This window comes from Salmo trutta, chromosome 14, assembly GCF_901001165.1.
Source record: "Salmo trutta chromosome 14, fSalTru1.1, whole genome shotgun sequence".
Lineage (NCBI taxonomy): Eukaryota > Metazoa > Chordata > Actinopteri > Salmoniformes > Salmonidae > Salmo > Salmo trutta.
The window spans coordinates 52,696,186-52,984,543 of record NC_042970.1 but is presented as its reverse complement, the minus strand read 5'-3'; the positions used below and the strand labels follow the sequence as shown (position 1 = coordinate 52,984,543).

Sequence of the window (288,358 nt, the reverse complement as noted above, 5' to 3'; positions counted from 1 at the left end):
CCTTTGCTCTGTCTGGGGTGTCCGACAACTTATGCCTCTCTCTTTCAGTCCAAGAACGTCAAGGTAACCTGTCTAAATGACAATCGCCCCGTAGCCCTCACATCTGTAGCCATGAAATGCTTTGAAAGGCTGGTTATGGTTCACATCAACACCATCATCCCAGACACCTTGGACCCACTCCAATTTGCATACCACCCAACAAATCCACAGATGACACAATCTCTATCACACTACATACTGCCCTTTTCCACCTGGACAAAAGGAGCACATACGTGAGAATGCTGTTCATTGACTACAGCTCAGCATTCAAAACCGTAGTGCCCTCCAAGCTCATCATTAAGCTGAGGACTGAACACCTCCCTCTGCAACTGAATACTGGACTTCCTGGTGGCCACCCCCAGGTGGTGAGGGTAGGCAACAACACATCCGTTACACTGACCCTCAACACGGGGCCTCTCAGGTGTGTGTGCCTAGCGCACAACTCCAACACCATCATTAAGTTTGCTGACGACACAAAGGTGGTAGGCCTGATCACCGACGATGATGAGACTATAGGTAGGAATTCAGAGACCTGGCAGTGTAGTGCCAGGACAACAACCTCTCCCTCAATGTCAGCAAGACAAAGGAGCTGATCGTGGACTACAGGAAACGAAGGGCCAAGCACGCCTCCATTCACATCGATGGGGCTGTAGTGGAGCAGGTCAAAAGCTTCAACATTTAATCAAATGTCTACCCCATCTATTTGCATTGACCGCCTTTTTATTTGCACTTACTCTCTTGCACTGGCTCTATGCACACTCACTGGACCCCACACATACTACACTGACACACCAAAACACACACACACACGCATGCACACACACAAAACATACACACGCATATTGATGCCACAGACACACACTTTCCTACTCTTCACATTCGCTGCTGCTACTCTGTTTATTATCTATCCTGATTGCCTACTCACTTTTACCCTTACCAACATGTACATATTACGCCAACTACCTCGTACCCCTGCACATTGACTCGATACCTGTACTAATTGTATGGAGTCTTATTATTGTTATTTTATTGTGTTAATATTTCCTTTCTTACTGTTTAACTCTGCATTGGTGGAAAAGGGCTCGTAAGTAAGCATTTCATGATAAAGTGTACAGCTGTTGTATTCGTTGCATGTGACAAATACAATTGTTTTTGTTACTGATTTGATACTGCATCTGGGGAATAGTGTGTGAGGAAAGGTGCCTTCGGAAAGTATTTAGACCCCTTTACTTTTTCCACATTTTGTTATGTTACAGCCTTATTCTAAAATGTATTAAAGGTTCCCTCATCATCAATCTACACACAGTACCCCATAATGGCAAAGCAAAAACAGGTTTTTAGAAATGTTTGCTAATTTATAAAAAAGATTAATAATAATATTACATTTACACAACTATTCAGAACTTTTACTCAGTACTTTGTTGAAGCAGCTTTGGCAGCGATTACATCAATTCTTCTTGGGTATGACACTATAAGCTTGGCACACCTGTATTTGGTGAGTTTCTCCCATTCTTCTCTGCAGATCCTCTCAAGCGCTGTCAGGTTGGATGAGGAGCGTTGCTGCACAGCAATTTTCAGGTCTCTCCAGAGATGTTTGATTGGGCTCAAGTTCGGGCTCTGGCTGGGCCACTCATTGACATTCAGAGACTTGTCCCGAAGCCGCTCCTGCCGTTGTCTTTGCTGTGTGCTTAGGGTCATTGTCCTGTTGGAAGGTGAACCTTCGCTCCAGTCTGAGGACCTGAGCGCTCTGGAGCAGGTTTTCATCAAGGATCTCTGTACTTTGCTCAGTTCATCTTTGCCTCGATCCTGACGAGTCTCCCAGTCCCTGCCACTGAAAAACATCCCCACAGCATGATGCTACTACCATGCGTCACTGTAAGGATGGTGCCAGGTTTCCTCTAGACGAGACACTTAGCATTCAGGCCAAAGAGTTCAATCTTGGTTTCATCAGACCAGAGAATCTTGTTTCTCATGGTCTGAGGTGGCTTTTGGCTAACTCCAAGCAGGCTGTCATGTGCCATTTACTGAAGAGTGGCTAACATGGTGGTTCTAAACTTCTTCCATTTAAGAATGATGGAGGCCACTGTGTTCTTGGGGACCTTCAATGCAGCAGAAATGTTTTGGTACCCTTCTCCAGATCTGTCCCTCGCACAATGCTCTCTCGGAGCTCTACGGACAATTCCTTCGACCTCAACTGTGAGACCTTATATAGGCAGGTGTGCGCCTTCCTAAATCATGTCCAATCAATTGAATTTACCACAGGTGGACTCCAATCCATTTGTAGAAACATCTCAAGGATGATCAATGGTAACATGATGCACCTGAGCTCAATTTCAAACCTCATAGCAAAGGGTCTGAATGCTTACGTAAATAAGGCATTTTTTACTTTTTTTTATACATTTGCAAACTAAAAATCTGTTTTCGCTTTGTGATTATGGGCTATTGTGTGTAGATTTCAAAGATTTTTTTTATTTAATACATTTTTGAATAAGGATGTAATGTTACAAAATGTGGAAAAAGTCAAGGGGTCTGAATACTTTCCGAAGGCACTGTATTAGCAATGGTTATATGCACCAAAATCCTCGAGAAAATTGTAACATGTTAGTTAGTCCATTCTTTGGGTCTACTCACCTTCAAACTCTTCCATGTTCCACTCTCCAGTTGTGTACCTTAATTTCAGATGACTGACCAAACCATGGGCAGTACATGGATGTTGTGCAGAATGTTTTTCCTTAGACAGGACAAAGAAAATGTCACATGGTGTGGCTCAAGGAAGCAGGAGAGGTAGAGTCAAGCGCAGGAGACAGATGATTCCGTGAATACTTCTTTAATATATACACACGGAAAAAATACAAGCACGGTCGGGCAGGGCGCATAAATAAAACGCACCACCCTCTCCAAACATAACGCAGGGACGCAGCCCAATATAAACTCCGCGTAAAACACTGGCAGAGGAAAAACACAGACCCTCACTTCCAAACATGAGCCCTGACAAAAACAATCCCGCACAAAACACAAACCTACCTAGCTTGCCTAAATACCCCCACCCCCCCACTAACAACTAATACAAAACAGGTGCGTGCCTATCCTAGACCTAACTAACAGAACGTGAAACAGAGGATCGGTGGCAGCTAGTAGGCCGGCGACGACGACCGCCGAGCGCCGCCCAGGCGAGGAGGGGCGCCACCTTCCATAGGTGTCGTGACAGAAAAACATGAAATTAATCTTATGCATGATATTCGCACCACTTTCATGTAACATATTTGAGAATGCTAATATAACCATCATACAACAATTTACCATAATTACTTGGTTGGACTTCAAAAAATTAAAAATAAATTCATTCTAATATATACACACACACACACACACACAAACACACATACACACATATACAGTTGAAGTCGGAAGTTAGCCAAATACATTTAAAAACATTTTCACACAATGCCTGACATTTAATGCAAGTAAAACGTCCCTGTCTTAGGTCAGTTAGGATCACCATTTATTTTAAGAATGTGAAATGTCAGAATAATAGTAGAGAGAATTATTTATTTCAGCTTTATTTTTCTTTCATCACATTCCCAGTGGGTCAGAAGTTTACATACACTCAATTAGTATTTGGTAGCATTGCCTTTAAATTGTTTAACTTGGGTCAAACGTTTTGGGTAGCCTTCCACAAGCCTCCCACAATAAGTTGGGTGAATTTTGGCCCATTTCTCTTGACAGAGCTGGTGTAACTGTAACTGTCAGGTTTGTAGGCCTCCTTGCTCGCACACACTTTTTCAGTTCTGCCCACACATTTTCTATAGGATTGAGGTCAGGGCTTTGTGATGGCCACTCCAATACCTTGACTTTGTTGTCCTTCAGCCATTTTGCCACAACTTTGGAAGTATGCTTGGGGTCATTGTTCATTTGGAAGACCCATTTGCGACCAAGCTTTAACCACCTGACTGATGTCTGAGAAGTTTCTTCAATATATCCACATAATTTTCCTACCTCATGATGCCATCTATTTTGTGAAGTGCACCAGTCCCTCCTGCAGCAAAGCACCCCCACAACATGATGCTGCCACCCCTGTGCTTCACGGTTGGGATGGTGCTCTTCGGCTTGCAAGCCTCCCCCTTTTTCCTCCAAACATAACTATGGTCATTATGGCCAAACAGTTTTATTTTTGTTTCATCAGACCAGAGGACATTTCTCTAAAAAGTACTATCTTTGTCTCCATGTGCAGTTGCAAACTGTAGTCTGTTTTTTTTATGGCGGTTTTGGAGCAGTGGCTTCTTCCTTGCTGAGCGGCCTTTCAGGTTATGTCAATATAGGACTTGTTTACGATGGATATTGATACTTTTGCACCTGTTTCCTTCAGCATCTTCACAAGGTCCTTTGCTGTTGTTCTGGGATTATTTTGCAGTTTTCGCACCAAAGTACGTTCATCTCTAGGAGACAGAATGCGTCTCCTTCCTGTGTGGTATGACGGCTGTGTGGTCCCATGGTGTTTATACTTGCGTACTATTGTTTGTATAGATGAACGTGGTACCTTCAGGCGTTTGGAAATTGCTCCCAAGGATGAACCAGACTTGTGGAGGTCTACAATTATTTTGGCTGATTTATTTTGATTTTCCCATGATGTCAAGCAAAGAGGCACTGAGCTTGAAGGTAGGCCTTGAAATACATCCACAGGTACACCTCCAACTGACTCAAATGATGTCAATTAGCCTAGCAGAAGCTTCTAAAGCCATGACATAATTTTCTGGAATCTGCAAAACAACAGTCTCAATGTCAACAGTGAGAGGCGACTCCGGGATGCTGGCCTTCTAGGCAGAGTTGCAAAGAAAAAGCCATATCTCAGACTGGCCAATAAAAATGAAATATTTAGATGGGCAAATGAACACAGACACTGGACAGAGGACCTCTGCCTAGAAGGCCAGCATCCCGGAGTTGCCTCTTCACTGTTGACAATGAGACTGGTGTTTTGCGGATACTGTTTAATGAAGCTGCCAGTTGAGGACTTGTGAGGCGTCTGTTTCTCAAACTAGACATTCTAATGTACTTGTCCTCTTGCTCAGTTGTGCACCAGGGCCTCCCACTCCTCTTTCTATTCTGGTTAGAGCCAGTTTTCTCTGTTCTGTGAAGGGAGTAGTACCCAGCATTGTACGAGATTCAGTTTCTTGGCAATTTCTCGCATTGAATAGCCTTCATTTCTCAGAACAAGAATAGATTGATGAGTTTCAGAAGAAAGATCTTTGTTTCTGGCCATTTTGAGCCTGTAACCGAACCCACAAATTCTGGTACTCCAGATACTCAACTAGTCTAAAGAAGGCCAGTTTTATTGATTCTTTAATGTTTCTTGGCAATTTCTCTGACAAAACTGCACATTTTAGAGTGGCCTTTTTTTGTCCCCAGCACAAGGTCCACCTGTGTAATGATCATGCTGTATAATCAGCTTCTTGATATGCCACACCAGTCTGTTGAATGGATTATCTTGGTAAAGGAGAAATGCTAAAAAAAAAATGTTTGCGAGAAATAAGCTTTTTGTACATATGGAACATTTCTGGGATATTTTATTTCAGCACAGAAACATCGACCCAACACTTTACATGTTGCATTTATATTTTTGTTCAGCGTAGATTTAGTGTTAGTGTAGATTTCGCGTCGCAATAATTTCAAAGCGCAAGGCAGATGATGTCTAACTCAGGACTTGCCCCATGAAAGACTGGGACAAGTGCCACAGACCTTTGCAAAAGATGGCATACTATGAACGTACAGCTAAGTTATATGACAAATTCATTCAATGGACAGTTGAAAACAGCAAGACAGCCGCCTTTCACGAAGAATTGCCATTGCAGCAAGAAGAGACCCAGGAGTTATTTTGGCAGGATAAACATGTTACGTGTGTATTCATTATTATTTGTGTTGCCTCTGTAAAAGCATTTATAATCTTGTCCCCCAGTTGCCTATTCTCCTACTAAAAACCTAGTGTACATCGATATATGTCGATAATATATTATAATAGTTACTTTATTGCCGGGCCTTTCAGGCCCTTGTCTTTTTTCAATGTTATTCTATTAGAAACTTTTATTCGTAAAGTTTTTTGTGAGTGTGAGTGTTTCTAACTTTCATGTAGCCTACTTGGGATTTCACCACCAGCTTTTTATCTGTTCAACAATATAAATCCAGGTCAAGCTCACACAGGTCGTTACGAATTCCTACAGACATTTCCATGGAAATGTGGCGACAAAGCAGATTACTCCGTCATGCACTGGACGGACAACCATGTACTGCAACGTCGGAATGAGGTTCACAAAATGCAAGGGAGTATGTGGAGACAGGCGAAGACCAAGGAAGAGAGGAAAACAAAAGAGACTGAAACTGGGGCCAGATTCTCTGAGCTATTTAAATGTTCATAATTTCATACCCATAGGCATGTCTGTATTGGACCCTATGCATTATCTTTTTGGGGACAGTAAAACACATTTTTACTATCATGAAGAATTTTAGTGTGCTGGATGATGGAATACTAAGAAATATTCAGCTTAAAGTTGATGCACTGAAAGCACCTGCAGACATAGGCCAAGTACCCGCTAAAATCTCATCAGGGTTTTCTCATTTCAATGCACAAGAATGGAAATGCGTTTACTCCTTATTTGCTCTTAAAGGACTTGTTGAGGATGCCCATTTGGATTTCTGAACCCATTTTGTGAAATCCTGTACCATCTAATGTACAAGATGTATCACAATGGAACGAGTTAGAGAGGCTCATCGCCACTTGCAGCAGTTCTGTGAGAGCTTTGCAAGGTCGTATGGAAAACAGCATTGCAGACTAATTATACACCTCCATAGTCACTTTAAGAAATGGGTTTTGGACTACGGTCCAGTATATGGTTTCTGGTAGATTCCATTTGAGCGAGCACAATGTTGACATTTAATGGTTTCATAGGTACACAGAATACCAACAATCACAGCATCTCAGTTCAGTTAATGAGAAGTTTTAACTGTCCAAAGGGTTAAAAGCAGGTTCTGGCCAACTGACTGATAAAAGGAGAAACTTGTCATGAGAGAGATGAAATGCAGTACATGTAGGTTCTGATGGTACCAAGTACTTACATCATTGAGAATAAGGATCTGTGAGAATAAGGATTTGCCTGCCCCCGTAAACAGCTGTTTGTGGTAGCAAGTGAAGATAAGAATGATGTGTATAGTGTCTTCACATTCATGTATCTAAACAAGGATTTCACCATTGTACAGCTGACAGAACAAAATGATAAGGTAGGGATGCTGTGAGAGGTTATATGCACTGATCAAAGTAAATGTTTTCGCTCATCATGTGTACCTGCAAAGGGGTTCGCCACTGACAGACAGATGGGCCTACCACGCATTCAACCAGATGCAGAGCTAACACCAGGCATAGTAACAGATTTGTTTTCTTGTGATGTGCTTGTTGGTCCAGCACATGAAAACACAGGCATTTCTCATGTCATATAGCTCATGTAAATTGGTTCCAGAAACATCCGAATCAATATAATTTCAAGCCCCCTGTTAAGGTTTGGGGCAAGGCATTGAAGGCACAGTTTATTCGAGTTTAGTGAATTATAAAGCGCTGTGCATATTGCCTGTATAATGTGGGGTTTACCTGTTTCAAGCTGGGCTGCTTTTTAGGCATTAGGCTACTTGGAGGTGAAACTTTGAGAAATCAAGGAACCTAACTTCGGGAATTTGAGAGAAAAGCTAATGTTTTTTTCTTGTAGCGATAAAAAAAGTTTGATTATTTATCATTGTTTGTGTTTATTTCATAAAGTGTATCATACTTTTTATACATTTTATTATACATTTTTTTTATATGGAACTTTGCATTGTATTGTGAAACTGATTGAGGTGTTAAAATCCCATTTGTCAATCAGCATTTTTAGCTTGGCCTTTAATCAATGGCGTCTTTTGTGTTTTATGTTCTTTGATAACATTTGATCTCTTTTATTGCTGTGCTTGTTTTTTAAAGTGAGTTTCTATTTTAAGTGCACTTCAAATAAAATTTGAATTGAAGTTTGATTTGATATTGGATCTTTAATTGATGATTGTATGAATATAGACTCCATTAACTTTATAGTCTATCATTCTTAAGACATTTTTAAAATGTTTGAACTAGGTTATAGCAGTGGAGGCTGCTGAGGAGAGGATGGCTCATAATAATGCCTGGAACGAAGTAAATGGAATGACATCAAACACATGAAAACCATGTGTTTGATGTACTGTATTTGATACCATTCCGCTCCAGCCATTACCATGAGCCTGTCCTCCCCAATTAAGGTGCCACCAACCTCCTGTGGGTTGTAGGGCTACTAAATACATGTTTGGAGTAGATTGCCTGCTGAGCTGAACTGGGGTGTGATATGAGGACAATAGACAAGGTGTTAGGGGCTAATAGCATATGTAAAGATCCATGACCTTCCAGAGCCAACTAATCAAGACTGGTCCAGCTATGCTTTTATTCTGACTTCTCAGTACTGAGTTTCTACTTCTTATTATCAAATATATTCTGACTTACATGTACACACCATTTTATGCAGTGATCAGAACTGTAATGTCTGTTTTACATTAGAATACTTTGAGGTTACATACCTATCAATATCTTTCAAAGTAGGAACAAAACACATATAATTTCTTGGTAATAATTCAGTACCTTAGTGTGAATGTTTTCAATGAAAATGGTCAAAAATCATAAAAAATAGCTTCTTAGCAAAGAGCAATTTCTCAAACAAGAAGTTTGCTAGGACTGGAGTGGTCTGAGTAGGGAAGAAAAAGCTGAAAACTAGCTGTTATTGGCAGAGGTTTGGAACTCTTTCTTATTGGTCTAATTAACTAATTTAATGCTGTCACCAGGCAGGCCAAAACTCGATCCCACCAAAACAGGCAAAACTTTCAGGCGGCTTTTTCAAACTGCTCTTACACTAAAAGGAATTTATTATAATTTTCAAAATTTCTCAGTAATATTCCAAACCCATAGTGTGGAAATATACACTATATAAACCACTGGAAATCACATTTTTGACTACACTGGGCCTTTAAGTCTCTCTCCTCTCCCTCTCTCGCTTGCTCTCTCTCTTGTCTTCACAGACATTACAGTGTAGGTGACAACACCTGCTCCTTCCTGTTTATCATACAAATATGTCCCAGCCAGTGGAGCAGATGGGCCTTGTGTTGTTTGCACTTGAATGGGCAAACAATTCTGGTAACTAATAAAATATGATGGGCCATCTTGACTGTGTTGTATGGTGTGTAGACTGTACAGAGTATGAAAAAATAAAATATGGTGGGGTTCAGCGATGCAATGACCATCCTTTTTGTAAATAGTTGAAACATACATTGAGCTTAGCATCGACACCAGATAGACAACAGAATAACTTCACAGAAGAAGACAAGGAAGACAAGATGCAGAAGCAGAGGAAAAATAAGAAGAATCTGCCACAGCTATGCTGTATAGCCCCACTTCAATCTCCTCAGTGCCAGCTAGGGGAGGGTGGTCATTAGCATCTTTCCCTGCCTGGGAGTCTAGTGAGAGGAAAATCGGGAAGGAGGGAAGAGAAAGGAGGGGATAGGGGATTCAGGTTGACTGGGGCTGAGGAAGCCCTAGGATCGGGGGGATTGTGGTTAGGCCGAGTGCGTTTATCCAGCTCTGCAGCAAGCTTCTGAACCAGCACCTCAGGAAGACACATTAAAGCGGTTGGCTGCTGTTCCACACTGATCTGTCTAATACCCCCATGTACATAGGGCTTCGCTGGGGACACAGGAGGGGTTGGATCATATCGTTTCAGCGCAGACAATCCTAACCACCAGCCATGTAGTTACTTCTGTGGTTTACAGAGTAGATGGGCCATCATCTGCCTTTGTCGGATGTTGTCACCTAAAGATAGCGCTAAATGGAAAATGCATCCTTGTTAAGTATAGTTGAGCAGTTAAACAGGATGATTGTTGATAAGTTGTAGGAAGCTATCAACTGTGTTGATGGCGCCGACAGAGATGGTCGCCTCACTTTGAGTTCTTAGGAAACTATGCAGTATTTAGTTTTTTTAATGTATTATTTCTTACATTGTTACCCCAGGAAATCTTAAGTCTTATTACATACAGCTGAGAATAACTATTGGATATAAGAGCAACGTCAACTTACCAACTTTACGACCTGGAATCGACTTTCCCGAAAGCGGATCCTTTGTTCGGACCACCACCCAGGACAATGGATCTAATTCTAGTAGTCGACCAAAAACAACGGCGCCGCAGAAGGGGCAGACGAAGCGGCCACCTGGTCAGACTCCGTAGACGTGTACATCACCCACTGCTCTTGAGTATACTACTAGCCAATGTCCAGTCTCTTGACAACAAGGTAAACGAAATTCGAGCAAGGATTGTCTTCCAGAGAGATCAGAGACTGTAACATTCTCTGTTTCATAGAAACATGGCTCTCTCGGGATATGTTGTCGGAATCGGTTCAGCCACCGGGCTTCTCCATGCATCGCGCCGACAGAGATAAACATCTCTCTGGGAAGAGGAAGGGCGGGGGTGTATGCTTCATGATTAACGACTCATGGTGTAATCATAACAACATACAGGAACTCAAGTCCTTCTGCTCACCCGACCTAGAATTCCTTACAATCAAATTTTACCAACCAAGAGAATTATCGTCAGTTATAGTCACAGCTGTGTACATTCTCCCTCAAGCAGACACCAAGACGGCTGTCAATGAACTTCACTGGACTATATGCAAACTGGAAACCATATATCCTGAGGCTGCATTTATTGTAGCTGGGGATGTTAACAAAGCAAATTTGAGAACAAGGCTAACCTAAATTCTACCAGCATATTGATTGCCCTACGCGCATGGGCAATACTCTCGACCGCTGCTACTCTAACTTCTGCGATGCATACAAAGCCCTCCCCCGCCCTCCCTTCGTAAAATCCAACCACAACGCCATGTTGCTCCTACCGTCTTATAGGCAGAAACTAAAACAGGATGTACCAGTGATGAGAACCATTCAACGCTGGTCCGACAATCAGAAGCCACCCTTCAAGATTGTTTTGATCACGCGGACTGGAATATGTTCCGGTCAGCCTCAGAGAACAACATCGACCTATACGCTGACTCGGTGAGTGCGTTTATAAAGAAGTGCATTGGAGATGTTGTACCCACTGTGACTATTAAAACCTAACCAGAAACTGTGGATGGATGACGGCATTCGCGCAAAACTGAAAGTGCAATCCACCACATTTAACCATAGAAAGAATATTAACAGTGTAGTTATTCCCTCCGCAAGGCAATCAAACAAACAAAATGCCAGTACAGACACAAGGTGGAGTCGCAATTCAACGGCTCAGACACAAGGCGTATGTGGCAGGGTCATGGACTTCAATCATGGACTTCAAAAAGAAAACCAGCCACGTCACGGACACCAGACGTCAGGCTACCAGACAAACTAAACACCTTCATTGCCCGCTTTGAGGATAATACAGTGCCACCGTCGCGGCCCGCTAACAAGTACCGCACCCCCCCCCCCCCCTTCTCTGTGGCTGACGTGAGTAAAACATTTAAACGTGTTAACCCTCGCAAGGCTGCTCGCCCAGATGGCATCCCTAGCCGCGTCCTCAGAGCATGCGCAGACCAGCTGGCTGGTGTGTTTACAGACATATTCAATCGCTCCCTATCCCAATCTGTTGTCCCCATTTGCTTCAAGATGGCTACCATTGTTCCTGTACCCAAGAAAGCAAAGATAACTGAACTAAATTACAACCACCCCGCAGCACTCACTTCTGTCATCATGAAGTGCTTTGAGAGACTAGTCAAGGATCATATCACCTCCACCTTACCGGCCACCCTAGATCCACTTCAGTTTGCATACCGCCCCAAAAGGTCCACAGACGACGCAATTGCCATCACACTGCACACTGCCTTATCCCATCTGGATAAAAGGAATACCTATGTAAGAATTCTGTTCATTGACTACAGCTCAGCATTCAACACCATAGTACCCTCCAAGCTCATCATCAAGCTAGAGTCCCTGGGTCTCAACCCAGCCCTGTTCAATTGGGTCCTGGACTTTGACGGGCCGCCCCCAGGTGGTGAAGGTAGGAAACAACATCTCCACTTCGCTGACCCTCAACACTGGGGCCCCACAAGGGTGCGTTCTCAGCCCTCTCCTGTACTCCCTGTTCACCCATGACTGCGTGGCCATGCACGCCTCCAACTCAATCATCAAGTTTGTAGAGGACACAACAGTAGTGGGCTTGATTACCAACAACGACTTGACAGCCTACAGGGAGGAGGTGAGGGCCCTCGGAGTGTGGTGTCAGGAAAACAACCTCTCACTCAACATCAACAAAACAAAGGAGATGACCGTGGACTTCAGGAAACAGCAGAGGGAGCACCCCCCTATCCACATCGAAGGGACAGCAGTGGAGAAGGTGGCAAGTTTTAAGTTCCTCGGCGTACACATCACAGACCCACTGAAATGGTCCACCCACACAGACAGTGTGGTGAAGAAGGCGCAACAGCACCTCTTCAACCTCAGGAGGCTGAAGAAATGTTGCTTGTCACCCAAAGCCCTGACAAACTTTTACAGATGCACAATTGAGTGCATACTGTAGGGCTGTATCACAGCCTGGTACGGCAACTGCATCGCCCTCAACCGCAAGGCTCTCCAGAGTGTGGTGCAGTCTGCACAAAACATCACCGGGGGCAAACTACCTGCCCTCTGTGACACCTACAGCACCCGATGTCACAGGAAGGCCAAAAAGATCATCAAGGACATCAACAACCCGAGCCACTGCTTGTTCACACCGCTTCCATCCAGAAGGCAAGGTCAGTACAGGTACATCAAAGCTGGGACCGAGAGACTGAAAAACAGCTTCTATCTCAAGGCCATCAGACTGTTAAACAGCAATCACTAACTCAGAGAGGCTCCTGCCTACATTGAGACCCAATCACTGGCCACTTTAATAAACGGATCACTAACCACTTTATACAATGCCACATTTTAAATAATGCCACTTTAATAATGTTTACATATCTTACATTACTCATATCACGTGTGTATACTGTATTTTATACTATCTATTGCACCTTGCCTATGCCGCTCGGCCATCGCTCATCCATATACTTACATGTACATATTCTCATTCACCCCTTTAGATTTGTGTGTATTAGGTAGTTGTTGGGGAATTGTTAGATTACTTGTTAGATATTATTGCACTGTCATAACCTGAAGCACAAGCATTTCGCTACACTCGCATTAACATCTGCTAGCCATGTGTATGTGACAAATACAGTTTTATTTTATTTTATTTTAACTGTTATTTTCGGGTTTGGCGTGGAATGGGTCCACTGAGAGATGGAGAAAATTCAGATTTCTGTTTGTTAATTGTGAACTGTCATATTCAGTGCTTCCCCTATATTCATGCTAAATCATTGTCACCACTCCAAAAAATATAATACAATAAATATATGTTGTTATAATGTTTGAGCCACGCCAACAGCGTTTTCATTTATCTTTCCGGCACACATTTAATTGTTTTGACCTATGTGCTCGATCAAGTTCTTATGGTACAATTGTTCCACAATTAACTTATTCTCTAAAAATATATCCAATTGTCTTTATACTGTATACAGCAAAGTCAACTACAGGTGAAAAACAATTTTCCAAGCTGTCAAAACGAAGTGAAACAGAACACCTCAGTCTGCGTGTTTTTTAACACAACACGACTGTGCTACTTATTTGTTTGTACTTTGAATTTGTGTGAAACCTCATTAACACTTTACTTGACACCCAGTGTCATAACACGTTAAGACACAGTCATAACCATGTCATAATATGTCATAACAGCTGACATAACTTGTCATAACCTGTCATAACTTGTCATAACCTGTCATAATATGGTCATAACACTGTTATGACCCATATATTTACACCTGTCATGACATAGATTAAGTTATTTTAAGGCTGGTTATGATACCTGCAAAAGAGTGTCAAAACCCACATTTATTCAAATAATTTTTTCCCTGTGAAGAAGTAAGTTTATTATTTTATTTTTTTCTTAAATCCTTTGTTGTTGTTGTAATGAATTCTTTACATTCATGTTTTTTTCATCATATTTTAAATAACTTATGCCACTGTCATGAAGTATTATGACCATCCTGTGTCACTTTACTTGGACTAAGAAAATACTCTTTATGACACTGTAAAGAAGTATTATTACCATCATAATCATATAAGCTAGATAGGCCTATCACATACATGCCCTTATATCAGTCATCAGTCAAAAAGAGGGTGTCTTGTCCTGCTCCTGAAATATGCTCCTGCATTCATCCCAGTCCTCAGCAACAGAGCACTGGTATGCGCACACTGGTATGTGCATTTACAATTATAATTTAATTTGGTATAAAAATAAAAATAAATAGAACATAAACACGTAGGCCATGCTGTAATTGAATGTTTTGCCTTGTGTGGTAGGCGTTGTTGGTTTTGACACTCTTATATAGGAGTCATAATCAGCCATGAAATAACTACTGTGGGAGATTTTGTGGGTTTTGACACTGATGTAGGTGTCATAACCAGCCATAAAATAACTCAATAAATATCACAACAGGTCTAAATATGTGTCATGCCAGTGTTATGAACATATTATGACAGGTTATGACAAGTTATGTCAGCTGTTATGACATATTATGACATGGTTATGACGTGTCATAAAGTGTTATGACGCTAGGTGTCAAGTAAAGTGTTACTGAAACCTCGGAGGCCACAGTGTGTTGTCTTTCACTGAACAAACATTATGCCCTCACAAACAGACAGAGATAAATGAAACCTGAGAAATGAAAACGGTGTGAACGGGTTGTCATTCCTACCCCAGGAATGGGTTGGGGTGGTGTATTTAGACCCCCCCCATTTGTATTTATTTATTTCACCTTTATTTAACCAGGTAGGCAAGTTGAGAGCAAGTTCTCATTTACAATTGCGACCTGGCCAAGATAAAGCAAAGCAGTTCGACAACATACAACAACACAGAGTTACAAATGGAGTAAAACAAACATACAGTCAATAATACAGTAGAAAAATAAGTCTATATACAATGTGAGCAAATGAAGTGAGATAAGGGAGGTAAAGGCAAAAAAGGCCATGGTGGCAAAGTAAATACAGTATAGCAAGTAAAACACTGGAATGGTAGATTTGTAGTAGAAGAAAGTGCAAAGTAGAAATAAATAATGGGGTGCAAAGGAGCAAAATAAATAAAATAAATAAATACAGTAGGGGAAGAGGTAGTTGTTTGGGCTAAATTATAGATGGGCTATGTACAGGTGCAGTGATCTGTGAGCTGCTCTGACAGCTGGTTCTTAAAGCTAGTGAGGGAGATAAGTGTTTCCAGTTTCAGAGATTTTTGTAGTTCGTTCCAGTCATTGGCAGCAGAGAACTGGAGGGAGAGACGGCCAAAGGAGGAATTGGCTTTGGGGGTGACCAAAGAGATATACCTGCTGGAGCGCGTGCTACAGGTGGGTGCTGCTATGGTGACCAGTGAGCGGAGATAAGGGGGGACTTTACCTAGCAGGGTCTTGTAGATGACCTGGAGACAGTGGGTTTGGCGACGATTATGAAGCGAAGGCCAGCCAACGAGAGCGTACAGGTCGCAGTGGTGGGTAGTATATGGGGCTTTGGTGACAAAACGGATGGCACTGTGATAGACTGCATCCAGTTTGTTGAGTAGGGTATTGGAGGCTATTTTGTAAATGACATTGCGAAGTCGAGGATTGGTAGGATGGTCAGTTTTACGAGGGTATGTTTGGCAGCATGAGAGAAGCATGCTTTGTTGCGAAATAAGAAGCCAATTCTAGATTTAACTTTGGATTGGAGATGTTTGATGTGAATCTGGAAGGAGAGTTTACAGTCTAACCAGACACCTAGGTATTTGTAGTTGTCCACATATTCTAAGTCATTACGTGGTGGATCTGTTTCAGCACAACAGGAGCTAAGCAGGGAACTGTCAGAGGCCTGAGGAGACAAGCTCTCCGTATACTGAAGTGTTTGATCAGATGAGCTGCACTCAATCTCCTCAAGGTCTTGTGTTAGTGCTCAACAACACTTCTCTTGTGGATTTTCCTTTGTTTTCGTCAAGTACACAAGGTCTCACTGTTTGACTTTCCATTATGTCGAAGTAGAAGTGTCACTAACTCGGTAGTGTTGTTTTTTAATTCAGTGCTTATGTATACAAACACTTTGTGCTGTATGCCATACTAGTAGTATTTGTTTTCGTGTGAGCGTCAAGTATTGTTTTACGGTAGCTGTACTCAACTGCATATTGCTTTCTGAAAAGGTAAAGAATGAGAGGCAACATATTGTGGCTTTGCAATACAGTTGATTGCCTTTTGAAATGATCTCTTGTATATTATCGCATTCACCTATACTCACAGATCAATTCTGGTTCAAATGTGCGTTGCCAGGTAAATTGAGAGAAATCACGCTAATTTCAATGTGGTTCTTCTTTGACCAAGCCACTTATCCACTTCAAGCTCACCAGGGCTCTCAAGCATCACAGCAGGCAGGATATTAGCGCGGGGCTAACCTCACACCCAACTCATAATGACAGAGTTAATCACACTTGTCCCAGGAAACTGGGGGGCAGATGCAGGATGTATCTCTTTGTAAGTATGTTGTCAGGAACAAAGTTTGTGTGATTAGACGGGAGTTAAAGTGTAATTAAAAGAGTTTAAGTAGACATAGCACCATCTCAAGGGATCATGTAGCCTGTACCCTACCTTCGGGGGAAGCGAGGAGGAGGTTAATTAAATAAATGTCTGTGGGTTATTGAATGTGCTCTCGCCCGAGCAAAGTGGTGCCTTCTCCCAACCTGAGAGTTGAGGAAGACAGTTAATGACTCTGTTTTATAAAACCACTTTAGCGCTTACCTACGTCCCAGACAGTGTGAGGCTATTCTCTCTTTTCGTCCGCAAGGGAGATGGTCCCACCATTTTTCTCCCGTCCATTAGCAAATTACCTGCCCCTCCCCTCCCCTCTCTCTGCCATTAGATTAATTAATCTTCACTTGGAAAACAATGAAGTACTCCTATTCCCCCTTTGTTGCAGGGCTGCGGGGAGATGGAGAGTGAAATTAGGGGTGACATGAAGAGGACCGGAAGACCTGAAGAGTATAATTCTCTGTAAAGAAACCAGCAAGGTCAGGTGATAATCTTATGAACACCTAATTTACATAATTAATTAGTGTTTATAACCACTTTTAAACCATTATCAAATACTTTATTAACCATTAGTAAAATGTTAGAAATATTCCTGCATGTACGTTTACATGTACAGTGCCTTCAGAAAGTATTCATACCCCTTGACTTATTACACATTTTGTTGTGTTACAGCCTAGATTTTTGTCTCTCATCAATCTACACACAAAACATCATAATGACAAAGTGAAAACATGTTTTTAGAAATTTTTGAAAATGTATTGATAATACAGAAAGATCTAATTTACATACAGTACCAGTCAAAAGTTTGGACACACCTACTCATTCAAGGGTTTTTCTTTATTTTTACTATTTCTACATTGTAGAATAATAGTGAAGACATCAAAACTATGAAATAACACCAAAAATATATTTTTCCCTATTTTCTAAATGTAGTAACCAAAAAAGTGTTAAACAAATCAAAGTGTATTTTGAGCAGTGGTGAACAAGCAATCTTCAAGTCTTCCCACATATTTTCAATGGGATTCAAGTTTGGGCTTTGGCTGGGCCACTCAAGGACTTTCACATTCTTGTTATGATGCTATTCCAGCATTGCTTGGGGTCAATGTCCTGTTTCAATGTCCTGTTGGAACGTATATCTTCACCCCATTCGAAGGTCGTTTGAACTTTGAAGCAGGTTCTCATCAATGATTTGCCTGAATTTTGCTCCATTCATTGTTCCCTCTATCCTTACTAGTCTCCCAGTCCCTGCATTGTAGTTGTAGTGACATCTCACAGATTATCAAAGGACATTGGATGCGTCTGAGCTCTTGGAGTGTCATAGCAAAGGGGCGTGAAAACTTATGCAAATTAGATATTTATATTTCAGAGTGAACTTGCTTCAGAGTGCAAACAATCTTAGACTGGGGTGAAGATTTACGTTCCAACAGGACAATGGCACCAAGCATATAACCAAAGCAACACTGGAATGGCTTCAGAACAAAAATGTGAAAGTCCTTGAGTGGCTCAGCCAAATTCCAGACTTGAATCCCATTGAAAATATGTGGAAAGACTTGAATATTGCTGTTCACCACCACTCCCCTTCTAACTTAACACAGCTTGAGAAAATCTGCAAGGAAGAATGGGAGAAAATCCCCAAATCAACATGTGCAAAGCTGATACAGACATACCCAAGATGAAAGTTGTAATCACCGCCAAAGGTGCGCCTATGAAGAATTGAGTCATGAGTGTGAATACTTATGTAAATGAGTTGTTTCTGTATTTCATTTTCAATATTTTTGTAAGAATTTCTAAACACGTTTTAACTTAGTTATTTTGGGGTATTGCGTGTAGATGGTTGAAAAAAAATATTTAAGCAATTTTGAATTCAGGCTGTAACAACAAAATGTGGAAAATTCAAGGGGTATACATTCTTTCTGAATGCGCTGTACGTAGTACATGTTTTGGGGTTGACAAAATCTTAAAAGTCTCAGTTCACATGAGTGCCACAACCAAAATACATGACCTATTCACTATCAAGTTATTCCAACACATTGATCTTAGATACCTGGTGTAGTTTTGTTGGTTTACTTTGCTTCAAGCAAACCACTGGCCATGATGCTTATGATTCAAACCTTCTCAACCAACTGTGTGCTGGAATACAAAATGTTTATTGTACATTTTGCCAATAGATCCCCAATTTACTACTATACAAGTACGAAGCAGTGTACATAGAAATGCTAATTATTATTTCCATTTCCCCTAAGGTGCATCAGAAAACAGAGTAAGCACACAGTCTTTGAGTGATCGGAATGTTCAACCAGTGCGTTTGGGATAAATAAATACATTGATGAGACAACTGAGGGGGGATAGATTAGGAATATAAATTCCTACTCTTCTCAGTTAAGCAATTCTATCCTTGTGTGTTCCCAATGCTCCAGATTAACACGCAACCAAAATCTGCTGACTCACAGGATTATAGACCTTATGGACCTCCCCAATTTAATATGTTTCTGTCTGTGTCAGTGTCTTTGATATCAGGGGTAATGCCCAACTAAAGAATCCAATCTCTCCAGATTAGTGTGTGAATTTGTTTACACCATCTGCCTTTTCTGTAATTTCATGTATACCATAATCGGATGGACATGGCTATTGTGTGTCGTACAGAATTCTCACCCAAAATCTCTTCCACATCGATGTATGAGTTAGGTCTTGTTATGTGTTTACCATCTCCATGTGTTTGCATTGAGACAACGGTGGATGTTATGTATATGGCATGCCAGTGACAGGTTGATGTTTAATGTCATGAGTCTTGTCCTGGAGTCAGAACTGAGTGATTTCCCCTTAGATAGGCCAGCTGCAAAGTCAAAATATATGTGGGACGTTAGCGTGCCACCCGTGGCGCACCCTATCAACAGCAGGTGCATTTCAAGAGCGGCAAATTTGAAACCAAATAAATGTCAAAATTCAAATTTCTCAAACATACAACTAACTTACAGCCTTTGAAAGATAAACATCTCCTTAACCTAACCACGTTGTCCGATTTCAAAAAGGTTTTACGGGGAAAGCATAAAGTTAGGTTATGTTAGGAGAGTACATTGATAATAGCTGTGTAATGCATTGTCGATTCAAAGACAGGCGTCACCAAAACCATAAAATCAGCAAAAATTATGCACTAACCTTTTACAATCTCCATCAGATGACACTCCTAGGACATTATGTTAGACAATGCATGCATTTTTAGTTCTATCAAGTTCATATTTATATCTAAAAACAGCGTTTTACTATGGCGTTGATGTTCAGGAAATCGTTTCCCTCCAATACCGGCAGTCAAGTCATGACAACAAAATAATTAATTAATATTAGAAAACATTGGTAAAATATTATATTGTCATTCAAAGAATTATAGATTTACATCTCTTGAACGCAATGGACTTGCCAGATTTAAAATTAACCTTACTGGGAAATCACACTTTGCAATAATCTGAGCACTGCGCCCAGAAAAATACGCATTGCGATACAGACTAACCGCCATGTTGGAGAGATCTAAAATCGAAAATACTATGTAAATAATCCATTACCTTTGATTCTCTTCATCAGATGTCACTTCCAAAGAATCCCAGGTCCATAACGAATGTAGTTTTGTTCAAAAAAGCTCATCATTTATGTCCAAAAACCTTCACTTCACTTCACGAACAGAAAAAATATATTTACGTTCGTTCAAACATGTCAAACGTTGTATCGTATAAATCATTAGGGCCTTTTTTAACCAGAACATGAATAAAATTCAAGGCGGACCATTGGGTTCTCTTCTAAAACGTTTCGGAATGAGAGTACCCACCATCAACTCGCGCGCAAGGTGTCTAATGGGCCATCACAGTTCCAAGGCTCTTATTCGGTCAGATCTCACTGTAGAAGACTCAAAACACTTTGTAAAGGCTGGGGACATCTTGTGGAAGCAATAGGAAGTGCCAAAACATTCCTCACCCCGTTTTTTTTTCAATGGTATAGGCTTAAAGTCAATTCAACACATCAGGTATCCACTTCCTGTCAGAATCTGTCTCAGGGTTTTGCCTGCCAAATGAGTTCTGTTATACTCACAGACACCATTCAAACAGTTTTTGAAACTTTAGGGTGTTTTCTATCCATATATAATAAGTATATGCATATTGTAGTTACTGGGTAGGATTAGTAACCAGATTAAATCGGGTACATTTTTTTAATACTGCCCCCTATACCCTAACAGGTTAATGTAAGGTTAGTGTTAGGCATTAGGGTTAGCAGTGCGGTTAAGGTTAGGGTTAGGTATAAACATATAAACATTCTACAGTGGTCCCTGAAGCGTATGATCACACCAGTGTGATTAGAATGCTTATTTAGAACGGCCAGTTTCGAATGACGCAACAATCAGCATTTGAGCTGGCCACACTTTCTTTTCAGAAACTATTAACACAAACACAGCCCTTACAAAATGATGTCCAGAATGTGAGCAGTTTATTTTTGGATACAATGTTCAGATATTCACAGAAGTATCTACAGCATAACACAATCATCCAAACCGGAAAAATGTAGGCTACATTTGTCCTAGCGCTAACTGAGGAAAGATTGACGCAACACAAGCGGTCATATTTGTATAACTCTCGGCTGACAAACTACAATATGAATTAGCTAATAGCAATTACTATTTATAATTAATCACATCATGGGTGAGCTCACCATTGATTTAAATAATTGAGTAAAACACTTTCTAGAAATCGAAAGTAATCCGACGATTAGTTTCAGCGCGCCACCATGCTTTTTTTCCCTCACAGAAACCAAAGATAATAAGAGAAGACAATATGAGTTTGGTCTGCTTATAGTATGCATTTTGAAGGGGTGTGTCATCTACCATCGTTCATATCCCACCATTCACTTCCTGAAGTTCTCAAAAAATGAGTGAACCCTTACTCACCTCATTTTGTTATAGCATCTTTGGTCCGACAGACGATTACGTGAAACCCAGAATGCATTGTATGTCAACAAACATGGCTCCACACACATAGCTGGAATTAGCTTAGCTCATCAATCAGTACAACCTTCAAAAAAGTATTTTACACACATATGTGCCCATTACAATCTATGCAAGAACCAGAATGCATGATTCATCACTGTTACTTGAAAACATGTGAATAAAACAGTAAATATATCAATAATTACCACACAATACATTTTCTGATAGTGATTTATTGATACAAATGGTGCGTGCCGGCAGTCAATCACGTAACCTCTCACTCCCACTCTGAGCCATTCAGTGTTGTTTATGTATGTAGCTAGTGAGCTAAGCTGTAGCATTAGCAATGTCTTTCAAAAAGGAGACAACTAACAAACGCGGTAATTCTGGATATTTTTTACAATTCTGACAATGAGTCTGAGTATGAAAGTCAAGAATCATATTCTGACAGTGACAGTGAGGAGCTGCCCCCCAGCCATTGAGAACCCTGAATCTGAGGACCCCTTGTCCACTGACAAAGTCCCAGTTCCCTTTGAAGATGCTGGTGGTGATGGAGGCAGGCCGACAGTGGATGAAGTACAGGAGTTCTGTGGTAGCTGGAAGGCTGACAGCCATTTTACCCCTTCTGGCCCTGCTGTTTGCTTTGATGAGTCCCAGTCTGGAGTGCAACGCCCCTTACCATTTCCATCTGAGGCAGAGTGCTTCAAGTAGTTTCTGACAGAGGAGCTGGTGGGAGACATAGTAGAGACCAATCGCTATGCCTTGGAGCTACAGGAGAAGAGAGAGCCAGGAGTGGGGGGGACAACCAGAATCATTGAAATGTATACCTTCCTGGTGACAGTCCTCATGGGGATAGTAAAGAAGAACACTGGAGCACAGATCCTATGTTTGCAACTTCCTTCTTTGCCACCCTCTTTTCCCAAGACCGCTTCCTAGTTCTGCTGCGATGACTGCATTTCATCAACAATGCTACTGCCATCCTAAATGACCCGTTATACAAAATAAGAAATGTCAACAGCTGGCAGTAAAGTGGCAAACGAGATATCCATGTCCTCTCCACTGTCCATACAGCAACCATATCGACCACAGGGAAGGTGGACCACCTGACGGGAGAGAGAAAAATCAAACCAGACTGCGTGCTTGACTATAACCTCAAAATGGGGGCAGTGGATAAGGCGGACATGATAAACAGCTTCGTGGAATGCACTCAGAAAACGACCAAGTGGTACAAGAAGATATTTTTCCAGTGTAGCTTCAAATTACAACAAGCCAATAATTCTGACGCAATTAGCATTGTTTTACAGAGCTAATAGAAGAATGTAGCTAGCTACATATGTACGATTGAATATAACACCATAAACGTTATGAAATGAGTAACGTTACCTCGCGTGTCTGCGGTTATAAGGAATATACACAAATATATTATGCTCCATACACAGTGAGCTACAGTAGACACGGTATAACAAGACATACAGAAACTATTATAACGTAATAAGGCACTTGCTTTGATAGAAACACAGTCTGGATTTGAGCCTGGGTGTCTGTAGTGAAGCCTCTAGCACTGAGATGCTGTGCCTTAGTCAGCTGCGCCACTTGGGAGTCAGTCATAAGGCCAGGGTAGCTTCAAAATACAACACATGCTAATACTTCTCTGATGCAATTAGCATTGTTTTCCAGAGCTAATAGAAGAATGTAGCTAGCTACCTAAGCATTGAGTATAACACCATAAAGGTTATGAAATGAGTAACGTTACCTCGCGTGTCCGCGGTTATAAGGAATATACACAAAAATATTATGCTACAGTAGAAACGACATAACACGACATGCAGAAACTATTATAACATAATAAGGCACTTACTTTGATAGAAACGCACACATTTCCAAAGTTATTATTGGTAACGAAAACAACTATGACTGCGATGCAGGCAAGAGACGGAAAATGTGAACACGTGTGTGCAGGACGGGAGATGAGCAAATGTCTGCAGACTTGAACTGCACAAACAATTGGGAAGTGTTTGGGGAATTTTGTCCGAGTCAGAAATGTCAAAAAAATGTATTGGTCCGCAAAAGTAAAAATGACTACTTTTATGTGAATGAATGAGGCGGAACACACCTCAAATCAAACTGTACTTAGAAAATAAAAAAACTTATAATAATTTGAAATGGACAAGTTGAAACAGCCTATACATAAAAACAGGCTAAGTGCCTTGGTTGGAGGGCAGTGCGGATTAAATATACTGTTGCGTAACAATCACATTCTGGAATGGAGAGAACGTTCTAACATCACATGCATAAAAAACTCACGCTGGGCGACCTTTAGAGCTATTTGGAACTCACGCATGAAAGGGTTAATATGTTAGGAGATGACAAAAAAAATACAAATTCTCTCATTTTCTTTACTACCCCAGGACTAAGATTTTATAACAACTACTAGTGTTTATACCTTATCTGGTGTAATACTTTCTACGATGAGAACATATTTTATAGTGTATCATGTCTTATTTTTGTCTCGTACTATCACTGGTGATCATTGATATCACAGTGAGGGAACGCCATTGTAATAACTAGAGGTCGACCGATTAATCAGAATGGCCGATTAATTAGGGCCGATTTCATAACAATCGGTAATCGGTATTTTTGGACACCGATTTATTTTTTTTTTTTTCACCTTTATATAACTAGGCAAGTCAGTGAAGAACACATTCTTATTTTCAATGACGGCCTAGGAATGGTGGGTTAACTGCCTTGTTCAGGGGCAGAACAACAGATTTTTACTTTGTCAGCTCGGGGATTCAATCTTGCAACCTTACGGTTAACTAGTCCAACGCTCTAACCACCTGCTTTACATTGCAATCCACGAGGAGCCTGCCTGTTACGCGAATGCAGAAAAAGAAGCCAAGGTAAGTTGCTAGCTAGCATTAAACTTATCTTATAAAAAACAATCAATCAATCAATCATAATCACTAGTTAACTACACATGGTTGATGATATTACTAGTTTATCTAGCCTGTCCTGCATTGCATATAATCGATGCGGTGCGCATTCGCGAAAAAGGACTGTCATTGCTCCAACGTGTACCTAACCATAAACATGTCTTTCTTAAAATCAATACACAAGTATATATTTTAAACCTGCATATTTAGTTAATATTGCCTGCTAACATGAATTTCTTTTAACTAGGGAAAATGTGTCACCTCTTGCAACAGAGTCAGGGTATATGCAGCAGTTTGGACCGCCTGGCTCGTTGCGAACCGTGTGAAGACTATTTTTTAACAAAGACAGCCAACTTCGCCAAACGGGGGATGATTTAACAAAAGTGCATTTGCGAAAAAAGCACAATCGTTGCACGACTGTACCTAACCATAAACATCAATGCCTTTCTTAAAATCAATACACAGAAGTATATATTTTTAAACCTGCATATTTAGCTAAAAGAAATCCAGGTTAGCAGGCAATATTAACCAGGTGAAATTGTGTCACTTCTCTTGCGTTCATTGCATGCAGAGTCAGGGTATATGCAACAGTTTGGGCCGCCTGACTCATTGCGAACTAATTTGCCCGAATTTTACGTAATTATGACATAACATTGAAGGTTGTGCAATGTAACAGGAATATTTAGACTGCCACCCGTTAGATAAAATACGAAATGTAAATGTAAAATGTATTTCACTGAAAGAAAAAACGTTTTGTTTTCGAGATGATAGTTTCCGGATTCGACCATAATAATGACCTAAGGCTCGTATTTCTGTGTGTTTATTATATTATAATTAAGTCTATGATTTGATAGAGCAGTCTGACTGAGCAGTGGTAGGCACCAGCAGGCTCGTAAGCATTCATTCAAACAGCACTTTCGTGCGTTTTGCCAGCAGCTCTTCGCAATGCTTCAAGCATTGCGCTGTTTATGACTTCAAGCCTATCAACTCCCAAGATTAGGCTGGCGTAACCGATGTGAAACGGCTAGCTAGTTAGCGGGGTGCCGCTAATAGCGTTTCAAACGTCACTCGCTCTGAGACTTGGAGTAGTTGTTCCCCTTGCTCTGCATGGGTAACGCTGCTTCGAGGGTGGCTGTTGTCGATGTGTTCCTGGTTCGAGCCCAGGTAGGAGTGAGGAGAGGGACGGAAGCTATACTGTTACATTGGCAATACTAAAGTGCCTATAAGAACATCCAATAGTCAAAGGTATATGAAATACAAATCGTATAGAGAGAAATAGTCCTATAATTCCTATAATAACTACAACCTAAAACTTCTTACCTGGGAATATTGAAGACTCATGTTAAAAGGAACCACCAGCTTTCATATGTTCTCATGTTCTGAGCAAGGAACTTAAACGTTAGCTTTCTTACATGGAACATATTGCACTTTTACTTTCTTCTCCAACACTTTGTTTTTGCATGATTTAAACCAAATTGAACATGTTTCATTATTTATTTGAGGCTAAATTGATTTTATTGATGTATTATACTAAGTTAAAATAAGTGTTCATTCAGTATTGTTGTAAATGTCATTATTACAAAAAAATTTAAAATAAAACCGTCCGATTAATCGGTATCGGCTTTGTTTGGTCCCTCAATAATCGGTATCGGCGCTGAAAAATCATAATCGGTTGACCTCTAGTCATAACGGCATACAGTACTACTGCAGTTTGTTTTTCAGAAAGGGGGATGTTACATCATGTATATAGTTTTTTTCCCATTGTGTGGAACTGTGGTTAATAGGGCATTGAGTTACAGTACAGTAGACTTGTGAATAGTCTGTCACTGGTTTCAATACAGGATAAGGCATTACCCCTAAATCCTTAAGCATTGAACTGTACCAGTTGAGGGTAAGCGGTGTTCTAGCAGTGGCTGTTTTTTCCAATGAGATGGTTATATGCTGTACTTTAGCTTAAGCTCCCATACATTTTTGAAAATCCGAAGGTGCAGTAGCTGTATATCTCATGTCTGACGCAGAGACATGTTTAAAATACTCTCAAATCGCAAATTCTCAAAAGTTAAATGTAATACTTTCATATTGTGCAGTTGTTATTTATTAGGGTCCATTGAAATGGTTATTTACCATCATTTATCTTAAATTCATTTAATATACATTTAAAATCAGTGCAGTAAGTGTAAATCTTATATCTGACTTACTTTAGAGACATTTTTCAAATGCTCTGAAATCTCAAATTCTCAAAGTAAAATGTAATACTTAAATTTTGTATGTGTGGGTTGGGATGATAATCCACAAGACTGGCACAGTATACCCGGGAATGCGGGGGAAGCCTAAGAGTGCTTACAATGCCTTGCAAAAGTATTCACCCCCTTGGTGTTTTTCCTATTTTGCAGCATTACAACATGTAATTTAAATGGATTTTTATTTGGATTTCATATAGTGGACATACACAAAATAGTCCAAATTGGTGAAGTGAAATGAAAAAAATTACTTATATTTAAAAAAAACAGGAAAGTGGTGTGTGCATATGTATTCACCCCTTTGCTATGAAGCCCCTAAATAAGATCTGGTGCAACCAATTACCTTCAGAAGTCACATAATTAGTTAAATAAAGTTCACCTGTGTGCAATCTAAGTGTCACATGATCTGTCACATGATCACAGTATATATACACCTGTTCTGAAAGGCCCCAGAGTGTGCAACACCACTAAGCAAGGGTCACCACAAAGCAAGCGGCACCATGAAGACCAAGGAGCAATCCAAACAGGTCAGGGACAAAGTTGTGGAGAAGTACAGATCAGGGTTTGGTTATAAAAAAATATCAGAAACTTTGAACATCCCATGGAGCACCATTAAATCCATTATAAAAAAATGGAAAGAATATGGCACCACAACAAACCTGCCAAGAGAGGGCCGCCCACCAAAACTCACAGAGCAGGCAAGGAGGGCATTAATCAGAGAGGCAACAAAGAGACCAAAGATAACCCTGAAGGAGCTGCAAAGCTCCACAGCGGAGATTGGAGTATGTGTCCATAGGATCACTTTAAGCCGTAAACTCCACAGAGCTGGGCTTTACGGAAGAGTGGCCAGAAGAAAATAAGCAAATATGTTTGGTGTTCGCGAAAAGGCATGTGGGAGACTCCCCAAACATGGAAGAAGGTACTCTGGTCAGGTGAGACTAAAATTGAGCTTTTTGGCCATCAAGGAAAATGCGATGTCTGGCGCAAACCCAACACCTCTCATCGCCCCGAAAATACCATCCCCACAGTGAAGCATTGTGGTGGCAGCATCATGCTGTGGGGAGGTTTTTCATAGGCAGGGACTGGGAAACTGGTCAGAATTGAAGGAATGCTGGATGGTGCTAAATGAAGGGAAATTCTTGAGGGAAACCTGTTTCAGTCTTCCAGAGACTTGAGACTGGGATGGAGGTTCACCTTCCATCAGGACAATGACCCTAAGCATACTGCTAAAGCAACACTCGAGTGGTTTAAGGGGAAACATTTAAATGTCTTGGGATGGCCTAGTCAAAGCCCAGACCTCAATCCAATTGAGAATCTGTGGTATGACTTAAAGATTGCTATACATCAGCGGAACCCATCCAACTTGAAGGAGCTGGAGCAGTTTTGCCTTGAAGAATGGGAACAAATCCCAGTAGCCAGATGTGCCAAGCTTATAGAGACATACCCCAAAAGACTTGCAGCTGTAATTGCTGCAAAAGGTGGCTCTACAAAGTATTGACTTTGGGGGGGGGGGGTGAATAGTTATGCATGCTCAAGTTTTCTGTTTTCTTGTTTGTTTCACAATAAAAAATATTTTGCAACTTCAACGTGGTAGGCATGTTGTGTAAATCAAATGATACAAAAATCTATTTTAATTCCAGATTGTAAGGCAACAAAATAGGAAAAATGCCAATGTGGGAGAATACATTCCAAGCCACTGTATGCTACATTAATCTGTCTAGGAGAAAACTGATTTAAGTTTTATGGCTGAGTTTTAGCATTGAATGCACTGTGTAAAAATTACCTCAGATTACAAAGCAGTTTAGATATGCGTCTCAATTGGCACCCTATTCCATCCCAAGTGGTGCCCAATTTCCTATAAAGTGCACTACTTTAGACCATGACCCATAGGTCTCTGGTCTAAAGTAGTGTTCTATATAGGGAATAGGCTTCCATTTTGTACACACTTTCCAGGCTTTGCAGCCTTCCATTTCCAGGAATGCTGATTTGAGATTGGTTACTGTACATATGCAATATACTATTATACAGTACTAGGCAATGCAAAGTGTCACGTCCTGACCAGTATAAGGGGTTATTTGTTATTGTAGTTTGGTCAGGACGTGGCAGGGGGTGTTTAGAGTGTTTTGGGGGTTTGTTGGGCTTGTTGGGCTATGTTCATATTTAAGAGGGGTGTTTGTTTAGAGTGTTTCGGGGTTTGTTGGGCTATGTTCTATGTTAGTATATTTCTATGTTTATCTAGTATGTCTAGTTCTATGTTTAGTTAATGGGTTTGACCTTCAATTGGAAGCAGCTGCTCCTAGTTGCTTCTAATTGAAGGTCCTATTTAAGAGGGGTGTTTTTCTATGGGATTTTGTGGGTAGTTGTTCCTTGTTTAGTGTTTGTGCACATGACAGGACTCTTTCGTTTTGTTCTTTTTTTGTATACGTATTTATTTGTTTCTCCTTCAAAATAAAAAGAAGATGAGTATACATATTCCCGCTGCGTTTTGGTCTGATCCTTAAGACAACCGTGACACAAAGCTTATTTTTAGACTGTGCCCAGAATATGAGAAAAGTACTGAAAGCAGTAAAAATGTGATTTTATACTAGTTTATGAGATGAGAGTGAATGCAAAACTGCAGACTGCTTAGAGAATCATCAAATAGCACATATGGGAATCCAATTGACAAACTGCCTGGGGTGGAATATGTTTTAAATTGGTTTTAAAAAATTGGGCCCTTTTTCGCAAATAAAAAAAGATTAAGTTTGCGTTTCAAATTGATTATTCTCCGTTAATGGTCCACAGTTTAAGTGGAATGTTTTCCATTGTGCAACTTTGATCACAGACAATAATGGATTGAATAGTAGATATGAGAATGGATAGAACACCACAATATAGCAGCTGGTTGCCAAATCATCTCTACAAGGAGTTATATAGAGATTCATTTAATATTTGCATTCAGACTGTCCAAGTGGCAATGCCTGCAAACCTGAGGGGAAAGGGAAATGCGGATGCATCAATAAGAGCTGTTATGGAGAAATTGTGATAACGAGAATATAAATAATTGTTTATTGTATGTTGTGGTGCAATTGTATGTGGTATACTGTACATTATCAGCACATGGTAAATAAGATAATAGGGATTGTGGCCACTCGGTATGTCTATGAGGCACAAAAGGAAGCGTGTTATAAAAAATGTATTAAATTCATATTCTTTTTAAATTTTGCAATCTGCAGATAGTCAAATGCACTCTATGGAAGTGGAAAGACAAATACTTTTGTGCAACAGAAATCAATTGAAAAAACAGTGTACTCAGCATATAGGGATCACATCCGTGCAGGACAATTGGTTGATTACTATAACTACATTCAATTTAAGTAGTGTACAACACTGTATATCAACAATTGTTTATTCCAATGGAAAATAAATAATAAATATAGCTGCGAGCAGCAATGAATGGGGTTCACAGGATGACAGAAAGGACACAAGATCAGTTGCATAACAAAGCAAGCACTCTATCATGTAGGAACTATCTTCCTTTACAATGTGTGCAATCAGTGAAAGCATTACCATGCTTATCTCTCAATCAGATTTTTTGAAAATAACATTGATGCATTCAAAGATGGCCACGCTATACCAGTAGATGCATATTAGCACATGCAAAAATATGCTAACAATACTTCAGAAATCTTCTTCTCATGAACCATAGGAACAAATGTGGAATGTGGTACATTTCTTAACTTAGTTGAGAAAAGCTAAGGTAGTGTCCGGGCTAACTAGGTTAATATTAATAAACTGCAATTACCTTTGAAAGTTTAAACCACGTAAACCTTCTCACAAGAGAGTATAAAGTCCGGATTGATCATGGTTGTGTGGTGCAATACGTCTAATCGGCGCATGTTATCTGTTGCTTTTACTGATTTTCTATCTGTAAAGACGATACAGAGAAGTATTTTGTTTTTGCATCTTTAGACACTGATGGTGTGTAGCACTAGCAGTGCAGTTTCTTGGAGAAAGATGAAGATGTGTTATGTAGAGTGTGGACCCTTCCAATATTCCACCTTATTTCGTCATGTTAAGCAAGCAAGGTCAACCAAACCCACTCTACTTCTCTTGTGGCGGTGCATTCAATCTAAAAAGTTCCCTCAAGCCCCTTCCTCTTTCAACTGAGCTCCAGCAAGCTTTCATTTTCCCTCTTTCTTTATCTCTTTGACTTCTTCTCGTATCTTTCCTCAGAGGAAAAAAACACTCAAAAACATGAAACCCAAATGCAAATTCTGCCAGGTGCAACCGCTCCATACCATGATAGAACTTTGTAAGGGGATCTTTGAGGAAACAAAGGGACTTTTAATTAACAAGCCCTTTATTGATCTGTGGACAAAACAGACGTTAATTATGTGAGAGCAGGCATTTAATTGAGGGAGTGAACCGGGGTTCCTGCTCGCTAGGCTAATACTTGCTCAAGAATGAGGAGAATTTGATTGAGTTCAGTGCCGCCGGGTTGAAGCCGGTTTACAAATTATCCTTCAACCAATGGGCTGGAGGTTCTCTCTCTCTCTCTCGCTCTCTCTCGCTCTCTCTCTCTCGCTCTCTCTCTCTCTCTCTCTCGCTCTCTCGCTCTCTCGCTCTCTCTCTCTCACTGTTTCGTTTTCATTCTCTCTTTCTCTTACACACTCACTCTCGTTCTCTCTCACCCGAAAAGGAAATTACATTGCTCTCCTTCTGTTTTCCAACTGCCAATGTACAGCCTATGTGTCTTTTTTGCCTTTTCTGGTATTGCTTTACTGGCATATTTTATGACATCACATGTACATGTAGGCTACAACTGACAGACACTGACTAACTAACTAGGAGTGAGTCTGTCAGAACATACAGTTGAAGTCGGAAGTTTACATATACCTTAGCCAAATACATTTAAACTCAGTTTTCACAATTCCTGATTTCATCCTAGTAAAAAATCCCTGTTTTGGGTCAGTTAGGATCACCACTAAATTTTAAGAATGTGAAATGTCAGAATAATAGTAGAGAGTGATTCGGGTTTGTAGGCCTCCTTGCTCGCACATGTTTTTTCAGTTCTGCCCACAAATTTTATATGGGATTGAGGTCAGGGCTTTGTGATGGCCACTCCAATACCTTGACTTTGTTGTCCTTAAGCCATTTTTCCACAACTTTGGAAGTATGCTTGGGGTCATTGTCCATTTGGAAGACCCATTTGCGACCAAGCTTTAACTTCCTGACTGATGTCTTGATGTTGCTTCAATATATCCACACTATTTTCCCTCCTCATGATGCCATCTATTTTGTGAAGTGCACCAGGCCCTCCTGCAGCAAAGCACCCCCACAACATGATGATGCCACCCCCGTGCTTCACGGTTGGGATGGTGTTCTTCGGCTTGCAAGCCTCCCCCTTTTTCCTCCAAACATAACGATGGTAATTATGGCCAAACAGTTCTATTTTTGTTTCATCTGACCAGAGGACATTTCTACAAAAAATACGATCTTTGTCCCCATGTGCAGTTGCAAACCATAGTCTGGCTTTTTTATGGTGGTTTTGGAGCAGTGGCTTCTTCCTTGCTGAGCGGTCTTACAGGTTATGTCGATATAGGACTCGTTTTAATGTGGATATAGATACTTTTGTGCCTGTTTCCTCCAGCATCTTCACAAGGTCCTTTGCTGTTGTTCTGGGATTGATTTGCACTTTTCACACCAAAGTATGTTCATCTGTAGGAGACAGAATGCGTCTCCTTCCTGAGCGGTATGACGGCTGCATTGTCCCATGGTGTTTATACCTGCGTACTATTGTTTGTACAGATGAACGTGGTACATTCAGGTGTTTGGAAATTGCTCCCAAGGCTGAACCAGACTTGTGGAGGTCTCCAATTTATTTTCTGAGGTCTTGGCTGATTTTTTTTGATTTTCCCATGATGTCAAGCAAAGAGACACTGAGTTTGAAGGTAGGCCTTGAATACATCCACAGGTTACCTCCAATTGACTCAAATTATGTCAATTAGACTATCAGAAGCTTCTAAAGCCATGACATAATTTTCTGGAATTTTCCAAGCTCTTTAAAGGCACAGTCAACTTAGTGTATTCAAACTTCTGACCCACTGGAATTGTGATTCAGTAAATTATAAGTGAAATAATCTGTCTGTAAACAATTGTTGGAAAAATGACTTGTGTCATGAACAAAGTAGATGTCCTAACCGACTTGCCAAAACTATAGTTTGTTGACAAGAAATTTGTGGAGTGCTTGAAAAACGAGTTTTAATGACTCCAACTTAAGTGTATGTAAACTTCTGAATTTAACTGTATAATTGTGTTTCTCTTATGTGTTGTGGTCAGTCATCTGTCTGTGACACAGTGCTCTTCTCTGTGTGGCTCACACAAGCTGCACGAACCTCTCATGGTTTCTCTATTTACAGTACATTATTTGCCTACCATAGAGGTCTCCTAACATGGATGCCCTATTAATTAGCAAATGCAGTTATGGAAATGACTATAGGAGGGTGTGGAGACTGAAATGAATGTAGGAAGAAGTGGGGACTGAAATGACTTTTGATTTATAGCTGACAAACAGTGCATTCATAAAGTTTTCAGACCCCTTGACTTTTTCCACATTTTGTAACGCAACAGCCTTATTTTATAATTGATAAAATCATTTTTTCCCTCATCAATCAACACACAATGCCCCATAATGACAAAGGGAAAACAGGTTTTTAGAAATGTTTGCAAATGTATTAAAAATAAAAACAAATACCTTATATACATAAGTATTCAGACCCTTTGATATGAAATTCGAAATTGAGCTCAGGTGCATGCTGTTTCCATTGATCATCCTTGAGATGTTTCTACTACTTAATTGGAGTCCACCTGTGGTAAATTCAATGAATTGTGCAGGATTTGGAAAGGCACACATCTGTCTATATAGCATCCCACAGGTGACAGTGCATGTCAGAGCAAAACCCAGGCCATCAAGTTGAAGGAATTGTCCGTAGAGCTTGGAGACAGGATTATGTCGAAGCACTGCTCAGGAGAAGGGTACCAAATGTCTGCAGCATTGAATGTCCCCAAGGACACACTGGACTCCATCATTCTTAAATGGAAGACGTTTGGAACCACCAATACTCTTCTTAGAGCTGGCTGCCTGGCCAATCTGAGCAATTGGGGAGAATGGCCTTTGTCAGGGAGGTGACCAAGAATGTGATGGTCACTCTGAAAGAGCTCCAGAGTTCCTCTGTGGAGATTGGAGAACCTTCCAGAAGGACAACCATCTCTGCAGCACTCCACCAATTAGGCCTTTATGGTAGAGTGACCAGAGTGAAGCACTCCTCAGTAAAAGGCACATGACATCCCGCTTGGAGTTGGCCAAAAAGTACCTAAAGACTCTCAGACCATGAGAAGCAACATTCTCTGGTCTGATGAAACCAGATTGAAATCTTTGGCCTGAATGCCAAGCGTCAAATCTGGAGGAAAACTGGCACCATCCCTATGATGAAGCATGGTGGTGGCAGCATCATGCTGTGTGGATGTTTTTTAGCGTCAGGGACTGGTAGACTAGTCAGGATAGAGGGAAAGAGATCCCTAATGAAAACCTGGTCCAGAGCGCCTAGGATGTCAGACTGGGGCAAATGTTCACCTTCCTACATGACACAACCAAAACAACACAGGAGTGGCTTCAGGACGAGTCTCTGATTGTCCTTGAGTGGCCCAGTCTGAGCCCGGACTTGAACCCAATCGAACATCTCTGGAGAGACCTGAAAATAGCTGTGCAGCACCACTCCACATCCAACCTGACAGAGCTTGAGAGGATCTGCAGAGAAGAATGGGAGAAACTCCCCAAATACAGGTGTGCCAAGCTTGCAGCATCATACCCAAGAAGACTAGAGGCTTTAGTCGCTGCCAAAGGTTCTTCAACAATGTACTGAGTAAAGGGTTTGAATACTTATGTAAATGTTATATTTCCGTTTTTATTTTTAATACATTTGCAGACACTTACCTATTTTTGGGGTATTGTATGTAGATTATGCAAGATGGCGCCGACAGATGGTCACCTCGCTTGACGTCCTTAGGAAATTAAGCTGTAATTTGTTTTTTTTATGTATTATTTCTTACATTGTTAGCCCAGAATATCCTAAGTGTTATTACATTCAGCTGGGAAGAACTGTTGGATATAAGTGCGACGTCAATTTACCAACTTTACGACCAGGAATACGACTTTCCCGAAGCGGATCCTTTGTTCGGACCTCCACCCTGGACATTGATTCTAATCCCAGGGGCCGACCCAAAAACAACGTTGTCGCCGCAGGAGAAGGTCAGACTTAGAAGGTGAGCACACCGTCCTCCGCTTCCGAGCATATTACAAGGTGACGAAGTTAGGGCATGAGTTGCCTTCCAGAGAGACATCAGAGATTGTAACATTTTCTGTTTCACGGGAACATGGCTCTCTCGGGATATGTTGTCAGAGTCGGTACACCCACCGTGTTTCTTGTGTCGCACTGACAGAAAAAAACATCTCTCTGGTAAGAAGAAGGGTGGGGGTGTATGCCTTATGATTAACGACTCATGGTGTAATCGTAACAACATACAGGAACTCAAAAGTCCTTTTGTTCACCTGACCTTGAATTCCTTACAATCAAATGCAGACCGCATTATCTTCCAAGATAATTCTCTTCGATTATAGTCACAGCCTTGTATAACCCCCCCAAGCAGATACCTCGATGGGCCTGAAAGAACTTCACTGGACTCTATGTAAACTGGAAACCATATATCCTGAGGCTGCATTTGTTGTAGCTGTGGATTTTAACAAAGCTAATTTAATAACAAGTTTACCTAAATTCAACCAGCACATTGATTGTTGTACCCGCTTGAGCAAAACATTAGACCACTGCTACTCTAACTTCCGTGATGCATACAAGGCCCTCCCCCGCCCATCTTGTTGCTCCCTTCCTATAGGCAGAACCTAAAACAGGTTGCGCCCATGCTTAGATCTATTCAACGCTGGTCTGACCAATCGGATGACACGCTTCAAGATTGCTTCGATCACGTGGACTGGGATATGTTCCGGGTAGCCTCAGACAATAACATCGACATATGCGCTGACTCGGTGAGTGAGTTTATTAGGAAGTGCATTGGAGATGTTGTACCCACTGTGACTATTAAAACCTACCCTTACCAGAAACCGTGGATTGATGGCCACATTCGTAAATTAAACAGGAGTTGTTCAATTTGATAAACTCTTTGGTTAGTGTTAGTTGATCTCAAAAAGTGTTTGTATAGTTAGACAACCTTACAAAACTGAAAGCACAAACCACCGCATTTAAACATGGCAAGGCGACTGGAAACATGACTGTAGCTATTCCCACCGCAAGGCAATCGAACAAGCAAAGCGTCAGTTTAGAGAGAAAGTAGAGTCGCAATCCCCTCCCAGTGTGCTGTCCCCACATGCTAAAAGATGGCCACCATTGTTCCTGTTCCCAAGAAAGCTAAGGTAACTGAACTAAATGACTATTGCCCCGTAGCACTCACTTCTGTCATCATGAAGTGCTTAGAGAGACTAGTCAAGGATCATATCACCTCCACCTTACCTGATACCCTAGACCCACTCCAAATTTCTTACCGACCCAATAAGCCCACAGACGATGCAATCACCATCACACTGCACACTGCCCTATCCCATCTGGACAAGAGGAATACCTACAGTATGTAAGAATGCTGTTCATTGACTATAGCTCAGCATTCAACACCATATTACCCTCCAAACTCATCATTAAGCTTGAGACCCTGGGTCTCGACCCCGCCATGTGCAACTGGTTCCTGGACATTCTGACGGGCCGCCCCCAGGTGGTGAAGGTAGGAAACAACATCTCTGATCCTCAACACTGGGGCCCCACAAGGGTGCATTCTCAGCCCTCTCCTGTACTCCCTGTTCACCCATGACTGCATGGCCATGCACACCTCCAACTCAATCATCAAGTTTGCAGACAACACTACAGTGGATGGCTTGATTACCAACCACAATGAGACGAAATTTGGCTTGTCACCTAAAACATTGAGAGCATCCTGTCGGGCTGTTTCACCGCCTGGTACGACAACTGCACCACCCTCAACTGCAAGGCTCTCCAGAGGGTAGTGCAGTCTGCACAACCCTCTGGCAAACTACCTGCTCTCCAGAACACCTACAGCACCCGATGTCACAGGAAGGCCAAAAAGATCATCAAGGACAACAACCACCCGAGCCACTACCTGTTCACCTCGCTATCATCGAGAAGGTGAGGTCAGTACAGATGCATCAAAGCTGGGACCGAGAGACTGAAAAACAGCTTCTATCTTAAGGCCATCAGACTGTTAAACACTCTTCACCAACATAGAGAGGCTGCTGCCAAAATACAGACTCAAATCACTGGCCACTTTAATAAATGGATTTAATAATATCACTAATCACTTTAAAAAATGTCACTTGAGTAATGTAGGATATGTAAACATTATTAATTTCATACAGTTGAAGTCGGAAGTTTACATACACTTACTTAGGTTGGAGTCATTAAACTCGTTTTACAACCACTCCACAAATGTCTTGTTAACAAACTATAATTTTGGCAAGTCGGTTAGGACATCTACTTTCTGCATGACACAAGTAATTTTTCCAACTATTGTTTACAGACAGATTATTTAATTTATAATTCACTGTATCACAATTCCAGTGGGTCACAAATTTACATACACTAAGTTGAATGTGCCTTTAAACAGCTTGGAAAATTCCAGAAAATTATGTCATGGCTTTATAAGCTTCTGATAGGCTAATTGACGTCATTTGAGTCAATTGGAGGTGTACCTGTGGATGTATTTCAAGGCCTACCTTCAAACTCAGTGTCTCTTTGCTTGACATCATGGGAAAATCAAAAGAAATCAGCCAAGACCTCAGAAAAAAAGTCTGGTTCATCCTTGGGAGCAATTTCCAAACGTCTGAAGGTACCACGTTCATCTGAACAAGCAATAGTACACAAGTATAAACACCATGGGACCACGCAGCCGTCATACCGCTCAGGAAGGAGATGCGTTCTGTCTCCTAGAGATGAACATACTTTGGTGCGAAAAGTGAAAATCAATCGCAGAACAACAGCAAAGAACCTTGTGAAGATGCTGGAGGAAACAGGTACAAAAGTATCTATATCCACAGTAAAACGAGTCATATATTGACATAACCTGTAAGGTCGCTCAGCAAGAAAGAAGCCAAATGGACAGTGACCCTAAGCATACTTCCAAAGTTGTGGCAAAATGGCTTAAGAACATCAAAGTCAAGGTATTAGAGTTGCCATCACAAAGCCCTGACCTCAATCCTATAGAACATTTGTGGGCAGAACTGAAAAAGTGTGTGAGCAAGGAGGCCTACAAACCTGACTCAGTTACACCAGCTCTGTCAGGACAAATGGGCCAATTCACCCAACTTATTGTGCGAAGCTTGTGGAAGGCTACACAAAATGTTTGACCCAAGTTAAACAATTTAAAGGCAACGCTACCAAATACTAATTGAGTGTATGTAAACTTCTGACCCACTGGGAATGTGATGAAAGTAATAAAAGCTGAAATAAATCATTCTCTCTATTATTCTGACATTTCACAATGTTAAAATAAATTGTTGATCCCAAATGACCTAAGACAGGGAATTTTTACTAGGATTAAATGTCCGGAATTGTGAAAAACTGAGTTTAAATGTATTTGGCTAAGGTGTATGTAAAGTTCCGACTTCAACTGTATGTGACCAATAACATTTGATTTCATTAACTTCTTACGGATATCCTACCATAGGGGGCGCCACAGTGCATTTTGGAAAAAATTCGTTCCCATTTTCAACGGCCTACTAATCAAACTCAGAAGCTAGGACATGCATATACTTATTTTATATGGATAGAAAACACCCTAAAGTTTCTAAAACTGTTTGAATGGTGTCTGTGAGTATAACAGAACTCATATGGCAGTCAAAACCCCGAGACCGATTGAAACAGGAAGTGGGATTCTGAATTGTGGACTCGACTTCACAGCCTTCCCTGTAATTCACAACGTGAAAAAACGTTCATTGAGCACTTTCTAGTGCTTCCACTAGATGTCCCCAGTCTTTACAAAGTGTTTTGAGCCTTCTACTGTCGAAACTCAGTGAAGGAGACGCTGTTGCAATTGGTCACAGTAGGAGGGCCATCAGCATTGTGACGTCGGCGGCCGTGTCTACCCCCACCTTTGGAAACGTTTTGAAACACAATGAAATCGTCCCATTCGAATCTTATTGGCTCTCTTGTTGAAACAGGCCCTGAAGATGAATGTTATACAACGTTTGACATGTTTGAACGAACCTAAAGGAGGGAAAAAAGTTATTTTTTGTAACCTAAGTCCCGCGCCCGGATCAACATTTGGATACAGCCTTCAGACGCGCTAACAACAGCAAGCTAATGGAACATAAAGGATGGACTTTTTCGACCGAAAATACATTTGTCGTGGACCTGGGATTCCTGGAAGTGCTTTCTGATGAAGACAACTAAAGGTAAGGGATTATTGACAATATTATACAAGATCAGATGTGATTTGCGATTGTTCCAAGATGGCGCCGAGCTAGGTTTTCTAGCTCATTTTCTGAGTATCGCATCCCCTTTTATCTCAAAGTGTGATTACCCTGTAAAGTTCATTTAAAATCTGTTATGACGGGTGTTTTCAAGAGATATTCATCTATAAATCTTAGATTGACAATATAAAATAAAAACATCGTTTTCGAATAGTAATTTATGAAATTGTAGCACTGTTTCCCGGGACGCATTTTATGGGAAAATAGTTAGCCAACGTCAGACGCCGATGTAAAATGCTGTTTTTATATAGAAATATGACCTTTATTGAACAAAAGAATGCATGCTGTGTGTAACATGATGTCCTAGGTGTGTCATCTGATGAAGTTTGTAAAAGGTTAGTGCTGCATTTAGCTGTTTTTTGGTTATTTGTGATGCATGTGTTTGGTCGGAAAATTCAAATGATGCTACTTTTACCATGTACTCCTCTAACATAATCTAATGTTGTGCTTTTCCTGTAAAACCTTTTTGAAATCGGACGACGAGGGTCGATTCAAGAGAGGTGTATCTATAAAACGATATGAGACAGTCCTATATTTGAAAAAAAAAATATATTGAATTTCGTTATGCTAATGTCGCTAGGAGTTTTCGCTGGAAAATGATCCCGCTAACGGGATGAGAGTCGCAAGAGGTTTTAAGGGGGGAAAAAACAATTTAATCCATTTTAGAATAAGGCTGTAACGTAACAAAGTGTGGAAAATGTCAATGGGTCTGAATACTTTCCGAATGCACTGTGTGGGTAAACCTACATGCCAATTTGGCCGCTACACTTTACACATAATCATAGAGGTCACATCAATGCATAGCAATCCTCCCATTTTAAATCTTTAATACAAATATTTTCTGTAGTTTAACATAGGCAGCGGTACCGCGGAGATAGTCTAGAAAGTTATTCTTCTATTATTAAGTTAAGGACATGCTATTCATGGCTTGAACATTACGTTTTGAACCTTCTTTTGAAGACTAATGCCCGGCCTAAAGTTTTAACGTTAAACACAATGACATTTGAAAAGGAGGCATATATAGGAAAACCTTTTTCATCATTGTGATGTTGCCTGATTGACTTTAGATGAGGTATAACTTTATCTAGCTAGCTAAGATGGAGGGGACTACACTGAATTTTAGCCAGCTAACATTAGCATTGCTAACTTGGCTAGCTGATGAACATTGTCATCTCTAAATTCATTTTACGACATCATAATGATGGCATAGTTGTTTCCTACTTTTTATTTGCCTGCTTTAGCAATGTCATTGTATTTCGAGGTTATTGTGTAATTTACACAAAACAGTCATTGGCTAGCTAGCTATGTTTTAGCAGCAGCAGCCTCATCAACTTATCATTATTGAATGGGGGACTTCTCAACCCTCTTGGACAGCCAAATGTTGTTGTCCCATTTTTACCAATCTTTCTAATTTACTAAATAACTATTTGTATTTCACCACATTCTGTTAGTCAAAATGTGTTGTGTAAGAGGGCAGTGAATATGTAAAAGGTGTCTAGCAAATGATGGTATGGATATAAAAGTGCTTTAGATGTATTGCATCTCATATTTTGTTTGTCTGTCCATTTCTTTCTGCAGACAAGGCACCAAATCCACACTCAAGGTTACTGTGTTTGGCCTCTGGGATGCAGAGGTGTATAGTTTGCCCTGCAGATAATCATTGCATTTTGCAATGAATAGACGGATGAGTAGGCCAGGATGGTCCACCATGCAAACAAACTGTTCTGGAACCAGTCTGCAACATTACAACAATAGCAAATTAAGATGAATGAATTATTGATGAATAAAAATGTTTTATTAAAAAGACTGCATGGGTGCTTTAAGACCTAGAGACAGTAATCGTTCAGAGATTACTTGTGTGTATCGGTGTTTAAATACATGTAAACTTAATGTCACTCGGGTTCTCATTAAAAGAGGCTTATATTTACCTTTGTACATTCCAAAGAAACCAAGTTGGTTGTCTTGAAGTGCCGCGCCAGTAGCAATTACCATACCTAATAATTGGTTTTGTAATTCTTACTTTGGGGAGGCTGTTAAATGTATTCTGGTTGCTTTTCATAAGGTGTCCAAAGCGGAACAAATATGTTTTTAAATATCCTTCAATTATACTTCATTAATATAGTTAAGTATATAGAAGTATATCCGTGATAAATATACTTTAGAATATTTAAAATAATCTAAATTGAAACAATTTTAAATACATTTAATGCATTTAATGTAAACATTTTTGGTGTTTTATTAGCATTTAGGTATATTAAATACATTTAACATGATCTAAATTGGGAAACTTGTTTTACTTAAGTATGTTCTTAGTATTTTAAATAAAGAGCAAAACAAATATACTTTGAATAGATTTTATCATAACTTATTTATCAGTGTATTATTAGTATATTTGCATTTTTGATTAAATGGAATTTCAATTCCTGTATTTTCTTTTACAAATATAGTGTTTATAATGTGTTTCGAGTATACTGGTACAAATACACTTCCACTCATTAACCACATTGGCTATTTTAATTAGCCGTGAAAAAGTTACCTTGATTGATCAAGGCATCTTCTTAGACAAACTGTGTTCAACAGGCTACAAAGCAGTTGTGGCTGGAGCCAGTTGGAAAATTAACATCAAAACATTTGAATAAGCTAAATATGAGGAACATCACCATATTATCGGTAATATGCAATTTTTGGGGGGCACACACTTTCAAAGTACTTAAATATATTTTGTGGACATTGAAGTTAAAAATACTTTTTTGAAAATATATTTACTCTAAGTATGTTTTCTTGAGACCTGAAAAAGTGTACTCTCAGGAAGCATGTTCCTGAGCTGTGCATGTTTTCTTATGTGGAATAAACATTCATTATCAGTAACCATGTTTCCCTCCACAGTTTTTATGCACGTAGTCATACCGTTGTTTTGTATGGTGTTTATTCTATACAAGAGCAAGGTTCATTAGAAAGTCTTTACTTCAGCATCACTGTGTAGAATGCATACAGCTCCATTCAGTGCATAGTAACTCATGCTTTACTTGGCTATCTCATACTGTATAGTATCACACTCAGATACACAACAGCGGCACCATCTATTGGCTTGGCGACATCTCGTAACATCTTCCTTTACCCAACAAATGAAGATAACTCCTCCTCGACTCATAAACAGGAGAACTGGGGTTAGACCCTTGCCAGTGAAAACATTACACTGGTAACAAAACATATAACTGTTTATATTCAAGCACCTTCAATAAGCATAAACTTTAAAGTGAATAAACAGACTACCCTCTTCCCACTTACAAAAACCCCCACAAATATATAACCTTTTAAATTAAACTACATAGTCTCTGGAGTATCTTACAGGCGGTCTGATATTTGCCCTGGTTCTAGTGTGCCTCAGTTATATTTTCAGGCAGTGGGGCTGCTTCCATATCAGCAGCCTGTTGTTCACCACCTGCTTGGATGGCAGCTTTGTTCCATGATCCCCAGTCATCCTCATCCATGTTTGTTTAGTGGTCGATTGGGGGGATCCTGAGTTGTTTAGTCACTGGTCAAATGGCTTTTCTGTTTCTGCTGTATTTTTTACCATTCACTAGTGCTTCATACGGATGGTCACTGAGTTGATCAGTGCATGTGACCAGAGTCCAAGTGCTGGCTGAGTTGGGCATGTCACAGTCATGTGTGTCATAGTGGTGTTTAGATGACAGCCCTTTGGCTTGTTTTCTTGGAATTACATTTTGTACCACTTGGTATGAAAAAATGTTTCTTGGTGGGTAGGATCGTTCGTGTGCGTCTGGACATGAGTCGCTGTACCGTAGAACTGTTAAGTCCCTCTGTTGGAGCATTCCGCCATGCCAACACTTCACCATCCATCGCAGCCTTTTTTAGGAGCATTTTGGCCATTTTCACTGCTGATTCTGCTTTGCCATTGCTTTGGCTGTAATACGGTGATGATGTCACATATTTAAAGTCCCACTCATCAGCAAATTTTTCCATGTCTGCTGAACTGCTTTTTGCAGCATTCAATGATGGTGTCTGATGTGGTGTCAGTCAGCTCGTCGAGCTCCCAGTAGTCCGAGTAATAATCAACCATGATAAGGTAGTTGCTTTTGTTGACTGTGAGTAAGTCCATCCCGATCTTGGACCATGGAAGGGGAGGGATTTGGTGGGGGATGAGTGTCTCCTTTTGTTGTCTCTTCTGGATGGAGTTGCAGGTTGCACATTTGCTGTAAAGATCTTTACGTCCTCCGTAATCCTTGGCCAGAAAACAGCATCACATGCCTTTCTGAGACTGGCCTCAATGCTTGAGTGGCCAGAGTGTATTTTGTGTAGAAATTCAGCACATAACATGTCAGGGATGAAGACCCTGTTTCCTTTAAATATCAGTCCAATTTCAGTGATGAGCTCCTTTGTTCGTGCAGATATCTTTAAGTGTGTGACTCACAGCCTGTTTGGTTCCAGGTCAGCCGTTGTTGATTTGTGCTTACAGGGCCTGAAACAGTGGGTCCTAGGAACAGTGTGATTTGGTTGACTCCATTGTCTTAGTTGAGATGTTGACATCACTGGTGTGATCCACCTGTTCCAGGTCAATTGTGTCCAGGCCCATAGCGTAGAACGTGGCTGGTGTTTGCATTTGTCTGTGCTCTGTAGTTGATTGAGCTGTTCTGGACAGGAAGTCAGCTACATGTGGTTCTTTGCCTTGTTTGTATTGCACATGGAGTTGGTATCTTTGTAGCCTTAGTAACATTCTCTGCAGTCACTTGGGTGCTGTGAGTAGGGATTTCTTGAAGATCGTCTCAAGAGGTTTGTGGTCGCTGTGTATTGTGATGAACTCTCTGCCATGCAGATACTGGTCAAACTTGTCACATGCAAAAACAATGGAAAGACATTCTTTCTCAGTCTGTGCATATCTTTGTTCTGTCTGAGTCAATGTTCTGGAGGCAACTGCAACAGGTTGTCCATTCTGTAGAATGGCTGCGCCCAAATCTGTCTCAAACTTGTCTCAGTGACTTCATAATTCAGTTCGTAGTGTTTGAGCACTGGGTGTTGTATGACTAACTGCTTGATAGTCTCAACTGCTGCGTCATGCTGTGGTAGCCATGTCCATTCAATGTCCTTGTCAGTCAGTTGTCTGAGCGGCTCACACACATCAGATAGTGATGTGTGTGTGATGAATTTTGCAAGTTAGTTCACAAACCCCAACAGCCACGGTTGTGACTTGACGTCGGTCGGTCTACCCATGTTCTGAATAGCTGTTATTTTCTCTGGGTCAGGGCGAAGGCCGTCTGTGGTGAGAAGATGACCCATGTATGTCACACTAGGTAGGTTTAACCGGAGTTTATTTTTGTTTCGCTTCAGGTTGACATCTCTTGCTCTCTGCGGGAAAGCTGTAAGGTTTCTGTCATGATCTGCCATCGCCTCTTCATGTGTGTCACCACATCCATAGAGTAGAATGTCATCTGCAATCACATTCACTCCTTTTAGTCCCTGTAGTGCTTCACACTGTCTGCGCTGGTATTCTTCTGCTGCTGGCTTGATTCCAAATGTTATTCTCAGCCATCTATACCTGCCTACAGGTGTCCAGAAAGTTGTTCGATAGCTGCTCACTTCATCAAGTTTTACTTGCCAATATCCATCTTTGGCATGGAATACTTAGAATACCTTTGCGTTGCATATCTCTGGTATAATAATCTCTTCTATTGTGGCCATCTGGAAGTGTGATCTCAGTAAGGCTTTGTTGAATGAACTGGGGTCCATGCATATTCGTAGTTTATCATGTTTTTCAACGAGGAAGGCAGCCAAGCCCATCCAACATGTCCTTGTACTTGTAGATGATCTCCTCAGTTGTCATGATGCCCTCCGTGGATGTGGTGCTTGGGGTGTCAACGTGATGTAACACATGGCTGTGGTTCACATGCAGTAGGCTGAGTCTTTCACATGTGTCAGCTGACAGCAGAGGAAGCTGGGATGTCTCCATGACCTGAAATCTGATATGAAACATTTTTCCATCATGATCTGCTTTGAGATTGCATTCTCCTGTTGGCTTTATCAGTGTGCTTGAGTGTAGCTTTGCTGTGTAGTAGAACTGGATTGCCGACTTGCAAGACTTGCTGTAGGTCCCCATAGCTTATGGCATTCACCGTTGATCCTGTGCCTAGTTGACATTTAATTGTATGGCTGGGGTCATATGTCAATGGCTCATCACTGAGTCTAGCTAGCTTAAGGTTAAAAAAAAATGCCTTGTCTTCCACAGAATTAACCTGTGAGGTGTACCACATTGTATCTGTTGTTTAGTCATCTGACTTATTATCTTCCTCTAATAGATTGAGTTGAGGTTTGTGTTGTGCTTGTTTACACCTCTGGCAAAATGGTTTTGTTTGCCACATTCTTTACAGGTGAAACCATATGCTGGGCATTTGGCTTTGGCATGTACTGAACCACAGTGATGACAGGGTAAGTCGTTTGGCATTCTATGTTTGTTCTTATCCCCTGTAAACTCTCTGTTTAAGACCATGTGTTTGGCGTTTTGATTCTGAACATAGCTCACGGGAGGTATAATGTAAAGTCTTTGGTTCACCTCCAACAATTTTCCTGATTTGCATTTGTGCTTGTTCACTTGAACGACACGTCAATGGCTTTGTTCAGTGTGACATTCGGTTCTCTGAGCATGCGTGCTCGCGCAGCTATATCTTTAGTTCCTGTAATAAGCCTGTCTAGTTCCTCTCGTAATGCGCCAAATTCACGTGTCTGCTAGCTTCCTCAGATTTACAATGTACTGCTCTGATGTTTCACATTGACTTTGTTGACAAACATTAAACTTGTACCTTTCGTATATCACATTATTGATGTTGGTGTTGATTTAGAAATTCTTTACTGTGTTGCATGCAAACAGCTCCATCATTGCCTAACTTGGCTCACTCGTACTATATAGTATCACACTCAGATACACATAACAGCAGCGCCATCTATTGGCTTGGAGACATCTCGTAACAACCGTAATAAAAAACAGCTGTGTTGGAAACAGGAAGTTTTGGTACAATTTTATAAATACCGACAGATCATTTGCTCATTCGACATGGTGGGATTTTTTTGAGTATGTAAAATAATGATGAAAGAAATGGCTGTGGAAACACCTTTATGTGCAAATATTTATATAATAACCATAATTTTGAAGTAAACTTGGAGTCGCGTGATGATATGGTGTGTGGTCCTCCCACTATGATTTGGGAAACCATTCAGTTTATTAGGCTACAGAAGAAATACGCTATGATGAACTTCACAGGGTGGTGAAAGTGCATGGTGATCTTGAGCTCGTTTTCAATAAATATCGTGGGTCTAATTATGGTGACATGATGATTGATGCTTGATTGCCATTTGACAAATAAAAATATTCTCGCTCTTATCCATAATAATCTCATCATGTAAACTAGCCAACCGACAGAGTTTATCTGCAATGCATCTGTGAGCTGTTGGCTAGAGGGCACATGCCAAAACCAGAATAGGCACATTTGCTATTTAATGCAACAGTTTTTGTGACAAAACTATCGGCAGAGTTGAACATGTGATGAAACACATTGGACTTTAGATGTTTATTCTGTACATGAAATTTAAGCAAAAAAGTACATTTTGTGTGCACTACATCACCACGCACTGATTTGTTATCCGCAACAAGTCAGTTTGATGGAAACACACCACTGGTGGGAAAACGCACATATTTGTTTTATGCAGACTTTAGAATATTGAAATGAAAAATATGTCGTCAACTTAATGGAAACATACCTAGTGACAACTTTCTCTTTCTCTGCACTCTTCTGAATGGGAATTCAGAAAGTACTTAAACTCATTATTGGCACTGAAAATTGATCACTCACAAGCAGAGTTTCATAACAAAAATCAATGCTTCAACTTAAAAATAACTGTGTATTTTCAATGGAAATAATGAATTACAATTAAAGTGTAGGAAATTGAATTTCAATTTGAATAAGTGTGTTTAAGTGTAATAATAGTGAACATATAGTATACTTAAAATATACTAGACAAGTACATCTTGTATAAGAAGTATATTATATGAATTTGTACTATATTTAAGTATACTTCAGTATTAAAATTTAAATATAGACTTATTTAAAACCAACTTTTTTTCTCTTGGAGTGACTGAAGATACATGCGCTTTACTTACGACTGTAAGGCATGGAATATGGGTCTGAAAGAGACGCCTCATGAAGACTTGAAAATGTGGTTCTATTTGTGCACAAACATGGAAGCGTTTTGATAATAGTAGTTGTAGTTTTTAACTCTTCTCATTCTGTGTATTGTCTTTCATGAAACTAGCAGATATAAAATCACTTACTGTAATATTTGCTACCGTTTTGGGAATTCTAGTGTGTGACATTAAATCCCAAATGTGTTTGAAACCCCTAGAAATATGGAATGTCCAGCTACTCTATCCATTATGGTACTATCCATGGTCCTTACCCAGTTGGAAAATTAAGTGTTTTGCAAACTGTGCAACACACTTCATTAGTGACCTCTGCTATGAGCTTTAGAACCCCTAGTGTTCTAAAGCATCTCAGAGTAGGAGTACTGATCTAGGATCGAGTCCCCCATGTCTATGTAATCTTATTCGTTATGATCTAAAACACAAAACTGATTCTAGATCAGCACTCATAGATGTTTTATAAATACAGGTCCTGGTTTAAAGGCACAGTTCATTTCTAGCTCTTGACACTTTTAGTGAGGTATTGATGGGACTATTTCTTATAATAATTTTCTCTCTGGGCTCTGCTATGTAATTTATTATGTTATTGAATACTTTGTGATTTAACCTTAAAATTTGTCTGAACATTACTTGATTTGTGGTATTTTCAAACTCCTACACACACAATCAGATTGGTAATCTGAAAATAGCCAACTAGCTATGTCAGGGATGGACAATTTTGATGGGGGTGGGGGAACCCACATCCATACCCACACATGCCGTCAGAGCCGGCTGTAGCCTTTTGTTGGGTAGTCCCCCCCCCCCCTGGCAGCAGATACATTTTATTTTTAGTGTTAATTTCCTGCAATTCTACTAATTTTACCATGGGGGGAGAGAATATTTTGCAATTCGTTATCTAATTTCTTACAATTCCTACAAAAAATGTAGTATCTATTATACATTATTATAATATTCTGTGCCAGTTTGTCTTGCCTGTTTCAAGTCAACCAGCTTGTTTTTCCCGTGTGCCTGCTTTTGCTATTCTCTCTTTTGCTAGTCCTCCCCGTTTTGACCCTTGCCCGTTTTCTGGACTCTGTACCCGCCTGCCTGACCAGTCTGCCTGCCTTGACCTCGAGCCTCCCTGCCACTCTGTACCTCCTGGACTCTGATCTGGTTTTGACCTTTTGCCTGTCCACGACTATTCTCTTGCCTACCCCTTTTGGAACTAATAAATATCAAACACTCAAACCATCTGCTTCCCGTGTCTGCATCTGAGTCTGGCCCTGAGCCCTTACAGCACATTGCACTGTTATCCATCGCCATTGGAATTATGCAGTTAACGTCCTCACCTATGGGCATCGTGTTAAAATGAAATCCTTGACTGATATAATATGTGACTGCCCATAATGTATTTCCTCTGTAAAACAACAGCATTCCGTTGCTTGCCTTAGTAGCTCAACAGGGTGTCATTATGAGCCTAGCAGCGTGCCTGTTTGTTTTACAGTATTAGCCCATGGTCCAAAGCCCCCATTGCTTTATAATGAATGTACAGGGTGTAGCGGTGCCTGTGTCGGCTTGTACTAATATGAGCGTTTCGTCTACCTGTGGGCACTGTGTTTTCAGACACATCATTACAGATATGGATGTATTGATTTTCTTTATTTTGCTGTCTAAAATTTGGCATCTTGTTGTGTTGGTTTTACAAATAGCTGCACACTCACGTGCATCATCAATATATACCAGGGTTTCCATTGGTTGCATTACCCATTAGGGTGTCCACCCAATGGTGCTCAGAATGACAGAAATCCCATTATGATTATGGTAATGCATCTTAACAGAACATTCAACTCGTAATGAAGCAGACAATGAAACTTCATTTCCAAATATTTGCCAAAATGCAATTCGCTGGAAAACAGCATTCTACACAGCGCACCTGATAACGCTTCCATATGTGATAGAGATTAAAATCTCTTTTAGAAATTTAGAAAGAGGGGCAATCTAAAGATGCAAGAACTAGTTGCTAATATGACTAGGATTGTGTCTTTGTCTTCTGAACAATGAAAGAAAGTTGATATGAAGAACAAGAGAGAAATGGCATAGTGGTGGGTCAAATAGGGAAGTAAATCGAAATACAATTGCCAAAATGACAAAATTACTTCAAAATACTTCACCAGAAAGCATGTCTTAATCACAGAGGAAACGATTATCATTAGCTTCTATTAAAAATAGCTGTAGATTGTTTCAAACCACAAGCTTGTAGGCCTATGCCTATTTGGGAAGCCTGCAATTTGGGCAGTGTGCATTAGGGTTGAATGGTGGGAAACCGGTTACCGGAATTTGCCGGGATTTACCACCTAAAACCACTCCCTTTTCCTGGGATAAATAACTGCGAGAAACTGGTAAAATATAAGAATTATTTATATGAACAGCATGGCTTGTAATGGAACTGTTATATTATATGGTGATGTCTAAATCTGGATTCTCTACGGCCTCTGCATGATGAATCATCAACGCTCTGGGTAGGGACAAACAGCCCATCTCCTTATGAAGCACAGTTCACAATGCATGTAGACCTATCATCTAATCATGGTAAAAAAAAAATTGTGACAGGTAGTCCTGCATTTGCTGCAGCATAGACCTATGCTACAATAATATAAAGACTGAATGCGAGTCTAATTTACCCATCTCCATCTGGCTTTCCGGGGTCACCTTGTTTTTTTATTTGAAATATATATTTTTAAATTGCAGTTGCAGAGTTTTAAAACAGCCTATCACTCGAATATCATTGCTTTAAATCAGTGCATATGTGAGCACTCTCACAGTCTCTCTGTTTCTCCATCCAAAATAGATAATCCTGTTCTAAATTGATATGTGTTTTGTCATATATTTATTCCCAGTCCCTGTCCCTGCAGGTGGCCTTTTGCCTTTTGGTAGGTCGTCATTGTAAATAAGACTTTGTTCTTAACTGACTTGCCTAGTTAAATAAAGGTTAAATAAAAAATAAATATATATCCCTATATATAGATGTCCTAGCCTACCTCTTTCAGGTAATACATTCAATGCGGAATGATCCTTATATTTAGCTATTTAATGATGGGTTATGTATAATAAGATTCTAACTTATAGCCTCTGTCTTGTGCAATACGCATGCACCTGATCTCCGCTGGCCTCTCTCCTTAAAAAACACTCCTTAGCTCTTGGCGTCCTATGCAGGAAAAGCTACACTAGAATAGCTTGCTGTACATTATTGTTTTAGACTATTCGAAGAGGGACACAAGCTCTTGTTTGCTGAATGTTAAATACAGCAGCTAATAGAACTCAGGGGTATTTTGAAAGATGAGTGAACGCGCAATGGTGGTAGGCTATAGCAGTTATTTATTCAGACTTCATGAAGAGAAGTGAAAGCCTTCTGTATCTAATTCTAGTCCTATATTATTCAAGGAAGTCATTGGAATGATGAAGATAAGAACAACTAAACTTATTTCATTTAGCTGTTGAAAGCGAGGAAGGAATGAAGCAACAATAGAGAGAGGAGGTGCGCTAATAACATTAGGGGAAATATTATGGGGAAATATTATGAAGGTATATATGCGTCAGCCAACTAATTATACAAATAGACCCTATTATTTTTCAAAGTTAAAATCAAATTCGCAAGCCTAAACTTTGTAGGCCGGATGTGCTGCACCAGAATCGTATGTTCTCTCAACTGCTTTATCATGGTTTGAACGATGTGCGTAATTCCAATCCAAATAATACAATACAGTACAGTAATACAGTTCACACTCAAAAGATTAGCCTATTGGAGCTAGTTTCATGTATTTACCCAAGAGAGCATATAGCTAGCTACATATATATGGGCTTTTTTGTTTTTCTGTCATGCGCAATGTGCAGTAGCCTATATCATATACTGTATGTATTGGTAACAGCACAATCATTTGGGCTTTTTTTGGTCTTGGGTTCATTAAATGTTTCTAATGTAGGGCTCATCAGGCTCAGGTAGCATCAGGCTTGAATTTTTGATCACATCTCGAATCAAATCCAAACATAGGCTTATTTATATGGTCTATAATGCTTTTGAATGACACTTACGGTTTTGGTAGGAAATACCGGGTTACCCGTGAGAAAAGTGATTTATTTCTCAGGATGGAACATTTGTAAAATACCTGGCGTGGCAATAGGCATAGCTGATTGAGTTAAGGCTGTCAGTGAAAAGCATCTACAATATGTGTGGAGATAATGTGTCTTGAATATAGTTTATATATTGTGACAAAAAGAAGAGGGGTGTGTGGTAAAGATATCATGCAGTCTCTCTCCAGAATGGCTCACCTGTCTCCCGCCAATTCTTGCACAATCATAGTTTCATTGTCTGACATGTTTGCACTTTGATTTATGTATCGTTAATCCCCCTTCATTTAGTTACATACGTTTCTGTTAATGCATGTTTTAATTAGTCATTTACCGTTCTCATTCTCGGAGTGGAAACGTTGTTTGCAGAGTTCACAACCTGCTACACTTGTGAGAAACAAGTTTTTGTTTATTTCATAACCATCATTTATTATATTTGTAAAGTTTTTCAGTGTCTTTTGTTTGGAGTGCTCCATGTGAGCAATGAGCATGTCTGTTTTCTCTGTCCTGAACACGTTGAGGGAAAGCACGAGGCTGAGCATGCATAGAAGTACTCCGCCTGCTGCGTGGAAATGTAGGAAAGTGTTGTTGTTTTTTTACATCCATTGCAAATGATAATATATTAAAACTATAGTTCCTCACATTGAGCTATTTGAAAAATCTTTCCAACAATTTCTCCCTCGATAATCACCAATGCTTGGTGTTAAAGAGCAATGGAAGATATAGACCTACTGCTGCATTTATTTACTTTATTTCACCTTTATTTAACCAGGTAGGCTAGTTGAGAAGAAGTTCTCATTTACAACTGTGACCTGGCCAAGATAAAGCAAAGCAGTGCGACACAAACAACAACACAGGGTTACACATGGAATAAACAAACATGCAGTCAATAATACAATAGAAAAAGTCTCTATACAGTGTGTGCAAATGAGGTAGGATAAGGGAGGTAAGGCAATAAATAGGCCATAGTGGCGAAATAATTACAATATAGCAATTAAACACTGGAGTGATAGATGTGCAGAAGATGAATGTGCAAGTAGAGATACTGGGGTGCAAAGGAGCAAAATAAATAAAATTAATAACAGTATGGGGGATGAGGTAGTTGGATGGGCTATTTACAGATAGGCTATGCACAGGTGCAGTGATCTGTGAGCTGCTCTTTCAGCTGGTGCTTAAAGTTAGTGAGGGAGATATGAGTCTCCAGCTTCAGTGATTTTTGCAGTTTGTTCCAGTCATTGGCAGCGGAGAACTGGAAGGAAAGGCGGCCAAAGTAGGAATTGGCTTTGGGGGTGACCAGTGAGATATACCTGATGGAGTGCGTGCTACGGGTGGGTGCTGCTATGGTGACCAGTGAGCGGAGATAAGGCGGGGCTTTACCTAGCAAAGACTTATAGATTACCTGGAGCCAGTGGGTTTGGCGACGAATATGAAGCGAGGGCCAGCCAACGAGAGCATACAGGTCGCCGTGGTGGGTGGTATATGGGGCTTTGGTGACAAAACGGATGGCACTGTGATAGACTGCATCCAATTTGCTGAGTAGAGTGTTGGAGGCTATTTTGTAAATGACATCGCCGAAGTCAAGGATCGGTAGGATAGTCAGTTTTACGAGGGTATGTTTGGCAGCATGTGTGAAGGATGCTTTGTTGCGAAATAGGAAGCCGATTCTAGATTTAATTTTGGATTGGAGATGCTTAATGTGAGTCTGGAAGGAGAGTTTTCAGTCTAACCAGACACCTAGGTATTTGTAGTTGTCCACATATTCTCAGTCAGAACCGTCCAGAGTAGTGATGCTGGACGGGCAGGCAGCGATCGGTTGAAGAGCATGCATTTAGTTTTACTTGCATTTAAGAGCAGTTGGAGGCCACGGAAGGAGAGTTGTATGGCATTGAAGCTCGTCTGGAGGTTAGTTAACAGTGTGGGGGGTTTTGTGCTGGTCAAGGGCAGTCAGGTCTGGAGTGAACCAAGGGCTATATCTGTTCCTGGTTCTACATTTATTGAATGGGGCATGCTTATTTAAGATGGTGAAGAAAGCACTTTTAAAGAATAACCAGGCATCCTCTACTGTCGGAATGAGATCATTATCCTTCCAGGATACCCGGGCCAGATCGGTTAGAAAGGCCTGCTCGCTGAAATGTTGTAGGGAGCATTTGACAGTGATAAGGTGTGGTCGTTACACATTACGGACGCAGGCAATGAGGGAGTGATCGCTGAGATCCTGGTTGAAGACAGCAGAGGTGTATTTGGAGGGCATCTTGGTTAGGATGATATCTATGAGGGTGCCCGTGTTTACGGATTTGGGGTTGTACCTGGTAGGTTCATTGATAATTTCTGTGAGCCAATGGATCATGGTGTATCAATGTGTCCATAATGGCAGAGGCTGGTGATCTCGCATTAGTTGACTTTTAAGGTGGTAACGATTTTTATCATTTCAATACATATTTTATGATTATCCACATGACAATGATTTTGAGAAACTAAAACATTATTATTAAAATAAAACTGTACCACAGAAATGAGCATATGAAAATCATAACTGGCACACACAACAATAGAAATGGTAGGATAAATTGTAAGCTTGTCCTAACTTGAAACTCAGGCACCGCCTATGAAGTCTTTATGAAAGAATTGCCTCCAGGTTTCCACTGTCAGATTTTGCCTATAGGCTACTTTGAAGCAATGTAAAACATGCCACTTCATTTTAAATAAGACATTCGGGTTTCAAACAATTAATTAATTAATTTTTTACAATTAATTTTCAAAATGCATACTGCCACCAGCTCACATTGAAAAGTAGTGGGTGATGCGCTGATAGCATGTTGCCTGCACTTGAATGGTGAATGGGAGGAGAGCTTCAATTACCAGTTGAGAAATAAAAATAGTAGCTCTTTTTAATCGTGCACCAAAACTGTTTTTAGCAGGTTGTTGCATTTAGAATTGTTGTGCAATGAATGGGCTTACAAAAGCACGTTTTACTCCACGAACAACTAACTGAGGAGCTGCAAGAGAAATCCCTCTCAAAATAGGCTTTGTATGTTATGCTCCTGTGATAGATAAATAAGATACATGATGACTAATGAAAATGAACACAGGCCAATTTCCACTCAATTATGCAAATGTATCTATAGACCGATAAGTATGACGGGCAAATGTATTTTATTCGATTGGTATTTCTGTCAATGAATAAAAAAACATTTTTTTGCAATGGGATTTTTTTTCTCTGGGACATTTTGCCCGGCAACAGTTTTATTTAATCGTCTTTGCATTTTTTTTTTATCATCCAAAAGCCGACAACTGCCGGCTAATGGAAACACTAACATATACAGTACATGTGTCTATGTACGGTGTCCATATGAGGACACCCTCAGCAGGACTTCTTTCAATCTCAGCAGGAATTGTTTGAGACTGAGAATAAGGCTGTCCTAATATGGACACCATACATTTGTATAACTGTATGTCTGTTCTTGTTTGCTGAGGAACAGTGAAGCACATGCAGAAACTCATGAGAAACAACAGTAAGAAATGTATTTCTTTCAGATTTTGTGCACAAATTTGTTTACATCCATGTTAGTGAGCATTTCTCCTTTGCCAAGATAATCCATCCACCTAACAGGTGTGGCATATCAAGAAGCTGATTAAACAGCATGATCATTACACAGGTGTACCTTGTGCTGGGGACAATAAAAGGCCACTCTAAAATGTGCAGTTTTGTCACAAAACGCAATGCCACAGATGTCTCTGAGGAAGCGTGCAATTGGCATGCTGACTGCAGGAATGTCCACCAGAGCTGTTGCCAGATAATTTCATGTTAATTTCTCTACCATAAGCCACCTCCAGAGTTGTTTAAGAGAACTTGGCACTAGGTCTGACCGGCCTCACAACCACAGACCACGTGTATGGCGTCGTGTGAGCGAGCAGTTTGCTGATGTCGAGCGTTGTGAACAGAGTGGCCCATGGTGGCTGTAGGTTTATGGTATGGGCCGGCATAAGCTACAGACAACGAACACAATTGCATTTTGTTGATGGCAATTTTATTGCACAGAGATACCGTGACGAGATCCTGAGGCCCATTGTCGTGCCATTCATCTGCCGCCATCACCTCATGTTTCAGCATGATAATGCATGGCCTGATGTCACAAGGATATGTACACAATTCCTAGAAGCTGAAAATGTCCAAGTTCTTCTATGACCTGCATACTCACCAGACATGTCACCCATTGAGCGTGTTTGGGATGTTCTGGATCGACATGTACGACAGCGTGTTCCAATTGCCGCCAATATCTAGCAACTTCGCACAGCCATTGAAGAGGAATGGGACAACATTCCACCAGCCACAATCAACAGCCTGATCAACTCTATGCAAAGGAGATGTGTCGTGCTGCATGAGGCAAATGGTGGTCACACCAGACACTGACAGTTTTTTTGATTTGACTGAATTCCTTATATGAACTGTAACTCAGTTGTCATGATTGACAATGAATGTCATGATTGACATTGAAAGTAACAGAAAGCACAACAGTGGCAGTAACTCTAAAGTGTGTCATACCTAGTGCTGTTGGTCATACATCCCATTGTCTGTCTACAACTCACAGTTGTGAAGCATTCAGGAATTATGTTCAATTTGATTGCATAGGAACCTGTTACAAAATGTTGCTTGATTTGTCTCACAATTTTAACAATTGTTTAATTGTTACATACACTGGATGGGTGCAGTTAAATGTATTATTTTACAGGGTCAGTCATATTAGTACGGTGCCCCTGGAGCAAATTAGGATTAAATGCACATCGAAATATTTTTCTACTTGTCGGCTCGGGTATTCAAACCAGTGATCTTTTGGTTACTGGCTCAACACTCTAACAACTAATCTACCTGCCTCCCAACTAGTTTAATCATCTAACGTTAGCCCACTAACATTGCAGCAGTTAATAATGTCTCAACAGTTGAAGTTAGGGGGAAATCAAGATGGATTTCCCAAAGAATACTTTAACAAAACACAGTAATTAACGCCTTTTCATCCAGGTTTCGATTTTACCATGTTGTATTTCAATCTATATTTTCCTTCAACTGGCTAGCACACAGCCCTCAACAAAAGTAGTTAACAAAACCAGCATCTCGTCTGTGTGTGTGTGTGTGTGTGTGTGTGTGTGTGTGTGTGTGTGTGTGTGTGTGTGCGCGTGTGTGCGCGTGTTTTAATGTGTGTGTGTCAGAGTACGGGTGTGGGCTTGTTTGTGGACATATTTGTTCATATGTATGTGTACATGTCAGACCTGGGTTCAAATAGTATGTGTTCTCTGAAATACTTCACCTGTGTTTGATTAAGCTTGCATGGTGCAAAGGAACCAATGGAATAGTCCCAAAAGTGCAACCCCGCCTATCTTGCACTCCAGGCAGGCTCAAACAAACTCTCAAAGTATCTGAAAGAAAACAAATACTATTTGAAACCAGGTGTTGTATGTGTGTGTGGTGAAGCTCTCCTCAGCATTGTCAGCCGTTCATTGATTGTGATAACTCTCTTCTGACCCCTTTGTTTGGGTTGTGGGAAAGGCTTGTCTCGATCCAGAGAGTTACCAGCCGCCATCAATAAAAAGTCAACAAACACTCCGCCACACTACCAATTGAATTCCCCCCAGGATTTGAGTTACTTGCACTGAAGACGCCTGCCTGAAAAACAATGAATGGTCTATTTTCAGATAGCGACTGTTCCTGAAGAAAACAGTCAATTCTAGATTGACAAAATCACCTAGTACAGTACCATCCAGACGAGATGTTACTTTCCATGAAGAATGGGGCACTAACCTTTTACCTAACTGTTAGGCCTGGTTATAACAGTACCCTGTTCGAAATTGTATTCTTGTAATCCAGATAAGGTTCCACTCTGAACTATGAGGGGTCTTTTAGATCTCCTCTAAAATGAATCAGACAGAAATGCTGGTGATCTGGGCTCGACTGTAGTATGTTTCTAGTCGACACAGGTATTGGCTTGTAATACAGTTTGTGTCAAGACTCGAAATGATTACATTTGTTTAAATATATTTTTGTACAAGATCACATAAAGAACATGTACCATACATACACAACTTATCTTTGCTGTCTTTACAAAGAAGCGTATTTATATTAACATGTTAAGGGTACATTTTGGCTGTACAGAGCAAATATTTCAAGAGTCTGAATAAGAATACAAAAACAACAGAAACAAACAAAAAGCCCATAAATGACAGAATAAGACCTGTACGATATGTCAGGTGCTGTCTATGTTGCAAGATTGATGTAATTCTCTCCATGTCAGCAAGTTCCCCACATAGACCTAACCAAATATCTTTTGAGGGTGTATGTTCATTTTTCCAGCATTTTGTTACACATTTCCTTGCTGCTGCTAAAAGATAATCTATCAATTTAAGTGGAGAGGATTGGAGGGTATCCACATTTTCAACCTCTCCTTGACTTAGTCTGTAATACCTACATGTTTCAAGCAGACCACCATAGTCCCTGTGCCCAAGGAAGCGAAGGTAACCTGCCTAAATGATTACCGCCCCGTAACACTCACGTCGGTAGCCATGAAGTGCTTTCAAAGGCTGGTCATGGCACACATCAACAGCATCCTCCCGGATACCCTAGACCCACTCCAATTCACATACCACCCCAACAGATCCACAGATGACGCAATCTCAATCACACTCCACACTGCCCTTTCCCACCTGGACAAAAGGAACACCTATGTGAGAATGCTGTTCATTGACCACAGCTCAGGGTTCAACACCGTAGTGCCCACGAAGTTCATCACTAAGCTAAGGACCCTGGGACGAAACAGCTCCCTCTTCAACTGGATCCTGGACTTCCTGACGGGCCACCCCAAAGTGGTAAGGGTAGGCAATAACACGTCTGCCACTCTGATCCTCAACACTGGGGCCCCTCAGGTGTATGTACTTAGTCACCTTCTGTACTCTGTTCACCCACGACTCCAACACCATCATTAAGTTTGCTGACGATACAACAGTGGTAGGCCAGATCACCGACAACGATGAGACAGCCTATAGGGAGGAGGTCAGAGAACTGGCAGTGTGGTGCCCGGACAACAAGCTCTCCCTCAATGTGAGCAAGACAAAGGAGCTGATGGTGGACTACAGGAAAATACGGGCCAAAGATGCCCCCATTAACATCAACGTGGCTGTAGTGGAGCAGGTCGAGAGTTTCAAGTTCCTTGGTGTCCACATTACCAACGATCTATCATGGTTCAAACACACCAAGACAGTCGTGAAGAGGGCACGACAAAGCCTTTCCCCCTCAGGAGACTGAAAAGATTTGACATGGGTCCCCAGATCCTCAAAAGTCCTACAGCTGCACCATCGAGAGCATCCTGACCGGTTGCATCACCGCATGGCAACTGCTCGACATCTGACCGTAAAGTGCTACAGAGGGTAGTGCGAATGGCCCAGTACATCACTGGGCCAATTTTCCTGCAATCCAGGACCTACAGTTGAAGTCGGAAGTTCACATACACTTAGGTTGGAGTCATTAAAACTCATTTTTCAACAACTCCACAAATTTCTTGTTCACACACTATAGTTTTGGCAAGTCGGTTAGGATATCTACTTTGTGCATGACGCAAGTCATTTTTACAACAATTGCTTACAGACAGGTTATTTCACTTACAATTCACTGTATCACAATTCCAGTGGGTCAGAAGTTTACATGCACTAAGTTGACGTTGCCTTGGAAAATGGAAAATTCCAGAAAATTATGTCATGGCTTTAGAAGCTTCTGATAGGCTAATTGACATAATTTGAGTCAATTGGAGGTGTACTTGTGGATGTATTTCAAGGCCTACCTTCATACTCAGTGCCTTTTTGCTTGACATCATGGGAAAATCAAAAGAAATCAGCCAAGACCTCAGAAAAACTGTTGTAGACCTCCACAAGTCTGGTTCTTTCTTGGGATAAATTTCCAAATGCCTGAAGGTACCACGTGCATCTGTACAAACAATAGTACGCAAGTATAAACACCATGGGACCACACAGCTGCTCAGGAAGGAGACACATTCTGTCTCCTACAGATGAATGTACTTTGGTGCGAAAAGTGCAAATCAATCCCAGAACAAAGCAAAGGACCTTGTGATGATGCTGGAGGAAACAGGCACTAAGTATCTATATCCACAGTAAAACGAGTCCTATATCGACAAAACCTGAAAGACTGCTCAGCAAGGAAGAAACCACTGCTCAAAAACCGCCATAAAAAAAGCCAGACTACGGTTTCCAATTGCACATGGGGACAAAGATCGTACATTTGGGAGAAATGTCCTCTGGTCTCATGAATCAAAAATATAACTGTTTGGCCATAATGACCATAGTTATGTTTGGAGGAAAAAGGGGGAGGCTTGCAAGCCGAAGAACACCATCCCAACCGTGAAGCATAGGGGTGGCAGCATCATGTTGTGGGGGTGCTTTGCTGCAGGAGGGACTGGTGCACTTCACAAAATAGATGGCCTCATGAGGATGGAAAATTACGTGGATATAATGAAGCAACATCTCATCTTCCAAATGGACAATGACCCCAAGCATTCTTCCAAAGTTGTGGCAAAATGGCTTAAGGACAATAAAGTCGTAGCCATCACAAATCCCTGACCTCAATCCTATAGAACATTTGTGGGCAGAACTGAAAAAGTGTGTGCGAGGAAGGAGGCATACAAACCTGATTCAGTTACACCAGCTTTGTCAGGAGGAATGGGCCAAAATTCACCCAACTTATTGTGGAAAGCTTGTGGAAGGCTACCCGAAACGTTTGACCCAAGTTCAACAATTTAAAGGCAATGCTACCAAATACTAATTGAGTGTATGTACATTTCTGACCCACTGGGAATGTGAAGAAAGAAATTAAAGTTGAAACAATTAATTCTCTCTACTATTATTCCGACGTTTCACATTCTTAAAATAAAATGGTGATCATAACTGACCTAAGACAGGGAATTTTTACTAGGATTAAATGTCAGGAATTGTGAAAAACTGTGTTTAAATGTATTTGGCTAAGGTGTATGTAAACTTCCGACTTCAACTGTATATATTAGGCGGTGTCAGAGGAAAGCTCATAAAGTTGTCAGACTCCAGTCATCCAAGTCATAGACTGTTTTCTCTGCTTCTGCACGACAAGCAGTATTGGAGCGCCATGTCTCGAACCTAACGGCTCCTTAACAGCTTCTACCCCCAAGCCATAAGACTGCTGAACAATTAATCAAATGGCCACCGGACTATTACATTGACCACGCCCTCCATTTTTTTTGTACACTGCTGCTACTCACTGTTTATTATCTATGCATAGTCACTTCACCCCTACAATTTACCTCTAACCTGTACCCCCGCACACTGACTCGGTACCGGTACCCCCTGTATATAGCCTCGTTATTGTTATTGTGTTACTTTTTATAGTTTTTTTACTTTAATTTATTTGGTAAATATTTTCTTCACTCTTCTTGAACTGCACTGTTGGTTAAGGGCTTGTAGTAAGCATTTCATGATAAGGTCTATACTTGTTGTATTGGGCGCAAGTGACAAATACAATTTGATTTTGAACAATATCTAGGAGGAGATGACATGGGTCTGGTTGAATAATAATACCTGTGATGTCCTGTTTAACATGGAGAATTTCAGAATTTTTGGACATTGCCAAAATATATGTGATAAAGTACCTATTTGTCCACACTGGCGCCAACACATAGCTGATATTCCTTTGTTAATTTTATTAAGTTTATCAGGGCTCATAAAAAAACTTTGTAGTACTTTGAATTGAAACTCCCTTGTTTGATTACATGTAGTGGCTTTATATAGTGTTTTCCATATATTCACCCAGCTCTCTTCTGATATCTGCACCTGTAATTCAACCTGCCGTGAGTTCCTAAGATTATCTAAATATAATATTTGCATGTTAAGGATATTGTGATTAAAATTTGAAATGGTTCCAATGCTTTCCCCTTGATAAAGTAATTCAATCATCTCGTCAATAAGCATAATCTGCTCAGTCATTTTTTGTAGCAATCCTTTTTTAACAATGAATTGCCTTACTTGAAGGAACCTATTTCTTCTAATTGGGAGATTTCTCTCTCCATCTTCTCTTGTTTTTGTATCTGTTTTTTTGTTGCAGAGATGAATAGGCTATGATTTGACCTCTAAGATAAGCCTTAGCACTCTCCCATAAAAGGGTTGGGCTGATACCTTCTGTTCAGTTAAATTCCAAAAAACGTAAGTTCAGCTTGAATAACCTTTTGAAAACAAGTTTCTCCAAGAAGAGAAGCATTTAGCCTCCACCTCCATGCATCCTGTTGTCAATCTTTTAACTTTAGTTTTAGGGATACCGGACTATGATCTGAGATGGTGATGTCATTAATAATACAGTTTTCTACCTGATGAGCTAAGGTCTGAGTGATAAGTAAAAAGTCTATCCTAGAGTAAGTGCCATGAGGATTTGAAAAGAAAGTATAGTATATTGTTGTTGGGTTTAACTTTCTCCAAATATCAATAAGCCCTTGTTCTTCACAGTGAAATTTAACTGCTCTATACATTTTTAATATGGGACCACCTCGTCGTGACATGTCCAAATGTGGAGACAATGTGCAATTAAAGTCACCTCTAACTACACAATTACACAACTACACAATTGCTTAGCAATCTCTAAGAAACATCTATTAATACATTATGGGGAAACATAATTTGTTGCATACAAATTAGCAAAAGTAAAATCTATGCCAAATAATAGACACTGAACAATAACAAACCTACCCCCTGAATCAGTTACCAGATTTTTCAATGTAAAAGACTTATTAACCAGTATACAAACACCATTTCTTTTTGCGGAAGAGTGAGAGGAGAAAAAAGTCTGACCTACCCATTCCCGTTTAAGCTTGTTGTGCTCCTCGTCTGATAAGTGGGTCTCTGGGAGGAGGGAAATGTCACAATCCATTTGTTTTAGCTGTGTCAATATTTTCTTACGTTTAATCACATGGTTTAAGCCCTTCACGTTATAAATCAAAATGTCAAGTGACTTAATTGTCAGTATAAAGTGTCTATATAAAACACTACATACCTTGATTTGAATTGACCTTTTCCTTGTACCCATAATTGCAGACAGAAATTCTCCCTTGTTTTTCACTTCAATACAAAACGCACAGAAACAACAAGAACAACACAAAAACAAGTGTCCACTAGAACGAAGGGAGCCCAAGCAGTGAGATTAAAAGTCGAACACATAAGACTGCCACATTCCTGGGTATTTATCACTAGACAATTTCACTTCAGCGACCTATAATTTAAAGAGTAGCCTGGATTCAAAAATAAATTAATAAATAAGAAACAAAAAAGGGGAGAAGCCCATAAACGGACCCATTATAAACTATGAAATATAGCCCCATACCCTATTAAATGTTTTCCCAACTCAAATAAAATTAGGCTATAAGAAAACAGAACACAAAAAAGAATAAAGAAATGATACAAACATATGCGGGCAGGCTAACTGTCTTTCCTTCCAAAGCAGGCTGTCCTAAACGGTAAGGGTTACATGCTGGAAATTTAAATGTAATCCAAAAGCATTGTATAAATAAATATAGGATCAGCTCATTTTAGTCTAGCCTACTAAAAGAGAAAGTGGGAATGAGGAAAGCAGGCTATTCTGTTTTTTCCAGATTGAATAATTACCTTATCATCCCAACAAACTGTAGGTCAAAGCCTAGTGGGCGGCAGGTAGCCTAGTGGTTAGAGCGTTGGACTACTAACCGAAAGGTTTCAAGATGGAAGCCCCAAGCTGACAAGGTAAACATCTGGCATTCTGCCCCTGAACGAGGCAAGTAACCCACTGTTCCTAGGCCGTCATTGAAAATAAGAATTTGTTCTTAACTGACTTGCCTAGTTAAATAAAGCTAAAATAAAAAAAATATAAAAAAAGATTGATGAATTAGTCCAGCAATAATATCCCAACTATGAGTATACATCCAGGTAGTTTCAAGTCCATATGAAGAAGGGGTCGCTTCAGTAGTCAATGTGGACTGGACAATGCTCCACGATAGATTTAGGCTACTTCCTAAAGCCTTGGGTCCTTCAGTCTCTCACTCCTTCTGGGCCAACAATTTGCCACATAGTTGGCATATTTGATCGCACCCTGTCCTCGGGTCTGGAAGGTGGTGTAATCACAATGGAGCGCAGGAAGGACTCGGCATTAGTTACAGAATCAAAGATATGGGTCTTGCTCTCATGGGTGACCCACAGCTTCGCAGGGAACATAAGAAAGTATGTGATGTTTTTGGCTGTGAATTCTCTCTTGATCCCGTCGTAATCTTTTCTCTTCCACAACAGCTCTGCAGACTAGTCATTGAAGATAGATATGCCTTTGTCTTTGTAGAATAGTTTTCCCTTGGTTCTCAACAGCTGCATTATATCCTGTTTCGTTTTGAAGTTGAGAAGGTGCACAATGATAGCGCTGAGCCTCTGTGTGCCCTTCACTCCGGGCCTGCTCTGGGCTGCAGGTGCGGTTCTGTGGGCCCTCTCTATGACCAAAGGTGTAGCAGTGTCGATTTTCCAAGACCTCCTTCAGCATCTTGTCCTCAAATGTAGACATTTTCTGCCCCCTTTCTGCATTGGTTTCGACCCCAAAAATTATTATGACGCGAACAGTTTTCCATCAAGTCTCCCTTGTTTTGCAATTCCTCTACCTGGCCCATCAGGTAGCTAATAGCCTGGTCTTGTTGTATTAACTTTTTGTCAAGTTCCTCATTTTTCTTTTCAATGTGGGTCATCCGTTTATCATTTTTCTCTAGAGTAGCCTTCATGCCATCGATAGAGAGTTGCATTTTGCCGAGTGAGGTGGCTGTTTCTCGTCAGAATAACTTCAGTTCTGCCATGAGAGATGAACCTCCGCCATGTCTGTTTCGGCTGTGTACTTTTAACTTGTGAAGTTTAATTTAGGCCAAAATTGTCACAGAGCTTGATCAGCACACAACCTTTCCCCAGAATTCCATGCAGGATTCCGACTGTTGATTTTAAAATGTATTGTAAAGCAAACAACGTTATTGTTAGGACCACCACATGTAAAACTGCTGTAAAACGAATGGAAAATAATAGTGATATTCTGTAACATGTTGACAGGATAAATTATTTTTGTCAGGTAACATTTATCTACACAACTCCGACATGTAATTTAGATAAATATTGAATCCAGTGAATAGGGTTTGTCTGAAAATATTGGAAAGAAAATAATTTCACAAAATATATGGAAGGGATTCAACCAAATACAGATAGTGGATTTCCAGATGGTACTTTAAGAAGGGCATTTGATTTCCACTGTTTTGCACAGCCTCATGACTTAACATTTGATATAAAAATTGCCTGTGGTTGTGTACTCTGAATGACTTCTCAGCCAGGTTTGTGGTCAGAACTGAACAGGTCATGCCATGGGATTTCCACTTTCTAAATCAGGTGTCAACTCCCTCCATCCAGGATAAGCTGCTGTGCAAATCAAAAACACTTCTGAAAGTGTTATCTGGAAGGCCACTATCTGCAATTGTTTGAATATGGACTATGTCAAAATGTTTGTTATGAGAAGTAAACATTGAGGAAACATGTAGTATACTGTACACTGTAATATTGGGGAAAAGCTTTCATGAATTTCAGACCGACGCTAAAGCATCTTCTAATGTAGGTACCTACAATCCACCATTTTGGTACCACCAATACAGGACTAATTTATTAATGATCCAAAGCTAGTCTGCTCTCACAAATCAATGTGTTTTATTGCCTTCCTGAAACTTCTGCAATGTGAAAAGAGACTTTTCCATTTCCAGTCCGTGCTTCACTAACAACCTGTCCTCGCTAGGGAAATAAAATCATTACGATTCATGAGAACAACAAGCCATAAAGTAAGCCGGGCCGATAAGAGTAATGGCAAATGCATAGTCTTGTCCTCTTGCATTAAGTCAGCATCATACAACGTTTATGTAATTTTCCAGAAGCGTTCTTATTTGATGTTGACGCACTAGTGGTGGATCACCACCTGCTAATGCCTTATTTTGGCATCCCTGCACGACAAACTTAGCGGAAAATTTCAACCCATGGTGATTGCTGCATTCAGATGTGTAGGATGAGATGGGGGATTGAGGCAAGGTGCAAAGGTGGCCACCATTAATTCTGACGGCACGCAATTTCACTGACGGACCCGACTGCTATGCGTCGCACTTCGGAATTAAATTTGTTTCCGGCAAAATCTTTAGACATGCTTATTACCAGGCTGGCATTGTTGTAAAGTGACTGACCTTAACCTAGGAAGGATTAATATAACCAGACAGGCCTGCACTGCATGATACAGCAGTGCACAGAGACTGATGTGTATGTATTAATCAGAGGGGGATTGGTAGAGGTAGATAACAAACAAAGCTAAGGCTAGTTGCATCCCAAATGCTTGGGCCACTAGCTCAGTTCAGGAATGTGTACAGTACCAGTCAAAAGTTTGGACACACCAACTCATTCCAGGGTTTTCCTTTATTTTTACTATTTTCTACATTGTAGAATAATAGTGAAGACATCAAACTATGAAATAACACATATGGAATCATGTAGTAACCAAAAAAGTGTTAAACAAATCAAAATATATTTTATATTTGAGATTATTCAAAGTAGCCACCGTTTGCCTTGATGACAACTTTGCACACTCTTGGCATTATCTCAACCAGCTTCATGAGGTAGTCTTCTGGAATGCAATGGACATTAGACCTGTGGAAATCTGTCCTTTGAGTCCAAATTTTAGAATTTTGGTTCCAACTGCCGTGTCTTTGTGAGACGCAGAGTAGGTGAACGGATTATCTCCGCATGTGTGGTTTCCACACTGAAGCGAGGAGGAGGTGTGATGGTGTGGAGGTGCTTTGCTGGTGACACTGTCTGTGATTTATTTAGAATTCAAGGGCTATTGGAATCATGTAGTAACTCTCCAGAAGGAGAGTGATTAAGTGCTGCATCAGATGACCTGGCCTCCACAATCACCCGACCTCAACCCAATTGAGATGGTTTGAGATGAGTTGGACTGCAGACTGAAGGAAAAGCAGTCAAGAAGTGCTCAGCATATGTGGGAACTTCCTCAAGACTGTTGGAAAAGCATTCCAGGTGAAGCTGGTTGAGAGAATACCAAGAGTGTCCAAAGCTGTCATCAAGGCAAAGGGTGGCTATTTTGAAGAAACTAAAATCTAAAATATATTTTGATTTGTTAACACTTTTTAGCTTACTACATTTAGAAAATAGTCAAAATAAAGAAAAACCCTTGAATGTCAAATATTTTGACTGGTACTGTATGTACATGTGTCACGACTCAGGATATGACCCAGATGCAGACACGGGAGGCGGATAGTACAGTTCTCAGATTATTTATTAGAAACACAGGGGCATGCAAAGGGCAGGTCGAGGGCAGGCAGAGGTTCGTGATCAGATCAGAGTCAGGCAGGTACAGGACGGCAGGCAGGCTCGGGGTCAGGGCAGGCAGAAAGGTCAGAACTGGGAAAAACTAGGAAACAGAACTAGAGAAACAGGAAGGTGGGAAAGAACGCTGGTAAGACCTGACAAGGCAAGACGAACTGGCAACAGCCAAACAGAGAACACAGGTATAAATACACAACGGGTAATGGTGAAGATGGGCGACACCTGGAGGGGGGTGAAGACAAGCACAAAGACAGGTGAAATTGATCAGGGTGTGACACATGTAGGCCTAAATCTGGGTGTTTCATTTTACATTTTACTAATTTAGCAGACACTCTTATCCAGAGCGACTTACAATTAGTGCATTCATCTTTAGATGCCTAGGTGAAACAACACATGACAGTCGCATCAAGTACATTTTCCCTCAAAGTTATCAGCAAAGTCAGTGCTAGTAGGAAAAGACAAGTGTCTTTTTGGGGGGTGCTGTGAGAGTTTTGAAAATACTCTTAAAAGGGTTTTGACGTTTTCGGCCGATGCGCAGGGACTCTGCTGTCCTGACTTTAGAGAAAAGCTTGTTCCACCATTGGGGTGCCAGTATAGAGAAAAGCTTTGACTGGGCTGAGCGGGAGCTGCCCTCCCATAGGTGTGGGAGGGCCAAGAGACCAGATGTGGCGGAACGGAGTGCTCGGGTTGGGATGTAGGGTTTGAGCATAGCCTGATGGTAAGGAGGGTCAGTTCCCCTTGCTGCTCCGTAGGCAAGCACCAGGGACTTGAAGATGATGCAAGCACCAGGGACTTGAAGATGATGCAAGCTTCTACTGGAAGCCGGTGGAGTGTGAGGAGGAGCGGGGTGACATGGGAGAACTTAGGAAGGTTGAACACCAGGTGGATTGTGGCATTCTGAATAAGTTGCAGGGGTTTGATGGCACAAATGGGGGAGCCCAGGATGTTGAAGAGTATAAACATGCAGGAGTGAGCCACTGCTTTAATGTTTGCAGAGAATGAAAGGGTGTTGTCCTAGGTCATGCCAAGGTTCTTTGCACTCTGGGAGGGGGACACCATGGTGTTCCTCCTCCCGAGCAGGCCTTCCCCGGGAGGAAGAGCAGCTCTGTTTAGTTGAGATTGAGGTGGTGGGCTAACATCCAGCTGAGATGTCTGCCATCACGCAGAGATGTGTATTTCTACTTGTGTGTCAGAATGGAGAAGGAGAAGTGTCATCCGCATAGCAATGATAGGAGAGTCCCTGTGAGGATATGACAGAGCCGAGTGATTTTGTGCAAGGTGAAAAGAGTGTAGGGCCTAGAACCGAGCCCTGGGGGACAACAACAATAACAGCATGTATGTCACGTCCTGACCATAGTAAGCTGTTATTTTCTATGGTAGAGTAGGTCAGGACGTGACAGGGGGGTTTTCTAGTTTAGTTTTTCTATGTTATGTTCTAGTTTTGTATTTCTATGTTGGGTTGTTCTAGTATTGTATTTCTATGTTGGGCTGTGTTTGGGATGCGCTCCAATTAGAGGCAGCTGGTCATCGTTGTCTCTAATTGGAGGTCATATTTAAGTTGGTGTTTGTCCCACCTGGGTTTGTGGGAGATTAATTTTGAGTAGTGCATGTTTCACCTCTGCGTCACGGTTTGTTGTTTTTTGTCATTCAGTTTATTTATGTATTGCATAGTTTCACAGTATAAATAAATGTGGAACGACACACACGCTGCACTTTGGTTCGCTCCTCCTTATGACAACCGTGACAACGTAGTGCAGACACAGATCTTCTCCAGATTATGGTTGTTCTCAGGTTATGGTTGCCATGTTCTCAGAATATAATATATTAATGTTCTAGACATGGGAACATGGCAAACATTAATGTGAATCAGTTTTCTGTGGGTTAGGAGAAAATTCCATCAATGTCCCACTAAACATACACAGAACATTAATAATGTCACGTCCTGGCCAGTATAAGGTTAATTGTTTTGTAGTTTGGTCAGGGCGTGGCAGGGGGTATTTGTTTTATGTGGTTCAGGGTGGTGTGTTTGGTTAAAGGGTATTTGATTTAGTATTTCCGGGGTTTTGGTTTATAGTCTATGTTTATGTATTTCTATGTCTAGTCTGGTGAGTGTGTTTCTATGTTGTGTTGATTGGGGTTGGGACTCTCAGTTGAAGGCAGGTGTTGTCTATCTGCCTTTGATTGAGAGTCCCATATATTAGGGTGTGTTTGTGTTTGTTATTCGTGGGTGAGTGTTCTGTGTTCAGCCCTAGGCTTTGCCAGACTGTTAGTGGTTGATAGTTCGTTCATTTCTTTGTTATTTTTGTATGTTCATTTTTGAAGCTAATTAAAAATCTCAAGATGAGCATACACGTACCTGCTGCGTATTGGTCCTCCTTCACCGACGACAACCGTGACAAATAAGCACAAAAATAATACCATTTAGTTTGTATAGCGCTTTTCATCGCAGCAAGAATCTCAAAAACACTCTTAAAACAACAAAACAAAACATTTCAGTAAGGCTATTGATAGTTTTGGCTGGTAAATCTTCCACAGCCATCCACAGAGGCAGGTGCAAGTCCAAAAGATCACATCCTGTGTCCGATCCACACTCCATGCGCACCTTCCTCTCCCGCGCCATCCACGTCTCTTCCGACCGTGGCCCAGATGAAAGGTTGAGCAGGGGGGAAACAATGATCAGATCCAGGATGGAAACAAGTCAGAACTCAGGTCATCTTTTGTCATCCCTAGCCGTAGACTCCTTGGTAAACTCCTCCGAAAATCGCCCCGTCGTTCTCAACTCGGTCATCATGAAGTGCTTTGAGAGGCTGGTCATGGTCCACATCAAGGCCAGCATGCAATGCACTCTGGACCCACTCCAATATGTCTACCGCTCCAACAGATCCACGGAAGATGACATTTCTATCAGTATTCACACGTCTGTAACACATCTGGACAAGAGGAAAACCTATGTGAGAATGCTGTTCATTGGCTACAGTTCAGCATTCAACACTATTATTCCCTCCAAGTTCAACCGCAAGCTCAGAGCCCTGGGTCTGGACACCACCCTCTGCAAATGGATCCTGGATTTCCTGACGGGCAGACCACAGGCCGTGTGGAGTGGAAACAACACCTCCTCCACAGTGACTCTTAACACAGGGGCTCCCTAGGGGTGTGTCCTCAGCTGTACTCCCTGTTCATCCACGACTGCGTGGCTTTGCACGACACAAATTCAAACATCAAGATTGTTGACGGCACCATGGTTGTAGGCCTGATATCCAACAACATCGAGTCAGCCTATAGGGAGGAGGTAAGTGAAATGCCATTTTGGTGTAATGACAATAACCTCTCCCTCAATGTCAGCAAACAAAGAGGTTGATTGTTGACTTCTGGAAGCAGAAGAGGGAACATGCCCCGATCCACATTAATGGGACTGTACCAGAGTTACGAGTTTGATGTTACTTTGCGTCCACATCACCGTGAACTTGTCATGGACCAACTACACCACCACTCTTGTCAAGGGGGCTCTACTTCCTAAGGCGGCTGAAGAATACTACCGATGCACCATCGAGAGCATCCTGACCGGTTGCATTACGGCATGTGACCGTGCTTCCACCCATCCAGGACATCTACTTGAAACAGTGCCTGAGAAAGGCACGCCGCATCATCAAGGCCCCCACACACCCCAGCCACGAGCTGTTCTCACCCTTACTGTCGGGCAGACAGCATTGTAGCATGAGGTCTGATACCAACAGGCTCAGAGAGAGTTTATATCTACAAGTCATCAGACTGCTGAACACTTGAACTGGACTGACCACCTGCTCTGATTCAAATTCAAATGTATTTATAAAGCCCTTTTTATATCAGCAGATGTCACAAAGTGCTTATACAGAAACCCAGTCTAAAATCCCAAACAGCAAGCAGTGCAGATATAGAAGTATGGTGGCTATGAAAAACTCCCTAGTCCATAATTTGTCCATAATTTGCTTTCTAATGATCATAATACTTTTGTTAAAGAAGTTCATGAATTCATCACCGCTGAACTGAAAGCTGTCCTCTCTTGGGGAAAGCTGCTTTTTAGTTAGCTTTGCAACAGTATCAAAAATAAATGTTGTATTGTTCTTATTCGCCTCAATTAGGTTGGAAAAATTGGCTGATTGAGCAGCAGTGAGGGCTTTCCGATATTGCACTGTACTGTTTTTCCAAGCTAGTCAGAAGACTTCCAGTTTGGTGGAGCACCATTTCCTTTCCAATTTTCTGGAAGCTTGCTTCAGGGCTCGGGTTATTTTCTGTATACCAGGGAGGTAATTTCTTTTGACAATTATTTTGTTGTTGTTAGGGGTGCGACTGCATCTAGGGTATTACGCAAGGTTAAATTTAGATCCTCAGTTAGGTGGTTAACCTATTTTTGTACTCTGACGTCCTTGGGTAGGTGGAGGGATTCTGGAAGGGCATCTAGGAATCTTTGGGTTGTCCGAGAATTTATAGCGCAGCTTTTGATAATCCTTGGTTGGGGTCTGAGCAGATTATTTGTTACGATTGCAAACATAATAAGATGGTGGTCCGCTAGAGAAGGATTATGTGGATCCACAATATTTATTCCACGGGACAAAACTAGATCCAGGGAATGACTGTGGCAATGCGTAGGTCCGGAGACATGTTGGACAAAACCCGATGATTGCTCCAAAAGCCTGTTGGAATGGGTGTGTAGACTTTTCCATATGAATATTGAAGTCATCAAAAATGTGAATATTATCTGCCATGACTACGGTCCGATTGGAATTCATGATCTCAGTGAGGAATGCTTTGTACGACCCAGGTGGCCTGTAAACAGCAGCTATTAAAGTGATTGAGTAGGCTACATAGATGTCATGACAAGAAGCTCAAAAGACGAAAACAGTCTTTTTTTTCTGTCGTAAATGTTAGCAACACCTCCGCCTTTGCGGGATGCACAGGGGATGTGGTCACTAGTGTAACCAGGAGGAGAGGCCTCATTTAACACAGTAAGTTGATCAGGCTTGAGTCATGTATCAGTCAAAATAAAATAGCCCTATTTTGTGATGTGAGATATCACAATCTCTTTCAATAATGACAGGAATGGAGAAGCTCTTTATTCCAGTGAGATTTCTAAGGCGAACATCGCCATGTTTAGTTCTGCCCAACCTAGATCGAGGCACAGACACGGTCTCAATGGGGATAGCTGAGCTGACAACACGGACTGCGCTAGTAGCAGACTCCACTAAACTGGCAGGCTGGCTACCTGCACCCTATCTCATTGTGGAGCTAGAGGAGTTAGAGCCCTGCCTGTGTTGATAGATAAGATGAGAGCACCCCTCCAGCTAGCATGGAGTTCATCACTCCTCAGCAGGCCAGAATTCAAATCAAATCAAACTGTATTTGTCACATCCGCCGAATACAGTGCCTTGCGAAAGTATTCACCCGCCTTGGCATTTTTCCTATTTTGTTGCATTACAACCTGTAATTTAAATGGATTATAATTTAGATTTCATGTAATGGACATACACAAAATAGTCCAAATTGGTGAAGTGAAATGAAAAAAATTACTTGTTTTAAAAAATTCTAAAAAATAAAAACCGGAAAAGTGGTGCATGTATATGTATTCACCCCTAAATAAGATCTGGTGCAACCAATTACCTTCAGAAGTCACATAATTAGTTAGATTGATTTTAGTATCACATGATCTGAGTATATATAAACCTCTTCTGAAAGGCCCCAGAGTCTGCAACACCACTAAACAAGGGGTACCACCAAGCAAGCATCACCATGAAGACCAAGAAGCTCTCCAAACAGGTCAGGGACAAAATTGTGGAGAAGTACAGATTAGGGTTGGGTTATAAATAAATATCTCAAACTTTGAACATCCCATTGAGCACCATTAAATCCATTATTAAAAAATTGAAAGAATATGGCACCACAACAAACGTGCCAAGAGAGGGCCTCCCACCAAAACTCACGGACCAGGCAAGGAGGGGATTAATCAGAGGGGCTACTAAGAGACCAAAGATAACTCTGAAGGAGCTGCAAAGCTCCACAGCGGAGATTGGAGTATCTGTCCATAGGACCACTTTAAGCCGTACACTCCACGGAGTTGGGCATTACGGAAGAGTGAACAGAAAAAAGTCATTGCTTAAATAAAAAAGTAAGCAAACACGTTTGGTGTTCGCCAAAAGGCATGTGGGAGACTCCCCAAACATATGGAAGAAGGTACTCTGGTCAGATGAGACTAAAATGTTGCTTTTTGGCCATCAAGGAAAACACTATGTCTAGCGCAAACCCAGCACATCGCATCACCCCGAGAACACCATCCCCATGGGGATGTTTTTCATCAGCAGGGACTGGGAAACTGGTCAGAATTGAAGGAATGATGCGTGGCACTAAATAAAGGGAAATTCAAATGATACAAACCGCCCTAAAATCCATTTTAATTCCAGGTTGTAGGTAACAAAATTGGAAAAATGCCAAGTGGGATGAATACTTTCGCAAGCCAGTGTACAACAGGTGTAGACCTTACAGTGAAATTCTTATTTACAAGCCATTATCCAACAATGCAGTTTTAAGAAAACACCCCCTAAAAAGTAAGAGATAAGAATAACAAATAATTAAAGAGCAGCAGTAATTACAATAGAGGAGCTATATACAGGGGGTACAGCTACAAAGTCAATGTGTGTGGGGGTGGGGGGGGACCGGTGCAGAGGTAATTGAGGTAATATGTACATGTAGGTAGAGTTATTAAAGTGAGAGTAGCAGCAGTGTAGAAGGGAGGGTGGGGGGAGATACATGCAAATAGTCTGGGTAGCCATTAGATTAGATTTTCAGGAGTCTTATGGCTTGGGGGTAGAAGCTGTTTAGAGGCCTCTTGGACCTAGACTTGGCGCTCGGGTACCGCTTGCTGTGCGGAAGCAAAGAGAACAGTCTGACTAGGGTGGCTGGAGACTTTGACAATGTGTAGGGCCTTTCTCTGACACCGCCTGGTATAGAGGTTCAGGATGACAGGAAGCTTGACCCTGGTGATGTCCTGGGCTGTGCGCACTACCCTCTGTAGTGCCTTGCGGCCGGAGGCTGAGCACTTGCCATACCAGGCAGTGATGCAACCCGTCAGAATGCTCTCGATGGTGCAGCTGTAAAACCTTTTGAGGATCTGAGGACCCATGCCAAATATCTCCTGAGGGGGAATAGGGTTTGTCGTGCCCTCTTCACGACTGTCTTGATGTGCTTGAACCATGTTAGTTTGTTGGTGATGTGGACTCCAAGGAACTTGAAGCTCTCAACCTGCTCAACTATGGCCCCGTCGATGAGAAGGGGGGCTTGCTCAAGCCTCCTTTTCCTGTAGTTCACAATCATCTCCTTTGTCTTGATCACGTTGCGGGATATGTTGTTGTCCTTGCACCACACAGCCACGTCTCTGACCTCCTCCCTATAGGCTCTCATTGTTGTCAGTGATCAGGCCTACCACTGTTGTGTCATCAGCAAACTTAATGATGGTGTTGGAGTCGTGCCTGGCCATAGTCATGAGTGAACAGGGAGTACAGGATGGGATTGAGCATGCAACCCTGAGGGGCCCCCGTGTTGCGGATCAGCGTGGCGGATGTGTTATCTACCCTTACCACCTTAGAAGTCCAGGCTCCAGTTGCAGAGGGAGGTGTTTAGTCCCAGGGTCCTTAGCTTATTGGTGAGCTTTGAGGGCACAATGGTGTTGAATGCTGAGCTGTAGTCAATGAATAGCATTCTCACATAGGTGTTCCTTTTGTCCAGGTGTGAAAGGGCAGTGTGGAGTGCAATATAGATTGCATCATCTGTGGATCTGTTGGGGCGGTATGCAAATTGTAATGGGTCTAGGGTTTCTGGGATAATGGTGTTGATGTGAGCCATGACCAGCCTTTCAAAGCATTTCATGGCTACGGACGTGAGTGCTACGGGTCGGTAGTCATTTAGGCAGGTTACTTTAGTGTTCTTTGGTACAGGGACTATGGTGGTCTGCTTAAAACATGTTGGTATTACAGACTCAGACAGGGAGAGGTTGAAAATGTCAGTGAAAACACTTGCCAGTTGGTTAGTGCATGCTCAGAGTACATGTCCTGGTAATATGTCTGGCCCTGTGGCCTTGTGAATATCGGCTGGGGAGAGCATGATCACACAGTTGTCCGGGACAGCTGATGCTCTCATGCATGTTTCAGTGTTACTTGCCTCGAAGCGAGCATAGAAGTTATTTAGCTCATCTGGTATGCTCGTGTCACTGGGCAGCACTTGGCTGTGCTTCCCTTTGTAATCTGTAATAATTTGCAAGCCCTGCCACATCCGACGACGAGGAGTCGGTTTAGTACGATTCGATCTTTGTCCTGTATTGACACGTTGCCTGTTTGATGGTTCGTCGGAGGGCATAGCGGGATTTCTTATAAGCTTCCGGGTCAGTGTCCCGCTCCTTAAAGGTGGCAGCTCAACCCTTTAGCTCAGTACGAATGGCATGTGCTTGGGGTATGTACGTACAGTCACTGTGGAGAGTGTACAGTCACTTGGGAGAGCTTTGTACATGTCTCTGTGTGTGGAGTAAAGGTGGTCTAGAGTTTCTTTTTCCCTCTGGTTGCACATTTAACATGCTGATAGAAATTAGGTAAAACTGATTTAAGTTTCTCTGCATTAAAGTCCCTGGCCACTACGAGCGCCACCTCTGGATGAGCGTTTTCCTGTTTGCTTATGGCGGTATACGGCTCATTGAGTGTGGTTTTAGTGCCAGCATCGGTCTGTGGTGGTACGTAGACAGCTACGAAAAATACAGATGAAAACTCTCTAGGTAGATAGAGTATCTCATAAGCTGTAGACCACACTAACTCAGGCGAGCAAAACCTTGAGACTTCCTTAGATATTATGTACCAGCTGTTGTTTACAAATATGCATAGTCCCCCGCCCTATGTCTTACCAGAGGCTGCTGTTCTATCCTGCCTATCCTGTATAACCCGCAAGCTGTATGTTATTAATGTCGTCGTTCAGCCACGACTCGGTGAAACATAAGATATTACAGTTTTTAATGTCCTGTTGGTAGGATATACATGATTTCAGTTCGTCCCATTTATTTTCCAGTGGTTGAACACCAAACCATGCTTGTTTTGTTTTGGTACAGATCCCAATGACAGTCTTTTCCGTGGCGTTGAATCTCATTCCTTTGGTATGTGTTTTTAATAACCAGCTAGCAGTATGGATGGCAAAGGCAGATTAGCCACTCATCACCTGATCCTCACAAGGCACCCTGATCCCTGTTCTGGTGTTTAGAGTATATCCTTCCCGTCCGACTCATTAAAGAAAAATTATTAGTCCAATTCGAGGTGAGTAAACGCTGTTCTGATGTCCAAAAGCTCTTTGCAGTCGTAAGAGACGGTAGCAGCAACATTGTGTACAAAATAAGTTACAAACAATGCAAAAAAACGAACAAAATAGCACGGTTGGTTAAGAGCCAATAATACGCCAGCCATCCCCTTCGGTGCCATCAAGTTGGCCCAGTTTGTAGGTGAGTCCCAGAAAGAGGGACAATTATCTACAAATAGTATGTTTTGGGAGGGGCAGAAACAGTTTTTCAACCAGTAATTGAGTTGTGAGACTGCTGTAGAGCTCATCACTCCACCCAACTGGGAGGGGGCCAGAGACAATTACTCGATGCCGACACATCTTTCTAGCTAATTTACACACTGAAGCTATGTTGCGCTTGTTGACCTCTGACTGTTTCATCCTAATATCGGGGGGGATTTATACTACTATCTGTACTTACTGGTGACACAGACGCTGTTTCATCCTTTCCGACACTTAAATTGACCTTGCCTAACGATTGCGTCTGAAGCTGGGCTTGCAACTCGGCTATCCTCACCATAAGGCGATAGTTCTCCTTTATATTTTGAGTACTGCAACTGCAATTAGATGACATAGCGTTAATGTTACTACTTAACTTTTTCAGCTAGTGGAGGTCCTGTAGAACTATGTCCAGATAAAGTATCCGGGATGAAAAAGTTGAATGAAAAACGTTGAGCGAGGAAATCACCTTAGCACACATCACAGCTGCTGCTACCAGACTTATTATACAGCTCAATTTATACACTTGCCCCCCATCCCCACCTTCCCCAATACATGTGTAATATTGTACTATAAATTGCCCCTTCCTGCATTATACTTATGTTAAAATCTTTATTCTGTACTACTGCCATTTACTTTTTTTTGCATTGTCAAGAAGGAACCTGCAAGTAAGCATTTAGTTGGCCGATATACCACTTGAAACGAAAACTATTAATATACTGTATATACAACATTTTCAGAGCACTCTGCCTAGGCGACCTCACGGCGCACTGGCACCACAGAACATGGTGACCATTGTCGTGTCTTTGGCATCATTAAAGGTGAAGACTGTTATTTTATCAAGTCAATTCTCTGTAATTATTATTATGTGATTAAACTAATCATGCAAATTGAATTAACTAGGAAGTCGGGGCACCACGGAAAATCTTCAGATTACAAAGTTATACTTTTCAGAATATAACTCTTCAGATATTATATCTGATCAATTAGTCTTCTTCTAATGAATTATTCTTTACCTCATGTCAGTCTCATCTGAACATCATAAATTGTTGGTTATCTGCACAAACCCAGCCTTTACTATAAATCATCCATACACCAATTGGCTTAATCATTTATTTACTAACTAACTAAATAATCACAGAAATGCATAAACAAACAGTAGATATTGGTTACTAACAATGATAGGGAAGATTCCCTAGTGGGCTGAACTGATATGACGGCTTGGTGGACAAAGTGAAGGGGGTGTGGACTGAGAAAGGAACGGGGGAGACAAAAGAGATAACTACACACAGTTGATAATTATATTAATTTAAATGCTAATCCTTTGCACATGAACGCTCACTCATTCGGGAATAATTGCAATCAATATATATTTACGCCCATATGTCATTGTGATCTTCTCTGTTGCAATCGTCAGTCTGTCTGCGGGAGAGTCAGTTCATCAGAGAGTCTCTGGTTACTCATGGTGGTTGCTCTATCGGCGGCTCCTGATAGTGTCAGTTGTAATGGATACGTCAGGCGTCCATTGTTCTTAGATGTTTCGGCGGTTGTCGGTATTTGCATCCCAGGTTTACATCATTTCTAGCTGCAGACTAGTAATTAGTATCTAAGATTTGCTCTTAATCTGTAGCGATCGATAGTCTAAGAGTTTAACAATTTCCAGCTGTGTAGCCAATGCTCCATGTGGTATGGTTAGTAATTCAATAACTATTCGCAATCACAGCTCACTCTGTGGGTTTGCTTAGTCTGAAGAGGATTTTCCTTTTATTTGTAAAAGTAGAAAAGGCGGTTCCATGACTCCAGATCATGTCTGTGCTCAAGGGGGTGGGCCAATGACTTAGTTAAACTTTAAAGGGAATACAGTTCTCTCACTTTAAAGATTTAACATCACATTACATCAGTTCACAAAGTTTCATCTTTACTCATTAATTTTATACAAGAATTTGATAAAAACACCATAATTGAGAAATGTACACATTCAGAGATAAAGTTGTGTGTGTTTCCTGTCCTTCGTGAGGTCACCAAATGAAACACACTCAACATAACTGTCCCTTAAGTGTCTACGGACCCTTCTCACATTCTCACAAGTGGACGTATAGATTAATTTTCCCATTTTGGGGATTTAGGAGGAGCGGCCACTTGAAATCCTTTGTTCACTCTGTGGTCTCGCTCTCTGCATGAAAAGGGGAAGAGAGTCTCAGCCAGGAATGTATGACCTGAGATAACAGAACCTGGGTGTAGGAGCAAGTGAGAGAGGGGGAAGCCACGATCTACACCCAGAAAGGGCCACGTCATGACACCATGTTCTCAGAACATAAGATATTAATGTTCTAGACAAGTGTCATGGGAATGTTGAGAGAACATTTGTTTAAAGAAAAATTCATTACACATAACTTCTTGTTACTGTTGCTGAGCCAATCAAGGACCTGATTGGTGAACCACTGATAGCTCTTTGGCTGTTGGCAAGGATAATCACACAGTGTTTAAAACGTACATGATTACATTGTGCATGTTCATTTATACAATAATTATTTTAAAATATCTTTTCACCAGGGATTTGAACTCACAACATCTTGGTTCATGGTACTCCGGTGTTCCTGCTACACAATCATGTCCGTGTCAGGTGTCAATTAATCTGACTATTCTCATAATTGATTTTATTAACTTATTTCAGCAAAGGACATTCTGTATAATTTTGGTGTGGCATATTAACCTGTTTTAATGATACTCCTCAATCACAAACGTTTTTGGGGGGAGTGTACGTTAAATAGAGCTGAGATTTATTTCAAAGTGTATTTACCTTATTGCTTACACCTATCAAGTTGTTTCAGATCTATACAAGTGCCTAGGGAGGAGGGTTTATGGTTTCTTCTGGACAGGGCCTAACTATACTGCCGCAATAAGCACATGCTCTAGAGATATCCCTTATTGGAACAGGGGTTAGGGCATTTGTCTTTGGTGTTGGTGGCCTGAGTTTGAACTCACCTGCTAGGGGAGTTTCCTTACTTGATGGAATATTCTGTGAACCCTTAGAAAACTGGACACAGGAATGTTCTTGCAACATCCCATGAAATGTTTCTAGAACATTAATATCAGAAGGGGTATGTTAAATGCATTCAGTTGTGCAACTGACTAGGTTTCCCCTTTGTATATTCAGAGAATATGGCAGCCATGTTTGGTGGAATGTTGATGGAATATTCTCAGAACCCTCAGAAAACTGGACACATGAATGTTCTTTCAACTTCTCATAAAACTTGTCTAGAACATTAATGGTGTATAATCTGAGAACATTGTAACCATGTTTTAAATAAGTTCTACTTGACATGAAGGGAATTTTCTCCTAACTTTAACACTAAAACTTGCCAAAAAGTTTCTCAGAAGGTTTGTGCTAACATAGAATGTTCCCCTAACCAATGGCAAACTGGACACTCAAACATGAGGGGAATATTACGGGTAACATTACAAAAATGTTCTCTCTCCTTAGAATTGTTAGGTAGGATCACCTGTGTTTTTTGCTTCATTGTTTAGTGAATCAGGAGTATTTTGATATTTCAAATAGGAGCTTGATGAACATGTGCAAAGTCCAGGCAAGACTTGTTATCCAGTCCAGATTCCTCGTAGCCACACTGGTCTTGCAGATCGAGATTACATTTTCTCTAAAGGCACTCCTCTGTCAAACTTCACCAAATTTCCAATTAGCACTCTATATTCTGTACCGTAACCCCAGCAAGCACTCACTGCCTTATCTACAAACCGAAGAACCCCCCCCTCTCCCCATTGATCTGAAGCTTTGGTGCAGTGTAGCTACTTGAGGAGAAGGATGGAATATCTGGAGTATTTGCAGTCGAGTGGAGACGCACAAATAAGATAATGACTTGGAAATAACAATTTCAGCATGCCATGTGGGATGGTGAAGAGGGTTTGAGAAAGGGAAGAGGAGAGAGAAAAAGAGAAATTACCCTCTATCAAACCCTCTTCACCATCCCATACAGCGAGAGAGAGAGGAGAGAACAAGCTCTGCCTAAATTACCAAATGGCAAGATAACTACTGTCTCTCGAGTAAGGATGATATTTGTATTTGAGAATAGCTAAGTAAAAAAACGGAATATGGATTTCCTCTCTTATAAGTACACCTGTTTTATGTCAGTTAAAGCCTGATTCTCTCTCTCTCTCTCTCTCTCTCCCTCTAGTCGATGCCTTTAAGTCTGTCAGAACTGGGGAAGCCTTTGACCCTGTTTCTCTGGGCTTTCGTCTGTCAGACTGGTGGACTTTGAGTTATAGTGGCCGCAGACACTCGGGAAACCTTCCTAAGAGCTAATACGGGTGCATGATCTGACACTGAAGGCAAGGGCTCTAGACAATTTATAATTTTCCCCCTCTCGCTTCACTACCCCGTCTCTCTATCTTCTCTTTGACATTACTAACTGCTCAACATAGGACCTAATGAAACAGCAGAGGGAGAATATTTGACCGGTAATTAAGAAAAAGGAAAGCAGGAAGTTTGAAAGCAGCCTATTTAGACAGTAATTGTCCTCTTCTCTACACTGTACTCTATACTTTTCTACACCTATGCACTCCCTCCCTCCCGTCTTTGTTTTAAGCATGTAATTAACACAATTCTGTTTAGTTTATGTGTGTCAGGCTGGCCCACTGCTAATGTGCCAGTTACTTTCTGTTGTGTGCATGCAGTAGGTGTAACAATCAAGCTCACTCTAAATATATAGTCGTGGCCAAAAGTTTTGAGAATGACACAAATATTAATTTTCACAAAGTCTGCTGCCTCAGTTTGTATGATGGAAATGTGCGTATACTCCAGAATGTTATGAAGAGTGATCAGATGAATTGCAATTAATTGCATAGTCCCTCTTTGCCAAGCAAATGAACTGAATCCCCAAATAACATTTCCACTGCATTTCAGCCCTGCCACAAAGGACCAGCTGACATCATGTCAGTGATTCTCTCGTTAACCTCTCTGGGCCAGTGGGACGCCCACCTACTCAACAGCCAGTGTAATCCCGTGGCGCGATATTCAAATACCTTAGAAATGCTATTACTTCAATTTCTCAAACATATGACTATTTTACACAATTTTAAAGACAAGACTCTCATTAATCTAACCATACTGTCCGATTTCAAAAAGGCTTTACAACGAAAGCAAAACATTAGATTATGTCAGCAGAGTACCCAGCCAGAAATAATCAGACACCCATTTTTCAAGCTAGCATATAATGTCACATAAACCCAAACCACAGCTAAATGCAGCACTAACCTTTGATGATCTTCATCAGGTGACAATCCTAGGACATTATGTTATACAATACATGCATGTTTTGTTCAATCAAGTTCATATTTATATCAAAAAACTGCTTTTTACATTAGCATGTGACTAGCATGTGACTAGCATTCCCACCGAACACTTCTGGTGAATTTACTAAATTACTCACAATAAACGTTCACAAAAAACATAACAATTATTTTGAGAATTATAGATACAGAACTCCTTTATGCACTCGCTATGTCCGATTTTAAAATAGCTTTTTGGTGAAAGCACATTTTGCAATATTCTGAGTAGATAGCCCGGCCATCACAGGCTAGCTATTTTGACACCCACCAAGTGTGGTACTCACCAAACTCGGATTTACTATTAGAAAAGTTTGATTACCTTTGCTGTTCTTTGTCAGAATGCACTCCCAGGGCTTCTACTTCAATAACAAATGTTGGTTTGGTTCAAAATAATCCATAGTTATATCCAAATAGCGGCGTTTTGTTCGTGCGTTCAAGACACTATCCGAAGGGTAAAGGGTGACGCGCCTGACGCGTTGTGACAAACAAAATTCAAAATATTCCATTACCGTACTTCGAAGCATGTCAAACGCTGTTTAAAATCAATTTTTATGCTATTTTTCTCGTAAAAAAGCGATAATATTCCGACCGGGAGTCGTTGTTTTCGTTCAAAGAGAGAGAAAGTAAACATGGTGTCGGCTCGTGCACGCGCCTCCAGTCTCATTGTCCTCAGATCGACCACTATCCAAATGTGCTAATGTTTTTCAGCCATGGCCTGCAAAGCCACCATTCACCGTTCTGGCGCCTTCTGAGAGCCTATGGGAGCGTTAGAAAATGTCACGTTATGCCAGAGATCCCCTGTTTTGGTTAGAGATGATCAAGAAGGCCAAGATATAGTCAGAGAGAGCGCTTCCTGTTTGGAATCTTCTCAGGTTTTGGCCTGCCAAATTAGTTCTGTTATACTCACAGACACCATTCAAACAGTTTTAGAAACTTTAGGGTGTTTTCTATCCAAATCAAACAATTATATGCATATTCTAGTTACTGGGCAGGAGTAGTAACCAGATTAAATCGGGTACGTTTTTTATCCGGCCGTGCAAATACTGCCCCCTATCCCCAACAGGTTTTAACACAGGTGTGAGTGTTGATGAGGACAAGGCTGGAGATCACTCTGTCATGCTGATTGAGTTCGAATAACAGACTGGAAGCTTCAAAAGGAGGGTGGTGCTTGGAATCATTGTTCTTCCTCTGTCATCCCTGGTTACCTGCAAGGAAACACGTGCCGTCATCATTGCTTTGCATTTATCGGATCATTAAGAATTTCAAGGAGAGCTGTTCAATTGTTGTGAGAATGCTTCAGGGCACCCAACAAAGTCTAGCAAGCGCCAGAACTATCTCCTAAAGTTGATTCAGCTGTGGGATCGGGGCACCACCAGTGAAGAGCTTGCTCAGGAATGGCAGCAGGCAGGTGTGAGTGCATCTGCACGCACAGTGAGGCGAAGACTTTTGGAGGATGGCCTGGTGTCAAGAAGGGCAGCAAAGAAGCCACTTCTCTCCAGGAAAAACATCAGGGACAGACTGATATTCTTCAAAAGGTACAGGGATTGGACTGCTGAGGACTGGGGTAAAGTCATTTTCTCTGATGAATCCCCTTTCCGATTGTTTGGGGCATCCTGAAAAAAGCTTGTCTGGAGAAGACAAGGTGAGCGCTACCATCAGTCCTGTATCATGCCAACAGTAAAGTATCCTGAGTCCATTCATGTGTGAAGTTGCTTCTCTGCCAAGGAAGTGGGCTCACTCACAATTTTGCCTAAGAACACAGCCATGAATAAAGAATGGTACCAACACATCCTCCGAGAGCAACTTCTCCCAACCATCCAGAAACAACTTTGGTGACGAACAATGCATTTTCCAGCATGATGGAGCACCTTGCCATAAGGCAAAAGTGATTAACTAAGTGGCTCGGGGAACAAAGCATCGATATTTTGGGTCCATGGCCAGGAAACTCCCCAGACCTTAATCCCATTGAGAACTTGTGGTCAATCCTCAAGAGGCGGGTGGACAAACAAAAACCCACAGGTTCTGACAAACTCCAAGCATTGATTATGCAAGAATGGGCTGCCATCAGTCAGGATGTGGCCCAGAAGTTGATTGACAGCATGCCAGGGCAGATTGCAGAGGTCTTGAAAAAGAAGGGTCAACACTGCAAATATTGACTCTTTGCATCAACTTCATGTAATTGTCAATAAAAGCCTTTGACACTTATGAAATGTGTCACGCTCGTGATAATGGACGGACCAAGGCACAGCGTGATTAGAGTTCCACATCTTTTATTTTGTGAAACTTAAACAAAAACAAACAAACAATGACCGTGAAGTAACGTAGTGCTACAAAACACTAACACAAATAATACCCCCCCCCCCCAAAGGTGTGGACTCCGGCCACAAAACCTGAAACCAAATGGTGAGGGTAGGGGGGGTGACTAGTGGCGGCTCCGGTGTGGGTCGTAGCCCCCGCCATGGCTCCGGGCTGAAGGCCTGGACTGGGCACCGGCGCAGAGGAGGGCTCCGCCATGGAGCTGGGTTGGAGGCCGTGCCTGGACTGGGCACCGGCGCAGAGGAGGGCTCCGGCCATGGAGCTGGGTTGGACGCCGTGCCTGGATTGGGCACCGGTGCAGAGGAAAGCTCCGACCTTGGAGCGGGACTGGACACCGTGCCTGTACTGGGCACCGGCGCAGAGGAAGGCTCCGGCCCTGGAGCGGGACAAGACGCCGTGCCCGAACCGGGCATCGGCGCAGGTTGCACCGGACTGATGACACGCTCCTCAGGTCGAGTATGTGGATCCAGCACAGGACACTCCAGGCTGGAGAGGCGGACTGGAGGCCTAATGCGTGGAGCCGGTACAGTTGGCACCGGACTGTTGACATGCACTTCAGGGCGAGTGCGGGGAGCTGGCACAGGACGTACCGGACTGGGGAGGCGCACTGGAGGCCTGGTGCGTGGAGCCGGCACAGGTGGCACCGGACTGGTGACACGCACTTCAGGGAGGGTGCGGGGAGCTGGCACAGGACGTACCGGACTGGGGAGCTGCACTGGAGGCCTGGAGCGTGGAGCTGGCACAGATGGCACCAGACTGGTGACACGCACTTCAGGCCGAGTGCGGGGAGCTGGCACAGGACGTACCGGACTGGGGAGGCGCACTGGCGGCCTGGTGCGTGGAGCCGGTGCAGGTGGCACCGGACTGTTGACACGCGCTTCAGGGAGGGTGCGGGGAGCTGGCACAGGACTCACCAGACTGCTGACAGGCTCTTCAGGTCGAATGTTGTGCAGCACACACCTGACCAACATCTCTCTCCTCTCGCTCTCTCCCAACTGCTCCATCGCCTCCCTGACGGTCTCTGGCTCTTCAGGATGAGTGCGGGGAGCTGGCACAAATGGCACCGGACTGATGACCCGCTCTTCAGGGCTAGTGCGAGGAACCGGCACAAGACGTACCGGGCTGAGAAGGCTCACTGGAGGCCTTGGTGCGTGGTGCCGGCGCAGATGGCACCGGACTGGTGTCACGCTCTTCAGCACGCCTGCGCTGCAGCATACTACTCACTACCACCTCTCTCCGGTATCTTTCATTGAATTCCTCCACCGACTCCCAAACGGGCTCTGGCACTCCCCGCTGCTCAGTCGACCACCCCATGTGCCCCCCCCCTACCCCCCCCCCAAAAAAACATCTTGGGGTTTCTGTGGCCGCGGTCCCCGTTGTCGTCGCTGTCCTTCCTGATCTTTCTGCGATTCTCTCCAAGGAAGGGTCTCGCATCCTCCCCAGATTTCCTCCCAGGTCCATCTCACTTTATCCTCCCGAGCACGCTGCTTGGTCCTTAAATGGTGGGATATTCTGTCACGCTCGTGATAATGGACGGACCAAGGCGCAGCATGATTAGAGTTCCACATCTTTTATTTAGTGAAACTTAAACAAACAACCACGATGAAGTAACGTAGTGCTACAAAACACTAACACAAACAATATCTCACAAAAGCAGGTGGGAACAGGGACACCTTAAGTATGATCCCCAATTGGAGACAACGATAATCAGCTGCCTCTAATTGGGAACCATACTCAATCCCAAACATAGAAATAAAACCCCTAGTCACGCCCTGACCTACAACACCATAGAGAACCAAGGGCTCTCTATGGTCAGGGCATGACAAAATGCTGGTAATTATACTTCAGTATTCCATATTAACATATGACAAAAATGTCTAAAGACACTGAAGCAGCAAACTTTGTGAAAATTCATATTTGTGTCATTCCCAAAACCTTTGCCCACGACTGTATATATAGAGATTCAGTCAAAATGACTTGTTTTATCAAGCCAAGTCAACAACATTTGACTTCAACTCACTCAAAATGTAAAAACTTATGAAATCAAGTTGAGTTAGCAAAAAACTGTTTTTACTGAACTTAGATATTCACAACTATGATGTCAAATTTACTGAAGTAACACAAGAGTTGTGTTGATTAAAAATGTCAAGTTAAGATTTCAACTTATTTTTGAGGGGCGGAGCTCATTAGAATAATGTTCAGAATGCTTTGCAACTGTTCATTTTAACATTTACATTTTGTTACTTTAGCAGACGCTTATATCTAGAGCGACTTCAGTTAGTGCATTCAACAAAGACAGATGAACATACACGTGGTTAGCAGATGTAATTGTGGGTATAGCGAAACGCTTGTTTTTCTAGCTCCAACAGTGTAGTAATAGCTAACAAGTAATATCTAAAAATACACACAAGCTAAAGTAAAGGAATGGAATTAAGAATATATAAATATTTGGAGTAGCAATGTCAGAGCGGCATAGACTAAGATACAGTAGAATAGGATAAAATACAGTATATACATATGAGATGAGTAATGCAAAATATGTAAACATTATTAAAGTGACTAGTGTTCCAATTTATTAAAGTGGCCAGTGATTTCAAGTCCATGTATATAGGGCAGCAGCCTCTAATGTGCTAGTGAAGGCTATTTAACTGTCTGATGGCCTTGAGATAGAAGCTGTTTTTCAGTCTCTAGGTCCCAGCTTTGATGCACCTGTAATGACCTCGCCTTCTGGATGATAGCGAGGTGAACGGGCAGTGACTCGGGTGGTTGCTGTCCTTGATGACCACAACCGCATCACAACAACCACAAGTAAAATGTTTCTGTAACCGTTACTGAGAATATTGCTTAAAGTGGTCTGTTGATTGCTTGACATTACTGAGTGCACTGCCAGTTTTAAACTGGCAAAAAAGCTCACACATGACTAAGAGACAGATGGGAGCATACTGTTCTAAAGTCTCTATTATATCATTGTTAGGGTTTGTTTACTAACTGCTCAACAGAGGAGCTAATGATCAGAAGAGGGAGAATATTTGCCAGGTAATTAAGAAAAATTAATGCAGGGAGTTTGAAAGTGGCTATTTAGACTGTAATTGTCCTCTTTTCTACATCGTAGTCAATACTTTTGTACGCCTATGCACTCGCTCCTTCAGAAAGTATTCACGCCTGAATTTAAATTTTGATTTTGTGTCACTGGCCTAACACACAATACCCCATAATGTGAAAGTGAAACGATGTGTTTACAAATTAATAAAAAATAAAAAGCTACATTTTCTTGAGTCAATGAGTATTCAGCCCCTTTGTTATGGCTTAAATAAATCCAGGAGTAAAACATTGCTTACAAGTCACATAAGTTGCATGGACTCACTCTGTGTTACAATAATAGTGTTTAACATGATTTTTGAATGACTACCTCATCTCTCTACCCAACACATACAGTTATCTGTACGGTCCCTCAGTCGAGCAGTGAATTTCAAACACAGATTCAACCACAAAGATCAGGGAGGTTTTCAAATGCCTTGCAAAGAAGGGCACATATTGAAGTTATTCATTACACTTTGGATGGTGTATCAATACACCAAGTCACTACAAAGACATAGGCATCCTTCCTAACTCAGTTGCCGGAGAGGAGGGAAACCGCTCAGGGATTTCGCCATGAGGCCAATGGCGACTGTAAAACAGTGAGTTTAATCGCTAGGATAGGAGGAAACTGAGAATGGATCAACATTGTAGTTACTCCACAATACTAATCTAAATAACACAGTGAAAAAAAGGAAGCCTGTACATGGCGGAGAGATTTCTGCATAGTGCAACTTTAAACCAAAAATGTCTTTCCCTTATTTTCTTTAGAAACTCTCAGCAGTTATTCTGTTTAAAAATGTGTTTTGTTTAATTTTGCCAGTTTGAGTAAATTTCTATTTAAATAGATTAGGACGAGAGGAGCTGTCAAACTTGCATTATGCGAGAGTGAGTTATTCACTCAAAAATATTCCAAAACATGCATCCTGTTTACAATAAGGCACTAAAGTAAAAGTGCAAAACATTTGGAAAATATACTTTTTTTATGTCCTGAATACACCGTGCTATGTTTCCAACCAACACTGGGAGACAAATTCACCTTTCAGCAGAACAATAACCTAAAACACAAGGCCAAATATACACTGGAGTTATCAAGACAACATTGAGTGGCCTAGTTACAGTTTTGACTTAAATCGGCTTAAAAATCTATGGGAAGACTTGAAAATGGCCGTTTATCAATGATGAACAACCAACAATTCTAAAAAGAATAATGTGCAAATAGTGTACACTCCAGGTGTCCAAAGCTCTTAGAGACGTAGCCAGAAAGACTAACAGGTGTAATCACTGCCAAAGGTGATTTTGTATTGACTCAGGGGTGTGAATACTTATGTAAATGAGATATTTCTGTGTTTCATTTTCAATATATTTGCAAACATTTCTAAAAACATGTTTTCAATTTGTCATTATGGGGTATTGTGTGTAGATGGGTGACAAAAAATATATTTAATCCATTTTGAATTCAGGCTGTAACAAGTCAAGGGGTATGAATACTTTCTTAAGGCGCTGTATATATATAGGCTGTCATTGTAAATAAGAATTTGTTCTTAACTGACTTGCCGAGTTAAATAAAGGTTAAATATATATATTTTTTAATATAGTCTCCTTAACTTGATAGGGATTTAGATTAATAAAAAAAAAATTAAGTCATTTAAAAATGAACGGTAGTTATCTATACTAAAATGTAAATTGATTCAACTATAAATATTAGGTTATACTGACGAACTGTAAATTTGTCAAAGTAAATTGTGTGTAAATTAGGATAGCTTGAAATGTAAAGTTGATAGAACTTGACTGGAAATAAAGTTGAAACAACATACTTTTTTTACAGTGCTATAGTGTTCTTGTGATCTAAATGTATTTTCTTTGAGTGAATAACTCACTCTCGCATAATGCAAGTTTGACAGCTCCTCTCGTCCTAATCTATTTAAATAGAAATTTACTCAAACTGGCAAAATTAAACAAAACACATTTTTAAACAGAATAACTGCTGAGAGTTTCTAAAGAAAATAAGGGAAAGACATTTTTTCTTTGAAAGGTCAATCCAGTTTTGGTTTAAAGTTGCACTATGCAGAAATCTCTCCGCCATTACCTGGTTGCTAAAACTCTAAAAGTTCACCTAACTTCAGTTTATGTGACAAAATAAGCTAGTATAGTTTAGAGAACCATTGTACCATCTAAACCGTTGTGAAATATATTTCATAAACCAAAAATATTGTTTTTCAGTTGTTTTGAAGCAGGTGTACAAAACCGAAAGTGAAAGACGCAAAAACAAAACTTAAGAACGGGAGGCATGTAAATAGAGCATATAGAACAGCTCTACTACCTCTTAGAGTTGCTTTCAAGTAGATCTATAACTCATATGTCTATGTGAATTTGGTAGCATCGCTCAAAAAGTTACAAATTGTCACTTTAATGCTCTGAGCAACAATTTACTGTTTTGGTGAAATCGTTTATGCAACAGTTTTGTATCCAAATGGGTTATTTTAGTTTAAAGGAAAATCTCACAGCTACTATTTTTCACTGTATATGCCGATTAATATGTTATTAACATATCATATGTGTCATAAAAATCGGGATTTTTTTCACTCCATGAAAACATGAGCATTTCTGTATCTCACCGGTCGAAACGGGCCATCTGCATTTCCTTGTTAGAAAACCACAATATCCAGACATCATAGCGATTTCAGGACGTAGTACTGCCCGGTGGAGGTGGATGGAGTTGATGTGAATACGCCCTTGGAGAAATATCAAAATGTCCTTGTTTGTAGCCAGCACTTTCAGCCAGAGGACTTCAAAACAGACTTGCAGTCTCAACTGATGGTGTTGCCAGGTTGTTGAATGTTTAAAAGTTATGTTATTCCATCAAATTTCAACATCACTTCAAAGAGGAAGGCATCTGATCAGCCAACATCAGCGCAGCAGAAAATAAGTCGAGCTGAGGTAACATAGCTTACGTTAACTAGCTAGCGAACTACATTCGTTGTCTAGCAAATCAAGGCTACAACTTCTACTGTAGTTTTCTCTGTATTATGAAGGCTTAGTTGATTGTTCATGCAAATTAGAGAAAAGCAGAGGTATTAGTAAGGAGGGGATGGTGTGAGTGACTGACTGGTGTCTGTTGGGGGTGGGTATTGTGTGTGTGTGTGTGTGTGTGTGTGTGTGTGTGTGTGTGTGTGTGAAGGTTAGTATATATATGACATATTGACATGATGGAGATGGGTGGATATAGTACCTTGTTTGACTGTGTATTGATTGGAACAAAGTAGGAAAATGTTGGCTAATCACTTACTGCTGTGTGTCCTACAGACTAATCCCGCTGCTGATGATGACAATGACTGTGACACCAGATTTAGTAGTACAGAGCCTGTAGATCCATTACATGAAAGCTTTCAGCCCGGAACAAGTTCAAGCTCAATATCACCTGACTTGGAAACTAACCAGGACAGCCAAAGGTATTTATCAAAGCTCAATACCCTCTTGAGAAAGGATAATCACCAATACACTAAACTGTCTACAAGCCAAGTGCTCTTTAACGTTTTCACACCCTTGCAGTCAGTTCTTTCACTTGTGGAGAGGGGCTGTTGGTATACTCTTTTAGCCTATTCACTCTATTGTTGGCCGTTCTAGTCTACTCGACAGCGCAACTGTAGGTGCTCAAACACAACAATACATGACTAGACTGTCTATCCCCCCACAAACTTTTCACAACAGCCCATCTCAATGCCCCATATTTGACTCTGGATGTTAAAAAAGCTCTGACGAAGGCCGTTGGGCCGATACGTAAGCTTATTAAATACCAGTGATACTATCAAGAGCAGTGTGCGGTTTCCTTCATCCTGTTTTGACTCTGGATGTTAAAAAACACATTCCAGGCTACAGTACCTTTTTTTGTTTACAGATTAACATGGTTTATTGTATGGTTACACATCCTCATGATCAGTCTTCATGTCTTTACAGGAGACTTGCAATGCAAACAAATCTTCTGCAAGAGGTACAAACAAATCTTCTGCAAGAGGTACAAACAAATCTTCTGCAAGAGGTCGAAGCAGTGGGGAGAGAATAAAGTGTACGAGCCCAGAACGCACCACTTCAGGGAGAGGCTTATCCACCTGGCTTTGGAGTGCAGAAAGTACCAGACAGTTGTCTACAAGGAGCCACAGCTCCTCAAACACAACACCGATGCCAACAAAGCCTGCTAAACCAGCTGCCATTACCTAACACAAGACGAGGTTCACCAGCGGAAGAACATTTTTGAACCTGCTTGAAACATTCAACCAACACAACATTCATATTCAGTTAGACTGATGTTGTAGTATAATACAGAATGCCTAGTGTACTCACAACTGCATTATGGTGTAGATATTGCTAGCTCTTGTACATATGTATATAATGGTGTTTGATTAAAAAACTAAGTAAATAATATTTTTACAAGTGTACTGACAAATGATTCCAACTGCATAAGAAACCAATAAAGTGTTCAACTTCTGGATCAAATCATTTTGATATTCATGAAATGTACTTGGATAAACTAGCTACAATCGTACTGCTTAAACAAATGATGCAGGGAGTTTGTGTATCATTTAAACTTTAATTTATTGGCAAGTAAACATGTTTCAATAAAACAGTAGATTAGGTCCTCATTTAGTAGATGCGTTATACTGTAGTATAGTGTGCGGGATGCCGTGGGATGGAAGGGCACATAATAAAAAATAGAAATGTAACCTTTAACTAGGCAAGTCAGTTAAGAACAAATTCTTATTTACAATGATGGCCTACACCAACCAAACCCGAGCGGCGCCGCCATATGGGACTCCCAATCACGTCTGGTTGTGATACAGCCTGGATTTGAACCAGGGCATCTGTAGTGACACCTCAAGCACTGAGATGCATTGCCTTAGACCGCTGCGCCACTCGGGAGCAATTTGCAGTGCATTACATCATAGTATTTTACTGTCAGCCATTGTTGCCATTAATGGTCTTTTGAACCACCAGAGGGAATCTTTTAGGTCGTCTTCATGAAGTTTGTTGGTGCTTGCTTACTTTTCCAAATAAACCTACAGGTCCATGCAGGCCAGACATTTTGATTGTTATACACTATCAGACAGAGCATACTCCAAGGTTATTAATTAATCTAGTTTTGCCAAATAACACAAACAATTGTGCACATGGTCTCTGCTTCATAATATAACTTTTTCCTAGAAAAACCACAGCTCAATGCATTCCTCATGTGAGTACTAGTGACAATCAGAAAATACCCATTTGGGGAATATAACCTTTATATTGTATAATGTTATATTCCATTATATTCTTATTGTGAAATGTATTTGTGACTGTGGTAGGGCAGTGAAATATAAGTGTTTGATATCTGCTAAATGGACAAGTTAATCGACTACTTTAGCACAGATAAATACGTCTTAAAACATGATATTCTGTTCTTTTGAAATAAACTGTCTTAGTATCATGTTTTTTTTTTTTTTATCTTCCTAAACAAAATATGAATTCTTTGATTATGTATATTAAATGGATTTATTAGACTAGCGGCTATTGGTACTCGTCGAGTCCTGGCTATTCTACTGTTAATATGCATACAGTGCAGAAGACCTTCATGGCACTTTGAGGATATTTATCTCAAAGTACGCCTACTGCTAGAGTGTAAAATACACATATTTAGGAAAAGTCAGGAACAGGTGGGTTCAAAGTTTTTATTGAAATTAAGTTATTGAAATTACATTGAGCTGTAGGCCAAAGACTGTGTCCTGTTTACTGTAGCTGTCTTAAAGGCCTACTTCAATATACTGTACCAGTGAAAAGTTTGGCGACACCTACTTATTCCAGGGTTTTTCTTAATTTTATACAATTTTCTACATTGTAGAATAATAGTGTAGACATCAAAACTATGAAATAACAAAGGGAGCCTTGAATAATTAAACAATAAATTAACCGCAACATGTTTTCAAAGACAATTGCAATTGCATGCGATTGTTTTAAATCATGGCTTTACTAAAGACTTTGAAACCTTTTTTCATTAGAACAGACTATCTAGGATTGATTATAATTTGTTTGTAAATTATTATTGTATTTGTGTATACACTGTTCCAAACGGTCAGAAAAAAGATTGTAATCTAACGGTACCGGTTTGACACATACTGTAATAAGCGCTCACTCCTCCTACCCTCCTTGATCTCCTTCTTGTTATTGTTATTATTACAATTATTCCTATTATTATCATTATAATAATACATAATGTCATTATCAATAGTAGCTAGCCTTGTATAGCCACCATCGAGCTGTCGCTAAGAGCGTGCATTTTACAGTAGCCTATGTATAGCCTACCTAAAACATCTGTTAATATACACTGCTCAAAGAAATAAAGGGAACACTTAAACAACACAATGTAACTCCAAGTCAATCAGACTTCTGTGAAATCAAACTGTCCACTTAGGAAGCAACACTGATTGACAAATTTCACATGCTGTTGTGCAAATGGAATAGACAACAGGTGGAAATTATAGGCAATTAGCAAGACACCCACAATAAAGGAGTGGTTCTGCAGGTGGGGACCACAGACCACTTCTAAGTTCCTATGCTTTCTGGCTGCTGTTTTGGTCACTTTTGAATGCTGGCGGTGCTTTCACTCTAGTGGTAGCATGAGACAGAGTCTACAACCCACACAAGTGGCTCAGGTAGTGCAGCTCATCCAGGATGGCACATCAATGCGAGCTGTGGCAAGAAGGTTTGCTGTGTCTGTCAGCGTAGTGTCCAGAGCATGGAGGTGCTACCAGGAGACAGGCCAGTACATCAGGAGACGTGGAGGAGGCCGTAGGAGGGCAACAACCCAGCAGCAGGACCGCTACCTCCGCCTTTGTGCAAGGAGGAGCAGGAGGAGCACTGCCAGAGCCCTGCAAAATGACCTCCAGCAGGCCACAAATGTGCATGTGTGTGCTCAAACGGTCAGAAACAGACTCCATGAGGGTGGTATGAGGGCCCGACGTCCACAGGTGGGGGTTGTGCTTACAGCCCAACACCGTGCAGGACGTTTGGCATTTGCCAGAGAACACCAAGATCGGCAAATTCGCCACTGGCGCCCTGTGCTCTTCACAGATGAAAGCAGGTTCACACTGAGCACGTGACAGACGTGACAGAGTCTGGAGACGCCGTGGAAAACGTTCTGCTGCCTGCAACATCCTCCAGCATGACCGGTTTGGCGGTGGGTCAGTCATGGTGTGGGGTGGCATTTCTTTGGGGGGCCGCACAGCCCTCCATGTGCTCGCCAGAGGTAGCCTGACTGCCATTAGGTACCGAGATGAGATCCTCAGGCCCCCTGTGAGACCATATGCTGGTGCGGTTGGCCCTGGGTTCCTCCTAATGCAAGACAATGCTAGACCTCATGTGGCTGGGGTGTGTCAGCAGTTCCTGCAAGAGGAAGGCATTGATGCTATGGACTGGCCTGCCCGTTCCCCAGACCTTAATCCAATTGAGCACATCTGGGACATCATGTCTCGCTCCATCCACCAACGCCACAGACTGTCCAGGAGTTGGCGGATGCTTTAGTCCAGGTCTGGGAGGAGATCCCTCAGGAGACCATCCGCCACCTCATCAGGAGCATGCCCAGGCGTTGTAAGGAGGTCATACTGGCACGTGGAGGCCACACACACTACTGAGCCTCATTTTGACTTGTTTTAAGGACATTGCATCAAAGTTGGATCAGCCTGTAGTGTGGTTTTCCACTTTAATTTTGAGTGTGACTCCAAATCCAGACCTCCATGGGTTGATAAATTGGATTGCCATTGATTCTTTTTGTTGTCAGCACATTCAACTATGTAAAGAAAAAAGTATTTAATAAGATTATTTCTTTCATTCAGATCTAGGATGTGTTGTTTAAGTGTTCCCTTTATTTTTTTGAGCAGTATATGTCAAGTCCCTAAAAATGGAAATCAGCTCAGGAAGAGTATATTGTCCTGCTTATAATTTGTTTGTAAATTATTATTGTATTTGTGTTGATTGGACATGCATTCAATTGATTTGGAAAGGCACACACCTGTCTATATAAAGTTCCACAGTTGACAGTGCAACTGAATAAAACAAAAACCAAGTGATGAGGTTAAAGGAATTGTCTGTAGAGCTCTGAGACATTGTGGAAACTTAGCTAGTTTGGCTTGTAGTGGTACTAGCAAGCCCCGCTATCGCAAATCAATCCTGAAATTGTACTGTACTGAACAACACGGCCTTGTGTAAAAATATGGCTTAAATTGCCAGCTAGCTACTGACCGCAAAACAACTTATTAATTTGTCATTTGCCCTCCTGGTCCAGCTGGTCTAGGCTGCCACCACTGCTTGCTGATCTCGCAATAATTTTTCTCGCTGTCTCAACTCCTTTTCAGTGTTTTCCAGCTCAAATAAATAGGGCTGTATGTTCCTATGTAAATGAACATAAAAAAAATTTTTGTCGTCCAGCTCTTTTTGGAAATAAGAATCATCAGAAGGAGCCATTGTAATTATTTTGCAATCTCAGATAGGCAGTGCACGGTAACATGTCCTGGCAGATGGTAACAACAATGGCTCAATTGAACAAAGACAACCATACCTACTCGCTGCTAGCTTGATCGAGGCAATCCGCAAAACACAAAGGCCACAACAATTGCTACAAAACAGGACTCCATTAATTTTTAGATCAGACAGCAGGCTCAATCAACCGATGACGTCATTGGTTGAACTCTCCTGGCATGAAAATTAAAATAATAATTAATTATGTCTGAAACACCTCTCATTACTCATAATTATGTAGGGAGACTACAAAAACACCCCAAATAGTGTCTGGCAGTGAAGTTTCCCATTAAGACGTCACTGACTCCCTATACATTACAAGCTTTGAACTGAAACTCTGCATAAAAAGTTCCTATTGTCTCATGTTGACAGTGGGCTTGACAGCAGGCCAGCATAATACATTTTGAAAAGGGTCATCTCTGTGAAGTTATTCACTGCATGGTTTTAATTGTTTAGTTAATATTTGAATACATTTTTTCTTCAGTTATTTTAATTTTTTTATTTTCACCTTTATTTAACCAGGTAGGCCAGTTGAGAACAAGTTCTCATTTACAACTGCGACCTGGCCAAGATAAAGCAAAACAACAACACAGAGTTACACACAAACAAGCGTACAGTCAATAACACAATAGAAAAATATATGTACAGTGTGTGCAAATGTAGAAAATTAGGGAGGTAAGGCAATAAATAGGCCATAGAGGTGAAATAATTACAATTTAGCATTAACACTGGAGTGATAGATGTGCAGATGATGATGTGCAAGTAGTGATGCTGGGCTGCAAAAGAGCAAAAAGATAAATAACAATATGGGGATGAGGTAGTTGGGTGTGCTATTTACAGTTTGGCTGTGTACAGGTACAGTGATTGGTAAGCTGCTCTGACAGCTGATGCTTAAAGTTAGAGAGGGAGATATAAGTCTCCAGCTTCAGTGATTTAAAAAAAAATGTGTTCCAGTCATTGGCAGCAGAGAACTGGAAGGAAAGGCGGCCAAAGTAAGAGTTGGCTTTGGGGATGACCAGTGAAATATACCTGCTGGAGTGCGTGCTACGGGTGGGTGTTGCTATGGTGACCAGTGAGCTGAGATAAGGCGGGGCTTTACCTAGCAAAGACTTATAGATGACCTGAAGCCAGTGGGTTTGGCAACGAATATGTAGCGAGGGCCAGCCAACGAGAGCATACAAATCGCAGTGGTGGGTAGTATATGGGTCTTTGGTTGAAGCAATTGGTTGAAGAGCATGCATTTAGTTTTACTAGTATTTAAAAGCAGTTGGAGGCCACAGAAGGAGTGTTGTATGGCATTGAAGCTCATTTGGAGATTTGTTAACACAGTGTCCAAAGAATGACCAGATGTATACAGAATGGTGTCGTCTGCGTAGAGGTGGTTCAAAGAATCACCCGCAGCAAGAACGACATCATTGATATATATACAGAGAAAAGAGTCGGCCCGAGAATTTAACCCTGTGGCACCATCATAGAGACTGCCAGAGGTCCGGACAACAGGCCCTCCGATTTGACACACTGAACTCTATCTGAGAAGTAGTTTGTGAACCAGGCGAGGCAGTCATTTGAGAAACCAAGGCTATTGAGTCTGCCAATAAGAATGCGGTGATTGACAGAGTCGAAAGCCTTGGTTATAACATGTATCAAGGCAGTTGCATAAGATACTTGTACATCGCTTTTACACCACTAAAATATTATGTTTATTCTTAGCCTAGAACTGTTCTTCATAGAAACCACATACAGTACTGCATATCCACCTCGAGCTGAATTGAAATCCGTCCACACGCTACTGGCGGTCTCACACAGAGTTTCTGATAAGCTCCTTATGGCTATAATGTGGTTTATGATGGTAATAATAATAGTAATACTGTAATAATGATTGTGGTCACAATAATGGGTATTCACACTCTCCTGGCACACTGTTCCTATAGTCCATTGATTACTGTGGTGCAGTCCCAGTGGGGTGCAACACCGGCTCTCGATTTTCAAAGGTATGATTCAACCTCGAGCAGAGTGGAGTGCAGATTCGTTTTTTTTTGCGTCAGGCAATTTCCAAGGAAGGCACAGACCTTTCTTGGTCTCTGGTTGTTTCAGGGAATCGGGGGTCTCCTGGTAAGTTCAGAGGTGAGTGAGCCTACCTATAAGCCCTTGTGCCTGGGACTGATTTCTGAACACGAGTAACATTCTTGAAACTACACATTATTGTAAGGGGTTCAAGACCTGCAGAGCCATTGCATTGTCGCAGTTCGCTACAGTATGTTCATCAAGGATAGTGTCTGTATCTCTACTATATCAATCATCTTTGAAACACCGCTAGCTGGATTTGAGAGAAGGGTCAAGCAGCAGACGCATCTAAGCTACAGTGGCAGAACAGTGCTATAGGATTAGCTTGTCTGGCAGGCATAAAATATAAGTGGTACTTATACCACTTATATTTTTTTCCAGGCATACTGGTACTGATAAATCAAAATTCAAAATTGGACAACAAATTATTTAGGGGTATATTTAGCCAAATTACATTTTGAGTTGCTTGATGTGTTCATGTGTATTGTGTTCTCAAAGACGAGGAAGAAAGAGAACTGTGCTGGATGGATTTTAATATTTTCTGGGATGATTGTATATTCATAGTATTCATAATCTGATTATCATCAGTAAGGAAGTACATGCAAAATGATGCACATTATGGCATATTCATTGCATCACTGTTAAATGTCTCATGCATTTCTTTAGATGAGAAAGTGAGGATAATTTTTTTTTGCCAAACACCTCCTGAAGTACAGTGAGGGAAAAACGTATTTGATCCCCTGCTGATTTTGGACGTTTGTCCACTGACAAAGAAATGATCAGTCTATAATTTTAATGGTAGGTTTATTTGAACAGTGAGAGACAGAATAACAACAAAAAAATCCAGAAAAACGCATGTCAAAAATGTTATAAAATGATTTGCATTTTAATGAGGGAAATAAGTATTTGACACATCTGCAAGACATGACTTAGTACTTGGTGGCAAAACCCTTGTTGGCAATCACAGAGGTCAGACGTTTCTTGTAGTTGGCCACCAGGTTTGCACACATCTCAGGAGGGATTTTGTCCCCCTCCTCTTTGCAGATCTCCAAGTCATTAAGGTTTTGAGGCTGACTTTGGCAACTCGAACCTTCAGCTCCCTCCACAGATTTTCTATGGGATTAAGGTCTGGAGACTGGCTAGGCCACTCCAGGACCTTAATGTGCTTCTTCTTGAGCCACTCCTTTGTTGCCTTGGCTGTGTGTTTTGGGTCATTGTCATGCTGGAATACCCATCCACGACCCATTTTCAATGCCCTGGCTGAGGGAAGGAGGTTCTCACCCAATATTTGACGGTACATGGCCCCGTCCCTTTGATGCGGTAAAGTTGTCCTGTCCCCTTAGCAGAAAAACACCCCCAAAGCATAATGTTTCCACCTCCATGTTTGACGGTGGGGATGGTATTCTTGGGGTCATAGGCAGCAATCCTCCTCCTCCAAACACGGGGAGTTGAGTTGATGCCAAAGAGCTCCATTTTGGTCTCATCTGACCACAACACTTTCACCCAGTTGTCCTCTGAATCATTCAGATGTTCATTGGCAAACTTCAGACGGGCATGTATATGTGCTTTCTTGAGCAGGGGGACCTTGCGGGTGCTGCAGGATTTCAGTCCTTCACGGCGTAGTGTGTTACCAATTGTTTTCTTGGTGACTATGGTCCCAGCTGCCTTGAGATCATTGACAAGATCCTCCCGTGTAGTTCTGGGCTGATTCCTCACCATTCTCATGATCATTCAACTCCACGAGGTGAGATCTTGCATGGAGCCCCAGGCCGAGGGAGATTGACAGTTCTTTTGTGATTCTTCCATTTGCGAATAATCGCACCAACTGTTATCACTTTCTCACCAAGCTGCTTGGCGATGGTCTTGTAGCCCATTCCAGCCTTGTGTAGGTCTACAATCTTGTCCCTGACATCCTTGGAGAGCTCTTTGGTCTTGGCCATGGTGGAGAGTTTGGAATCTGATTGATTGATTGATTGCTTCTGTGGACAGGTGTCTTTTATACGAGTAACAAACCGAGATTAGGAGCACTCCCTTTAAGAGTGTGCTCCTAATCTCAGCTCGTTACCTGTATAAAAGACACCTGGGAGCCAGAAATCTTTCTGATTGAGAGGGGGTCAAATACTTATTTCCCTCATTAAAATGCAAATCAATTTATAAAATTTTTGACATGCGTTTTTCTGGATTTTTTTGTTGTTATTCTGTCTCTCACTGTTCAAATAAACCTACCATTAAAATTATAGACTGATCATTTCTTTGTCTGTGGGCAAACATACAAAATCAGCAGGGGATCAAATACTTTTTTCCCTCACTGTAGATTCCTCTCAATGATCTCGCTTTCACACTCAGCCAATTAAAATCCTGCACTTTTCCTCCTTCGAATCACTCCGACGTCCTAGTCATTTCATGCAAAAGATTGCCTCTTTTTGACTCGATGAAATACAACGAATAGATTGATTAGCCTATATCATAATGGCGAGTCATGTAATGGGCCTGTCAATCATGTTGGGGACAATGTGTGTGACTGTAAGAGTGTGTGTGTGGGTATGGATTATTACCACAGAACATGAGGTTAGATGTTTCTCCGGATATATAAATCTAAAGCATCCGCTTAGCATTTCCCGCAGTGGCCGGCAGTGGTAGAAGATGGAGTGAGATGGATTTTGGCTGACATTCTGCAAATTTTCTCATTTAGGAAACATTTAATCTCATTACAGTTTTCTGTTCCCAAAACTAGACTCTGTTCCAAACAGAGTGGACTAAGTTCTGTAGACTTTACTCTTTGTCAAAGTTTCAAAAAATTGAGTTGCTAATTGAGTTATTGCACATGCGCACTTCAGAGTAGGCAGTCCCTCACGGATATATGCAAATATATACTAGAACGCACCTCGCTAGCTCATGCTTGGCTCTGCTCACCTGCTTGCTTGTTCTGCCCACTATGATTATTTTTCTCCCATTGGAAATGACAGACTGTGGTCCATCTTGGGTTAGTTATACATTATTGGCATTACTCTTGCTATGTGAATGAACGGGGAAGGAGTCTGTGTATCGAAACAATTAATCTAGAGATTGTCGAGTTCATAATGTCAGGCCTACTTTAAACGTACCGTAAGGTTTATTGAAAGCCTTCTTAGATCCTTTATTAGACCAATATATATATATGTGTGTGTGTATATATATATACACTGCTCAAAAAAATAAAGGGAACACTTTAAACAACACATCCTAGATCTGAATGAAAGAAATAATCTTATTAAATACTTTTTTCTTTACATAGTTGAATGTGCTGACAACAAAATCACACAAAAAGAATCAATGGCAATCCAATTTATCAACCCATGGAGGTCTGGATTTGGAGTCACACTCAAAATTAAAGTGGAAAACCACATTACAGGCTGATCCAACTTTGATGTAATGTCCTTAAAATAAGTCAAAATGAGGCTCAGTAGTGTGTGTGGCCTCCACGTCCCTGTATGACCTCCCTACAACGCCTGGGCATACTCCTGATGAGGTAGCGGATGGTCTCCTGAGGGATCTCCTCTCAGACCTGGACTAAAGCATCCGCCAACTCCTGGACAGTCTGTGGTGCAACGTGGCGTTGGTGGATGGAGCGAGACATGATGTCCCAGATGTGCTCAATGGGATTCAGGTCTGGGGAACGGGCGGGCCAGTCCATAGCATCAATGCCTTCCTCTTGCAGGAACTGCTGACACACTCCAGCCACATGAGGTCTAGCATTGTCTTGCATTAGGAGGAACCCAGGGCCAACCGCACCAGCATATGGTCTCACAAGGGGTCTGAGGATCTCATCTCGGTACCTAATGGCAGTCAGGCTACCTCTGGCGAGCACATGGAGGGCTGTGCGGCCCCCCAAAGAAAGGCCACCCCACACCATGACTGACCCACCGCCAAACCGGTCATGCTGGAGAATGTTGCAGGCAGCAGAACGTTCTCCACGGCGTCTCCAGACTCTGTCACGTCTGTCACGTGCTCAGTGTGAACCTGCTTTCATCTGTGAAGAGCACAGGGCGCCAGTGGCGAATTTGCCAATCTTGGTGTTCTCTGGCAAATTCCAAAGGTCCTGCACGGTGTTGGGCTGTAAGCACAACCCCCACCTGTGGACGTCGGGCCCTCATACCACCCTCATGGAGTCTGTTTCTGACCGTTTGAGCAGACACATGCACATTTGTGGCCTGCTGGAGGTCATTTTGCAGGGCTCTGGCAGTGCTCCTCCTGCTCCTCCTTGCACAAAGGCGGAGGTAGCGGTCCTGCTGCTGGGTTGTTGCCCTCCTACGGCCTCCTCCACGTCTCCTGATGTACTGGCCTGTCTCCTGGTAGCGCCTCCATACTCTGGACACTACGCTGACAGACACAGCAAACCTTCTTGCTACAGCTCGCATTGATGTGCCATCCTGGATGAGCTGCACTACCTGAGCCACTTGTGTGGGTTGTAGACTCTGTCTCATGCTACCACTAGAGTGAAAGCACCGCCAGCATTCAAAAGTGACCAAAACATCAGCCAGAAAGCATAGGAACTGAGAAGTGGTCTGTGGTCTTCACCTGCAGAACTTGCTTATTGCCTATAATTTCCACCTGTTGTCTATTCCATTTGCACAACAGCATGTGAAATGTATTGTCAATCAGTGTTGCTTCCTAAGTGGACAGTTTGATTTCACAGAAGTCTGATTGACTTGGAGTTACATTGTGTTGTTTAAGTGTTCCCTTTATTTTTTTGAGCAGTGTATATGTGTGTATATATATATATATATATATGTATATATATATTTGTGTGTGTGTGTGTGTGTGTGTGTGTGTGTGTGTGTATATATATATATATATATATATATATATATATATATATATATATATATATATATAGTTGAAGTCGGAAGTTTACATACACTTAGGTTGGAGTTATTTGAACTATTTTTTTCAACCACTCCACACATTTCTTGTTAACAAACTATAGTTTGGCCAAGTCGGTTAGGACATCTACTTTGTGCATGACACAAGTCATTTTTCCAACAATTGTTTACAGACAGATTATTTCACTTATAACTCACTGTATCACAATTCCAGTGGGTCAGAAATGTACATACACTAAGTTGACTGTGCCTTTAATCAGCTTGGAAAATTCCAGAAAATTATGTCATGTCTTTAGAAGCTTCTGATAGACTAATTGATATAATTTGAGTCAATTGGAGGTGTACCTGTGGATGTATTTCAAGGCCTACCTTCAAACTCAGTGCCTGTTTGCTTGACATCATGGGAAAATTTATAGAAATCAGCCAAGACATCATAAAAAAAATTCTAGACCTCCACATCTGGTTCATCCTTGGGAGCGATTTCCAAATGCCTGAAGTTATCACACTCATCTTTACAAACAATAGTACGCACGTATAAACACCATGGGACCACGCAGCCGTCATACCGCTCAGGAAGGAGATGCGTTCCGTCTCCTAGAGATGAACGTACTTTGGTTCGAAAAGTGCAAATCAATCCCAGAACAACAGCAAAGGACTTGTGAAGATGCTGGAGGAAACAGGTACAAAAGTATCTATATCCACAGTAAAATGAGTCCTATATTGACATAACCAGAAAGGCCGCTCAGCAAGGAGAAGCCACTGCTCCAAAATTGCCATAAAAAAAGCCAGACTATGGTTTGCAACTGCACATGGGGACAAAGATTGTACTTTTTGGAGAAATGTCCTCATGAAACACAAATAGAACTGTTTGGCCATAATGACCATCATTATGTTTGGAGGAAAAGGGGGAGGCTTGCAAGCCAAAGAACACCATCCCAACCGTGAAGCACGGGGGTGGCAGCATCATGTTGTGGGGGTGCTTTGCTGCAGGAGTGGCCATCACAAATCCCTGACCTTAACCCTATATAAGATTTGTAGGCAGAATTGAAAAAGCGTGTGCGAGCAAGGAGGCCTACAAACCTGTTACACCAGCTCTGTCAGGAGGAATGGGCCAAAATTCACCCAACTTATTGTGAGAAGCATGTGGAAGGCTACCCAAAATGTTTGACCTAAGTTAAACAATTTAATGGCAATGCTACCAAATACTAATTGAGTGACCCACTGGGAATGTGATGAAAGAAATAAAAGCTGAAATAGAATTATTTATCTACTATTATTCTGACATTTCACAATGTTAAAATAATGTGTTGATCCCAAATGACCTAAGACAGGGAATCTTTACTAAAATTAAATGTCAGGAATTGTGAAAAACGGAGTTAAATGTTTTTGGCTAAGGTGTATGTAAACTTCCGACTTCAACTGTATATGGCAAAAAAAAAATGTTGGTTTCAAATGCCATGCTATATAAAGAGTGGGAATGGTGTTATGCCTATATGTAGTTCAACTTGAATATTTTGTGAATCATCTATGTAGTGCTTATGAAAGCTTTACGATTGTTCGATGAAGCCTTCATAAGGTACAGTCTGTTAAGTGTGGCCATAATGACCAATGTATCTTCTCAGTGCTTGTAAAGGGTGATTTCGAACCATGTACACCAAAAACAACATGCAGCTTTTAATGACTATCAATGAGACGTGCCAATGGTAGAAACGCAAATCATGTAAATGCTGTATTTTAGCAGCGACTTGACAATGCGTCACCTCGCTTGTCAGATCATCAAAGTTCACGGGATGATATAGTATTTATGTAGCCCACTATGCCGCCTCCACCCCACCGCGTTTGCCAGCTGTTTTGATTGCAAACGACTGTTGATGCTCTACGTTTTGCATTTCACAGAGGAGCCATTTGCACACTGTATTTTCAATCTTCGTCCCAAATGACACCCTATTCCCTATATAGTGCACTACCCCATTTTAAAGAATAGGGAGACATTTGAGAATCACACAGGGATTTATGTCACGTCTGCTCCCGCTCCCCCTCTCTAGCGCTCGAGGTCGCCAGGCTGCTCATCATTACACACACCTGTCACCATCGTTACGTGCACCAGCGCCTCATCGGACTCACCTGGACTCCATCACGTCATTGAATGCCTCCCCTATATCTTTCACTTCCTACCTTTCGTTCCCGTGTCTGCATTGATGTTGTTTTGTTTCTCTTGTCCAGACGCTGTTCTTGTTTAGTTTCATGTCTATTTATTATTAAATCCTCACCCTGTACTTGCTTCCCGTCTCCCATCTTCTGTCGTTAGGGAACTGTTACAGATTTCTAATGCGAACATGTGGCTCTAGGGATATGAAACCTAAAGGGTGGAAGTGGCTTCGTCGCCTATTTGTTTGCCGTGTAAGTTTGTGATGTCTGATACGGAGACAATCCATTTTAATTACTGCTCTCGACGTTGTCAGCCTCCCCGAAAGTTGGCACGGAACAAATCTGAGATCTGTGTTATACTGTGTGTTAACGACTTCCTCGCAAGTTAATATTTTGGGAGCTGAACTATTATTCAATCTGGATCTCTGCCGGTTTCTCTCCAAGGAGAGTGCTGTGTACTAGTGTTCTTTCCGAAGCTGCCACATATTCCAGGCAAATGTGTAAATGGGTAATGGTAGAGTGAGAGTCTCTAGTATGCAGGGTGTGGTCAGTCAGCCAACTATTGATTTGCAAAAAGGCTCTGTGGGATGATGAGGAGGCGTGTTTTGTGATGATGAAGCTAATGCGTGAAATCAGCTGCAGTGTGCGATGATGAGGAGATGTGTTTTGTGACGATGAGGCTAACGGTGAAATCATCTGCAGTGTCCTGATATGATCTTCACAGAGTTTCATCTTTAGCTGTGTGGCTGAGTTAGTAGAACATGGGCACTTGCAACGCCAGGATCACGGGTTCAATTCCTGCTGTTGGCATCAATGCAAAAATAAATGCATGCATATATATATTTATGCACACATAGATAGATCTTATTCAGCAAAACAATTTGTGGTCCATGTGTTGGCCTGTAACGCAGTCCTTCCCTGCAACTGCAGACCCGGGATTTCAAACCCACACCAAGAAAGCCCAACATACTCTAGAAGCAACGTCAATACCACTTTGTGTCTGCAATGACAGTACTTCAGTTCCCATCGAGGAATTTACAATGCTAATGTAGCCATCCATTACACATGTATGTATGTATGTATGTATGTATATATATATTTAAAGCAGCATTCCATAGCAGGGGAAGGCATGTATGATTTTTTACAAGACAATTGTCTCCTATCACGTGCTGAACCTTAAAATGGGCTGTAAGGTACTCAGGAAGGTTGACCAGGTTTACCTTTTCGAAAAATTGTACATTAATTTCCCTTAATGTCAAAACAGGGGGTTCTAAAAATTGTTTATTTACCCATAGTAATACAGATGTCATCCAACCCTTCACTCACACATTCAACAGGACCAATTTACCACAACAATACTTCACTTGGGATGGGGCATCCTCTCTTTTCTCTCGCAGTCTTCTTTATGGGAATCTAATGGCCACCCGGGGTGTGGGCTTACCTGGGCTTGAGGAAGCAGGGAGGCAGCTACAACACATTGGGAAGTTGAGGGGAAGAACACACACACTGGGAGACTGGCCTTCACCGACTGCAGCCCAGTCTAATGGGAATCTTATGGCTGAGTGCGCAGAATGTATGGTGGAGGAATGAAAGTATTCCAGCTGTGCGGCTGACATGGAAAATGAACTCCACTGTGAGGGAGAGCAGGGGGGAAAGTGGGAAGGCTGCTGCTGCTGATAGAAATTGTCCACAATGGGATTAATGATGAAGTGGTCAAATCAGAGCCAAGGTGTTTATTTTCTTCCCAGACAGCGAGACAGTCGAAAGTCATTCAGTGCTCCCGCTTGTCTTCTCACACTGATGCAATGAAGCTTTGTAGTTATCGGCTAGATGGTTTGGTTGTCCCTGTTGCTTTGGTGTTAAGAATATCTGGGTTGTAGTGGTGGAAAATGCCCCTGTACACGTACATGGTGTATTGTTTGTTCTGTTGAGGTACAGTACGTATTTGTTCCATGTATTGAGATAGGATTTATTTTGTCTCAGGATATTATATCCCTGAATTTGTACAGATAAAGGAAAAGCATAAGATATTTGTGCTTCTGAAATCCCCATAACATTTTTATTGGCCTGAATATAGAGACTGAGACTGTACATACAGTAGCATAGGAGGTTGGTGGCATATTAATTGAGGAGGACGGGCTCATGGTAATGGCTGGTGTGGAATTGGTGGAATGGTAACAAATACATCAAACACATAGTGCGTTTGATGCCATTCCATTTACTCCGTTCCAGCCAATATTATGAGTCGTCCTCCCCTCAGCAGCCTCCACTGGTACATAACATGATTATAATTATATCATGATCCTAGGCCCCATGTTCTCAATTTACATCAACAACATAGCTCAGGCAGTAGGAAGCTCTCTCATCCATTTATATGCAGATGATACAGTCGTACTCAACTGGCCCCTCCCCAGATTTTGTGTTAAACTCTCTACAACAAAGCTTTCTTTGTGTCCAACAAGCTTTCTCTGCCCTTAACCTTGTTCTGAACACCTCCAAAACAAAGGTTGTGTGGTTTGGTAAGAAGAATGCCCCTCTCCCCACGGGTGTGATTACTACCTCGGAAGCTTTAGAGCTTGTATGGCTAAACGGTACACTGTCCTTCCCTCAGTACGTATCAAAGCTGCAGGCTAAAGTTAAATCTACATTTACATTTACATTTCAGTCATTTAGCAGACACTCTTATCCAGAGCGACTTACAGTAGTGAATGCATACATTTCATTAAGACTTGGTTTCCTCTTTCACCCCAGCTGCCAAACTAACCCTGATTCAGATGACCATCCTACCCATGCTAGATTATGGAAACATAATTTCAGTGGTGGAAAAAGTACCCAATTGTCATACTTGAGTAAAAGTATAGATAACTTAATAGAAAGTTATGCCAGTAAAATACTACTTGAGTAAGTCTAAAAGTATTTGGTTTTAAATATACGTAAGTATCAAAAGTAAATGTAATCGCTAAAATGTACTTAAGTATCAAAAGTAAAAGTATAAATCACTTAAAATTCCTTATATTAAGCAATGCAGATGGCACCATCTTTTTGTTTGTAACATTTACGGATAGTCAGGGGAACACTCCAACACTCAGAGATTATTTACAAAAGATGTGTTTGTGCATAGTGAGTCCGCCAAGCCACAGACAGTAGGGATGACCACGTGTTCTCTTGATAAGTGCGTGAATTTCACTATTTTCCTGTTCTGCTAAGCATTCAAAATGTAATGAGGACTTTTGGTTGTCAGGGAAAATGTATGGAGTAAAAAGTAAAAGTTGTCAAAACTATAAATAGTTAAGTACAGATAACCCCTAAAACTATTTAAGTAGTACTTTAAAGTATTTTTACCTATGTACTTTACACCCCTGCATAATTTATAGATCGGCAGGTAAGGGAGCTCTCGAGCGGCTAGATGTTCTTTACCATTCGGCCATCAGATTTGCCACCAATGCTCCTTATAGGACACATCACTGCACTCTATACTCTTCTGTAAACTGGTCATCTCTGTATACCCGTCGCAAGACCCACTGGTTGTTGAATCTCACTTCCCCCTATCTGAGATATCTACTGCAGCCCTCATCCTCCACATTCAACACCCGTTCTGCCAGTCACATTCTGTTAAAGGTCCCTAAAGCACACACATCCCTGGGTTGTGCGTCTTTTCAGTTCGCTGCAGCTAGCCACTGGAACGAGCTGTAACAAACACTCAAACTGGACAGTTTTATCTCAATCTCTTCATTCAAAGACTCAATGATGGACACTCTGACAGTTGTGGCTGCTTTGCGTGATGTAGTGTTGTCTCTACCTTCTTGCCCTTTGTGCTGTTGTCTGTACCCAACAATGTTTGTACACTGTTCTGTGCTGCTACCATGTTGTGCTGCTGCCGTGTTGTGTTGCTACGATGTTGTCATGTTGTGTTGCTATAATGCTGTGTTGTCATGGTTGCTGACATGCTGTGTTATGTGTTGCTGACATGCTGTGTTGTCATGTGTTGCTGCCATGCTATGTTGTCGTTTTAGGTCTCTCTTTATGTAGTGTTGTGTTGTCTCTCTTGTCGTGATGTGTGTTTTGTCCTATATTTTTATTTTATTTATTTTTAATCCCAGCCCCCATCCCCGCAGGAGGACTTTGCCTTTTGGTAGGCTGTCATTGTAAATAAGAATTTGTTCTTAACTGACTTGCCTAGTTTAATAAAGGTTAAATAAAAAATAAAATAAATATTATAAAATACATTTATAAACAAAACAATTTGAATGACTGTCATTCAAAAACAAAATATTAGCATAAATGACTACAGAAATTTGATCAGCATATTTCTTTAATGAGAAAATGAAGTATCATTGCAAAAAAAGTGTATATATATATATATATATATATATATTGTTTTGGGGTTTTTACTAACATTCCTCTTGAATAAATGTACCACCATTATTCAACCCTGATCTGTTTCACCTGTCTTTGTGCTTGTCTCCACCCACCTCCAGGTGTCACCCATCTTCCTCATTGTCCCCAGTGTATTTATGCCTGTGTTCTCTGTTTGTCTGTTCCCAGTTCGTCTTGTCTTGTCAGGTCTTACCAGCATGTTTTCCCGTCTCCCTCCTTTCTCAAATTCTGTTTCCTAGTTTCCCCAGTTCTGGCCATTTCTGCCTGCCCTGAGCCTGCCTGTCATTCTGTATCTGCCTGACTCTGACCCGTTTACGAACCTCTGACTATCCTGACCCCGAGCCTGCCTGCTGTTCTGTACCTTATTGACTCTGCCCTGGATTACGGACCTCTGCCTGCCTTTGACCTATATTTTGCCTGCCCCCTGTTTGGGTCAATAAACATCTGTGACTCTAGCTGTCTGCATCTGGATCTTATCCTGAGTTCTGATAATTTCATGTTAAAGATTGAATCTGCAATAGGGGAAGTAGTGCCACTGACGGCCCCACCGCTGTTGTTATTGTTTTAGTTTTGTTGACCAAGCAGAGGTGAGAAGCATTGTGCAATAACATTTTCTGCTGTTCTATCGAGCCAGCAATGATGTCCGAGGGGAAAAAACAGTGTTTGTTGTTTGCAGTAGTTTCTTTGTTGCAATATCAGAAATGTATGTGGCAGTTTCACCATTAAGGATTCCAGCGTTAACCATTCTTTACTAATTGAATACCTTGTTTGGGGCTTAAATTCTTGCTCTTTCTCATGTGGGTTAATATGAGAACTTTGAACACAATACGTAGCGTGCATGAACAGACCCAATTAGCACCCTTTCTGTCTCAGTGCCTTCATGGCCTGTTTGTATAGCTCTTCTGCATATCTTTACTGCACTAGTGAGCTCTAAAACATATAGCTCTTTAAGAGTATACAGTGAAGTCATTTAAAGGGCTAGTTCAATTATTTACTTTTGCAGTTTGATCTGAAAATGCTAATATTAGCATTTGTGGCTATTTTAACAAAACCAAATTGTGGATTGTGGTCACTCCTTGTCCATAGACTGCTTTCAAGGTAAGGAAATAAATATCTTAATATATAAAATCGCTAAATGATCCCTTTAGAATCTCTTTGCAATGTGAAATAAAGCAGTTGAATCTGTTTGATTTTGTGCACTCTGGACTCACTGGGTCAATGGGCTATATACCGATCGAGGAAGCTCAACATAGTAGCAAATATACAGATTATGTCCCTGCTGTTGTCTGTGATTAGCTTAGCAACCATCAATTGACAGGCCACGCAGCAGCGCCTGAGTGATGATGGCTAATTATGATGTAATGAGGACCTCCTCAGAGAGACATGACATGGCTTGTGGATGATTGATCACATTGGACAAAGCACATTGGACATGGTCCAGATTTGGGGCTCTAGACTCTTCATCTCCTCAGCTCTGTCAAACCCCTGGCCCTACCCTCGACCCCTTAACGAACCTGAGCTTACAGGAACTGGCAGGTACCCATGCTTTTCTGCTGTTCTGGACCCGACAGCTGTCAGCTGCCTTGGCCGTCCCCTGTCTTTCAGTGTCAGTGAGCTTTCTGTCTTTGCCAGTGGGGAGTAGTCTGGCCTCAGAGATTTCCCAGTTCTCCCTGCTCTCTCTTGTGGCCCCTGATCATTGGCCAGAGCTGGGGCTTCCAGTGCGCCAGGTGAGCGATTGAGTAATTGTGCAGCTGGCACCCCATGTGCGTGCCTGCACCACGGTGGTGGGTAGTGTTGAATGTGCAGACATCAGTCAGTGGCCTGTCTGTAGCAGAGCTGTCTGTGAGAGAGAGGAGAGAGAGAGAGAGGCCTGTCTATAGCAGAGCCATCTGTGAGTAGGTCTGTTGCGGTGACCATATTACCGCCACACCAGTGGTCACGAGTCATGAAGGCAGTCAAATTCCACATGACCGTTTAGTCACAGTAATTAGGCTTCTCCAAGCTCAGATGCTGCTGTAGGTTATTAGTAGCCTACCAAAGTTGCTAACTGCCTTGTACTCAGCACTCTATTGTCCCTCTAATCACTCTGACGTCAATGCAAATGTTTTTGAAAATTGAATCAAACACTTCATGAGAGCCCATGAGCTCATGTTGCGCAACATTTCTACAGGCAATGCAATTGCGGGAGTGATGGCCACTAATAAAAAGAGGAGGATCCCATCAGCTTTCTATAGGCTGGGCCTCCTATATTTATTTCTCAACTTTCCTAATATTAAGCACATTGCTAATATTACAACAGGAGTATAGCCTATCTGGCTGGCATGAAAATAAACCATGGGTAAAAGCGTCCACCATTCACTATTTAAGTGCTTAGATTACATGTCTTTCTTCCACTGCCCCTGTTTCGATACAGGTGCATGATCATGGTCCATTCTAAATCAAAACAAATGTCACACACATATTATTTAGAGTATGTAAAGACAAGATTAAATCAAGAATAATCTGATGGGTGACAATATTAGCCATTTATTTGTGAATTATATATTATCACTTGTGAATGATGCCCAGCATAAGAAACAATGCTTTTTTTGGCGACTTGTTCGAATCATAGTCACACACCTCATGTAGCCTAGCCCATAGGCCTATATGTTTTAATAAGGTTTGTATCAAAACTAAAGTGGCCAAATAACTTCTTACAATTAAGCACATGAATCCACTACAAAGGGTGTAGAACCTAACTGGCATATATAAGCGGCGCGTAAGTTAAGTTTGTGGAAGTTAATTTTCATCATAAAAATGCACCTTTATAATAAAAGAATTACATGCATAATTGTCACTTTTGATAATGGTGTTTTCCGCTAATGGAACATTTGTGCTTATATGATACTACCGGGTGCGCATAATGTGAAGAAATAGCCTAATAGTTTATCAATGTTTTAAGCTAAACGTTCTGATCTGTTGTGTCAGACACATTGCATACATTTTTTATTTTGATGCTTGTGGTTGTATTATTTTGGGATCTATTGCATCCCACAATTGTCCCAAACTTTGTTTGTAATATTTATTTCTCACACAGAATAAAATAGGTCGACTTATGTACAATGGGGGATAGTAGATTGACATAGGCTAGTGCTTTTGCTGTTCGTTAGGACTACTCATCTTGTTGGCTGACGAAAAGTAAATGTCGACAGTTCTTCCAATATCTTCAATATGCGTCTCGGAATTGCGCAAATGTTCCATTAGCGCAGTTGCGTCCCTGATGTGTCTGAGGAAGAACTGATCATGTGACGGAGAGCCATGTCGGATTGCGCAGCGCACTCAGGGAGAAGGGTACCACGCAGCACTCAAAGCCACAAAAGGCATGGATTTTTTTAGGGTGCATTACGGCCACAAAGGGGATGCCGCCGTGAAATTCGAGGCATTCTCAAGTGCTTGTCAAATTGTGAATGAGAAACTATTGGAGTGGGTACAGCCTGTGCAAAAAACAAAATAGAGCTCATGCCTTTCAAGCGACTTTTTTCAAATAATCATTCAATCAAAACATATAGCCCAACTTTTGTAGAACAACTAAAGTTCCATTAAGGGATAGCCCCCTTTTTTTCAATTTTTGCCTAAAATGACATACCCAAATCTAACTGCCAATAGCTCAGGCCCTGAAGCAAGGATATGCATTTTCTTGGTACCATTTGAAAGGAAACACTTTGAAGTTTGTGGAAATGTGAATTGAATGTAGGAGAATGACAAAATAGATCTGGTAGAAAAAAATACAAAGAAAAAAACAAAACATTTTTTTTCTACCACCATCTTTGAAATACAACAAAGGTCCCACGTCTAGATATCACTCTGGTTGTAATTCCGATGGTGTCCATAAGATGGCAGCAGTGTATATGCAAAGTTTCACAGATAACTTGAAGTATGAGCAAACTACATGACATTTAGTGTGAAGTCACCCAGGTACATTTGGGCAAATCGTGAAGGAGACATTTGCATTCACATTACATTTTTCTGCAAGAATATCGTCATCTGTATACTTGGACCTTGATTTAGCTTTTCGAGTATTAGTAGCCATATTATAAGTTCAACATTTGCAAAACAACCAGTTTCATAACTTCATAACTCTCCATATTCTTATAATTTTTGTCCAAAAGGAAAAGTCTTGCTGTCGCACAAGGTTAGCAGCTACATTTTGTGATAGATACTGGGTTTTATCTAACAAAATGACACTCATGTTATATTTGGGACCCTTTGGATGATAAATCAGAGCAAGATTTCAGAATGTAAGTACACATTTCACCTTCAGAGGTGAATTCATCAAACCTATCGCGGTGAAAAAAGGGTTTTGTTGTTAGGAGCTCTCCTCAAACAATAGCATGGCATTTTTTCGCAGTAATAGCTACTGTAAATTGGACAGTGCAGTTATATTAACAAGAATTTAAGCTTTCACCCAATATAAGACACTTATATGTACCGCCATTTGTTGTTTCTCTAAAATCTGCGATCGTGACACAAGGCGCTGCATGATTTACAACTGTCCCGTTGACGGGACGCCTATCCCTAAGAAGTTTTAAAGTGGCATTATTAAAGTGTCTAGTGTTCCATTTATTAAAGTGGCCAATGATTTCAAGTCTGTATGTAGGCAGCAGCCTCTCTGTGCTAGTGATGGCTGTGTAACAGTCTGATGGCCTTGAGATAGAAGCAGTTTTTTCAGTCTGTCACGTCCTGACCAGTATAGGGGTTATTGGTTATGGTAGTTTGGTCAGGACGTGGCAGAGGGTATTTGTTTTATATGGTTCGGGGGGTTATGTGTATGTAGATGGGAATTGTATTTATGTGTTCCGGGGTTTTTGGTGTATGTTCTGGTTTTGGGTTTCTAGGTTTTCTAGGTTTTGTATTTCTTTGTTGGCCTGGTGTGGCTCTCAATCAGGAACAGCTGTACATCGTTGTTCCTGATTGGGAGTCATACTTAGGGAGGATGTTTTCACCTGTCTGATTGTGGGTAGTTGTATTTTGCACTGCTGTTATTATAGCCTGTGAAACTGTCGGTCTGTCGTTCTTTGTTTATTGTTTTCATGTTCACTTGAATTAAAATAATGATGAGCACGCAACCCGCTGCGCCTTGGTCCCCTTCTCTCTTCAACGACGGCCGTGACACAGTCTCTCGGTTCCAGCTTTGATGCACCTGAACTGACCTCGCCTTCTGGATGGTAGCAGGGTGAACAGACAGTGGCTCGGGTGGTTGTTGTCCTTGATGATCTTTTTGGCCTTCCTGTGACATTGGGTGCTATAGGTGTCCTGGAGGGCAGGTAGTTTGCCCCCGGTGATGCGTTGTGCAGACCGCAACACCCTCTGGAGAGCCCTATGGTTGTGGGCGGTGCTGTTGCTATACCAGGTGGTGATACACCCCGACAGGATGCCCTCAATTGTGCGTCTGTAAAAGTTTGTAAGGGTTTTAGGTAACAAGACAAATTTCTTCAGGCTCCTGAGGTTGAAGGGGGCGCTGTTGCGCCTTCTTCACCACGCTGTCTGTGTGGGTGGACCATTTCAGTTTGTCCGTGATATGTACGTCGAGGAACATAAAATGTTCCACCTTCTCAGCTGCTGCCGCTTCGACGTGGAAAGGGGGGTGCTCCATCTGCTGTTGGAGTCCACGATCATCTCCTTTGTTTTGTTGGCGTTGAGTGAGAGGTTATTTTACTGACACCACAATCCGAGAGCCCTCATCTCCTTCCTGTAGGCTGTCTCGTTGTTGTCGGTACTCAAGCCTACTACTGTTGTGTCATCTGCAAACTTGATGATTGAGTTGGAGGCGTGTATGGCCACGCAGTCATGGGTGAACAAGGAGTACAGGAGGGGGCTGATCACACACCCTTGTGGGGCCCCAGTGTTGAGGATCAGCGAAGTGGAGATCTTGTTTCCTACCTTCACCACCTGGGGTGGCCCATCAGGAAGTCCAGCTTGGAGGGTACTATGACTAGCTTGGAGGGTACTATGGTGTTGAATGCTGAACTGTAGTCAATAAACAGCATTCTTACATAGATATTCCTCTTGTCCAGATGAGATAGGGCAGTGTGATTGCGATTACATCATCTGTGGACCTATTGGGGCGGTAAGCAAATTGAAGTGGGTCTAGGGTGACAGGTAAGGTGGAGGTGATATGATCCTTGATTAGTCTCTCAAAGCACTTCATGATAACAGAAGTGAGTGCTACGGGGCGATAGTAATTTAGTTCAGTTACCTTTGCATTCTTGTGTACAGGAACAATGGTGGCCATCTTGAAGCATGTGGGGACAGCAGAAAGGGATATGGAGAGAGAGGATATGTCCGTAAACACACCAGCCATTTGGCCTGCGGATGTCTGAGGACTCGGCTAGGGATGCCATCTGGGCCATCAGCCTTGTGAGGGTTAACATGTGTCTTTCTCACATCGGGAAGGGAGAAGGAGCTACTTTTTTTGTGCTCTTATATTTAAATTCAATATTTTGTCTCATTTATAAGTAAATAAAGTGTAGCCTGTACATGATTGCACTGGTCATTTTGAAGTTAGATTTTTATTGAAAATGTATTATAGCTTGTTCTGCAACTACATGCAGAACAATAACACTTATTTTATAATGAATGTAATTAATGAATAGCTGGCCGCGTCGGTGGCACTGTGATATCTTCAAAGCAGGCAAAGAAAGTGTTTAGCTTGTCTGGCAGCAAGACATGTCTGCGACGTGGCTGGTTTTCTTTTTGTAGTCCGTGATTGTCTGTAAACCCTGCCACATACGTCTCGTGTCTGAGCCATTGAATTGCGACTCCACTTTGTGTCGATATTGACGTTTTGCCTGTTTGATTCCGTTGTGGAGGGAACGACTACTCTGTTTGTATTCTGCCATATGCCCCGTCACCTTGCCATGGTTAAATGCGGTGCTTCATGCTTTTAGTTTTGCACGAACGCTGCCATCTATCCACTGTTTCTGGTTAGGGTAGGTTTTAATAGTCAGTGGGTACAACATCTCCTATACACTTCTTGATAAACTCTGTGACTGTCTTGGTGTACACGTCCATATTATTTCCAGAAGCTACCCAGAACATATCCCAGTCCGTGTGATCACAACATTCTTGAAGCGTGGATTCCGATTGGTCAGACCAGCGTTGAATAGTCCTTAGCACGGGTGCTTCCTGTTTGAGTTTCTGCCTATAGGAAGGGGGGAGCAAAACTGAGTTGTGGTCAGATTTGCCAAAAGGAGGGCAGGGGAGGGCCTTGTGTGCATCCCGGAAGTTAGAGTTACAATGGTCGAGTGTTTTTCCAGTGCGGGTGCTACAGTCAATATGCTGATAGAATTTTCCTAAAATGAGCTTTGTTAAAATCCCCAGCTACAAGAAATGCAGCCTCAGGATATATGGTTTCCAGTTTGCATAAAGTCCAGTATTGTTCCTTAAGGACCGTCATGGTATCAGCTTGAGAGAGGATATACACAGCTGTGACAATAACCAAAGAGAATTCTCTTGGGCGATAATACGATCGGCATTTGATTGTGAGGAATTCTAGGTCAGGAGAACAAAAGCACTTGAGTTTCTGTATGTTGTTACAATTACACCATGAGTCGTTAATCATGAAAAAAACATACACCCCCCACCCTTCTGCTTCCCGGAGAGATGTTTATTCCTGTCGGCGCGATGCGCTGAGAATCCAGGTGGCTGTATCGACTCCAACAGTATATCCCAATAGAGCCATGTTTCCGTGAAACAGAGTATGCCCTGATCTCGTCAACTTTGTTATATAGGGACTGGACATTAGCGAGTAATATACTCAGAAGTGGTGGGTGGTGTGCACGCCTCCTAAGTCTGACTAGAAGACCGCTCCGACTCCCTCTTCTCTGGCGGCATTCTTTTGGGTCTGCCTCTGGGAATCAGTTCAAATTCCCTGGGTGGTGAGGACAAAGGATCCACTTCGGGAAAGTCATATTCCTGATTGTAGTGCTGGTAAGTTGACGCCACTCTGATATCCAATAGTTCTTCCGGCTGTATGTAATAACACATAAGATTTTCTGGGCTAACAATGTTAAGAAATAACACATAAAAAACAAATTACTGCAAAGTTTCCTAAGGACTAGAAGCGAGGCAGCCCTCTCTGTCGGCGCCAATTTTTTTACTTTATTTTCTTCATATCATGCTTCTTTAGACCTGTCTAAAATAAATAATGGATTTATTGTGAAGGTGTAGGCTATATTACATGGATTTATTAGACTTTTTAAAATTGCTTGTAGGCTGTGTGGAAGCCAGGAGATGCTAAATGTGTTTATGTTAATTAACGTTCAATTACTGTGGAACCGAGAGTTATTTGCTTGACAATCACAGGCTGACGAAATTTCGTGACCGCCACAGCCCTATCTGTGAGAGATAATAGAAAATAGAGGTAGGGGGAGGAATCCTCTTCTAAGCCTCGCGCTGTGGGCAGATATAGAATAGATTTTTAGAGCTGTGCCTGTACTGGAGGGAACGAGACAGGAGAGGGGGGAAAGAGTGACAGAGGATGGGAGCGGAAAGCAGCAATTTGCATAATTAGCTAGACTGACAATATACACTGAGTATACCTAACATTAGGAACACCGTCCTAATATTGAGTTGCCTTTTGCCTTTAGAACAACCTCAATTCATCGGGGCATGGACTCTACAAGACAAATCAAGCTTTATTTATACAGCACATTTCAGACATGGAATGCAACACAATGTGCTTCACAGAAAAAAAACAATGACAATAAAAAATGAAATATATTCTACACAACAAACATAAGTGGATGAAAAACAAAAGAATAACAGTCCCACTTTAAATGACTTTCAGCTTATAAAGGCTTCATAAAGCCTTCATAATGCCTTCATAAATGTGTTAGAAAGTATCTATAACTGTATGTCATGCTATAGAAAGGGTTCATAAATGTGGCATAACTTAGTGACAATCACCAATGTCAAATGTGACATAACCAGCTATGTCGAATATGATATAAACATGTGCTTTATTAAGGGTGACATGTTGTGTGCTGAAGGATGGCATACGCGCTAAAGTGAAGTCATATTACATCTAATCTCATTTCCAGAGTCTTCCGCCCAAATGTGTGGAAGGCCTGGTGGATGAACGCATCAAACTTCGCCTTCTTTAGTTAGGGTTAGGTTAAAAAACACATTTTAAGGAGAGAAATTGTGGAAACAGGCATGGTTTAGAGATAATTATGAATTTGTGACTTTGTAACCTATTTATTTAAACATTATGAAGTGTTTTGTAATACTTAGTTTGAAGTGAAACTAGGGCTGTGGCGGTCATGAAATTTCGTGAGCCTGTGATTCTCAAGAAAATACCTGCCAGTCTCACGGTAATTGACGGTTAATTAACTTGAACACATTTAGCATCTCATGGCTTCCACACATGATGCAGACCTTTGGAACATCTACATTTTAAAAAGCTGTCATCAAGGCAAAGGGTGGCTACTTTGAAGAATCTAAAATATATTTTGTTTTGTTTAACACTTTTTTGGTTACTACATGATTCCATGTGTTATTTCATAGTTTGAATGTCTTCACTATTATTCTACAATGTAGAAAACTGTAAAAAAAAAAATAAAGAAAAACCCTTGAATCAGTAGGTGTGTTCAAACTTTTGACTGGTAGTGTATGTTTGAAATTTGTTTTGATTTAGAATGGACCATTATCATGCACCTGTCTCGAAACGGGCAGTTGATAAAAATACGTCATGTATGCACTTAAATAGCGAATGCTTTTCCCGTGGTATATTTTCATGCCAGCCAGGTAGGCTATACTCCTGTTGTAAGGAGAAGCAATGTTAATATTAGGAGTTGAGAAATAAATATAGTAGGCCTAACCTATAGAAAGCTGATGGTATCCTCCTCTTTTTAATAGAGGCCATCACTCTGTTTTCTCACGCAATTCCATAGCCTATAGAAATGTTGTGCAACATGAGCTCATGGGCTCTCATGAAGTGTTTGATTTGATTTTTTATTACATTTGTGTTGATATTAGAGTGATTAGAGGGACATTAGAATGTACCAGGCAGTTAGCAAGTTTGCTAGTGACCAGCATCAGAGCTTGGAGAAGCCTAATTACCGTGACTAAACAGCAGAGGTGGGACCAAGTCATTGTTTTACAAGTCACAAGTAAGTCTCAAGTCTTAGCACTCAAGTCCCAAGTCAAGACAGGCAAGTCCGAGTCAAGTCAAGACTGTCAAGTCCTAAACTTTGAGTTTCGAGTCCTAAACAAGTCATAATGTGCTCTTCACCAAATGTAATACCATTTCATATTTTTAACAAGAGTAACAGTTAGTATATTACATTTACGCAAATGATGAATGCTTTTAAAAATATCTATATATTTATTACTTTCCAAATACATGTTATATTTCCATGGAAATACATGGGTAGCCATGAGAAAGACCCCACCCCCATAGTGATCGACTATCGAGGATCGCTATGGGGCGCAATCGGGCGATGTAGGCTTGTACACAATCGCCCAACCACAATCGCCCAACCTTGTTTTATGAACAGCAGTAAGATCAGGCAGGATTTAGGCTACCAACTGCCTAGCCAGTTGTAGCTCAATCTTGGGTGCAATGATCACGTTCCCACACTGACTGACTTTGTGGAGGCTCATTGATTTAATGTTATGTTAGCCTACATGATACACTAGTAAAGTAATAAAATATATAGCTGTCGGCTATATTAGCCACGACTTAGTTCTTTGTGCAGCTTCAAATGTCGAACAAAGTTGGAAATTGTTGCGCCTCCGTCTGTAATTTTCTTCCCGCATGTTGCAATCCGTTTTTTGTTGATACAGCGTCGTCATTATATCCGAAAATAATAATTTGGCGTATCATCTTTCCAAGTGCTCCATCTGAATTCACCCGCCGACGTTCCTCTCCACTGCCACGAACAACTTTTTCTCAGCTGGCACAATTTGATTGGCTGCTGTCCGATTCAAACTGTAATCCATTAAATGAAGAGTTGATGTGCTGCACAATTTTTTTATATTGCATCATTTTTTATATTTGGGCTTGGGGAGGGTATCAAGTCAGGTCGAGAGTCATTGGTGTTAAAGTCAAAGTCGAGTTGCAAGTCATCATATTTGTGACTCCAGTGCGACTCGAGTTCACACCTCTGCTAAACAGTCACGTCGAATTTGGCTGCCTGCATGACTTGTGACCGCTGGTGTGACGGTGATATGGCCACCTTAACAGCCCTAAGTGAGCCACCTTCAGTCACATTAAGACTCTATATCACACGATGCTGTACTTACTTTAAAGTCAGATCCCTCTGGTCATTTATAACACATACATAAATGCCTTGTATCATATGATGCTGTACTAACTACAAAGCCAGTTACCTTTGGTCATTCATAGCACATACATAAAGGGTTAGGGTTAGGGTTAACACTTAGGGAATTATCATTAACAGCTAAAACAAATAAACATTAAAGACATGTTTAACCATACATATCCTTTTAATTCAATATTTTTAAAACAAATCAAATCAAATCAATTAAGTTTCAAAAAGTTCAGCAATGCAATTACATTGAACATTACACACACTGTAAATAGTGTACAATAGCTTGTTCCTGAGCTGGCGGACAAATGGTTCTTGCCTTTGGCTGCTGGAGGAACTGCATGTTGGTTCCAACCTTAAAAGTAACTGTGCTGTGCTAGAAAAACTAAATGGGGAGATGGGAAACTCCATTTGATTTGTATTATTATATTCCTCTTTCATTTACAAATCTCATGACGTGACTATGAGATCTGGTTGTATCTACGGTGATTTTTATTTTGCTGAACCTGCTAGCTAGAAAATGTTTCGCTAGCTATCAATTGCTTTGAAGTCACAGAAATTATTTGAAATAATTATGTGTCTAACTACTACAAACAAATTTAAATTGCAATAAATAAAGGTTAACTTACTTGTTTTTCCCTGTCCAGTGGCAACACAAGTGGGCATTTGATTTGTGAACTCATCACGTGCACTTACTGCGCTACAGAAAACCTGCTAACCAAACAACAGTGCAGGGCATGCGCACTAAAAAAAAAGGACAATTACACAAAAAAATCTAAATTTCTTAGATTTTTCCCAGACCTCAAAAGTCATCCCCTGATGTGACATTGTTGTGAACACAGAAAATCAAATGTTATTGTTTTTCTGTTAAAAAAGTGTGAATAAACTCAGGGAAAACCAGAAAAAATGTGGGAAATCCGAAACTGGAAAAACAAAACATAAAATAATGGTATTTGGAATAAAAACTGAATTAGGCAAAAACATATAAACATATTTTAAAAGGCCCTATCAATGTTTTTTTTCTGTGCATGACTGCACTTTAGAGTGTTGAGGTCCGGTCCAATATTGGCTATGCACCCAAGAGGGAAAGAGGTTGGGCCATCTTAGAAATGTTTTAGAGTAATATAATATATCAAATTTAGCAGACACTTTTATCCAAAGTGACTTACAGTTATGCATGAATAAATTATAACATGTGGGTGGTCTGTCAGGGAAATTGCAAGATTATGTTATAATGCTTGTATTGCATTGTTGTTTTATTTGACAGAATATAATATTCTGTTAACTATTGTGTGTGTGCTCTACTGAGGATGGGCCTCTATGAGATAACACTGACAGAGGAGATTTACGATGTCTTTGGGTGATAAAACCTAAAGAGCATTCCAGAGAACATGAGTTAATGTTTCTGTTCTATACCGTACCAGGGAGAGATGGTTCCAGTTTGGGGTAGGAGGACCAGACACTGGTCTATACAATAAACTGTTGACACAGCAAATGCTGTCTGCTATGTATTATAGATAACTTTTATACAAATCTTAACCTTGTGACCATTCTATGTATCTGTTGTTCGTCATGTAGGTTGAAATGGGTGTATCTTGGCTATAAAAGACCTTTGTACTTTTGTCTTGCCACTCTCAACGGATCATTAGAAATGGTGAATCGTTGAAAGTCATTGCTATCGCAAAGCTCTTATTATTAAAGATTTAGTTTAAGTATAACTCTGACTTGTGTGATACGTTTGTCTCTCCTCATTTGATAGTAAAGGAATAAACCACCACAGGTCCCGGGAATCAAACCCACTATCCTGGATTTGCAATGCTCTACCAAGATGCATGACAGGGTTATAAATGCTTTGTGAAGCCTCAATTTAATGATTTATAAAGCCTTTATTAAGTCATCCTTGTCACATTTGACACTGGTGGTATGTCACACAGTTATGCCACATTAATAAACCTTTTATATAGCATGACATATGGTTATAGATGATTTGTAACACATGTATGTAGTGTTTATGAAGGCTTTATGAAGACTTTATAAGTTGCACGTCTTTTACAGCATGACCAGAATAACAATAAAAACTGAATGACTAAAAAGCACCGTAAGGAAAAGCAAAGCTAAAAAGGTGTGTTTTAAGATCTCTTTTAAATAGTGGTGTTTACAATTGGTGTTTACAAGGTGTTGAAAGTGTTCAACAGGGATGCTGGCTCATGTTGACTCCAATGCCTCCCACAGTTGTGTCAAGTTGGCTGGGTGTCCTTTGGGTATTAGACCATTCTTGATTCACACGGGAAACTGTTGAGTGTGAGAAACCCAGCAGCGTTGTATTTCTTGACACAAACTTGTGCGCCTGGCACCTACTACCATACCCCGTTCAAAGGCACTTAAATATTTTGTCTTGCCCATTCAACTTCTGAATGGCACACATACACAATCCATATCTCAATTGTCTCAATGCTTAAAATTTTTTTTAACCTTCATCTACACTGATTGAAGTGGATGTAACAAGTGACATCAATAAGGGATCATAGCTTTCACCTGGATTCACCTGGTCAGTCTACAGTATGTCATTGAAAGATAAGGTGTTCTTAATGTTTGGTATTTTTTGCAAGGCTGACGCCCCAGTTGGCTGGTGTGTTTACGGACATATTCAATCTCTCCCTATCTCAGTCTGCTGTCCCCACTTGCTTCAAGATGTCCACCATTATTACAGTACCCAAGAAAGCAAAGGTAACTGAACTAAATGACTATCGCCCATCATGAAGTGCTTTGAGAGGCTAGTCAAAGATCAAATCACCTCTACCTTACCTGACACCCTAGACCCACTTTAATTTGCTTACCGCCCCAATAGATCCATAGATGATGCAATCGCCATCACACTACAAACTGCCCTATCCCATCTGGAAAAGAGGAACACCTACGTAAGAATGCTGTTCATTGACTATAGCTCTACCTTCAACACCATAGTACCCTCCAAGCTCATCATTCATCTTTTCATACGTAAGTTCCAAATATCTATAACGGTCGCCCCAGTGTGAGTTGTTTTATGCACGTGATGTCAGAATGCACTCACTGTTCCAAAATGTTATTATTACGCAACAGGACAGTTAACACACACTGCCTGCTAATTATCTATAGACTATGTTTCAACTTGTCAATTTCCAAATATTTTTTAACAAGTTGTATTTTATAACAACAGTTTGAATTGAGGTGTGTTCCGCCTCCTCATTAATTCACATAGAAGTAGCCCATTTCAGTGTTGCGGACAATTTATGTTTGAGGCTTTACTGAGCCGGACAAACTTCTCTCTTCGAGGAGAGCCTGCACTTCACCAATGTTTGCGCAGATCAAGAATGTAGGCATTTGCGTAGTCTTGCATGAATTGGAACATTTTCTGGCTGGCGCTCGCATTGCCTTCCTTGGTGTTTTCCTTACAAATAATAACTTTGGACATGTGTGCGTTCCTATCAAAGTAAGGTCCTTATTTTCTGTATATCGTGTTGTCGTTTCTAATGTACGCGCATACAGTATGTATGTAGCATAATTTATTTACAGTTTTATTCACATGTTTTCAAGTACTGGTGACAAATAATGCATTATGATTATTGCATAGACAGTAATGGACACCTATGATGTGTGTAAAATACTTTTCTGAAGGTTGTACTGATTATAATGAGCTAATGCTAAGCTATTTGCCAGCTATGTGTGGCGCCATGCTTGTTGACAATATACAATGCATTCTGGGTGTCATGTAATTGTCTGTCAGACCAAAGATGTTATAATGAGGTGAAGGAATGGTTCATTCATCTTTCCGGTAAACTTACAGAAGTGAATGAAGGGAAGTGAATGATCCTAGACGACACACCATCAAAATGCATACTATAAACAGACCAAACTCATCCTGCCCTGAATATTTTTGATTGATGTGAAAAAACAAACATGGCAGTGTGCACAAACTACCCATCATCGCATTACTTTCAATTTCTAGAAACTGTATTACTCAATTATTTTGAACAATGGTGAGCTCACCCGTGATGTGATTCATTATAAATAGTCATTGCTATTAGCTAATTCATATTGTACTTTCTGTCAGCCGAGAGTTATAAAAATATGACCGCTTATGTTATGCCAATCTTTCCTCAGTTAGCGCTAGGACAAATGTAGCCTACATTTTCCGGTTTGGATGATTGTTTTCTGCTGTAGCTACTTCTGTGAATGTCTGAACATTGCATCCAAAAATAAACTGGTCACATTCTGGACATAACTTTGTAAGGACTGTGTTTGTGCAAAATGTTTCTGTGAAAAAACAGTGTGGCCAGCTCAAATGCTGATTGTTGCGTCAATCGAAACGGGACTTTCTAAATAAGCGTTCTAATCACACCGGTTTGAGCGTACGCTCCAGGGACCACTGTAGAATGATCACACCCGTTTGTTGGTACGTGTAAAAAGGTTAAGCTCGGGCCCTAGGTCTGAACCCCGCCCTGTGCAACTCGTCCTGGACTTCCTGACGATCTGCCTCCAGGTGGGGAAGGTAGGAAACTACACCGCCACTTCGCTGATACTCAACACAGGAGCCCCACAAGGGTTCGTGCTCAGCCTCCTCCTGTACTCCCTGTTCACCTATGACTACGTAGCCACACACGCCTCCAACTCAATCATCAAGTTTGCAGCTGACACACCAGTAGTAGGCCTGATTACCAACAATGACGAGACAGCCTACAGGGAGGAGGTGAGGGCCCTGGCGGAGTGGTGCTAGGAAAATAACCTTTCCCTCGTTGTCAAGCTGATCATGGACTTCAGGAAACAGCAGAGGGAGCACGTCCCAAATCCACATTGACGGAACCACAGTGGAGTAGGTGGAAAGCTTCAAGTTTGTCGCCATACACATCACTGACAATCTGAAATGGTCCACCCACACAGACAGTGTGGTGAACAAGGTGCAACAGGAGGCAGAAGAAATTCAGCTTGGCCCCTAAGACCCTCAGAAACTTTTACAGATGCACAATTGAGAGCATCCTGCCAGGCTGTAACCCCGCCTGGTACGGAAACTGCACCGCTCGCAACCGCTGGGCTCTTCAGAGGGTGGTGCGGTCTGCCCAACGCATCACCTGCCCTCCAGGACACCTACAGCACCCGATGTCACAGGAAGGCCAAAAAGATCATCAAGGACATCAACCACCCGAGCCACGGCCTGTTCACCCCGCTATCATCCAGAAGGCAAGGTCCGTAAAAGTGCATCAATACTGGGACCGAGAGACTGAAAAACAGCTTCTATCTCAAGGCAAGCAATCAAACTGTTAAATAGCCATCACTAGCCGGCTACCACCCTGTTAATCAAACCTGCACCTTAGAGGCTGCTGCCGTAGACATGGAATCACTGGCGACTTTAGTAATGGAACTCTAATCACTTTAATAATGTTAACATACTGCTTTACTGATCTCATATGTATATACTGTATTCTATTCTACTGTATGTTAGTCATTGCTCTTCCTAATAGTTACAGTTGAAGTCGGACGTTTACCTACACCTTAGCCAAATACATTAAACTCAGTTTTTCACGATTCCTGACATTTAATCCGAGTAAAAAGTCCCTGTCTTAGGTCAGTTAGAATCACCACTTCATTTTAAGAATGAGAAATGTCAGAATTATAGTAGAGTGATTTATTTAATCTTTTATTTATTTCATCACATTCCCAGTGGGTCAGAAGTTTACATGCACTCAATTAGTATTTGGTAGCATTGCCTTTAAATTGTTTAACTTGGGTCAAACGCTTCAGGTAGCCTTCTTCAAGCTTCCCACAATAAGTTGGGTAGGGCTTTGTGATGGCCACTCCAATACCTTGACTTCACTGTCCTTAAACCATTTTGCCACAGCTTTGGAAGACCCATTTACGACCAAGCTTTAACTTCCTGACTGAGGTCTTGAGATGTTGCTTCAATATATCCACATCATTTTCCTACCTCATGATGCCATCTATTTTGTGAAGTGCACCAGTCCCTCCTGCAGCAAAGCACCCCCACAACATGATGCTGCCACGCCTGTGCTTCACGGTTGGGATGGTGTTCTTCGGCTTGCAAGCCTCCCACTTTTTCCTCCAAACATAATGATGGTCATTATGGCCAAACAGTTCTATTTGTGTTTCATCAGACCAGAGGATATTTCTCCAAAAAGATCAATCTTTGTCCCCATGTGCAGTTGCAAACTGTAGTCTGGCTTTTTTATGGCGGTTTTGGAGCAGTGGCTTCTTCCTTTATTAGCGGCCTTTCAGGTTATGTCGATATAGGACTCGTTTTACTGTGGATATAGATACTTTTGTACCTGTTTCCTCCAGCATCTTCACAAGCCCTTTGCTGTTGTTTTGGGATTGATTTGCACCTTTCGCACTAAAGTACATTAAACTCTAGGAGACAGAACGCGTCTCCTTCCTGAGCGTTATGATGACTGCGTGGTCCCATGGTGTTTATAGTTGCGTAGTATTGTTTGTACAGATGAACGTGGTACCTTCAGGCATTTGGAATTTGCTCCCAATGATGAAGCAGACTTGTGGAGGTCTGCAAATGTTTTTCGGAGGTCTTGGCTGATTTCTTTTGATTTTCCCATGATGTCAAGCAGAGGCACTGAGTTTGAAGGTAGGCCTTGAAATACATCCACAGGTACACCTCCAATTGACTCAAAATTATGTCAATTTGCCTATCAGAAGCTTCTAAAGCCATGACATCCTTTTCTGGAATTTTCCAAGCTGTTTAAAGGCACAGTCAGCTTAGTGTGTGTGAACTTCTAACCCACTGGAATTGTGATAGAGTGAAATAATCTGTCTGTAAAGAATTGTTGGAAAAATGACTTGTGTCATGCACAAAGTAGATGTCCTAACCGACTTGCCAAAACTATAGTTTGTTAACACGAAATTTGTGGAGTGGTTGAAAAACAAGTTTTAATGACTCCAAACTTCAACTGTATATATTTCTTTAAGATTTGTGTGTATTGTTGTGAGTTGGTAAATACTGTTGGAGCTAGGAACACAAGCATTTTGCTACACCTGTAATAACATCTGCAAAATATGTGTATGTGACCCATACATTTTGATTTGATTTGATTTATACTTAGTGTATGTTATTTCTCATTATATCCCATAAGTAAACACATGGCTTAATATGTAGCAGCGTGGTTCAGCGTTCTTTGTACAGTTTTCCCAGACATTTTCCTGGCTAACACGGTCAATTCAGATTCTCGTCTCTGATCTCAGCTGGCTGCATCATTGACTTGCCAATAGGACACTGGGTCTTTTGTATGCAGAATGCTTTTCTCAAGGTGAAGTTTCTGAACAATAATTGTCTCTGGAGCATTGCTGTCCGGATGTAGCCAAATGTCTGGATTATCACAACATCAGAGGGGTTTTTAATAATTCATGAGTCAATGTTTCAGTGTCGTGTCTGGAGATGTTTGAATGCATAATTAGATATTTTAGCAAATTCCGTAATTTGTGAGGAATGTTTTTACAGCCAGTGCATCCAAATGATCTTTTGAATTAACTTACTCCATTTTGGTGTGTAAATAAAGAGATTTGCAAAACACATTTATACAATTTGATGGTCCATGAAGCAAATACTCTCTTATCCAGGTACGGTGTCAAGTAAAAGAATGTGAACCCTTTGGATTTACCTGGATTTCTGCATAAATTGGTCATAAAATTTGATCTGATCTTCATCTAAGTCACAACAATAGACAAACAGAGTCTGCTTAAACTAATAACACACACACAATTATACGTTTTCATGTCTTTATTGAACACGCTGTGTAAACATTCACAGTGTAGGGTGGAAAAAGTATGTGAACCCTTGGATTTAATAACTGGTTGACCCTGGCAGCAATAAACTTAACCAAACATTTTCTGTAGTTGCGGATTCGACCTACACAGTGGTCGGGGGAATTTTGGACTTTTCAGTTCAGCAATTTTCTTAGGATGTCTGGTGTGAACCACTTTTGAGGTCATTTCACAGCATTTTAAATCAGGTTGAGGTCAGGACTCTGACTTGGCCATTGCAGAAGGTGTATTTTCTTCTGTTGAAGCCATTCTGTTGTTGATTTACTTCTATGTTTTGGGTCGTTGTCCTGTTGCATCCCCCTAACTTTTATTGAGCTTCAATTGGCGGACAGATAGCCTTACATTCTCCTGCAAAATGTCTTAATAAACTTAATTTTTCCATTGATGATAGCAAGCTGTCTTGGCCCTGAGGCAGAAAAACAGCCCCAACCATGATGCTCCCTCCACCATACTTTACAGTTGGGATGAGGTTTTGATGTTGGTGTGCTTTTTTTCTCCACACATAGTGTTGTGTGTTCCTTCCAAACAACTCAACTTTAATTTAATCTGTTCACAGAATATTTTTCCATAAGCACTGTGGAACATCCAGGTGCTCTTTTTTTGAACTTCAGTCGTGCAGCAATATTTTTTTTGTGACAGCAGTAGCTTCTTCCGTGTTGTCTTCCCATGAACACCATTCTTGTTTAGTGTTTTACGTATCTTAAACTTGTCAACAGAGATGTTAGCATGTTCCAGAGATTTCAGTAAGTCTTTAGCTGACACTCAAGGATTCTTCTTAACCTTATTTAGCATTCAGCACTGTGCTCTTGCAGTCATCTTTGCAGGACGGCCACTCCTAGGGAGAATAGCAACAGTGCTAAACTTTCTGTCTTACTGTGGACTGATGAACATCAAGGCTTTTAGAGATACTTTTGTAACCCTTTCCAGCTTTATGCAAGTCAACAATTCTTAATCTTAGGTCTTCTGAGATCTCTTTTTTTCGAGGCATGGTTCACATCAGGCAATGCTTCTTGTGAATAGCAAACTCAAATTTTGTGAGTGTTTTTTTATAGGGCAAGGCAGCTCTAACCAACATCTCCAATCTCGTCTCATTGATTGGACTACAGGTTATCTGACTCCTGACACGAATTAGCTTTTGGAAAAATAATTAGCCTAGGGGTTCACATACTTTTTCCTACACTGTGAATGTTAAAATGATGTATTCAATACAGAAAATAAAAATACAATAATTTGTGTTATTAGTTTAAGCACACTGTGTTTGTCTATTGTTGTGACTAATATGAAGATCAGATCAAATTTTATGACAAATTTATGCAGAAATCCAGGTAATTCCAAAGGGTTCACATACTTTTTCTTTCCACTGTAAATATGGATATTATGTTGTATTCTATTCTGTCATTACCTACCCACAATGCACAAGTGTTGGTAGCTTAGGCAAATATTTTAAGCTAAACACAATGTCATTCAAGGCAAGTCGTTTTCCAACGGTCCAGTTTTAAATTGGTTTAGGACTTTTTTAACCGGTCGACAGTTTTTGGATGGCTCACTACTTCCTCCAGCTAAATCAAGACAACACCGAGGTACTTATCATTGGAGCCAAAGCACAGAGAGAGAATCTGGCTTCACATTTTAATTCACGGGCAATAAAGATAAAACACCAGGTAAAAAAACCTAGGTGTCATTTTAGATTCTGAACTCAATTTCAAATCACACATTAAGAATGTGACCAAAATAGCTTTTTACCACCTAAGGAACATTGCCAGGGTGCTGATACAGAGAGACTCATCCATGCTTTTATTACAAGCAGGCTTGACTACTGTAATGCTCTCCTCTTTGGTCTACCCAAGAAATCCATTGGTCAACTGCAAAACATACAGAATGCTGCAGCACGGGTACTGACCAAGACCAGACAGAGAGCACACATTACAACGGTTTTAAAGTCTCTGCACTGGCTGCCAGTGAGTTTTAGAAATCATTTTATGCTTATTTATCAGTCTACGATTGTGCACCACAATACATATCAGACATGCTTTTGAGTTATGTACCCAGTAGGTCCCTCATGTCCTCTGGCACTGGCATTTTAACTATCCCAAAGCCTAGGACCAAGAGGCATGGAGAGGCAGCCTTTAGTTACTATGCCCCCTGCCTCTGAAATAGCCTGCCTGCCAGAGAACCTGGGGGGGAGGGGGACTTTTGACATATTTTAAAGAGATATTAAAACACCTTTTTAGTGTTGCTTTTCCTTACGGTGCTTTTTAAGTCTTTCAGTTTTTATTGTTATTCTTTTGTTTTTATCCTCTTATGTTTGTTGTGTATTAAATATTTATGTTTTTATTTTCATAGTTTAAAAATAAAGTTTTTTCCTAGGGCCTCCCGAGTGGCACAGAGGTCTAAGGCACGATCCCAGGCTGTGTCACAGCCGGCTGTGACCGGGAGACTCATGAGGCAGAGCACAATTGTCCGGGTTAGGGGAGGGTTTGGCCGGCCGGGATGTCCTTGTCCCATCGCGCTCTAGCGACTCCTTGTGGCGGTCCAGGCGCCTGCAACCTGACCCTGGTTGCCAGTTGTACGGTGTTTCCTCCGACACATTGGTGCTGCTGGCTTCCGGGTTAAGCAAGCAGTGCGGCTTGGCAGGGTCATGTTTTGGAGGACAAATTGCTCTTGACCTTCGCCTCTCCTGAGTCTGTACGGTAGTTGCAGCGATGGGACAAGACTGTAACTACCAATTGGATATCACGAAAAAGGGGTACAACAACAACAAAAATGTTTCCTGTGATGTGCATTGTGTTGCATTCATGTCTGAAATGTGCAATATCAATAAAGCTTGATTTGATAAAATGTCTGCTTTTACGGATATACTTTTAAACTATTATGACAAGTTTCAAATGGTTTGACCAGAGTTATAATACTCCTGTGTGAGCATCATTGCTATCTTTTCAGCCTACTGAATTCACAACCCACTCTTTGTCAATCCTGAACCAGACTACTCCAGATAAAGCGCAACCACATAAACATTTCACTGCAAAGCAATGTTTTTGTTGTGTATGCTGCTTTTTGTGGTTTTTCTCCCCGAAACTTGGGCCATGGAACCCAAGCAACTGTGACAAATTAGGATTTGAGATGACAAAATCAACTTTTTTTTATAAGCATAGCGAAGGGGATTTGACTCTGGCGGCGGAGCTCACTTGAATAAGCAGACTGTCTGAACTCCTCGTGGGTCCTGCTTTGATGATCGCTTTCATCCATCGCAGGGACAGTGCTGCAGATGCATATTCAAAACAAATAATATAGAAAACACAGGAGGGAGGATGGGGAGGGGTATGTGTTAACCTCAGGCTATTAGCTTACAAATATAATCCCTCACCCCCCTTAGATTTTAATCAATTCTGTCTGTATTTCTTGCCCCCCTGAAATGACGAGCTGTTATAGGAGAAATTTGGTGATGTTGCAGTGATACTAGGACACAGCTCTGCTGTCAGACGTGTTTAAAGGGGAAATCTGCAGTGGCTACATTCATAAATTAATGATTAATATCCATAGATTTTTAAATAATATAACTTAGAAACGCCTCATGAGCTGTTCAACTGTCATACCACATCAGATCCCAAAATATAACCTTATTTTACTCCAATGTTTGTAAACAATGTAAATATAAACAAAACACTGTATAGCCTGGAAACATGGTTAAAGCATATATTTTTTTGATATCATGAATGGTCAGTCCTTGCATCCATAGCTCTGTGGCGGGGTGCCTGCTTTGTTATTGTTTCAACTGCGGATTAGTTCTTTAAAGTAACCAACGTGGTGGCCATTCTTTTTTTACTCACTTGTAGGAACAGTAAACCTCACTCACTAGTATACATGACATTGACAGAGTGCGATTACTTGAGGGAGCATGATGAAGAGATTGAAAGAGGAGGAAAGAGAGAGCGAGACAGACTTTGAGAGATGGGGTAATGCAGGGTGAGCAAAATAGATGTAAAATTAAACATAAATAGTGAATAAAGGAAGAGAAGGCCAGATGGCTATACAAACCTGAAGAATTAAATAGTAGAATGGTGTAGAGAGAAAGGGAGACACGGTGAGAGACATTGAAAGGAACAGGGCCCAACTGAGGTGACTGAGGAAAAGTAGGAGAGACTACGAGAGTGACAGACGGAAGCGGATAGAGAGTTAAAAGGCAGACAGACAAGGATCAGGGATTTGAAAACATAGAGAACAGAGAAAGATTGGAAATCCTTGTACAAGTGTCATCAACACAATTGAATTTTAATATACAGTTTTTGTTATTAAACTATTCTACTCAACCACAAAAAAGCACATACTGTCAATAGCAGACACAAGCTATGAAATGAATGAACATCAATGGAAAAATAGTAGCCTTTGTCTGCAGAGACAGAGTTAAGAAGAGTATGGAGGGATATTAGAGGAGAGAGGAGGAGATAGAGGGAGAGGTAGACGAGTGGGAGAAGAGGAAGGATGGAGAGGTGGAGACAGTGGGAGAGAAGGTGGAGATATGGGAAGATGGAGACAGAGTGGGAGAAAAGGAGGAGGAGAGAGAGGGAGGAGACCATTTGGAAAAAGAGGAGGATGAGAAAGAGAACCAGAGAGAGAAAGCAAGAGCTGATGAAGAGATGGGTGTAATGGGGAGAATGTGGGAGAGGGGAGTGACTGAGATGGCCCGTCTCCCTGTCACTGGCCTCACCATGCCCATCACTTTGCAGTGATCCTTCTCCCAATCCGTCGCCTGCCACTTGCCAGCTGACAGGGGGCCTACTCTGGGCACAGCCACTGATGAGAAGCAGCAGCCATGCTTTAAAATCAATCCACCAACCTAATATGTCACGAATGACTGCACAGGACTTGCCAATAGCTTTTGGGGTGGAAGAGATGCCTTGTGACTGTACTGTATCGGCTAGCTAGCTGGCTCCTGCTCGGAAGGGCATTCATTGACACAGCGCTAATTAGCCCTGGCTACTAGCAACGAACATCCGTGACTTCTCTCCCTTTCTCTCTCAAACTCATTAGGGTTGCATACTTTTTTTTACACCTAATTAAGAGTAAATGCATAGGCACGTAATGAAATTCAGAGTGAGCTGGTAGTCTGGTTGCTGTTTTGAAATGTCAAGCGGTTCGGAGTCAAGCAAGTGTTTCGGTTTACAGAGCAACTTAAGATCTGTAATTTTACCCAGAAAAGTGTTTGATACAAATAGTTTCTAATTAATCATATATGCACTGCCAAGCACACAGTTAAAATACCTACATTTAAGGGGGCAGGGAAAGCGTAGATAGAAGGAAATAAATTACTGTAATTTCCAGACTATTAAGCGCACCTGAATATAAGCCGCACCCACTGAATTTTAAAAAATATATTATTTTGAACATAAATAAGCCGCACATGTCTATAAGCCGCAGGTGCCTACCGGTACATTGAAACAAATTAACTTTACACAGGCTTTAACGAAACACGGCTTGTAACAAAAATAAATAGGCTTTAACGAAACACGGCTTGTAACAAAAATAAATAGGCTTTATCGAAACATGGCTTGTAACAAAAATAAATAGGCTTTAACGAAACACGGCTTGTAACAAAAATAAATAGGCTTTATCGAAACACGGCTTGTAACAAAAAATACAAAATTAGCAGTAAACAGTAGCCTACCAAGAAAGTCATTGGTCACTATCTTCCTCCTCTGGTGCACTGAACCACTGAAACCACTCGGAGTTGAATAGCCTCAGAATTGCTTCATCCGATATTGGATCGTTTTCATTGTCGCTCTCGTCACTTTCATCCGGAGGCAAATCCCCCGCTGAGCTCTCTTCAACACGCAGCAGTCCAACCTTTCGAAACCCGTTGATGATAGTGGATTTTTTGACAATGCTCCACGATGTCAGGACCCACTGGCAGACTTGACCATAAGTTGCTCTTCGCATGCGGCCCGTTTCAGTGAAGGATTTCTCTCCACTTGTCATCCAAGCCTCCCACTGAACACGGAGCGCCACCTTAAATGCACGATTTACACTGATGTCGAGTGGCTGCAAATACTTTGTTGTGCCCCCAGGAATCAGGGTGACAAAATGACTACCGTAATCAGAATGATGGGAAGTTTCAGCGCGTTCGATTTAATCTAAACAGTAAACAAAAAAGTTGTTTGACCTTAACCCGTTCGGCAATTTCATTGGTCTAATGAAAGCTTCATGCCGCCAAAAAACTGAGCACGTCACAGAATGTGTTTTTTTTGAGAAATAAAAATGTGAAAGCGGGAAAAATCCATATATTAGCCGCGTCATTGTTTAAGCCCTGAGGTTCAAAGCGTGGGAAAAAAGTTGCGGTTTATTGTCCGGAAATTACGGTAATCTGTGTTTTTTCCCCGTCATTTGCCTTTGAGGCGGAAAGGAATAAACAATGCTTTTTAACTTTGAAGTCAGCTCTTTAGCTGAAACAAATGAAAACTATGAACAATTATATTTTCGATCAATTAAAGTCGAGCAGAAGACTTGCGAGGATATTTTTTCCAACTGATGTCATTTTTACCATTATTAAATTTGATTTCATATTTTATTTTCATTGTATTATCTTTTTGTTACCATTTCGTATTCTAAAATCCTGGTTGATAAAAAGTGAAGTGCTGTTTTGTCCATTGATGGTGCGTGTTTGACCCAGGTGTTTCCCCTCCCAGTTGTCAGGGTTTTCCCCGTTGTATCAAACAGTCATGTTGAATTGTGACTTGATTCATCTTTGCCACTTCTTACTCTAAATGTCACATATGTCATAACCTTTTAACATCACAATGATTCATAGATGCGGGACAGAGCAGCAAACTGTAGTGCTGTTACTCAGTATTATACAAGATAGAACACAAAGCTATCAGAGCACAGCATTTCACAGCCAAAGACATGACAAAATCAAATGGAAAGCATGAGGCCAGAATTGGAAGAATCCATAACTGAAGTGCTTTCAACAATTCAATGTGCAGTCTGCCATGAAGCCGTGCATTTTATTCGATTGGCCTGTATATCACACAGGGGCATCTTATGATGTGAAGATACTGTGTGTTTACACTTCACAGATGTTGTACTTTGTATACAATATCTATATAAAAGTTATATTCTCCTTACAAAACGTAGTAATTGTTATTCATGGCCATGTTGGAATTTCGATTTCGGGATTCAATATGTGTTCAGGAAGCGTGTCTGATACCTACCTTACTGCCCAAATACAACGCAAAGCCCTGTCTTAATCACAATATCTTCCTGCATTGTTTGTTTGAAGTATTAGGGGGTTGTTGCCATGAGGGATTGAATTAATTGATTAATACTTTTATCCAATTAGTGTTCCCTCATGCAATTAATCAGCTGGCCGGGGTTAGGCCCACTTGGTTGGCCGGACTGAGGCAGACAGTTGCTAGGGGCCTGAATCATGACGTAGAGCCATCCACCTTTTTCTCTCTTGCCTCTATTCTTCTCCATCCTCCCCTCCACACACCTGGCGCGCGCTCCCCTCATACAGTACTGTGCCATCGCTCTTGTGCTCAGAGCACATTGTTTGGGTGCTTGCCGAACACAACAAATGGCAGGCTGAAAACAGTTCCCTCCAGATAATCCAAACAAAAACAACACATTTTCATTATTGTGGCTCGAGTTGTGAAGAGCTAGAAGAAAGTTGGCATGAAAAGACGTGCACGTTTTGGAGAGATAATGTAATTTCATTTAGTTTGAACGATAAATGAGTTGAGCTTTAGGCACGTTTTGTGTTTGCAGTATGCATTTAAAACATTTATACAATTTCATATATGATGAAAAACACTGCCCAACCAGTGATAAATGCCTTTTGTTCTACAGGAAAATGTGATGGTAACCTATACTTTTCCTTCTTATCTTTTTCAGGTTTTGTGGGGGCCCTCTCTATGCCTGAATCATCCAGAAGAATTCTGGAATGGAATAAGATCTGAGCCAATGGAGTTCCCTAATACTGCAATGGAGTGAAAAGAGACGGTCGCTGGACCATACACAACCCTAGGGTCCTGGCCCTAGAGAGAAGCTTGTAATCTGTGGATCTGAGGACTCTAGTATCCGAATGACCTGCATTTCTTTGAAATACATTTTAATTTGAAAATACAAAATAAAGATATCTTGAAAGATAATAACTATGAATGTTAGTGTCAATCAGCTCCAATAGTTTGGAGTTAGTGGTGAGATACCCAAGGTTTTCAGTAAAATTTGAACCTTGTTTTACCAGTTGCATCCCAAATTGACCTTGATAATGATACCAAGGCCATGTCAATGGTTATAGGTCCCATGATCTTCTATTCAAAGGAGCTTGTCCATTGCAGGATTTCCCAAATGAATGTGTTTGAATAATAAAAAAAATACCATGTATGGATTGAAATTGTCAATTTGAATTCTCAGGGAGTTTTGTATCAATATCAGGCCCACTCCCTTCAACACCATACTTGTTTTAGAGATTGTGGTGCTGCCGTCAACAACGTGAAACTGTGCTACCCATAAAACATATGGGAAAGCTAGTCTTGGAAATCTTGAATGCAGTTTTCCCTTGTACAGTAACAAAACACATCTCTGTTACCAGAATGGATTTGATACCAGTGTAGACAGACAGTGGAGATAAGTCTGGAAAAACGTAATGGCGAAGATCACATGGGAAAGATAAATCTGTTTCAAAATGATTTGTCAAGTTTCTTCTGCAAAGAGAAAAAACATTCTGCAGTCTTTCTAAATTCACCGAATCATGGCGTGTCATGACATGCCCTGCATCCTGAGACGGAACAATTTAAGACAATTGAATACTCAAGAATCTTGTGAATTAATCCAAGAGTCCTAGAACAGAAATCTTGGTTGTCCTTGGAGTGTTTGTTCTTCAACATTGCTGGCTTGAGGACTCTTTTCACCTCTTCGGTAATCTCCGTCACATGTAGAGCCAATCAGGATTTTCCAAAATGGCTCCCTGTTGGAGACTGGGAGCTTGCAGCCTGTTGACGGCCCTTTGGCTTTTGCATTGCTGTAGTTGTGGATGGTCAGAGACCACAAGGACTAATGGCGTGGCCAAGGGTGAAACGAAGGAGCAGGAGCTCATGTCCCATGAACGAGTGAAGAGAGGATGGGTGTGGAACCAGTTCTTTGTGGTGGAGGAGTACACGGGCACGGAACCACTCTACGTTGGAAAGGTAAGCCAACGATGTCTGAGAGATTTTTGTGTGTTTAGGGGGATAACACTAACATAACAGTTGAAGTCTTTGCTCGAAACATCCCCAGACATCCTATCCTCATTCATATCTTACTTATGAGTTGATTGCGATTTCATTTGTATGACATGTTATGATTGGAAAAGATAAGATGGCAAAAGCAAAAGAAATAGGGATGGTGCTGGTAAATTTTTACTGCATACCCATGATTGTCTGAATTCAGTCATTAGCAATTGATAATCGTAAGTTCATATTTTAAACTCTAGTCTGAATGCTTTTCCTTATAAAGGCAGGAATTACCCCCAGGCCTCCCCGTCTACCACTGTATTATTTTTCTATTAGGAGACAGACTGTGCCATCTATTCAGCCAGGATACATGATAGGCCTTAGCCAGATCGATAGAGAGAATGAGCAGAGGAGAGAAAGAGGGTGGGGTGGGGTGGGGCATGAAGATAAAGAAACAGACTGACAGACAGATTAACTGACACACATACAGATGGACAGAAAGACAGACAGACGAAAAAACAAACAGACTGAGCATGAGCAAAGATGAGCTCAAAAGAATGAGAGGTGGAGAGAGAGGATCCATGCATTTCGAAGTGATTCATTACGGGAGAGTGTGGCGGGGCAAGCGAGGCACTAATATATAAACGTGGTAGAGGCATAGCAAGGGGGAGAGAAAGAGAGATGATTTTATTAATAAAATTACCCAGAGTTATTGCTGTCCATGAAGCCGGGGCACAAGCCAGGACTATTAATAGTAGCTTGGTGGTGATGTTGCCGGACTCATCCATCGCTAAGGATATCAAAACTTTAATTAGAGCAATATAGAATTAAATACGGCCAGTGTGGGACATTTAGACAACTTCTTCTCGCCCAACTCAGCAAAGCTGCCAAGGCTGTCCTACTGGCCATTAATCTGCTAATGAAATATTATTTTCACTAAATGGCCACTGACATCGCAATAAACTGGCAGCTTTGTTTGATACATTTGGGTAATGAATTTCCTTGGCCTTCTATGATCTGTCCGTCTGTCTGATTCCCCCCTTCTGCTAAGTTCAATATTCAAATTCTGAAAGCTTTATTATCCCATTCAGTATTTATCTACAGTATGTGTTACCCATTTCCTGGTTTGAGACTAGTAGTTCAGTCAAAACTCATGTCAAATCAAATTTTATGGTCACATATACATGGTTAGCAGATGTTATTGCAAGTGTAGTAAAATGCTTATGCTTCTAGATCCGACAGTGCAGCAGTATCTAACAGGTAATATCTAACAATTCCACAACAAAACATAATATCTAACAAATTCCACAACAAAACATAATACACACAATCTAGTAAAGGAATGGGATAAGAATATATAAGTATAAAATATATAGATGAGCAGTGACAGAGCGGCAAGATGCAATTGATAGTAAAGAATAGATAGTGAAGAATATAGTACACAGTATATACATATGTGTAAGGGCTGCCGTCGTAATAAAACCAAGGTGCAGTGGAGGATGTGTATTCATTGTGAATATTTAATAAAATGAACCACTATAAACAAAACACTAAACGGCAACGACAGCAAACAGTCCTGTCTGGTCAAAAATGAACGAAACAGAAAACAATCACCCACACCCCCAAAGGAAAAAACAGGCTACTTATGTGTGACTCCCAATCAGCATCAACAAACTACAGCTGTGCCTGATTGGAAGCCACACAGCCAAAATCAACGAAACAAACCAACCTAGAAAAAAGAACATAGAACGCCCACCCAATGTAACACCCTGGCCTAACCAAAATAACGAACAAAAAAACCCTTTCTATGGCCAGGGCATTACAATATGAGATGAGTAATGTGAGAAATGTAAACATTCTTAAAGTGCCATTATTAAAGTGACTGTGTTCCATTTCTTAAAGTGGCCAATGATATCAAATCTCTAGGTAGGCTGCCGCCTCTCTGTGCTAGTGGTGGTTGTTTAACAATCTGATGGCCTTGAGATAGAAGCTGTTCTTCAATCTCTCTGTCCCAGCTTTGATGCACCTGTACTGACTTTGCCTTCTGGATGGAAGCGGGGTGAACAGGCAGTGGCTCGGGTGGTTATTGTCCTTGATGATCTTTTTTGCCTTCCTTTGACATCGGGTGTTTTAGGTGTCCTGGAGGGCAGGTAGTTTGCCCCTGGTGATGCGTTGTGCAGACCTCACCACCCTCTGGAGAGCCCTGCGGTTGTGGGTGGTGCAGTTGCCGTACCAGGCGGTGATGCAGCATGACAGGATGCTCTCAATTATGCACCTGTAAAAGTTAGTGAGTGTTTTTGGATGACAAGCCACATTTTTTCAGCCTCATCATACTGGCTGTATGCGTGGACCATTTCAGTTTGTCAGTGATATGGGGGGGGTGCTCCCTTTACTGTTTCCTGAAGTCCACGATCATCTATTTTGTTTAGCTGACATTGAGTGAAAGGTTATTTTCCTGACACCACACTCCGAGGGCCCTCACCTCTTCCCTGTAGGCTGTCTCGTCGTTGTTGGTAATCAAGCCTAGCACTGTAGTGTCGTCTGCAAACTTGATGATTGAGTTGGAGGCGTGCATGGCCACGCAGTCATGGGTGAACAGGGAGTACAGGAGGGGGCTGAGAACACACCTTTGTGGGGCCCCAGTGTTGAGGATGAGCAGAGTGGAGATGTGGTTTCCTACCTTCACCACCTGGGGGCGGCCCGTCAGGAAATCAGTTGCACAGGGCAGGATCGAGACCCAGGGTCTCAAGCTTAATGATGAGTTTGGAGGGTACTATGGTGTTGAATGATAGTAAAGTTTTGAAAAACATATTTGTTATTCAATTAAAAGCCCAATGAATACTCGCCTTTGTGTAATGATTTAACTCTCACTGCTTGTGGAACATTTATTTTGAAGGCACATATAAATAACAACTGCACGAGGACAGATAGTGACTGACAGGCTGACACAGACGTCACAGTTACAAATAGTAGGTAGCTAGAAATTTCGCAAAACGAAAAGGAAAGTAGACAATGAATGTAGGGTGCTCCAGCAAGAGTGGACATCGAAATATTTATTTATTGAGGTATCAGGGAAAGCTGTGTGCTTACTGTGCAAAGAGAGCATCAATGTCATGAAAGACTACAACTTGTCCCGACACTTCCAGACGAAGCGTGCAGAGAAATATAGGACTATGTTTTCTGAGCAGAGGGCAAGTGCATCGAAATAGTTGCTTTCTCAGTTGCAAAAGCAGCAAGGACTTTTCACAAAACTGCATTCAGCAAACAATGGAATTGCGAGAGATAGCTATATACTGTCCCTTAAAATTGCTTACGAAAGCAAGCCATTCACTGAGGGCGAATTCATTAAAGAATATTTAATTGACTCTGCAGCAATACTTTGCCCCAACAACAAAGAGCTGTTTGAAAATGTTTCCCTGTCAAGACGAACAGTGACACGGCATGTTGAGGACATCGCAGAGAATATGTAACAAAGGTTCAAAGACAAGGTAAAGGATTTCACCTATTTCTCCTTGGCCTGGATGAGAGCAGTGATGCACATGACATGGCACAGTTGTTGATATTCTTACGAGGCATAACCCCAGACTTTGAAATTACAGAGGAGTTTGCTTCAGTGCAGTCAATGAAGAGCATAACCATAGGGAAAGATTTATTGGAGGAGGATAATAAGTGCGTGGCAAAGCTGGGACTGAGTTTTGACAAGTTATCCGGTGTGACCACTGATGGGTTCCCAAACTTGACAGGAAAAAACGTTGGCCTTTTGAAAAGGATACAAGATGAAGTAGCTGAGCTGAACCCAGATCAGAAAATAATTCTCCTGAGTTGTATTATTCATCAGGAGGTGCTATGGAAATGTGTTATGAAAATGAACCATGTTGTGGATACAGTCACTAAAGTGAGAAAATTCACAAGAGGAAAATCTTTAAACCGCAGGCGGTTTGTCTCACTGTTGTAAGAGACAGAGTCGGGTCATGCAGATCTCCCCTACCACACAAACATGAGAGGTTGGGGAAGGTGCTTAAAAGGCTGTGGGACCTGAAGTCGGAGATTGCTGAGTTTTTGCAAATGAATGGAAAATATATGGATTTCCCTCAACTGCAAGATAAAAAATGGCTGGCTGATTTTGCCTTCACTGTGGACATCATGGCCCTCATGAATGAACTGAATTCCAAACTACAAGGGAAGGGCCTTTTTTGCATATCAGATGTAGAGCCTTGTCAAAGCCTTCAAGGGAAAATTACTCCTCCTGACCCGCCAAGTAGAAGCCAACAATCTCCCCCACCTACCAGACTACTAGTCTGTTACCTATCAGATGACCAGTGGGAGAAGTATACATCGCTGCTGCGTGCTTTGAACAGTGAGTTTTCTCGTCATTTTGAGGATATTAAAGTGTTGGAAAATGACATACTGTTGGTTTCCTCTCGTTTCACCTTCAATGTGGATAACGCTCCCACTGATCTGCAACTTGAGCTTATCGATCTTCAGTCTGATGCAGTGATTGGAGAACTATTCAAAACAATGTCACTGACGAGGTTCTATGTATCTCTCGATGAACAAAACTTTCCAAAGATTAGGAGTCATGCTTAGAAAATGTTTGTACTGTTTGGCTCAACCTATGTATGTGAACAGACATTTTCAGTAATGAAATATAACAAGTCAAGGCACAGATCATCTCTTACTGACTCTCACCTCTCAGCTATCCTGCGCATAGTGACGTCAGAAACTATACCTGACTTCACTGCTCTAGTCAATGCCCATCACACTGATTGAGTAGTTTAAATGTACAGTCGTGGCCAAAAGTTTTGAGAATGACACAAATATTAATTTTCACAAAGTTTGCTGCTTCAGTGTCTTTAGATATTTTTGTCAGATGTTAGTATGGAATACTGAAGTATAATTACAAGCATTTCATAAGTGTCAAAAGCTTTTAATGACAATTACATGAAGTTGATACAAAGAGTCAATATTTGCAGTGTTGACCCTTCTTTTTCAAGACCTCTACAATCCGCCCTGGCATGCTGTCAATTAACTTCAAGGCCACATCCTGACTGATGGCAGCCCATTCTTGCATAATCAATGCTTGGAGTTTGTCAGAACCTGTGGGTTTTTGTTTGTCCACCCGCCTCTTGAGGATTGACCACAAGTTCTCAATGGGATTAAGGTCTGGGGAGTTTCCTGGGCATGGACCCAAAATATTGATGCTTTGTTCCCCAAGCCACTTAGTTATCACTTTTGCCTTATGGCAAGGTGCTCCATCATGCTGGAAAAGACATTGTTCGTCACCAAACTGTTCCTGGATGGTTGGGAGAAGTTGCCATCGGAGGATGTGTTGGTACCATTCTTTATTCATGGCTGTGTTCTTAGGCAAAATTGTGAGTGAGCACACTCCCTTGGCTGAGAAGCAACCTAACACATGAATGGTCTCAGGATGCTTTACTGTTGGCTTGACACAGGACTGATGGTAGCGCTCACCTTGTCTTTTCCGGACAAGCTTTTTTCCAGATGCCCCAAACAATCGGAAAGGGGATTCATCAGAGAAAATGACTTTACCCCAGTCCTCAGCAGTCCAATCCCTGTACCTTTTGAAGTATATCAGTCTGTCCCTGATGTTTTTCCAGGAGAGAAGTGGCTTCTTTGCTGCCTTTCTTGACACCAGGCCATCCTCCAAAAGTCTTCGCCTCACTGTGCATGCAGATGCACTCACACCTGCCTGCTGCCATTCCTGAGCAAGCTCTTTACTGGTGGTGCCCCGATCCCGCAGCTGAATCAACTTTAGGAGACGGTCCTGGCGCTTGCTGGACTTTCTTGGGCGCCCTGAAGCCTTCTTCAGAACAATTGAACCGCTCTCCTTGAAATTCTTGATGATCCGATAAATGGTTGATTTAGGTGCAATCTTACTGGCAGCAATATCCTTGCCTGTGAAGCCCTTTTTGTGCAAAGCAATGATGACGGCACGTGTTTCCTTGCAGGTAACCATGGTTGACAGAGGAAGAACAATGATTCCAAGCACCACCCTCCTTTTGAAGCTTCCAGTCTGTTATTCGAACTCAATCAGCATGACAGAGTGACCTCCAGCCTTATCCTCATCAACAATCACACCTGTGTTAACGAGAGAATCACTGACATGATGTCAGCTGGTCCTTTTGTGGCAGGGACGAAATGCAAGTGGAAATGTTTTTGGGGGATTCGGTTCATTTGCATGGCAAACCTGGCTCTGCAGTTCATTGCAATTCATCTGATCAATCTTCATAACATTCTGGAGTATATGCAAATTTCCATCATACAAACTTGTGTCATTCTCAAAACATTTGGCCACGACTGTAATGTTGAGCTCTCTCTCTCTCTTTCTTGTTTTTGTGCATATCCATTAACAAGAGTTCTGTCCATGGTGCACTTTTCCCTCTGTGTAGTTTATTACATGTTTAATAATGAAAATACCTACCAAAAGGAGAACATGGATGTGGTTTATTTCTGTGCATGTTAAAATATGTAAATAAGTAGCATATCTGGACATGATTTACAGTAGATATATCTGTCAACACAATCACACATGATGTATGATTCTGATTAATATGAGCCTGACAAAATGCATGTAGAAGTTTGTGAGGGTCTTAGAGGCCATGCCAAATTTCTTCAGCCTCCTGAGGTTGAAGAGGTGCTTTTGCGCCTTCTTCACCACGGTGTCGGTGTGGTCGGACCATTTCAGGTCCTTGATGATGTGCACGCCAAGTAACTTTAAGCTTCTGACCGTCTTCACTGTGGCCCATTGATGTTGATGGGGGGCGTGCTCTCTTTGCTGTCTCCTGGAGTCCATGATCAGCTCCTTCATTTTTTTAGGTTGAGGGAGAGGTTATTTCCCCAGTACCACTCTGCCAGGGCGCTAACCTCCTTCCTGTAGACTGTCTCATCGTTGTTGGTGATCAGGCCTACCACTGTTGCGTTGTCAGCAAACTTGATGATAGGGTTGTGGTCGTGCCTAGCCACGCAGTCATGGGTGAACAGGGAGTACAGGAGGGGGCTGAACACACACCCCTGCGGGACCCTCATGTTGAGGATCAGTGTGTTGGAGGTGTTGTTGCCTACACTCACCACCTGGGGACGACCCGTCAGAAAGACTGGGACCCAGGATGTTCAGGTCGAATGCTTACCTAAGGTTGAAAGGGAAAGGTGTTCCAAGGTTTCCATGCAGATTAATGTAAAGCAGAGATCTGAAAGTGTTTATACAATCTTAAGTCTTAAGAGCCATTTAAGATAGTTCCATGCCAATGCTGAACCACATTCAGGAGGTAGAAGGTTACAGACATAGACTATGGCTGCGTTTACACAGGCAGCACAATCCTGATGTTTTGCCCAATTATTTGGCCAAAGATCAAATCTGATTGGTCAAATAAACAGTTATTGGCAAAATATCAGAATTGGGCTGCCTATGTAAACGCAGCCACAGAATCACATTCTAATTCTGTGGCTATAGTTGTATAGGCTATACAACTACTTAGGATACATTTGAACTCATTGTCAGCCAGAGGCATTCAGATACAATCAGACAATAATATATCTGAACCAATGGTCTGGATACTTAGAATGATGACCCTTTTGTATAAGGGGGAAAGAGAATTAAACCTTTTCCACCTTTATTGTAGTAAATATAGTAAACCCAAGGTGTAATAGCAGGTTTCAAACCATTAAAAACTACCAGGTTTAAAGATATTATAAACCAAGACAGTATTGTATTTCCTCTACTATATAGGTTTGATTGATTGGTTGATTGATGGATGGATTGAATGATTCATTCATTCATTGTTTTTTTTAGTTTTTTTTGCTGCTTAGCCCATATTAGCTTACAAGACACTAGCCATCAAATTGTACACAAAACATAAAACAAAATGAAATGTTACATGTATAGATCATAGATTATAAAAGCATACTGTTTGGTGACACAACCTTTGTCTCAAGCTGTATTCGTTTGTTTCATTGCAGATACAAGATGTGTTAGACTCAGTTAAACCCACACTCTGTGAGATGTGCATGCCACCAAACAGTGGGCCACCAACAAAAAACGTAAGCAATTGAGCGAATGCATTCCATGACATTTTCACATGGACTTCTATTATATATCTGTTGTGATATATCTGTAGTGCTCAAGGAATGTCTTGAAAGTTTGAGCAACTCTTATTTTTGAAACATAATTTACATTATGATTTATTGCTACACATCATTTGCTTGCAAAGCCTCCTATGACAACAAATGCATAGACAAAGGAATCATTGTCCTTTTTTTGTTAAGGCTATTGTACTGCACTAATATTATTACAGTTAAGTATTTGTAAGTCATATTATTACAAATCAGGTATTTTTCATGACATCTCACAGACTGTGGCTTTAAATTTAATTTAATATTTCTAGATTTACAGCACAATAGATCAGATTAAAACAATAATTGAAAGACTAAAAAGGGTTGAAACATGGGCACATGTAGTATGGACAACTTTGAATGTCATTGAGCTTTGTCTATTTACCAGACTGACCACATGTATAGTCACGATTCATTTTTATTATTTTCATGGACAGTATTTTGCTTTCCGATTGGCTGTGAAAGTTAAGTCATGTTTGACGACACGTTTAATCGGTGTGTTAAGTAGGAAGCAGTGGTGTCAGTTCAGCTAAATCAAGGGTATGGCAAAGTGGGTGGGGAGGATGCCCCCCTCAAGGGATTCTTTAGAAGTTTAAGTTAATTTGCTGCATTGCTACACAATTTAAAAACTCAAAAATGCTATTTGGAGAACAGCAAAAATGAAAACAAATGACCCCCGCCATTAATTATCACCACAAAATTAGTTTTAAAGGTCTCTTGAATGGTGTGCACAATGTTAACCATCACTCAACCTCATCATAAATTGACTAATTTACTTATGAAACGGTGCATACAGTGCAACATGAAATAGATGCATAATAAACGCTATCAAGTCACATCAAGGCCGACTTCAAATGCCAACATCAATGTGAACGTTTATTTTCATACCAATTAGGGCTGTGACAATGCCAGTATTGCAATATTTTTTCCATGGCAAAAATGAAAACACGAAGCTGACCTGACTCTTTGGTCCTAAAAAGCCACTGTATGTAAAATGTTGTGTGCTATAGCTTGGGAAATAAATAAATGTGACTCTGGATGACAACATAATGTGTGTTTCCAACATTAGGACTGTTTTCCTAAAGAAGTTAAATCCTCTTTGTGTTTTGTTTCCTTGCCATGATACTAACCAGTATCGCGATACTGGTATCATCCCGGCCCTAATACCATAATATTAAAACAAAATTGCACACTAGCCTACTGGGTGAAATAAAATATCAATTACAGCTATCACAATATATATTTTAATAGCAATAACATAGCTTTTGGTTTCGAATGGTCACCAAAAAGTAGGGCTCCCCCACCTCCCAATTCCTAATTGGCTATCAGATTACAACAAGGCTTCTCTAGGAAGTAATGATAGAATTAGCCGTTGCCAATGAGATACACTGAAAAGACAATATAAAAGAGGAATTATAAACTGAGTGGTTTGGGCATTGAATGCTGATTGGCTGAAAGCCATGGTATATCAGACCATATAACACGGGTATGACAAAACATTTATTTTTACTGCTCTATTTACGTTGGTAACCAGTTTATAATAGCAATTAGGCACCTCGGGGCTTTGTGGTATATGCACAATATACCACGGCTCAGTGCTGTATGCAGGCACTCCGCAACAAGAACAGCCCTTAGCCGTGGTATATTGGCCATATATCATACCCCCTCGGGCCTTTTTGGTTAAATATAGCATGTATGTTAATAATTGTCAATAATTGTTATATGGATGTGTGAGTGTGTGAGTGGGTGTACAGTGTGTGTATATGTCTGTGCATATGAATGGTACAGCGAAGGAGGGTGAATAGGAATATGTGAGCAGAGGCACAATGCCAATTCACTACACAAAATGTAGTATATCTGATCTCGTTTTTAACTTCAAATCAGCTGTCTCATTTGTAATGTCCTTCTGTAGGGTGGCTTGCCCTGAATCCAAAGTGACACCAGAGGGCTTCGTTAGTGTGTGGACCTCTACTTGGCAGGCAGTTCCATATCCCATCCACCCCTGCTCTTTCTCTGAGTCAGCCCTCAGCGTGCCCAGTTATGTATGTGTGAGACAGAGTGTAAGAGAGAGAAAGATAGTGTGTGTGTTTGTGCATATGTGCGCGTGTGTTTTTATCTGTGTGTGGGTGCCAGCATTTGTGTGTGTATGTGAGTATATGCACAGTCAGTTTCAGTGACATGGCTAGGGATATCAGACCTCAGGATAAGACCCAGATGCAGACACCCCCCACCTCTAGGGACGCCACCTGGTATCCTACCTGGTATCCTACCTACTCAGCGATGAGGGCTGGGTCAAGGATGTTCCTAGCGGGGACCCAGCACCTCTCCTCTGGACCATAACCCTCCCAGTCAATCCCCTGCCCCGAGGTCGAATGCTCAGCAGACACCTCACCGTGGTGAGACAGAGGTTTAATCCTTGATACATGAAATGTGGGATGCATACGGAGGGTAAGGGGCAACAGAAGACGAACAGCAGAGGGGCTATGGATCTTGGAAATGGGGAAGGGGCCGATAAAACTGGGGGAAAATTTGTAGGACTCTACCCGGAGGGGCAGATCCCGAGTAGACAGCCATACCCTCTGCCCAAGACAATAGCGGGAGCCGGGATCTGGTGGCCGAGTTCTCTTCCAGGTACACCGACAGCGGCGGATGAGTATCTGTGCAGAGGGTATGTTGACTTCTTTCTCTTGCTCCGGGAAGAGTGGTGGCAGATAACCCATGGAGCACTCGAAGGGCGAGAGCCCGGTGGCCGAGTAGGGAAGGGTGTTCTGGGAGTACTCCACCCACACGAGTTGCTGGCCCCAGGTGGTGGAGTTGGCCGAGACGAGGCACTGAAGAGTTGTCTCCAGGTCCTGATTGGCACACTCCGACTGGCCATTGGATTTGGTATGAAACCCGGAGGACAGGCTGGCCAACGACCCAATGAGTGTGCAGAACGCCTTCCAGAACCAGGACGAGAACTGAGGACCACGGTCGGAAACCATGTCCAACGAAAGTCCCTGGATCTGGAAGACGTGGTGCACCATGAGCTGGGCCGTCTCCTTGGCCGAAGGTAGCTAAGTGAGGGGAATGAAATGGGCGGCTTTGGAAAACCTGTCCACCACTGTGAGGATAGTGGTGTTGCCATCAGATGGAGGGAGACCAGTGACGAAGTCCAGGGACATATGTGACCAGGGTTGGTGATCGACAGGAAGAGGTTGAAGGAGGCCAGCTGGTGCTTGCCGAGGAGTCTTGTTCTGAGCACAGACAGAGCAGGCGGCGCCGGACGCGGAGATGTCCGGAACCATGGTGGGCCACCAAAAGCGTTGTCGCACAAAGGCCAGGGTCCAACGGGAGCCAGGGTGGCAGGCAAGCCTGGAGCAATGAGCCCATTCCAGGGCCGGGGAGTGGGCAGCGTCTGGGACAAACATCCGGTTAGCCGGGCCCCCCCACCCGCTCTGCCTCACGGACCTGGATCTCTATACCCCTGACGAGGGTAGCCGCAAGGCACGAGGTAGGAAGAATGGTCTCGGGGTTCGAGGGTGTAGAAGTGAGGCACTCGGGAAGCCGGGGTGGCCTTGAGAGACGCACTGCTGACAGTGGTGTTACTGGGGGTCTGGGAGGCTACTGTCATGGCCGACGGCCTCACAGATAATCTGTGGAATTGCTCCAGCAATGTATTCAAGGCACAGTCATGGCGTTCTGCCAAGGCCTGGAATCCATCCATAAGACCTCGGAGTAACTCCTCGTGTCTCCCAATGGTGGCTCCTTGGGAGGAGATGGCGCCGCAGAGTTGTTCCGAGTCTTTTGGGTCAGTCATGGCCAGTTCGTACTAGCAGACCTTGGGATAAGACCCAGATGCAGACAGTTCGAAGTAACAAAAGTTTATTACAAGAACATGGGCAGGCAAACGACAGGTCAAGGGCAGGCAGAGGTCAGTAATCCAGAGCAGAGTCCAAAAGGTTCAGAATGGCAGGCAGTCTCGGGATCAGGACAGGCAGAGGTCAGTAATCCAGGGCAGTGTCACAAGGTACAGAACGGCAGGCAGGCTCACGGTCAGGGCAGGCAGAATGGTCAAAACTGGGAAAAGTAGAAAACAGGGCCTAGAGAAAAATACAGGAGTACGAGAAAAACGCTGGTAGGCTTGATGAGACAAGCACAAGACAGGTGAAACAGATCAGGGTGTGACAAGGCAAGGGGGTTTCACGCCAACCACGGTGCTTCAGGCTAACTCTTGACTCTTTCCTCACACAGTTTGGATCTGGCACTCGCCTACCTGTCTGCGTGACATTATATGTAAACTAGTTGCTGAGGAAGCAGGCAGCATATAGCCCTATATGGTGCCATTCGGGACAAAGCTACTATTTCCCTCTGAGTGGGAGGTGACGTTATGAGTCATTGTTTTGTCCCAACTTTGTATTTTGTGTGCCAAGTGCCAACACCATTGTTTTGATAAATACCTCTCCAGCTCTTCTTTGTTCTTGATGGGAACGCTTACTGTTGGCCTAGGTGTGTCCCAAATGACACCCTATTCCCTATTTAGTGCTGTACTTTTGATTGGGCTGGTCAAAAGTTGTGCACTATACAGGGAATAGGGTGCCATTTGGGACGCCAGCCTACTGTTTGGTTGCAGGGGTTTTTAGCTAGAAATGGCGTGTTGACATTGCTAATGGTTATGATTGCTAAGCAAGTGAAGCCCTGGCTTTGACCTTTTGTTTGAAGTCCACAGCTTAGCCACGGCCTGAGTCACTCCACTGAGGACAGACTGACGGATGGACACATTGAGCCTGAAGGGGGAGAACGATCTGTCAAAAAAATATATATAATCACATTCATGCTGCGTTGTTGCCACGTGTGCCTGGTCACCACAAAATGTGTTTTGTTTGTTGGGAAAATGTAAAATGGTTCCGTATATGGTGCCATACTGTTTGTGTGTGTGTGTATGTAAACAGTACGTGTGATCAGAGAGCAAATATCCAAGTACTGCATTTGGACTTTGATGATAGAAAACCCTTTACATTCACTGAACACATTACAGTAATCAGGCTCCCTAAAGATGTTTGTGTATGTGTTTGGATGATGCGTATGGCATCACTGTTGATTCTTGTCTCCGCATCTACTCTAATATTCTTGAAAGACTTAATTGCAGTAAGTTGTCACAAGTTGATCAAAGACAGTGAGCAATAGAGAGACAGTCAGACAATGTGAAGGCAGGTAAAGAGAGAAGAGAGTCTTTCTTATCCCGTCACATATCTCCAGATATTGGAGAGCTTTCTACTGTCTTTCTACCGTATGGGCTATTGAAGTTTATTTTATTATTGCTGAAATATTGATACCCCCAAAAATAGTATATTTTCTCTCGGAGTGTTCATTAATTTGACATGGGGACAATTCAAAATGAAAAAAAGAGTGGGAAGGAATGAAAGAAAAGGCAATATGAAATCTGGGTTTTGCATTATTCCCCCATTTTACGACAAATACCACAGCAACAGCGATCGAGTCCTGTATTTAATCAAGCCTTTATAAAATATTAACGCTGGAGATGGGCATTTTCTCCCATTTTCTCCCTCAATTCCCACCTGTTTTGTGAGATGGGTCCTACTGGCTGAGTCCTGCGTTCTAATTTCAGATAGGGAGGGAGTAGCAGTTCGGATGTGCAATGAAGCCAAAGGGTATATAGGGGACTGTTAGAATGTATTTTAATCACATTAATAGAAGTCTTGGCAGATTTATAAGGGCTCTTTAACTTCATTCTTTGGCCCCTACCTTGTTCGTGTTCGTACCGCACCTTTAATAATCTATAGAAATGACTGATCTTCTAATTCAATGTGCCACTATTCTGTGAAGGGCACGCCATGTGGGAATTGAGTTAATCATAGGTAGCGCTGCAGTGTCTTTTGTCATAGTACATATGTTGACTGCCTTACTGGGAGGTGATGGCTTCTCCTCTTCCATCTCTTGCTGGCTGTGAAATAGGAACTTTGCTTCTTGATGACTAGATAGAACATCCTTGACGTAAAAGAAAGAGAAAAGCCTTGACCATACTATAAAGGGCATACTGTGAAGTGCTACAAATGTATATAATAAACATGTTGGGATTGGCAGGTTCAAGGCTGTTTTAGAATCTGACATTTTGAACATGTCATGTTCTTTTGAAGCATGGAATTGTTTATCAACTGTAGCTATGTAGAACTATCCCTCACTTTCTGTTAATCTTCTCTGATGTTGTTAAAGGTCCATCGCAGTCATACATGGGATTTTCCTGTGTTTTATATATATTTCCACACTATTAGGTTGGAATAATACTGTGAAATTGTGAAAATGATGATGCTGTTGAAAAGACCGCCTGAAATGTCGGCCTGCCCGGTGACATCACCAGGTGGTAAATTAGTTAATAGACCAATAAGAAAGAGTTCCAAACCTCTCTGCCAATAACAGCTAGTTGTCAGTTTTCCCTTCCCTACTCAGACCATTTCCAGACAGTCCTAGAAAAATTATTGCTTGAGAAATTGCTCCTTGCTTAGAAGCATTTTTTTTGGACCATTTTAATTGAAAACAATAACACTAAGGTACCCAAAGTGATTTGATATTGAGATAGAAACAGCTGCATTAGTCCTTTAAGTATTGCATTCACAATAGTGTCAACTGTCAATCAATGAAATCAATGCATTCTATAGAACCTTTTCAACAACATGTTATATACCTCCAGAAAGCATGAAATCTCAGCTTGACTTTGATTTCCTTGATTGCCAGATCCACACAGATTCGGACGAGGGCGAGGGGAACATCAAGTACACCATCTCTGGGGAAGGGGCGGGCACGATCTTCATCATCGACGAGCTGACGGGCGACATCCACGCCACCGAGCGATTAGACCGCGAGGAGCAGAGCTACTACACCCTCAGAGCTCAGGCCCGGGACCGGCTCACCAACCACCTGCTGGAATCCGAGTCAGAGTTTGTCATCAAAGTCCAGGATATCAACGACAGTGAACCCAAGTTCCTGGAAGGGCCCTATATCGGGAGTGTGGGAGAGCTTTCACAAATAGGTAAGGAGGGAGGGGTGTGTGTGTATTTGTGAAACAAAGGCGGTACTGGATTGCAGGAATGTGTTCTGACTATGTTCAGGTCTGATCATGAAGATGTGAGGAGTTCATTTTAAGTATCAGAGATACAGTATGTGTCCATAGGGAAAAGTGGTAGGGCCTTCATTACCTGTCATTGGGAGGACATTGAGGACATTAAATAATGATAACAGTGTTTGAAGAGACATTTGTTGATGGTACAATTTTTACCCAGGTCAGATTTGGACAATGCTACCCAATCCAGTCCCAAGATTACAATCGCCAGAGGTAAAAGTTTGAGAGTTTGTGAGGAAATGAGAAACGTTGTTAATGCCTGTGTGAGTGTTTTCGAGGTAATGTACAGAAAGAGTTTTGTGTGTGTGTCAGAGAGAGTCTACTTGTAAGTAGGGGATACTAGGCTAAATGTAATGTCTCTCGCTCTCCTTCGCTCCTGATTGGAATTAATTCCTGCCTTCTCAGCACGTTTTGGCCTTTTTTCTGCCGGCAGTGCTTATTGAAACAGGGGAACGAGAAGAGACAGAAGGCAAGATAACAGTGTAGAGAGAGACAGAGAGAGAGAGAGAAAGAGAGATGGGAGAATAGTTCATGTTCGCGCCCTCCATTTCTCCTCCTCCCACTTGTTCCCCCACCTCTCAGTCAAATTACACACTAAATTAGTGTGCACTCCATGTTTTATACATTCACTACAGTGCCAATGCTAATGAGATAACTGGAGTGCTTAGTCAAGCATTTCTCTCCGTTTAGTTTTCTGGTCATATTTGCTCTTCCTGTAGAACAACAGCTAATGGCGTTGCTGTGGCACCACTGTGATAAGGTCACAGTCACCGCGGTGCATGGTTGAGAGGCTGAGGGCTTGGGTGACAGACTGACGATCAATGATGCACACTTCAAACCAAACGCACAGCGCTAAGGACCACTGCGTTGGCCTAGTTGATGGTGGCGCTCACACTTCAATATGATGTATGCTAAAGTATACATAAATGTATTCACCAGAATTACTTGGTCGTAGTAGCAGCCATCTTATGATGGAAGAAGTTACACTTGTTAAATGTTTTTATGGAAAATGTGAATATGAAGCCTTGTGAGATCAATTTGAAATCAATTTCAATTTAATTGGAAACTATTGTTGGAATTGAAAAGTGAATGAATGACAATAAATAGTATATTATTCTCTTTCCAAACATACGTGTCAACTTTTAAATTAATGTGTTTTTTTAGCCATTCCATACAGGTCCCATACATTGAACTGCCATCAAGCTTTACAATTTGACTAATTGATTAGCACAAATCAGCATTTATTTCTGATGTTGTTTCACTCTATCCAGACACTTTAATCTGTGGCATGGAGTGAGACAAATGTGAGAACCACTGATCTGAGACGGTACTGGATGGAACGGTAATGGGAGCAGGTTTCCAGTATTATCCCAGGCTTCATTCCTAATGGCACCCTATTCCCTACATAGTGTACTGCTTTTTACCAGATGCCTAGTGGCCCTAGCGCACTACTGTATGTAGTAGGGTGCCATTTGGGAGACATCTTCAGCCAGTAGCATGCACATGCTCACTGTGCTTTTTATGGCCTTGGTAGAAAGCTGGTCCGCAATAATAAAAAGAAAGTAATCACAAGGCAGCCTGCGGTATATTCATTTCCACTTATCGCTCCTGTCATGTTCTTCCTAACATGGCCCTGTCATAGCTCATGGCCCCTATGAGAGAGGGCCCGGGAACCAAAATATTTTTCTTTACATATCATTCAAAGTCTGCTTGTTGTTTCGGCTCGGTTAACGCCTAGGAAGAGAGGAGGGGAGAATAAACTAGGCCTGTCAGGCCGAAGATGAATGCCGAGGGATCATTCGCCGCCGTCCTGTGAAAACATGGCCTGGCTAATGAAATCGGAGTCCTAAATCAAATTTCTGTCACGACGTTGATTGAATTTTGCATTGAGCCGTGTGAATGTCTTCATGTTCGGACCATTGGTTGAACAGGAATAGAGTCGTGCTGTGGCTGTTTCACCTCTGTATTAAGGGCCCTACACATGTTCTATGTAGTAAGTTTAGTTTAGTTTATTAGGATCCCCATTAGCTACTTCACATGCAGCAGTTACTCTACCTGGGGTCCACATAAAACATACAAATACTTGACAAAGTACACAACAATAATAGACAAGAACAACATAAGATATTACATTAAATTAAAAAAATATATATTTTTATAAAAAATGAAATAAAATAAGAGTTATAATGTACAGTTGAAGTCGGAAGTTTACATACACCTTAGCAAATTACATTTAAACTCAGTTTTAAAAAATTCCTGAAATTTAATCCTAGTAAAAATTCCCTTTCTTAGGTCAGTTAGGATCACCACTTTATTTTAAGAATGTGAAATGTCAGAATAATAGTAGAGAAAATTATTTATATCAGCTTTTATTTCTTTCATCACATTCCCAGTGGGTCAGAAGTTTACATACACTCAATTAGTATTTGGTAGCATTGCCTTTAAACTGTTTAACTTGGGTCAAACGTTTTGGGTAGCCTTCCACAAGCTTCCTACAATAAGTTGGGTGAATTTTGGCCCATTCCTCCTGAGAGAGCTGGTGTAACTGAGTCAGGTTTGTAGGCCTTGCTCACACGCACTTTTTCAGTTCTGCCCACAAATTTTCTATAGGATTGAGGTCAGGGCTTTGTGATGGCCACTCCAATACCTTGACTTTGTTGTCCTTAAGCTATTTTGCCACAACTTTGGAAGTATGCTTGGGATCATTGTCCATTTGGAAGACCCATTGGCGACCAAGCTTTAACTTCCTGACTGATGTCTTTAGATGTTGTTTCAATATATCCACATAATTTTCCTACCTCATGATGCCATCTATTTTGTGAAGTGTACCAGTCCCTCCTGCAGCAAATCACCCCCTCAATATGATGCTGCCACCCCTGTGCTTCACGGTTGGAATGGTGTTCTTTGGCTTGCAAGCCTCCCCATTTTCCCTCCATACGTAACGATGGTCATTATGGCCAAACTGTTCTATTTTTGTTTCATCAGACCAGAGGACATTTCTCCAAAAAGTTCAGTCTTTGTTCCCATGTGCAGTTGCAAACCATAGTCTGGCTTTTTTATGGCGGTTTTGGAGCAGTGGCTTATTCCTTGCTAAGCGGCCTTTCAGGTTATGTCAATATAGGACTTGTTTTACTGTGGATATAGATACTTTTCTACCTGTTTCCTCCAGCATCTTCACAAGGTCCTTTGCTGTTGTTGTTCATCTGTTCATCTTGTTGTTCATCTCTAGGAGACAGAACGCGTCTCCTTCCTGACCGGTACGATAGCTGCGTGGTCCCATGGTGTTTATACTTGTGTACACTTGTGTACTATTGTTTGTACAGATGAATGTGGTACAATTTGAAAATTGCTCCCGAGGATGAACCAGACTTGTGGAGGTCTACACATTTTTTTCTGAGGTCTTGGCTGATTTCTTTTGATTTTCCCATGATGTCAAGCAAAGAGTCACTGAGTTTGAAGGCAGGCCTTGAAATTCATCCACAGGTACACCTCCAATTGACTCAAATGATGTCAATTAGCCTATCAGAAGCTTCTAAAGCCATGACATAATTTTCTGGAATTTTCCAAGCTGTTTAAAGGCACAGTCAACTTAATGTATGTAAAAGTCTTACCCACTGGAATTGTGTTCCTTTTGTCCAGGTGTGAAAGGGCAGTGTGGAGTGCAATAGAGATTGCATCATCTGTGGATCTGTTGGGGCGGTATGCAAATTGGGTGGGTCTAGGGTTTCTGGGATAATGGTGTTGATGTGAGCCGTGACCAGCCTTTCAAAACACTTCATGGCTACAGACGTGAGTGCTACAGGTCGGTAATCATTTAGGCAGGTTACCTTAGTGTTCTTGTATTGGTCTGCTTAGGGCTAGGCCCCTTTTTTCTCAATTTCTGCCTAAATGACGTGCCCAAAGTAAACTGCCTGTTGCTCAGGCCCTGAAGCCAGGATATGCATATAATTTGTACCATTGGAAATAAAACACTTTAAAGTTTGTAGAAATTTTTAAATAATGTAGGAGAATATAACACAATAGATATGGTAGGAGAAAATCCAAAGAAAAGCTCCCTGGATGCACTTCCTATGGCTTCCACAGGGTGTCAGCAGTCTATGTTCAAGGTTTCAGGCTTGTAACTTCAAAAACGAATACGAAATATCAGTTTTAGTACAGGGACACAATCTTGGAAATTCGTGTTTGCGCACGCCATGAAGACAGGACGCACCTGCTAAAATCAGTTTCCTATTGAACATACTTATTTCCTAAGAAATATTATAGTTTGATTACATTTTAGGGTATCTGAGGAGTAAATAGAAATGTATTTTGACTTGTTGAAACAAAGTTTCTCTATGTTGAATGAGTGGATTACTCACATCGATGGCGCCAATTAAACAGACATTTTGGGATATAAGGAAGGATTTTATCTAACAAAACGACACGTTATAGCTGGGGTCCTTTGGATTACAAATCAGAGGAAGATTTTCAAAAAGTAAGTGAATATTTAAATCGCTATTTGTGAATTTATTAAACCTGTGCCGGTGGAAAAATATTTTGATGTGGGACGCCGTCCTCAAACAATCGCATGGCATGTTTTCGCTGTAATAGCTACTGTAAATCAGACAGTGCAGTTCGATTAACAAGAATCTAAGCTTTCAACCGATATAAGACACTTATATGTACCTAAATGTTTAACATCCATAATATTTATGATTATTTATTTGAATTGCACGCCCTCCAGTTTGACCGGAAGTTGTCCTGCTAGTGGGACTCCTAGGCCTAAAAGGTTAAAACATGTTTGTATTACAGACTCAGACAGGGAGAGGTTGAAAATGTCAGTGAAGACACTTGCCAGTTTGTCAGCACATGCTCGCAGTACACGTCCTGGTAATCCATCTGGCCCTGCGGCCTTGTGAATGTTGACCTGTTTAAAGGTCTTGCCAACTTTGGTAAGGAAAGCGTGATCACACAGTCTTCCGGAATAGATGGTGCTCTCATGCATGTTTCAGTGTTATTTGCCTCGAAGCGAGCATAGAAGTAGTTTAGCTCATCTGGTAGGCTCGTGTCACTTGGCAGCTCTCGGCTGTGCTTCCCTTTGTAGTCTGTGATGGTTTGCAAGCCCTTCCACATCCAACGAGCGTCAGAGCCAGTGTAGTACGATTCAATCTTAGTCCTGTATTGACACTTTGCCTGTTTGATGATTGGTCGGAGGGCATAGTTGGATTTCTTATAAGCTTCCGAGTTAGAGTCCCACTCCTTGAAAGAGGCAGCTTTAGCCTTTAGCTCAGTGCGGATGTTGCCTGTAATCCATGGCTTCTGGTTAGGGTATGTACGTACGGTCACTTTGGGGACGACGTCATCGATGCACTTATTGATGAAGCCAATGACTGATGTGATGTGATCCTCAATGTCATCGGAGGAATCCTGGAACTTATTCCAGTCTGTGCTAGCAAACAGTCCTGTAGCTTAGCATCTGCTTAATCTGACCACTTTTTTATTGGTTGGGTCACTGGTGCTTCCTGCTTTCATTTCTGTTTGTAAGCAGGAATCAGGAGGATAGAATTATGGTCAGATTTGCCAAATGGAGGGCGAGGGAGAGCTTTTTATGCGTCTCTGTGTGTGGAGTAAAGGTGGTCCAGAGTTTTTTTCCCTCTGGTTGCACATTTAACATGCAGATAGAAATTTGGTAAGACGGAAGTTTCCCTGCATTAAAGTCCCCGGCTACTAGGAGTGCTGCCTCTGGGTGAGCGTTGTCCTGTTCGTGCCTCTGGTTGAGCATTGTCCTGTTTACAGCTCATTCAATGCTGTCTTAGTGCCAGCATCAGTCTGTGGTGGTATGTAGACAGCTCTGAAAAGTACAGATGTAAACTCTGTAGGTAGATAGTGTGGTCTACAGCTTATCATTAGATACTCTACCTCAGGCGAGCAAAACCTCGAGACTTCTTTAGATATCGTGCACCAGCTGTTGTCTACAAAAATACATAGTACGCCGCCCCATGTCTAACCAAACGCCGCTGTTCTGTCCTGCTGATACAGCATATAACCAGTATGTTGATAATGTTGTCGTTCAGCCACAACTCCGTGAAGCATAAGATATTACAGTTTTGAATTTCCTGTTGGTAGTTTAATCTTCAGCATAGGTCATTGATTATTTTCCAAAGTTTTCACGTTTGCTAGCAGAATGGAAGGAAGTGGGGGTTTATTCGATCGCCTACGAATTCTCAGAAGGCAGCCCGCCCTCTGGCCCCTTTTTCTCCGCCTTCTCTGCATGCAAATAACGGGGATCTGGGCCTGTTCCTGGGGAAGCAGTATATCATTCACATCGGGCTCGTCGGACTCGTTAAAGGAAAAAAAGGATTCTGCCAGTCCGTGGTGATCAATCGCAGTTCTGATACAGAAAAGTTATTTTCGGTCATAAGAGACGGTAGCAGCAACAATATGTACAAAATAAGTAAAAAAATAAGTTACAAACAACGCAAAGAATCGAACAAAAAACACAATTGGTTAGGAATACATAAAACGTCAGCCTTGTTCTGCGGCTCCATCTTGTCAGATGCTTTATTCAGTACTTTTAAAGCTCTTTTGGCAGCGATTACAGACTTGAGTCTTCTTAGGTATGATTCTGCACGCTTGACACACCTGGATTTGGGGAGTTTCTCCCATTCTTCTCTGAAGATCCGCTCAAGCCCGTCAGGTTGAATGGGGAGTGTTGCTACACAGCTAGTTTCGGGTCTCTCCAGAGATGTTCGTTCGGGTTCAAGTATGTGCTCTGGCTGGGCCACTTAAGGACATTCAGAGACTTGTCCGAAAGCCATTCCTGCATTTTCTTGATGGTGTTCTTATGGTCGTTGTCCTGCTGGAAGGTGAACCGTCGCCCGAGTCTGAGGACCTGAGTGCTCTGGAGCAAGTTTTCATCAAGGATTTCTCTGTACTTTGCACCGTTCATCTTTCCCTCAATCCTGACTAGTTTCCCAGTCCTTGCCGCTGAAAAATATCCCCACAGCATGATGCTGCTACCAATATGCTTCACCATAGGATGGTGCCAGGTTTCCTCTAGACGTTATGCTTGGCATTCAGGCCAACAAGTTCAATCATGGTTTCATCAGACCAGAGAATTTTCTTTCTCATGGTCTGAGAGTCCTTTAGGTGCCTTTTGGCAAACCCCAAGAGGGCTGTCATGTGCCTTTTACTGAGGAGTGGCTTCGTTTGGCCCCTCTACCATAAAGGCCTGATTGGTGGAGTGCTGCAGGGATGGTTGTCCTTCTGAAAAGGTTCTCCCATCTCCACAGAGGAACTCCGGAGCTCTGTCAGCGTGATCATTGGGTTCTTGTTCACCTCCCTGACCAAGGCCTTTCTACCCCGATTGCTCAGTTTGGCCGGAAGAGTCTTGGTGGTTCCAAACTTCCTCCATTTAAGAATGATGGAAGCCCTGTGTTCTTGGGGACCCTCAGTTCTGCAGAAATGTTTTGGTACCCTACCCCAGATCTGTGCCTCAACACAATCCTGTCTCTGAGCTCTATGGACAATTCCTTAAAGCTCTTGGCTTGCTTTTTGCTCTCACATTCACTGTCAACTGAGGGACCTTATATAGACAGGTGTGTGCCTTTCTAAATCATGTCCAATCAATTTAATTTATCACAGATGGACTCCAATCAAGTTGTAGAAACATCTCAAGAATGATGAATGGAAACAGGATGCACCTGATCTCAATTTCGAGTCTCATAGCAAAGGGTCTGAATACTTATGTAAATAAGGTATTTCATTTTTAAACATTTTCTACAAACCTGTTTTCACTTTGTCATTATGGGGTATTGTGTGTAGATTGATGAGGACATTTTTTTATTTAATCCATTTTAGGATAAGGCTGTAACATAACAAAATGTGGAAAAAGGGAAGGGCTCTGAATACTTTCTGAATGCAGGCCTGTGAAAAAGTATTTGCCCCCTTTCTAATTTTCTCTACTTTTGCATATTTTTATACAGAATGTTATCAGATCTTAAACCAAAACCTAATATTAGGAACCTGAGTGAACAAGTAAATCAACAATTACATACTTATTTAATTTGTGTCACCTTTAGCTGCAATGACCCCAATCAAGCGCTTGCTGCAGATGTTGATCAGTCTCTCACGTTGCTGTGGAGGAATTGTGGCCCAGTCTTCCATACAGAACTGCTTTAACTCAGTGACGTTTGTGGGTTTTGAAGCATTAACTGCTAATTTCTAGTCCTGCCACAACATCTCAATAGGGATTAGGTCTGGACTTTGACTAGGCCATTCCAAAACTTACAATTTGTTGCTTTTTAGATATTTTCAGGTAGACTTGACTGTGCGTTTTAGATCATTGTCTTGCTGCATGACCCAGCTGCGCTTCAGCTTCAGCTCACAGAAGATGGCCTGACATTCTCATATAGAATTATCTGATACAGAGGAGAATTCATGGTTCCTTCCATTATCGTCGTCCAGGTCCCGAGGCAGCAAGGCATCCTTAAACCATCACACTAGCACCATCATGCTTGATCGTTTGTATAAGGTTCTTACTGTGGAATGCAGTGTTTGGTTTTCGTCAGGCATAATGGGACCCATGTCGTCCATAGGGCATTCTTCCAAGAGTCTTGATGATCATCCAGGTGCTTCCAGGTGCTTTTTGGCAAACTTGAGTCAACGTTTTGGACGAGATGAGTCACATTAAGGCTGCATGATGCAAATGATTTGAAAAAAGTTGCATGAAAGGCATGAGCTCTGATTCGTTTCTTGTGCAGGCTGCACACACTTCATCAGTCTGTCATACACAATTTGACAGGCGCTTGATAATATTCTCACCAGGCCTCGAATTTCCCGGCGGCAAGTGTTAGCCCATGCCTGTCATGTGATCGGGTCCTCTCACAGGCATCTAAGCTAAGAAGTAGGCTACAAGTGAAGACAGACACATCGGGGACGCAACTGCACACTACCCTTATCAAATTCCGAGGCACATATTGAAGATATTAGAACTGTTCACATTTAGCCTATTTTTCGTCAGTCAACAAGATGAGTAGGCTTAACGAACAGCAAAAGCACTAGCCTATGTCAATCTACTATCCCCCATATTACAAAAGTTGTCATTCTGTGCAAGAAATACATATTCCAAATATACTCTGGGACAGTTGTGGAATGCGATAGATCCAAATTAATACAACCACTTGCATTAAAAAAACTTTTAAAAGCAATGAGGCTGATGCAACAGATCAGAACGTTTCGCTTGAAATGTTGATAAAACTACAGCATTAGGCTATTTCTTCACATTATAAATGCAGCAATACGCATAGGGCAGTATGTAATTCTTTATTATAAAGGTGCATTTTTATGGTGAAAATGATCTTCCCCAAACTTGAAACTCACACACTGCCTATGTATGCCAGTTAGGCTCTACACCGGTTGTAAGGCAGATTCATGTGGTTAATTTTAAGAAGTTATTTGGACACATTAGTTGTGATACAAACCTTGAGGTAGGCTACATGAGGTGTGTGACTATGATTTCAAAATGTGCTGTTTCTTGCCTTGCTGCACGCGCTGGGCATCATTCACAAGTTATAATACATCATTCATCATTCAAGTGATAGGCTAATACTGTTACCCATCAGACTATTCTTAATTGAATGTTGTCTTTACAAATACTAAATAATATATGTGTGAAATTAGTTTTGATTGAGAATGGACAATTATCATGCACCTGTCTTGGAACAAGGGCATGGGGAAAAATACACATCTATGGAGGACGCTTTTCCCGTGGTTCATTTTCATGCCTGTTGTAAAGCGAAGCTTTACTCTTAATATTAGGAACGTTGATAAATAAATATAGTAGGTCTAGTCTATTGAAAGCTGATGGAATCCTCCTCTTTATAATAGAGGCCATCAAAACTATGTTTTCTCGCGCAATTGCATAGCCTATAGAAATGTTGCAGAACATGAATTTATGGGCTCTTATGAAGTGTTTGATTCGATCTTCGGTCACATTTGCATTGATGTCAGAGTGATTAGAGAGACAATAGAGTGCTGAGTACCAGGCAGTTAGCAAGTTTGGTAGACTACTAATGACCATCAGCAGCATCAGCTCTTGGAGAAGCCTAGTTACTGTGAATAAACGGTCTCGTGGAATTTGACTGCGGTCATGAAACGTGGTAATATGGTCACCATAACAGCCCTACCCTCAACCATTAAAGACTATCATGCATGTTGTTGATGTTAGTTCTGTGTGTGCAGTTAAGGGCAAGGCGTACTGCTTTGTTTTGAGTCAGGTGCAGCTTCACTAGGTCTTTCTTTGCTGCACCTGACCATATTACCGGCTATTAATCAAGATGGGACAAGATTAGAGCCTGAACAACTAGTACAGTTGATCTTTGTGACAAAAATGCAGAACATCTTTTTATAACAGACGTATCTCTCCCCATCTTCACAACAACTTTGTCAATATGACTTGAGCATGATAACTGACCATCCAATGTTTTTTGTTTTTTTAACCAATGTTACTCCGCTTCTCCAACTTGTTCAATGGTCACACCCTTAATGCACAACTCCAGTTGAGGTTTAGGTCAAAGAGAATGCTTTGAACCAAATACAATGCTTTTATTTTTATATTTATTTAAAAGCAGTTTATTGTTAATTACCCATTCTGACACTGACTATAATTGCTTGCAAAGACTCTCAGTGAGGTTACTGGCTGTAGGTGCTGATGTGTAGAGTGTGTAATCATCAGCATACATAGTCATTTTTACATAGTAAATCATTTGTAAAAGTAAACAAGAGTAATGGCCCAAGGCAACTCACCTGAGGGATACCACACTGTACATTTCTGATGTTAGAGAAGCTTCTGTTGAAGAAAACTCTCTGAGTTCTATTGGATAATTAACTCTCCAACCATGTGATGGCAGGTGATGAAAAGCCACAACAAGCTAGTTTTATCAATAACAAATGATGATCAATAACTTCAAATGCTGCAATGAAATCTAACAATACAGCTACAACTATCATCTTATTATCCATTTATTTTAGCCAATCATCAGCCATCTTAGTCAGTGCATTAGAAGCTAAGTCCCCTTCCCAAATGCATCCTGAAATCAGTAGTTAACTTGTTCAAACACAATTTCCTCCATTAGTTTACTAAGAACAGGCAGAAAACTGATTGGGCGGCTATTTGAGCAAGCTTTACTATTTTAGGCAGTGGAATTACTTTATCATCCTTCCAAACCTTTGAACACACTCCATTAGGCTTTGGTTAAAGAGATTGCAAATAGTGTTGGCAATACAGTCTGCTAGCATTTTCAATTGTTTTCCCATATAAGTTGTCTATACCTGGTAGCTTATCATTATTAATGGATAACAAACATTTTTTCCACCTCTTCCACACAAACTTGACCAGGCAATCCTTCGCTTTCATTATTAGATCTTTAATACACAAATATCATGGTTCACTGATCAATGTTGTCATTTCACTTCTCAGTTTTTTCACTTTACTGGTAAAATAGTCATTGAAATGACGGGCTATAACAAAAGATGTTGTTATAATTGACCCATCAACTTGAATGATTGAGTTTTCTGCCCATAATATAATGTATGGTGCTCCAAAGTCTTTTCCCATAGTTTTTTATGTCATTTATCTTGTTTTGGTTATATCATTCTTATTTTTGTGTTGTTAAGTTTAGTCACAACAGTATGTCAACCAGTCAGCTGAGCAGCCTGAGTTGTTTGCCACCTTTTTTGCATCATTTATTTGAACCATAACATTTTTCAACTCATCATCGATCCAGAGGGCTCTATCAGTTCTCACAGTTAGTTTCTTAATAGGTGCTTGCTTGTCAACAATTGTCAATAAAAAAATTATAAGTGCTGCATCTGGATTCTACTCCAAATACACAATATTATCTTCAACAAAAGAGTCCTTAGAAAACATTTTGTATGATCTCTTATAAATAACTTTAGGCCCTGCCTTTGGTACTTTGTCTTCCCTTTTTATTGCCACAATGTTATGTTCACTAGAGCCAATTGGAACTGAAATTGCTTTGGAGCAAAGCTCTGCAGCAATGGTGAAGATATGATCAATACAAGTGGATGTCACAGATCCAACACTATTGGTATATAGTAGTTGGTTGAGTGATAACCTGAGTCATGTTACAGGCATTAGTCACAGTAAGAAGCTTCCTCTTGAGGGGACACATATACTGAACAAAAATATAAACGCAACATGCAACAATTTCAACGATTTTATTGAGTTACAGTTCATATAAGGAAATCATTCAATTGAAATAATTTCATTAGGCCATAATTTATGGATTTCACGTGACTGGGAATACAAATATGCATCTGTTGGTCACAGTACCTTAAAAAAAAGATAGGGGCGTGGATCAGAAAACCAGTCAGTATCTGGCATGACCACCATTTGCCTCACGCAGTGCGACACATCTCCTAGAGTTGATCAGGCTGTTGATTGTGGCTTGTGGAATGTTGTCCCACTCCTTTTCAATGGCTGTGCGCATTTGCTGGATATTGGCAGGAACTGGAACACGCTGTCGTACACATCGATCCAGAGCGTTCCAAACGTGCTCAATTGGTGACATGTCTGGTGAGTATGCCGGCCATGGAAGAACTTGCCTCCAGGAACTGTGTGTACATTCTTGCAACATGGGGCCATGCATTATCATCCTGAAACATGAGAAGAAGGTGGCGGATGAATGGCATAAAATTGCCATCAATAAAATGCAATTGTGTTCATTGTCCGTAGCTTATGCCTGCCCATAACATAACCCTACCACCACCATAGGGCACTCTGTTCACAGCTTTGACATCAGCAAACTGCTCGCTCACACGATGCCATACACGTGGTCTGTGGTTGTGAGGCCGGTTGGACCTAGTGCCAAATTCTCTAAAACAATGCTAGAGGCAGCTTATGGTAGAGAAATTAACATTCAATTATCTGGCAACAGCTCTGGAGGACATTCCTGCAGTCAGCATGCCAGTTGCACGCTCCCTCAAAACTTTAGACATATGTGGCATTGTGTTGTCTCACAAAACTGCACATTTCAGAGTGGCCTTTTATTGTCCCCAGCACAAGGTGCACCTGTGTAGTGATCACGCTGTACACCTTCTTGATATGTCACACCTGTCAGGTTGATGGATTATCTTGGTTAAGGAGAAATGCTCACTAACAGGGATGTAAACACATTTGTGCACAAAATTTGAGAGAAATTTCTTGTTTTTTTATTTCAGCTCACAAAACATGGGACCAACACTTTACATGTTGCTTTGATATTTTTGTTCAGTGTAGATGATAACCAGTTATATTCAGGTCACCAAGCAGAGAAATGTCTCTGTTAGCGTCAGAGACATTATCTATCATCACACACACATTCTCCAGTTACTGACAGTTTTCAGTTGGTGCATAGTTTGCACTTGGTAGTTAGGTGTTGCAGGACATGTTATGAAGGTTATACTTTTAGATCTATGAAAAGGGATCAAAATGTCGATAGATAAAAGTTTATGAATATAGAGTACCACAGTATGAGTCATAATACCAATACAACCTAGCAGTCAAACAAGGAAATGGTTCCAATAGTTTTTCCACCATTCATTTTTCCCATTGGCGTTTTTAGAAACACTTCAAACAAAGTCTGTGTTTCATGTAGGCTTTCCCTGGCATGAGGTTTTGATAACCGTGTAAATCTCTCTAGGACAAGGTGCCTTTTATAAATATATTCGATTGTGTTTATCCCCAAAAAATGTAATGCTAATTGGCTGCTAATGTGGCTATCATAAAAAAAACTAATGCCATGAAGATCTGGATGAGACTGCTGAATCGAAGCAAAGGTACGAATCTATGGATTAACTAGCTAATGTTAGCTAAATGTAGTAATGAATACATTGGCTAACTTTCTTTAAATGGACAATTCTTTGAACTGTCTTGTGCAAGTTTTAAATTGACACAAAACCTGTTAGCAAAGGTGTCAGCTAGAGATAACGTGCAGGAGCTTGAAGGGATTTGTATTCTTGTATGATGTATACTTTGATGCTAATGAGTATTTTCGAATCTGAGAGTAAATATATACATACATATACAGTACCAGTCAAAAGTTTGGACATACTCTTTTATACATTGTAGAATAATAGTGAAGACATCAACATTATGAAATAACACTTATGGAATAATGAAGTAACCAGAGAAGTGATCTTAAACAATTCAAAATATATTTTATGTTTGAGATTCTTCAAAGTAACCACCCTTTGCCTTAAGGACAGCTTTGCACACTCTTGGCATTCTCACAACCATGAGGTTGTCACCTGGAATGCATTTCAATTAACAGATGTGCCTTGTTAATTTGTGGAATTTCTTTCCTTCTTAATGTGTTTTAGCCAATCAGTTGTTTTGTGACAAGGTAGGGGTGGTATACAGAAGATTTGGTATTTGGTAAAAGACCAAGTCTATATTATGGCAAGAACAGCTCAAATAAGCAAGGAGAAGCGAAAGTCCATCATTACTTTAAGACATGAAGGTCAGTCAATTATAAGGAACATTTCAAGAACTTTGAAAGTTTCTTCAAGTGCAGTCGCAAAAACCATCAAGCACTATGATGAAACTGGCTCTCATGAGGACAGCCACAGGAAAGGAAGACCCAGAGTTACCTATGTTGCAGAGGATAAGTTGATTAGAGTTACCAGCCTCAGAAATTGCAGCCCAAATAAATGCTTCACTGAGTTCAAGTAACAGACACATGTCAACATCAACTGTTCAGAGGAGACTGTGTGAATCAGGCCTTCATGGTTGAATTGCTGCAAAGAAACCACTACTAAAGGACACCAATAATAAGAAGAGACTTGCTTGGGCCAAGATACCCGAGCAATGGACATTAGACCGGTGAAAATCCAACCTTTCGTCTGATGAGTCCAAATTAGAGATTTTTGGTTCTAACCGCCTTGTCTTTGTGACACACAGAGTAGGTGAACGGATGATCTCCGCATATGTGGTTCCCACCGTGAAGCATGGAGAAGGAGGTGTGATGGTGTGGGGGTGCTTTGCTGGTGACACTGTCTGTGATTTATGTAGAATTCAAGGCACACTTAACCAACATGGGTACCACAGCATTCTGCAGCGATATGCCATCCCATCTGGTTTGCCCTTAGTGGGACCTTTATTTGTTTTTTCAACAGGACAATGACCCAACACACCTCCAGCCTGTGTAAGGGCTATTGACTAAGAAGGAGAGTGATGGAGTGATGCATCAGATGACCTGGCCTTCACAATCACCGACCTCAACCCAATTGAAATGGTTTGGGATGAGTTGGACTGCAGAGTGAAGGAAAAGCAGCCAACAAGTGCTAGGCATATGTGGGAACTCCTTCAAGATTGTTGGAAATGGATTCCAGGTGAAGCTGGTTGAGACAATGCCAAGAGTGTGCAAAGGGTGGCTAATCTGAAGAATCTAAAATCTAAAATATATTTTAACACTTGTTTATTAAGACTTTTTTGGTTACTTCATGATTCCATTTTTTTCACCTTTATTTAACCAGGTAGGCTAGTTGAGAACAAGTTCTCATTTACGACTGCGACCTGGCCAAGATAAAGCAAAGCAGCGCGACACAAACAGCAACACAGAGTTACACATGGAATAAGCAAACATACAGTCAATAATACAATAGAAAAAGTATATATACAGTGTGTGCAAATGAGCTAGGATAAGTGAGGTAAGGCAATAAATAGGCCATAGTGGCGAAATAATTACAATATAGCAATTAAACACTGGAGTGATAGATGTGCAGAAGATGAGGGTGCAAGTAGAGATACTGGGGTGCAAAGGAGCAAAATGAATAAAATAAATAACAGTTTGGGGATGAGGTAGTTGGATAGGCTATTTACATATATGTTTTTTCATAGTTTTGATGTCTTCACTATTATTCTACAATGTAGAAAATAGTAAAAATAAAGATAAACCCTTGAATGAGTAGGTGTGTCCAAACTTTTGACTGGTATATATACTGCTCAAAAAAATAAAGGGAACACTTAAACAACACATCCTAGATCTGAATGAAAGAAATAATCTTATTAAATACTTTTTTCTTTACATAGTTGAATGTGCTGACAACAAAATCACACAAAAATAATCAATGGAAATCCAATTTATCAACCCATGGAGGTCTGGATTTGGAGTCACACTCAAAATTAAAGTGGAAAACCACACTACAGGCTGATCCAACTTTGATGTAATGTCCTTAAAACAAGTCAAAATGAGGCTCAGTAGTGCGTGTGACCTCCACGTGCCTGTATGACCTCCCTACAATGCCTGGGCATGCTCCTGAGGGATCTCCTCCCAGACCTGGACTAAAGCATCCCCCAACTCCTGGACAGTCTGTGGTGCAACGTGGCGTTGGTGGATGGAGTGAGACATGATGTCCCAGATGTGCTCAATTGGATTCAGGTCTGGGGAACGGGCAGGCCAGTCCATAGCATCAATGCCTTCCTCTTGCAGGAACTGCTGACACACTCCAGCCACATGAGGTCTAGCATTGTCTTGCATTAGGAGGAACCCAGGGCCAACCGCACCAGCATATGGTCTCACAAGGGGTCTGAGGATCTCATCTCGGTACCTAATGGCAGTCAGGCTACCTCTGGCGAGCACATGGAGGGCTGTGCGGCCCCCCAAAGAAATACCACCCCACACCATGACTGACCCACCACCAAACCGGTCATGCTGGAGGATGTTGCAGGCAGCAGAACGTTCTCCACGGCGTCTCCAAACTCTGTCACATCTGTCACGTGCTCAGTGTGAACCTGCTTTCATCTGTGAAGAGCACAGGGCGCCAGTGGCGAATTTTCCAATCTTGGTGTTCTCTGGCAAATGCCAAACGTCCTGCACGGTGTTGGGCTGTAAGCACAACCCCCACCTGTGGACATCGGGCCCTCATACCACCCTCATGGAGTCTGTTTCCGACCGTTTGAGCAGACACATGCACATTTGTGGCCTGCTGGAGGTCATTTTGCAGGGCTCTGACAGTGCTTCTCCCGCTCCTCCTTGCACAAAGGCGGAGGTAGCGGTCCTGCTGCTGGGTTGTTGCCCTCCTACGGCCTCCTCCACGCCTCCTGATGTACTGGCCTGTCTCCTGGTAGCGCCTCCATGCTCTGGACACTACGCTGACAGACACAGCAAACCTTCTTGCCACAGCTCGCATTGATGTGCCATCCTGGATGAGCTGCACTACCTGAGCCACTTGTGTGGGTTGTAGACTCCGTCTCATGCTACCACTAGAGTGAAAGCACCGCCAGCATTCAAAAGTGACCAAAACATCAGCCAGGAAGCATAGGAACTGAGAAGTGGTCTGTGGTCCCCACCTGCAGAACCACTCCTTTATTGGGGGTGTCTTGCTAATTGCCTATAATTTCCACCTGTTGTCTATTCCATTTGCACAACAGCATGTGAAATTTATTGTCAATCAGTGTTGCTTCCTAAGTGGACAGTTTGATTTCACAGAAGTGTGATTGACTTGGAGTTACATTGTGTTGTTTAAGTGTTCCCTTTATTTTTTTGAGCAGTGTATATATAATATATTCATAAAAGTCACCTTGTCCGAGAGAGATTTACACGGTTATCAAAGCGTCTCACCAGGGTAAGCCTACACAAACATAGCCCTTTTTTAAAGTGTTTATAAAATCCCCTATAGGAAAAATGGATGGTCGAAGAAATTATTGGAACCATTCCCTGTTTGACCACTAGGTTTTATGGGTATTATGAGAGCTCCACTTAGGGGCTCTATTGTCAGAACATTAGTGGTAGAGATAGCATTAGCATGTTTTTGTGAGTGCTAGTCTCTCTGCCCACCTACGGTACATTCATGGTCTCTGTAGTGTCCTACTGTATAGTGTAGCTGCCCTATTATGCTCCAATGTACCTGTTAAAATATATTGGGTAAAAGCAGCAGCTAGCGCAGCAAATTGTGGGTCGCTGGGGGGTCAGCCGGTTGGTTCAATGCTAACGTGAGGAGCCAGTGCTAACGGTAACATGAGATAGAAGGCTTCATCGTGTGGAGGACTATCTATGCCTTTTTGATTAATGGCTGTTCACTTAAAAACCACCAGGTCATCATCTCTCTTTATGGTTTTTCCTTTTTTATTTTCCAAATAAAATGGCCCTGGCATTAATGTAAATTATTTGGCCATGTTAAAAGCTAATGTTACCTACCTCTGTCCATTTTCGAGCCATGGGCAGCCGTCCATTTAAAGTCCAAAAGCACTAGCTGCTTTTCACATATCTCTAATTTGACTCAGACAAAAACTGTGTTTATATGTCGAGATGGAACCTTTCTGAAAGAGGACATTTCATTCACACAGTCCACTCAGAAGTTGGTAATGGGTAAACAAACTACCGTAGGTGTGCCAGCTTTATAGTGAGGAGGTGGTTAAGCGCTCACAGCGTGGCTCCTAGCCCTTGCTTATGCAACTGAGAAGGGAATGGTTTGTCTTTTCAAGTGGTGCACTCAAGATGGGAAAACCCACTTTGCTGAAAAATATAATATTTTATATATGATGCGCACATACTGTACTGATGCATGCAGGGCATTGTGTATCTCTGTTTGTTGATATTTATAGAGCAAGATTGGGTTTTCTGTGGAAGCCTGACAGTATACAGTAGCACACAACGAGTGTGAATACAGTTCTGAAAAAACTACACTTGAAAAACAATAATAGTACTTTGCGTTGCCTATGGCATTGCAGCACACCACACAACGACTTACTGTGTTTGGGACACAGTAAGTCGTTCTGTGCTGCCAATTTGAAAATAACTTATTGAGAGGGGCTTAAATGGGATCAAACTTTGGCTTTTGTTTGCGCTAAGCCATTAATATTTGTGACCGGCTCGATTCAGCCTTTTACAGCAAAATTTGAAATGTTTTTTTTTTTTTTACATTGGGTAAAATTAGAGACTCAGAGCTAGAAAGTGGTATATCATACACTACAGTTGAGGAACAATGGGAAAGTAATTCTGCTTTGAAAGTTGATAAACTTGAAACCTCACTTTTGAGAAAATGTCCTTTAATATTTTGGTAAACCTACTGGAGACCTCTTCTTTGTCTACATCCATTCAGCATCGTTCATACCCTCTTAAGACTTAGCCGCACCCATCTCTTTAAGGATTCACATGTGAGGCCATGTACCAAATAACCAAAGATTTCAACACTAAAGGCTGGTTTATACTACGGTGTGTTTGTAAATTCAATCTGGAGGGCCAGAGTGCGCTCTGGGCTTTCGTAAACTCAGTGTGTTGTCAGATTGTCCGTTTGTAAATTCAGAGCGTTTTGCTCTCGGAGCATTCAGAGCGCACAATCTCACTGGATGCACTGGCCGAGGAGTAGGGTTCTGACCTAACAGCAGTCAAGCACCCAGGCTAACTGGCTAACATTGGCTAGCTTGTTAGCTACTTCTGAGAGAACAGCTCACTCTGACCATTTTACTCGCCCTAGCATAGCTGGTTAGGCTGTTTTTATGTTATCCAGAGCATTGGTGACTGTAACTGTGCTGCTGGCAACAATTGAATTACACTTTTTTTGCCAACATTACTGACACTGGCCATATTCAACGGGTGTTGAGCATTCGTAAATTTGTCAGTTATTCTTCGCTCTGCTGAGTGCGCTCTGAAATCGGAGTAAATAGCCAGTGCGAATTTACCAGCTACTTTTATCGAAAGTTGTCGCTGTGACATCATGAACGTTGAAATGGTTACTTGCATAGTGGAGTCTTTTGTTTAGACATGTAGCAAGCTAGCTAAACAATGAACCATAATCCTAACTCATAACGTTACCACCCTGCATGAATCTGCAGGTACAGTTGAAGTCGGAAGCAAAGAGGCCTAAAAACCTGACTCGATTACACCAGCTCTGTCAGGAGGAAAATTCACCCAACTTATTGTGGGAAGCTTGTGGAAGGCTACCCAAAATGTTTGACCCAAGTTAAACAATTTAAAGGCAATGCTACCAAATACTAATTTAGTGTATTTAAACTTCTGACCCACTGGGACTGTGATGAAATAAATCATTCTCTCTCTACTATCATTCTGACATTTCACATTCTTAAAATAAAGTGGTGATCCTAACTGACCTAAGAAAAGGAATTGGTACTAGGATTAAATGTCAGGAATTGTTAAAAACTGAGTTTAAATGTATTTGGCTAAGGTGTATGTAAACTTTCGACTTCAACTGTAACTAACCAACCAGGTTCAATGTTAGCTAGCTAGCTAACATTAGGCTATACCTAGCAATGCAAATATTACTAGACAGATCATACATGTAACGTTAGCTTGCTAGCTAACAGTAGGCTTTAACTTGAAATGAAAACAACCTTCTGACTAAATTAGAAACATGTAATATCTGAAAATGTAGCTATCTTACCCGTATACATGGATGGACACTTCTCCCTCTCTGTCACGGATGCCATGGTTTCCCTTAGTTTGAAGATGTAATCTGGAGACAGATGTTTTATACACCAGCCTTCTGCTTGTTCTCTTTTTGACTCCCTCTACATATTTGCAATCAAACACCAGAATTTTCTCCTTAGCTATCATACTCTACAGTAATTCCACCGGGCATTCCACTGATTTCAAAACTCGGTCCTTCAGGAAGTGGAGAGCAACATTTTTGTAGTTCTACTATGTGATTACTTTAAAAAAAAAAGCTGGGTTAGAAAGGATTACCTAGGCATACTGACCAGTTCATGTTGTAGACAGAAGCGTGCAACATGGCAGACCAATCCGAACTCATCTCTCGGCATGTCCAGCTCACCCATTATCTCAGCCAATCCTGTCTTTTTCAGTGGCTAAACCAAATACGCTCGTAATTTAACAACTGTATTTGTATTTAATTATAGCATACAAGTTTGATATAAAGGCACATGAAAGTTCAAATGTTCCAGAAGCTATTTCTGCCCAAAAATTCATTACGATAAAAATAAAAAGTTTACGTTCAAATGGCTCCTCTGTGAATTAGTGACGCGCGACATACGCCTAGTTTCCTGAAACAAGTCACATTTGAATGTCATCCATCTCCCCGCTCTTTCGGACTATGCCATCCGTAGTAGTGGTTTAAATATTTAGATTTTGCATTGAGTGCCTAGAGTTTTAAAAAAAATACTACATGAAAACGTTGTCAAACTTGTTCTGTACATTTTCTCAAGGATCCACAGCACTAGGGATAATTGTAATTCTCATACTTTGCTCTTCATGAACACAATGGTGCTTAATTTTTCTGGACTTGAGGCAAATTTGTAGTTTGTGTCTAAAATATCCATGTGGATCAATAGGACCAAAGACAAACCTCATTGGACAATGGTCATTAGTGTTCATCCACACAACCTTTAACATGCATCTTCCAATAATCTCTGAACCATTATCCTCAAAAGGTAATGCTCCTTGACCTAACAGAAAAGGTGAATCTTCACATCTGCCTGGTAACAACCTCACTTTTACCTGATAAGGGCATACTTTTTGTAGGGCCCTATACTCTGCAAGGGCCCTTAATTAGAAAAGACCTGGCTTCAAATACTATTGAAATCTTATGAATTATTTGAGTGTTTGCTCTACCCTACCTGAAGTGCCAAATGGGTGGGATTTGCAGTTGTAGGACTATTCTATTGGTCCATTTAGCCAGGGAGGCTCAATCAAGCACAGATAAAGTTTTTTTAAATCATTTAAAGTAGTGTTTGAACCCAGGTCTGGTAGAAACAGCAAGAAAGCATTTCTCAAATTGTAGACGTGTGTATGCTTTTAAGTCATATTTGCACATGAGACATCCTCACAGTGACCCCAAAGATCAACACAGTCAGAAGCAGAGCCGTCTCTCTGACTGGAGAGTCGCTGGGTGAACGTTGCGTGAACGTTTTCCGCTGTGTTAATCCTGTGACTAATGTGGTTCTCTTCTAAGGGGATGCTGGACAGCAAAGACAAGCCAGGAAATTAGATTTGTGTCACAGCCACCTAACCCCTACCTGATGCTGCTTGTGTTGATTGACAGGGCACAGCACATGGCTTTGCGTAGAGCACAGATCAGCACACAAGAGAGCAGCCTCTTAGTGGAATCCCACCACAGGTCTAGTAGAGACTAAAGTAATCATCACTCATATGGTCATATAACCTTTGGATGCTGTGGAAGGCTGTGGAGAGCTGTAGCTTGTGGAGGTCACAGTCATGACAGCACCAGCCTATCGGGGCTAAGTGCAGGAGAGATGTGAAATGAGAGAGATCACAGAGAAGAGGAATGGGATACGGTGGCCACGTGCCTCGATCAATATGGCCCACATCCAGGTATATTTGTGAGCTGAGGAACATTCAGTGTTATAGACTCAACCCCTGCGTTGTAACTCATTGGTTTTGACGTGTCGGGAGATTGGCTGAGCATGAATAGACATGGGAGTGGAGAAATCTGATGTGTCACCTGGGAGAGCTGGATGGACAAATGTAGAGCAGGCAGAGATGCTTTCAAGGGATATTTTTCATTCCTTGAGTAAAATGACCCAGACATGTTAGTAGTGGCAGTCTTTTGGATGTGCAGTAAAGAATATTCAACTGATACATTTCATTACACACACAGGTTTGTAATTCCAGTACAGTTTATTGTTTCAAAGAGATTATGTTCGTATTGCCTATTGCATTATTCAGCATCATTTTCGCTATGTTCCTAGGTCCCCTGGCAGCGCTAGTGCCTACTCTGCACTGTAAGCATTAAATCGATTACTTTCAGACTGAACAGTAGATGTGGTTCACAGGAGCCAACCGAAGGTCACGGCTCCACAATACTGTCTACTAAACAAATAATGACACAATCTAATAAAAGAACCAAGGTACGGGCTAATAAAGGCTAGATTTATTTTTCTGTCACGGCAGATGGGAAATATTATCACTAAATCCTCATAGGGACCTCAGTAAGCAGGCCATTGACTTTTATGACAGTAATTTTTTTCCCTCCACTTTTTTTTCCTTCCTCACCTTTATGCAGAATGCTGAGGAATGAATCACAACTGAAAGTAGTGGAGAAATAACTTTTCATGTGAAAACACCTAGGCTTTTATGGCTTTACTAAATTATCCATAATACGGGAGGGGAGCACTTGGTCCTGCAGATTAGGGTGGGCAGAACTAGGGGAGGGTACCGCGTTAGCCACCGTGCAGCCATCACCGCCGTGCCGGAGATGGGCACAAATCTCTTTTACGAGGCTGCCCCTTAAATAGCTGTCAGTCTAGTGTCTCACACATGGCATTCTCCTCCAGTTCCCCACACGGTAATTGAACCATCTCCCCATGAGTGCAGAATGCTGTGGGAAGCCGTTTGAACAGACTGTGTTTGTGCCATTAAAACCGACCTATGCATAAATCTTGCCAGTAGGTGTGAAAAATAAATATATCACACCAAAACCCTCTTATTAGATCTTTCATTTTCGCACGTATCTTCCTCAACAGCCTATGTATTTTCATCCCCAGTACAGTATATCACTAAGGGTACAATTACTCAGACACACTCCACTCCACACACTGAACTATTAGACGTTTTAAAACCCTGACACGGGTTATGACCTTATTTTTGTTATGAACACTGTATTACTTAGTAACTAACATGCTATTACTAGGTTATAAGCAACCGAAAGCGCCACATTTTGCATTGTTGTCCAGTGTGCTTATTGGACGCCATTGCAGAGCATCTGTGAAATATCCAGTTCACCACTCCACGCTTTTTCCACTGAGAGACAGACATCTTGAAAGCTGAGAGGTGACATTTAGGCGGGGGTGTTTGTACGACAGAAATTAAGCACCCTTTAATGTATATTTTATGACACAGCCAGTCACTACTGATTTTCCTCAACTGTTTCAACTGAGAAGGGTGTAAAGTAGTTAGATCGGTGATTGGTAATGGTATGCCAGACTCCTCCGTTCATGTCCACATTAGACAACTAAGCAATGGAGATGAGGCCAGATACAGTACTTTGTGACAACTGCTGATGTATAAATGGCTTTATAAGATACAACTGATTTGATGGATTCAACCATGGTCAGAACGATACGTTTCAAAGAAATTATGTTCATATTGCCATTGTGACAACACAATTCTGAGATCTTCGCAAAGTGGCAGGAACTGTTTCCTGATACATTTCCTCAGAGAAACATTGTCTCTTTCCCATTCAAAGACTAAACTGCATCTACCTCCGAGTTGTGTGTCTTCAGTATGAAATTGGCAGGGATATGCACTCCATATCTGCTAGCTGATGTAACATCAATACCATTGCTGTGCATGAATAGTGATGTATGTGCGATACTGGTACATGGATATTACATAGCTTTGCATCCCAAATGGCACCCTATTCCCTACATAGTGCACTATTTGGACTACTTTTGACCAGAGCCCTATTGGGCCTGGTCAAAAGGAGTGCACGATCTAGGGAATAGGGTGCAATTTGGTATGCAGACATAGCTTTCAGAATGCCTTTCATTCTGGTGGAGCAGTGATGTGAGGTTCCATAGTATATGCAACATTAATGGCCAGGACACGCTAATAGCAGATCTATCCAAACCTACAGTTTCCAGAGATTGAAAACATTCAATGTGAAGCGCGGCTGAATGCGCGAAAGATCCACATGCAAACAGGTAAACATGCTTGTTAAAAAAAATATGTGCACTTATGGTATATCTTCCATTACGCTGTTAAAAAAATAAAATAAATTACTCCACTACATTCCGTCTCATCTCAAAGCAATTTACTCATCCGCTTCTATTTAGAGAGCAAGCAAAACGAATCTTTAGATAATGAATAAAGGGCGCTTTCTTCATTAAAATACTTTTCTCATTACTGTAACATTTTGTTGTTTGCTATTGGGTTAGTCAATAACTTTTATTGAAATTCCCTTGAGGCTGTCACAAAGTGGAATCTGCTTAAGACAGACAAACACCACAGCCGATAACTAATGCCTTAGCTGCTTCTGCTTGTGAGAGCTGAGGCCAGCCAAGGCATTAGTAACGACTCTAGCTGCTGCAGACTTACTCCTACTTCACCTTTTTTAATATATACACAATAACGTAGCATTTGCATTTATATAGTTCTTCCAGCCGCCTCGCACCCAGGCAGCCCCGAAACAGCTGAGCGTCACGCTGATTATTACCTGGGGAAAATTACGATAAGAAAGTAATCCCATGAAAGGGAATGGCTGCTCTGCTTTACCAGCGCATAACCAGGTATGCGAAAATGGACAACCCCCCTATTTCCAGCAATGCAAAAAAGATATCTGCTATAATGCCTTCTGTTTCTAAGGCGATAAGGACAGTTTCAAATTTATATCAGCCAGACAATGACAGAAAACCTGATATTTGAGGATAGGCAGGGTATCTACTTTTAGCCCCGTACCAACCATCCTGATCTCCCGAGCTTACATTATGTTTTGCTGTAAGGAGATCAAGACGGTTCGTAGCATTGATAATGATGGTAGCATACAACACAGTACACGCTTAAAGACCTCATTCGAACAGCATCAATAGATCCAGCCATTGAATAATCCGAAGGGAGTTGAAATATGAACTCTAAGCAGGAATTAGGTTCAACTTAAAGAGCTACACTGATCACAAGGATTTAGGAGTGCAATAATAGGACGCTAGCTTAAAGTTCAAGCACATCACAGAATTCCCAGGCTTTAGTTCCGTACCATTGCAGAGAACATTTACTTTAGCTAGCTTTGCTAATAGCTGGCGTAAGCCACCTTGGAGAAACGTTGCGGCCCTGCTAGCGAGAGAAAATTAGGGAGAAACCAAAAAGGCGGCTGCAGATACTGATCTAAGGCGCCTGTGGTAATGGCTGGGTGGCTTTTAATGATAATCCACTGTCCTTTTCCTTACACCACCATGACAGGAAACAAACAGAGCGCTGACACATCCTGCTAATTAGCATCATTATCATACGGCCATTATGCGGCTGGACAGTAAGTAGCATGACAGGGCTCTGGGAAACGCTACAGCTGTGACCTTTTGTGGACAACACCAGCTGTCATTAATTACCTATATCTTGGCCTGGGATGGAGGCTGACTCTCTTTCCTTGAGGGGCCATTGCTGCCACAAACCCAGTCACCCCATTCAAGGTGTTTCTCCACAGAGAAATGGCTAACAAGCTAAAAGGCAAGTTTAGCTTCCTTTCCCCACAGGACTCAGGCCCATTAAGCTTTATGGGCTCAAGGCTTTGCTTTGGCTAAAATGTGTGACTAAATGTAAATATGGCCTTTGCATTGTAGTGCCAGAGGCCTGTGGCTACACACACACTTGACTTGGAACAGAGCGAGAATTATGCTTCAATGAAACAACTGTGTTCCCCAATAAATCACAATTTTAAAGTCATCATGGAAACTATTCATGTTCATATGTGGTTGTAATCACTGTTAAAAGTTTGTTCGATTTATCACGTTCTTTCATCAGTCTTTGAAGATAGAGTTGTTAAATGTCTTAATGTTCTCTTTCTTCTCGAAAAACACAGCTTGTTGTCCTATGAAGGCGAGAACACTTGGTCACGAAGGGGAGGTGTCCTGAAATAACACATATATTATTTTGAGGAACAAACATATTGTAGGGCACTGAAATGGCTCCGCAGCCTTTCCAGCCTCCCCTCTCTCTCTGTCTCATGGTTCCTCTTCCTCACTGATTCACTATCTGTTTGTATGAGTGGAGGGCTCACCTGGATGTCCTGAAGCCTTGTGTTATTGTGCTGTTCTGACATGTAATTCTCCTGCAGGAACATCGGTGATGAAGGTCACTGCGTCGGATGCAGATGATCCTACATACGGGAGCAGTGCCAGGGTTGTGTACAGCGTGCTGGACGGAGAGAGGTTCTTCACAGTGGACAGACAGACGGGTAAGGGCAGACTCACAGACTTGTAGTATTACAAATGAAATTGTATTTGTGACAACAGGTGTAGACCTGTTGTGAAATGCTTACTTACGAGCCTTTAACCAACAATGCAGATTTTTTTAAAGTAAGTAAGAAAAATGTGCTCAATAAACTAAAGGAAAAATAATAACACAATAAATAACAAGGCTATATATAAGGGGTACCGGTACCGAGTCCATGTACAGGGGTTAGTCGAGGTAATTGAGGTAATATATACATTCTGGTAGGGGTAAAGTGACTATGCATAGATAATAAACAAAGAGTAGCAGCAGCGTATGTGAAGAGTGTGAAGGAATGTGAATATGTGTGTTTGTGTGCGGTGTGTGTGTGTGTCTGTGTGTGTGTGTGTGTGTGTGTGTGTGTGTGTGTGTGTGTGTTGGAGTGTCAGTGTAGTATGTGTGAGGTTAGAGTCCAGTGAGTGTACATCCAGCCTGTGCAAGAGAGAATAAATAATAATTAAATAAGGGGGTCAATGCAAATAGTCCGGGTAGCCATTTGATTACAGTAACTATTTGGCAGTCTTATGGCTTGGGGGTAGAAGCTGTTAAGGAGCCTTTTGGTCCCAGACTTGGCGCTCCGGTACCGCTTGTTGTGCGGTAGCAGAGAGAACAGTCTATGACTAGGGTGGCTGGAGTCTTTGACAATTTTTAGGGCCTTCCTCTGACACCACCTGGTATAGAGGTCCTGGATACTTTATCCAAGGAAATAATAATGTATCAGCAAACAGTGAGTTTATGTATTTCTTGTCTCATACCTCATATCGTGTACTTATATTTCTCAAAATCTAAGAATACGTATTGAAATGAAATAGTTATCATTACATCTCTGAAGTGTTATATTACAGTCTGTTGAGATAACTCTGATTGTATCTCCCAGCCAGCACATTTGGGTGAATTCCCTCTTTGTCTGAGGTACATGGGCATGAACTGTAGTCTCTCAGGCATATTCCAAGGTTTGTGTGGTCTGCAAATGTACCCCTGCACTAAACTTTTAATGATTCCTTTTTTGGTCTCGCCACTTTGATTCGGTTGTGCCTAGATGATGAATGGCCCTGCCTCAGCGGCGTTGGCCTGGAGACTCATAGATCATCTCCCCCCCATCATTTTTATGCACAATCAGTCAAAATACACTATGTATTTGTAAGTAAGTGGACACCCCTTCAAATTCGTGGACTCGGCTATTTCAGCCACACCCGTTGCTGATAGTTGTATAAAATCAAGCCCACCGCCATGCAATCTCCATAGACAAACATTGACAGTAGAATGGCCTTACTGAAGAGCTCAGTGACTTTCAACGTGGCACCGTCATAGGATGCCACCTTTCCAACAAGTCAGTTAAAATGTATGCCCTGTTAGAGCTGCCCCGGTCAACTGTAAGTGCTGTTATTGTGAAGTGGAAACATCTAGGAGCGATAACAGCTCAGTCGCGAAGTGGTAGGCCACACAAGCTCACTGAACAGGACAGCCGAGTGCTGAAATGCAAAGTGCCTAAATATCGTCTTTCCTCGGTTGCAACACTCACTACCGTGTTCCAAACTGCCTCTGGAAGCAACGTCAGCACAATAGCTGTTCTTCGGAAGCTTCATGAAATGTCCATGGTTTCCATGGCCGAGCAGCCCAACACAAGCCTAAGATCACCGTGCGCAGTGCCAAGAGTCGGCTGGAGTGGTGTAAAGCTCGCAGCCATTGGACTCTGGAGCAGTGGAAATGAGTTCTCTGGAGTGATGAATGCTTCACCATCTGGCAGTCCTAAGGACGAATCTGGTTTTGGCAGATGCCAGGAGAATACTGCCTGCCAGAATGCATAGTGCCAACTGTTTGGTGGAGGAGGAATAATGATCTGGGGCTGTTTTTCATGGTTCGGGCTAGGCCCTTTAGTTCCGGTGGAGGGAAATATTAACGCTACAGCATACAGTGACATTCTATATGATTCTGGGCTTCCAACTTTGTGGCAACAGTTTGGGGAAGGCCTTTTCCTGTTTCAGCATGACAATGCCACTGTGCACAAAGCGAGGTCCATACAGAAATGGTTTGTTAAGATTGGTGTGGAAGAACTTGAATGGCCTGGACAGAGCCCTGACCTCAACCCTATCGAACACCTTTGGGATGAATTGGAACGCCGACTGCAAGCCAGGCCTATTCGCCCAACCTCAGTGCACAACCTTACTAATTGTGACTGCATGGAAGCAAGTTCCCGCAGTAATATTCCAACATCTAGTGGAAAGACTGCCCAGAAGAGTGGAGGCTGTTATAGCAGCAAATGGGGGACCAACTCCATATTAATGTCCATGACTTTGGAATGAGATGTTCGATGAGCAGGTGTCCACATACTTTTGGTCATGTAGTGTAGGTGCAGGTAAAAGAGGTCAGAGAACAGAACAGCTGAGAATTTCACCTCATAAATTTTGTCGCGGTCACTCAAAAGTGTTAATCCTTAACCATCTTTCTGGATCCATGAACAATGACCTACATCTGAGGGATTTTTTAAGGAATGGTATGTCATTTGAATGTATTTTAACTTCATTATGGTATTTGGTATTGAAGTTCAAGTTTGAGTTACTTCTCAGGATGAAAGCCTAAGGATTCTACTTAATTATATTCCATACATTTCTAGAGACATAACAACTTCTTGGAGCTCTGCTCTCACTACCCTGTCATAAAAATACATTTACATTTTGGTAATTTTGCAGACAGAGCGACTAACAGTCAAACACACAGGGCTCAGTCATTGACAACTGATGTGCAATATTTTTTAGGAATGAAATTTCAAGCATGTAACAAACATTAGCAGTCAAGAAACATTTGATTGAGTTAAATGAGATCTTACTAAGAAAGAGCTGATGCAAAAAGCTGAATTTCTGATGTCTCCCATGCCCTTGGTTCTTGAAAGCAGTATTATGTGCCTCTATATCCCGCAACTGAATTTGACTATGTACTGTATGCTGACATACAAACATTGCCTGCAGCTACTTGATGTTGAATGTGAGTGGAATCTCTAAGTTGTGTGTCTAGCAGACAAGCACAATGCAAGGCACTGGGAGAGATGCCATCAACTCGGGCAATGCAACAATGGAATTTGATGCAGATATCCCACCAGGGAATATAATTGCATTAGTCAGCAGCACACAGCTCCCACTATTTGACCAGAGAGTTGACTCTTTACATTATCATCTCGTTCAGTGAGTCTGGGATCGGTATGAAAATATATAGAGATGGAAATCGCACTGAAAGGAGGAGAAATTCACAACCTTCCCTGATTTAGAATTTCATTTTTCTGTTTTGAAATACTCTGAGGATGTTAACAATTCCAATTGAGTTCCGGGTTTATACTGCCCGTGGTATATTGCCATGCAATTTTTTTGCCAGGTTCTTGGAGAAACATACCAAGAAAGGTCATGTTTGGGGTAAGGTGGTAAATATACTATCTTTCAAAAGTTTGGGGTCACGTAGAAATGTCAGTTTTTTAAAGAAAAGCAGTACATCAACAGTGAAGAGGGCGACTCCGGGATGCTGGCCTTCTAGGCAGAGATCCTCCGTCCAGTGTCTGTGTTCGTTTGCCCATCTTCATCTTTTCTTTTCATTGGCCAGTCTGAGATATGGCTTTTTCTGTGCAACTCCCGGAGTCACCTCATCGCTGTTGACGTTGAGACTGGTGTTTTGCGGGTACTATTTAATGAAGCTGCCAGTTGAGGACTTGTGAGGCGTCTGTTTCTCAAACTAGACATTCTAATGTACTTGTCCCTCTTGCTCAGTTGTGCAACGGGGCCTCCCACTCCTCTTTTTATTCTGGTTAGAACCATTTTGCGCTGTTCTGTGAAGGGAGTAGTACCCAGCGTTGTACGAGATCTTCAGTTTATTGGCAATTTCTTGCATGGAATAGCCTTCCTTTTTCAGAACAAGAATAGACTTATCGAGTTTCAGAAGAAAGTTCTTTGTTTCTGAACAATTTGAGTCTGTAATCGAACCCACAAATGCTGATGCTCCAGATACTCAACTAGTCTAAAGGCCAGTTTTATTGCTTCTTTAATCAGGACAACAGTTTTCAGCTGTGCTAACATAATTGCAAAAGGGTTTTCTAATGATCAATTAGCCTTTAAAATGATAAACTTGGATTAGATAACACAACGTGTCATTGCAACACAGGAGTGATAGCTGCTGATAATGGGCCTCTCTACGCCTATGTAGATATTCCATAAAATATTTGCTGTTTCCAGCTACAATAGTCATTTACAACATTAACAATGTCTACACTGTATTTCTGAACAATTTGATGTTATTTTAATGGACAAAAAACGTGCTTTTCTTTCAAAAACAAGGATATTTCTAAAGTGACCCCAAACTTTTGAACGGTAGTGTACATTTATGGCATTGTTAAAGTTTCGGAACTTCACAAAATGTTCACTCAAATCACATGAAGAGAAGTCATAAGATTGTTTTGGTTTTCTATCTTAAATCCACTCCTCCTCGACTGCCAGTGAAAGATGAGCACTGGCTTTTTCGCCGAACATTCTTCAGTGGTGTGTGCCTTCATTCTGGCCCCTATATATTATTCATTTTAATACAGCTCAGCCGTAATGATATAAGCATGGAGGCACAGATGTGACACAATCTACTCTATCAAGACGAGCTGAGAGGGTGAAATGGAATGTGCCGCACTTGTGCCTCTAATAGAGTGCTTAACTGAAGTTGATATTCGCGACTAGAGAAGATTTAGCAGGCTATCACATATGAGAGCTAAGCGCTAACGTGACCTTTCCCTTTCGGCGTCTCTCTCTCCCTCCATATTTCTCCCCCTCTCTCTTTCTCTCATATCAGGACTGATTCGGACGGCCGTGGCAGATCTGGACCGGGAGAAGCAGGATCGCTACGAGCTGGTCGTCAAGGCAACCGATATGGCAGGCCAAATGGGCGGTCTCTCCGGCTCCACCACAGTGACTATAGTTATCACAGATGTTAATGACAACCCACCACGCTTTCCGCAGAGTGAGTCACTCTCTTATTAAGAGGCGGGACGAGATATATGCTTGCAGTGCACTTACACCCATCAGTAATATAAGTATCAGTCTACATGGAGTGTCCAGAAGCACTTGGAGAAAATAATTTCACTTATATTTATCCACAGGTCTAACACTTGGCTTAGAAGTGCTAGGCAATTAACTGATGAAAGTGGTTTTGGGAGTTTCCATATGTCTGCATATGATAAGACACAGAATCAATGGAGCTGATTAACATTTTTTTTATTCCAGTGGTATGGATTTAGGCTGTTGACATTCGTAATGTATTAGCTGGAGAAAGGTCAAAGGCCGTAATGGATCCCGGTTATCAATATACAGGGTCCTGTTTGAATACTTGAGAAATGCATCCTTCCTTCATACCTTTCTTGAAGTACTAACAGATCTGAACTGGTGAAATTAATAGGTTGCTGACCTTGCTTAAGCTTATCCAATCACTTATAGATATCTGCTAAGCTTATGGAAACAACGAAGGAAGGATATCTGTCTAAAGAATTTAAACAGGGCCTTGTGAAAATAAAAAGGCTGCAACATTTTCCTGCAATTTAGAATTCTGAAACTTTTCTTTTTTACTTCTCAGTGTCTTATATAAATGAAACTCAAGTGAACAAACTTGAACCAAAGCAGTACTATACAACAGCAAAAAATAGACAGATTCCATTTCACAATGGACATATAAATATGTATTGTACATTTCACATTGGTCCTCAGTAAAAGGATGAGGATGTCTTCAACATGTATTTCCTGGTGAAACAAAATCCTACCAATGACACTAGTGCATGATTCAGAAACGTTAAGAACCTTTTCTAGTGTATACTTGACGTCTTAGTGGAACTAAAAGTGTAGTTATATTGTTAACCACATGCACAATACCAGCACATGGTCTGTTAATCAGATCAAATTTATTTATAAAGCCCTTCTCACATCAGCTGATAGCTCAAAGTGCTGTACAGAAACCCAGCCTAAAACCCCAAACAGCAAGCAATGCAGGTGTAGAAGCACGGTGGCTAGGAAAAACTCCCTAGAAAGGCCAGAACCTAGGAAGAAACCTAGAGAGGAACCAGGCTATGAGGGGTGGCCAGTCCTCTTCTGGCTGTGCCGGGTGGAGATTTTAACAGAACATGGCCAAGATGTTCAAATGTTCATAGATGACCAGCAGGGTCAAATAATAATAATAATAATACAATAATAATAATATGGCCACCAAACTATTTACATTGACCCCGCCCACCTTTGTTTTTATACTGCTGCTACTCACTGCTTATTGTCTATGCATACTCCCAATTCAATATTATACCAACAATTCCACAAATCCAATTTTAATTCAATTCCCTCATGTTTTCAGGCAGATTATGTCACTGTTCAGACAGCCTAGCTATACTGAACATATAGAAATACAATTTGAAATGATTTAAAACAAATCCTTTACAAAGTGCATTAATTACATTAACTGGGAAATGTACAAATATTGAATTCCAATTCAATTCCAAGATTTAAGGTTTTATGATTACAATTCAATGACAAAAAGGCCCTGAAGCAAGGATATGCATATTCTTGGCACCATTTGAAAGGAAACACTTTAAAGTTTGTGGAAATGTGAAAGGAATGTAGCAGAATATAACACAATAGATCTTGTAGAAGAAAATACAAAGAAAAAAACAACCGTTTAAAAAAACACAAAAATTCTACCACCATCTTTGAAATGCAACAGAAAGGTCCCTCGTCTTCCCTGTGGCTCAGTTGGTAGAGAATGGTGTTTGCAACGCCAGGGTTGTGGGTTTGATTCCCACGGGGGGGGGCCAGTACAAAAAAATGTATAAAATGAAATGTATGCATTCACTACTGTAAGTCACTCTGGATAAGAGTGTCTGCTAAATGACTAAAATGTAAAATGTCCCACATCTAGCTGTCAATCTGGTTGTAATTCCAAGCATTGTATGTGCAACATTTCAGACTGATAACTTGAAGTATGAGCAAGCAACATGACATTTAGTGTGAAGTCACCCAGGTACATTTGGGTAAATTGTGAAGGAAGCATTTACATAAACACTTTCTGCAAGAATATCGTCAAATCTCTATACTTGGACTTTGATTTAGCTTTTCCAGTATTAGTAGCCATATTGTAAGTTCAGCATTTGCAAAACACCCAGTTTTCATAACTCTACATGTTCTTGAAATTTTTGTCCAAACGTAAAAGGCTTGCTGTCGCACAAGTTTAGCAGCAGAATTGTGCGACAGATACGGGATTTCCGCATACTCCCGTAAAGCCCAGCTCATTGGCTATCTAGCTAGCTTTGTTTGACCCCAATTGGTGCTTATTTTACAAAGTTACAGTCAATCAAGTGAAGACCGCCCGTGTCATTGGCGTGCCATGAAGGCGTCGCTCTCTGACCAAATTTGGTGTCCTATAAGATATACTACACTCCTAATGATATAGTGAAGTCTGGTTACATTCTAGGATCTCTGCGGAATAAATACGAACATAATTTGACTGGTTGAAAGAACGTTTAGGGTTAGATTTTCACAGATTCCTTTCTTTGCAAATTGAATGAGTGTAAATGCAAAATCGATCGTGCATGCAATATGGACCTTTTTAGGATATGAAAAAGGATTCTATCTAACAAAACGACACTTCATGTTATCTCTGGGACCCTTGGGATGATAATTCAGAGCAATATTTCAGAATGTAAGTACACATTTCACCTTCAGAGGTGAAATTATGAAACCTATCACGATGAAAAAAGTGTTAGGAGCTCTCCTCAATCAATAGCATGGAATTTTTTTGCAGTAATAGCTACCGTAAATTGGACAGTGCAGTTATATTCACAAGAATTTAAGCTTTCAGCCAATATAAGACACTTATATGTACCAACATTTGTTGTTTCTCTAAAATCTGCGATCCTGACACACGGCGCTGCATGATTTACAACTGCCCCGTTGACGGGACGCCTATCCCTACTTTAACTTGTTCTCAGAAAAATAGCATTCTATTTGGTCAAACACAATCTTCTCCATTAGTTCACTAAAAACAGGCAGGAAACTGATTTTGTGGCAGTTAGAGCCAGCAAAGGGTGCTTTACTATTTTTAGGCAGTGGAGTTACTTTAGCTTCCTTCACGCCTGTGGGGACAAACATTCCTTTAGGCTTTGGTTAAAGATATAGCAATTGAGTACCAATGGGATTATAGGTCAAACACTGGGGGTGGATGGACGCATGAGTCACTAGGTTGTTGTCTCTACATAATAAAGATCCTGGGTGAATTCTCTTTTTGCTGATTATGGAAGTGCTCATACATAGAGTAAATTCTGGGCTTATGTATTGAAGGCATTTGTCTTTCTTCCTCCTCCTACCAACCGTCTTCATCTACATCTCTTCTTCCTCTTACTCTCCCTCCCAAATATTATCTTCCTCCTCCTCGTCTTCCTCCTTCTCCTCATCCTTTTCCCCCTCATGCTTCCCCTAATCTTCACCCTCCTCCACCTTCTCTCCTCTTCTTACACAAATTTCCCCCTCCACCTCCCCACTCCTCTTCTTCAGAGATGTACCAGTTTTCGATGTCTGAGGGGGCAGCCGTGGGGACACCGGTGGGTAGGGTGATCGCCACGGATGCAGACATGGGGGAGAACACAGACATGAGCTACCTGATCAAAGATGAGGAGGGCGGGGAACTCTTCAAGGTCACCACTGACAGTGACACGCAAGAGGCCATCATCACCATCAAAAAGGTGGGAGTAAAATAAGTTTTACCACCTAATGGTTATAGTTAGGATTTGATAAGGATTGATCCTAGATCTATGTCTACGGGTAACTTCTACACAAGGTTAGAGTAGGATAAAGTTGCCCCTAAACAATGATCTAATATCAGTTTTGTGCTGATCCTAGATCTGTGTCTACGGGTAACTTCTACACAAGTTTAGAGTAGGATAAAGTTGCCCCTAAAAAGTTATCTAAGATCTGTGCCTACATGAAGCAAAAGCTTACAGTACAAAATGGTCTACTTTCTGTAACAAAGAATGTGCCAGTAATGTGATATTTCTGTGTTACATTTTGTAAAGCATATAGAAGTTCAGTCTATCGTCACAGCAATAATAAGTGTTAATTGCAGAATGATCCTTCTAATTCCTGATTGTCTTGATTCTATCTAATCTTAATTAAGTTGAACTAATCTGTTAATTGACTGTGTGGGAAGGAAATCATTACATTATTTCACATCAGAACATTGTCATATATTGTCATTAATCTTAACTGATTGCTTGGAAGGTAAAGATTTCATATACCAGAGACATTTGACAACCATTCACCTGGCAAACTACAGTGCCTTGCAAAAGTATTCACCCCCTTGGCGTTTTTCCTATTCTGTTGCTTTACAACCTGTAATTTAAATAGATTTTTATTTGGATTTCATGTAATGGACATACACAAAATAGTCCAAATTGGTGAAGTGAAATGAAAAAAATGACTTGTTTCAAAATAATGCAAAAAAATCCAAAACGGAAAAGTGGTGCATATGTATTCACCCCCTTTGAAGTGAAGCCCCTAAATAAGATCTAGTGCTACCAATTACCTTCAGAAGTCACGTAATTAGTTAAATAAAGTCCACCTGTATGAAATCTAAGTATGAAATGATCTGTCACATGATCTCAGTATATATACACCTGTTCTGAAAGGCCCTGGAGTCTGCAACACCACTAAGCAAGGGGCACCACCAAGCAAGCGGCACTATGAAGACCAAGGAGCTCTCCAAACAGGTCAGGGACAAAGTTGTGGAGAAGTACAGATCAGGGTTGGGTTATAAAAAATATCTGAAACTTTGAACATCTCACGGAGCACAATTAAATCCATTATTAAAAATGGAAAGAATATGACACCACAACAAACCTGCCAAGAGAGGGCCGCCCACCAAAACTCACGGTCCAGGCAAGGAGGGCATTAATCAGAGAGGCAACAAAGAGACCAAAGATAACCCTGAAGGAGCTGCAAAGCTCCACAGCGGTGATTGGAGTATCTGTCCATAGGACCACTTTAAGCTGTACACTCCACAGAGCTGGGCTTTACGGAAGAGTGGCCAGAAAGAAGTAAGCAAAAATGTTTGGTGTTCGCCAAAAGGCATCTGGGAGACTCCCCAAAAATATGGAAGAAGGTACTCTGGTCAGATGAGACTAAAATGTAGTTTTTTGGTCATCAAGGAAAATGCTATGTTTGGTGCAAATCCAACACCTCTCATCACCCCGAGAACAACATCCCCACAGTGAAGCATGGTGGTGGCAGCATCATGCTGTGGGGATGTTTTTCATTGGCCGGGACTGGGAAACTGGTCGGAATTGAAGGAATGCTGGATGGTGCTAAATACAGGGAAATTCTTGAAGGAAACCGGTTTCAGTCTTCCAGAGATTTGAGACTGGGATGGAGGTTCACCTTCCAGCAGGACAATGACCCTAAGCATACTGCTAAAGCAACACTTGAGTGGTTTAAGGGGAAACATTTAAATGTATTGGAATGGCCTAGTCAAAGACTAGACCTCAATCCAATTGAGAATCTGTGCTATGACTTAAAGATTGCTGTACACCAGCAGAACCCATCCAACTTGAAGGAGCTGGAGCAGTTTTTCCTTGAAGAATGGGAAAAAATCCCAGTGACTAGATGTGCCAAGCTTATGGAGACATACTCCAAGAGACTTGCAGCTGTAATTGCTGCAAAATGTGGCTCTACAAAGTATTGACTTTGGGGAGAGGGGTGAATGGTTATGAACGCTCAAGTTTTCTGTTTTTTTTGTCTTATTTCTTGTTTGTTTCACAAGAAAAAATATTTTGAATCTTCAAAGTGGTAGGCATGTTGTGTAAATCAAGTGATCCAAACCTCCCAAAAATCAATTTTAATTTCAGGTTGTAAGGCAACAAAATAGGAAAAATACCAAGGGGGGTGAATACTTTCGCAAGCCACTGTACAGCTGCAGCATGATGGAATAAAATATAATTAACTTTAATGTCCCTGAGGGGATCATGGTCTTAGACACACAGTGCTGCTGTACACAAAATAATCAATGTGCATTACAACCTCAACATAATACATGCATTGCACATTACTCATGTCATAGACATTGTACATGTCTCATACATACACATCAGACCTCTTCCCTTTTTCCACATTTTGTTACTTTATAGCCTTATTCTGAAATGGATTAAATAAAACAAATTCCTCATCAATCTAAACAAAATACCCCAAAATAACAAAGCGAAAACCGGTTTTTAGAAATATTTACATAAGTGTTCAGACCCTTTGCTGTGATACTCAAAATTTAGCTCGGGCGCATCCGGTTTCCATTGATCATACTTGACATGTTTCTACAAATTGATTGGAGTCCACCTGTGGTAAATTCAATTGATTGGACATGATTTGGAAAGGCACACACCTGTCTACATCAGGTCCCACAGTTGACAGTGCATGTCAGAGTAAAAACAAAGTCATGAGGTCGAAGGAATTGTCCGCAGAGCTTACAGACAAGATTGTGTCGAGGCACAGATCTTGGGAAGGGTACCAAAACATTTCTGCAGCATTGAAGGTCCCCAAGAACACAATGGCCTCCATCATTCTTAAATGGAAGATGCTTGGAACCACCTAGACTCTTCCTAGAGCTGGCCGTTCGGCCAAACTGAGCAATCGGGGGAGGGCCATGGTCAGGGAGGTGACCAAGTGACCAGACACTTCCTTTGTGGAGATGAGAGAACCTTTCAGAAGGACTACCAACTCTGCAGCGCTCCACCAATCAGGCCATTGTAGTAGAGTGGCCAGACGGAAGCCACTCCTCAGTCAAAGGCACATGACCATGAGAAACGAAATTCTCTGGTCTGAGGAAACCAAGATTCAACTCTTTGGCCTGAATGCCAAGTGTCACGTCTGGAGGAAACCTGGCACCATCCCTACAGTGAAGCATGGTGATGGCAGCAGCATGCTGTGGGGATGTTTTTCTGTGCCAGGGATTGGGAGACTAGTCAGGATCTAATGAAAGATGAATAGACCAAAGTACAGAGAGATCCTTGATGAAAACCTGCTCCAGAGCGCTCAGGACCTCAGACTGGGGTGAAAGTTCACCTTCCAACAGGACAACGACCCTAAGCACACAGCCAAGACAACGCAGGAGTGGCTTCGGGACAAGTCTCTGAATGTCCTTGAGAGGCCCAGCTAGAGTCCGGACTTGAACCCGATCGAACATCTCTGGAGAGACCTGAAAGTAGCTGTGCAGCGATGCTCCCCATCCAACCTGACAGAGCTTGAGAGGATCTGCAGAGAAGAATGGGAGAAACTCCCCAAATACAGGTGTTTCAAGCTTGTAGCGTCATACCCAAGAAGACTCAAGGCTGTAATCGCTGCCAAAGGAGCTTCAACAAAGTACTGAGTAAAGGGTCTGAATACTTATGCAAATGTGCTATTAATACATTTGCAAACATTTCTAAAAACCTGTTTTTGTTTCGTCATTATTATTGTTTCGTCATTAAAAATACAATTCCATTCATTTTTGAATAAGGATGTAACGTAACAAAACGTGGAAAAAGTCAAGGGGTCTGAATACTTTCCGAATGCACTGTATATGCTGAGTGTACCAAACATAAAGAACAGCTGTTCTTTCCATGACATAAACTGACCAGGTGAATCCAGGTGAAAGCTGTGATGCCTTATTGATGTTACTTGTTAAATCCACTTCAATCAGTGTAGATGAAGGGGAGGAGACAGGTTAAAGAAGGATTTTTAAGCCTTGAGACAATTGAGACATGGATTGTGTATGTGTGCCATTCAGAGGGTGAATGGGCAAGACAAAATATTTATTAAGTGCATTTGAACGGGGTATGTTAGTATTTGCCAAGCGCACCTGTTTGTGTCAAGAACTTCAAACGCTGCTGGGTTTTTCACGCTCTACAGTTTCCTTTGTGTATCAAGAAGGTTCCACCACCCAATGGTGTTGGAAGTATTGTAGTCAACATGGACCAGCATCCCTGTGGAACGCTTTCGACACCTTGGAGAGTCCATGCCCCGACAAATTTAGTTTGTTCTTGGTGGGGGGGTTGAAACTCTATATTTGGAAGGTGTTCTTAATGTTTTGTACACCCAGTGTGTAATATACTGTAAACTGCCCTTACATATTCTGTCAGTGGCATACTACCACAGCTCAGATGTACTTATTGCTGTTTAGGTATGAAGGAGTGCTTATACCTGTTCAGCTTACACGTAGGCACCTTTTGTGACATGTCACTGCTTTAGCTCCTCTCTGTTTGTGCTCTGTTAAGGCATTGGACTTTGAGAGCAAGCGCACACACAACGTGGTGGTGGAGGCTGTCAACAAGCACGTAGACCCCCGCTTTTCGGAGCTGGGTTCTTTTCGGGACCAGACCATCGTGCGGGTTAGTGTAAACGACATTGATGAGCCGCCGGTCTTCCACCCTGCTGAGGGAACCATCTTGGAGGTCCAGGAGGATGCTAGGCTAGGGGCGCTGGTGGGCACTGTGACTGCCAAGGACCCGGACATGGAGAACGCACCTGTCAGGTATGGATCATGGATCCTACTGTGACAGCGTTTCCCAGTGTCCAAGTAGGCTACTGTGGCTATTTGATCATAATGTACAGTAAGCCTGTCAGGGTGGCCTACCATCAAAAATTTAGAAATTGCATCCCATAACATTTTCATTTGAAAATAGCTATTCTATGATACATCCTACAGTAGCAGCCATGTGTAGTGTTCAATGTTTTTAGTTGCCTACTTACTAACATGGTTTTTAATGATGTTGTATGATGCAAGAAACCATTTTACAAAATAAAATGCATTATTATTCCCATACCATTATTAGTACAGCGAATCAGACAAGCATGGAGGCTTTGCAACCCTCTGCCTATTGGCTTCTTCACTTATTCAAGCCAGTCTCAAAATACAACACTGCCCCTTTAAGACAAACATTTCTTTACCTGACCCCATCTTCAAAGATGGGTAGAAATGTACACATTTTGTTCTCCTGTAGGAAGCCATCACTCGCCTATTGCTGACCAGAACTGATCTAACTGGGCTAATAACTCAATATTTGATCTCAAAACAAACATATCTACTGACAAAATGTGCTCTGCCTAAAACAAAATCACAGACAAATAAATATTGCATAGTTAGATTAGTTTTGGTATGTTGCATTGAAAGGAGCTAATATTAGGATGATTCGATCACAATTCCAGTAGAGAGAAACATTGATAGTGTAAACTAACAGGGCGAAACTCGTAAAGTTGAGTGAAGTTCAATCTTGTGCATCTCTGCTCGGGCTGGTATTTATTTTGTGTGGCAGTCCTGGGGGAGCTGCCATGTGCGCACACAGTTTAGAGGGAACATTGCCTATAAGAAGTCATAAAGATTGGCCTACACTATTAGAAAAAAGGGATCCAAAAAGATTATTCTGCTGTCCCCCATAGGAGAACCCTTTTTGGTTCCATGTAAAACCCTTTTGGGTTCCATGTAGAACCCTCTGTGTAAAGGGTCCTACATGGAACCCTAAAGGGTTCTACCTGAAAAAAAAGGGTTCTTACCTGGAACCAAAACGGGTTCTTCAAAGGGTTCTCCTATGGGAACAGCCGAAGAACCATTTTAGGTTCTAGATGTTTTATTTTATTTAACTAGGCAAGTCAGTTAAGAACAAATTCTTATTTTACAACGGCGGCCTACCCCGGCCAAATTCTCCCCTAACCCGGACGACGCTGGGCCAATTGTGCGCCGCCATATGGGACTCCCGATCACGACCGGTTGTGGTACAGTCCGGGATCGAACCAGGGTCTGTAGTGACACCTAGATGCAGTACCTTAGACAGCTGCACCACTCGGGAGTACCTTTTTTTCTAAGACCGTATTAGTATAATATATGGTTCACTAGTAAAGAAGTAGAACTTTCAACAAATAGAAACTTGTTTATACTGTAGCTACAAATGACCCTTCTTTATTTGTGCAATTTCATGTAAAAATAAAGACAAATAAGAACCCAAATAAGAACTACATAACTGCATTTGTAGGACTGCATTTATAAACAAGTAATTATAAGATATTCACTAACACTGCTGATGCAAATGTCATCTTATATCAACAAACACACGTTGAGATGAGCCCCAATAGAAACAACCATCCCAGTTTGTCATGGAGCGTACATGGACTTTGGGACTGACATTTCAATCAAACAATGGTAATAAACGCACTATGGGAAGACACTACTTCATAACAACAATATATATCATGAATACATTGATTCATCCATTTTATTACCGAAGGCTACCGCATTGACTGATGACCGTGCTAGAGGGTTCATCAATATCTCACACGGCTTTGAGTTCGATCAGATCCCTATTTATGAGCAAAATTATATTATTTTGTGCCAGAGCCTCTTAGCTCTTTGGTGGAAGAATAAAAGAGGCTAGTCGAGTGCGATGAACAGAGCTTCACGTACACCGACACACACAGGCTGTTCAAATTACCTGTATTAAAAATGTATGAGGCTGAACTGAAAGTGCTCCAGGTGTAACAAAGTACAACACAATGGCAGTGCCGCCGCCTGAGTGTTGGCGCGGTGCCATGCCCATCTGTACCACTTTAATCATCTCTATTGGATGGAACTAACCCAGGTGCCCGGTGCCCAGGGGCCATCACTCTCCCACACCCCTGCCACCCTGCACCAACTGGGCATTGGTGGCCACTGGCTGGCACTAGCTGTACCAAGGGGCTAAGAGGCCCAGAGGAATGAATATAGCATCTGGACACAAAAGCTGACCAAGCTTGAAACTGAAGTGTATAGGTAGTTGTGATGTCAAAACAATTTAGTGGCATACAGTATCTTATTAGTGCTTTCCAGTTTTCTCGAACAGTGTACTTCTCCATGAATATATTAGAGTGCTGACAATTGCAATTGCTACAGAATGCATTGGTAACATCTACCTAATTTCGCCTCAACGCCTACAATATCACTTTCGAATGCCGAAAAATAATTTTATGTAATTTACATCATTATTGTGTAGGTGTCACAGTTTGTCCCCAATTCTTGCATAAATGAAACATATTTTTATGATAGCATTGCAAGTTTAGTAATACCTTTTATTAAAATAGTATGTTTGGTATAAACATTGCAGCTATGATTCAAATTCAGAACCTACGGAACAGCAAGAGGAACTGCCCCTCCCTACCTTCAGACTATGCTCAAACCCTACATTCCAACCCGAGCACGCCGTTCTGCCACCTCAGGTCTCTTGGCCATCAAAACCCCTACGGGAGGGCAGCGCCCGCTCAGCTCAGTCTAAGCTCTTCTCTGTTCTGGCACCCCAATGGTGGAACCAGCTTCCCCCTGAAGCTAGGACAGCAGAGTCCTGCCCATATTCCGAAAACATCTGAAACCCTACCTCTTCAAATAGTATCTTAAATAATACTCCTCCTCATCTCTAAAATAAAAAATAAAAACCTGAAACAGCAGATGCACTTGATCCCCCCCCCCCCCCCCCGATAGCTACTTTATTGAGGAAAAATGTACTTTCTATGCCTGTGATATGTAGTTGTCCCACTTAGCTATCTTAATATGAATGCAGTAACTGTAAGTCGCTCTGGATAAGAGCATCTGCTAAATGACTAAAATGTAAAATGTAGAACAGGCAGACTAATGTAATATGACTAGAATAATTGTGGATGCAGCTCTCCAAACCTAGACTATAAGAAGCTCATCTCACTGTAGCCCTTTTGGCAATCTTATATGGCATGTACAAAGACTCGACTAATCCCTTTGATGAGCTTTTTGTGGAAAAGGTAGAAAAAGAAACTGATGATCCTCATAATATTTAATTAAAGTCCCGATGGGCATACAAGCCTGGTGAAAAAGAAGAGAAACTACTTATCATATTTTGTTGGCTCGGTACTCTCCTGAATGGTCCTTGAGTAGCCAACCACAAGGATGTGCAAATGTATTTTGGTTTCATTGGAGTGCAGCATTAAATATGAATTATAATGTTTTTTCTCCAGCAAGGGCTGAAACCGCAGACATGTTTGGTGACAAAGGTGCAGTAGGGAAACAAGCACAGTGGCTAAATGCATCATTATTTTCATCGTCTTTTGAATCAGTTTCTCACTTGAAAATGCTAATGTGAAGCCATAGCCTGATGTCAAATGCAACTGGCAATATCCCCATGGGCCACAGTGTTAGGGCGCCACTGAAAAAGTCTTGCAGATGGACTCCCCATTCAATTATGTACTCCCCTTTTTTCTCACTCTCCCTACCAGGTACTCTATTGACCGGAGTACGGACCAGGAGCAGATCTTCCACATTGATCCAGTGTCGGGTGCCATCACGCTGGGCAATATTCTGGACCGAGAGACGGCTGGCTGGCACAACATTACTGTGATGGCAGTGGAAGCAGGTAAATGCTACAGTACTTGCTACAGTTCTATAAATAATGTTGTATTGCATGGTATGCATAGAAATACATAACATATTATAAGCCTTATATAACTAAGCAATAAAGCCTAAGGAAGTGTGGGGATATAAATATATGGCCAATATAACACGGCTAAGGGCTGTTCTTAGGCAAGACGCAACACGAAGTGCCTGGATACAACACTTAGTCGTGGCATTATTGGCCATATAGCACAAACCCTTGAGGTGCCTTATTGCTATTATAAACTTACCAACATAATTAGAACAATAAACAAGTAATTTATCATTATACCTGTGGTATATTTAAGCAATAAGGTCCGATGGGGTGTGGAATATGGCCAATATACTACGGCTAAGGGCTGTTCTTGTTGCGGAGTGCCTGGATACAGCACTTAGCCGTGGTATATTGTGCATATACCACAAAGCCCCGAGGTGCCTTATTGCTATTATAAACTGGTGTCCAATGTAATTAGAACAGTAAAAATAAATGCTTTGTCAAGCCCGTGGTATACGGTCTGATATACCACGGCTGTCAGCCAATCAGCATTCAGGGCTCGAACCACCCAGTTTATAATGTCTGATATACAATAGCTTTCAGACAATCAGCATCCAGAACCCAAACTACCCAGTTTATAAGATATTGTAAAGGCTCATTCAAAGGCTCATACAGAGAATGTCATAACAGTTTATAACACCCAGCCCTGCCCCTATAATAACTGACATAATACTAGCCTGAAGCTTGTTTGTTTTCTTTTTTCAAATATCAATGGGCCTAACGTGATGTGATTATTATGATATTGATATGGAATCACAGTTGACAGACAAATATCAGCGTCCAACCAAGCTGTCACATAATCCAAAATGAAAGCAGAACACATGTAACGTTGTTTTGTCTTGCCTAATACTTTTTCATCCACAAAGAAAATGAAGAATGTAATAACCTGACTGTGGAGTAGCTGGAGACAAGCTATTCTTATACCCTAAGAATTAAACTTAGTGGAGGAAAGAGGAGGGACGGACATTCACTCAGTACTTTTTCTAATCTTCGACAGATGTGATTTTGGGATTGTATTCGAAGCACAAGAGATTGCATTCTGCATTTGGCTAGTAATACCTACCTGTCCGCACAGGATGAAATAAAGTATTACAGCACAACAACACTGAATTCTACATCCCTTGGTATTTGTGTTTCTCCCTTATTTCAGTGTATGTGACAAAACAAGCAATGTATAGCGTAGAGAATCATTGTACCCTCTAAACTGCTGTGAAATATATTTTCAGCGGTTTGAAGCTGGTGTACAAAACCCAAAGTAAAAGACGCAAAAACTAAACTTAAAGCTACAATATGTAACTTTTTGGATGACTCGACCAAATTCACAGAGATGTGATTTATAGATCTGTCATTCTCATTGAAAGCAAGTCTAAGACGCGGGAGATCTGTTCTATGTGCTCTATTTCTATGCTTTGTGTTAAGTTTTGTTTTTGCGTCCTTTACTTTTGGTTTTGTTCACCAGCTTCAAACAGCTGGAAATACAATATTTCGGATTATGGAAAATGTACTGTATTTCACAGCGGTTTAGGTGGTATAATGATTCTCTACACAATGACTGCTTCCTTTCTCACATAAACTGAAACTAGGCAAACTATTATACTTAACAAAAATATAAACACAACATGCAACAAGTTTAACAATTACTGAGTTGAAGTTCATATAAGGAAATCAGGCTTTAATCTATGGATTTCACATGCCTGGGCAGGGGCGCAGACATGGGTGGGCCTGGGAGGGCATAGGGCCACCCAGCCAATCAGAATACGTTTTTCCCCACGAAAGGGCGTTATTACAGACAGAAATACTCCTCAGTTTAATCAGCTGTCCAGGTGGCGGGTCACAGATGATCCCACAGGTGAAGAAGCCGGATATGGAGGTCCTGGGCTGGCGTGGTTACACGTGGTCTGCGGTTGTGAGGCTGGTTGGATGTACTGCCAAATTCTCTAAAGCGACGTTGGAGGTGGCTTATGGTAAAGAAATTAACATAAAATTATTTGGCAGCAGCTCTGGTGGACATTCCTGCAGTCAGCATGTCAATTGCACTCTCCCTCAAAACTTAGTGGCATTGTGTTGTATGACAAAACTGCACATTTTAGAGTGGCCTTTTATTGTCTCCAGTACAAGGTGCACCTGTGTAATGGCACGTAAATACATTTGTGCACACAATTTGAGAGAAATAAGCTTTTTGTGTAAATGGCATATTTCTGGGATCTTTTATTTCAGCACATGAAACATGGGACCAACACTTTACATAATGCATTTATATTTTTGTTCAGTATAGAATTTTAGCAATCAGTAAATGGCGAAGCATTTCTGCATAGTGCACCTTTAAGAAAAGGATGCATAGAAATAACGCACTTAGAATAGATCTACCGTTTCTTAAACATGCTTTCACTGAGAATGACAGATCAATAACTCACATTTCTATGTGAATTTGGTCAGTTGCCCAAAAAGTTACATATTGCATCTGCAATTGTAAAAACATAGCCTTAACTGTATGTTACAGAAATATGTGTATGAATGGAATTATTCATAGTAGTTTGGGATTATGCTTATTTAAGTGCTCTACGCGACACACTTGTTTGCCTTGTAAGCAAACACACATACACGCACACTTTTACACTCATTATATGCTGCTGCTACTCTGTTCTTTATTTTACTCTTGGTATTATCTATCCTGATGCCTAGTCACTTTACCCTGCCTTCATGTAAACTCAGCAAAAAAAGAAACGTTCCTTTTTCAGGACCCTGTCTTACAAAGATATTTCGTACAAATCCAAATAACTTCACAGATCTTCATTGTAAAGGGTTTAAACACTGCTTCCCATGTTTGTTCAATGAACCATAAACAATTAATGAACATGCACCTGTGGAACGGTCATTAAGACACTAACAGTTTACAGACGGGAGGCAATTAAGGTCACAGTTCTGAAAACGTAGAACACTAAAGAGGCCTTTCTACTGACTCTGAAAAACACCAAAAGAAAGATGCCCACGGTCCCTGCTCATCTGCGTGAACGTGCCTTAGGCATGCTGCAAATAGGCATGAGGACTGCAGATGTGGCCAGGGCAATAAATTGCAATGTCCGTACTGTGAGACGCCTAAGACAGCGCTACAGGGAGACAGGATGGACAGCTGATCGTCCTCACAGTGGCAGACCATGTGTAACAACACCTGTACAGGATCGGTACATCCGAACATCACACCTGCGGGACAGGTACAGGATAGCAACAACAACTGCCCGAGTTACACCAGGAACGCACAATCCCTCCATCAGTGTTCAGACTGTCCGCAATAGGCTGAGAGAGGCTGGACTGAGGGCTTGTAGGCCTTTTGTAAGGCAGGTCCTCAGCAGACATTACAGGCAACAGCGTCGCCTATGGGCACAAACCCACCGTCGCTGGAACAGACAGGACTGGCAAAAAGTGCTCTTCACTGACGAGTCGCGGTTTTGTCTCACCATGGGTGATGATCGATTTGCCTTTATCGTGGAAGGAATGAGCGTTACACCGAGGCCTGTACTCTGGAGTGGGATCGATTTGGAGGTGGAGGGTCCGTCATGGTCTGAGGCGATGTGTCACAACATCATCAGACTGAGCTTGTTGTCATTGCAGGCAATCTCAACGCTGTGCATTACAGGGAAGACATCCTCCTCCCTCATGTGGTACCCTTCCTGCAGGCTCATCCTGACATGACCCTCCAGCATGACAATGCCAGGAATGTCAGTGTTCTGCCATGGCCAGCGAAGAGCCCGTATCTCAATCCCATTGAGCACATCTGGGACCTGTTGGATCGGAGGGTGAGGGCTAGGGCCATTCCCCCCAAAAATGTCTGGGAACTTGCAGGTGCCTTGGTGGAAGAGTGGGGTGACATTTCACAGCAAGAACTGGCAAATCTGGTGCAGTCCATGAGGAGGAGATGCACTGCAGTACTTAATGCAGCTGGTGGCCACACCAGATACTGACTGTTACTATTGATTTTGACCCCCCCCCCCCCTTTGTTCAGGGACACATTATTCAATTTCTGTTAGTCACATGTCTGTGGAACTTGTTCAGTTTATGTCTCAGTTGTTGAATCTTGTTATGTTCATACAAATATTTACACATGTTAAGTTGGCTGAAAATAAACGCAGTTGACAGTGAGAGGACATTTCTTTTTTTGCTGAGTTTACATACAGTATCTACCTCAAATACCTTGTACCTCTGCACATTGATCTGGTACTCCCTGTATATAGCTCCTTTCTAGTGTATTTTATTCCTGTTGTGTTAAAATTGTATTTGATTTGAACTTCTTATGCAAACATTTGGCGCAAATTTGAATTCGGGAGTCTTTCAGTATCTGCTTGGAGCTGTAATTCTCAAGACAAATTGTTTGCTTTTGTGCACTTCCTCTTTGTGCATTATGTCATAGTCACATTTTAATGTTAATTGACCATTCAAGGGTGTGAGACAGTAATTTCAGCCCGTAGCAAGCATAAACACAGGGCCCTTCGTTGCATCTCCTAAAAAAAGCCCAGACAAAGAAAGTCAATGGTTAATTTCATCAGATATTCCTTCCAAATGTTTCTTATCACCAGTGGCTCATCCAGTCCCGATGAGACTGAGCAGAAGTTTTGCACAACTTGGTTTTATGACTCTTCGACTAATTACCGTTGGAGTGGAAAAAGGTTGAATTGAATGAGGCCAATTTAAGGTTACAGTAAAATAACATGACCTCATTATTCCCAAACTCCGTTATTGACCTTAACCCTTTGACGCGTACAATCACATATTTGTGGTCATTGTTAAATGGTCCCTGCAACGTACGATCTCAAATACGTGATTGGAACAGTAGGAACAGAACGTATGATGCAACAAACAAGTCTAAACACCATTGTTGTCTGAAACAGCATCTAAATATTTTTTTGTACTGACGACAAAAAGGTATTAATGTATTCCTCAATTTGACCTTTTATTGTAAAAGATAAATGTGAACTTCATCATCCAAGCATCCACAGCCAAACTCATTCCATAAACCAGTCTAAATAACAGGTTGTGCTGACAAAAAACAAAACATAAGTTAGTGACCTAAAAGCTAGACTAGTTTACAATGTACCACATCTCTGGTGAGCACAAGAGACTAATGTAATGCTGTTTAGAAAATAAATGCATGTCAGCTAAGCTAACAGCAGCTAAATTCTTTATGATGGCAGCCATGTTTGTTTAAGTTTGATAAGCGAAAACTCCCTAATCCCAGAATGCCATTCACTATAAAACGCAAATAAACAAAGGCAAAGATGGCTTCGCTCATTGCCTGAAAAATATTAACTTAGTTTAGCCACTTTTCAGCATATTACAAATCATTGATGTACTTGTTACAGTGTATACAAGAACCGGAGCACATGTCTTGACAAGTCGTTTACTGTTTTTGACAAATCACAAAGTAAATAAAATGTTTTCACCTCAATCACATCAAATACTAGCCTACTACCTAGCCTAACCATAGCGCAAAAGCTAAGCAGGGATGAAACCATTTTAGGGGGGTTTGCAAGTCTGTGGGGGGTAGAAATGGGGGAAGGTATCTTGGGGGATATAATGCATAATATACTACTATGATTTATCAATAAATGGGTGACAAACACAAGAGAAGGTTATATGCTAAATAAAAATAAACCCCTTGGAAAGGGGGGTCTGATCTGGCAACCCTGAGGTACCAAAGTTACGATCTGATGCCGCGATCAAGACAACTGGGAACTTGAAGGGAAAAAAAGTATTGAATGGTCATCCAATTCAGAATTCCAACTCGGGCCTCTTTCTAAAACTCCGACTTTCCGACCTGAAGATCATTGACATCACAGTTGTTTTGAATGCACCATAAGTCAGTCGAGTGAACTAACCCTTGTGATAACATCTTTGGTCTGACAGACGCTAACGTGACAAACAGAATGCATTGTATGATGTCAACAAACATGGCGCCACACATAGCCGGCAAATATCTTAGCATTAGCTCATCATAATCAGAACAACATTAAAGTATTTTACACACATCATATGCGTCCATTACAATCTATGCAAGTATCGAAATGCATGGTTTGTCACCAGGACTTGAAAACATATTAATAAAACAGTAAATACATTATGATCCGTACATACATATGGTGTGCTACAGCAGAAACAGGTTATACAGAAAGTAAGCCACTTACTTTGATAGGAACGCACACATGTCCAAAGTCCAATTTGTAAGACAAACAACCATGAAGGCAATGCAAGTGCCAGCCAGAAAATGTGGTGGGGGAAAATGTTTGTGCAAGGCCTGTTCTGTCTAGAGATGCCCAATGTCTTCATATTTGATCTGGGTAAACACTCGGGAAGAGCTTGGGCTCACGTTGAAGAGAGAAGTTTGTCTGTTCAGTAAAGTCTCAAACATAGATTGTTTGCAAGAGTGAAATGGGATACTTCTTATGCGAATTAACGAGGATGTGGAACACACCTCAATTAAAATTGTTAGAAAATAAAACTTGTTAGAAAATAATTTGAAATTGACAAGTTGAAACAGCCTATTGATAATTAGCAGTCAGCTTGCCTTGGTTTGAGGGCAGCATGGGTAACTAACTGTCCTGTTGTGTAACAGTCACATTTTGGAACAGTGAGAGTGTTCTGACATCACACGCATGAAAAACTCATGCAGGGGCGACGGTTAGAGATAGTTGGAACTCATGTGTGAAAATGTTAATGCCCTGTGATTGCTACATCCGCACTGTTGAATTCTTCCTTGATGAAATGAGGTCCATGGTTAGTCATCATGTTGCATGTAATGAGCAAGGCCAGAAAAACCTAACTCATAATAATTTTAACTATTATTTCTCCATGTCAGAGGAAGTCATACCACATTCTCTTCATATCAGAGTTAGCGAATATACAGTGTGTCAATTCAATTGTTTGCATTCACATATGCTTTTTTTTATTAAAACACGTATTAACTCAGAACTTCCGTAATCCAAAACAGTTTATAACCGTTTAGCTTCCGAGTGTTAAATATGAGTTGGAAATTCGGGTGGCATCGTTGCATCCTCTGTTTCCTAGTTGGATATTTCAGAGTTTCTTAGTTCCGACTTGTGCATGAATGGATCATAAAGGCGGCTCCTCTGCAGTACATGTAGTCCTTCACCTCGATGGGAGACTGAGGACCTGAGTAGTAGTGTCATGAGCAGCATTTTGCATCTTCTGCAGACTCCTGACAGGCCTGCTTTTGGGGCAGAATCCTATCAGAGTAGGAAGACTGACACATAATTTCAGAGACCTGTGATAGTGAGTATATCACATTGCAAAACTGTATTTTTCGAGACAGGTAAATGGAAAAAATAATATTCCCACCCTTAGGGTTAAAAGATACCAGAGTACAAAATACATTTTACAGCGTAGGTTTCACATTTCCCCTGACCTGGTGCAGACTGCTTCCTCACACGGAATCGTAGGAAATTAATAGAAATTAGACAGATAGTGAAACTTTTTTCTAATCGTATACAACACACTTGTGGTAGCCTGTGTAACAGTTCAAATGAGAAAGGAAATTATACAAAAGAGGAAATTATTTTGTTTACTGGAATTGAGCCAATGATGACTAAGATGAGTCTGTTGGATTCATTTAGTAATGGTGTGCAGTTTAGATGAAATTTCAGAGAGATGTTCAGACAGATGATGCACCATACATCAGATGTGCATCAGAGCCACAGACCTGTGTCTGTGATTGTTTAATCAATGTGATTGTATAATCTATGTAATGTCCTTATCAAGAATAGCTTTTAGGGATATTTAGAACTTTCGAATGACTTACAATTTATTGTATTTGTGATGAATATATCATGTCAGCCATTTGTATATAATAGATTGGATTTATATAGCGCTTTTCCAAATGCACAAAGATCTTTACATTGTTCAGAGGAAACTCACCTCATCCACTACCATGTCTAACAATATTGAGTAAGGCTGTATCCAGAGGTGGGACCAAGTCACTATTATTTGAGTCACAAGTAAGTCACAAGTCAGAAGGTACGAGTCTCAAGTCGAGTCACAAGTAGAACGGGTCGAGTCTCAAGTCAACTCCAAGTCGTGCAATTTATCTGTATAAACCCATTTCAACTTGGTGCTATTTTTGTATATATTTTTTTATTTCACCTTTATTTTACCAGGTAGGCCAGTTGAGAACAAGTTCTCATTTACAACTGTGACCTGGGCAAGATACAGCAAAGCAGTGCGACAAAAACAACCACATGTAAACAAACATGCAGTCAATAACACAATAGAAAAAAATCTATGGACAGTGTGTGCAAATGTAGAAGAGTAGGGGGTAAGGCAATAAATAGGCCAGAGGCGAAATAATTACAATTTAGCATTAACACTGGAGTGATAGATGTGCAGATGATGATGTGCAAGTAGAGGTTCTATTAGGTTCTATCTGCAATCCAATCACAAGTCTTAACAAATACAGATGGACCAATCAGAACACGTCTTTGCCATGTCCCTCTAAGTATTGTCTAGGCTAGTCTAGCCAGCAATAATTGCACGCAAACGAAAAAAACTTTCATGTCCGAAATATTTAAGTGAATTATGTTGTCACTTCGTTGTTCAGTGATGACAATAATTAGTCTGATGATCATAATGCATTTCTTAATGAATTTGATAATGTGTTCTGACTATCTTAGTTAAATACTGTTATTCTATCATTTATGTATTCAAATAGCTACAGTCTTCTTAAAAATTGTCAGCTAGAACCAGGGCTGGGGAGTAGTAACGGCTTACAAAAAAACTTTACGCTACCAGCAACAGTATTGTAATCGGATTACAGTTACTTTTGAAAACCTAGATGATTACTTCTAGGATTACCTTTAAATTCAGAAAGGATGTTTGCCAAAAAATGATTTGTTGGCGAACAAAGTTTGTTCCGCCTGAGTGAGTCTGACCACATGTCAGAGACCATTATGATGACAAATCAAATTTAGTTTGATGATCGCGGGAAAATAGCAGGATTCGGCTTTTGTAAACTACAGTCCGAGCCATGTCTTCAAATTGTGCGACTGCTGTGGGCATCCAAAGATTATCCAACTTGAATAAACACCTTGGAGGTAAGGACGACAGCAGTGGTTTAGCCTATGGGTGATACAGATATAACTTGTTATTGATATCTAGACTACATAGCGCATTGATGTGAATCACACTGTTGCTCTCTCATTTAGCTATTTGTGCTTATGGATTGTGGTTGTTGTGGATGACAAGTTTATATGGGTATTTTAACCCAATAATAGTTGAGTTGAAGAACTTTTAGCTGCCTATCAATCATTGTTTTTGCGACCAGGGGATTTTCATTACGGAAACAGTTTACCGTTTAACCTGTTAAACTCTGACACCCTCTGATGGCATTTTCTAAGTGACACATAAATTGTAAGCTGTCTTTTTAGATACTTTTATATTTCAAAGTCCTGCAAACACATGCTTAGTACTGTTAGAAAGATAAGAACCGTGTGATTCTGATACAGGTGTACAGCAACAACATGACTATTCCAGAGCAGGCAAATTAAAGCTTTTTAAAAAAAATGGAAGAAAAATATATTTTAGTTTTTTTACAGCTTTTCTGCTACATATACATTTTACATACATGGTACTTTTATATAAAGCAGTCACACAACAACAATACATTACCAAACATAAGCTCTTTAATCCCAACCCTCAGCCCATCCCACCTATCACCATAGACCACCCTCGTTTGGTTTCCATGTGCCATATATTTTTCAAATGTGCTGTGATGTTTTACATCATTTTTTTAACCTTTCTAATCAAATAGAATCCACAGATTGTGAGCTAAAGATGAAAACTTTTGCTACGAGTATTATTATTTATTGACTCCAAATTGCCCAACACTGATATTTGTAAGGTTAATTTTAAGTGCATGTTGTGATTTTTTAACCATTCCTGAACCTGTGACCAGAAACAAGCTACATAGGGGCGGCAGGTAGCCTAGTGGTTAGAGTGCGGGGCCAGTAACCAAAAGGTTGCAGGATCAAATCCCTGAGCTGACAAGGTAAAAAATCTGTCATTCTGCCCCGAAATAAGGCACCTTTCCCTGGTAGGCCGTCATTGTAAATAAGAATTTGTTCTTAACTGATTTGCCTGATTGCATAAAAAGAAATACCATAGTATATTATCTATTAATTCTGTCTCTTCGCAGCAAAATCTACAGAGCTGAGATTGTTGTATGCATTCTGGTGGCAGTGATTTTATAGAATAATTTAAATTGAAAATCTTTGTGTTGAATCAAGTGTAGTTTTTTGTACCATGTGCCATGGTACATCGAAAATCCTTACCATTTATTTTGCAACATTTTTGTCCTCAAATGAAACTGGTATATTTTTCTATTTATGCCAGTTCCTTTCAGCCAATTTGTATCTTTAATTTTTGGCAGGCAAACAAATTCCCAATCTTCTCTCTTTTCCACTTGCCTCCTACATTTTTGTGGTAGTACTGCAATCAGTTGGTTGTTAGTTTGGATTGAGCAGATATTCACATATATTTTCGATAGCTGCATATGTGACATAAGTCCTCTGTTTCTATTCCTAATATCATTAATAAATATAATACAATTTTTAAACATTTTTTCCATAAAGAATGTTTTTTTTGTTAATCAGTATATTTGAGTTTAACCATAACATTTGTTGTAATATTTGTTCTATCTTTTCTGGAGGATAAAACTGAAATTGTAACCAGCTTTGTATGGCTTGTTTAAGAAAGGGCCATACTTGAAACAAAATGTTGTTTTCAATTAGTCAGAAATGAGAAGTTGTAATCTGTATAAAGGCAAAAAGGCCATTTTTGAACAAAGGATGAGCCTTTCTTAATAATCTACTGGAGAACCATTTGGGGTTTAAGTATAACTTATGTATGAGTGAAGCTTTTAGTGAGAGGTTTAAAGCTTTAATATTTAATAATAATTTTAGCCCCCGAAACTCATATTCATTATATAAATAGGCACGTTTCATTTTGTCTGGCTTAGCATTCCAAATAAAATGAAATATTTTTTGCTCATATGATTTAAAAAAATTAGTCATCTGGAGTAGGCCATTAGTAAGTAAATAAACTGTGATAGGACCAAATAGTTAATCAATGTGATTTTTTTACCAGAAATAGACAAGTACAGTTGAAGTCGGAAGTTTACATACACTTAGGTTGGAGTCATTAAAACTAGTTTTTCAACCACTCCACAAATTTCTTGTTAACAAACTATAGTTTTGGCAAGTCGGTTAAGACATCTACTTTGTGCATGACACAAGTAATTTTTCCAACAATTGTTTACAAACAGATAATTTCACTTATAATTCACTGTATCACAGTTCCAGTGGGTCAGAAGTTTACATACACTAAAGTTGACTGTGCCTTTAAACAGCTTGGAAAATTCCAGAAAATTATGTCATGGCTTTAGAAGCATCTGATAGGCTAATTGACATAAATTGAGTCAATTGGAGGTGTACCTGTGGATGTATTTCAAGGCCAACCTTCAAACTCTCTTTGCTTGACATCATGGGAAAATCAAAAGAAATCAGCCAAGACCTCAGAAAAACAATTGTAGACCTCCACAAGTCTAGTTCATCCTTGGGAGCAATTTCCAAATGCCTGAAGGTACGACGTTCATCTGTACAAACAATAGTACACAAGTATAAACACCATGGGACCATGCAGTCGTCATACCGCTCAGGAAGGAGATGCGTTCTGTCTCCTAGAGATGAACGTACTTTGTTGCAAAAAGTGCAAATCAATCCCAAAACAACAGCAAAGGACCTTGTGAAGATGCTGGAGGAAACAAGTACAAAAGTATCAATATACACAGTCAAACGAGTCCTATATCAACATAACCTGAAAGGCCGCTCAGCAAGGAAGAAGCCACTGCTCCAAAACCGCCATAAAAAAGCCAGACTACAGTTTGCAACAGCACATGGGGACAAAGATCGTACTTTTTGGAGAACATGTCCTTTGGTCTGATGAAACAAAAATAGAACTGTTTGGCCATAATGACCATCGTTATGTTTGGAGGAAAAAAAGGGGAGGCTTGCAAGTCGAAGAATACCATCCCAACCGTAAAGCACGGGGGTGGCAGCATCATGTTGTGGGGGTGCTTTGCTGCAGGAGGGACTGGTGCAAAATACAAAATAGATGGCATAATGAGGCAGGAAAATTATGTGGATATATTGAAGCAACATCTCAAGACATCAGTCAGGAAGTGGATATGGTCGCAAATGGATCTTCCAAATGGACAGTGACCCCAAGCATATTTCCAAAGTTGTGGCAAAATGGTTTAAGGATAACAAAGTAAAGTTATTGGAGTGGCCAACACAAAGCCCTGACCTCAATCCTATAGAAAATATGTGGGCAGAACTGAAAAAGCGTGTGCGAGCAAGGAGGCCTACAAACCTGACTCAGTTACACCAGCTCTGTCAGGAGGAATGGGCCAAAATTCACCCAACTTATTGTGGGAAGCTTGGGGAAGGCTACCTGAAATGTTTTACCGAAGTTAAACAATTTTAAGGCAATGTTACCAAATACTAATTGAGTGCATGTACACTTCTGAACCACTGGGAATGTGATGAAAGAAATAAAAGCTGAAATAAATCATTCCCTCTACTATTATTCTGACATTTCACAGTCTTAAATGGTTATCCTAATTGACCTAAGATAGGGAATGCTTACAAGGATTAAATGTCAGGAATTGTGAAAAACTGAGTTTAAATGTATTTGGCTAAGGTGTATGTAAATTTCTGACTTCAACTGTACATTACACTTGATCGTTCTTGAATAAGTATCACCATTTATTTTAGTTTTTCCTTTAACCTATTTTGTACCTCTATAGTACAGTTTCCAATACAATCTACCTGCGCTGTTACTGCTTCTATTTCCTTTATTAGGCCAATCTCTTTTGACCTAAACTGCTTTTGTTTTAATGATGAGTATTGTATTGAATGGCCTCCAAAAGTACATTTAAACGTTTCCCATACAATATGGGGATTTGCTGTACCTATGCTGTGCAAAAAAAGTTAATAATTCATTATTTTGTCTTAGTTAAGAACAAGTTGTCATCCAATAGGTTCTGATTAAATTTCCATTGTCCACGTGGACATTCTGTAAGAGTTATATAGAGGCTAATTAGATGGTGGTCCTATCGCATTCGGTCTCCTATTAATACTTTTTAAACTGTTGATGCCAGAATGAGACTAGGAAGTATTCAAGATGGCTAGATTGATGAAGCCTCCCTGTATATCTCACTAGGTCAGGGTTCTTCAGCCTCCATATATCCACTAGTTCTAATGTATCCATTATCTTCGTGATCTCCTTTAGTGCTTGAGGGTGACAGTTTGTAGAGTGATTTACTTTACGATCCATTGAGGTACTTAAAACCGTATTATAATCTCCCACCATAATAATAGATTCATTCGTTGCTTGTGAGCTCAATAGATTATTATATACACTGCTCAAAAAAATAAAGGGAACACTTAAACAACACATCCTAGATCTGAATGAATGAAATAATCTTATTAAATACTTTTTTCTTTACATAGTTGAATGTGTTGACAACAAAATCACACAAAAATAATCAATGGAAATCCAATTTATCAACCCATGGAGGTCTGGATTTGGAGTCACACTCAAAATTAAAGTGGAAAACCACACTACAGGCTGATCCAACTTTGATGTAATGTCCTTAAAACAAGTCAAAATGAGGCTCAGTAGTGTGTGTGGCTTCCACGTGCCTGTATGACCTCCCTACAACGCCTGGGCATGCTCCTGATGAGGTGGCGGATGGTCTCCTGAGGGATCTCCTCCCAGACCTGGACTAAAGCATCCGCCAACTCCTGGACAGTCTGTGGTGCAACGTGGCGTTAGTGGATGGAGCGAGACATGATGTCCCAGATGTGCTCAATTGGATTCAGGTCAAGGGAAACGGGCGGGCCAGTCCATAGCATCAATGCCTTCCTCTTGAAGGAACTGCTGACACACTCCAGCCACATGAGGTCTACCATTGTCTTGCATTAGGAGGAACCCAGGGCCAACCGCACCAGCATATGGTCTCACAAGGGGTCTGAGGATCTCATCTCGGTACCTAATGGCAGTCAGGCTACCTCTGGCGAGCACATAGAGGGCTGTGCGGCCCCCCAAAGAAATGCCACCCCACACCATGACTGACCCACCGCCAAACCGGTCATGCTGGAGGATGTTGCAGGCAGCAGAACGTTCTCCATGGCGTCTCCAGACTCTGTCACGTCTGTCACATGTGCTCAGTGTGAACCTGCTTTCATCTGTGAAGAGCACAGGGCGCCAGTGGCGAATTTGCCAATCTTGGTGTTCTCTGGCAAATGCCAAACGTCCTGCACGGTGTTGGGCTGTAAGCACAACCCCCACCTGTGGACGTCGGGCCCTCATACCACCCTTATGGAGTCTGTTTCTGACCGTTTGAGCAGACACATGCACATTTGTGGCCTGCTGGAGGTCATTTTGCAGGGCTCTGGCAGTGCTCCTCCTTGCACAAAGGCGGAGGTAGCGGTCCTGCTGCTGGGTTGTTGCCCTCCTACGGCCTCCTCCACGTCTCCTGATGTACTGGCCTGTCTCCTGGTAGCACCTCCATGCTCTGGACACTACGCTGACAGACACAGCAAACCTTCTTGCCACAGCTCGCATTGCTGTGCCATCCTGGATGAGCTGCACTACCTGAGCCACTTGTGTGGTTTGTAGACTCCGTCTCATGCTACCACTAGAGTGAAAGCACCGCCAGCATTCAAAAGTGACCAAAACATCAGCCAGGAAGCATTGGAACTGAGAAGTGGTCTGTGGTCTCCACCTGCAGAACCACTCCTTTATTGGGGGTGTCTTGCTTATTGCCTATAATTTCCACCTGTTGTCTATTCCATTTGCACAACAGCATGTGACATTTATTGTCAATCAGTGTTGCTTCCTAAGTGGACATTTTGATTTCACAGAAGTGTGATTGACTTGGAGTTACATTGTGTTGTTTAAGTGTTACCTTTATTTTTTTGAGCAGTATATATTTTCGAAGAAGTGTGGATCATCATTATTTGGCCCGCATAGATTATTTAGCCAGATCAGTTTTTGGTCCAATAGGATATTTAACTTCTTGAGGCTACCTGGGACGTTAGCGTGCCACCTGTGGCGCACCCTATCAACAGCAGGTGCATTTCAAGAGCGGCAAATTTGAAACCAAATAAATGTACAAATTCAAATTTCTCAAACATACAACTAACTTACAGCCTTTGAAAGATAAACATCTTCTTAATCTAACCACGTTTACCGATTTCAAAAAGGTTTTACGGGGAAAGCATAAAGTTAGGTTATGTTAGGAGAGTACATTGACAATAGCGGTGTGCAATGCATTGTCGATTCAAAGACAGGCTTTACCAAAACCATACAATCAGCTAAAATTATGCACTAACCTTTTACAATCTCCATCAGATGACACTCCTAGGACATTTTGTTAGACAATGCATGCATTTTTAGTTCTATCAAGTTCATATTTATATCTAAAAACAGTGTTTTACTATGGCGTTGATGTTCAGGAAATCGTTTCCCTCCAATACCGGCAGTCAAGTCATGACGACAAAATAATTAATTAATATTAGAAAACATTGCTAAAATATTATATTGTCATTCAAAGAATTATAGATTTACATCTCTTGAACGCAATGGACTTGTCAGATTTTAAATTAACCTTACTGGGAAATCACACTTTGCAATAATCTGAGCACTGCGCCAGAAAAATACGCATAGCGATACAGACTAACCGCCATGTTGGAGGAATCTAAAATCGAAAATACTATATAAATAATCCATTACCTTTGATTCTCTTCATCAGATGTCACTTCCAAAGAGTCCCAGGTCCATAACGAATGTAGTTTTGTTCAAAAAAGCTCATCATTTATGTCGAAAAACCTCCGTGTTGTAGCGCATGATCTAAGCCAGCCGGACTTCACTTCACTTCAAGAACGGAAAAAATATATTTCCGTTCGTTCAAACATGTCAAACGTTGTATCGCATAAATCATTAGGGCCTTTTTTAACCAGAACATGAATAAAATTCAAGGCGGACCATTGGGTTTTCTTTTAAAACGTTTCGGAATGAGAGTACCCACCATCAAATCGCGCGCCAGGGTGAATGATGGACCATCACGTTCCATGGCTCTTATTCGGTCAGATCTCACTGTAGAACACTCAAAACACTTTGTAAAGGCTGGGGACATCTTGTGGAAGCAATAGGAAGTGCCAGAATTTACCTCACCCCCTTTGTTTTTCAATGGCATAGGCTCAAAGTCAATTCAACACATCAGGTATCCACTTCCTGTCAGAATCTGTCTCAGGGTTTTGCCTGCCAAATGAGTTCTGTTATACTCACAGACACCATTCAAACAGTTTTTGAAACTTTAGGGTGTTTTCTATCCATATATAATAAGTATATGCATATTGTAGTTACTGGGTAGGTGTAGGAGGCATTTAAAAATGGGCACATCTTTTTTCAAAAAGTCTCAATACTGCCCCCTATACCCTAACAGGTTAAATAATGTTCTGGGATTGATTTTCGCTTTTCGCACCAAAGTACGTTCATCTCTAGGAGACAGAACGCGTCTCATCCTGAGCGGTATGACGGCTGCATGGTCCCATGGTGTTTATACTTGCGTACTATTTTTTGTACAGATGAATGTGGTACCTTCAGGCATTTGGAAATTGCTCCCAAGGATCAACCACACTTGTAGAGGTCTACAGTTGTTTTTTCTGAGGTCTTGGCTGATTTCTTTTGATTTCCCCATGATGTCAAGCAAAGAGGCACTGAGTTTGAAGGTAGGCCTTGAAATACATCCACAGGTACACCTCCAATTGACACAAATGATGTCAATTAGTCTATCAGAAGCTTCTAAAGCATTACAGAATTTTCGAAAATTTTCAAAATTTTCAAAATGTATGACCTACTGGTATTGTGATACACTGAAATAATCTGTCTGTAAACAATTGTTGGAAAAATTACTTGTGTCATGCACAAAGTAGATGTCCTAACCGACTTGCCAAAACTATAGTTTGTTAACAAGAAATGTATGGAGAGGTTGAAAAACGAGTTTTAATGACTCCAACCTAAGTGTATGTAAACTTCCGACTTCAACTGTATATCTATTTATACAGTGGCTTGCAAAAGTAATTACCCCCTTGGCATTTTTCCTATTTTGTTGCCTTACAACCAGGAATTAAAATATATTTTTTGGGGGTTTGTACCACTTGATTTACACAACATGCCTACCACTTTGAAGATGCAAAATATTTTTTATTGTGAAACAAACAAGAAATAAGACAAAAAAACTGAACAATTCAGCAAATACTTTGTAGAGCCACCTTTTGCAGCAATTACAGCTGCAAGTCTCTTGGAGTATGTCTCTATAAGCTTGGCACATCTAGCCACTGGGATGTTTGCTCATTCTTTAAGGCAAAACTGCTCCAGCTCCTTCAAGTTGGATGGGTTCCGCTGATGTACAGCAATCTTTAAGTCATAGCACAGATTCTCAATTGGATTGAGGTCTGGTCTTTGACTAGGCCATTCCAAGACATTTAAATGTTTCCCCTTAATAAACCACTCGAGTGTTGCTTTAGCAGTATGCTTGGGGTCATTGTCCTGCTGGAAGGTGAACCTCCGTCCCAGTCTCAAATCTCTGGAAGACTGAAACAGGTTTCCCTCAAGTATTTCCCTGTATTTAGCACCATCCATCATTCCTTCAATTCTGACCAGTTTCCCAGTCCCTGCTGATGAAAAACATGTTGTTCTTGGGCTGATGAGAGGAGTTGGGTTTGCTCCAGACATAGCGTTTTCCTTGATTACCAAAAAGCAACATTTTAGTCTCATCTGACCAGAGTACCTTCTTCCTTATGTTTGGGGAGTGTCCCAAATGCCTTTTGGCAAACACCAAACATGTTTGCTTATTTCTTTTCTGGACACTCTTCCGTAAAGCCCAGCTCTGTGGAGTGTACGGCTTAAAGTGGTCCTATGGACAGATACTCCAATCTCCGTTGCAGCTCCTTCAGGGTTATCGTTGGTCTCTTTGTTGTCTCTCTGATCAATGCCCTCCTTGCTTGCTCCATGAGTTTTGGTGGGCGGCCCTCTCTTGGCAGGTTTGTTGTGGTGTCATATTATTTCCCGTTTTTAATAATGGATTTAATGGTGCTCCATGGGATGTTCAAAGTTTCAGATATTTTTTTATAACTCAACCCTGATCTGTACTTCTCCACATCTTTGTCTCTGACCTGTTTGGAAAGCTCCTTGGTCTTCATAGTGCCGCTTGCTTTGTGGTGCCCCTTGCACCTCTCTAGGGTATGTGGGACGAAAACGTCCCACCTAGTCAACAGCCAGTGGAATCGAGTGGCGCGATATTCAAAAACCTTAAAAATGCTATTACTTCAATTTCTCAAACATATGACTATTTTACACCATTTTAAAGACAAGACTCTCATTAATCTAACCACATTGTCCGATTTCAAAAAGGCTTTACGACGAAAGCAAAACATTAGATTATGTCAGGAGAGTACCCAGCCAGAATTAATCACACACCCATTTTTCAAGATTGCATATAATGTCACAAAAACCAAAACCACAGCTAAATGCAGCACTAACCTTTGATGATCTTCATCAGATGACACTCCTAGGACATTATGTTATACAATACATGCATGTTTTGTTCAATCAAGTTCATATTTATATCAAAAAACAGCTTTTTACATAAGCATGTGACGTTCAGAACTAGCAAACATACTGAAAACTTCCGGTGAATTTACTAAATTACTCACGATAAACGTTCACAAAAAACATAACAATTATTTTAAGAATTATAGATACAGAACTCCTTTATGCAATCGCGGTGTCAGATTTTAAAATAGTTTTTTGGCAAAAGCACATTTTGCAATATTCTGAGTAGATAGCTTGCCATCACGGGCTAGCTAATTTGACACCCACCAAGTTTGGCGTTCACTAAACTAAGAATTACTATAAGAAAAATTGTATTACCTTTGCTGTTCTTCATCAGAATGCACTACCAGGACTTCTACTTCATCCACAAATGTTGTTTTGGTTCAAAATAATCCATAGTTATGTTCAAATATCCTCTGTTTTGATATAAATATGAACTTGATTGAACAAAACATGCACTAACCTTTGAAGATTAGTGATTAGTAGGCCGTTGAAAATGGGAACGAATTTTTTCCAAAATGCGCTGTGGCGCCCCCAGTGGTAGGATATACGCAAGAGGTTAAGGCTATTTCGTTCAAGAATTTCAGATATTCATAGATGACCAATATAGTCAAATAATAATCACAGTGGTTATAGAGGGTGCAACAGGTCAGCACCTCAGGAGTAAATGTCAGTTGGCTTTTCATAGCCGAGCATACATAGGTCGAGACAGTAGGAGAGCGAGAGAGAAAAAGAGAGAGCGAGAGAGAGAGAGGTTCGAAACAGCAGGTCCGGGAAAAGGTAGCAGGTCCGTTGAACAGATCAACAGTCAAGACGTGCAACTTTTTGGTTCTGAGGCACAGATTAGATGTTTTTGAAACAAGAATTTGGTGCAATGCAGTAGGCCTATGTTGGTGACAATATCGAATAAGCAAATGTATAATACAAATGGTAACCTAAATGTAGCCTATTAAAATATGTATGAAAAAATTGTGTTTTTCCCATTCAGTTTCACACTCACAACCCTCCAAAACCTTCTCATTGCACTAGCTCACCTGATTTGTGTTGATTGACAATTGCTGGCCCAATCAGAGGGCTGAGTGTGTGTTTCACTAGCTGCATGGAGAGTAGCCTATCCCACGGAGACTCTGTGCCACAAAATGAGTGACAAAACGTTACAAAACCTGGCCAGATAATTTCAAGTCATCAGTCTCAAGTCAATGTCGAGTCTCAAGTCCTGGCAAGGTTGGTAGACTTTAGAAAAGCAAGCAATAACTAAATGTACTGAATAAGACCAAATATTTTTTTACCCAGATTTTAGCAGAGATGCAGAGAAGCATATTTAGGGGGTGGGGGGAAATGATTTGTGGATGACATTTAAACCAAAGTGTGTATTCCAGTCACTTCTTGTCATTCAGGGTATGAAAACAAATATCTAAACATGTCTTATTTTGGTTAGCGGTACAGTACAACGTCACAATTTGATTGTTGATATACAGTACTGTATGACCCCATTCTCTGCTTCACTGATCTTTCGCCTCAGAAGGAAGATGAAACAAAGACCAAATAACTCAGTCCATTCATATCCCCATTTCCCTATTGACCGAATTGACATTTAGAACAAACTGCTTCCTGTAGCAACCAAGCTGAACTATTGGTCGTGAACTACACAATCCCTTTATGTCTAGAGCCTGGTTCTGTGGTATAGTAGTAGTTTTTTTAATGTAATTTGTACTGATGCCATTCTCCTATCTGCTCTGTAGGACCCCTGTGAGTACTGTGAGTGCACATCCATTTATATTCTTGCTGCTCAGGGAAATAGCAGTCAATTAAAATATAGCATCGATGTAAGGATTATGCTGTTAGTGGACTGAGTATTCTCATTAGCAACACTACCACCACTGTGAAATGAAGTGTGAGTGATTGGTGGCACTTTCAATTTAAATGTTGTGTTGTTATGGACTTTGAAACTGTAAATGGATGACAATTATAACAACATTTGTTGACTGTACACAGTTACATATGTAGATATGTTTGAATGTAATTACAATACATGCACATCCTTTAGATATGGTGATCACACATGAGATTGCAATGATGACTCACTCTCAATTGATAAGGAGATACATTCGTAAAATGGTAACTCGTAACTTCCAACATGGAAACTCGTCAAACATAATCAAATAATTCGGAATCGGAATTAAAATGCAAGGAGATGTCGACGCGCAGAACCCACTGAGTTTTGTAATTAGGGGTAGTGAGTCTAATTTAAAGTGGATTTTGATTGCACTAATTATGTAATCGTCTTCCCTTCCACGTTTTGTTGTGGCCTTTCAAGAAGTTCACTGAGAGAATAGGGGTGTAAACACTGCTTTGTTATCTTTCAACAGGGGCATGATCAAAATAATTTACAACACATTATTAAGTGTGTTAATTCATATTTCAATGTTTAAGTCAGGCTACTGGTGTACTCTAATCATTAAAGTTGTATTTTTTTATATTCATTATTTAATAGTTGGAGCTCTGATATGAAAATAGGCTCGCTCATTTGTGACTCACAACCTGGATTTGGTCTTATGTAGCCAAATTTGAAATTATGTTTTTTACATTGAATAAAAGTAGAGACTCAGCAACAAAAGTGTATCTAATACACTACATTTGAGGAATAATGGGAAAGTAATTCTGCTTTGAAAGTTGATAACCTTGTAAACTCACTTTTGAGAAATTGCCTTTGAATGTTTTGGTATCTAGTGAAGAGCTCTTCTTTGTCTACACCCATTCAGCATCGTTCACAGCCTCTTAAGCTTTAGCCCCACCCATCTCGTTTTGCTCATGGAGTGTTCAGAGCACACACTTGACGCTCTTGCTGATGATTTGTTTACCTCCGGATAACATAAAACAGCCTAACCAGCCCTGCTGGCAACAATTTCATTATGCTTTTTTGACGACGTTTATTGATATCGGCCATATTCAATGGGTGTTGTATACTTCAGCTTAATTAAGACATGTAGCTAGCTAGCTAGCTAGCTAGCTAGGTAAACATTGAACCTAGCTAGGTAAACAACGTGTAAGATCACACACATCACGTAACCTTAGCTAATGAGCCAGCCAGCTAACGTTAGCTAGTTAAACAACAATGAACATAGTGCCAAATCATGTCGTTACTATCCTGCATGAATCTGCTGGGACCTAACCAACCAGGTTCAATGTTAGCTAGCTAACATTAGGCTCTAACTAGCAAAGCAAACGGTTCTGGGATACGATTAATAACGTCATACATGTAATGTTAGCCAGGGAGCCAGCCAGCTAACGTTAGCTAACAGTATACTTTAGCTTGAAATGAAACCACATTCTGTCAAAATTATAAAATGTGTAATATTTGAAAATGTGGCTAGCTAGACTGTCTTTATTTATAATGTTTAAATGTTTTATTTCTACCCCTTTTTCTCCTTCAATTTCATGGTATCCAATAAGTAGTTACAGTCTTGTCTCAATCGCTGCAACTCCCGTGCGCCCTCTGAGAGCCGTGCGCCCTCTGAAACACAACCCAACCAAGCCGCACTGCTTCTTGACACCATGCCCTCTTAACCCGTAAGCCAGTCGAACTAATGTGTCAGAGGAAACACTGTACACCTTGCGACCGTGTCAGTGTGCACTGTGCCCGGCCCGCCACAGGAGTTGCTTGTGCGTGATGGGACAAGGACATCCCTCCCGGCCAAACCCTCCCCTAACCCGGACAACGCTGGGTCAATTGTGCGCCGCCCCATGGGTCTCCTGGTCGTGGCCGGCTGCGACAGAGCCTGGACTCCAACTCAGAATCTCTAGCGGCACAGCTAGCACTGCGGTGCAGTGCCTTAGACCTCCGCACCACTCGGGAGGCCAGCTAGACTATCTTACTCGTATAGATCAACATGCATGATGAACGCGTCTCCCTGTAACGGATGCCATGCCACGGTTGCCCTTGAAGATGTAATCCGGAGACAGGTGTTTTCTCCATCTCTTTAGCTGTCATACTCTAATTCCACTGATTTCAAAACTCGATCCCCCAGAAAGTGGAGAGCAACACTTATGCAGCTCCACTACACAATACATTTTAAAAAAGCCGCGTTCGACAGGATTACCAACACAGACTGACCAGCTCAAATAGACAGAAGCCCTCTATATGGCAGACCAATCCTCTCTCCTCTCTCGGGAGGTCCAGCCCACTCGTTATCTCAGCCAATAATGGCAAGTGGGTAGGTTGCTGTATTTTCTATTGCTTAACCAACAAGACTCATAATTTAACAATTGTATTCATATTTGCAGATGGCATTCAAGTTTGTTATTAAGGCACATGAAAGCTCACATGTTACACGTATTTTGATTTTTAAAAAAAACGTTTTGTGAAACGGGTCACATTTGTGTTGGCCCTCACTCGTGTCAGAAAAGTGTTATCCTGTAACGTAAGTCATTTTAGGACACATTAAAAGCTGTCACCACTCACTGGAAATGCACAAGCTTGCTGAAGGCTTCGTTGGGAAAATGTTGTCTTTCATGCGGTCTCCCGTTGAACACAACGTACTAAAAAAATAACATTTGTTGTCACATGCACTGAATACAACAGGTATTCATTCATTCATTCACCTTACAGTGAAATGCTTACTTACAAGCCCTTAATAACCAACAATAATTAAACAACATTATTAACCAATAACCAACAACAATGCAGAAAATCCCTAAAAAAGTAAGAGATGAAAATAACAAATAATTAAAGAGCAGCAGTAAATAATAATAGCGGGGATACATACAGGGGGTACCGGTACAGAGTCAATGTGTCAATGTGCGGGGGGCACCCGTGTCGAGGTAATTGAGGTAACTATGTACTTGTGGGTAGAGTTATTAAAGTGTCTATGTATAGATAATAACAGAGAGTAGCAGCAACATGGGGGGGGGGGGGGGGGGGGGCAATGCAAATAGTCTGGGTAGCCATTTGATTAGCTGTTCAGGAGTCTTATGACTTGGGGGTAAAAGCTGTTTAGAAGCCTCTTGGACCTAGACTTGGCTCTCCGGTACCGGTTGCCTTGCGGTAGCAGAGAGAACAGGGTGGTTGGAGTCTTTGACAATTTTTCGGGCCTTCTTCTGACACCGCCTGGTATAGAGGTCCTGGATGGTAGCAAGCTTAGCCCCGGTGATGTACTGGGCCGTACGCACTACCCTCCGTAGTGCCTTGTGGTCGGAGGCCAAGCAGTTGCCATACCAGGCAGTAATGCAACCCATCAGGATGCTCTCGATGGTGCAGCTGTAAAACCTTTTGAGGATCTGAGGACCCATGTCAAATCTTTTCAGTCTCCTAAGGGGGAATAGGGTTTGTCGTGCCCTCTTCACGACTGTCTTGGTGTGCTAGGATCATGTTAGTTTGTTGGTAATGTGGACGCCAAGGAACTTGAAGCTCTCAACCTGCTCCACTACAGCCCCGTCGATGAGAATTGGGGCGTGCTCGGTCCTTATTTTTCTGTAGTCCACAATCATCTCCTTTGTCTTGATCAAGTTGAGGGAGAGGTTGTTGTCCATGCACTACACAGTCAGGTTTCTGACCTCCTCCCTATAGGCTGTCTCATCGTTGTCGGTGATCAGGCCTACCACTGTTGTGTCATCAGCAAACTTAATGATGGTGTTGGAGTCGTGCCTGGCCGTGCAGTCATGAGTGAACAGGGAGTACAGGAGGGGACTGAGCACATACCCCCTGAGGGGCCCCCGTGTTGAAGATTTTGGCGGATGTGTTGTTACCTACCCTTACCACCTGGGGGGCGGCCCATCAGGAAGTCCAGGATCCAGTTGCAGAGGGAGGTGTTTAGTCCCAGGGTCTTTAGCTTAGTGATGAGCTTTGAGGGCACTATGGTGTTGAATGCTGAGCTGTAGTCAATGAATAGCATTCTCACTTAGGTGTTCCTTTTGTCCAGGTGGGAAAGGGCAGTGTGGAGAGCAATAGAGATTACATCATCTGCGGATCTGTTGGTGCGGGATGCAAATTGCAGTTGGTCTAGGGTTTCTGGGATAATGGTGTTGGTGTTACAGATGTGAGTGCTACGGGTCGGTAGTCATTTAGGCAGGTTACCTTAGTGTTCTTGGCACAGGGACTATGGTGGTCTGCTTGAAACATGTTGGTATTACAGACTCAGACACGGAGAGGTTGAAAATGTCATTGAAGACACTTGCCAGTTGGTCAGCGCATGCTCGGAGTACACGTCCTGGTAATCCGTCTGGCCCAGCGGCCTTGTGAATGTTGACCTGTTTAAAGGTCTTACTCACATCGGCTGCGGAGAGTGTGATCACACAGTCGTACGGGACAGCTGATGCTCTTGTTTCACTGGGCAGCTCTCAGCTGTGCTTCCCTTTGTAGTTTGTAATCGTTTGCAAGCCCTGCCATATCCGACAAGTGTCAGAGCCGGTGTAGTACAATTCGATCTTAGTCCTGTATTGACGCTTTGCCTGTTGGATGGTTCGTCGGAGGGCATTTCTTATAAGCTTCCTGGTTAGAGTCCCGCTCCTTGAAAGTGGCAGCTCTACCCTTTAGCTCAATGCGAATGTTGCCTGTAATCCATGGGTTCTGTTTGGGGTATGTACGTACAGTCACTGTGGGGACGACATCCTCAATGCACTTATTGATAAAGCCAGTGACTGATGTGTTGTACTCCACAATACCATCGGAAGAATCACAGTATATATTCCAGTCTGTGCTAGAAAAACAGTCCTGTAGTTTAGCATCTGCTTCTTCTGACCACTTTTTTTATAGACCAAGTCACTGGTACTTCCTGCTTCAATTTTTGCTTGTAAGCAGGAATCAGGAGGATAGAGTTATGGTCAGATTTGCCAAATGGAGGGAGAGGGAGAGCTTGTACGCGTCTCTGTGTGTGGAGAAAAGGTGATAAGAATATGCACTGCCCAATATTGACCTCCCTGTTTTCTCAGAATTCAATCAGCTTTATACCGCATTTCACCTCTGAAAGTTATATATAGAATAATGTACAGTTTTGGTTTTGTTTGGTCATTTCTTTCACTCTTTCAATATTATACATTGAAAGAGTGAATGTCCAGTTCAACACATTATTTCAGTCACTACAATATTACTGTTATAGTATAAAGTACAACATCACCATTTTGTAAAATATTCAATACAATCACTGTAAATTAATCTCTGTTCTCTTTGTAGATAATGTATCCCAGATATCACATTCGTCAGTGAGCATTCGTATCCTGGATGTGAATGATAACCCACCTGAACTGGCCACACCCTACGAGGCATCTATCTGTGAGGATGCCAAGCCGGGTCAGGTAAGGGCAAATTCTAAAGTAATGCATTAATACATTAATATGTATTTATTGTGCTGGTTGTGTGAATGAAGTTGCTGGTATTTCATAAATTCATCATAATAATTATTTTCAGTAGATTATCAAAAATATTACCATGAGTCAACCACAACTGAGTTCAACAGCAATAAGGGGCTAAGAAAACAAATCCCGTTGGGAAACTGACTTAAATGGCAATATTTTGGATACATTTTGAATTTCTAAGGTGTACATACAGAAATGTAATTCAATGTCATGATTTACCAACGCACCCTAGGGTTTTCAATATCACAGTTGTGTGGAACAGCCCATGATTGCATTGTGCTCTATCTAGTTTTGTTTTAAGAACTATCCAGCACCAGCAATCCAACTCCTCTACTTCATTTAAACTATCTCTGATGCATCAAATCGGAGATGTTGTTTCCAAAGCTGTGTTTAAAACATAAGTTGTTTGCTATATACTAGTAGACCTTTGTATGCTTGCTGGTCGGAGGCAATGTCGGGAAATCAATTTGTGTTGGTTGTAGAGCACAGCCCATCATTCTTCCTCTTTGTCAGAATTGTTTCATTATCGCCTAGATTCTCGTTTGGACCTTTTTCAATTGGACAGCATGATCTATTTGACACTTTGTTCCAAAGGCAATTTATAAACTCTGTTTTTGGCACACAAGCAGCTTACCAAACTAGGCTTACGCCAATACTTGAGTTATTGGTTATAAAAGGAAGATGTATGTATGTGCTCTTTGCAATTGTGCTTTCTTGACTGAAGATGTAAAGCTGGGATTGAATCAGTATATAATAAGCCATTTAGCAGACACTTTTATCCAAAGTGACTTACAGTGAGTGTGTACTTTTTCCATTTGGTGGCCCCAGCATAAATATACAAGTATCAGTCTTCAATATAGTGTCAAAAAAATACAAATTGAGTTAGCCCCTTTGGAGGATGGATTGTATGCTATTTTAATTTGTTGACATCATGCATTTGCATGCGATTTTATACCCTTCATCTGTTGTATTTATAAACAACAACAAAAAATGCCAGCTGTTTTGATATTTACTACATAATATTCAACAGCCGATTTAGTGGAGAGATTACACAATATCATTGAAGTTGGACAGAAATGAATGCATAATCCAAAGGTCATGAACTTGGAACAGTTGGTGGCATAAGAATAATACATGTGTGGCTGTATGCATAGTGCAGAAGAAAGAGAATAGACAGAATAACCCTGATTCTCAACTACCATTAAAAATGGACGGGGTCATTAAGGTATTTTATTTCCATTCACGGTCAACAAGCCACTGGCTCAGTTGGAGCCAATTACACTGAGCGGAGCAAAGGAATAATTAAAAGACTGGGGATGCATCCCAAATGGCATTTTACTCCCTATGTAGTATAGTGCTCTACTTTTGACCAGGGCCCTATTGGCCCTAGTCAAAGGTAGTGCACTATATAAGGAGTAGGTTGACATCTGGGATGCACAGTGATTTTAAGCGAGGCCTCCAAGCTGGAAGCCACATTTACATGTGTAATGAGGCTTAGGCCTCCCCTCCTCTTGATCTGCAGACTCTTAACTGCTCATCACCCTCTGTGTTTGCCACCTCTCCCAATAACATTGTCTGGTCTGATCTCTCGCCACCTCGCTCCTTCCTCGCTCCCTCCTCCATCTGCAAGCCAACATTAACCTTCAACACATAATCATAGGGAGACCATTAGTCTTATTGTTGAGATTTTCCCCTACAGGGTTCTTTCACAGGTCCATTTAGATTTCAGACGTGCAGCTCAAAGATGTTCAGCTCACGGGCACATTGGCATTTGGAAATCTTTTTCAAATAACGTAGATAGGACCATATTTTCCCATTTTAATTTATCCACTGACGTCTATCCATTGATGGGTCAGGACAAATGGTCAGTTTGTTGACAGGTAAGCGATAGAAATAAAATGTAATGGGCTTCTGTTTTTGTTGAAGGCACAATCAAATCAAATCAAATCGTATTTGTCACATGCGCCGAATACAACAGGTGTAGACCATACAGTGAAATGCTTAGTTACAAGCCCTTATCCAACAATACAGTTAAAAAAATGAATACGTGTTAAGTAAAAAATCTAAAATAAAAGTAATAAATAATTAAAGAGCAGCAGAAAAATAACAATAGCGAGGCTATATACAGGGGGTGCCGGTACAGAGTCAATGTGCGGGGGCAGCGGTTAGGCGAGGTAATTGAGGTAATATGTACATGTAGGTAGAGTTAAAGTGACTATGCATAGATAATAAACAGAGAGTAGCAGCAGTGTAAAAGAGGGGGGGGCAATGCAAATAGTCTGTGTAGCCATTTGATTAGCTGTTCAGGAGTCTTATGGCTTGGGGGAAGAAGCTGTTAATAAGTATTTTGGACCTAGACTTGGTGCTCCAGTACCGCTTGCTGTGTGGTAGCAGAGAGAACAGTCTATGACTAGGGTGGCTGGAGTCTTAAACAATTTTTAGGGCCTTCCTCTGACACCACATGGTATAGAGGTCCTGGATGGCAGGAAGCTTGGCCCCAGTGATGTACTGGGGCATACGCACTACCCTCTGTAGTGCCTTGATAGTTTGTTGTTGACGTGGACGGCAATGAACTTGAAGCTCTAAATCTGCTCCACTACAATCATTTCATTCAGCACTGTAAACCAGGACACTCAAAACTGTTCTCTCTTGGTCTAGCTGTCTCTTAGCTGCCTGGGACATTTCATTCCTTTTCTTCCTGCTCTGTAATGTTCCAGAAGTTCTCTCGTCTTTGACCGCAAAAAGATTGAATGGAAATGTGTTGTTTTTGGGTCAGGGGTTTCTTGTGTTCATTCTCTGCCTTGGCATAACTACTTGGAGCATTCTGCCCTCTATGGGGCCGATTCCGACCCGAGTTATGTGTGCGGAAATGAAACTTAATTCCCTTTTTATGCACTTTTCTCTATGCGTATTCTGACCTTGAACTTAAGCATGAGAATAACATGCTATTCACCCGTAACTCTTTTGGGGTGGAGATCAAAGAAATGTAGGTGTGGAGGAGGTGTGTCTACAGATACGCCATATTCTGACCTTGACTTACTTCCCTCATGATTCCACCAGCCTAGTGCTCGTGAAAAGGTGGAATAAGTAATGCGCCACTTGGGTTTGAAAACCGGTCAAGGTGTGGAGAAATACTAGATGAAAAATGAGACGAACAACTTCTACATTTAAAGGTTTAATAGACATACATACAGTGCCTTCAAAAGTATTCACACCCCTTGCCTTTTTCCACATTTTGTTGTGTTACATCCTGAATTAAAAATATATTATATTGACATTTTGTGTCACTGGCCTACACACAATACCCCATTAATGGAATAATGTTTTTATACATTTTTACAAATAATAGTGTGTAACATTATATTTTTTTTTACCTTCATTTAACTAGGCAAGTCAGTTAAGAACAAATTGTTATTTACAATGACGGGTTAACTGTCTTGTTCAGGGGCAGAACGACAGATTTTTACCTTGTCAGCTCGGGGATTCAATCCTGCAACCTTTCGGTTACTGGCCCAAAACTCTAACCACTAGGCTACCTGCTGCCCCAAAATGACTACCTGATCCCTGTACCCCACACATAGAGTGATCTGTACGGTCCCTCAGTCGAGCATGGAATTTCAAACACAGATTCAACCACAAAGACCAGGAAGGTTTTCCAATTCCTCACAAAGAAGGGCACCTATTGGTAGATGGGTTAAAATTAAAAAAGCAGACATTGACTATCCGTTTGAGCATGGTGAAGTTATTAATTACACTTTGGATGGAAACAACTCAGGGATTTCACCATGTGGCCAATGGTGACTTTCAGAGAAAACTGAGGATGGCTCAACAACATTTTAGTTACTCCACAGTACAAACCTAAATGACAGTGAAAAGAAGGAAATCTGTACAGAATACAAATATTCATCCTGTTTGCAATAAGGCACTAAAGTAAAACTGCAATAAATGTGGCAAAGAAATTAACTTCATCTCCTGAAAATAAAGTGTTATGTTAGGGGCAAATCCAACGCAACATATCACTGGGTAGCACTTTTCATATTTTCAAGCATGGTTGTGTCTGCATCATGTTATGGGTACGCTTGTCATCGGCAAGGAAAAGGTATGTTTTTTTAGGATAAAAAGAAACGGAATAGAGCTAAGCACAGGCAAAATCCTAGAGGAAAACCTGGTTCAGTCTTCTTTCCAACAAACACTGGGAGGCAAATTCACCTTTCAGCAGGACAATAACCTAAAACACATGGCCAAATATACACTGGAGTTGCTTACCAAGACGACATTGAATGTTCCTGAATGGCTTAGTTACAGTCTTGACTTAAATCGACTTGAAAATCTATGGCAAGACTTGAAAATGAATGTCTATCAATTAATAATTTTAAACAGAATAATGTGCAAATATTGTACAATCCAGGTGTGCAAAGCTCTTAAAGACAAACCCAGAAAGACAGCTGTAATCGCTGCCAAAGGGGATTCTAAAATGTATTGCCTCAGATGTGTGAATATTTATGTAAATGAGATATTTCTGAATTTCATTTTCAATATATTAGCAAAAATGTCTAAAAACATGTTTTCACTGTCATTATGGGGTATTGTTTGTAGATGAGAAAAACAATAAATTTACTCCACTTTGAATTCAGGCTGTAACACAGCAAAATGTGGAATAAGTCAAGGGGTATGAATACTTTCTGAAGGCACTGTATGCATATGGAAAGACAGCCACATTCCTCTAAAAGGTTCTCAGCAAATCTCTCCCCCTCCAGAGGGGAGGGCAGACCTAAATACTCTTGCCTTATCTGTTCGCTGTTTCACCCGTCCATGCCTGGTGCCAAAGCAATAAATCAAGACTGAGACCTTAGGGTTGAATAGACTATACATCTGAAACATCTTAATCGCTTAAGGACACCCATGGCTGATTTTATGGCTCAAGGGCCTAGATACCAGTTACTAAGACCTGTTTTGTGGTTACCTCTGGCATTAGAGAGGGTACGTAAAGTCCAAAATCCATTAGGGAATAATCATCATAAAATAGTGTTCTTAACACAGCAAAAGTCAAAGCACAGGTGGACATCAATAAAATACATGTTTTACTATTATTCCACACTGGAGAAGGTGGCACGCACCGGTATGTCTGTGTTATCTAGTACACTGTCTATTGCAAACCAATAAAAAATTAATCAAAGAATATAAATATATTTGTTTTCAGCCACCCTTAATTTTGGATTGGATTTTGGTTTTACGCAACACACGAAGACTATTAAAGTTTTTTGCATGTGATTGTTTCTGCTTTCCTCACTTTATACTACCTTCAAATAATAGTACCTTTTTAATTATTGTACATGAACCATTTAATTTCCCCAACATTGAATGTGCCCATTTTGCACAGCCTAAAACTTTGATGCAGAGATACACTATATATATAAAAGTATGTGGACACCCTTCAAATTAGTGGATTCGGCTATTTCAGCCACACCCATTGCCAAAAGATGTATAAAATCAAGCACACAGCCGTGCAATCTCCATAGAGAACATTGTCAGTAAAATGGCATTACTGAAGAGCTCAGTGACATTCAACATGGCACCGTTATAGGATGCCAGCTTTCCAATAAGTCAGTTCGTCAAATTTCTGCCCTGCTAGAGCTGCCCCGGTCAACTGTAAATGCTGTTATTGTGAAGTGGAAACGTCTACGAGTAACAACAGCTCAGCCGCAAAGTGGTGGGCAACACAAGCTCACAGAATGGGATTGCTGAGTCCCATTCATCTTTCCTCGGTTACAACACTCACTACAACACTCCACCACTCCAAACTGCATCTGGAAGCAATGTCAGCACAAGAACTGTTTGTCGGGAACTTCATGAAATGGGCTTCCATGGCCGAGCAGCTGCACACAAGCCTAAAATCACCATGCGCAATGCCAAGCCTCGGCTGGAGTGGTGTAAAGCTTACTGGCATTGGACTCTGGAGCAGTGGAAACGCGTTCTCTGGAGTGATGAATCACGCCTTACCATCTGGGAGTCCAATGGACAAATCTGAGTTTGGCGGATGTCAGGACCACGCGACCTGCCCGAATGCATAGTGCCAACTGACCTCAACCCCATTGAACACCTTTGGGATGAATTAGAATGGCGACTGCAAGCCAGGCATAATCTCCCAACATCATTGCCCGACCTCATTAATGCTCGTGACTGAATGGAAGCAAGTCCCCGCCTTCCCAGAAGAGTGGAGGCTGTTACAGCAGCAAAGGGGGGACCAACTCCATATTAATGCCCATGATTTTGGAACACACTTTTGGTCATGTAGTGTACATTTGATAGATTAGCCTACATTCTATGAATATCTAACGTGTGGGTTTGCAGATTAATATAATTTGGTAAAATATGTTGTTCAGTAGCCGATATAGGATAAGGTCGCCTGCAAACCAGACAAACGAATGTACAAAAATGCAGCAACTCAATGGGAGCAGCGCATTGCAGGAGCACATTACAACAGGCCCTTCCCAAGCACATTGAACACTATTGAGTTGCTGTGTTTTTATGCATCATTTGTTTGGTCTGAACACGCTCTAAACTCAAACCCACAGGTATATAAACCGTGATTGTTCCCTGGTGTTCCTGAGGGACAGAAAACAGAGATGTCAGCCTGTGATCAGGCATTCCGAGGCAAAGTCTAAATGTAATGGGAATGACGGACATGGAGTGGGTCCAACACTTTTAGCTGGACTGAGCAGTGAGAATGGAGCTGCCATCTTCTGTCCGACAATTTGGAGAGCAGGATCAACCAGCCAACATCACTCCTGGTTCTCCTCAGTCACCTGTGCCCACTCTGTATTTGCTGCTGGGTCATTTCAAAGAGTGTCCGGAGATGTCGTTGGCATCTCCCAAATCTGTAACCATGTGCCTGACCCTCTTCCTTGCTGCGACGCTATGGCACACCAACCACTTCATTCATTTCCCCGACGCCCCTGCATCAAGGAGAGGTTCCACGCCAAGGCCCCAATGTGCTCGGTGCCATCGGCGGCACCCATATACTGTAGCCACCAGGGCACCCTCTGTCAACGAGCATGTGTACAGAAATCGAATGAGGCAACAAGCTGTGAATGTTCAAGTGGTCTGTGACGCAGATCAGTTGATTTAGAGAGTGTGTTCCAAATTTCCAGGGTCAGCTCTTGACTCCTTCATTTTGTGGCACTCTGGGTTATAGCGGAGAGAATGGCCACTCTGAATGGGGACTTGCTAGTCGGTGAGTAGCCTTTATTTAACCCATGTTTAAGGAGTAAGATGTATGTAATTGTGCTATTAGTTATATTAAAAGGTGTTTATCTCAACAGGCGACAAAGGCAATCCACTTTTGCCATAACTCATGATGTCCTTCCACAACCCTTCAAGCCAGGAGGGGTATAATGTGGCACACTCTCACCAGGGGTATCGTGGAGACTATCTTCAGAGTCCTAAAGAGCAGGTTCTTGCACCTTGACACTTCTGACAAGATGTGCCTGGTGTTCGTGGCATGCGCCATGTTACACAACATGGCAGTGAGGCGAGACATCCAAGCACCCTGTCCCGGTCCACAACAGCTGCAGCAAGATGAAGAGGAAGGCCATTACCTGCAGGTCACCAGGGAGATGGCAGTGCTAAGAGAGCACGCCAACAACTGGCTGATGGCTATATTGCTTAGGTACATCCCCTCAAACCAAACACTTTCCATATATGTGACCCGATTCAGGAAACTAGGCTTATGTCGCAAGTCACGACTTCACAGGAGAGCCGTTTGAACGTAAAAAAAATATATATGTTTTTATCAAAATGCGATTTTTGGCAGAAATGCCTTCTCGAACACGTGAACTTTCATGTGCCCTAAAAACATGCGTAATGGTAAATTAATAAACTAGAAAAAATAGACACTCTACAAACTATAAGCTGAATTCAATCTTTATTATTAAAAGTTTCCCTGGTTTGGGCCTTTTTAACTTGGGGCTACGGTCCTGGAGTTCCTCTATAATCTCCCCCAATCTGTGGTTAAGGTTAGCATTGAGCTCCTTCAGCACGTGGTCAATCAACACACTATCACAGCTTATTGTGAAATAGACACAACATCACTTATTCAAAATTTGTGACTGGCACAAGTCCTTTCTTCATAATGCATTTGTGTACAAATTCCAATTTGTTGTGGCTAACGTTAGCTAGGCTAGCTAGGTGTCTAACATTGGCTAGGCTAGCTAGGTGGCTTATGTTAGCTGGGTTAGCGGTTAGGTTTAGGGGTTAGGGGTTAAGATTAGGGTTTGGTAACATGCTAGCTAAGTAGTTAAAGGGGTAAGGTTAGGGTTACGGTTAGGGTAAGTGTTAGCTAACATGCTAAGTAGTTGCATAGTAGCTCAAAAATAGCAAGTCGTTGCAAGGTAGCTAATTTGCAAAAATGCTAAAGATTTCTGTGATGAGATTTGAACACGCAACCTTTGAAACCTACTGTCTTGATCTGTGATTGAATACAAAATCACTGAATCAAAAATCTAAATCAATGCACTGAATACAAAATTGTGTACTGCACACAAAAACATGTATTTCCAATAAGCAATTAGTGTCTATTTTACAATAATCTGTGATAATGGGTTGGATCAATTCCTGTTAGGGGCGTGGTCAAACGGGTGTGGAACGTCTCCTGGAGGGCCCTCTCCCCTCTGTATTGTCACCCCTATTTGCCATGTCTTTAACCAAAGCCTAAAGGAATGTGTGTCAACAGGCGTGGAAGGAAGCTAAAGTAATTCCACTACCTAAAAATAGTAAAGCAACCTTTGCTGGCTCTAACAGCCACCCAATCAGTTTGCTGCCTGTTCTTAGTAAACTGATAGAGAGAATTGTGTTTGAACATATACAATGCTCTTTTTTTAAAGAACAAGTTTACTACTGACTTTCAGCATGCATATACAGCAGGGCACTCAACTTGTACTGCAGTTACTCAGATGACTGGCTAAAAAGAAATGGATAAGAAGATGATAGCTGGAGCTGTATTTTTAGATTATCAGTTTCACCTTTCATGTTTTTGGTCATAATTTGTTATTGAAAAAACTCACTTGTTATGGCTTTAAATCACCTGCCATCGCATGGTTGGAGAATTACTTATCCATTTTTTAAACATTTTTACATTTTAGTAATTTAGCAGACGCTCTTATCCAGAGCGACTTACAGTAGTGAATGCATCCATTTTGTTCGCCATACTGGTAGAACTCAATAGAACTCCGAGAGTATTCTTCAATGAAATTTTTTCTAACATCAGTAATGTACAGTGCGGTATCCCTCAGGGCAGTTGCCTTGATATGCCACCTGTCTTACAAGAAGCCCAAACTACTATATATGCTGATGATTGCACACTCTACACATCAGCACCTACAGCCAGTGATATCACTGAGACTCTTAGCAAGGAGTTACAGTCAGTGTCAGAATGGGTAATTAACAATATAATGATCTTAAATACATCTAAAACAAAAGCATTGTATTTGGTTCAAAACATTCTCTTGGACCAAAACCTCAACTGGAGTTGTGCATAAAGGGTGACCATTGAACAAATTGAAGAAGTTGAATTTCCAGGACATTGCTAAGTAGTTGCAAAGTATGCTAAGTAGTTGCTAAGTCAGTTATCATGGTCAAGTCATATTGACAAAGTTGTTGTGAAGATGGGAAAAGGTATGTCTGTTTATAAAAAGCTGTTCTGGGTTTTTTCAGGCTCTGATCTTATCCCATCTTGATTACTGTCCTGTAATATGGTCAGGTGCAGCAAATAAATACCTATCAAAGCTGCAGCTGGCTCAAAACAAAGCATCACGCCTTGTCCTTAACTGCACACACAGATCTAACATCAACAACATGAATGATAGTCTTTCATAGTTAAGGAGAAATTGACTACTTCTCTTCTAGTCTTTAAAAAAACTTGTGTGTTGAAAATGCCTAACCACTTGTATAATCTATTAGCGTACACTTCAAACAGACGTACATACCCCCATCAGACACGTGTTTCTTCAGGTAACCAAACCAAAAACAGATTTAATGCGTCGCTCAGTTATATTTATAGAGCCATGTCATCATGGAATGCTCTGACACAAGAGGTTAACAGGCAAATAGCAAGCTTAAAAAAACAGATAAAAAACAGATAAAAAACATTGTATCACAGCGCCTCTCCTCTTTCTTAAGATCTACTTTAACTGTAGGCTACTGTATATAACAATAAGAATATGGATATATGATGAGTGTGTAATTTGTGTTGTCTCTTGGTGTCTTTCCTATATATAACTCTTAATTTATTTTATTTAATGTAATATATTATGTTGTTCTTGTCTATAACTGTTCTGTACTTTGTCATGCATTTATATGTTTTATGTGGTCCCAAGGAATAGTAGCTGCTACATGTGCAGTAGCTAATGGGTATCCTCATGAACTAAACTAAACTCTTCCATCCACTGCTCCTCCAACCGCAATAGAGGACGGTACACTGGGTCATCTGGACCTGGGGGTGGATTGGCACTGGCACATGTCTTTCTTCCTCTGTTCAACCCTCAACTGGAGTAAAGCTACAAAGTAGGCCTACCGCCCTCTCTCGGGGGAACAGCAGGTGTCTCCTGGTCTGAGGAGATGAAAGTAGGAGGGAAAGTCTCAGTTTTACCTATACTGTAGGATGCCATCTGCAGTCTCTAATTATACATTTCTTAATTTCTTTCAACAGTGTCATGGAATTGCTGTCCTTACCGACTTGTGCTTCTGCAATCCCGGCTACAGCATCTGATAGGTGGTCACCCTCCGACATCCCTGCCTGCACTGTGGGATAAACAAACTGCTTTTATCTGAGACAGATGTCTCCCATTACATATTATTTCCCAATTAATAAAAAATATGGTATGTCTACAATTTGTCTTTTGTCAATTCTTATCATTGTAGGCTAATCAATACTGTATGTATTTACCTTGATCAGTATCCACACCATCACCCTATCCGTGGGTGTCAGTGGTGGAGAGGGTCGATCCAATCAGCTCCTCCCAAGGAGTGAGGTGGAGCTCCGTGCTTGGCCCTCCACTGGCCCTCCACTGGTCCAACTTCTCCTCGCTGGAGAAGTTGGCTTTAAGTGTCTTTTTTTTGTCTCTTCCATTGTGGTTCTAGACTACTGGTCATACTGATAACCTTAAATAGCACAGTATTCCATCTAGTTGAAACAATTGTTTACAAGCCGGGTGATAGCCCTTCATCTACCATGATGATAACCCCACTGAAATGGGCAAGCTGCAGCTGTGAATTGAATTTTACTTGTGCACATGTAATCCCTGAAATTGAGTCCAGCTGCCCCACCACCTGCACAAGTAAAAAATTGGCTATATTAGGCTTTGTGCACTCATAGTTTCAAATATGCAAATTAAATTAGCTTACGGTCAATCACTTTCCAGGTTCTAAATGTCAACTTAAATTTAATTCTATTGACAGCCAAAGAAAGATATTACAATTTTAATCTGGGGGTAGCCTGCTTTTAGCCCACATAATGTTTCAATAACAGATTTGTATTCTTATTTCATGGTGGCAGTGTCCTGTATGTTAAGGCATTGACTTTCAAAATAAAAGTAGTGAGGAGCTGGAGCTGGTTTGTTTAATGAGGAAATTTTGTCTGTGTGGGAACTCCATGATAAAATTGCAGCGGCCAACAGAAGATCAACATGGGGTGTGGTTTGGTTTTCTTGCCTAGAATATACATTTTCAGAGTGCGGAAGGAAGACACACCCAACTAGCTTGTCACACACATGAATATGTCTGATAATAACAGAGCGCGTAGAAAAGGACAGTGGCTTGTATTTCTTCATGGACATCAAGGTAAGCCAGGTTTGGTGAACTATTTTACCAATACATTTTTTTATGATAAAATAATTTATCTTTTGTCTCTCTGAGTTTTCATAATTTTACTTAAATTCGCAAGTGGCTGAATCTCACCGGAAAAATCATCAAAGCAAGGGAAACAGCTTCCCTCTGTCTCAGTATGTGTAGCCCATATATCTCGTGACCAAAAGAGTATGACATGTTGCCGCCGTAGCATTTGATTGATTGATGCCAGCAAGCGTTTGGCCACCCTTGATAAAAAAATAATAATAATAATTAGCCAATCAGCATTGAGCTGAGCTCAATTGTGGATTGTCCTGGCGCAGCAAAACTCCCCCCAAGGTAGGCCAGTTTGGATTTGGCTTCACACAAATCAAATCACATCCAAAGCAAAATGTTATTGTCAGAAAAACATGTCTGTTTCTGGTCTGCTTGTGTTGTCCTGCAGTAGCTAGCTTTCTAAATCAGCCCTTTTCTAAGCCATGGATGGAGATGGGTATTTGGACTTAATTCTCTACAGGACAAGGATTATGACGCCGATTCTGATCTAACCAAAAAATGCATATATTGTGCCACTAGCCTGAGATGATTGAAGTTCAATATGAAGCCTAGATGTAGCCTAGTAAGCTCACGTTAACTAGCTAGCTAACTTTGCTAGTTCATTGTTGCCTATGTAAAGAAGTTAGGCTAGCAAGCATTTTAGCTAGGTAAGCTATGACAACAAAAAGCATACTGTATGACAGAGCCATAGACCGTTTTGCCTACATGAAAGAGAGGAGGCTGGCATTGGCTTTCAACTAATAATTACTTGCACGGATGCACGCACAAACACAGAGAAATCAGTACCCTGGGTAGCCACATGATATTTAGGAACATTGATTGGACTATGTTGTTTTTGGTGTCTTTAAGTTTGTATTCACTGTACTAAACTAAGTATACATAGCCTAGTTGATTTTATGATGTTTAGATGTTTATGTTGAGATGTTGCTGGAATAGCGGAGGCAGTGCTCCTGTTGTCTTTGTGCTGACTTGCGGTAACTCTGTGGTTCTAAATCAGCTTTTTTTTACTTACTTCCCCAGTGATTTAACCCATGCACCGCTGCTGAAAAAGGAATAGATTTCCTAAGTCTGAATCGGGTGCTATGTTTTTTTTCCCCCCATTTTGTTACACTTCACTTCTGAACATTTTTACAATACCTGCAAATGTCTCTTAGCCTGTCTGACCTAGGGGGCAGTATTTTCACAGCCAGATGAAAAACGTACCCAATTTAAACAGGTTAATACTCTGGCCCAGAAACTAGAATATGCATATTATTAGAAGATTTGGATAGAAAACACTCTGACGTTTCTAAAACTGTTTGAATGGTGTCTGTGAGTATAACATAACTCATATGGCAGGCAAAAACCTGAGAAAAATCCAAGCAGGAAGTGGAAAGTCTGAGAATTGTAGTTCTTCTTTTGATTCTCTATCAAAACTACAGTGTCAGTGGGGGATGTTGCACTTCTTAAGGCTTCCATTGGCTGTCAACAGCCTTCAGAAAGTGGTTTGAGCATTCTCCTGTCACTGGGCAGATAATAGGAGCTCATTCACTGAGTGGACTGCCTGGCAACAAAGGGATTGGATATGCTCAGTCACGCGAGCGTGCCGTTCCTTCTTTTTCTTCTTGAATGAATATGCTATTGTCCGGTTGGAATATTATCGCAATTTTACGTTAAAAATACCATAAAGATTGATTTTAAACAGCGTTTGACATGCTTCTAAGTACGGTAATGGAACATTTTGACTTTTCGTCTCTGGTTCCGCGCTCGCGTGTTATGCCTTTGGATAAGTGATCTGTACGCACGAACAAAACGGAGGTATTTGTACATAAATAGGGATTATTTCAAACAAAAACAACATTTCTTGTGGAAGTAGCAGTCCTGGGAGTGCATTCTGACGAAGATCAGCAAAGGTAAGAGAATATTTCTAACACTAATTCTGAGTTTAGGTTGACCCGAACTTGGCGGGTGTCTGAATAGCTCGCTGTGATGGCTGAGCTATGTATTCAGAATACTGAAAAATGTGCTTTCTCCCGAAAGCTATTTTAAATCTGACAAAGCGGTTGCATCCAGGAGTAGTCTATCTATAATTCTTAAATAATTGTTATATACTTTGTCAACGTTTATGATGAGTATTTCTGTAAATTGATGTGCACATTCACCAGACGTTTTGGTGGGAATACATTTTCTGAACATCACTCACCAATGTAAAATGCTGTTTTTGGATATAAATATGAACTTTATTGAACAAAACATACATGTATTGTGTAACATAATGTCCTAGGACTGTCAACTGATGAAGATCGTCAAAGGTTAGTGCTTCATTTAGCTGTGTTTAGGGTTTTATTGACACGTCCTTGCTTGGAAAATGGCTGTGTGGTTATTTTTGTCTATGTACTCTCCAAACATAATCTAATGTTTTGCTTTCGCTGTAAAGCCTTTTTGGAAATCGGACAATGTGGTTACATCAAGGAGAAGTGTATCTTTAAAATGGTGTAAAATAGTTGTATGTTTGAGAAAGTTGAATTATGACATTTTGTTGTTTTTGAGTTTGCCGCCCTGATATTTCACTGGCTGTGTCCCACGTAGTTCATAGAAGTTAAATGCCATGTTCCTTTCACTCTTAGTCATGCTTGGGAGCATGAATCAATACATCAACCCATTCATGGATTACCAGAATGACATACTGTACATTTACAGTATATTGCTGTGAAGAAATTGCTTTTTCTAAGAGGAAAGAAACTTTGAACACTTTCATGTTTTGGCTAAAATCAGCTGTACACCAAATGCTAAAAGATAGTTCTGCCAAAAAACATACTTTAAAGTGAGAAATCAATCCTGGAGATGTTTTTTAAAGGGCAATGTATGACCCACTCATAGTTTCCTGAAAAAATAGACCCAATTAAAACAAGGCCTTACAGTATCTTAATCCTCCTTAAGGAACCCTCTCTGCACTGGGTATTACAGTATTACCATTGGGTCATGATATTTACTTGCATATAAAGCTCATGCCTAGTGGCAGTGATGCACAGGTTTCCCAGAAACCTGTTATTTATTCAAAAAATTAGGCAGCCAAAGGCAGAGCCTGGAGGTACGGGAAGGCAGCGGTTGTTTGCGTGTTAAATTAGCTTGAATTTTGTTACCGTTCCCGAGAACACTATTTATCAGCTGGATAAGTTGGATAGAGCACAGCCTCTCAGAAGTGAGCATAATTGCCTAAATGTTTCTTACAGCTGGAGTACTAGCTAAACATTTGATATCTGCACTTTGGCCATGATTTTGTCTGCTCTGCCTTCAGTACATGCATTTACTTTATGGCCTCTAAAAAATGTGTAAGGCCAATGACTGTATTTATTTTCCCCCAATAGTTCCTGGAATACCTGTTTGCAATGTTTCCACTTCTGCTAACTTTGTAGGGTATTCTCGATAGTCATTTTCTAGATAGTCATCATTCGACTTTATTTTCCTCTCTATACTAGACATGCAGGTTTACCATGGCATAACAAAACATGCACTGCCATCCTATATGGTGTCTACACAGTCCAACACAGTGGACACTTAATTTGCTCGAAATATCCCCTTTAAGCCTATCAACACACACACCACCATATTTCCACTTTCAGCCCAGGAACTCTGTCATCCCAGCATCTGTCAGCTCAGTATGGCTCAGTATGGCCCACGCAACCTCATTAGGGGCTTTTCATTAAGTGTGTATATGGCATGCCTATCACCAATGCCTTGTCAGCGTGTGAGTTTTGTGACTCAAGTTTGGTGGCACCGCAGTGAAAATTTGAGGAGCTGGCAACATGGCATATTTGTTTGTGTTTAAAGGCAAGATAAATCAGGCGAAGAAAATGGCTGAGATGTAAATAAAGGACTTAGGGTTCTGTCCCAAATGGTACCCCCTGTAGTGCACTACTTTTTACCAGCCCCCATGGGCAAAAGTAGTACACAATGCAGGGAATAGTGTCATTTGGGACGTAACTTTAGGCGACAGAGGATAAGCAGCTTTAGCTCGGGAGCACAGTTCATGCCAGTTGTGTGACACAGGCACACATTGTGGCAAATAGCTTTTCTGCTATTTATTTCTGGGTGTTTATGTCTCTCCTTTAGGTCACTATGAAGTGACTCGTTCAACTGTATGGCTTTCTGAATACAGTAAGGGGTTGAAGAAACATATTGATGACACGTAGGCTACTTAAAACTGTTGTCGCTTACCGTATTAGAATCTCCATTAGCTGTTCCTTATGCGGCAGCTTCTTCTGAATTTACATATTTGAAGGCTCATCTTGGATCGCCCAAGAGAGAGAGAGAGAGAGAGACCAATAGCAAAGCTCAAAAAGCCCAAGTGTCAGAAAGAAAATATACATCTAAACAGTGTCTGAAGGTAAACCTTTACGCACTGTTGTGACCCAATTCCTCAACCTAAACCGTTTCCTGGGTGAGATGACACCATGCCCCTCATTTTTCATAGCATGTTGTACTGATCTTACAAACTTTCTTGGATCAGAAAAAAAAGCCTCAAGATTAACTTTTTTCCCCTTGGTCTCATTCAGGAACCTTGTCAGTTCTCTCAACGTGTACTTAGACCTCTCTGCTTGACTGGCTGTCAGCTCCGGGCCCATTGAAGAGGAGTCTGAAAAAAATAACTCCTCTTCCTCAGACTCACTTTCCTCCTGTTTAGTTCTCCAAACATCTACTAGGTTGAAATGATTAATGATGTCCCTTAACACTCACACTGACACTGAATCAGGCTCTTCCCCATTTCTGTCTTTTGTAAAATCCATTGTACAGTTCCAGTCCCCTCTGACCACCAGCGTCTCCTCAGGCGCTACCTGTGAGAGTTCCTGTCTAAGACTCCCAAATAGAACCCCTCTTTCCCTCCCTGTATTAGGCGCATACACATTTATAAAGACAAAACCCATGTTGTTAATTTCTGCTTTAACAACAAGCAGCCTACCCCTACACACCTCCTTTGAGGAGCAAATTCTTACAGACAGACCCGGTGCAAAAAGGACTGCCACCCCTGCACTAAGATTCGTCTCATGGCTCAACACACTTGCCCCTTTCCACCAGAGCCCCCAATCGACTTCATTCAACACATCACTGTGTGTCTCCTGCAGAAACAACACCTGTACTTTTTTTTGTTTTACATATTCACCCAACACACTCCTCTTTCCCGCATCTCTGGCGCCATTTATATTGAGCGAGCCTACCCGAAGTGTCTCCATTAGAAGTGGGAGAAAAGCCAGCAGAGAAATAGACCAATAGCAAAGCTAAAAAATTCCCAGTGTCAGAAAGAAAATATACATCTAAACAGTGTCTGAAGGTAAACCTTTACGCACTTTTGTGACCCACTTCCTCAACCTAAACCGTTTCCTGGGTGAGAGGACACCATGCCCCTCATTTCTCATAGCATGTTGTACTGATCTTACAAACTTTCTTGGATCAGAAAAAAAAGCCTCAAAATGAACTTTTTTCCCCTTGGTCTCATTCAGGAACCTTGTCAGTTCTCTCAACATGTACTTAGACCCCTCTGCTTGACTGGCTGTCAGCTCCGGGCCCATTGAAGAGGAGTCTGAAAAAAATAACTCCTCATCCTCTTCCTCAGACTCACTTTCCTCCTCATCTCAATCTCCCACCCTGACCATCTACCCTTCCTCTCTGGTCAGGGCATCCCCCACAGCAACAGGCAAAGTTTCCATGGTGCCTTTGACCACAACCTTTTTCCTTTTCCGCTTGACACCCTCCTCCTCCCCCGCTAGTCTCTTACACTTCCCCACTATACTCTCCTCATCCACTAGCATAACCTGACTAGACCCAGCATCATTTACACCACCCTCATAGCATGACTAGGCCCAGCATCATCTACACCACCCTCCATAGCATAACTAGGCCCAGCCTCAGCTACCCCACCATCTCTAGCCTGACTAGACCCAGCCTCCGCTACCCCACCATCTCTAGCCTGACTTGACCCAGCCTCCGCTACCCCACCATCTCTAGCCTGACTAGACCCAGCCTCCGCTACCCCACCATCTCTAGCCTGACTAGACCCAGCCTCCGCTATACCACCATCCATAGCCTGACTAGACCCAAACTATCTGTGCTGGCAAACCCTGCATAGAGCCCCTCCCCATGCCTCACTTTAAAATGCACATTTAGCTGTTGCTCATTGTTATTCAGAAACATAACCACTTTCCTCCGGAACGAAACAACGTGCTTAACGGCATCTGCCTGAAAACCTGCCGACAGTACACGAAAACCGCTAGCAAACTTACCAAAACGACTCAGCTCTTTCCTGATTTGATCTTCTGTAATAAACGCAACAACCACTCTTGTCGAAGGGGTAGAGAGAGGTGAAACTGGCACCAACACATCCCTTACAAATATTCCGCTAGCAATTAGCCTACCAACCAAATTTGCTCTTTTCATGAACACAACCACAGCTTTGTTCACCGACCGCAAGCAGAACCTCCACCACACACCTGAATCCATGCCGTATTGACAGCGTCTCCTCCGCGGTAGGCTGAGAAGCCATCGCACACACCACACCTTCCAAACCCCAGGAGATCTTCTGCCGTGCCTTGATTGCATTACTGTTGATGATATCTGGAAATGGCCCATCTACAGTTGCTAGCCCCAATTCTGACTTGTGCTCTGATATCTGTTTCACTGATTTCTGCTCTCGTAAATGCCTGGGTTTTTGGCATGTTAACACAAGAAGCTTATTACATAAAATGCATCAATTTAAAGTATGGGTTCACAACTCCAATCCAGATGTGTTGGCCATTACTGAGACGTGGTTAAGAAAGAGTGTTTTGAATACTGATGTTAACCTTTCTGGTTATAACCTTTATCGGCAAGACAGATCTTCCAAAGGTGGGGGAGTGGCAATCTTTAGCAAGGATCACCTTCAGTGCTCGGTTGTCTCCACAAAGTCTGTCCCCAAACAATTTGATATGCTGGTTTTATAAAGCAATAAACTTTCAAATAGCTCTTCGTTGACTGTTGCTGGGTGTTATCATCCTCCATCAGCACAGGCCTGTACCCTACCTGCTCTAAGCTCTCTCCTGGCCCCTTACACTTACAAGTCTGAATTTGACCTGCTAGGTGACCTAAACTGGGACATGTTGAACCTCTTCGCTATAGGGGGCAGTATTTTCATGGCCGGATGAAAAACGTACCCAAATTAAACGGCCTACTTCTCGGGCCCAGAGTCAAATATTTGCATATTATTATTAGATTTGGATAGAAAACACTCTGAAGTTTCTAAAACTGTTTGAATGGTGTCTATGAGTATAACAGAACTCATATGGCAGGCAAAAACCTGAGAAAATTCCAAGCAGGAAGTGGCCTGTCTGAGAATTTGTCGTTCTTCTTTTGGTTCTCTATCGAAACTACAGTATCTGTGCTGTTACGTAGCACTTTCTAAGGCTTCCATTGACTCTCTAAGCCTTCAGAAAGCGGATTGAGGCGTCTCCTGTCTCTGGGCAGATAATAGGAGCTCAGTTTGTCAGTGGTCTGCCACGCTGTTTTTTCTTTTCCTCTTTGAATGAATACACTATTGTCCGGTTGGAATATTATCGCTATTTTACGAGAAAAATACCATAAAAATGGATTTTAAACAGCGTTTGACATGCTTCTAAGTACGGTAATGGAACATTTTGAATTTTTTTGTCTCGAAATGCGCTCGCGTGTTACCCTTTGGATAGTGACCTGAACGCACGAACAAAACAAAGGTATTTGGACATAACTATGGATTATTTTGAACAAAAGCAACATTTCTTGTGGAAGTAGCAGTCCTGGGAGTGCATTCTGATGAAGATCCGCAAAGGTAATACCTAATTTTTCGAATACTAATTTAAATCGGGTACGTTTTTTCATCAGACCGTGAAAATACTGCCCCCTATCCATATCAGGTTAATGTCCAACAAGCTTTCTCTGCCCTTAACCTTGTTCTGAACACCTCCAAAACAAAGGTCATATGGTTTGGTAAGAAGAATGCCCCTCTCCCCACTGGTGTGATTACGACCTCTGAGAGTTTAGAGCTTAAGGTAGTCACCTCATACAAGTACTTGGGAATATGGCTAGATGGTACACTGTCCTTCTCTTAGCATATATCAAAGCTGCAGGCTAAATTTATATCTAGACTTGGTTTCCTCTATCGTAATCTCTCCTCTTTCACCCCAGCTGCAAAAACTAACCCTGATTCAGATGACCATCCTACCCATGCTAGATTACGGAGACGTAATTTATAGATCGGCAGGTAAGGGTGCTCCCGAGCGGCTAGATGTTCTTTACCATTCGGCCATCAGATTTGCCACAAATGCTCCTTATAGAACACATCACTGCACTCTATACTCTTCTGTAAACTGGTAATCTTTGTATTTCCAAGATGGCGTAGCAGTAGGACGTGTGTTTTGTCTTGTCCCATGTAAATAGTCGTCTTCCTTATTTTTTCTGTATATATTTCATATATATTTGAATCACTCTTTCCATCTACGGACTGAATATACTTTCCTGCAACCCGCCTCACCCAATGTGCTACGGATCTGCTATTTTTATACTTTAGAACCGCAACCCCATCAGACGCTAGCCAGCTAACTAGCAACTAGCTAGTAGACAGTTAGCCACTACTAGCGGTCTTCACCGTTAACTCGGACACCAGCCAGCTTCTGCTCGGTCAATACCTGCCAGTCTGCACAGCCCGATATCAACCCAGACCATATCAGACTGTCTTTTCTCTACCACATAACCGGATTCCTACTGCCAGCTCTGGACCAGTACACCGGATCATCGCAACTAGCTAGCTGAAACCTGAGTGGCTACTGCTGGCTAACGCCTCTGTCCCGAAGCAAGCACCAGTTAGTCTTGAGCTAGCCTCGAGCTAGGCCCATCTCCCAGCTAGCCGAAGAGGTCTACCAGCTAATTCTTGAGCTACAATAGCTCTTTTGCAAATTGGCCTGGACCCTTTTTGCCGACACGGAGCCCAGCCAATCCATCACAACTGGTCTGCTGACGTGATCGTCCGAGGAGTTTTCAACAGGCTTTTCCGTGGCGACGTCGCCGTAGACCCATCTGCTAGCCCCGGCCCGCTAGCTTTCTGAATCGCCGTATCTCCAGCTCGCCTAGCGTAGTAGCGACCACCGAACGGCTCCCTGACCCACCTATTGCTGCTCATTGGACCCTATGATCACTCGGCTCCACATGCCTCTCCCTAATGTCAATATGCCTTGTCTACTGCTGTTTAGGTTAGTTATTATTGTTTTATTTCACTGTAGAGTCCACAACCCCACCCTACATGCCTTAGATAGCTATTTTGTACTACACCCCCACACATGCAGAGACCTCACCTGGCTTAACTGGTGCCTCCAGAGACACTACCGCTCTCATCGTCACTCAATGCCTAGGTTTACCTCCACTGTACTCACATCCTACCATACCGTTGTCTGTACAATACACCATGAATCTATTCCACCATGCCCAGAAATCTGCTCTTTTTATTCTCTGTTCCCAACGCACTAGACGACCAGTTCTTATAGCCATTAGTCGTACCCTTATCCTACTCCTCCTCTGTTCCTCTGGTGATGTAGAATTTAATCCAGGCCCTGTAGCCCCCAGCACCACACCTATTCCCAGGCCCCAGGCACTCTCATTTGTTGACTTCTGTAACCGTAAAAGCCTTGGTTTCATGCATGCTAACATCAGAAGCCTCCTCCCAACCCTGATGTCCTAGCCGTGTCTGAATCCTGGTTTGGGAAGGTCACCAAAAATTCTGAAATTTCCATCCCAAACTACAACATTTTCCCGCAAGATAGAGCTGCCAAACTCTACTGAGTTTTGTCATACTGTTATTGACTGTACGTTTGTTTATCCCATGCGTAACTCTGTGTTGTTGTTTTTGTCGCACTGCTTTGCTTCATCTTGGCTAGGTCGCAGTTATAAATGAAAACTTGTTCTCAACTGGCCTACCTGGTTAAATAAAGGTGAAATCAAATAAAAAACATTTTTTAAATACCTGTAGCAAGACCCAGAGGTTGATGCTTATTTATAAAACCCTCTTAGGCCTCACTCCCCCTATCTGAGATATCTACTGCAGCCCTCATCCTCCACATACAATACCCATTCTGCCAGTCACATTCTGTTAAAGGTCCCCAAAGCACACACATCCCTGGGTTGCTCGTCTTTTCAGTTTGCTGCAGCTAATGACTGGAACAAGCTGCAACAAACACTCAAACCTGATAGTTTTTTTTCTCAATCTCTTCATTCAAAGACTCAATCATGGACACTCTTACTGACACTTGTGGCTGCTTTTCGTGATGTATTGTTGTCTCTATCTTCTTGCCCTTTGTGCTGTTGTCTGTGCCCAATAATGTTTGTACCCTGTGCTGCTGCCATGTTGTGTTGCTACCATGTTGTTGTCATCTTGTGTTGCTGCCATGCTATGTTGTGTTGTCTCCCTTGTCGTGATGTGTTTTTTGTCCTATATTTTTATTTAATTTATTTTTAATCCAAGCCCCCATCCCCGCAGAAGGCCTTTTGCTGTTTGGTAGGCCATCATTGTAAATCAGAATTTGTTCTTAACTGACTTGCCTAGTTAAATAAAGGTTAAATAAAAATAAATAAATACAATTTCTCTCATAGATGAGATGTGCTGGTTCACTTGCTTATTCAAAATGATTTAAGATCATAAGAAGGCATCCAAAGCTTTTGTTGCAATTTCCGGTACCATCTTTTACTATAGGTAATGATGAGAAGTGACAAGTTGAATCATTCAAACCGTTATACAGCCTCCTTGTTTTGTAATTCCTCCACATTTCCACCCCCTCAACATCTGTGTCTTTCCATTTTTGGGCCTACCCCCAAATCTGGCACATTCTCCTTGTCTGCCCTTTTCGGATTGACACGTTAAACAAGTCTCAGGCCTGTGTCGATCCCCCTCATCGACCCTGTGGCATTTGCCAGACTAGATGCAAATAGACAGATATCATATAGTGCTGTGTGTGCAGGAAAAGTCCGGGCGGAGAGGCAAATACTGAGTATGGCCCCGGGTAGAGGAGCCTGTCAACTCAACATAGCCTTCTCAAAGCCCAGCTAGTGGGTCAGTGTGACAGATCACCAGGGCTCAGTCCTCCCCTGGGACAGTACAAGTGAGATGAATAATGCGAGGGCCCTCTGAAACACACACACACTGGCACATGCACACACGTGTGCTCACATTGCCACATACACACACGGGTGCTCATGCTCAGAAAAACATGCTCAAATCCGCAATCACATGCACTCACTCAGACAGAAGCATGTGCACAGTCACACACATACAGACACGCACGCACACATACAGATCCCCACACACACACAGTTGCATGCAAATAGACAATCTGACAAGCAGACAGGCAGAATTGCAAGACAGTATTTTATGTGTTGCATCCGAGATTGACTGAATAATTTTTTAACTCACTAAAATGACATTCAACTATTTCTTGCTGATTAACATGCACATATAACCTGAAAGACACATACAGTCTTGATTTAACAACCCTCTACAATATTTCCAAAAAAATTCTCGCACAATGAGTCAATTTACAAGTATTCCTTTAAATAATGTTTTGTTTTATTCTAACATCCCCCTAATGATTGTGAACCCCTTTGCGACGATTTGAGGTTAATTTATCTTACCTTGACACGACTGAACTTCAGAGTCTCCCCTCTTAAAGTCTCCCTGGTTGCCCACTGAAGTGGCAGATTACCTTCACAAATGGGAACGCAAGACACCTTCTCTGGACCTTTACCCTGTACCCTGGCCCCAGAGAATATAGGCTAGTTTTGGAAAAATCTATCCCTCTTGCTTTTCAAGGGTGTTTCAGATGTAAAGGGTCAGATGGGGAACTGTTAAATAGAAATATAATTAGGTGATTGTGCTTGAGGGAGCTGCTCAATAAACACACTCTCTCTCATTCAATATGCTTTAATGGAATGAATAAAAAGGTTAATGTTGCCAAAACAAAGTGACACACCCAATTCTGAAAACAACATAGTAGCTATAATACAAAAAATATAGAAAATAGTATGGTTTTGTACACCAGCTTCAAAACAGCTGAAACAACAATATTTGGGGTTATGGAAAATTCACTACATTACCAAAAGTATGTGGACACCTGATCGTCAAACATCTCATTCCACACTCAGGGGCATTAATATGGAGTTGGTCACCATTTGCTGCTATAACAGCCTCCACTCCTCTGGGAAGACTTTCCACTAGATGCTGGGACTTGCTTCCATTCAGCCACAAGAGCAATAGTGAGGTCAGGCACTGATGTTGGGAGATTAGGCCTGGCTCGCAATCGACGTTCCAATTTATCCCAAAGGTGTTCGATGGGGTTGAGGTCAGGCTCTATGCGGGCCAGTCAAGTTCTTTCACACTGATTTCGACAAACCATTTCTGTATGCACCTCCCTTTGTGCACAGGGGCATTTCCATGCTGAAACAGGAAAGCTACTTCCCCAAAGTGTTGACACCAAGTTGGAAACACAGTATGGTCTAGAATGTAATTGTATGCTGTTGTGTTAAGATTTCCCTTCACTAGAACTAGCCCAAACCATAAAAATATCCCCAGACCATTATTCCTCCTCCAACAAACTTTACAGTTGGAACTATCCATTGGGGTCGGTAATGTTCTCCTGGCATCCGCCAAACTCAGATTCGTCCGTCGGACTGTCAAATGGTGAAACGTGATTCATCACTCCAGAGAATGCATTTCCACTGCTCCAGTCCAATGGCAGGGAGCTTTACACCACTCCAGCCGATGCTTGGCATTGCTCATGGTGATCTTAGGCTTGTGTACGGCTATGGAAACCCATTTCATGAAGCTCCCAACGAACAGTTTTTGTGCTGATGTTGCTTTTAGAGGCAGTTTGGAACTCGGCAGTGAGTTTTGCAACCGAGAACAGAAGATTTTTACACGCTACGCGGTTTAGCACTCGGAAGTCCCATTCTGTGAGCTTGTGAGACCTACCACTTCGTAGCTGAGGCGTTGTTGCTCCTAGACGTTTCCACTTCACAATAACAGCACTTATCGTTGACCGGGGCAGCTCTAGCATGGCAGAAATTTTACGAACTGACTTGTTGGAAAGGTGTCATTCTATGACAGTGCCACGTTAAAATTCACTGAGCTCTTCAGTAAGGCCATTCTACTGCCAATGTTTGTCTATGGAGATTGCGTGGCTGTGTGCTCGATTTTTTTTTTTTACACCTATCAGCACAGGTGTGGCTGAAATAGCCGAATCCACTGATTTGAAGGTGTGTTCACATACTGTTGCTAGATGGAATCTCTCTGATATACTGCCCAACTAACCATTTAACTCCAGTGCTTCCAACAGTTCGGTCAAGTTGGCTGGATGTCCTTTGGGTGGTGAACCATTATTGATACACACGGGAAACTGTTTAATATTAAAAACCCAGCAGGGTCGCAGTTCTTGACATAGTCAAACCGGAGCGCCTGGCATCTACTACCATACCTCGTTCAAAGGCACTTAAATCTTTTGTCTTGCCCATTCATACCCGGAATGGCACACATACACCATCATGTCTCAATTGTCCCAAGGCTTAAAAATCCTGATTTAAACTTCCCCTTCATTTTATTTAATTTTTTTATTTCACCCTTATTTAGCCAGGTTGGCAAGTTGAGAACAAGTTCTCATTTACAACTGTGACCTGGCTAAGAATAAAGCAAAGCAGTTCATCACATACAACAACACAGAGTTACACATGGAATAAACAAAACATACAGTCAATAATACAGTTGAAGAAAATCTATATACAGTGTGTGCAAATGAGGTAAGAAAAAGGAGGTAAGGCAATAAATAGGCCATGGTGGCGAAGTAATTACAATATACCAATTAGACACTAGCGTGATTGATGTGCAGAAGAGGAATGTGCAAGTAGAGATACAGGGGTGCAAAGGAGCAAGATAAATAAATAAATACAGTATCGGGATGAGGTAGTTGGATGGGCTATTTACAGATGGGCTATGTACAGGTGCAGTGATCTGTGAGCTGTTCAGATAACTGGTGCTTAAAGCTAGTGAGGGAGATATGAGTCTCCAGCTTCAGTGATTTTTGCAATTCATTCCAGTCATTGGCAGCAGAGAACTGGAAGGAAAGGCGGCCAAAGGAGGAATTGGCTTTGAGGGTGACTAGAGAGATATACCTGCTGGAGCGCGTGCTACGGGTGGGTGCTGCTATGTTGACCAGTGAGCTGAGATAAGGCGGGGCCTTACCTATCAGAGACTTGTAGATTACCTGAAGCCAGCGGGTTTGGTGACGAGTATGAAGCGAGGGCCAGCCAACGAGAGTGTACAGGTCCCAGTGGTGGGTAGTATATGGTGCTTTAGTGACAAAAAGGATGGCACTGGGATAGACTGCATCCAATTTGTTGAGTAGAGTGTTGGGGGCTATTTTGTAAATGACATCGCCGAAGTCGAGGATCGGTAGGATGGCCAGTTTTACAAGGGGTGTATGTTTGGCAGCATGAGTGAAGGATGCTTTGTTGCAAAATAGGAAGCCAATTCTAGATTTAATTTTGGATTGGAGATGCTTAATGTGAGTCTGGAAGGAGAGTTTACAGTCTAACCAGACACCTAGGTATTTGTAGTTGTCCACATATTCTAAGTCAGAAACGTGTAGTTAACAGAGTAGTGATGCTGGGCGGACGGGCAGGTGTGGGCAGCGATCGGTTGAAGAGCATGCATTTAGTTTTACTTGCATTTAAGAGCAGTTGGAGACCGCGGAAGGAGAGTTGTATGGCATTGAAGCTCGTCTGGAGGTTAGTTAACACAGTGTCCAAAGAAGGGCCAGAAGTATACAGAATAGTGTCGTCTGCGTAGAGGTGGATCAAAGAATCACCAGCAGCAAGAATTCTTTAATCTGCATTGATTGAAGTAGATTTCACAGTGACATCAATAAGGGATCATAGCTTTCACCTGGATTCACCTGGTCAAGTCTATGGATTCACCTGGTCAGTCTTTTTCATAGAAAAAGCAGGTATTCCTAATGTTTTTTTTACTCAGTGTATATTAAGGATTAGCCCCTTTTTTAAATTTTCGCCTAAAATGACATACCCAAATCTAACTGCTCAGGCCCTGAAGCAAGGATATGCATATTATTGGTACCATTTGAAAGGAAATACTTTGAAGTTTATAGAAATGTGAAAGGTATGTATTAGAATATAACACAATAGATCTGGTAAAAGATAATACAAAGAAAAAATGAATTGTTCTTTTGTAATTATTTTGTAACATCATCTTTGAAATGCAAGAGAAAGACCATAATGTATTATTCCAGCCCAGGTGCAATTTAGATTTTGGCCACTAGATGGCAGCAGTGTATGTGCAACGTTTTAGACTGATCCAATGAACCATTGTATTTCTGTTCAAAATGTTGTATCAAGACTGCCCAAATGTGCCTAATTTGTTTATTAATAACTTTTCATGTTCAAAATGTGCACTCTTCTCAAACAATAGCGTGGTATTCTTTCACTGTAATAGCTACTGTAAATTGGACAGTACAGTTAGATTAATAAGAATTTAAGCTTTCTGCCAATATTAGATATGTTTATGTCCTGGGAAATGTTCTTGTTACTTACAACCTCTTGCAAATCGCATTAGCCTACGTTAGCTCAACCATCCCGTGGAAGGGACACCGATCCGAAGACGTTTTAAAACAACTTGTAACTACTTGATTTCTTCCCACAAGACTTATCTTATAGAGAATCTTTCCAAGTCCAGACAAGGGAATCATGTCCTCACACACGACTCTCCAAATCTTTAGCTTTAATCATCTTTAAAAGTGTTATTGTTAGGAACAATTTGTCGGTGTGTGAACGTCGAGAGATGCATGCATATGTGTATGGATTCCCCTTTACTCTGTGTGTGTGTGTGTTTGTGTGTGTGAAATAAATCCAGAACTGTACGAGCCTGTTGACAAGCCATAATGAGAGCTGAACGTTGGATTTTAGGAGGATTGCCTGATGTGTCCCCTTTTATTTCAATCCCCCCTTCCCCTCTATAAAGAGTCCCATCTGTTGTTTTACATAGTCACTTAATTGAATATCTGCAGCTAATTTGGTAAACCATAAAGTTCCCCATATTTCCCTCCATGTGCTACTCTACTCATCTGTCCGTGGCACACTGATTAAATGTGAAAACGTAATTTATCAACTAGCGCTTCAATGCTGGCGTCAATGAAATAGAATGAGGAGGTATGAATTTTCATTGCGGGGCTGTCTTGAGGTTAAGGGATGGCTGGGATAGGAATGGTGGCTCGTGTAAATTCATCCTCGTGTCTTGATTTCCTTCCTCTCTGGCAGCTCATTCACTCTATCAGCGTGGTGGATAGGGACGAGCCGCAGTTGGGCCACCGCTACTACTTCACCCTGGCACCGGAGGCAACCAACAACCGCCACTTCACCCTGTGGGATGTCAAAGGTAAGAGGTCAAAAGTTATAGGTCAGAGGTCATACAGTTGTTACAGAGCGACTCTGAAGGTCATTTTGAGGGATGATACTGGACATCCCCGTGCAATGACTCAGAGGATTTTGAGCTGCCCATGTATGAGTGGAAGCTGTTAGAGTATGCTTTGTCATATGTGAAATGATTGAGTCAAACTGTGTAGCATGAAAAGGTTATTGAACATACTGTGAAATATGTGTAGCTTGAAAAGTATGTGTGTATGATGCAGTATATGGACATACTGTTCTGCTTAATTAATGTAAGTGCCCCTACATTATGAAACACAAAGTAAGGACATCAATTTTCTAGTGGTGACTTTGCAGTGGACCCAAACCTTTTTCTTTTTGTTGTTGTTGCAAAACGCTGACTCCATGGAGCCAAGTGGGATGACATGTTAGCAAGCAAATCCCTCTTTGGAAATGGGTACCTAAGTGGATGTGACGTGTGGCCAAATCAAGATTGATCTGACATGGTGAAAATGTCAGAGGAGCGAGCCAGGGAAATGTCAGAGGAGGCTGTGGCGTGGCCTGGTGTAGCACAGTCACATGCCTGGGCAGGGGGGCCTGGGTACTGGGAAAAACGGGCTCAGCGTCTGCATGAGTCGACTCACCCCTCCGCCCACATACACACACAGACTCACGCATATACGCAGAGACACAGGCAAGCACACAAATGCACATGCATTGACACAGGCTATTTGAACTAATCACACGCGTATATACACACAGACAAACCTATATGCTGGCAGCACACACACACACACACACACACACACACAAATACACACACACACACAAACACAATATGTGCTCAGCAGTATGTGTGCTCTCACACAGAGACACAGTGGCTCAGACCTTTTATCCTCCCACCTATTTTTTCCACTGTTCTTTAGTTTTCATGGACACATTTGTCAACCTGTCAGATTGGATCTGTCACTTTCTCTTTTCACCATCACGGGTTCACATTCCATTCTGTTTTCAAGATTTGACACATGAAGACAAACAGGCACTTTTTTTCATTCCTCCAAACTTTTTAGGTATTTTTGGAAGTCTGCAAAGCTTAATCTTCCCCATTGAAGAAGCAAAGGTCTACAGTTATCGCAAAAGTGACGTCTTGCTTTACTTACTGACTTTATAGTCCCGGTAGGGAAAATTTGTTATAAAGCTTGTAAAAGAAGTGTGTTTTGTTTTGTCAAATCAGTTGTTGTTACTGTTAATAAGTAATTTTTAATTTACTAATCTGATTCATGTAAATTAACATGACATTCAAAAAAACTACTCCAATAAAACACTCATAATTAGCTTATACATTCCCCTGTCGGCTCATAAAATATCTAAAAATACACTGTTTAGAACGCACTTGTCAATGCACCTCTTAGTGCAATGAAATTTCACTTTATTTTCGATGGGTTTAAGATGGTATGGATACTTTCTGGTACTTACCTCAAGTAATTTAACACCATTGGTAATGCCTTAACGCTTTTGTCAATGAATCTCAAAGTGAAATGAATATTGAAATTAATAGGTAATTACCATTTTAGGCATTTCAAGGTGATTATCAAAATGTCTGTTTCGGAAAGTTACAATTCAACGACGAGAGAGCCTAAGATTACTACATCCTTCTTCTGTCCATTCAGAAAGGCATACTAATGAAATAGGATGCAGAGTAAATGTCAGAGGAACAATGTCACAGACATTATACTCAGCAAAGTTCCCGTACACAAACAGCCATGGTGATAGGGAGAGTGTACTGCCTGCCTGTGACAGAGAAGTGCTCTAGCTGCATTGATGACAGTGATACAGTGCCTTGCGAAAGTATTCGGCCCCCTTGAACTTTTCGACCTTTTGCCACATTTCAGGCTTCAAACATAAAGATATAAAACTGTTATTTTTTGTGAAGAATCAACAACAAGTGGGACACAATCATGAAGTGGAACGAAATTTATTGGATATTTCAAACTTTTTTAACAAATAAAAAACTGAAAAATTGGGCGTGCAAAATTATTCAGCCCCCTTAAGTTAATACTTTGTAGCGCCACCTTTCACTGCGATTACAGCTGTAAGTCGCTTGGGGTATGTCTCTATCAGTTTTGCACATCGAGAGACTGAAATTTTTGCCCATTCCTCCTTGCAAAACAGCTCGAGCTCAGTGAGGTTGGATGGAGAGCGTTTGTGAACAGCAGTTTTCAGTTCTTTCCACAGATTCTCGATTGGATTCAGGTCTGGACTTTGACTTGGCCATTCTAACACCTGGATATGTTTATTTGTGAACCATTCCATTGTAGATTTTGCTTTATGTTTTGGATCATTGTCTTGTTGGAAGACAAATCTCCGTCCCAGTCTCAGGTCTTTTGCAGACTCCATCAGGTTTTCTTCCAGAATGGTCCTGTATTTGGCTCCATCCATCTTCCCATCAATTTTAACCATCTTCCCTGCCCCTGCTGAAGAAAAGCAGGCCCAAACCATGATGCTGCCACCACCATGTTTGACAGTGGGGATGGTGTATTCAGGGTGATGAGCTGTGTTGCTTTTACGCCAAACATAACGTTTTGCATTGTTGCCAAAAAGTTTGATTTTGGTTTCATCTGACCAGAGCACCTTCTTCCACATGTTTGGTGTGTCTCCCAGGTGGCTAGTGGCAAACTTTAAATTACACTTTTTATGGATATCTTTAAGAAATGGCTTTCTTCTTGCCACTCTTCCATAAAGGCCAGATTTGTGCAGTATACGACTGATTGTTGTCCTATGGACAGAGTCTCCCACCTCAGCTGTAGATCTCTGCAGTTCATCCAGAGTGATCATGGGCCTCTTGGCTGCATCTCTGATCAGTCTTCTCCTTGTATGAGCTGAAAGTTTAGAGGGACGGCCGGGTCTTCGTAGATTTGCAGTGGTCTGATACTCCTTCCATTTCAATATTATCGCTTGCACAGTGCTCCTTGGGATGTTTAAAGCTTGGGAAATCTTTTTGTATCCAAATCCAGCTTTAAACTTCTCCACAACAGTATCTCGGACATGCCTGGTGTGTTCCTTGTTCTTCATGATGCTCTCTGCGCTTTAAACGTACCTCTGAGACGATCACAGAGCAGGTGCATTTATACGGAGACTTGATTACACACAGGTGGATTCTATTTATCATCATTAGTCATTTAGGTCAACATTGGATCATTCAGAGATCCTCACTGAACTTCTGGAGAGATAAATATAAATATCCAATAAATTTCGTTCCACTTCATAACTGTGTCCCACTTGTTGTTGATTCTTCACAAAAAAATATAGTTTTATATCTTTATGTTTGAAGCCTGAAATGTGGCAAAAGGTCGAAAAGTTCAAGGGGGCCGAATACTTTCGCAAGGCACTGTATATGCCTCCGGTGATGAATTGTCTAGCGTCTTATATACAAATCCATCCACACTAGATATTCTGACTATATTTGTCAAAGCCTGATGCTGTATGTATTGCCTATGTCTCTCTGAGAGGCCGTGCCCCAGTTAGGTTTTATTTCAAATTTGGCATCCTCCAATTTTCTCCCCTTGGTTACATTTGACTAAAAGGAATGTGTGATGAATAGACAGTTACAGTTCTTGGTTAGCTAACTAGCGAATTTTAGCCATATTATCATAGACATGACATCATTCAAAACACCTCAAAACAATGCGTGGTATTAAGAACAAGAGAAAACTAGATGAAACGAGCCACGTACGATTCCCCACATGGCAGCTTCTTGTTAAATACCTATCTGCGCAGAGGCAAATCTATTTCTCATGTAGCACCTCATTTCTTTATTCATACAGAATTATCTTGTTCTCTGACTTGTCTGCCTGTGTGGGATTTTCAGACTATAAAATTGGAACACTATAATGGACATTGGCATACCGGCAACATGACTATGCAGGACGGCAATTCAACCGCCACGTTATGAAGGTCTATGACATAGGCCACTCTAGTATTATCTCATATACAGTATTATATCTCTATGTTACAGATAACCCTGCAGGGATTTGAACCCAGCGCTTGGGCTTCAACCGCCAACAGCAGATAGTTATGAAGGTCTATGTATGACATAGGCCACTGGTATAATATTGTATCTCTTTGTTCCAGACAATACTGCGGGAATCCGGACACAGCGATCAGGCTTCAACCGCCACGAGCAGAACGTCTACCTTCTGCCTATCCTGGTAGTGGATAGCGGGCCTCCCGCCCTGAGCTCCACGGGCACCCTGACCATCCACGTGTGTGGCTGTGACCCGGAGGGCACCATCCAGTCCTGCAATGCCACCGCCTACGCCATTAGCACCTCACTCAGTCCCGGGGCCCTCATAGCCCTACTGGTCTGCATGCTCATACTCATAGGTAAGCATGGAACAAAGTGAAAGTTTAACTGAGTTCCTTCAAATTTAGCTGCGCTTGATTGAGCATACCTGGCATAAAATAACCAACAGCATAGTCCTAAAAGTGCCCCGTCCATTTGGCACTGTAGGAAATCAAATGTTATTTGAATCTAGGTCTGCAATCATCTGTTTTAGCTCCAAAATAAGTGAGCACTTGGGTAAAGAAACTATTTAAAACAAACAACACGTTGACCTGTTGGTCTGCTTGTACGGTTTTTGGACAAAATAATTGCACACTTGTTGTGTCACAAATTAAGTCACAAATTAATGAAACCGCCCTTCTGGTGGAATAAGTCAACTGTAAAGACACAATCTGGAGATAGGATCAAATTGAAAGATACAGATTTTTCGGTAAACATAGGATCAACTATGTTTACAACTGCCATTAATAAAGGAAAGACATCTGCTCTGGATGATCTGATAGGGGTCTATCAGGACACAGAACAATATTTTTGTTTTAGTACAGAAGAGAAGTAGACAAATATATACAGTATAGGGAATACAGGTATAAGTATGTGGCATATATGAGTAAATGGGAATAATTCAAAACAATGTGAATAATACAGTATAGGGACTGTAAAACCAAAGTACAGTCTACATCTACAGCTGTATCCTTCATTCATGAATGTCATGTATCTATGATTTGTTTTCTATTTTCTGTCACAATTTTCCATATTTTTCCTCCAACGAGTGACATTGCAGTCGGGCAACTCTCAACCCCCTTTCATTAGCTTTTTTTCCCCAAGTGGATAGTACATACAATAGTTGGACTTTAGGGGAGGGGGAGCTGAATGGTGAGAGTGGGAGGCCTAGTAGAAAGAGGGTGGGGGGGGGCTGCCCCAGCACTCACGTCTCCCTGGAACGACGCTCTTTAAATAGACAAGGCGTTCCAGACGTTCTCAGATACCAGCATTCACACACACACACAACTCTCAGCAGAAGTGCTAGGCGAGAAAAGATGTTTTATTGAAAGTTTAACGAGTTGCATTAAATTCTTGCCTCATCAATACTGGCAGAACGTTCCTATTTTGGCTGCGGTTGAAACGTAAGCAGTGTACGTCATCGTCAGTTAATTTTTTTCTTACTTTGCTAACATGTGTTTCACATCTCGTTTGTTTTGAATGATTGATGAACAGGCTGGGGTTCCAGGGCCCATTCAGTATCTCTGAATCAGGGAGGGAGTATTGTTTTTAGGGTAGTTTTGATGTAATTTCTTTATTAACTTAAGCGTAGTAAGCTTCAAAATGAACCTTTATTTTATTAATTGGGGTTTTTGCATCACTGCCTGGTATGGCAACTGCTCGGCCTCTGACTGCAAGGCACTACAGAGGGTAGTGCGAACCGCCCAGTACATCACTGGGGCCAAGCTTCCAGCCATCCAGAACCTCTATACCAGGCGGTGTCAGAGGAAGGCCCTAAAAATTGTCAAAGATTCCAACCACCCAAGTCATAGACTGTTCCCTCTGCTACTGCACGGCAAGCGGTACTGGAGCACCAAGTCTAGGTCCAAGAGGCTTCTAAACAGCTCCTATCCCCCAAGCTATAAGACTCCTGAACATCTAATAAAATGGATACTCAGACTATTTGCATTGCCCCCCCCCCCCCTATTTTACATCGCTGCTACTCTCTGTTGTTATCATCTATGCATAGTCACTTTAAAAACTCTACCCACATGTACATATTAACTCAATTACCTCGACTAACCAGTGCCCCCCGCACACTGATTCTGTACCGGTATGCCCCTGTATATAGTCTGCTGCTCCATAATTACTTGTTACTTTTATTTATTATTCTTATTCGTATTTATATCTATTTTTTTAACTGCATTGTTGGTTAGGGGCTCGTAAGTAAGAATTTCACTGTAAAGTTTACACATGTTGTATTCGGCGCATGTGACTAATAAAATTTGATTTGATTTTAAACGCCTTTTGGCCCTCAACCATGATGTACAAACCTGAAGCAGGCAAGCTTAACTATAAAAAGCACTGGTTAAAAAGTACTGTGTTTTGTGGTAATATAGCTGTACCACCTCAAAGGGTAATTTAAATTCAGGAATTAAACAGACATTTTAATTCCAGTTTTCCCCAATGTATTTAAATGTCGAATTAGAATATCAGTGTACTTCCTAAATTAACTCAATTGAAATGGCACTTACCCTAAGCCTGCTATCTCAGTAACGTTCCTGTCTTCAAAAACTAGCTGTCCATAAAATTGCCCATTATTTAGAGGAAAATGAGATATAAAATATGATGTGGTGTATGTTCGGTGAAGCAGGTGGTGAGTAGCCTAAGATGAAATTGAAAAAAACATTGATATCTGTCATTATTAAACTCCCATTTACTGTTTGCAGTGTAATTCTGCCAATACCTTGGCTGATTTTCACCCATTTGAAACGATCGCAGTTCAAGTGATGTCAGATACACACAAATTAATATTGACTGATTGATATTCATTGGTAGAAAATGGAAACAACACCTATATTAAGTGGCTAGTGCTCTAAGCAGCTCTAAGCCCACTGAGGTATTGCCAATTATAGTGGAGGTCCTAGGCTGGGAGAGAGCTAAGCTGAGCTCAAGGGAATGAGAACGGACAGCGTGTGTTTAACAGCCACCTTGTGTGTTAATGGGCGATATGGATTGAAGCAAAACGACTGACTTACCTGTGTGTCGGCCTCGAATTCCCAACGACCCACCCACAGAACACACACAAAGAGCGCAGAAAACACACACACACACACACACACACACACACAGCGCCTAGACACACACACAGAACTCACAAACAAAATGACTCCCACCAACTCGCCCGTTGATCTGTACGTGTTTGTGAGTGTGGTTGGGGGGGATAACCCAGCTCTCCGGAGGTACCCAAGCACTGTATTAGATTGTGGCATGATGAGCGAAATGAAAACACATTTCTGCCTAATTAGCAACAAACAAACAATCCCTCCATCAGTTAATTTAGTGGGTGACGTGATGAATCCATTTTGGCGCGGCGAGGAATCTGCGCACATCCGTACCAATTACACCCCATCTGCTGTGATGAACTCCTTGGCTCATGTAGCTAGGCGCAGCCCAAGGGTAAATTGCCCGTCTTGTCAGGACCGCTTATCGGAGCACTATGTACACAGAGGAGCAGCCACATGTTGACGGGGCAGGTACAACATGTACGCAGGACATACCATAGGCTGTGCATTATGCCATGCATAACATGCAAAATGTGACTTTGGAGATGATGTGTTATGTTACCGTCGCTGTAACACTGCAAATAACAGTAACATTGAAAGATTGAATTCATATCTCTTTAACAAGAATGAAGCAGCCAATGTATTACCTCTGATTTTCCCTTTTCACTAAGATAAAATCATAATACTCTACAACACACTGTAGTATCCCCCTCGATCGTGTAGTGCTTACTATAGAATGTTGTAGTGTACTGTAGAATACCATACCACAAACTGTAATATTCCTTGATCATGTAGTGCTTATTTTAGAACATTGTTGTATACTGTGTAGAATACTATACTACACACTGTACTAACCCTCAAAACACGTAGTGCTTACTTTAGAAGTTTTAGATCGATTGGGACTCCAAGCTGGCTTTACTGCTACCTGCTAGCTTTATCGATGTTGTTTTGATTTGAACTGAACTGATTTGAACTGTCCTTGGCTGTCCTTGGGGAGCTCATGCCAGGAATTTCCTCACAGGTTCCCCCTCAATCGTGTATTGCTTACTATAGAATTGTGTAGTATACTGTAGCATAATATACTCCACACTGAAGTATCCCTTGAGTGATTGATTTTATTTGACTATTTAAAAACACAATACAACTACAAATTTGGATATGATGCATTTAGAAATTTATTGAGAATAACTAAAAAAGTTTAATGTATTTTTATTGTGGTCCTAGTTCAAACATGTTACAGATTTACAACTAACTCACATGAAAAAATACTATAGTATACTGTGGTCTAAATACTGTATTATTACTATATTTATATACTATAGTATTCAATGTAGTGTTTTTGCGGACATGACTATAGCATACTATAGTATTCACTGTAGATTTTCTGCAGACTTTACTGTAGTATTTACTGTAGTCTTTTTGTGGGCATGACTGTAATATTTACTGTAGTGTTTTTGCGGACATGAATGTTGTATATAGTATTAACTGTAGGTTTTTGGCGGACATGACTGTAGTATACTATTCACCCCCCCCCCCCCCCCCGCTGAAAGGTGAATTTCTCTCCCAGTGTCTGATGGAAAGCAGACTGAATCAGGTTTTTCTCTAGGATGTTGCCTGTGCTTAGCTTTTCCTTTTATTTTTATCCTAAAAAACTCCAGAGTCTTTGCCGAAGACAAGCATACCCATAACATGATGCAGCCACCACCATGCTTGAAAGTATGAAGAGGGGTACGCAGTGATGTGTTGTGTCGGATTTGCCCCAAACATAACACTCTGTTTTCAGGACATAAAGGTCATTTATTTGACATTTTTTGTAGTTTTACTTCATTGCTTGGGTGTATTGATACTCCATCCCAAAATGAATTAATAACATCATCATGCTCAAAGGGATATTCAATGAATACTTATTGACTCAAGACATTTCAGCTTTTCGTTGTTAATTATTTTGTTAAACTTTCTAAAAACATAATTCCACTTTGACAATATGGGGTATTTATTGTAGGCCAGTGACACAAAATCTAAATTTAACCATTTAAAATTCACACTGTAATACAACAAAATGTGGAAAAAGTCAAGGGGTCGGAATACTTTCTGAATGCACTGTTAATGAAAGTCATTAGTGAGCTGACCCCCTGATGGCCATCATCACATGCAGGATTAGTCAATGTTCAACGATGGAGGTGATAGCATATCAACCTCATGCTGCGTGGAACGGTAATGGCTTCAATCCCAATTATAATACTAGTGGTAATAGTAGTGATATACATATTAATCGTCATATTACTCCAAAATAGTCATGCTCTACATTGTTTGAATATTCATATCATCATTATATTTTTATTTCCACATTTGATGAAGACTAGATTAGTGAAGATTAGTGTTGTTGTCATAGCGCTGACATTTAGTTTGGTAAGTGGTAGACAGGAAGTTTTAATTAATCAATCAATCGGAGCCCCTCCGGAATAACCATATGTCTGGAGAAGGGTGACTACAGCTAAGTGGTAGTTTTCTAATCAGGCAGTAATTAAAATAAGTAAACTTGGATTAAAGCCCTGATAAATTTATTGGGATGGATACAGCTTTTGTTTTTCCTCCGCCTCATTAGACTATTAAGTGATCCATCTCAGTTGTTTTCCTTTTTAATTCAGACTTAATTTTTTTGTCATTAAACCCTCTGTTGGTGGAGGCCAAAACAGAAAAGCTCTGCTCTAAGTTTCTGTCTGGTTCTAACGCAGCATGTCTCACTTGAGTAAGTATTGATGAACAGATCAGCCTCTATTAAGCATTTGAAAACATATTTCTGGGTGAGCAATTAGGAATTTTGCTTTGTGCACCGGTGGAGAATCAATGCCCATGCATTGGAAATGTTACCCTTCATCATTTAAGCTTCAATTTGCTGTCTTTTTTGGTTTGAAATCAAAATTGGAAAACCAGAGATGGAAAAGGAAAGGGCAAACTTTTTGCTAATAAATACAAAAAAGGCTGTTGTAATTTCATTAGCCACCCACCATTTTCACAATCCAATATTCTTCATTCATCTTGTGTTATTCCCCTTTGTGCTTGAGAGAATCTTTACAAAAGGGCAGATGTTTTTGTTCATTCGTATAATTCATTAGTCTTCGCTTCATGACGTGAAATTACTCTCTACCAGCTACTCTCTGAGAGTTTCTCCAAAAGTTCACTGGCAACTCCAGATAATAATCCAGAGCTTTGGCTCACAACTTCTGCACAGCACAGACACACTTCCTAGGCTCTGACTTCCCCACTGTTGATGCGGCTAATCCCTAAACCCCTTAATCCCTAATCCCATGCTCTTTCTCCACCTCTGCAGTCCTGGTGCTGCTAATCCTGACCCTGAAGCGCCACCGCAAGGGCCAAAGCATGTCGGAGGATGAGGAGGACATGCGCGACAATGTCATCAAGTACAACGACGAGGGTGGCGGCGAGCAGGACACGCAGGCCTACGACATGAGCACCCTGCGCAACCTCTTTGACTTTCCAGAGGCCAAGAGTGGCTCGTCCGAGTCAGGCCCTGACCTACGCACGCTGCCCCAGTGGATTCAGGGACGGATGAGTGGTGACGGCGGGGCGGCCGACTTCTCCCTCTTCAAGGGCTACATCCGCAAGAAGGTGGAGCAGACAGATGGCGACCTGTCGGTGCCGCCCTACGACTCATTCCAGACGTACGCCTTTGAGGGAAACAGCTCGCCGGCCCTCTCTCTCAGCTCCATCCACACCCTGTCCACCACATCCGAGCAGGATTTCTCCTACCTCAGCGACTGGGGGCCGCGCTTCAGGCAACTGGCGGGATACTATGCCCCGGGACATCCTGAGGAAGACGGCTCCTAGCAGTGTCCTCGGCCCAGACCCTTTCTCCTTTTCCATCCCCAGCACTGTATCAAGAGCCCAGTGTCAAAACTGTCCTAAAAAGCACTCCTCCAACTCCTTCAGAGCAACAGAACTGAATCCCAGTCAGTGTGAGTCGGAAATCAATTTGGTCAACAACAAAAAATCTTATTTCGAAACTTCAATTTTGACTGTTTTCAAAGACAAACATTGAGTTTTCAAACTTCATGGTGAAAGGTGGGCTGATTAAATGAGGGATTAAAGGAGGTGTTATCCATTCACTATTCCCTTTACAGTAAGGAACAAAGGAGTATGACGTAATACAATATAAGTGGTGCGCCACAGGTTACAATACAATTCCATTTTACATTTGTTTCTGGGTATTTTCTGTCTGGAGTCAAAGACTGGTTCATTTTTAGCTTTGAGTGTGGAGGCTCTGAGGACATTCAGAGAAATTAACGTTATGAAACTCAGCAGGGGGTTAATATGTATGTGTGATAAATATGTATTTATTTATGAACAAATATTGATGTATTTATTCCTTTTGTATTTATGTATTTATTTTGTCCATAATCACCGCACCACTTGTAACAATGGACATCAATGAAGAATGATACAGAAATATTTATTATGGTGAAAAAACCTGAGGAGAGAAGAGCTTCTGTATAAGCACGTAGCAGAGGACTTCACAAAGGTGATATTTAGGTCACAAACAACTACAGTCTTGGAAATATTTGTATTTATTTTTTAGGAACACTTTTGTAAAATAAACAACAAGACTGGAAGACGGAGCGCGACTAAAAAGAAAAGGGTCAGAGAACAAAGGATGAGTCAATTCAGTGCAAAGATTGGTTTTGCTTTGATATGCTTTCACTGTATTGTAAAGATTTCTAAGGTGTTATGAAGGATGTGGGACATTATGTGTTAACTGGGTTTTTGCTTTGCTTTTTCACCGCCATTTAAAAGGCAATAAGGCACAATCCGCACAAGTGATTCAAGACTATACTGTATGAAATGACTGTGTTTTTTTCATGGAGTTGGGCATCTGTTCATTCCAGAATTTGTATGTGTCCAACTTGTTTTATATTCCAGAAGATTTGATTACTTTTGTTCTTTTGAGTATATTTCACAGGGTGGATGAATATGTGGGGTGACAAGTACAGAAATAAAGGATGAGTAGATGGAATTCCTCCACCCAGTATCCAGAACCTATTTATTGTTTATCTTAAACTTGCAAATGTATGGAAAATAAAATCAATAAATATTTAATGATTTGTTTTGTAAAAAGACTGATGGCTTTTTCTCCACATTGTAAAAACTGAGATCTTTATGATCTAATATATTTATTACATCTTATCTTACTAAGTCAAGGTTTGAGAGTCACTACAGTATTGCTAGGATACAGTTTTATCTTATCGTAGTTGATCCAATACAGTGAAACTAACCTCATACTTACGGTGTGATGACACTTGTTTACTGAAGACTTGTTTCTTTTCAAGGAGCAATAATCCTGCATCCAGGAAGTGAATTGTGTAGCTTGGTTCCACTACAGTACAGTCAGAATGTGCAGGTATAATTACTGCAGAGGATGGAAGGATGCAGATTAAGGGAATTCAGAGTATCTCCCTACTCCCAAGCCCTTTAATTGTCATGGTCACCTGAGGATACTGTCGCATATGGAGTTCAGTCTCATCTTTGTGGTCTGTGGTGGTGGCCAAGGTGGCCCACTCATAACATTTCTGGTTATGCTTCAAAGGAGTTGGAGGTTCATGGTGAGCTCAAAGTTCACTTTTCATTTTCGAGTGTTGAGTCAGGACATTGGAAAGTGTTGGACAGTGTACATTCAGCTGACAGATCCCTATCCCTAATCTTAAACTTAACACTTAGCCTAACACCACACTTAACCCTAATTGTAAACGTGATCCTAATCTTAACCCTGAATTTAACCAATTCCTATTTTACCTTAAACTAATCACAATCTCATGGCTGAATATCCACTTCCAAAATGTAATATATGTCTTTATTTCAAGGTCATATTGATCAGTAAATATAATTCTGATAATCAAATATTTGGCTTGACTGTGGGCCAGAAGTATACTGAACAAAAATATAAACCAACATGTTAAGTGTTGGTCTCATGTGTTACAGGTTTTGGTTTTTCCATTTATGTTTGGAGTTTTAGCACGTTAGCACGTAGGGAGCACCAATTGGTGTCACCTTGTTAGTCGGTATGTGTTACATCTGTGCTGGTTGCTATCTCATTAGTGGGAAGGGGTTTCACCTGTGCTGGCCCAGGTGCTATTTAATAATGGCTGGTCCAGTGCTCCAGTTGTTTTGAGAGATGTAGTGTTAACACCTTTAGTTGGCGCTCCCCATTTGACATCTAAGTACAATCCTTGATTTGATCTGATCTTTCCTGTTTTTGGTTTGCTCCACTTTTTGGTTTGCTTGCTGTTTAAGTTTGGTGTAGCTTTTTCTTTTGTCTGCCTCCTTAGTGGGTAAATTTAGTAGGAGCTCATGGTGGGTGTCTTCGGTCCTAGTTGTTGCTGTGCAACTTTCAGTGGAGACCCATATATGAGTCTTTCAGAACTCCTCCTAAAACCCTACCTTTTTTGTTGTCAGTGATTCTTTGTTAGTTCCCCTTCTGTTAGTGACGTTATTTTGTTTTCATGCTGGGAAACAAAACACGTGTTTCATGAGCAGAAATACAAGATCCCAGAAATGTTCTATGTGCACAAATTTGTTTACATCCATGTTAGTGAGCATTTCTCCTTTGCCAAAAGAATCCATCCACCGGACAGGTGTGGCATATCAATAAGCTGATTAAACAGTATGATCATTACACAGGTGCAGCTTGTTCAGGGGACAATAAAAGGTCACTCTAAAATGTGCAGTTTTGTCAACACAATGCCACAGATGCTTTGAGGGAGCGTGCAATTGGCATGCTGACTGCAGGAATGTCCACCAAAGCTGTTGTCAGATAATTGAATGTTCATTTCTCTACCATAAGCAAACTCCAGCGTTGTTTTAAAGAATTTGGCAGTACAACTGCAGACCACGTGTAACGCCTGCCCAGGACCTCCACATCTGGCTTCTTAATCTGCGGGATCGTCTTAGACCAGCCACCCGGACAGCTGATGAATCTGCGAGTTTGCACAACCAAAGAATTTCTGCACAAACTGTCAGAAAGTGTCTCAGGGAAGCTCATCTGCGTGCTTGTCGTCCTCACTAGGGTCTTGACCTGACTGCAGTTCAGTGTCGTAATCGCCTTCAGTGGGCAAATGCTCACCGTCGATGGCTGCTGAAGAAGTGTACTCCTCATGGATTAATCTCGGTTTCAACTGTACTGGGAAGATGGCATTGTGTGGGCGAGCGGTTTGCTGATGTCAGAGTGGGGTTATGGTAAGGGCAGGCATAAGCTACAGAAAAAGCACACAATTGCATTTTATCGATTGCAATTTGAATGCACAGCAATACCATGAGATCCTGAGACCCCTTCTTGTGCCATTCATCTGCCGCCGTCACCTCATGTTTCAGCATGATAATGCACGGCCCCATGTCGCAAGGATCTGTATACAATTCCAGGAAGCTGAAAATGTCCCAGTTCTTCCATGGCCTGCATACTCACCAGAAATGTCACCCATTGAGCATGTTTGGGATGCTATGGATCATGTATGACAGTGTGTTTCAGTTCCTGCTAATATCCAGCAACTTTGCACAGCCATTGAAGAATGGGACAAGATTCCACAGGCCACAATCAACAGCCTGATCAACTCTTTGAAGGAGATGTGTCGCGCTGCATGAGGCAAATGGTGGTCGCACCAGATACTGACTGGTTTTCTGATCCACACCCCTACTTTTTTTAAAGGTATCTGTGACCGACCAATGTATATCTGTATTCCGAGTCATGTAAAATCCATAGATTAGGACATTTATTTCAATTGACTGAGTTCCATATAAACTGTATTTCATTAAAATCGTTAATTGTTGCATTTATATTTTTGTTCTGTGTATATGTGACTTGAAATATGCATAAGAACAGATAAATGGAACCATATGTGGTCAGGCGAGATTGGATGTGGTCAGGTCTAATCGTAATGTAAGAAGATGGCCCATTCATTATTAATCATAGTGCCAAGATGACAGCACCAGATGATGTGATGTCATAGCCTAGAATCCTCTACACTGTTGCCTATGAACACCGGGCCATTAGTCATAGGAGAGGAGACGGGGTTGTTCTGGGCTCTTAATGAATTCCTCAGAGAAATGTCAGAAGTATACTTCCGTATGACTAATCCAATGGAGAAGGTTAAAGAGTAAGCACTGCCGAAGGGAGAATCTCCGTTTCTCCCAGGACTCCTGGTCAGTCCACTCTCCACCCATAAATGAGCGTCTTTACTGAGGTAGCAGTGGCCATTTTTCAGTAATGGGCTGTACATTCAAACATATTCATGTGTTGTAATAAATCACAGATTTTCCCCTGTAGTCCAAGTGCAACATGAGGACCTTCATTTGTTATGAGCACGGATGAAAGGTGATTGACAGTGCTCTGGGGGATTTCTGTGGTGACATTAAAGTCCCACTCTTTTCTCATTGGAATTGATCATGACAATTGATAAAGCATTGTGGAAATATGAATGTACCGTAGAACATATTTATCAAAATAGGCCTAAAGTCTGGGCAGCACTATTTACTTTTTGAAGGCACATGAAAAATAAAGCTAATTTGAAAGAGGAAAAACAAACCTATTTCTTTACTTGAGTTATGAAATGCAAGACTTGGCAAAACCTGATGACAGGTTGCAGGCATGTAGGCAGTTAGAGTTATGCACAACAGTTCATTTAGATGATTTAGAATTGGGAATATAACTTTGATTAATTTCAGAGGTTTTGGTTTAAATAAATTGACATCTTGTTTTATCACTTACACTTGATTATTTCTTCATTGAAAAACCATGACACTCATGACTTTCCCTCCTGAGTGAGGATCAAAGGGAGCCCCCCTCTCGCCCACCAAAGAGGGGGAGTGGGGCCGGTTCTAGGACTTTAATGTCTGGTCGTGAACTCTCTCTCTCTCTCTTGCCTTTGCAGTATCCAAGAATGGAATGTCTGAGTGGTATAGAGAGACTCTTGCCCAAAGAACTTCATCATCCAAAAGTAGATAATTAAAGAATGTGGGAAATGGTCGGTGGGGATCCAAACAATGATTGTCGTATCGTTTGATTTTGTGATTAAAGACAGTATAACGGAAACATGGTAACTTTAAGAGCTTTCACAATGTATATGTCAGAGTTACATCTAAATGTTGTAGAACTTATATTATTAAATATGAATCTATTTATGAGAAGATTAAATGTGATTTTTAGCCTACTAAATTAGTGTTTTCATGTAAAGTTTTTCCCAGTTAGTAACCACGTCCACGTGAGTGCAGACATTATGCCAAAAGGATGGAACGCCCCTTTTGCCAGAGTGCTTATAAAAGGACTCAACGAAATTTACATTAGACGAGAAAACGTGTAGCAGTGGCAACATGTTGAAATGGTTGCTATTTAAATAGGGACCAAAACATGCCGGGTTGCTACTGGCGTGTAAAATGGTTTAAAATTACTAGACCAGTGTACATGCAGCGTGAGCGGAATACATGACAAATGGTCTAAAACTACAAGACCCTCTGAAATTCGACGAGTGAAGAAGACTAAGGCAGCTCTGCATGGCCCTGTCGAGGGGTATCGTCGGACGGGGCCACAGTGTCTCCTGACCCCTCCTGTCTCAGCCCCCAGTATTTATGCTGCAATGTGTAGAGGGGGGGGGACTAGGGTCAGTCTGTTTTTGTCTGGAGCATTTCTCCTTTCTTATCCGGTGTCCTGTGTAAATTTAACTATGCTCCCTTTAATTCTCTCTCTCCCCTCCCGGAGGACCTGAGCCCTGGGACCATGCCTCAGGACAACCTGGCCTGATGACTCCTTGCTGTCCCCAGTCCACCTGGTCGTGCTGCTGCTCCAGTTTCAACTGTTCTGCCTGCGGCTATGGAACCCTGACCTGTTCACCGGACATGCTACCTTGTCCAGGACCTGCTGTTTTCGACTCTCTCTCTCTATCGCACCTGCTGTTTGTAACTCTGAATGCTTGGCTATGAAAAGCTAACTGACATTTACTCCTGAGGTGCTGACCTGTTGCACCCTCTACAACCACTGTGATTATTATTATTTGACCCTGCTGGTCATCTATGAATGTTTGAACATCTTGGCCATAAACTGTTAGAATCTCAACCTGGCACAGCCAGAGGAGGACTGGCCAACTGTGTGACTTTCGTTAGTTAGCTTACATAAATGTTATTATTTATTTACTAAGACATGTAGACTAGGGTTTGTGCAGATTTGAAGTCAACGATGTTCAGAATGAGACTGAGGTAAAAATACATTAAGTGACTTATCTATCTTGTAAGAGGTTAATTCTGGAGATGGTAACTCGGTAAATAAGTTTTCCCATAATGCCTCAAGTTACTGAGTTAATTGTTACATGATCAATTAAACAGTTAATTGATAAGAAAAGCCATCGCATTATTGACAGTCACGTCACGACCTTTGCCATTTTAAAACTGTTTATTTATTTATATGATGGACAGTAATTAAACAAATCATGTCTCGTTTTATCATTAACTTCCAGATAGTTAAATTTCTTGCTTGAAGACTTTTGAAAGAATGGAGCCCTACCAGCTGTATGATATGTGTAATAATGGACTTTTGAAGACCCTGGGACCTATAGCCGTGTTCACACTGCCCTGGGCTAAGAGAGATTTTAGCCTGGGGCTAAGTGACTTAACATTTGCACATTCTAAAGTAAAATAGCGCCAACCTAAAACCAGGGCTAGATGGACCAGCTCAGAAGCAATCTTAGCACCAACTTATGTTCTGTTGTCATGTAATTTTGAATATTCTACTTCAGAAAAGTTAGTTTTCAGATAGCCCTGGGTAAACAAATGCTTGTGTGAAAGTAGGGTAAGCTAGCCCTGGGCAAATTTTCACCCATGGCTAAGGATAGCCCTGAGCTAAGAAAAATTCCTTGTGTATTAGCTAATACTTCCATTACCACTGAAACCGCCGCCAAATGAACGTCTAGAAAACATAAATCAATTAGCACATACAGTACCAGTCAAAAGTTTGGACACACCTACTCATGAGGGTTTTTCTTCATTTAGACTTTTCTACATTGTAGAATGATAATGAAGACATCAAAACTATGAAATAACACATATGGAATCACGTAGTAACCAAAAAAGTGTTAATCAAAAATGTTTTATTTGAGATTCTTCAAAGTAGCCACCCTTTGTCTTGATGAAAGCTTTGCACACTCTTGGAATTCTCTCGCCCAGCTTCACCTGGAATGCTTTTCCAACAGTCTTGAAGGAGTTCCCACATATGCTGAGCACTTGTTGGCTGCTTTTCCTTCACTCTGCGGTCCAACTCATCACAAACCATCTCAATTGGGTTGAGGTTGGGTCATTGAAGGCTAGGTCATCTAATGCAACACTCAATAACTCTCCTTCTTGGTCAAATAGCCCTTGCACAGCCTGGAGGTGTGTTGGGTCATTGTGCTGTTGAAAAACAAATGATAGTACCACTAAGTAGAAACCGGATGGGATGGTGTATTGCTGCAGAATGCTGTATTAGCCATGCTGGTTAAGTATGCCTTGAATTCTAAATCACTGACAGTCACCAGAAAAGCACCCCCACACCACCTTCTCCATGCTTCACGGTGGGAACCACACATGCGGAGATCATCCGTTCACCTACTCTGCGTCTCACAAAGACACGGCGGTTGGAACCAAAAATCTGAAATTTGGACTCATCAGCCCAAAGGACAGATTTCCACCGGTCTAATGTTCATTGCTCGTGTTTCTTGGCCCAAGCATGTCTCTTCTTCTTATTGGTGTCCTTTTGTAGTTGTTTCTTTGCAGCAATTCGACGAAGAAGGCCTGATTCACACAGTCTCCTCTGAATAGTTGATGTTGATGTATCTGTTACTTGAAATCTGTGAAGCATTTATTTGGGCTGCAATCTGAGGTGCAGTTAACTCTAATGAACTTATCCTCTGCAGCAGAGGTAACTTTGCATCTTCCTTTCCTGTGGCGGTCCTCATGTGAGCCAGTTTCATCATAGTGCTTGATGGTTTTTGCGACTGCACTTGAAGAGACGTTCAATGTTCTTGAAATTTTCCAGATGGACTGACTTAAATGTCTTAAAGTAATGGACTGTCATTTCTCTTTGCTTATTTGAGCTGTTCTTGCCATAATATGGACTTGGTCTTGTAGCTAATAAGGCTATAATTTGTATACCACCCCTACCTTGTCACAACACAACTGATTGGCTCAAACGCATTAAGCATATCAGGAAAGAAATTCCACACATTAACTTTTAACAAGGCACACCTGTTAATTTAAATGCATTCCAGGTGACTACCTCATGAAACTGGTTGAAAGAATGCTATGACTGTGCTAAGCTGTCATCAAGGCAAAGGGTGAGTACTTCGAAGAATCTCAAATATTGAAAATATATTTTGTTTTAACGTTTTTTTTGTTACTAAATTATTCCATATGTGTTTTTTCACAGTTCTGATGTCTTCACTATTATTCTACATTGTAGAAACTAGTAAAAATAAAAATAAACTTTGAATGAGTAGGTCTGTCCAAACTTTTCACTGGTACTGTATGTTAGGTTCTTATACAAGCGGGGTCGAGTGTCTGTTTTGTTAATGGGAAACATTATAGTAGAAGAGTGACAGATCAACTTTGTCCTTTTAATTGGATCCTGAACACTCCAGTTCGTATAAAGAATCATGCCGCATCACTTACGAGATGATGTTAGATTAGACTACACAGCTGAGAACACCATTCACAACACAAGGGCAAGATTGTGGAACTTTATGATTTAATGTTTTTTTTTTCATGTCGATTTAAAGGAATAGGACAATCTTAACACAACCTTGCTTGCCATAGCTCACAATATGCTGCTCATTTTGTCGTTCTGATATCCGCAACAGTTTTCAATTTGTTTTGATCTATAGGCACAAAGACCAATTCAAAATAATGTGTCTTGACGTACAACATATATATATATATATATATATATATACTATTTCATATTTTATTAGGTCGACTTTTGCATATCACAACAAAGAACTGATGTGGCTATATTAAGACGTCACCATTAAGTTCTTTAAGAACCATAGACATTGACTCCGTAGCTAAAGTACTGATTCAACACGGACTCCATGTTAGTGCTGAGACTATACCTCTACTGCACCTCTGTCACTTTGAATAAAAAAGAACATAAGCGCTATGGATGCTGTAATCTGTCTGCTATGGAGAAAGGGCTGTTATTGTCTCTCTCTTCCCGTGGCTTGTGTGTAAATTGTATTATTTTACAGTTCATCATGTTGTATAATGTCAGCAATCTTGCCAGTCGGAGAAAGATAAAAGGCTGGTTATCTGTGCTTTCAGGATGCCTCCCAGATCCCACAATGCACAAAAGCCTGCATTGAGAGCCTGTGAGGATTACATTTGGAAAATGCAATATGTTTTTGTTCTGAATCTTTTATGTATTGGGTAAATACGCTTTTTCTAAGGTAAATAAGCACTCAAATACTTTTCATTATTCAGAAGCAAAAACATTAAATATATTTACTCATTGGTTATTAATATTACATATTATAATGTCGCTAGCAATATCTTAAGGTTAATACAATAATTAGATACCTCTGTAGTACAGTGGTGCTGTACTCTTTACTTTAATTCTGATAGCTATATTGGTTCAAGGTTTTTGTAGAAGTATATCCCTTCCCACATGTCTGCTGCTGTTTTAGCTCTAAGCTTTATGGGGCTTGCCGTGCTGTCTCTCTATCTCTCTATCCCTTTTCCCCTCATTTCAGAACTGGCAAAATCCCTGTTCTGCTCCAGAAAAAAAGCTGACAATCTTAACTAGTTTACACAGTTGAAAGATAGCTTGATCCTCTCACGTGTCTCATTGTAGATGCCCTTGAGCCCCCATTTCTCTAGGCTTGCTCTATCATGTGCCTCACCAATGCTGTTAGATGATGCTTCCCTCCAGGCCATTGGTTCACCTAGGTTGACATCAACTGTCATAAGTAATATTTTGAAATGTTTTTCGGAAATTCAGCTGCCACAATGCAGGAACTCCCTCAGGGGTTTGTTCAAAAGCAGCGTTCAGAAAGCCAAAGACAATTCTTTTCGATGTCATCATATGCACACAGAGACACCAGAATTTGTTCGATATGCCCTCAAATTGGCATTTCAGGGGACGGTGCCAATTCTAATTAGAGTAACCCTGTGAGCCCAGGCTGACATTAACTTACAGACCACCCAGACGTCAAAATTATTATCGCCCCAAATCTGACCCACATCTACATTTTTACTACTTATCATATATTGGTTACCATACCTAAACCAAAACTTCGCCATGAAAAGGTCAGTGTGAGGTGGTGCTGTTGGCGGTGACATAGCCCGGTAAACACTCAGACCAAGCCATATCAAATAGCCACCGGACTATTTACATTGTCACTCCCCCTCCATTTGTTTTCTACATTGCTGCTACTCGCTGTTTATTATCTATGCATAGTCACTTCACCCCTACCTACATGTACAAATGTACCTTTACTAACCTGTATCCCCACACATTGACTCGGTACCGCTTCCCCCTGTGAATAGCCTCATTATTTTATTGTTACTTTTTATAATTTTTTTACTTTAGTTTATTTGGTAAATATTTTCTTAACTCATCTTGAACTGCACTGTTGGTTAAGGGCTTGTAAGTAAGCATTTCACGGTGAGGTCTACACTTGTTGTATTCGGCACGTGACAAAATGATTCGAAATGTGGCCCATCAACTGCGGGAACTTGTTAAGGCTACATATCTCAAGCCTGAGCTGAGCCATAAACATTTCAAACCTACTCCAGGTTGTAGCTTCCACATTTGGACCAGATCTAGCCGATATGATACGTTGCAGTGCCAGCACTGAGCTATATGTGCTGCCAAACAACCAGATCTGGCCCATAATCGTCTGCTGACTGCGTAATCTGCCCTATCCAGCATATTCCCAAGACATGTTTTGAGAGTAGTCATCCAGCCTGGGAAGAAAAGTTGTCCAGCCAGCATTGTGGAAATGTAGCCACTTCATCAGTGATGTCCATCCTGAAGATTCATGGTCAAATGAATGGGTGCCCTAGCACCTGATATTGGCAGTTAACCCATGGTTCCTAGGCCGTCATTGTCAATAAGAATTTGTTCTTAACCTTTTATTTAACTAGGCAAGTCAATAAAATATCCTATGGGATGTGTTCAGTACCAGTCAAAAGTTTGGACACCTTCTCATTCAAGGGTTTCTTTATTTTTAATGTCTTCTACGTTGTAGAATAATAGTGAAGACATCAAAACTATGAAATAACACATATGGAATCATGTAGAGAATGTCAAAAGCATGGCTACTTTGAAGAATCTTAAAATATAACACTTAGATTTGTTGAACACTTTTTTTGGTTACATTATTCCATATGTTATTTCACAGTTTGTCTTCACTATTATTCTACAATGTAGAAAACAGTAAAAATAAGAGAAAAACCCTCAAATGAGTAGGTGTGTTTGAATGCACAGAGAAACCGTGATGAGACCCTGAGGCAATTCTCGTGCCATTTATCCGCGGCCAACACTTCACGTTTCAGCATGATAATGCACAGCCCATGTCGCAAGGATCTGTACACAATACCTGGAAGCTAAAAATGTCCCAGTTCTTCCATGGCCTGCATACTCACCAGATATGTCACACATTGACTGTTTGGGATGCTCATGTTCCAGTTCCCACCAATATCCAGCAACTTCGCACAGCCATTGAAGAGGAGTGGGACAACATTCCACAGGCCACAATCAACAGCCTGATCAACTCTATGCTAAGGAGATGTCGCGCTGCATCCACACCCCGACAGATGCATATCTGTATTCCCAGTCATGTGAAATCCATAGATTAGGGCCTTATGAATTGATTTCAATCTTTGAAATTGTTGCATGCTTTGCTCTTATTTTTATATTGTTCAGTGTAGAAGTATGCACTCTCACTATGGCTTGCCTTGCTACGATGAATTGTCCTCAAAATGGATAGCGTATTTAAGGTTCACATTGATCTGCCGATGATGTTAGTGCCCTTTTTCATGTCATGCACATGTCCTCTGTAATGCAAAACACTCATTTGGTATTTGTTCTTCACTATTTTATGTGGCATACATTCAAACCTGTTTTGATACTTGTTTGTCCAAAATTATTCACAATTTTAGCTATTTGAAGTGGACATTCATGGCTAAGCTACTAAACAAAAATGACCAATCAATGTGGCACATCCAATGACATGACAGTGCCAGAATGATTGCTAAATAATGTCAGATAAACAGGTTGCCAAGGCCTGGAAATTTGCATGCCAACTTCCTTTTATGCATGTTCATGCCTTGATGTGAATGGCCCAAAAATTGCAATTGGCAAAACGGCAGCTACAAGGTGGATTCAGTGTATAAGACACATCATATTACTTTAATTTCATCAACCAAATGCCCATTTCTTTCTATTCAGGACCACACCGTGTACCATGCACCACCCAAGAACATATCCTGAGGCTCACTTGAGAGGCTCCTTGAAAGTCGGTGACTCCGAGATGTGGTTTAACATACCACTCTCAATAGATGAGAATTTGCATGTGCTTACATTAATGTGAAGCTTCTTAATCCGAGCTTCTGCACTTGAAAGCAAAACCATGGACAAGTCCAATAATTGGAAAAGGAGAATACCGCTCCCTGGTTTTAATTAAAATAAACAGTATATAATAGACTTTGTCCAATTTTGAAGCATGGAATGATATAGCTTCATTCATCATTATAATGGGCACACAAATTGAGTGAGAGTGGAGGCAGATGGAATTATGGTGTGGGCAGCGGAGGCATGACTATAAGGTATGTGGGGTTCAGCCGTATGCTTATCAATTTACCTGGGAGGCAATTAGGGGTTATTTTCCTTCCTCGCTTGAAGCGGCGTGACGTATAAGGAAGTGCTCTGTTCAACCTTCCTCACCGTTCACCTCTGACATTTCTCAAGAGAGACGGGTAGCACTGACTTGGTCTTCATGCATTATTAAAAACATGGCAATGGAGAAGAGGCCATTCTGTGGTGGGAACGAGTTGGTGGTGAGTTGCTCATTGTGTTGTCTCAGTGAAATGGTTACAGTAAATGTCTCATCCCTGAGTTGTGGATGAAGGTGTTTCCTACAGTTAATTTGCCAGTGTTAATGTGTTGATTTTCTTGGTGTTACATTTTTAGTGTTAAGAGTTGTTTTTACACCCTCTGTGCTAATATAACTCACAGGTGAGAGTTACTGTACAGTGGTTGGGTCGTGGCACCGAGCAGTGTTGATTGAGCTTCCGGTTTTAACTTAACTTCCTTTTCATCTAATTGCCGACATTGCGCAGTAATAAGTAAAACAATTTATGAGTTAGCTGGTGGCCAAACTTGTTATATCGGCTAAGTGAATGGTTGAGATCTTTGTTTGTAGATATAGCTACATCTGCAAAGTTTAGATTTAGGTTGCTAGTTAGCTAACGTGGCTAGTAACGTTAGCGCTAGATTAATTAGCTATCAAGCTAAATGTTAGTGGGAACTTTGTCTCAACTTCATTGGATCGCTAAAATTAGGAAACTTTTTTAGATTTGAGAAAATGAATCAAAATCCAAAAGGATCAGTCAGGCGATTTCAACCATGTGCGTGTTGAGTTCTCGAGGCCAACGTGCATCAGGTGCATGGTGTTAATTGGGGTGTGATCAGCCAGAAAGTGAGGGTAACAACATGGCTAATATTGTAACTTAGCGCTAACGTTAGCTATTTAGCGCACATGGCCAAAAGTGATAGGGTTGTCCTCGGTCACCATGTCTGTGGTGTGTGCTTGTTAATCACAGATCAGACATTGTGTCCAAGCCAATACGGCTTGAAATGCATCGGGGAGTTTCTTTCCTATAGAGTTGAGTTTTGGTAACTGTTTGGAGCTAGTTAGATAGCTAGCTAGTTTTGTTGGTTGATTTTCACTTGAATATTGCCTTGCCAAGCCCCAGATCTGCAGGCAGGCAGACACCTGTTACATCATTAAAGTGGTATTTGGAACAAATGGTTCATCCACTGCAGGGAACACAAAGGGGAGAGGGTATAAGGGGGAATTTTATGTTTGCAACCAAATTTAACTTAAATATGATGTGTGTGTAATTGCATTTTGCAGGAGTGCAGTGTAACATGTTGGTGACGGTCCAATACCAAAAATGCACGAAGCTCATGAAGTTGCTGCAGCTTGGGTTCTCTAATGTGGATTTCATCAATCAAGGTGAATATATGAGCAGTCTGTATTTTCTTAATTGAACCCTTGGGCTTGATTTGGGTCAGACCCATTTTGTTGCCCCCTAGGTGGCTTATCTCCCTGTATTCTGATTAGTCTCTCTTTTTTGTAGTCCAAAATAGGTTTGGACTGCCCTCTGCAGCACAAATACAAAGTTTTGATGATTCACAAACTGAGGTGGAGTATGATATCCTGCTGGAACTGATTGAGACCAATCCAGACCTCTGCCTCACAATCAAAGATCTTGAAGATCTCCTGCAGGCTGTTCGACACCTAGTTCGTGCACAGACACAGACCTGAGATCTCCAGAAAGACTGTCTAAAAAGGCTAACACAAGGAGATGAGGCCATCGACTCCACAGCAGTAAAAGAGATATAATGATAACTGATATTGGATGTTGGTCACATTTCTGTGTTTGCTCTTTATGGAGATTGACAGCATAAAACAACCCTAAATTGTTTAACTTTTCTCTTGTCTTAATAGATGGTCCGAGATGCCCTGACTAGTAGACATGGTGGCAAGACGTATTAGATGAATACCAGACAACCAAAACATTGGACCACAGAACCAGGAGAGAGATGATTGCTATCTTAGTCAGCCACATGAAAGAGATGCATGGGTAAGCTTCTCATTAACCAATCTGACCACAAACAATCGATCAAAACAATCAAACTATACATTCATGTTTTTTGGCATTATGATGCTGTAATAAGACACTGTACCTTCCTCAACAAATATGTGGCTAAACATATTTGGAGTGTGTATGCTTTACTGTTTTTGAGCATGAGGCTTCCCACTCGTCAACAGAGAGAATGTTATGCTCTTGGAATTGTGACCCTATTTCCCTAATTGACATCGCTTTCCTGTCAAAAGCTATGTAAGTGTTGGTAGAGCATACTAGCTTTAATATTTTGACACTTGTTCTGTGCACTGAAAGGGTCATCAAACCGTCATAGAATCAAGTCTAAAAATAACAATGATTTGAATATCATGTTGGTCACCTTTTCCCACATCTTAGGAACACTTCTATGATCCTGACACGGGCCATATCTGAATTATCGCCTGAAGGAAGGAAGACCACACTTCGACCCATCGAGTATTTCACCCCAGTCGGAAGGCCCAACTCATAGGAGGAAGCCTGACCTGGACTACCAGCTAGTTGGTGATGCTTGCAAGTAGGCCATATCATTCCTTGTCCACTCGGCCGATGAAAAACAAATCTATCAGAAGATGGAGGAGTTCCAGTGTCGCCAAGCGCTAGTTTATAGTCCAGACAGAAGCATAGATGTCCTCAGTATTAACTAGGTTTCTGGACATCAAAGGATTGCTGAATGATGTAGTATGTCTTGGATCAAGGAGATGGCGTCGGAGAAGAAGGCAGACATTTTATGTGCCCCCAGCCGATTGTTTTTAAAATTTTATTTGTACTTATTTTGTACATAATGTTGCCACTACTGTTGCCACTAATGACCGAAAATAACTTCTAGATATCAGGACTGCGATTACTCACCACAGACTAGCAGAATCCTTTCACGAGCACGACGCAAAGGATATACTGCTTCCTCGGGAACAGGCCCCGATCCCCGTGATCTGCGTCAAGAGGCGGAGAAAGAGGGGCCGAAGGGCGGGGTGCCTTCTGAGAATTAATAGGCGATCGAATAAACCCCCACTTCCCTCCATTCTGCTAGCAAATGTGCAATCCTTGGAGAAAAAAAAGTTAAGCGGATGATTAACCTCTCTGGGGTATGTGGGACACTATTCAACAACTAGTGAAATAGCAGGGCGGCAAATTCAAAACAACAAAAATCTCATAATTAAAATTTCTCAAACATACAACTATTATATCCCACTTTAAAGATACACTTCTCATTAATCCAACCACATTGTCCGATTTCAAAAAGGCTTTACGGCGAAAGCATAACATGTTAGGACAGCACCTAAACAAGAAAAACCACACAGCCATTTTCCAAGCAAGGAGAGGCGTCACAAAAAACAGAAATACAGCTAACCTTTGATCTTCATCAGATGGCACTCATATGACTTCATGTTACACAATACATGTATGTTTTGCACGATAAAGTTCATATTTATATCCAAAAACCCCATTTTACATTGGCGTGTAATGTTCAGAAATGTTTTGCCTCCCAAATCTTCCGGTGAATGAGCATCAATTTACAGAAATAATCATCATAAATGTTGATAAAATATTCAACAGTTATTTAAAGAAGTATAGATACACTTCTCCTTAATGCAACCGCTGTGTCAGATTTCAAAAAAGCAATAATCTGAGTACAGTGCTAATAAGCCATACAGATACCCGCCATTTTGGAGTCAACAGAAATGACAATTACATTATAAATATTCACTGACCTTTGATGATCTTCATCAGAATGCACTCCCAGGTATCCCAGTTCCAGAATAAATGTTCGTTTTGTTCGATAAAGTCCATAATTTATGTCCAAATACCTCCTTTTTGTTCGCGTTCAGTCCACTACTCCAAATGCAGGAAGCGCGCGCAAAATGTCACGACGAAAAGTCAAGTTATATTTACGTTCGTAGAAATGTCAAACGATGTATAGCATAAATCTAAAGTAATATTCCAACCGGACAATTCCAATGTCTTCAGAAAAGGAACACAGCTCACTCTCACGTGAGTGCACGCCTCTGAGCTCATGTCATTTTCTCATTCATCTACTTCCAGGAGCTCTTATTCTATCCATATTCACAGTAGAAGCCTAAAACAACGTTAAATCCGTTTGACCAAATTTCTATCAGCATGTTAAAAGTGCAACCAGAAGAAAAAGAACTCTGGACCACACATACTCCACACACAGAGACGCATACAAAGCTCTCCCTCGCCCTCCATTTTGGATAATCTGACCATAATTCTATCCTCCTGATTCCTGCTTACAAGCAAAAATTAAAGCAGGAAGCACCAGTGACTAGATCAATAAAAAAAGTGGTCAGAAGAAGCAGATGCTAAGCTAAAGAACTGTTTTGCTAGCACAAACTGGAATATGTTCCTGGATTCCTCCGATGGCATTGAGGAGTAAACCACATCAGTCATTGGCTTCATCAATAAGTGCATCGATGACGACCGTACTTACATACCCCAACGAGATGCCATGGATTACAGGCAGCATCCGCACTGAGCTAAAGGCTAGAGCTGCTGCTTTCAAGGAGCTGTTGCTAATCCAGAAGCTTTAAGAAATCCCGCTATGCCCTCTGACGAACCGTCAATACAGGACTAAGATTGAATCATACTAAACTGGCTCTGATGCTCGTCGGATGTGGCAGGGCTTGCAAACCATTAGACTACAAAAGGAAGTACAGCCGAGAGCTGCCCAGTGACACGAGCCTACCAGACGAGCTAAACTACGTCCATGCTCGCTTTGAGGCAAATAACACTGAAACATGCATGAGAGCACCAGCTGTTCCGGAAGACTGTGTGATCACGCTCTCCACAGCCAATGTGAGTAAGACCTTTAAACAGGTCAACATTCACAAGGCCACTGGGCCAGACGGATTACCAGGATGTGTACTCCAAGCATGCGCTGACCAACTGGCAAGTGTCTTCACTGACATTTTCAACCTCTCCTTGTCTGAGTCTGTAATACCAACATGTTTCAAGCAGACCACCATAGTCCCTGTGCCCAAGAACACTAAGGTAACCTACCTAAATGCCTACCATCCCGTAGGACTCACGTCTGTAGCCATGATGTGCTTTGAAAGGCTGGTCATGGCTCGCATCAACACCATCATCCAAGAAACCTGAGACCCATTCCAATTTGCATACTGCCCCAACAGACCCACAGATGATGCAATCTCTATTGCACTCTACAATGCCCTTTCCCAGCTGGACAAAAGGAACACCTACGTGGGAATGCTATTCATTGACTACAGCTCAGCATTCAACACCATAGTGCCCTCAAAGCTCATCAATAAGCTAAGGAGCTTGGGACTAAATACCTCCCTCTGCAACTGGATCCTGGAGTTCCTGACATGTCGCCCCCAGGTGGTAAGGGTAGGTAACAACACATCCTCCACGCTGATCCTCAACACAGGGGCCCCTCAGGGATGCGTGCTCAGTCCCTTCCTGTACTCCCTGTTCACTCATGACTGCACGACTTCAACACCATCATTAAATTTGCCGTTGACACATCATTGGTAGGCCTGATCATAGACAACAATGAGACAGCCTATAGGGAGGTGCCAGGACGACAACCTCTCCCTCAACGTGATCAAGACAAAGGAGATGATTGTGGACTGCAGGAAAAAGAGGACCGAGCACGCCCCCATTCTCATCGACGGGAATACAGTGGAGCAGGTTGAGAGCTTCAAATTGCTTGGTGTCCACATCACCAACAAACTAACATGGTCCAAGACAGTTGTGAAGAGGGCACGACAAAACCTATTCCCCCTCAGGAGATTGAAAAGATTTGGCATGGATCCTCAAACGGTCCTACTCCTGCACCATCGAGAGCATCTTGAGTGGTTGCTTCACTACCTGGTATGGCAACTGCTCGGCGTCCGACCGCAAGGCACTACAGAGGGTAGTGTGAACGGCCCAGTACGTCACTGGGGCCAAGCTTCCTACCATCCAGGACCTCTATACCAGGCGGTGTCAGAGGAAGGCACTAAAAATTGTCAAAGACTCCAGCCACCCAAGTCATAGACTGTTCTCTCTGCTACCGCACGGCAAGTGGTACTGGAGCGCCAAATCTAGGTTCAAGAGGCTTCTAAACCTCTTCTACCCCCAAGCCATAAGACTCCTGAACATCTAATCAAATGGCTACCCAGACTATTTGCATTGCCCCCCCGCCCTCTTTTACATCACTTCTGCTCTCTGTTGTTATTATCTATCCATAGTCACTTTAATAACTCTACCTACATGTACATACTACCTCAACTAACCGGTGCCCCCGCACATTGACTCTGTATCGGTACCCCCCATATAGTCTCGCTATTGTTATTTTACTACTGCTCTTTAATTAATTTTTACTTTTATCTCTTATTCTTATCCGTTTTTTTAAACTGCATTGTTGGTTAGGGGCTCATAAGTAAGTATTTCACTGTAAGGTCTACACCTGTTGTATTCGGCACATGTGACTAATCAAATTTGATTTGAATCAGAACTACAGGCTATTTGTCTGAGAACATGATTTTGTGTTGGTCATAAAGTTGTTGATCCACTTTGTTTTAGGTGAATCTGGACTTTTTCTGATGTTCGACTATGAAACATCCTCTAAGCTCCTTGAAAAGTGGAACTCTATTAAAGCCTAATGTCATCAAACTGCCAAAATCCCTGACTACTACAACCACTGATTTGCGTTGCCTCCTGAAGTCTGCAGAAATACTGACAGAGAATGGCAGCGAAATCGGTAAGTGGATTCTCTAGATTCTCTGTTTCATTACCCTCAGACAGGGACAATATGTCCTCCTCGCTGCTGCTTCATCTCCTCCCACCACCAGCAGGAGGGAAGAGGACCAAGATCAGTGCCAGTTAGGCTGTGGGCAGACTAGTGCACTTTCATAAGGGCAGATGATACAGTAATTGTTGTGTAATTTCTTTTTTTGGATTCTCTTCCTTGCCTTAACATGTGGAGAGTCTCTTAAAGTCTCTTTTTGCTGTCATGCTGCAGCATTGAAGACCATCTTGATGGGAGCCATGGTCGACAGCCATACCTCCTTGCTATCGGAAGAAGACAGAGCAAGATTGACAGCTACTACATCGTGGCAGACGAGGCTTGTTCCCTGCCAAGCAACTAGTGGCCTGTGTTTGCGCGCGTTTGATGAACTGTTCAAAGCCCACTATTTCTTTAAGCTGACGTATGATTTTTGTCAACTTCTACACATTTGTGCTCACAACCATCTACAACATTGATGAAGGCATAACAAGAGGCCCCTGGTGTGATAGTTGAGGACAAAACGTCTACTCAAGATGGTGGTAGACGGAAGTTTTCAACATACTCAGGTTTCAGAAAACATTTGAATAGTGTTCATATGGATATTGGTCAAGTAGTTGATGCATTAAGCTTAGAAGGGCCCTCTCAGGTTGATTGTTTTGAGAAGAATGGACAGTCTTGCTAAAGATATGTGTGCCTCCATCCTTGCCAAGTTGCAAGCAAGTGGTGTTGCAAATAGTGTTGTGTCAACAGTAGTGTGTGATTTAGAAGAGCTTACTACTGGGCTGCACTCCCAAATTAAACAAGATGCTTTGTCAGTTATGCCTATGGATATCTGCTGTAAAATATCGTTTTGAGAACTTTGAAAACCCATTTGCCAGTTTTAAAACAAACCAAGAGAACAAAGTACTTCAAACAAAAATGGGGTGTTGTGGAGCCAGTAGATGTAGTGTTGGGTGTCACGCCTGCTCCCGCTCTCCCTCCCTGGCGCTCAGCACTACGCACTCCTGCCACCATAATTACGCCCACATAAATAAATTAAACAAAGCAGAGTTACCACTCTTGTAAGGAAGCCTTTATTGCTCCTGTTTAACTCACCTACAATTTGCAGGCTTGATTTATGAGTTAGAAAGAACCAGACCGAAAATTGTTATTTCTTAGTGTGAATATTTAACACTTCCTGGTGTCAGGATGCCTTCTCTAGAGTTGATCCTCAACACTGAAAGGTGTTGCTGCTTAATAGCATAAACCATCATTGAATTTAACTCCCCCTACTCCTTTTTCCAAAAAGGCATTTTGCAAACCAAGCCCAGATGTACAGTATCTAATATTTTCCCCTCACACCCTGACATGATTCCCCTAACAGAGATATACCTGTAACAGAATAATAAGATGAGATTCTACGTTGAGACTTGGCATTAGCATGATAATAGAAATGGTAATTAGCAATACCACCGAAAGGAAGGAGCTGTCCACAGGGCTGCCTACATTGTCCTTTTACTTTTGGAGCATTGGCGATTAGAGGAATTGTTGTGTTGTAAGACTCATTGCGGCTTTGAATGAGCCTTTGTGGCGTTGTGGAATGAAAAATAATGTGAGCCTCCGATTTTGGTATTGGTACGTGAAGGAATTATGTTTATTGGCGCTGTGTAATTGCTTCTTTCACTTCTCTTTTTGTCTCCCTGCTTTTTGTGATTTATACCCTATTCTCCATAAGAGAATTCGTTAATGTCTAATTTCTGTACAGTAAATAATCTCCTTTCATTATGCAAATCAATTTAATTTCAGCTAAAGACTGGAGAGCGAGGGAACTGAAAAGGATGAAAATTACACAAAACGAAATGAATTTGGAATGAAGAATGAGAGTCTCCTTGGCCCTCTTTCAATTGATCAAACCCCACAATTTTGTGTGCTCATTGTCACATCCATAAAACATTGAGTTGACACCTGTTTTGCCCTTAAACAATTATTCTCCTTGAACAATGTCGGGTGAAAGACAGGGCTTTAAGATATCGCTTTAGAGTGATGATCATTTAAACTCAGCAAGAAAGTACAATTTGCCAAAGCAAATAACTTTGTCTTCATTTTTGGACTTTGTCTCATGTAATATATGATGAAAGGCTTTTATTACAAAATATTAGAGTGCTGGCATGGAGAATTGTGCATAAAAAATAAAACTGTTTTAAATAAACTAAATATGCTTCTCTGCTAACAATCTGGGTAAAAGATTGAAATGAATGTGAGTCTTACTCAGTACATTTAGTAAATGCTTGCTTTTCAAAGGCTAGCACCCTTGCAAGCAGGCATCCCAACTAAGCTAGTTAGACAAGCTACTCTAACTTGATTGATAGCTTGAAAAGGCTTGGTAGCTAGGAGGTTGGGAGATTAGCTAGCTAAAGCCAACTTCATAGAATTGCAAGGTGGCTAGTATTACAGAGGAATAACAAAATGTTTTATTTATTAATCAAGAAGGATTGAATAGGCTACATACTGTAGCTTGATCAAATTAATTTACAAACATACATTACCTCCTGTGAGTCCTGCCCATCACCGGCAGCTAATCAAATGCTATGTATGTCACACCGACAATACTGCACAAAAAGTTCATTTAACATCAGATGTTTTTTTAACTGTAGAAATCGAAGGGGGCACGTGACTTTGTGCCCCCTATAAGCATGATACCACTGACTGTCACTGCATTTCATCTTCAATCACCATCAAGCATTACAAAGCACTAGGACAGGCCACTTGGATTAATAAAATCCCTTTAATTTGGGAGTCATCTGCACTACACACACTGCACTCACCCCCTTTCACAACGAAGAGACTTTGGGCGAGCTCTCTTCCCCCTCAGCCCCTGATCAAATTACAACTTGAGTCTACAGCCAAATGGCTCTGTGACCGATATGAATGGATCGCGCTCGGCCCCCAGGGTGGTGGGTTGCAGCCTGTCTCCACATGGGGCTCCGACAGATGCTGTGCTGTGAACAAGCAGTCTCAGCAGGGCCAGCTACGACGACGCCCGCCACACAAGACAAATGGTTTCACTCAGCCTCATGTCCTCTCGTTTTGCTTTTGTTATTAAATAAAATAACGAGGGACGTCATTGCATGCTATTGCTGCTCCAACTGGGTATTCCAGCTGGGTGATAGTTGGCGTTCGATTTATCCATTCAGCGAAATTACAGAGGAAGATGTTGGATGTTATTAAAGTCTATCAAGGCCTGTTTGTATGAGAGGTCTTTCAAGCTAAAAGTGTCTCTGGGGATGACAACTGCTGTCCTCCAGACAAGCTAATAGCTTTGAAGGTTTTTGGATTGGGTAAACTGTATAAGGGCCCTTGTCTTAGCTTTAGCTCTCTATATGGGGACTGTCTTAAAGTATAACACTTTATAATATTGCCATTGAAAATAAAGAAAACAAACTATCTTACTGTTAGCTACTTTACTGACTAGACATGGCTTGGCTGGGATTACAGCCAAACTTTTGGAAGAACAGTAGTCTGTCCCTGTGAGATTGTTGCAGACCTAAAACTTTGCTACTGAGCCAGGCTGTTAAGAGCCTGACACTGCTTCAAGCTAGTTTAGAGTTTTATATTAATGAAATTGAATATATATATATATATATATATATATATATATATATATATATATATATATATATATATATATACTGCTCAAAAAAATAAAGGGAACACTTAAACAACACAATGTAACTCCAAGTCAATCACACTTCTGTGAAATCAAACTGTCCACTTAGGAAGCAACACTGATTGACAATACATTTCACATGCTGTTGTGCAAATGGAATAGACAACAGGTGGAAATTATAGGCAATTAGCAAGAGACCCCCAATAAAGGAGTGGTTCTGCAGGTGGTAACCACAGACCACTTCTCAGTTCCTATGCTTCCTGGCTGATGTTTTGGTCACTTTTGAATGCTGGCGGTGCTTTCACTCGTGGTAGCATGAGACGGAGTCTACAACCCACACAAGTGGCTCAGGTAGTGCAGCTCATGTAGGATGGTACATCAATGCGAGCTGTGGCAAGAAGGTTTGCTGTGTATGTCAGCGTAGTGTCCAGAGCATGGAGGCGCTACCAGGAGACAGGCCAGTACATCAGGAGACGTGGAGGAGGCCGTAGGAGGGCAACAACCCAGCAGCAGGACCGCTACCTCCGCCTTTGTGCAAGGAGGAGCAGGAGGAGCACTGCCAGAGCCCTGCAAAATGACCTCCAGCAGGCCACAAATGTGCATGTGTCTGCTCAAACGGTCAGAAACAGACTCCATGAGGGTGGTATGAGGGCCCGACGTCCACAGGTGGGGGTTGTGCTTACAGCCCAACACCGTGCAGGACGTTTGGCATTGCCAGAGAACACCAAGATTGGCAAATTCACCACTGGCGCCCTGTGCTCTTCACAGATGAAAGCAGGTTCACACTGAGCACATGTGACAGACGTGACAGAGTCTGGAGACACCGTGGAGAACGTTCTGCTGCCTGCAACATCCTCCAGCATGACCGGTTTGGCGGTGGGTCAGTCGTGTGGGGTGGCATTTCTTTGGGGGGCCGCACAGCCCTTCATGTGCTCGCCAGAGGTAGCCTGACTGCCATTAGGTACCGAGATGAGATCCTTAGACCCCTTGTGAGACCATAAGGAACGTCTTGATTAGTGTTATGTTAGCTAGCTACAAAGTTGCTTTGTATCATGACAAGGTGTAGTACTGAAACTATCGAGGTCACCTAGCCAGCTACACCTAGCCAGCTACACGGTCAAACAAAGTCAACAACGCAGCCACTGCTAGCTAGCCTACTCCACCAGCCAGCAGTACTGTATCATTTTCGTCATTTCAGTCAATAGATTTTCTGCAACGAAAGCTTAACTTTCTGAACATTCGAGACGTGTAGTCCACTTGTCATTCCAATCTCCTTTGCATTAGCGTAGCCTCTTCTGTAGCTTGTCAACTATGTGTCTGTCGATCCCGGTTCTCTCCACTCTGCACAGGCCATACAAACGCTTCACACCGCGTGGCCGCTGCCACTCTAACCTGGTGGTCCCAGCGCGCACGACCCACGTGGAGTTCCAGGTCTCCGGCAGCCTCTGGAACTGCCGGTCTGCGGCCAACAAGGCTGAGTTCATCTCAGCCTATGCTACCCTCCAGTCCCTAGACTTCCTGGCGCTGACGGAAACATGGATCACCACAGATAACACTGCTACTCCTACTGCTCTCTCCTCGTCTGGCCACGTGTTCTCGCATACCCCTAGAGCATCGAGCCAGCGGGGTGGTGGCACTGGAATCCTCATCTCTCCCAAGTGGACATTCTCTCTTTCTCCCCTGACCCATCTGTCTATCTCCTCATTTGAATTCCATGCTGTTACCAGCCCTTTCAAGCTTAACATCCTCATCATTTATCGCCCTCCAGGTTCCCTTGGAGAGTTCATCAATGAGCTTGACGCCTTGATAAGTTCCTTCCCTGAGGATGGCTCACCTCTCACAGTTCTGGGTGACTTTAACCTCCCCACGTCTACCTTCGACTCATTCCTCTCTGCCTCCTTCTTTCCACTCCTCTCCTCTTTTGACCTCACCCTCTCACCTTCCCCCCCTACTCACAAGGCAGGCAATACGCTTGACCTCATCTTTAC

General features: G+C 41.4%; 1 protein-coding gene across 2 annotated transcripts; it reads left to right on the top strand.

The window, feature by feature from the left end:
* The first annotated feature begins 137,179 nt into the window (after positions 1-137,179).
* Positions 137,180-264,174, top strand: LOC115208368 (cadherin-22-like). Of its 2 annotated transcripts, XM_029776373.1 has the most exons (12): positions 137,180-137,834; positions 145,836-145,916; positions 152,721-153,015; positions 179,848-179,967; positions 184,818-184,985; positions 188,552-188,739; positions 193,294-193,550; positions 197,285-197,421; positions 223,403-223,524; positions 251,827-251,944; positions 256,066-256,317; positions 262,373-264,174. In XM_029776373.1, exons 1-12 carry the CDS (start codon positions 137,607-137,609, stop codon positions 262,888-262,890), a joined length of 2,484 nt encoding a protein of 827 aa, XP_029632233.1. In that variant the 5' UTR covers positions 137,180-137,606; the 3' UTR covers positions 262,891-264,174. The 2 variants fall into 2 exon arrangements, with proteins under 2 accessions (XP_029632233.1, XP_029632234.1); XM_029776374.1 differs by lacking the exon at positions 145,836-145,916.
* The last annotated feature ends 24,184 nt before the right edge of the window (positions 264,175-288,358 follow it).

Bases quoted from the DNA above. Each gene is read 5' to 3' on its own strand.
- LOC115208368 (XM_029776373.1), top strand. From the start codon at position 137,607: ATGGCTCCCTGTTGGAGACTGGGAGCTTGCAGCCTGTTGACGGCCCTT. The intron at 153,016-179,847 runs GTAAGGAGGGAG...ATTCTCCTGCAG, and splicing joins GGGAGAGCTTTCACAAATAG to GAACATCGGTGATGAAGGTC. The intron at 188,740-193,293 runs GTGGGAGTAAAA...TGCTCTGTTAAG, and splicing joins CCATCATCACCATCAAAAAG to GCATTGGACTTTGAGAGCAA.